The sequence below is a fragment of the Protomyctophum parallelum genome, assembly GCF_964188405.1.
Source record: "Protomyctophum parallelum genome assembly, chromosome: 1".
NCBI lineage: Eukaryota > Metazoa > Chordata > Actinopteri > Myctophiformes > Myctophidae > Protomyctophum > Protomyctophum parallelum.
The window spans coordinates 40,565,236-40,849,499 of record NC_139697.1 but is presented as its reverse complement, the minus strand read 5'-3'; the positions used below and the strand labels follow the sequence as shown (position 1 = coordinate 40,849,499).

Below are 284,264 nucleotides of genomic sequence, written 5' to 3'. Positions count from 1 at the left end.
CTAGTTGTTTTGTTTTTATATTTCACATCAAAAGCATAGAGAACATATTGCATCCTTTTGTTCTGGTCTTTTATATTGCTTGTATTTACAATGTTTTTGTAATCTCTTGTGATTATGTTTAATCATCATATTCTGTTTTAGGTATAGGCTACTTTAAACTACTCTTTTCTTTTTTTTGTGTCTTGGTGACACTTTATTTAAAGTATACAATACTGATCATGGGTTGTTATGCGTTAACAGTACATGAGCCATTAGTTGTTATTACATGCTAACATGTGTCACATGCGACAAAGGACTTGTTCAAAAACATTTGCATGCATTTTTGTGAAATGACAGGTTTTTGAGCTGACTGCGTACTGTGTGATTATTAACTTAATCGATCAGTTCCATCATCTGACTATTGTTTTCTTAGTGCAGGGCCAATTAGAGACTGTAATTGAATCTGCCTATAGACGGAGGGCATTATTTTGTACCACAAGTTAATATCCATACTTTGAGAGCATTAGATAGTTATAATCACTATCGCTATTGCTTTACGGATTTATACTTTACTTAAAGTGTTACCATGTAGTTTTACTGGAGCCAGTTGTGTAGTTCTCATAATGTTGCAACATACTGTAGCTAAAGAGGAATGTGCTGTAAAATATAGCTGTACTCTATTGTAGCAATAGAATAATATTTCTAGATAAACGGTCATTGTACTGTACTGACTGCTAGATACAGTATGGAATCTCTAAATGAAGTAAAACCGTTCCTTAAACTATGATTGTCAAATTATATAGTGGGGGCTTGAATTTGGTAAACAAAGTTAAAGCGGGTAATTGATTTTTGTTTGTTTGTTTCACACTACTTTTAATTAATGTATTTTTCACTGACATATAGTAAATTGTGTTGTGTTATGTACTGTAATATAAATGTATTTGTTTGTTTGGTCCCATAAGTGTATCACAGATACAACATCCTTCAGGAAGTTACATTTGAGAATGTGCATTGAGATCACTTTTGATTGCACACCTTTTTTCCCCTTCCATAACACTATCATCATTATCATCAGCATCGATCTTGTACTCTGATAAAATGCCCTAATTTGCCTTCTATCGTGATTCTATCACACTGTAGCCCTCTACCTCATCATAGCCTGGGCTGGGAATTGAATTACCTATTATTACTGATATCCTCTTTTAACTATAAAATTGGTGTAAAGGTTTAGAGCAAAAATAATTCGTTTAGGTATTGAGATATGTTTAAAGATGTTTAAAGAACAGTGGCAGCTCAAGTTCTCTTGTTAATGGCCATTTGTTGAAAGAAACTCCATGATCAAGCATAGTTTGTTTTAGTTTAAATGTGCAGATGACATGATGCTATCCTGAATTTACACAGAAAATTGTTATTGTGTATTGAAATGTGTTTTCATTTAACTGATAAAGTTTAACCAAAAAGCTGCTGTTTGAGAACTGATTCTGAATTATGAGAAAGTATGGGAAATGTTGGTGCAGTCACAGCAGAGTTGATATGTCAGCTATATCCAATGTGCCCATCCTGCTAAACAGTAGGCTACTGACAAAATAAACCTTCACCTGGTCATTTATTCATCACAAGCGGCTCTGGAAAATAATGTATTGAAAATTGTGAGGCATAAAGTATTCTGCACTGTTATTTTCAGATCAATACTACTGTATTGTGCTAGGGATGAAATTATGCTGTATTTTAATTGTGGAATTATATTATCTATCAGTTGGAATGTGCACAGCTTTACTGTTTAATTACGATAACTAAATACTGTTGCAAATATTCCCTGTGGTCTAAATGTTTGAGTTAGCCATAGTAAACAAAATGTATTGTTTGTATTGTTTTATGTTTTAAATAAATTACACATAGACTACTGAAAAATGCTAGGATACAGTGAATCTGTTTCATGTAACACTAACCACAAGTCACTAAGTAATGAACTATTAATTAATTGGTATTTAACAACAAAAACTGTCTTTTTGTGTAGTTAAAAGTAATCTGTTAAAGTACTGTATGTGCTTTTGAAGACTAGCCACATTTGGCGGTGGTGTTTGATATTTTAAATTATGTGGACTTATTTAAGTTTGTTTTATTTTAAATGTGTGAAAATAAAATACATTCAAATGTAGAATCACCTCTGTTGTCACCCGTTCTTGGCTCTGTTTGCACAAAAACATTATTGCCTACCTGTTTGCTTCTGTAAAGGAGCATTGGCATTTGTGAAATACCAATGCACTAACTCTGTTATAAAGCAGAAATGGTACCCTTAATGAGCATTAGTGAGGAGGACCAATTATGAAGATGATATAAGGTTGAAAATGGGTGAATTGCTCCTTTAAGCTTCTATAGACTTCTAAACATAACTAATTACAAATGTATAATTTGTCATTTTGACAAACTTTTACAAACTTGACAAGAAATATCTGATCATATGAGTGCAAATTGTTTATACTAGAGCGGTGCCCGTTGGAGCCTCTACAGAGCGGTGCCTGTTGGGCACTGGCCTACATGGAACGATCGATGCAAGTTGGAAATGTATGGCCCACCCAGATATTATGTCTGTGTCCCTATTGTGCCCATATATGGACTTCTTTGTCCGGCATGCCCAAATATGGAAGCTGAAGTTGGTCTGGCGAATGGTTCTCGAGTTATGTGGATTACAGATGTACGTACACACACGTACAATATAAATTGGAGTCTTAGAGATAGAAATGCCATTAAATGGACGTCCGTAGCCTGCCCTGTTGCATGTCAAACTGGGGGTCTTTATGGGGGTCTTTGGCATGTATTTTCCCATGGGGGTCCGCAGGCTAATGAGTGTCATTTTGGGGGTCCTTGACATGAAAAGGTTTGGGAACCACTGTCTTAGGGCTGATTGCCACCCGATATCCTCCTGAGTCCTGACATTAAGCACTAAAAAAAAGATGATAGATGAAAGATGATTGATTGACAGGCAACAACAACGAACACACTTGATCACTGAACCGCATCAACTTGGGTTGTCATGTTTAAAAGAAAATGTAGAGTGTTGTGTTCAAGATGTAAGCTTTCTTTCACTGACTGTGTGAATGTGAAATACTTTACAGACATAAAGATATACAGTATATTTGCGTAATTTGCACATTATCTATGCATAAACACACACACACACACACACACACACACACACACACACACACACACGCACCCTGTCACACACACACACACACACACACACACACACACACACACACACACACACACACACACACACACACACACACACACACACTTTTTTCCCCCCAAGACTAAAGTCTGTTCTGTGCATAGTCTGTGTCTAGTCACTATACAGAACGATCACAGAACCCCGCGCTGAGGAGCAGACCGGATATTAATAAACCGGAAGGGTACAGCGGAGGAATCGAGCAGACCCACAAGAGAGAGAGAGAGGGGGGAGGAAAAAAAGGAGAAAAAAAGGGGGGGAAAAAACATCTGAGAGAGGGTTCGGCCGGGGGGGCGGATCGCGGATTCGGACAAAGTTTGCGAACTGTCCCCGGTCCGTGGACGGTCCCGGGACTCCTCGCCAACCGGTAATATTAACACCGAGTTGTTTAGTAGTGAGCGGTGTGTTATTTCATTTGTATGTGTGTGTATATGTGTGTGTGAGAATTAGAAGTGTGTGTAAGTGTGTGTGTGAGCTGCTGCTGCTTGCTTCTCCCCGCCGTCTCTCTCTCTCCGCCGCCGGAAGTCTGCATGCAGTCTAGCGTCTTGTTTCCCTTCTCTTCTGTTTTTTTTATTTTTATTCCACACTTTTTTTTTTCTCTTTTTTTATTTTGTCACGGAGGGAGAGAGATGGACGGACGGTGGATGGAGAGATGGAGGGGCGCAGTTATTATTTAGTAATAACAGCAGGGAAGGGACGTCCATGGTTATTATTATAGCTGCACTAACGTTAACTGCAGGCCTCGCTGTTGTAGCGAAGCTAAAGCGAACAAAAGCTGCACAATTAAATGGAGGGCAAGTTAGCACAGTTGTTGTTTTAGGAGAAGGATATAGACCCATGTTTGTTTACATCCCCGGGGCGGCGATCAGCTGATATATATATATATATATATATATACTAATTTTACACTGCGAGTGTAATAAATGTAACCAAAATGACATTTGGTTACATTTGTTACACTCTCAGAGTTAAAAGGGATAAATTGAACGCAGGATCTTTTTTTTTACTGTACAGCCAGCTAGCTCTGCTACAGCTGTGCTCCCCATCAAAATGGCGTTCAGTATGAGACATACAGAAATAACTCCCTCATCCTCACATATTTGACGCAGAATTGTCAGCCATTCCAACTGATGAGAAGTGTATTTTATGACCCCCACTCCACACACAACCATTGTGTATTTACTTTACTTACAGGCTGCAGAAGGAGAAGACATGGAAAATGAAATCATAGCATGCATGCCAGATGCATTGCTCTGCTCAATGTTGTCTGTATAGTACTGTAGATTTGAGTTTAAAATGTCATCGCATAGATGGTTCTTTCAAGTCCACTGTGCAATTGCATTTTGCATGCATGCATGCTTTTTATGTGAGCACTATATGGCTGTGCTTGACAATCACTACAGTATCTTCACATGCATACAGTAGGATATGTGAAGGAAAACAACAACAACACAAAACCTGGTGACCTATCGCATGAAAAAATGCAGTAGGTCAAATGAAAAACAATGAAACTGAAACCTCCACCACTACACATTACACAACCACACGTTTACAGTAATGCAACTGTCTCAATTATCTCTTGTCTCACTGGGAGATTGATTGACACAGCAGGCTTTCAGAAAAGTGTAGGCACTAGGCAGTGTTGTTTCCAGTAAACCATATCACAAAAAGCATGTGCCATTTTCATCACAATTTCACATGACACACAGATGTGTTGCTTGTCAACAAAATAAATCAATTTATCAGTAGGCCTATTGTTGGAATATGTTCATAAAAACAACTTGGGTTAGTGTTACTTTCAGCAGACTCAGCAAAATAATAATAATTAAAGCACAAACACAAACCATATGCTGTATAGGTTATATGCATGGCATTGCATGCACATGCATGCCATAAAGTGAGTGGAGAAGTGAGTTTACCGCCGTTTAATGTCAGTTAATGCAAATCAGATAGGAATTTTATTTTTGGATGTATGGCTGTCAAGGCCAGCAAGTAGTTTTTTGACACTCAGTAGGCTTTCCAGCATAACTTCCGGGTATGATGAATAATGTCACGCGCATAGTCGCATACCTGGCCTCTGTACTGTATGTGTCATCTTCAATTTAGACACAAATGTGCTGTAATTGTCCTGTACGGTAATGGCATAAGAGACATGCATGGGGCTATTTAACCCATTAAAACTGAGCTTGTAGATTGTTTTTTTTTGTTTTGTAGCTTTTGCCTTTATTTATATATTGTTTCTATGGAGGGATAGACAGTAGGCTGACAGGAAATGGGGAGAGAGATGGGGGGGGGGGGGGGGACATGCAATGAGGGCCGTTGGGATCGGGAGTCGAACCTGCGGCACACTGCCAGACTGGATTACCAGCCAAGGTGCCCGGACCGCTGAGCCACGGCCCAGGCCTGAATATTATATTTTTAAAAGCAAAATGTTTTAACTAAAATCTTGGCTTATGGGTGTCCCTGGAACAAAATATTTTGAGATGGGGGTCCTTGACATGATAGGATGTTTGTTTGTAGAATGGGCCTCAGGTGTTAATGGGTTAGCAGCAAAGCAGAAAGCCTACACGATTACGATTACCACATGAGTAGGCCTACCATTAATGTTTTCTCAGCACACCTCTGTTCTGAAAATTAGTTATTTGACATTCTTCCCTCCAAGGATTAAACATCTTTGCTTGATTCCTTTAATGTCCTCTTTTCTGTACATTTGTTGCTTGTTTTGTTGACGTTTGTTTTTTTCCAAGAGTTTTTAGGGAAGATATATTCCCTCAAAGAGCAAGAGCCCAGTCGGGAAACAATGTTGTCTACCAGCTAGGACTTTCACTTCTAGCCTAGTTTACTAGGAAAGAATAAATAATAGTTGTACATTTAAAAACTGTATACATTGGTAACTATAACTATAATCTAGATGATCTTGAGGCCTACAAAAACGTGGGAAAATATTTATATATATATATATATATATATATATTCTTTTTTTCTTTTACTACTCAACTAGTGGATTTACTAGTCGACTAGTTGAATAGTCGACTAGTTGCTTAATTTTAAAGCCCTACCACCAGCCAATGTGACTCCTACATTAGCAATTGTACCAACCAAATTATTTTTAATTGAAAGGGGCCCATAGATTATGGTTGGTCACCTGCCAAAGGTAAAATAAGTAAGAAACTCACCAGTGAAAAGTGTGCCTACAGTATATATTTGGTTAGTGGCTGGTGTTAATTTCCCACAGTTTTCCCCACTGTTGAGAGCAGTCAGAACTTTATGTGTTACAACTTAAAATCAGTCATCACAGAGGAGAGGATGCACAGAGAGGAAACAAACCAAGATGATTTGAAACGCAAGCTGTGCATGGTCTCGTTTGAGCTGAAGGAAAATACTATACAAGAAGTAAAGCAACACGAGAGCCTCGAGGAGGAGGCAGGAGGCGAAGGAAGTGAGGACGGGTGTTTTGCTAAGTGTGTTGCTTTTTAATTACAGAAATTATGGATGAATCCCATTTCAACTCGTCCTACTTTTGGTCTCCCGTTCCCACTGTACAAGGACAGGTAGAGAGACAAACTTATTGTTGGCATTGTCATGACATACACATGGTGTAGTGGTACAGTATAAAGTGCTTGGGTGATGACATGCCCCGCAGGCGAGTACTGCCAGTTTGAGTTGACTCAGTCATAATGGTACAGAATATTTGATTGCATAACACCAGTGAGAGACTTGACTCAGCATAATAATGTCGTTGATAACACTAACGAATAACGCTCGCATCGACTGGTGAAGTTGGCTAAAGCACACACACGTGACTATTTTCTAGTTTGACTTTGATGCTCTACGAAAACAATGTTGTGTCTCAGGCTCTCAGCCATCTAACAGCTCCCTTGTCCCCCTCCCCTCTTCTCCTCTCATCTTTCCCCCCATACCTTCTCATATCTTTCCTGATTCCCATCCTTCATTCACCACCCACTCCTTCCCCACAAAATCCTCACACGCCCCGTTCAGATCGAAAACGCCATGTTCCTGAACAAGATGAAGGAGCAGCTTGGTCCTGAGAAGGGAGGCCCTCCTCCATCTTTCCCTCACCCCTCCTCCTCCTCGTCTTCCTCCTCCTCCCACTACCAGACTGCAGTGCTCTCCATGGACATGATGGGGGCGGGGGTGCGGGTGGTCCCCAAGCAGGAAGGGGGCACAGGCGGAGTGGGAGTTCCCCTGAGTGCGGTTGGGGCACACCTCCACCAGTCCCACGTCTCCCAGAACATCACCATGGTGCCCGTCTCCTCCACAGGAATCATGACTGCAGGTGTGTGTGTGTGTGTGCACGTGCACGTGTGTGCGTGCGTGCGATCTGCCTGTCTTTTTAGTATATTGTCCTGATCTTTTGTTCATAATCTTATCCTTGTTCTTTTGTGATATGGCACATGTGCAGTATGGTCGTGTAGGAAATAGTTTTGTTTCCATTTTCTTTTCATTAATGGGCAATTGTACATGAGTATTGTCTCATATTTGGACAGTGCTTGTAAGTTGTAAGATGAGTCCACTTCAGTCCTAGGAACGGTTATCCTATCCAAGTTATTTGTCTGCTATGGCAAGTCGCGAGTCGCATTCAGCGTATATCTTTATTTAGTTACATGGCGTTACCATCAAATTGTCTGAGGCAACCATGCCACAGATTAACTGTTCAGTGTCATTGAGTAAAATTGCAGCCTTATGTGCTCCAAGTGTTACCGATGGCATACAAGTGCGAATTTGTTGCATCTATTTTTATGCAAATGTGTTGCATCTATCATGGATAGATAGCTAAATAGACAATTTGGCAATTACCGTTGCACAAAGTCACTCCAGATTGTGTCCCTGCAAACTAAGTCACTTAACCATGATGACAGGGAAGGAAAGCCCATCGATGCCAGCAGTGTCAAAATGCTGGCACGTTCTGAAACTTCTGATTGAGCATCAAGTTTCAATGCAAAGTCTATGGAGAGAGTCTATGGAGAGAATCAACATGCTTCAAAGTTGGGAAAACCTCAACTTTAACGGTATCAGTCATAGCCCCCTTAGCCCCATGTCACCCACCAGGGACAGAATATTTTCTCTATGTCTGCCATCTTTTCTCGCTTTCATTTTGCAGCTGCAGTGCTGTGTGCAGTCATTGCTAGTTGACGTGAATTAGCCGTTAGGTTAGACAGATTTAACACAAGCTTAAAAATGCATGGGGCATCCCTAATAATGCCTGTTGGCTCAGTCAATCGGACCCTACAACCTGTGCTTCATACCCCCCACCACCTCACCCCCACCCTCTGTCTGCCCCGTCCTTTCTTGTCTCCCCTCCCCACTGCAATGCACTGTTAAAGTTGAGCAGGAATAGCCAGAATAAAGCTCACTCTCATAATGGCTGCAGATGAAACATGAACCACAGGGTGTGATGAATGAAATGTAAAATGTATATTGGGCTCAGGTCACAGTGTCTCTCTTCCTCTCAGCGGGGTTAGTCATCACCACACCCCAGGGCACGCTGGTCCCCACCGCCTCCACGCAATCATTTGTAGCTGGACCCCACACCGCCACCACCATGATTTTGTCCGCAGTCCACTCCCACTCAAGCACAGGTAAAAAACAAACAAACAGGGTCAGGTACAATTGGCCTTTCAATTCAATGTTCAATTCCTTGCGTAGGTTTAAAATGGAACTAAAGGTGCAGGTTGCTCATTTGTCTGTAATTAAGTTTTCTTGTTTTGCCAGCTACTAAGCCATGTAAAGAGCAATAGTTCTGCAGGTTAAGGTTTATTTATTTATTTGACAGGGACAATGCTCATTAATCAACATTTCAGTTTTCACTTCCATGTACAGTAAATATGCCAGAGTTAGCCATAAGCTAATTTACATCTGTAGTCCCTGAGCAGGCTCTTAAAATGGTAGTAAAACTAAACATACAATGACACATACAGTACAATACAATGCGATACAATACAGAGTGTATAAAAAGAAAGACAGAGTGTATAGTGTGCCAGCACAGAACACCATGCGTTGATTGATGCCATGTGTGCATATGTGCAAGCACCCAACACTATATCCATACAAAAACACAATACAATACAATACAATACAATTCATGTACAATTCATGTACAGTATTGTTTGAATCCCTCCAAGCGGGGTAGTAGTTTGCATTCACATGCCTGAGGCTATTACAGCCGTGGTCTTCAGCTAGCAGACGCTGAACAGGTTCACTGAAACAGTTCAGGGATTGAGCACCGTGTCCACATCACCTTGACAGTACTTGAGGAGAATCGGAAGGTTAAATGACGACTAGGTTTTTTACTTAGTAACTCAGTACAAGTTGAAAGACCACATCCTAAATCTACTGAATTGAAAATGAATTGAAGCCAGCCCTGAAGTGAAAACAACTTGAGACACCCCCCCCCTCCGTCCCTGTCATTCATTCTTTGCTTTTAATGTCCAGTCCACCTTCTACTGACCCTTCAACTCCCACTTTCCCGTCTCTTTTTTCCCCAGTGTAAATCAAAAAGACACTGTGTGTGCAACATACTGTACATAGACATAACATACGTACTATAATCAACCCCTTGACTGTCACACTGTTTTTCTGTTGTTTTTTTGTGTGCAAAACCTCAGGTTTCGTGGTGACATAACTCTCCTTCCGTTTCTGACAGGATGTTTTCCAACGACATGAATGTTTGGCATTGTCCTATCGCACACCACACGTGTTACGCACGCGCGCACGCACACACGCACGCACACATTTAACATCTTTATTTGTATTCACATTTTACAAGACATTTCTTGAACACAAACAATAGTGGATGTGCAAACTTGAGAAAACTCTACAACAAGTGCTTCAGTAGTTTACATCTGTAGCCAAGCTGTATAATAGCATCCTTAAGACGCTGGTACTTAAGCACCTTGGTAAGGAATGCCTCTTCCATACTGTGGTCAAATGTACATGCCACTTCCAAAATGGTCACTTCTCTACTGTCCTCATCAACAACAACAATATCTGGTGTATTAGCTGTGACATCTGAAAAAGCATCATTTTCATTATTGTGCATGAACATGGAAGTTGAGACACGTGAGTGCTTATACATTTTGGCAGATGATGAAACATATGAACTTATGTCCTTAGCTAATAGGTCAACAATTCTGTCGTGCCTAGCAATGTACATTCCCTTATATACATAGCAGCCATTAAGAATATGTGACAGTGTTTCTGTAACTAGAGTGTGGTCATGGTGCAGACAATGAGGAGGAAACGTGTTAGGGTACCACAGAGAGAGATTGAGTCTGGTTGGGAGGACCTGTAATCTGGCTTTGACTGTAAACGTGACTATGTCCTCATCGACTGCATAATTCTTGAATATTGTATGAGATACGGTCTGGTCTGCATCGGGAAGGCAAGCTAGCTTCCCCTGTAGTTTTAAACCAGTCCAGTGTTGTTGTTGTTTTTGCTGTTGTAGCATTATAAGGTACCTCCGTGCATTGACTGGTGATACATGGTGTTCCGTATCAACTAGAGTACTCCTTACTGAGATCGAACAGTTGGTAATAATGTCCTCAGAAACTTCTACAGATTCACACACACACACACACACACACACACACACACACACACCCGTCAAGTTTGTACAGTTTCTAATGCCTGCTGTTACTACCTGTCTGTCCCTCTCTTCCACCCGCTCCAATATACAAAATCGTCCTCCTCGGTTCTTCCTCTCATTCCATCTCCTATCCCCCATCGCCAATCGCCGTCCATGTTTCAGACAAGAAAGACAACATTGCTGCCTCTTCCCTAGGCATGCCAATGCCAGGAAAACGAGGCAGAAAGAGGAAACAGGTGATGGGCAGACTAGGGGGACTGAGCGGAGTTTTGCCACCAGGAAGTGATGCGTTAATATTGGCACACCTGGCTGCCGGGGGACAAGTAGGGGTGAGTGCATGTTCCCTTTCTTCTTCAATTTAGCCCAACTATATTTTGATGTTAAACAGACAGTAGAAAATGACTGCTCATAACAGTTCTACTGCTTATCACGCTTTACCCGCCGCATTTTAATCAAATATTCTACGCTACCTTTGCGGCATACACCAAAGTATTTGCGCTTTTGATCCGTGAAAATCCGTTAGTAAACACTACCAGCATTTGTTATTGTACCGACAAAAAAGCCACTTCCTTGATCCGGGTCACAGACAAAGAGCAAAGCGAGCCAAGATTGTCTCTCCCCCCTCGTTCACTTGCATTGGCCTCAATTTCCCAGAAGCCCTAGCAGCCCAGCGCATGGGTTGATTTCCGGTTTCGTCATAACATGAAGGTCTCGTCACCAGGTCCGCGGCAAAGACAGAGTTTATTTTTAATTATTAAAATACTGCGAATTAAACACATAAAACAAATGTCGGGTATAGCGTATTAAGCAGGGTTTGATTTGATTTGATTTGATTAAACAATTTAAAGCCCTCAAGGTGTTTAACACTTGATTCTGCTGTTTTAACAGCACCACAATGCTGACCCATATGACCTGTCCAATGACGAGGATGAACACACCAACAAAGATGGCCCCAAATCCTACAGGTAGCCGACAGGACTGGATTGACTGTGACCTTCTAAGTGTGTCACGTGCATTATGTCCTTTTATACTGTATAGACAGTTTCATGTACAAGTCATTGATGAACATTTTATAGGCATGTCCCTTTAAAGTGTCACACACAATGTGGACTCAGCTATAGAGGGCACTGAACAGTGCAGTCAGTGAGGCCAGTGAATGAGCTCATGTTGAATCATCAAACTATATCCAGTTAAAAACAATAAAAACTAGAACAAATTTATTAGAGCACAGACCTCCACCAAGGAGTGTTATTGTGCCATCAATGAAGCCGTAGCTCCGAGCTGAGTCTGATGACACTGAGGGGTTAGTCTCGCAGTAGCCAGGCGATTAGATATCTAACATCTAGCACGATTGTCGCACACGGACTATGTCTCTGTATCCACTGATTCTCTATAGACTGAATATGCAAACTGGCAAAGCGAATTGATCCAGGAGACCTCTGCTCTCCTAAGACAATTGACAAACCACCCACCTCCTTAGGCTAACCATGGACCTTACAGACCTGTACAGCCCTGTCGATTACCTGAAAGTTTCTCTGCCTAAACCCAGATGTGTTGACTTGTGATTCAGACCTTCCTGTTGCTGGAATTGATGACATAAGACAGATGGGTCTGAACACATGAGACTACCTGTGGTTGACTTCCAGTCATTCTAAAATGATACTCAGCTTTTCCTTGCCCAGAAAAATATAATAAATCAGCTCAGCTTCCTCGCCACATGACAAACCATTCCACATAGTTTTACACAAAGCTATTCATACATTTTGGACATGCTAAGAAACGGAACGGGGTGAAAGCACCCTGTCTAACTTCACTGGCGGTGGATATGGATGATATAAACTATGGAGATACATTAGTGAACAAACTAGTCATTTAATCATGCAATCAACCCAGCCAGGCAATTACTCAAAATAAATCATTCCACCTTTTTTATGTCTTTCTCCCATTCTTCCTTCCTTCCAAAGATGCAGGATGTGCGCCGTGACGTTCTTCAGCAAGTCAGACATGCAGATCCACGCCAAGTCGCACACGGAGGCCAAGCCCCACAAGTGCCCCCACTGCTCCAAGTCATTTGCCAACTCCAGCTACCTGTCCCAGCACATCCGCATCCACAGCGGGGCCAAGCCGTACACCTGCTCCTACTGCCAGAAAACATTCAGGCAGCTCAGTCACCTGCAGCAGCACACACGGTAACTGGAGCTGGGCTGCGTGCGTGTGTGTGTGTGCGTGTGTGCGTGCGTGCGTGCGTGCATGCACCGGTATAGATGCACCTGCGAGTATGTGTGCGATTCATGCACTTGGACATTTGTGTGTTTGTGCAAGGTGCCACATTGTTATAAGAGTAGAACACAATACATGTATCATCACATCATGTTTTCCTAGTTATTTCATTCATTTTATTGGTTAGAGACAATGTCCTCACAGCACTGATTTATATTATCACTGCACAATTATTGTACGGCGGTACGGTGCTATGATTGCTTTCTCTGCTCTGTTGTGTGTGTGGCGTTTGTCATCTCATGTGTCACAGCTCTACTTGCCCCATCTGTGCAACACTCTTTTAATCATGCACTCTTTGGATTGAACCTGGAATTAAACATCATTTCAGGTTCACATATTTACAAAGTGTGCTTTAGAGGCCACCATTTATCACTGGAGTCTTGCATGATTTTATGCGAACAATCCAATACGTAAAATGAGGGTGGAAAGTTGGAACTGCACCCGGGTTCAAGGCACACATCTGCCCTGTTTTGGTATCCTTGGTGAAGCACTATGCCCAAACTGTCTAGATGCGGTTAAGCCAACCGTCATGGCACCCTTTCCAGTGTGACCCATTAACACTGGAAAATAAACTGTGAATATATAATTGTTACTGTTTTTGTGTGATCACATTGTAGCAAATTCACCACTTTTTTTCCGGCAAGTGGTCAATCATACATTTGCATTTCAGTCTAAAGATGTGACCTAGACTGAGTAACTTTTAAGTTAAAATGCATGATCGGTTAGTGGTTCAGTGTCTTTCTCGTTGGCACATTTGGACAAAACTGTGATGAACGTCGTAGGGCTAGAACCTAAGTTGTGACATTTCCGTTAACCCATGAAAACTGGGAAAGCAGTTTAGATTTGAACCACTTTAACCATTATTTTACACTTTACCTATTCAAAAATAGCAGATATACAAGCTCATATTGCGTCACTTTGTGCTGCACTACAAGCTTATAGATCAGCTATTTGTTCATTTGACTTGATTTCTTTTTTGTGAAAATGTGTGCAAATCTTTGAATTTTTAAACTCAAATCTTTGCTTCTGGGGGGGTCCCTGGAACAACATATTTTGAAATGGGGATCCAAATACATTTTGGGGTCCTTGACATGAAAAGGTTTTGAGCTCCACTGATATATTGGAACATACGGTAGGTTTCTTTCAGAAAACCGTCTCAGGTCCACCAGCCCACTCCCCATCCCCATTTGACGCCCTTTCACCATTCTGTTGCTGTACTTGGCTTCCCCTTGTCACGTGTTTTACGGTAATTGCACTTATCGCCACACCCTGACGATTTTTGTACATCTGTAGGCCCATTAAGTTTGAAGTGACAGATGTACACACTTCAATAGCCTGGAACTTTACATTTCAATCTGGCTGCAGCCGACACAGACTGCACATAAACTATAGGGCATGCTAGGCGAAGATGGCGACTGCGAGAGAAAGAGAGAGAGAAAGAGAAGGGTGACTGTGCTTGCTGTATGTTTGTTCTGTGTTATCACAACTCAGACGCAGCACAAAGGGCACACTGTCAGACTAAGTCACTAAGACATGATGTATCCGCCCCTTTATTTAAGTTATCTCAACGTATGGTTCTTGTTTTCTTTCTCTCTCTGTTTATCTCTCTCCATCCCCTTATCCCCCTATCCCTTGTTAGAAACCATACCGAGTCCAAGCCCCACAAGTGCCCCCACTGCTCCAAGTCGTTTGCCAACTCCAGCTACCTGTCCCAGCACATCCGCATCCACAGCGGGGCCAAGCCGTACACCTGCTCCTACTGCCAGAGAACATTCAGGCAGCTCAGTCACCTGCAGCAGCACACACGGTAGGCGACTTGGCTTCGCCCGGACCCAAAGAGATGTAGTTTAGCTTGTTATAGCTTCTAAATGCAGCCCTGTTCTGTTTGCACTGTGGATGCAAGAACAGTCATGCCGGTAGCTTGGTAATACTTAATTAACAAGTAGGCCGAAACCATCTTTGAAGCCTTTTTTACAGCAGGCCAGGATAAACCAGGGATAATACACATGAGTGGGTGGATAAGGGGTGGATGGAGGAATGGATAAAGAAATATAAACATGTCTGTTGGCAGACTTGAAATACCCCAAAAGTGTGCCTTCTATCTTGGCAAACAAAAGCAAGATAGAAGGATGAATTGTCATATATTAGAAACCATGTCGCTCTCAGGCACTTTGAAATAACCATGAGAATCAACCTGCTAGTGGTTTGTTGCGATGGCTGTTGATTTCAAGTTTCAACCCCATATGAAGATTAGTGAGAAAATTGGAGGGGAAAACAGGAGGTATAATTTAATGGAGGGGCACTTTAGCCCTTTACATTAACCCATTAAAAGCTGGAAAGCATCTGTGTCATTCTAGATTTTAGCTATGCTTGTCCATCTTTCTGGCATGCTGTGTTAACATCCTCCATTTAACAAACTTGCATATCAGACATATATATCAGACAAAATATATGAAATAGTAAATACATGTTTTTCCTCTTGGCTTTGTAGGAACAAACATAGATCTAGAATCCACTTTTTTTGGACACACAACTCTTTGCACATGACACAATGAATTAAAGAAAGCTAAAATGATGTAATCAAGCTAATTTCATAGGTGATTTTATATATTGTGTGTGTGTGTGTGTGTGTGTGTGTGTGTGTGTGTGTGTGTGTGTGTGTGCGTGTGTGCGTGTGTGCGTGCGTGCGTGTGTGCGTTTATGCATGGTTTCTGTAGAATCCACACCGGTGACCGGCCGTATAAGTGTGTCCACCCAGGCTGTGAGAAGGCCTTCACTCAGCTGTCTAACCTACAGGTGCCTGCCTAGCTACATTTTAGATTATTGAATTAGCATGTCAACATTTTTTAAAGCAGATGTCATGTTCCATTCTTAAATTCTTAAAATACAGCTGATCTGCATTGGACGTCACATCTGGGAAGCTCTGACATCTCTCCTGTCTCTCTCTCTGTCTGTCTGTCTCTCTCTCTCTCTCTCTTTCTCTCTTCCCCTCAAAGTCTCACCGCCGGGCTCACAACAAAGACAAGCCGTACAAGTGCCACAACTGTAACCGTGGTTACACGGACGCTGCCAGCCTGGAAGTGCACCTAACCACACACACGGTCAAACATGCCAAGCTGTATTCCTGTGGCCTCTGCAACCGATCCTATACCTCGGTAGGCTTTGTCAGTCAAACCGGTCACTGCCAAAAGAAAGACCTGCCCACTTCAAACACATTCACAGCCAGGGACAAACTTAAGCCAGTGTATATTTCAATGTATGTCTCTCGCTGAAAGTAACAAATTAAACATTTTTAATATTCGCCCCTGGAATAGGGATGCTAGGGTTCATGTGGTTAAAATACTTGTAGCACTATTCTTATTTCATCCTATATGAATCTATTTCTGCCCTAGTTCATCATCCCCTTTGTTTGGTCCCTCCTACAGGAGACGTATCTGATGAAGCACATGCGGAAACACAACCCGGACCCTCTGACGGTGGCGGCGGCCATGGCTGCCCAGCAGGCCCATGGCCTGAACCCGGGAGACCCGGGAGGAGGTCGGGGGCGGGGCCGTGGGCGCGGCCGGGGAAGAGGACGGGGCGGCGGTGGCGTAGTGGGCCAGCTCTCCAACCAGCTGAACCACAACCAGAACCCCAACAACGCCGGCAGCTACCAGCAGCAGCCCACGGAGGGCCAGGTGGTGCCATGCCCGTTCGACCTGCACCAGTACAAGACGGTGGCGGCCAACGAGATCCAGTACAAGCCGGTCAGCGTGGCGGACCTGACGGCGGGCCACAAGGACCTATGCCTCACCGTCTCCACCTCGGCCATACAGGTGGAACATATGAACTCATAAGGGTGAATTTTCTTTTTCCCCCTCCTCCTCCTCCCGCCCGCCCTGTCTTGTAGCGGGTCACTACGCTGCGAACATTTTGACGGGTCAGATTCAGTGCTACGCCAGAGTCTTGTTTTTTCATAAAACAAATTGTAGAGGAGAAAGTAATTTGTTTCCGATTGAACTTCAAGAACTTCCTTTAATCAAGTGGCCTTATCTTGGAGCTAGTGGATCTGCCTTATTCAAGATTTCACTTGAGTTAAACTAAAGGCCCATTTCACTGGCAAACATACTGTACATAATTGTCAAGTTTCAAATGTGGTTATGTGTCATTTGGGCAGTGTTTTGATACAAGAATATTGAAAATGGAGATTAGCTAATTAATTCAGACTCCATTTGACCTAAAACTCAGCTTCACATCCATTGTACTTGGCTTCAGGTTTGCAATCAAAGTGTATTGAACTGCATTCAATGGCATTGGTTGCATTATGTCCCACTCCCTCCCTTCATTGCTGCACCTAGCGTCTCTCCTTCGCTGTGAGTAGGTAGGCCTACTGTAGGTAGAGAGTAGCTATAGCTAGCACTGCAGTGAGCTAGCGTTAGAATTGGACTGTCAAACTGTCAATCAACACACAGTTGGGAATTTACCCACAATCAAGACTAATTAGTAGAGAGGTGACTGATGAAAAGAATTTGAGTGTTTGTAAATATGAAGCCAAAGATGCTTTCAGTAGAATTGTTGCACTTAAAAGGTGCCATGCCAACAATGTCAAATGGATTTTAGCCAATGGAATGGGTCTTTATGGCGAGTTTTGAAACTTTAAAAGCATTGGAAACGGAAAGTGGGTTTGGCCCATTTGCAGATTTTCTCTGTTTTAAGAACATTAACATTCTAAACCTAGAGTTGTGTTTAGTTGAGCCATGTCGCCTATCATCTGGTTGTATGTTTCAGCCATAGACTGTAAAAAATATGGACAAAGCGTTCCCCGGCTCTAACATGGCAGTAAAATGAAGCCTGTTATTCATGCACTGTAAGTCGCCATCTTTCTAGATCCGTTTGGGCCCAGCTGGCCATTGGCTGGCTCCGTTTGGGCCCAGCTGGCCATTGGCTGCCCAGACAACGAGGCGGGACTTCCCCCCTTCTTCTCCGTTGGTTTTCATTTTGACTCGAGTGGGTGGGGACTCCCGATCATAGACTGTAACGGTAGCCACGCCCCTCAGAACATACGCGACTTTATGATCATTTATTTTATAAATGGGACCATAATTTTCCAAAAAGAATATTATGACATTAGAAATGAGACTTTAAACTAGTGACTGGAAGCAGAAAGTATTCATGACCATGTTTATTAAGGTAATACAGTCTAGGTGAAGTTGGGCCCAAATACATGGACTTCTATGGGGCTATGGGTTTTTCTGGGTCCAGTGACAGCGCCACAACAGGCCATTATATGAACTTTCAGGAGTTTCAGGCTTCACAAAATATCTGTCTGACTGCCCCCCTGGTTTCAGCCCAAGTTTAGTTTAGATTTGGTTTTTGTTTTGTTTTTTGCAGCACCCTCTGGTGAATTGCAGACAGCGTGACATACAGTCTTGTAACAATAGTTGTGCATTGCTACACGGCTCAACTAATAATGCCAGATTAAATTACTTGTTAGATGGATTAAATTTGGCAGTCTTCTCCTTAATTCCTGGCTCTACTGCTGATCTGGAATACATTTAGGCTTTCTGACCACTGTGAATACGACAGTAAAATGGGTTCTCTGCGCTAGCGCTTTACGCGGCGGCATCTTGAGAATAAGATTCACTTCCCTCCAATCACTGCTGTTTTATGTGGAGTGGAGATTGAATTGTAACTGATCTGACCAGCTGCATCTCGTAATTCTTTCATAGGTGGTTCACTTCAGACCATCAGTTCAGTGTGTATTATTTATACCTGGAGTTACTGTATTCAGTCTTTTTAAAATACAATCTGATAACTGGATGCATGGTGAAGCTATGAAAGATGCCCTAATCGCTCTTGGTTCCATTGTAAGTGAATGGAGGGAAGATGATCTTAGTCTGAATTTGCATTTGCACTGGGAAGTTGGACATGGTGAACTAAAACCAAACTCATGTCTTGCAGTGGCACAGGCGAAGTGTGCCGGATGATGGATGATGGATGTGGAATAAGAGCCAGCCAGAGAAGAGACATGACAAACGGAGAGGGGAGCAGGACAATGAGCGTTGCAGAATATGACTGACACCCCCCCCCCCCACACACACACACACACACACACACACACACTGGGATCAATTTGCTTTACAGGATGCTGATCTGGTCTGGATCTAGAGCAGAAAATGCTGTGTGCTCGCGTGTGTGTGTGTGTGCGTGCAGCCGTGCACAAATGACCAGATACAGTAGACCAGATCTGACTGGTTAATTTGGAATTGAAACCATGTGTTTCACTGGGCCTGGTGACACAAGTTTAACACACACATGGTGGGCTGAGTCTCCAAACAGCATTTACTTAACTCCTCAAAGTGTGCTGTCAAATACCCCCCCCCCCCCCCCCCCCCGCACCGCCACCCCCCACCCCAACTCATCTCCCACCCTGTCGTCTCATTTCCATAGCAAAAATTCACGTTGCGTGGCTTGATTCTGGAGATCAGAGTGAGTATTTAAGAGAGCGGCTGTTTATAATTGGTTACGCACCTCTGTCAATAGACGCCGGTGAAAATAGACGCTCTGTAAGCTGTGATGCATTGTGAGCTTGTAGGTCAGCTATTTTCAGTGCACGACTCCGGCACACAGCCAAGCATAAATCACTCTGAAAGAGTCACATTGTGACAGAGCCTACAGTGTTGAATGACTAAAGTACCAGGAAAAATGTAAGTGGCTAAAGAAAGGGGGTGGAGTCAAATGGGTTGGATCGGGTCAAAGGAAAGCACTTGATGCGCTTCATCTATAAGTTTGTCGTCATTGTACTTTTTTTTGTTATATATCATGTATGTATTTTTCTACCAACAGACGAATGGGTGAACAAACTTGAGAGAAAGTGAAGTGAGTGTGCTCATGTGCTGTATGAATGTGAAGGGAAAGGAGTAAGAAAGTCGCCACCAACAGAGCAGTCGTTTTATTATTTTGTTTTTGTATTATTACTACTCAAAGAGACCATTTTCCATTATATTCCAACTCTAGTCAAGCTGACTGTATTGAAGCATGGCTAAAATAGGAAGCGATGATTGTGTGACAAAAATGTCCGACAGGTACTGTTATCAAGTTTGTTTTTGTTATCTTTGAAATTTTTCATACTAAATATAACTACATTCATTATTATAATTGTATGCAGATGTTTTCCACATTATTATCTGAGGCATTATTGTATTACAGTATCCTGTACATAAACTAGATAGAAAATACATTTTTCCAGTCATAAAAGGGAAGTATGTCTGCTGTAAACCTAATGAATGGAATTCATTCACAAGTAGTACCAATTAATTGGTTGTGTCCTGGATCACCTTTAGTCACGTGCATAGAATGTGAACATTTAAAGGAGCATTCAGTGATTTGGGTGATTTGGAAACACCCAAGATGTGCACATGCTCGCACTACAGTGGGGGGACACGCAACAGGCCAACAGCACACACACCAAGGCCTGACCCCACTCGATCATGAATGGCGGAAGGTCCCTCTCTATTCTGATTGGATGAAGGCTGGGCCACCTAGCCAAAAACGTTTTTTTTTACCCCAGGGGTTAACTGGGGACAGAGAGGAACTTTATTTATCACAACAAAACAAAAAAAGAAGTGATATTTGAATTAAGTGAAATCACTGAATATACCTTTAAAACGATGCTGCTTGTGTTGGAGTAGGTTGTCTTTATATACACAGGTGCTATATACAGTATAGGCTATTTAAAGGAGCATTCAGTGATTTGGGTGATTTGGAGAAAAGAAACCCGGTCCGCCCCGGTAACAAGATGTGCACATGCACGCACTACAGTGGGGATACACGGCACGCAACAGGCCAACAGCACGCACACCAAGGCCCGCCCCGCTCAATCCTGATTGGATGAAGGCTTTCTCACCCACCACCAAAACCGAAACTAGGGTTTTTTTTACCCCTGCGGTTCACTGGGGACAGGGAGGAACTAATTATATGGTCAGCACACTCTAGAGTAGGGAGGATTATCACAAAGAAAGGGGGAAAAAAGTGATATTTGAATTAAGTGAAATCACTAAATATACCTTTAACAGGTCTTGAAAGGTGTGAAACTGGATTATTGTTCAACACATAGCTTTTAGAAGTGTGTCATTGGTCTGATAATATGGAAAAGCAAAGAGGCCAACAGGAAGGTGATCTGGGACACCAATTCCATTTCTTTTTTAAATGTAGATTTATCTCAGCCCAATAAAAAAAAAGACTCATTCTCAAACAGGCTGTTGGAATTGGTCCTCCTTATATTTCATGACATTGTATTTTTATGAGAAGTAACACACGTTCTCAATATTCTTGTTAATGTTGTCATTTCTTATGCTCCTGATATTACAATTATTAACTACCCTCTTATGCTACACTTGCATACTGTATGCACAGTTACACTTCTAGTTAATCTGAATAGACTGTTTCCTACGGAAGGACATTAAAGATTGAGAAACAGTTAATGAAAGCCTATGTTGTCTAACTTTGTTTACTGAAAAACTTGGTCTGCATGCCATTTACTGCAATACTGTATGAATTTTTGCTATTTCAAAATACGATGGGTGGGGGGGGGTGTTGAAGTTTAAGATTTGAACAATTGACACTACAAATCTAATTACCTACATCACATTTAATTAGACATCTACAGTATCAACTACACAGGTAAATAAAAATCACTTATTCACACTGTAATTAACCTTATCCTTATAGCGGCTTCCACAACACTTTGTTATGGCGGATGATCAGGCCAGTGATTGTGTTGAACGTAGACAGACATTGGCCTGCATGTCTGGGTTATCCATCCAGGTATTGCCTGTGTAGGCTACTTGTGTAGTGTGGAACCCCTGAGTCAATTTGTGACAGCTCGGCTCCTTGAATATAGCCTACAGTAAAACCGGTTTAGCTGAATCCCAGGTCAAGTTTGCTAATGAGGTCTCTCTGTCTCGCTACACACACACACACACACACACACACACGCGCGCGCGCGAGCGCACGCACACACACACAATTCAATTCAATTCAAAGGGCTTTATTGGCATGAGAAAACATACGTTTACATTGCCAAAGCAGAAAGAACAATACAGCAATACAATCAAAACAAAAATTATGTACTTTGTCAGAATCTTCAATACACACACTACACACACACACACACACACACACACACACACACACACACACACACACACACGTGTGTGTGTGTGTGTGTGTGTGTGTGTGTCATGTGTGTGTGTTAGGGTTAACCGTTAGGGTAAATAGAACGTGTGTATGTACGGCAATTCCGTACATACACACCTATAATACCTGTACATATTACACTACTACTGTTTTGACCACGACAGAGCCGTGGCTTTAACTAGTATAGTATGTATGGAATTGCCAATCCGTGCTATTTGGCATTATTTACTATTCTGTGACAGAGGGCTCCATCTGGTGGACTATGTCCAGGTATGGAAAGGTACTATGTTTACCCAGGGTAACTGGACTAAGCTCAATAACTTGTTTACAGCCAGGCCCTGCTCATAGAACAGTCTTCTATCCGATATCAAGACCGCTCCGTTCGGCCACCGCTGCTCCTTTGAGAACTAGCCCGACATAATAATGTGCACCCCTGCTTATGAGACAATTTAAAATGAAACTTATATGACAGTGCTGACATTATTCTGGTATAATTATTAGTGTGTGTCTCAGGCTCTCAGCCCTTCGGTCGCCCGTCACCTATATTAAGGCGTTTTACTGGTGTACTCTAGTGATCTAATCTACAAGTTACAGCTACAGGCTGGCTCATGGTCTAGCCCTGGTCCATATATTGACTTCTCTTTAAAGGGGGAAGTCCTCATTTTAAATGTGTGTAATATTAAACACAAATTTTGTATGGTGTCCCTGGCATAAAACGTTTTCAGATGGGGGTCTGCCCACAGACAAATATATACATTTTGGAGTCCTTGACTTGAAAATGAAACACTGGTTTAACAATATAGGAAACAAGCCCAAAGTCGCTTATTATAAGCGGTCATCAACACTGATTCGAACCTGGCTTGCGCACGACCACGGAGGCGGAGCGTGCTGCGTGTGCAGTTTCCCCCCCCCAACCAATCAGCGTAGGATATAAAGTCTGACGAGGCGAGGTTACCAAACAACAGTTGAGTTTAAAATTCAATTTCAAACGGCTGCAGCCTGAGCCAAAGTAAAGTACTAGTAGCCACTGAACTGAACTGAAGCTAGCCGGGCGTCGCCGTCGATACTTTCAAGTCGCAGACAGTAAGCTGAAGCAAACACGGTAGGAAAACTATCTTTATTTTATTATTAATCTACACATTATTCACAACGGGCAATGGTGGTACTGATTTCTGTCTCATGTTGACGATGAAAATGTTAGTTTGTTTCTAAATAGTCTACTGATGTACCGTGTACTGTGCAGTGAGTTAACAATCACCTTCTCTGTTAGGAAGAACATCAACGCTGAGATAGGCCTACTAGGAGAGCAAACTAACACAATGGAGGTGGGTAACCGTTGGTGTTAAAATGTATTTACCCGACACGGTCTAGCATGGTAACTTTTTTTTTCTCGGTGGTTCTTTGCTGTTTGCTCTAAGATTTAACTTAAATCTTTGTGTATAATATACAACAGAACGCAGCTCCGCCCAAGTCTGTCTCTCGTCTCCCCTTGCCAATGAGCTCCACAAAGAGACCGATCCTGGCCGAGTCCGACGCTGCAGACAACTATGAAAGCCAGCCTGCCCAGGTTTGTGTTGCTATTGATTGATAGGTTTATTAACAGTTAGCAGAATTGCAGTACATTTCAACTCTAGCACAAACTTAGCCATGGTTCACATGGCGCAACTGCAGCCTCTTTTACGCGATCGCTACATTTACATTGTAAACTTGTGCATAAACATTCAGATAATTCCAAATATAAAGTACTCGCCACATGTGCCACGGGTGTTAGAATTTTGTTGGTACAACGATTGCTGCATCCCTGCATGCATTGCTGCATCCCGCGTTGTTTAATAAAAAGCATTTTTTCTGAGCTGTTGACACCCGTGGCACATGTGGCGAGGACTTTATATTTGAAATCGGAATGTTTATATACACGTTTGGACTGTAAATGTAGTGATTGCGTAAAACGGGCTGCAGGTGCGTCATGACTGTAATGATAATCATGACAGTCATGTTTCAGGTTTAGCACAAACTATACAAAGACTTGGGTGAGTCCAAGTAGGAGCCTGACCAGTTTGTTTTGGGAAGTCTGGCGCCTAGTTTTAAGGGACTTTGAGGTGCTGTGGTACCAGGAGGGTGCATGCATAGTCAAAGAAACCGTGTACGAGGGCTCCTGTTAAGGTCTTCAAGGTGTTTTGTTGACCAGTGAGGAGATCCTGTAAAGGAATCTTGTTGTTTGATTGACTTTTTTGATTATGTTGGGGGCCATTTTATCGCCGGAAAGATTAGCCTCCAGGATGGAACCTAGGTAATTTCATCTTTACGTGTGATGACACGTAAACACTCAACTTGCAAACACTCGTCGGAACTACCTGAAGTCTTTTTGTAAATTACTTTAATTTCCTGCTAAATACCACAAGGGCTGGGAAAAAGTTGTGGTTGTACTTTTACTATGTTCTGACCCCTAACACATTGATGCCGTTTCAGCAGAAAAGGCAGCGCAAGGAGCCAGAGGCGGTGGTCAGACCAAAGGTAGCAGCCACTCTTGTAGGCACCAAGAGACTCCCAGTGGCCACTGCCAGACCCCCTGTGTGTAAGTTCACGTACACTGAAAATCCTGTGTGAGACTGTCACTAGGTGCGGTTCCATTAAGCCTTTGTGAAAAAAGGAAGTGTATGTTAAGTCAAAAAAAGAAATGCTGATATTCTCTTGTTTCCATTCCACTGATTATTCGACTCACAGCCGTACCGTTATATGACATAGCCTATTTTAAAATCTTTTAGGCTATACAACAACTTTATACACGGACTGCCTGGTTGGCTATTGGGCTACAAGTCCTTTGTACTGTGCAAAGGCTGTCCGGGGACAGGTTTTTGTCCATCGGCTCCTCTGAATTTAATTAACTATTAAACTATATAGCTGGTAAGACTAGAATCACTAGATTGTAGCCTAAATATTAAAGTAGGCCTAATTTCCTGACTTTCCATTTAAGGGACATTTAACTATAAACCGCGCTATGAACTTGTAGGTCTGCTTTTTTTGAAAAATCGTTAAAATGTGCCTCAAATCTTTCAGGAAATTGTCATGATTTAGAAGACATTTACACCGTCAGGCCTGAATGGGTTAATAAATAATAGCCAAAAGACGTTTTTCTCCCCGACAGCCTGCTGCATGCTCCTCGCAAACACAACACATAGAAACAGGTACACATACATGATCAAACCGTCGCATGTTTCTTTTTCTTTTCCAACTGTTCAAAAGCGATATGAGAGTTCAATGCTTTTCTAATTGGAAATCTTTTCCGCAAGTGTTTCCGTACCCCATTTGCGCATTTAACTTTTTCGATAGCCCCAAAATCCACCACCTTCAAGCGAAAAAGTGTTATTTGCATTTTGAGGTGTTTCCATCCTGGAGATTTTTCGCAAAAAAAGGCTTTATGGAAACTCGTATAGTGTTTACTGTATACTAATATAACTATATACTCTAGATTTGGAGTGTAGGGTCCAACCAACCATCTTGAGGACTGTCTTTCATTTGACAAGAATTTAAGCTTTTTGTTACGAATAATTAAGTAACTACTCTCACTGCCACCCTCCGTGCCTTTCAGCTAAACCAGCCAGATCCATGGGCCCTCCTGCTGCCACTGTTGCCGCTGGGCCTTCTAGAGGTGAGTTTTCTGAAACATGCTGTTATCTAACCTCGCGTCACCAGGATTTTCCCCCGGAGGAAAGCCTAGTCAGAGTTACAAAATTGCTGTGTAATCTGGTCTGTACTCTCTGGAGTGGATCCTATCGTTACGTCATGTATAGTCATCAGGCCAGAATCCTCAATCTGGAACTTCATTTCCCTCAAACCAGAAGAATAACAATAAGCGTGACTCGTTCTCTCGTGGCCTGCAGATTTTATGGGGGAAATCGATTTGAGGGCCTGACTACAAAACATTGACCGGATCATAAACTCGAAAATAAATGCTGCCCATGCTAGCTGTTATCAGCTAATTTGTTACATTAAGTCTGACTGCAGAGGTTAAACTCTTGTCAGCTCTAGGCCACCCATCAACAATAGGAATGGATGATTTTAATTGACAAAGTGTTAACACGAGGCACAACCTAACTTGGGTAACCTAAATGAATCTTCCCAGACCTTGTTAGCAACCCTAGTCTTTGACTTTGTGCAGTTTGTTAATGGGCATTTTGGATACTGTCTGAGGCGTTTATGCACAGCCAAACGCTGCACAGAGCCCAGGAAGGCCTCCAGTAATTTGATTACACCCCAGTAGCTCTGGGTGTCTGTCAGAGACCCATGTTGTCTTTGTGCTGCCCTGTAACAAAATGGCCTAGCCCCTGCTCTTTTGCCTGAATCTTTGATTCTATACCTGCACTAGATGCGCCCAGACCTCTGTTTATGCTATGGTGTCTGTCTGTTGTTGTCCTGTATTGTTTGTATGTTTTAAACCACTACTCTTGCTGTAAACCAATTGCCCTTCTGGGACATTAATAAAGACCTTGAACCGTGGTTAATGGTTCCAACACCAAAGCCAACTTTTGGCTTTATTTCCACTTAGTTAATTACATTGTTCACTTAACTAGTTGGTATAAATATTATTATAAATATAAATATAATTATTAAAAATAACACTTGTGTGATGTGAGTGGCACCTTGATGAGTTAGAGCGGTTGGCACAGCTAAGAAAAAACACATTTTGATGTCCTACAGGTGTAGCTGCGAAAAGACCTGTCGCAGCCACAGTTCCAAAAGCAGGTGTGTCAGCTGGAACAAAGCGACCTAGCTGGGACTTAAAAGGCAAGGTTGCTGATATGGAGGGCAAGGTCACCACATGGCAGAATAAAGTAAAGTCTTCTCATCAGATTAATGAGTCGCTCAAGACTGCAGTGACCGAGAAGGACGGCATCATCAGAGCACAGCAGAGTCGGCTCAGGTATGTCTTATCACTAGGGGTGTAATCCATAGTTTGATCCTGACAGAGTCCTAGACTAATTATTATAATATGAAAATGGACATTTAAGTTGATAACAAAGAATACCAGTATGCAAATATGATACACACAAGCCAAACTTATTTTCATTTAACAAGAAGCTGATCTACAAAGCTATGACACCAGGTTCAAAGTGCTTAAATATAATTTCTGCATAACTGCCATGTCGACGATGTCTGTTGGCCAATGTTGGTTGGCTGAAGAAAAATAAAAAAAACCCTACCCTTTCCCATCAGTGAGTGTGAGGCTGAGCTAAAAGTCCTCTATGGGGTCAAAGCTGATCTCCAAAATATGACCAGCAACAATAGAGAGATGGAGATACGGCTGTTGCACCTGGAGCAGGAGCACAAGGCTACAGAGACCCTTGCAGAAAATCTGGAAAGGGAGCTGCAGTCTCTAAAGGTAAGCTATTCATTACCACACCATTTCCAATAAATAAATCCTCTAAACTAGAACACACTTGTCTTATTTGCTCCCCCCCCCCCCCAAGGTTCGCAACTTCACATATGGTCAAGCCAAGGGTTTAAAGCCATGACCTTTTGACAACGGCCTAGATTAAAAAAATCAAAATGCAGATGGAAGCCTGTATAAAACCATGGTTCTTAAAATGTCTCTCCGCTTCTCTCAAAGGTGAAGCTGTCTGTGGCCGAGTCCAGTCTGGCTCTTACCCAGACAAACCTCTGTTGTACACAGACAACACTCAGAGACACAGAGGAGAAGCTGACCTCTTGCCAGGAGACTGTAGCCCGCCAGAGGGATGAGATCCACTTTGGCGAGATGGAGCGACGGTGCCTACATAATGTCATCCAGGAACTCAAGGCAAGTTTTTAGCATTTTAGGGCTCTGGCTGCATTTAAGGAGAAGTGTTTGCAACTCCATAGATGTGCATGCATGATATGCCCATTATTATGTATTGCATCAGTTGTATTGCTGATATCTTTAGAACTGTAAAGGCTCATACATGGTCTGGATTTTAGGTGGTTAGGTGACCACCGAACTACAACATGATGTTACGAGCCGCGGTGAAGAGCAAACCACCGCCATCGCTCCAGCCCTTCTCTGTTTTTACTCGCCACCGCTCAACGTTATTTCAGCTCACCACCGGAGCGGTGGTCACCTCACCACCGAAAAACCAGACTATGAATAGGCCTTTAACGGGACAAATTGTGTGTAGCCTTTCTTTCCCATAGGCGCCATAGTCTGTCTCGAAGTCTTTAGGTGTAGACTGTCACAGAACTTGTAGCTGTCCTGTCCATTGTGGGTAGAATATGAGACACTCCTTTCTGTTTAGTTTGTAAGAGTCAGGTCCCCCATTTATAATGATGGGTTTGTTTACATTTAATAAGTGTTACTGTATCTGTCATTTCTTAATGTGCCTATGTCTTAGGATGTATGGGGAAATTTACCTTGTCATTCAAACTGGTTTCCTTCTATAGGGTAACATCAGAGTTTTCTGTAGAGTGCGCCCTCTTCTGGCTGGAGGGATGGGTGACCACATCCAGCTCCCTGCCCATGATGACAAGACCCTGATTCTGGCCAAGAGTGAGGAGGTGAGTCCATTATGCTTGTATTGGTTAGACCAGCGGTTCCCAAACTGGTGCATGCACCCCTTGTGCTGCGTGAACGCCCTCTAGGGGGTGCATGACATGAAAAGGGTAATGACCCGACTGGATCCATGACAATTTTGTCCGATTCCGACCTGTGCGGTTCTCGGGTCCACTTGGGTATTTTCGGTATCTGGGGACCCAGTGAAAGCTCTAGTCTGAACTACATTGGCGCCAACCTGTAATTACAGTAGACCTCATTTTGTCATCACTGGATTCATATTGGCAATGTTCCTTTTTTATACCTGCTTTCTCTTATCACTGCCTCCATAAATGGCCATAACATCAACTTTTATTTAATCCTTCAGTCTCATACAGGTCGTACCCTGGATACGCAGAAGAACTACTCATTCTCCTTTGACAAGGTCTTTGGGCCCCATTCCTCACAGCAAGAGGTATTTATTTATATACTCTTCGGCCTTCATCAGTGTCACTGATGAAGGCTGGATAGCTGAAACGTTTGTCCTTATTTGTTCAAATATGAAAAACTATTTGAACTGCAGTCTTGGTGTGTGACCCACTACCTTTATATACGTTTTGAACGGGTAGCGCACCTATAGTCAGAGCGCGGTGGTCATATGAAGAGTAATTTATACTCTTACTCACTCATTGTCCTGTTATGGTGCTGTTTATTTATTTTGGCTGTCCTTCCTCCAGGTCTTTGAAGAGCTCTCCCTCCTTGTACAGTCGGCCCTGGATGGTTACAACGTTTGTTGTTTTGCCTACGGCCAGACGGGGAGCGGCAAAACTCACACCATGGAGGGAGCAGACACGGAAGATGGCTGGGGAGTCATTCCACGGGCAGTGCAGCAGGTGTTTAAGGCAGGAAGGAAACTGGAGGAGCAAGGCTGGCAGGTCGGTCACCGTGTGCATATTTATTTTTTCCTTCAGGAGGGAATCTGGGTGAAATATTTTAATCGTTTTGGTTACTCTTGTAATATCCTTGCACAATGTGAGTCTGATGGGAGTTGGGATTATTTATTTTTTTTTAAGATTTTTTTGCGGCTTACGCCTTTTATTGATTTTTGAAGGGACAGACAGTAGGCTGACAGGAAACGGGAGAGAGATGGGGGGATGACATGCAGTAAAGGCCGTGTCGGGTCCGGGAGTCGAACCCGCGGCACACTGCGACTGGATTACCAGTCCGGTGCCTAGACCGTTACGCTACGGCCTGGGCCATTGGGATTAGTTTTTGAAGTAATGCCTCCGGTTTTCAACCGGAGGTATTGCAGGTGGTCCCGGGGATTTTTTTTAATTCAATATCAACATTGGCTATCTTCATTTTAAAAGTACTTTATTTATAAATCACTGTTTCATACAACTAAATGTATAGCCTAGTTAACAGCTTTAACAAAAGCCAGGTGTCTGCCTATTTTGACAGTGCAGAAACATAATTGCCTTGATGCATAACGAGCATCACAGCTCTGACAGTCTGGAGTCATTTCTCTCAAAGCCCTCAAATATGATGGAATATGATTTAAGATTATTGTTATTATGGTATTGCATGCTCAATTATTTTCCCATCTTTGATTTGCGGGACAGTAGTGCTATTTTTGGACTGTTCCAAGATATGTGGGACGGGTGGTCAGCCCAATAGTGGTGGTCCCCAGGTTGCTCTTAGTCAGAATGGTGGTCCCTGGGTCAAAATCAGTTAAAACCACCTTTTATAGAGCATCCTATTTGTGGAGGGAAGTTCTCACCTAATACTCCTTGTTTCCCCAGTTCTCCTTCACAGCAAGTTTCGTAGAGATTTACAATGAGACTCTGCGTGACTTGCTCTACACCGGCAAGGCCAGCAACCGGCCTGAGCATGAGATCCGGAAGTCTGCTGACAACACCATTACTGTAACAAACCTTGCATACAAGAAAGTCACTTCAGAGGACCAGGTACAGCACACTTATTTCTATTGTCTGTAGTTGTTACATAGCCACTTAACTTTCAACCTGGTATTGAAATGTGTTGAGCCACATCATGCTCATTTATCTCCCAAGCTGACTAAAGATGCCAATTATATTCCCCAATTGTCAGGTGATCAATCTGATGGCCCTGGCGAACCAGAATCGTGCCACCGCTCAGACTTCTGTCAATGACCACTCCTCTCGCTCCCACTCGGTGTTCCAGCTTGACATCAGTGGAGAGAACGCAGGCAGGGACCTAAAGTGCAACTGTGAGTACTTTTTTTTTTTTTTTTTTTTAGGTCAGACAACCTTTGCTTGTCATTCCCAGTATCTCCACTGTCCTATAAAAGCAGAAAAGGCCCAAAACATTAAAAAAGAAAGAAGCTACAATTTCTTGACAACTTTTCTTTTTTTTTGGGGTGGTCTGTGTTTTGCATGTTTGTCTCAATCACACTTTCTTATTGCTGACTTGTATTCATCTGTACAGCCACCCTATGCCTGGTGGACTTGGCCGGTAGTGAGCGTGTTCAGAAGAGCAAGGCACAAGGTGATCGCTTCAAAGAGATGACGGCCATTAACGCATCACTCACCAACCTGGGCATTGTCATCACTGCCCTGGCAAACAAGGTCTGTCATTCTCTGAACCCTGCACTCAGTTATATGAAATTATGAATGCTACTCTCTTATTTCCAATCTGTTGCTTTTTGACTGGATCTTCTGTTTTGGGCCAGGCTAAAACCATATTTTCCTTGTGTTCCAGGAGAATTTCATTCCATACAGGAATTCCAAGCTCACTTATCTTCTTCAGGGATGTTTGGGAGGAAACAGCAAAACGTGAGTTTGAACCTGGAGACGACAATTATTCTGAAATCCACAAATGTCAAATTTAGTTCAGTTAACTAGTTTGTCTTGGAACACTGTCAGTGGATGCATTACATGACTGATCTTTTTCTCACCCCATCAGGCTGATGTTTGCCAACATCTCCCCAGAGACTGACAACTTTGGGGAGACGTTGAACTCACTGAGGTTTGCTAGCAAGGTGCGTAGTACTCATCTAATGTATTTCTTTAGCACACATTGTAACTGCTTAAACTGGGTTTCAGGCTGCTAGCCAAATACAATTTGGTGTCTCCATGGAAACCAAACTTAATTTAAGCACAGTGTAATATTTGAAAATGTATGTAAAATTGCTAATGATTCTATATTTGTGAACCAACTCTAAAATGTATATATTTTTTTAAAGTTAACCAATATGCTTGTGTTGCTGCAGCTTGTTTTGACTTTTGTTCATTCAGTGTTGGTTGTCTTCAATGTCAATTCTGTTCTCTTCCAGGTTAATGACTGCGTCATTGGCACAGCTTCAGCCAATAGGAAGTAGTCGTTGGACTCGATGCCTCTGAGGACAGTCCAACACTACCGCTTGAAATTTTAAATGAACCTTTGCCTCCCTCCAGGAAGTTTTAACTGGGATTATTGTATGGTTTCTTTTAGAAACATTTTAATTTACAGTGAGGTATTGTTTTTTTTATAAACATTTTAATTTGAAATTAACATGTTTGAACAATGTGGTTCATTACTTTTTTCTATCCTTTTCAATAAAAGTTTTTCCGACAGTTCTGTGTATTCTGGAAAGTTGTTTAATCGGTACACATATTTGCGCAAAGGCTATATGACGGTTAAACGCATATTTTTGGTGTGTGCAAACCCTTGGGTTGACAACTGGTTATTTGTTAGTATATGATGTATTGCCATATTTTTGGTTTTTGCTTAATGTAAATCACTCTGGAAATGATACGGCATACTTTGCCAAACTGACATTTCTGCCCAACTACTCCTAATGCTACAGCAGCAGTGTGTTGGTGTAGATATAATGCAGGCAGATGGCTATTTTTTTTTCCCCCTAATTAAAGTGACTCCTTTCTTGAAAACCTCATCAATTATGCTGTGAGGAAGTGCAACATTTGAATGGGAAATACCTTGGAAACAAATTCTTTAGAACTCTTTGACATCCCGTTAGTCTGGACATATATGGATTCTGCGTGCGGTTAACCAACATTACTATTAATGATGTTAGGTTTTAGTCTTGCCACAATGTGAACCTGGACATTTTCAGTACCCTAAAGTTGTTAAATCTTGAGTATGGGTCCCCAGCATTTAGAAACTGTCAGATGCTAACTTGAATATTTTGGTCAATTTTCATAATTGGCATAAGCTATCATTGACAACTTATACAATACAAATTTTAAGTATGTGATTTGTCAAACAAGGGTTTTTCGTTATTCTGAATCCATTGCAAGCATTCATTTGGCATGAGAAACATGGTCATATTGGGCCCAACTGTGCTGATCGACCTCATCACATGTTATGACGGCTGGTATTTTTCATGCAAAGCTAATGCTTACAATGGAATCGGAATCATGAAAACCCTCTTAGTTTGACATGTCACTTAAAGCACAACGGAATTTTGAAAATGTTGCGTATATAGGTTTTCAATGATTATTATGCTAATTAATATTAGACAACATAATTATGCAAGTTAGCATCTGTCAGTTTCTAAATGCTGCGGGACCCATACGATATTTCTAACATAAAACTATAGGGTACTCAAAATGTCCAGGTTCACAAAGGGGCTCTATGGGCTGGCAAGTAGACTATTTAGGGTTAGAGATAGTCATGAGGTTAGGGATAGGGTCTGAATTATATCACTGAAATGTGGGAAACCTTCAAACCATCCTTATAGGCACTAACAAAGCAGTCATGGAAGGCGGTTAAACGGAAAATTCAAGAAGTTTTCAAGACTTGTCACTTGGAAAGAGTGGGAAGATTTCAAAGATGAGTACGCAGTATTATAGAAAGGTGTTTAAAGCTACCAACTATCCCATCAATGGAGGTATTAAGGCTAAAGATGGAAAAGTGTAGCCCAAAATTGAGAATCTATAATTTTGGGCTAGGAAAAGTGTATGATTTAGGACATCAGCCAAACTGACAAGCTTGCCTACTATACAGTATACAGTATGAACAGAACCTAAAACGAGTTCTTTATCATGTTTATGGTCACTATAATTGGGGTCTGTGTGGCATAATGTATTAGCATACTTAGCTACTGTACCAGATTGGGGGTCCTTGCAATTAAACCGTCTACGACTGTCTGGTCATATGACTTTAATGAAACGGGTACAACAAAAATATGTAGGCTACATAACAAGTGCTTTTATTGCCCGCATTGCATAGCAACCACCTGTATGGCTCACTCACTCACATCATCACATGTTTCTATGGGAACCGTCTAGACTCTAGACAGATGTGCTGTTTTTTTTTTCGGTCGGCTAAAGTCTGGTACGTCTGTCTGGAATGCCCTTAAAGGGAACGCGTCACTTAATGCTGTCTGTCCGCAGAACAAGATGGACAACATTTTCAGGAAAGCTTTGCCTCAAACTTTAGGGGCAGGTTAGACTGACAAGTCCCGAATTGGCTTTCACTTGAGCAAAGTCACTCGGCATATTGGAAGAAGAGGAGTGGCATCATCTTTATCGGTGAGTTTTTAATCTCGGCACGTTTGCATTTGGCTTTGCAAGCCACTTGAGCTAGCTAACAGGCTAGCGTCATCCAGAACAGTAGACTTCTCCTAGCCTCAGTCCTGATCTCACTGTGAGCAATGAAACACATATGAATACATTGAATTCTCAAGTTGCATTTTCAACGCAATCAGGAGACCACCGGTCTTATCGCTGGTGTGTTCAGTGTGAATTACATCCGCATTACCCCAATGTAGAAGTCACCAATGCCACCAGATAGAGATTGGCATGAACATACTGGCAGTGTCGTTTCCTATGCCAATCTGGTGGCGTTGGTGAAGCACCATAACATGGACAGTTTATTAAATAACCAATGAATAGAGAATAGACTTGATTTTGTCTGAGGATGTACAGCAAGACCTTTGCAGATGCAGCCTGGAGTAGTAGACAGTAGGAAATACCGAGATGTGCATGTCTGCTATCTATTCTAGATAATAAATGGGGTTGACACAAGAAAGTAGCATTTGTGAGATTGAAGCAGGTGCTTTACTGTAGTGTAGATTATACCATATTGTAAATGGTATAATCTTGCCCAGTGTGATTTCAAGGTGGAGTGGTTAATAATCTAGAGCAGTGGTTCTCAAATATTTCCATGTCAAGGACCCCCAAATTGATATGTATATCAGAAAATAATGTATGCCAGAATGTGTCATAAGAGAAGATTTGTGTTGTCTACAATCCTTATTATTATTACTTGCGAAAGCAGAGCATGCAAGAACAGCGATCGGCTGGGTATGTATGTCGGTATATTCCGAGGGACCATTATTCTCAATGACGTAACTAACTTAGTACGTTTCAACCACTGTACCACTTATCAATCATCGGTTCACGTGAGGTTGTAAAATGATCTCAATCCCCAGATGCAGTCCCTGTCTGCGGATGCGGGCTGCACCAGCAGCTCCGGGTCCAGCGGCACCCCCACCACAGGGTCCATGGTGCAGGTGTGCTTCCCCAGCGCCCAGGCCTCCGTGCTGGACAGCCTCAACAGGCAGAGGGAGGAGGGCCGGCTCTGTGACCTCTCCATCCAGGTCCAGGGACAGGTGTTCAAGGCCCATCGCTGTGTCCTGGCCGCATCCTCACCCTACTTCCATGACCAGGTCCAGGAAAGGGCGGAGGGAGCACATAGAAGTTCACTCTTTATTTCTTTGTGCCGGTCTAGTCTAGTCGATCAATCAGTCCTACATAATACAAATTCAGCAGAATCAGGCAGGGAGGAGGTACTTTGGGTGGAGTTAACCCATTCTGACCTGAGATCAGATTCATACGAGGTTTCCGCCGGACACACACTGGTCTGATGAACCCATTCTGACCTGAGATCAGATTCTAAAAATGTCAGTCGTTCTTCGATTTTTCAAAAATAGCAGACCTACAAGCTCGTATCGCGCCACTCGGTGGCGCGATATGAGCTTGTAGATCTGCTATTTTTAAATAGCTAAAGCATAACATGATGCTGACACCAAAATGGGTGCTCGGTCAGAATGGGTTAACAACTTGTGCCCTATATATTTCATCATATGACGAATAATAGCGAAAATAGCTGATCTGCAAGATCTCAACCTGTAGTTGCTGTAGACTACTTTGTACAATTTCCACCTAAAATGACATGCCCAAAATATGGACTGCCAGGTTGAAAGTGGTTAAAGGTACTGTAAAGAGAGACAAAGGCAGAGAGAGGTAGAAAAGAGAGGGGAAGAGAGAATAAAACAAAAGCGTTACACTCATACTCATCACAACCTCTTCCCCCTCAGGTACTACTGAAGAACATGTCCACTGTGTGCATCCCCGCCGTGATGGACCCCCTGGCGTTTGAGAGTGTGCTGAGCTGCGCCTACACCGGCCAGCTGCGCATGTTGCGGGAGGACATCGTCAACTACCTCACGGTGGGCAGCGTGCTGCAGATGTGGCACATCGTGGACAAGTGCACCGAGCTGCTCAAGGAAGGCCGGGCCGCCACGGGGGGTGGGGGAGGCGGGGCCAGAGGCGGCAGGGAGGACGTCCAGGTGGGTGGTGGGCTCAGCGGGGGAGCGGGACCATCCAGCAGCAGTGGTGGGGTTGTGGGCGGGTTGTCGACGAGGGTAGGAGGCGGAGGGGCCAGCGGTGGTGGCGAAGGTGGTCAAGGACAGGCTGTGGGGTCCCACGACCCCCAGCGCACCCCACAGCCCCCCAGCCACCCGTCCCTGAGCGAGAGCCAGTCGCCCAGCAGCACCAACTACTTCAGCCCCAGGGACGCCGGTGGCTTCGGGGGAGGTGGAGCGGCCACCGCCGGGGCCTCCGGGGACGGACCCGGCGCTAACCACACCCCCGGCTACTGCACCCCCTCCGGGGGAGAGGAGGCCTTCCTCATTGAGGAAGACGAGGAGGATGAAGAGGAAGAGGTGGTGTACCATCAGAGGAAGAGGGAAAGAGGAGGGAGCGCGAAGAGGAAGAAGATGAACTCGGGGTTGGAGCAGGAAGTCGGGGTCAGCGATAGTTTCGGTGTGTCATCTTATCAGGCAAGAGTCTCTCTCACACGCGCACACACACACACACACACACACTCTGACAATACTTTGTTTCACACACTTTCAACTCATTGCATACCTCTAAATATGTATGTATTACTATTTTTTGTGTGTATGTAATAATATACATAATTGTACTTTGTTGTGTAACATGCTGTTAAAACATTTTGTAGCGTTTATGTTGCTCTGTTACATTCTTCTGCACACATCATCTGTGGTTGGTGCAGGATGGAGACGAGTTGGACCAGAAACGGCCCACGTACAGCCAGCCCAGCATCATGCCCCGCAAGCAGTGGGTGGTGGTGAAGACGGAGCATGCAGATGACGACGACCTCATCGTGGTCTCTGGAGATGAGGAGGAGGACGAGGACGAGGAGGAGAGGGAGAGGGAGATGCAGATGGCGAGGGAGAGGAGCAACTTCAACATCTCCAACATCCGGAGCCTGCATGCCGAGCTGGGGGGAAGAGCAGACACCGACATGGACACACAGGTCAATTTTGGTCATGTCATTATAGAGAATATAGACATTAAATCAAATATAGACCTATATTAATTTTTATTAAGAAATCTGTTTTTGGACACAAACTTCTTAACAAACATTAAATGTCATTGATAATGAATGGCCAGTTTTGAGTGTTTGTGTAAACAACATTAAAAGACTAATGATTGGCCAGAACGAGATATGTATCATAAGAGCGCCCCTCACTTCTCACAGGTATGATTTATTAAATATAATCAGCAAATGATGACATACAAACAGTAAATCCCTTGGAATTCGTCTTCGTAGTTACACTCCTGAAAACAAAAATGGAGCTAAGTATCCCGGCATTGGAAAGCAGTTTTTAAGGTTTGTTTTTTAATTGTGCCAACTGGCCCAATGTCAAAGACAAGCATGTGGACCACTTTCTCAATTTAAACAAGTGTTAAACGGATAACATACCCACCTGGCACCTGGAGTCGTATGCCTCGCCACAGCTGGTCCTGCAAGTGAAATAAATAAAAATCCAAGCAAATCCAAAACAGTTTGGTGAAATGATCTCACTCTAATCCAGGCTGTAACTCGGCATAAACCTGACCCTAGCACATTTATTTATCTCCATATTGCCTAAGGGATAATCAACTCAGAGTCCTGCGGTTATCAAAAATAATTGCATGATGCTGAGGCTAATTACAGAGCAGGGTAATTGCCTATGCAGGGTGAATAATTGTTTTGAGTTTGATTATCCCGCTTATACCATGGCCAAAATCTAATTAAATATACAGTATAAGTAGTGTTTATTCATATTTTGGAGTAAAACACTCTTTAGACTTTATGTTGAAACTGTCTTTGTTAACCATGGAAAACGTTAGCTAACTACTTTACTGCATGTCATCCCCCATCTCTCTCCCGTTTCCTGTCAGCCTACTGTCTGTCCCTTCAAAAAACCAATAAAAGGCGTAAGCCGCAAAAAAAATAAAATAATAATTGAGTATTCCCCTTTGCCATAGCTATAAGTGAGAATAATCAACAAATTTTTGCTATAGTTTACACTTTACACTTTACAGTATACTATTTTTGCAGTCACCAGATGTATAATAAATTCAACTCAGTGACCAAAGAAATTATGAAAGGTGAACCTAAAAAAGATTTGGAAATAACCACCTTCCACTTCCACATTCTTCTGCAGGTGGACTACTGCCACACTTCTGAAGACTACCTCAAGTTTGAAAGCAGCCTCATGGACCAAACTCTGGCCCAGCACCTTCACGACAGTGCAGGGGGTCCGAGCCAGAGCAGTAACCGGTCCGTCTCAGCCCTGCTGGGGCAGGTGCAGTCTGCAGCCACGGCCCGGGCCCAGCTCTTCCCATTGGACATGCAGGGGAACCAGATCCTCTTGTATAGCCAAGCATCCGGACTCTCCTTGGAGCCCGGCCCAGCTCCGCCCCCAGTGACGATGAGCGGCGGAGGAACCTCGTACAAAGGGCCCAACTTGGAGCACGGAGCTGTCCACCTGTCGGGTCAGGGGGGGCTTGGCGTGGACGGAGGGGATGGCACCGGGGGATTCGGTGGGAGCGGCGGTGGTGCCGGGGGCTCGGGGAAAGTCTTCATGTGCCATTGTGGCAAAACGTTCACGCACAAGAGCATGCGGGACCGACACATCAACATGCACCTGGACCTGAGGCCCTTCCACTGTCCCGTCTGCTCCAAGAAGTTCAAGATGAAGCACCACCTGACGGAGCACATGAAGACCCACACGGGCCTCAAGCCCTACGACTGCCTCGGCTGCGGCAAGAAGTTCATGTGGCGCGACAGCTTCATGAGGCACCGGTCGCACTGCGAGAGGCGCGGCGGTGCCGGGGACGCAGGCGAAGGAGGCGGCATGGGCGAGGGAGGCAGGAGAGATGGAGGAGGGAGCAGTGAGGACGGGTCCGATTTAATCCCTTCCCCGCACCTCATGCTCTCGCCGGGTGAGGGAGGTCAGGGTGGTGTTTTAGGGGGAGGAGTCAGAGGGGGGATGTCTGTTCTGTCGCCACATCATTCCGGCGGTGTTCTGTCGCCACAACATACTGTCACTGCTAGCGGTCCCAACAGCAGTTGTGTCAGTGATAACACTTTGGCTATGGCTGCTGCGGGGGCACACCTAGGGGTCGGAGGTCAAGGTCACGGGTCAGGAATGTACGGCAGTCTGGCAGCAGGACGGAGTGTGTGCGAGGAGGATGTGTGTGAGATCAGTGCCAACAATAGTAGCATGTCTTAAACCAAAGTAGTTCTCTCTATGGCCACCAGGGCCCTCTCTTGTTGTACATGTCAGACTGCTGTTGCCGTACGAATGAAATAACCTCTTTAAACTGCAACACTGTGTTAAAAGTAGGAACTATTCTCAGCTTCTAGCATTTGGGGACCTTAGTGTTTGGAAACATATTAAAGGCTGTGTGTAAATTGACATCAGTTCCACGTAACCGCAGTAAACCACGAGACGATAAGCCTCCACTTCAGGGAGAGGGTTGGTGGCAGTGTTCCATTGGTGATTTGATTTGACTGGTGGTACGCTATTGTAATGACGTCACACGCCGCTTTACACCTACTACAAGTGTCTGAGTCACACAATGGAGAATGGACCCATGATATGCATACAGGCTCATTCCGTTGCGCTGTGTGACACTCGGCAGCCTTTGTAAACTATGTTGAGGTGTGAACTTAAGGTGGTTTTTAATCAATGCATGTGCGTGCGTGTGCTCCTGAAAAACCTTTGGGTGGATGGCATGGTAATGACCAATGCAACACTGGTTGGTGGTGACCGTAAAGCTGAAGGAACCTCTTGATTCTTTACAGTAAAATGGCAGTTTGGTTCAGGGGGGGGATTGGAGGAGTGCTAAAGTTATTTCCAATTACATCCTCTCAGTGTTAGAACGTTTCTCAAGAAACATGGTTGCCTCTGTGAAAGTGGCCTAATCGAAATGGTCTTTTGCGTTCGGTGAGCAATCTATACTTGTTATAAATATTCAATTCTTCTTGTGACTGTTCTGTTGTTGCAGCATGTCTGGAGAGGAATCAAGACGGATGCCACAGCTCTATCAGTAGAGTAGAGAGTAGCTGCTCGTGAGTGATGTGATTTTCCTGGTGTATCCCACAGTAATATATCATCGTTGTCAAACCAAAACCAACCAGTTATCTACTGTACAAAAACTGCTTTTTAGAAGACTTGAATGCACATGTATGAGCATTTGTGAAATTAGGCAATGAGGGTTTTTGCAGGTTATAAAGCCACAAGGGGATTATCATGCTCAATCACGTGGTGAAAACCCACAAACTATCCATTTCACAAGGGAATGAACTCAACAAGATGTGTTTGTCCTTTAAAGGCAGCGACCTGCCTTTACCTGCCTCACTGTTCCATGTAACCGAGTTACTACACTGCCATATTGTTTTAACCACTTAAACCCTACTTAGTTAGATGACTGGCGTCCTTTTTTCCCTCTACACCAAAGCTCTTCGTCAAACTACAAGCTACAATTTACAAGCTCACAAAGCATGACAATTGCAACGCATTGTGAGCTTGTAGTTTGGCTATTTTTTGCAGAATGTTCATATATTATGTTATGACATCATATGACATGCTCAGGCAGAATAGGGATGCAAGGGTTCAAGTGGTTAAATCAGTTGTTCCGAACTGGTTTTGCTCGGGACCCAAATATCGTTTCACAATCCAGTATAGGCCTACTAGATAACCCAATGATGAAGTGTTTTTTCGATTCCATAAACCTGTGAGAATGTCTCACAACCCATGGCCACTGGTTGACACTGTTTTAGAGAATCCTATGGTGCTCTCTTGAATTATAGATTCATATAATTTACAGAGAAGGGCTGAATTCTCATGATGGATGGCATGGATACGGGGTGGGCAACTAGCTAAATTAAAGGCTGCGCATTTTGTGCAATATTTGTGATAATATAACAAGGCCAGAAAACACTGTAGACTGTATGGTGGTTTAATTGTCCAATATGTGCATGTGCTAGTCCTCTGTTGTTTTCTTCCCCATCCTGCCTCTAGGTCACATCCACACTAAGATGTTCTTGTTTGAAAACGCATACTTTAGGCCTGACCCTGTTTTGTTGTGAAAACTCCGGCATTGCATGATATTCTGGACATAACAGGCGATTTCAAACGATGATTGATCTTGAAACATGGATAATCAATGACCGGCACCAATATGCTAGCTGCTGTTAAATTATGCTATTATACTGCAGCGAGTATTGCCTTTATGCGCCGGGCAAAAGTACAGCCGCTCTAGATGTGACCTATACTTACGTTAAATCCACACTGACTTCAATATGACTTCAGAGATTCTCTGGCGGAGATATCACTCCACTGTATGGAAGGAGATTACAAGGTGCTACAACTCTAGTGTGGACACTGCACAGAGATGGTTCTAATTTGAACACGCTGTTTTTCTATGAAAGCTAAAACTGGGTCTGTAGTGTTTCAAAAGTCTCAGTTTAAGGGGTTTGAAGATGCTGGAGTAGCTGGGCATAAAATTTAGCAAACATGCATTAAAAAACGTGAACAGATTACTGTGGATGTAGCTTATCTTCTCACTATGACCGAATATCCATGCAAGATGACTGGTAGTTTGTCCATGCTATATTACCACCATGATGTTTAGCCAGCATTGACTCAATATTTATATACAGTACGATATTCGCATGGTCAAAGCTGTGAACGGACAGACATGTGTTGATGGTTCTTTAATTTATCACAACGGAAATATAACAAGACTGCAGTTACAGTACAACGTTATGTTGACGATGTCCTATTGACACAGTTCATATAGCTGTGACATAATATTAACTTCCAAATAATGGGAGTTATTTTCCCCCATTCCAGTTAAAAATCTAAGTTTAAAAATGTCAAATTTCTCAAAGTATAATACGTGAAGCGTGTTGGGATTTACTTGCTTGGCCTACTGACAGTGCTCATAAGAAATTTGACACACACACACACACACACACTTCTAGACAGCTCGGCCCCTAGGAGCCACACTGTAAGAAGAGAGATGTTGTCGGTTCAGCGGGTGGTTCCACAAAAGATACAGTATTAACCCTTAAGCCTACATGTTTTTGCTGCTATTAGCTAGCTGCTTTCACTTCCTGTGCCAATGTAAGTTGCTGTGCTTTTACTGAAGCCTATATGTTCACTGTAAATATGTAAAAGTATTGTACTATTACGATAACTCCTTTACTGATCAGACCGGGATCGAATATTAATTTTTAATACCTCTTGCTTAGTGTCTGAGGGAACAACACAATCAACCTGTCATCATGAAGTATTTGAAAGCATTTCATAATCGTTTGTTTGAGTCAGGCCTGAGAACCTATCACCTGGATTTCCCAAACTCTTTGGTAGATGTGCTCTTATCTATGCTATATAATAGTGTATAGTGTGTTTACTCTGCATAAAAATTGGTTTTGATCCAGTTTCAACCATTTAAACCCCAGCATCCGTATTGTGGGGAAAACTTTAGTAGAAAATGGCTCACAACTCTTCGTGTTAGCTTGTCGATAGGCCATTTTCAGCATTCCCACAGTTGGAATAGACCCTTGAGGGACTCAAGGATGTTTAAATGGTTAAACCCATGGGAAAGAAATGTGCTGTGAAAGAATGGCCATTATGCACATGGGATGGCATTTTCCTTAATTTGACAAAGTATTTAGATAATATTTCTCTCACTCACACACACACACACACACACACACACACACACTTCCATCATACTTCAAAGCCATACAGGACCTGGGTTCCCAGAAGTGTCTTTGTGTTAATGTCATAAAATAAAATCACTCATTGTGGCTATACATGATATATACAATGAGTTTTAGTTGGTAAGCTTATTAAAAATACTGTACAGTATGTTCTCTAATTCCTCCAACGAAACAGAAGTAGATCTATTTCTGTTTCGGGGTGGAAATATAGGAGGGTATATAGGAGGCTCTTAAAGCATCGCAATGTAAGGCATTGTTAACTTGTAAATATGCTATTTTCACTATTCTTGTATGATGAAGTATATAGGCCTTGTGGTTAAAATATAAGACGTTTATGTAATATTTTTTGTATTCTGTATGTATTCTCAGTGGCGCTTGCCACTGAGAATACATAATGGTGAATGGTCATTAGATCAACACATCACTAGGCTTATATTTATGGACCAAACTTTTGTTATATCTTGATGTCATGTTTAATATCAGATTTATTTTCCACGATGTGCCTCTGTCTGCCTCTTTAACAATCTTAATAGGATAGTAATATACTCGATATTCTTCCCAGCACTAAAGACCTTTAATGCCAGGATACTTCTGGAGACCCTCTGAACTGGATCGGTGGCACAGTCGGTAGTGCTGTCGCCTCACAGCTAGAAGGTCCTGGGTTCGATTCCCGCTGGGGAAGCTGTGGGTGCTGGGGGCGTGTTCTCTCCTCCGCATCATCAGTGCCCATACCCGAGGCGGGGTTGGCAAAAGGGCCTTTCTGCGTGGAGTTTGCATGTTCTCCCCGTGTCCTCTAGGGTAGGTATACCCTCACAAAAAACATGCAGTAATTCTGAATTCTAAACTACCTCCCCCTGGTCAGCCGGGGCGCCTGATGGAGGGGAAAGGAACTGGTCGGAATAACTCTCCCCTATCAGGTGAAAAGAAGCAGCTTTGACTCCTCATGCATTGAAGGGGGCATGAGGTCAGTCCGCTGCCCCCCCAGGTTGGCAGAGGAAGTGTAGCGCCCAGGATTGCATGATTTGATCATTGACACTGGGTAAAAAAATGGGTTGCAAAATCGTGGGATAAAATTTAAGGAAAAGAAAAAATAACTGGATTGTGTTGCCCAAACGTTGTCCCAGTACATGATAATTGACATAATATTGTAATAAAATGAACTCTTGTCTCACATTTCTTTTGGGAAACGGGTTTGTCTCAAAGTTTCATAACGTCCAAAAGTTCATCTTCATGCATTTCAAGGGGTCGAACAACACAATTAAAAATACTCTTTGTTAATTTATCCAATTGTAACATTCCCAAGAGTGTAGAAATTTAACCAAATTGACCTATAAAATGAATGCTCGGGATTTTAACAGTTTAAGAAATGTTTAAGTCGGACAAACCTTCTGTGAAGGCTGACGTTCTTTTCTTATTTTCTTTTTCATATTTAGGGTCAAGAGTCAAGACTTGGTATATAAGAGGAAAGGACTGTTTTTGTACGTTGCCTGTCATCTGACATGTCCATTTTTGTCTTTTTTTATGCAGCCCTCTGGGGAATTTGTATTTTTAGTTTGGGTTTGTCATTCATCCTTTTCGTTGGACTCTGGTGTTTGTAGTTCAGTATGTACTGTACAGCAACAAGTGTCTGGATGCTCATTCCATAGGTTTTCTTTTCTGCAGTGCTTCATTTTTCTGCAGTGCTTCATTGCTATAAATACATTTACGTTAACAGTGAGTGGTGGGCGGTCAATTATTTTTTCTTTAAGAATGTTCTGCTTTATCTAGTAGAGAGACAGTAAAGGCAAGCCAGGGAGGGGATGACATGCAGCAAACCTGATTGGAATAAAAAACTCCAGTGATGGTAGTTCACTCAAAAGCAATACTAATAATTAACTAATACACATTACATTGAATTCATGGAGATTGTTTTGTTTTTGCATCTGCATGCTGAGTCAGGATGGCAGGTTCAAGCCCCATATCATATAATGCCACGATGTAGGAGTTGGACTTAAGTTGTGTGTGGTGGTTAATGTTTTGCAATAACCATAAGCTACGAAGTAACTATTAGGCCTAATTAAAGTTTTCAAATGTCTTCTAAATCTTAACAGTTTTCTGAAAAGTTTATATGTTGCTATATCACTTTTTCGTGTCTGAAGGACCACCCAAAATTATATGTATTTGTCCAAGGACCCCTATCCTTCTCAAAGTATTTGGTTCCAGGGACCCCCAGAAGCAACAAATTGATAAAATAAAATGATATAAAAAAAAGGTCAAGTTTAAAATAAAATAAAAAATGCAGATCTACAATCCCATAGCGAGGCACAAAGTGAAGCGCTATGAGCTTGTACTGCTATTTCTTAATATCCAAAGTATAAAATAATGTTTAGAGTGGTTAAATCCAAAATGACACAGATGCTTTCCTGGTTTTAATGGGTTAAGTACATAAATCATATATTCACTGAATGACATTTTACAGGGTAAAATGGATGCCTGATAATCTGCATAAAGCTTAAGGTTGCTGCTGATATCTGAAGGTACTATTTTTTTTACACTTCACATAAATATCATTGGGGTTAATTATTCTGGTTGACCAGTTGATTGTTAAATTCACATGATGACTGACTGTTGTCTATGTGGATTTGGAGTTGTACTAGTGATGTAGCGGAACTGAATACATCAATGATCACTTGTATCGAAAATAATGGAATAATAAAGTATATAGTACAACTCTTAACTGTAACTGTGTCTTCATTTTTGTTGTCCTGCTCATATAGCCTACCCTACTTTCTATTAAATTGTTGATTCATCAGTTGATATATCTGCAGTTCAGAAACCCGTCCACTGCAGTGACATCATCGATGGGGAATCCAAGCTAAAGAAACGGCAGGCTTTTTATTAGCCAGTCGGGCCAGTCTAGAGTTTGATTGGACAGGTATCAGTCAAAATGGAGACATCGAAGAGGAAAGACGGGTGGGGTATAGTGTTATGATAAGCATGAGTTGCCCATGTCTGTGTTCTTGAACGTGAGACACAGTGTACTTGATATGTATTGTGTACTGCCTGATTGAAGTGATGCACATCAGCGTCGGAGAGGAACAGGCACTGTCAGATCAGTTACGCAACTTTTGGGAAATCGAATCCTATGGAATCCACATGAAAGAAATGCATTGTGGAGAAGGAAGACAAGTACTGCGACAATGGCCCCCAGAAGTCGGCATACCCCTACCGGAGTTAGGACCAAACACAACATAGTTTTTCCTCATCTCTAAGGCCTCCCATACATGAAATGGATTCTTGTATAAAAATATTTTACTGCAAAAGTGGTGAAATTGTTATTTAAAGTTATACACCTCAAACTAAAAATAAAGCCTGTCCGTCTGGTGGTTGAGGCACTTAAAGGCATGTAGATTCACAATGGAAGCTCTGAGAGGTTCAAAACTTGGCATACTTGAAGCCAGAACATACCTCTACATTCTAGAAAAGACTGAATGTCAATATCTGAATGTCAATATGAGATAGCCTATAGTCATTTGAACACATACTTACAGTAGGCGGAATTGTACATCTATGTAGATGTCTTCTCTACTTTGTAGTGACTCTGGAATGGATTGTCATAGCAACACATATGATGGCTTGTAGGAAAGGTGAGGTTCTACTGAATCCAGCAATACCAATTGTGTAAATGTAGCTTGCATAATCGTGGAGTTATGGCACAAAACATATATGGTGTCCCAAACGGGGGGAAATAAAACTAATGAAATCTACAGTATCACATTAGTTTTATTTTTACTTCACTTATCAAGGGTGGGAAAACATAAACAAATCACTTGAGTAGAAGTCCCTAAAATGTATGAAATGTCTCAAACTTGAGAAATGAGAAATTGTGAACAAATAGATGCCGCTTCAATAGAGAAATATGCAAGCCTAGATTGGAACTACTAACTATTATTATGTTGCAGCACATGACCTGGATGTTCCCTCATCAAGCTCAAATCTCAATATTATCCTCATAAATATAAATAATCACGTTATTCATTTCTGTTATTTGAGTTATTTGGTTACAGTCAAGTTATACTACACTACAGTATTTGGCTCCACCTGCATCTTATTGCCTACAGTATGTGGCTTTCTTCATAAAATGACAGGTAAAATCATTTCACATATTTTGGAATGTGAAAAGATGAGATGAACCTTGTCAAATCAAGTAGCTATTTAGCTGACTGAAGTGGAGAGTGACCTAGCATTTAGTTCTCTTTAGTGTAACAGAGCCTACTGCCTGTCCCGTAGTCTACACTGACAATAGCAGAACCCTGCCCTGACACTGTTTCACCAGAATGGAAAATAGACTTAATTAGTATCACTTGTAATATGGTTACTGCACATACTATAGCCTAAAAATAGTGCGCGCAATGCACAACATAGATACTGTACAAATTCTGAAGTGTATCTTTAAACTTTTACCAAAATGGAATATTGGATCTAAATCTTTGTATCATCTTTGCTAAACAGTTGGAAAAAGGCACGAAACAAGACCCATAATGTATAAAGCCCACGGCAGAAGACCTTCAACACTAACTGTTGTTCAACAGAGAGATGATGTTCATAAAACCCTGGCAAACCCAAATTCAATATACTCTCCTCTCCTCATCATATACTGTATCATGTTGAGAAAACTACTCCAGTAAGACCAGAGTGAGAGCATGCCGTCTCGTCAAGAAGACTGAACAGGGTACAACATTGTTGAATAGGATACAACACTGTTTAACATACAAATATATTGTTTCATTTGTGGGAAGGCCAGCACAATTGATTGATTGATTGATGGATTTAATAGTTTATTAGACATAAATGTAAAAACAGCAACAGAGTACAGTCATACAATTAGTCCAAAAGGGATAGCACAAAAAAGTCCTCGCGGTCTTGTTGCAATCAGTTCATAGACAAAACCAGGACTACTGGTCAGAGTACCAGAGACAGGGCCTTCACATGGTCACTGGTCAGAGTACCAGAGACAGGGCCTTCACATGGTCACTGGTCAGAGTACCAGAGACAGGGCCTTCACATGGTCACTGGTCAGAGTACCAGAGACAGGGCCTTCACATGGTCACTGGTCAGAGTACCAGAGACAGGGCCTTCACATGGTCACTGGTCAGAGTACCAGAGACAGGGCCTTCACATGGTCACTGGTCAGAGTACCAGAGACAGGGCCTTCACATGGTCACTGGTCAGAGTACCAGAGACAGGGCCTTCACATGCAGCATCAGAAAGATTGATGAAGTTGTACATCGGCTGCTCTCGTACCCAGATCTCTTTGCATATGATGACAAATATCATAAATGCTACCTAAAACACTAAATATCTAAACGAAATATAGCAGCTATAAAACAAAGAATTAGAACAGCAGACCAGTATCTATGTCAAAGCTTTTATTAATCTCACTGAAATAGTTAACATCTTTCTTTAAATAAATGAAAGTGATGACAAGTCATCACTTTCAATAAATAAGAGTTATGACATACTGAAGACACTGGTCCATGGTTTTCTTCATCGATATATCTGCAGGTCTATGTAGTAGTTCTGGATTTTCTTGGATATTTGCATCTTCTCTCATTGTGCCCATTTCCCATGGGCACACTTTTAGAGCATGCAACATCAGACTTTCCATGTTCTACAAATTATAATGCTGTATGTTTCCAGGGTTTGTATTTAGACAATATCATCTTCTTCCTCAGAGTCAGTGTCTTCAGTATGTCATCATAACAGTCAAGTGTTGGGGAATAATTGAAATATAAGAGACCCCCTGGGGTGTTCTATACAATATTCAGCCTGTATCATGATGGGCCCTATACACTGTAATACCCAATGTATATCTAATGTTCTAAACTGTAATACCCAATGTATATCTAATGGTCTATACTGTATACCTAATGTTCCATGGACTTATACTATGTAGGTATTACTGTACTGCTGTACTGTTAGGCCTTTATGCACAAATTAAATCAAGGCCTCTCTCTTCATCTGAAGGCCTCTCTCTTCATCTGACCTCTCTCCCGGGGAGAGATCTGCAGTCGTGGCAGAGAGCACATCTGTTAACCAGATGTTGTTGTGCAGAAAAAGGAATGTATTATTGCGGGAAGCGGAGGGGTGAGGTAGCGATCGAAAAGTCCATCACCCGGGGAAATTGGCTAAGAGCACCCGCAGTTTAGGCCGGCCAAGGGAAACTTCTACGTATGGTGGTCCTCAGGACCGGTTGATTAATGGTTGTTATTGAACGGTTGACGACGGTTATGACGACTGTTATTGAACAGAGTGTAACCGTGGTGAAAACAGAACGGGGTGTTGGCGACTCTTCCCGTGCGGTCATCCGGAGATGTTTGGCCTGATACTGCCTAATAAGGAATCGAACCAGAGAGAGGAGGTCCTTGATTTGTGCATAAATACGGTGGATCTTACCATTACCAGTCAGTTTTTGCCGGGCTGGCTGCTGAACTCCGGACCGTTATCATGCTCCGTTATCTTGCTCCGTTATCTTGCTCCGATCTGCGCCGATATCTCGCTATCTGTGCATGAGACCTTTTGACTTTTGGGAGATGGCATCTCTCGAATAACAACTATTCTATGATTTAATAAACCTTTCTTTGATTGCACCGTCGACTCCGGTTTGTCCATTTCGTCTACAATTGGAACTCATCCACAAATGGCGTCACGAACATCATAGATCATCCGTCAAATCCAGCGTGTGACAGGGTCACCATAACAACCAGGTCAGTCACAATTTTTTTAGCCAATTAAAAATTAATTAACAAAATTAATTAACAAAATTAATTAATTAATTAATTAATTAATTAATTATTAATTAAAAATTAATTAAAAAATTGGCAAACGGCCAAGCTGGTTAACGAAATTGGCAACCAGCCAAAATTAATTAAAAACTTGGCAAACAGCCAAGTTGGTTAACGAAGTTGGCAACCAGCCAAAAAAACGGTGTGTGGTATCAAACGAGGCGGCGCGCACGGACGGACACAGTAACGCTGGTGCCGACTGGGGGCGTCGCTTCGGTGGCAAGCTACGACTGTTTTAACAGAGTGAAAACGCTATGAACCCAAAAACACGCTGGCTGATGGATCCTAAATCTATAGAACCTGAAAATAGACGAACTCTCCTTTTCTTCTGGCCAAGTATGGATAAAAGCCAACCCAACTCCAGTGACCACAAGTAGAAACCACGCATGCCAAAAATCAGACCAAGGCATGACGGAAGTAGAAACCACGCTGTGATGATCTGGGATCATTATAGTGTATGGTTGGGATTATATATATGAATATTTATCAGAAGTTCTCATATTGTTCTCGACTACACAGTACTAGGGTGGGGGGGAGTGGTTGCCTGTGTGTTTTCCCTAATCCTCCGCAGGTGGACTGATTGATGATTGACACCTGAAGCTGGCCCGTCTGTCAGGGAGTGATCGGCCCTGACTGGCTGTCGGTCTAGAGTGGGAGTGCTCCTGATCACGGCTCTCCCTACTCACCTACTATATGAGTCAGTCTGTTCCTGGAAGGCGCTGGGGAGACAGGCCGGAATCCTCTCTCTCCCAGCCGCCACACTAACTGTGGACTTTGCTTCGTTATTCCTTAGTTGTTCCCTTCGGAAAGGAATTCGTTTGTTTTAGTTGTAGTGTTAATTTATGTCTGTTTGTTAGGTATATTTTCATTTGAGTTTAATCTGTATTCTGTAACACATTTCACGTCATTCCATCATTTAAGTCATCTCTATATAAATAAATGTTCGCATTTTGAAGCTGGTGTCCTGTCGGTCCATTACATGTTACACTTAATTACCCCTAGACTAATTGTGTCGTAACAACGCATGCCAAAAAACAGACCAAGGCATGACGGAAGTAGCAAACCACGCATGCCAAAAATCAGACCAAGGCATGACGGAAGTAGCAAAAGGTTAGCAGGCGCACGTAATCAGACAAAATTGGTGCATTTACAGTATATAGAGCTTTTATCCAAAGCACTTTACATAGATTGTGCATTACATTCACACATTCAGTCACACACCGATGGCAGAGGAAACCATACAAGGCACCGACCTGCACATCGGGATCAATTAGGGGTTCAGAGTCTAACTCTGGGGGAGCCCTGGATCGAACTGAGAATATGGTATGATATAGTACTAACGGTATATTGTTAGTTCACACTGAAATTTGTCTTGCGAACCTCACGGTTCTCCATCCAGCCGCTCTATTGGCCACTCTATCCCTGAGGCACTGCCGCCTTTGGCAAATTACCAGTATTATTGTATATTTGTCATCATACACAAAGAGATCTGGGTACGAGAGGAGCAGATGATGTACAACTTCATCAACCTTTCTGATGCTGCATGAAGGACCATAAGTCTCTGGTACACATACCAGTACCAGCCATAATGGCTGTCAGATGTTCTGGTCTTGTACTGGCCTTCACACAAATGAAAAATATCTTTGTATGTTAAACAATGTTGTATCAACCCTATTCAGTCTTCTTGATGAGACTGGTGCAGGCATGCTCTCACTCAACATTTGCAACTTGCTCATTACTGCAGCATATTGTCTGTATATAGAGCCACGGTGTTATGAACATCATCATCTCTCTGTTGAGCAACATTTAGTAAGATCATTTTAATTTTGAGTATCTGCCGATACCGATTTTTCCCCATCTGAAAATTATATTTTTATGCAACTCCTCCAATATCACAATAGTACAATATCCCAAATCACGGACAATATACAGTCTAATATCATGATATGGCTATCATATTGATACTAGGGATGTCCCAATCACATTTTTGTTCTCCTGATCTGATCATTTAAAAATGTCATGATCGGCCCCGATTTCCGATACACTTCACATTATAAGATCACATAAGATGCACATAGGTGGAGCCAAATACTGTAGTATAAATTGACTGTAACCAAATAACTCAAATAACAGAAATGAATAACTTGATTATTTATATTTATGAGGATAATATTGAGATTTGAGCTTGATGAGGGAACATCCAGGTCATGTGCTGCAACATAATAATAGTTAGTAGTTCCAAGCTATAGGCTTGCATATTTCTCTATTGAAGCGGCATCTATTTGTTCACAATTTCTCATTTCTCAAGTTTGAGACATTTCATACATTTTAGGGACTTCTACTCAAGTGATTTGTTTATGTTTTCCCACCCTTGATAAGTGAAGTAAAAATAAAACTAATGTGATACTGTAGATTTCATTAGTTTTATTTCCCCCCGTTTGGGACACCATATATGTTTTGTGCCATAACTCCACGATTATGCAAGCTACATTTACACAATTGGTATTGCTGGATTCAGTAGAACCTCACCTTTCCTACACATCATATGTGTTGCTATGACAATCCATTCCAGAGTCACTACAAAGTAGAGAAGACATCTACATAGATGTACAATTCCGCCTACTGTAAGTATGTGTTCAAATGACTATATCTCATATTGACATTCAGATATTGACATTCAGTCTTTTCTAGAATATAGAGGTATGTTCTGGCTTCAAGTATGCCAAGTTTTGAACCTCTCAGAGCTTCCATTGTGAATCTACATGCCTTTAAGTGCCTCAACCACCAGACGGACAGGCTTTATTTTTAGTTTGAGGTGTATAACTTTAAATAACAATTTCACCACTTTTGCAGTAAAATACTTTTATACAAGAATCCATTTCATGTATGGGAGGCCTTAGAGATGAGGAAAAACTATGTTGTGTTTGGTCCTAACTCCGGTAGGGGTATCTCGAAAACTAAAGCACTTTTTGACTGTTTGTTGCAGGACTAATGGCAGCCGTGCATATCCATGTGTGGCCAGGTGGAGTTGAGCCTCAGGAGCCACCATCATTGACAATCAAGTGACCTCGAGACCTGGGTCTGCTACTGGGTTTTTATCTATACTAGTGCCAGGGTGAGTAACATGTCTCAAGACTGTCTTAATCATGTTTCATTCTGTATCTAAATGTAGCTGTTACCATTCAGGTACTGTATATGTTCATTATGAATCCAAACATATCTGTCATCATTCAGGTTGATGATTCATGTGCCCTATAGCTGTGCTGACCTCTTTCATGTGGCAGGAGGGAATGTGAGGGCACATATGGACATTTAAAGGTATAAATCAAACAATTTGTTAGTACCCAGGTTTAGGTCACGTGTGACGAGGTCTGTTCCCACAAGAAGGATAAACATGACAGAACACAGACACTTGAAGGTATATATATATGTAAACAATTTGGTGTTCTGACTGGATGCTGTTGTTTGTCTCCATTTCCCTAGTAATCGCCACTGCTGTTTTGTTTTGGTTTCTTTTGTTTAGTTCAGTTTAAGTTTATTTTTAGCCTTTTCTGTTCATTGAGCCGTTTTCTTTTGTGCATCTGGATGCCGAAGGGAGCCGTGTTGGTGAATTAGCTGACCGGCCGTATGGGTTGCGGCAAGTAGGACCTCACGTTTAGCCCACGACTAAGGTTTGGCTGTGAATGCGAGCACCTCTTTTCACGGTGTCGCTCCTGTTTTTCCTGCATGCTGTGTGCTGTGCTGTGCGTGTGTTTAGTTAAATTAATAGTTTGTTCTTGGTCGTTCATTGGGTAGATCTGATCATCTGTGCCTTCTAGCTGCTTAGCTCCCCTTTGAGGCTGGTCAACTATTTTGCCTATTGGCCCCACTGGCTCCAAATGTGACATTGTTTTCCCTTTTATCAGTAGAGTTTTGACCTGTGTATTGGTTTTAGTAGCCTATCTGGTTTTTAAAGATATCGTTCGCATGATATATAATAATAAATGTTTTGTACTCTTATTCTTAAACGTTTAATAAATTTCCTGTTTTTTGTAACTGTGTCTCAAGTCCTTATAAATGAACTTGCATATGTTGGGGAACCCAGTTTACTGGTCTAGTTAGTTAATTCCTTGAATGATCTCAAGGTGGCGTAGTCATACCTAAAAGTAAATCCTTTGCTACACTTGGTTACACATGGATACACCAAGCCGTGCATGCCTATTCCCACTATAGTGGAGGATATTAAGTCCATATTTCATGAGAATCGTTCACTTGATGGTACAAGCACCAAAATTGGCACACAAGTGCTTCGGAACCTACTCTCTCAGAAAAGTACGTTGTCCACTTGAAAAAACAAAATGGACACCATTTTTCAAGATGGCCGCCAAATGAAAAAGGCCTTTTGTGGCGGTTCTGGACAACCGTGGGTCCGACCGACTCGAGACCGGGCACTGCACTCCCTGTGGGTGTGTGGAACGTGTGTGTCGAATTTGAAGTCGGTGGGGCGAACGGTTCTCGAGTTACGTGGATTACAGACGTACACACACACAGAATTTGTGCAATTAGCAGATCATTGGAACGGTTGTTCGCTTGGTGATACAAGCGTGACATTTGCCGTGAACATTCCTTTGGTCAACTCTTTAACTTTTTAAACCGAGCCATCCAAAAATCCAATATGGCGGTGATATTTCAAGATGGCCACCAAAATTAGACTGGTTTTGCATTTCAGCATATATTTGGCTATACCTTTGTGATGTACTGTACCATACTACTGTATAATACTGTACGGCACTGTAGGGCATAATACTGTACCATACTGTACCATACTGTACAGTACAGTACAGTACAGTACAGTACAGTACAGTACCGTACTGTACTGTACTGTACCGCATGGTACCATACTGTACCGTACTGTACCATACTGTACCGTACCTTACTGTATGGTATTATACTGTACTGTACTGTACTGTACTGTACCATACTGTACCGTACTGTACCATACTGCATGGTACCATACTGTACCGTACTGTACCTTACTGTATGGTATCATACTGTACCGTACTGTACCGTACTGTACTGTACTGTACTGTACTGTACTGTACTGTACCGTACTGCATGGTACCATACTGTACCGTGCTGTACTTTACTGTACTGTACCGTACCGTACTGTACTGTACGGCATCATACTGTACTGTACCATACTTTATGGTATCATACTGTACCATGCCGTACCGCACGTTACTGTACCGTACTGTACTTTACCATACTGTACTGTAACATACTATAGTGTACTGTACAGTACAGTGTGTGTGTGTGTGTGTGTGTGTGTGTGTGTGTGTGTGTGTGTGTGTGTGTGTGTGTGTGTGTGTGTGTGTGTGTGTGTGTGTGTGTGTGTGTGTACGTGCAGGGAAAAGGGGAGGGGTCGGTTAATGTGGAAATTGTAATGTAATTTGTGTCACAGTGAAATGTTGTGCAATAACAGTATGTCATACAAAAGCAATATTTGTACAGTAAATATGACATGGATGCAATGTAGTGCAGATGGATTTCTGTGGCATGCATCATTTTTTGTGCATAGAGAGATGTGTGCTAACGGAGTCATTTGGTAGGAGAAGTCGGACGGATAAATGGACATATTGCTTTGCATCCCCTATAGTAGTAGGATCTAGGATGAGCATCAAAACTATATATTTTAAATACTTTTCATTAGCACATGCTTGAATTTTACATTCCATAGGGCTGGACCACACATGGACCCCATTTGGTTTTGTTTTCTGCATCTTCCTCTGTGACCTGCCACCTTCATGTCATCTCTCAGACACTCACAGCATCCTTAAACCTCGTCTTTGGCCATCCTCTTACCTGGCAGCTACATCTTCAGCATCCTTCTCCCAATGTACCCTCATCCCTCCTTTTCACATGTCTAAACCATCTCAACCTCACCTCTCTTGCTTTATCCCCAAACCTTCTAACCTGGGCTGATCCTCTAATTCAGTAATTTCTGATAATGTCCTTCCTTTTCACTCCTAATGAGAACCATCCTTAATTCTGCCACCTCCAGCTGTGCCTCCTTTTCATCAGTGCCACCGTTTCCAACCGTACATGGCTGGTCTCACTACCATCATATACATCTTCCCTCTCACTGGTAGCCTTCTGTCACAAATATTTCCTGACCCATACTATGTCCCATATTCTCAATACATTGGCTTCTCTTGCTAGAACATTTCCATCTCTATACTCACCTTAACCTGTTACACTACTGTCTACTGTCTGGTCAAAATACATTTCTCCCTCCCTCACCATCTCTCTTTGCACTTACTGTACATCTCATATAGCCCTGACCACTTCTTAGCCCACACCACCTGACATCACATCTCTCTGTTCTTACCCATCATCTAGCCTGAGCTAACATGTTAGGTTTCTGGTCTAGAGGGGCGGGTCGCGGCTCAGATTTGCGCACGCCCTGATTGGATCTCATCGATCTGTCCGTCACCCCCGGCCCCTCCTCTCCCCCCTAGTGCAGCGCTACGTCACATCATTTGGAGCGACGCCCACCCGGAAGGGTTGACTCCCACTTTTAGACCAGAGCGGCCAATGCGTTCCTCCAGGCTTTCAATTTTTTCACCAACAAAAATGAAAGCCTGGTACCGAGGCTACCCATCATCTAAAAAAACCCCCAATGGGCATTGCCCATTGACATACTGTATATTCAAGTCTGTGTGTGTGTGTCTGTACATCTGTAATCCACATAACCCGAGAACCGTTCGCCCCACCGACTTCAAATTCGACACACACGTTCCACACACCCACAGGGAGTGCAGCGCCCGGTCTCGAGTCGGTCGGACCCACGGTTGTCCAGAACCGCCACAAAAGGCCCTTTTCATTTGGCGGCCATCTTGAAAAATTGTTTTTTTCAAGTGGACAACGTACTTTTCTGAGATAGTAGGTTCTGAAGCACTTGTGTGCCAAATTTGGTGCTTGTACCATCAAGTGAACGATCATGTGCTTAATATCCTCCACTACTATAGGCTGAGGAAGAAATGCCACTTGACAGTTTTCAAATCAGCCTCATGGTGGCGCTACAACAGGCCAAGTTGCGTCTCACACACACACACACACACACACACACACACACACACACACCAACGCAAAGAAGTAGGTGCCTATATTAGATGGGGGTAGCACCCGCAGTTTCATTAAAGAGGATATTGACACCCAAGTTGAGCTCTTCTATGATTAAAGCGCCAAACGGAAAGATAAGGAGGGACTTGGAAGCAAAATGAATGCCCATAGCTGGCATAGCAGATGTAGGCCTACCCATCATAGGGATGGATGCAGTGGAATTAGGAGTCCTAATTGGCGGAGACCAATATTGGAAAATGGTCACAGGAAAAATTGAGAATGAAGTACTAGTTGCACTGGAAAGTGTATTCGGATGGCTGGTGCAAGGAGAAGTCACCTGAAAACTGAAGTTGTGGACATTGAACTTGAACTGTAGCATATTTTAGTTAGGCTACGAGAGACATCTCTGCGACAGCAAGGTCAGCCTTGCTGCAGTAGGCACGTTATTATGTCTCACATCTTGTTGTCACGTCATTATGATTGATTGATTGATTGAAATATTTATTAACAGTTTGTAGAATTTACAGTACATTTTAAGCACAAACTCAATACAAAGACTGTCAACTGTGAGTGGACGACCCAATTAAGCATTACACTTGTTTACAACAGGGTCCACATTGTTCAATTCATCAAAACATTTAAAGACATACAAACATTTAGAGACATACAAATAGACATTTCTATGTAGCTAAATTCATCATATGGGAAGCAAAAAAGGGAAAAGATACAATATACAGTGAGGGAAAATGGGGTGGGGGGGTGGGGGGGATTCAGATTTTACAGAGGCCAGTTTCGAATTGCAGCCATCCGTAGGTGCCCTTTGAGAGCGGTTTTGAAGGAGTCAAGGGATTCACATGTCTTAATGACTGTTGGTAGGGCGTTCCACATTTTGGTGGCATAGGAGCGAAAATAATTTAGTCCCTTGTTTGTGCCGAATCTGGGTTGTACATGGTTTGTTGCACTCCCTCTGGTGTTGTGGGTGTGGACTTCGTTTACATTAAGGAAGTATTTAGACAGGTACATGGGTATCTTGGTGGTGTATCGAATCTTGTGGACCAGACCCATTGCAAGATGCTGTACTCTGTCGACGACCCTAAGCCATCCCAGCCTGTCAAAGTGGGCAGGGGTGAGGTGGGTTCGGGGGGTGAGGCCAAGTAGGAGCCTGACCAGTTTGTTTTGGGAGGTCTGGAGCCTTGTTTTAAGGGCCTTTGAGGTGCTGTGGTACCAAGAGGTGGATGCATAGTCAAAGAAACCTTGTACGAGGGCTCCTGTTAAGGTCTTCAAGGTGTTTTTGCTGACCAGTGAGGAGATCCTGTAAAGGAATCTTGTTCTTTGATTGACTTTTTTGATTACGTTGGTGGCCATCTTATCACCGGAAAGATTGGCCTCCAGGATGGAACCTAGGTAGGTAATTTGATCTTTTCGTGTGATAATATTGTCACCCACTCTAACCAAGAAGCCATCTGCCTTGCTGAGATTACTATTTGATCCGAAGAGGATGGATTCAGTTTTTCCCAGGTGTAAGGATAGTTTGTTATCAGCGAGCCAGGTGCAGATTCTACCGAGTTCAGAGCTGAGGGTCTTTTCAACCTGCAGTTTGTTCCTGTCCGAGACCAGCAGTGCTGAGTCATCTGCGAACAGGAACAAGTTGCAGTCACAAGCTGAAGTCATGTCATTAACATATATTAGGAACAGTAAAGGCCCTAGTATGCTTCCTTGTGGGACGCCACAGCTCACTGGGAGGGGAGGGGACAGTGTTCCGTTCACCTCCACCATCTGTTCTCTCCCCTCCAGGTAGGATTGCATCCAGCTCACTGATGTGCTATCAAAACCAATAGCTTTAAGCTTGTTAACCAGTATGGAGTGGTTCACGGTGTCAAAAGCCTTTTGGAGGTCCAGCATGACCATGCCGCAGTATTTTCCAGCGTCCACCTCGTGTTTGATGTGGTCGCTCAAATAGAGGAGGCATGTGTCAGTGGAGTGGGATGTTCTGAAACCAGATTGGAACTCGTACAGCAATTTATTAGTGGCAAGATACTTTTCAACCTGTTCATAGACTATTTTTTCCATCACTTTCGAGATGGAGCTTAGAATAGAAATAGGTCGGTAGTTGCCGGGTTCTAATTTACTCCCTTTTTTGTACAAGGGGGTTACTTTGGCCAGTTTAAAATCTTGGGGGACCTGTCCCTGTTTGATGGAGAGGTTAACTATGTGGGTGATGACTGGAGCTATGGAAAAGGCTGAGTCTCTGAGAAATTTGGAGGGGATATTGTCATGGCCAGTGGCCTTGTGGGGTTGTAGGGCACTCAGTTTTTTAAGTACCTCCTCGGTTGTTACCATTGCCATTTTGAAATCATCTTTACAAACACCAAGGTTTTTGTAGAAGGCTTTGATGTGCTCTACACCAAAACGCCCAGAGTGGGAGGGCAGTTTGCTAACCAGCTTTGTTGCAATGTTTGTAAAGAAGATGTTCAGGTGGTTGGCTACATCAAGCTTGTCAGTGATGAGGGTGTTATTCGATTTGATGTTTATGTTAGTAAACCTGGTTTTTAGTTTCTGACCACAGCCTAGTTGGCACTATATGTTCCTGTTTGTGTAACAAGTAAGACGCGCAAACGCGGGAAGCGAACGCAGCTCGTGTGTGTGTGGTTGTGTGTGTGTGTGTGTGTGTTTGATTGATTGATTGAAATATTTATTAACAGTTTGTAGAATTTACAGTACATTTTAAGCACAAACTCAATACAAAGACTGTTAACTGTGAGTGGACGACCCAATTAAGCATTACACTTGTTTACAACAGGGTCCACATTGTTCAATTCATCAAAACATTTAGAGACATACAAATAGACACTTCTATGTAGCTAAAGAACAGAACAGGAATTCATCATATAGGAAGCAAAAAGGGAAAAGATACATATACAGTGAGGGGAAATGGGGTGGGGGGGGGTGGGGGGGGATTCAGATTTTACAGAGGCCAGTTTCGAATTGCGGCCATCCGTAGGTGCCCTTTGAGAGCGGTTTTGAAGGAGTCAAGGGATTCACATGTCTTAATGACTGTTGGTAGGGCGTTCCACATTTTGGTGGCATAGGAGCGAAACGAATTTAGTCCCTTGTTTGTGCCGAATCTGGGTTGTACATGGTTTGTTGTACTCCCTCTGGTGTTGTGGGTGTGGACTTCGTTTACACTAAGGAAGTATTTAGACAGGTACATGGGTATCTTGGTGGTGTATCGAATCTTGTGGACCAGACCCATTGCAAGATGCTGTACTCTGTCGTCGACCCTAAGCCATCCCAGCCTGTCAAAGTGGGCAGGGGTGAGGTGGGTTCGGGGGGTGAGGCCAAGTAGGAGCCTGACCAGTTTGTTTTGGGAGGTCTGGAGCCTTGTTTTAAGGGCCTTTGAGGTGCTGTGGTACCAAGAGGTGGATGCATAGTCAAAGAAACCTTGTACGAGGGCTCCTGTTAAGGTCTTCAAGGTGTTTTTGCTGACCAGTGAGGAGATCCTGTAAAGGAATCTTGTTCTTTGATTGACTTTTTTGATTACGTTGGTGGCCATCTTATCACCGGAAAGATTGGCCTCCAGGATGGAACCTAGGTAGGTAATTTGATCTTTTCGTGTGATAATATTGTCACCCACTCTAACCAAGAAGCCATCTGCCTTGCTGAGATTACTATTTGATCCGAAGAGGATGGATTCAGTTTTTCCCAGGTGTAAGGATAGTTTGTTATCAGCGAGCCAGGTGCAGATTCTACCGAGTTCAGAGCTGAGGGTCTTTTCAACCTGCAGTTTGTTCCTGTCCGAGACCAGCAGTGCTGAGTCATCTGCGAACAGGAACAAGTTGCAGTCACAAGCTGAAGTCATGTCGTTAACATATATTAGGAACAGTAAAGGCCCTAGTATGCTTCCTTGTGGGACGCCACAGCTCACTGGGAGGGGAGGGGACAGTGTTCCGTTCACCTCCACCATCTGTTCTCTCCCCTCCAGGTAGGATTGCATCCAGCTCACTGATGTGCTATCAAAACCAATAGCTTTAAGCTTGTTAACCAGTATGGAGTGGTTCACGGTGTCAAAAGCCTTTTGGAGGTCCAGCATGACCATGCCGCAGTATTTTCCAGCGTCCACCTCGTGTTTGATGTGGTCGCTCAAATAGAGGAGGCATGTGTCAGTGGAGTGGGATGTTCTGAAACCAGATTGGAACTCGTACAGCAATTTATTAGTGGCAAGATACTTTTCAACCTGTTCATAGACTATTTTTTCCATCACTTTCGAGATGGAGCTTAGAATAGAAATAGGGCGGTAGTTGCCGGGTTCTAATTTACTCCCTTTTTTGTACAAGGGGGTTACTTTGGCCAGTTTAAAATCTTGGGGGACCTGTCCCTGTTTGATGGAGAGGTTAACTATGTGGGTGATGACTGGAGCTATGGAAAAGGCTGAGTCTCTGAGAAATTTGGAGGGGATATTGTCATGGCCAGTGGCTTTGTGGGGTTGGAGGGCACTCAGTTTTTTAAGTACCTCCTCGGTTGTTACCATTGCCATTTTGAAATCATCTTTACAAACACCAAGGTTTTTGTAGAAGGCTTTGATGTGCTCTACACCAAAACGCCCAGAGTGGGAGGGCAGTTTGCTAACCAGCTTTGTTGCAATGTGTGTGTGCTACAGCTGCGCCCTGTGTGTGTGTGTGTGTGTGTGTGTGTGTGTGTGTGTGTGTGTGTGTGTGTGTGTGTGCTACAGCTGCGCCCTGTGTGTGTGTGTGTGTGTGTGTGTGTGTGTGTGTGTGTGTGTGTGTGTGCTACAGCTGCGCCCTCTGGTGGCGGGCGGGTGGTGTAACAGCGGGACAGACACACAGACACACACACACACACACACAGACATTCAGCCCTTGCTGTCATAGTAAGTGGCTCACTGCGTTCGCAATAAACTTTGTGAACCTTTAGCGTGATACTGTCTGTTATTGTTCTCCCGGGCCCGCCGCCGCAGTCGCCGTACCAAAGGAATAAATACGTCAACCATTATCACACACCACCCAGCCTGCACACACCTGTCTGTCAAACCAGACGAGGGTCCAGTACTTAGTTTACAACATATAGGATCAGATCAACATATAAAATGCCAGAACAGGTCAGCTCCACATTGAGATGGAGGTGTGACCATATATAGGTGTGATGTCACGAGGCGTGTAGCCTACAGTATGGTGTGATGTGACATACGGACGGAAATGCAGGTTTTCTTAGTAAATGCGACCTACAGTCGCAGGAACAGAAACTAGACCACTTCTGTCACACAGATGTTGCCAGGGTGACGGACAGTGCGGGTAGTGACGTCAGGTCACACATAAATATGGGCGCAAGTGAGGCCAAGGCTCAGTGTGGAATAAGTTAGCGACCGAGACCGAAGCCAAGTACAAGTCCCAAGTAGAGCCCTCAGTCACATCTATAGCCCACTCCTTGAGGTAGGTACATGTTCGAACCCTCGTGTATCTAGCCCTCCCGCAGGAGTACCTACACACAGGAGAAGACATAGGGCCGATTCATACTCCTAGTCCTATTTTACCACTGTAGTGCCGAAATGTTTTCAGCTCGTCAGAAATTTTCAGTAGCACCGAAGAGCCGACTTTAGGATGGTACCCACACCACACCCCCCAACCTCAAATGAAGTCACATTGTAATTGACAATCCGCCGGCAGGCAATTTTGTTTTTGCCAACGGCTGATTCGGTCTGGCTTATTATCCAGGCTAACAGAGTAAGACAATAGTTACGACCACAGGGGCAGAAAACAGCCTGGTCACGTGGTTCATGTACTCGCGCGAGCCCATAGACTCCAATGTATTCCGTAAACTTCCGGTTGTCCCCATTCAATTCAATTAAAAAAAATTTATATAGATATGGATAGTTTAAGTTTGACCCGTATATGGGTCAGAAGGTGGCGGTAATGCACCAAAATCTGGATGCCAACCGCCGTTAAACAAAAAGAAGAAGAAGAAGAAGAACCAACAAAGCTTCAAACGGACCAATAGATAAAGATGCTACTGAGTAACGTTTCGCCGATGACCAATCGGAGAGTTCGACGTTCGTATGTAATTTTTGCTCTCGGCGCGCAGCCATACACACAGTTAAGTTGACGGAGTATTGTTTGGTGAGGTTAAAGTCTGTTACATTTCAGGATAATAATTGTCTCCAATTAACTGAAATCGACCCAATTCATACAAACGACGTTCATTTAAGCCAGACACATGTTGGTTTAATTACGGCTTCCATTTTTGGTTTGTTTTTTATCACAACATTGATTATTTGTTAAGCAGCAGTGTCAGACTGGCTGCTAACAGGCTAATGCTAAGTGTTCGTATGGGCAGCTTTTAACGTCATTGTTGGTTCATGTTGGATTATACGGTCTAGTACTGAAGACAACTCGGGACAACATATTAAAAGGTATGTGTCACCGAAAGACACCATTATGGGCCATTATGTTAGCGTGTCTCTTATATTGAGGTCTAACGTGTTTTGTTATCATTCGCCTAGCCCCGCTCGGAACCCCCTGGGTCAGCCCTAGCCCCTCTCGGAACCCTCCGTTTATTGTACCGCCTCCCGGTGTGCGGTTGGCTTGTGCGGCTACGTCCCTGCGTCTGATCTGCTCTGTCATAGCCCTGAAACATGATAATTATCATGACAGTCATGCAGAAACTTAGCCCTGTTTTTGGCGCTCGCTGCATTTACAAGATTTCCGTATATATAAACATTCAGATTTCAAATATAAAGTACTCACAATTGGTCCCACTGGTGTTAGTTAGTAGCAGCGCCAGCGATTAGAATTGCTGCATCCCGCGTTGTTTAATAAAAAGCATTTTTGTCCGAGCTCCCCGGCTACTTTTTTCAAACGGGGTTCGTTTGGGAAATCCACAGTTGCACACCGGGAGCGCACTCGCCTATTGGTCTGTATTGGCAGGGCGGTCACCGTACCTATATCGAACACACCGAGTGCCACCCTCCTCCCGACCGATAGGGGCGCGTAGTTGAAAGCCAATGGCAAAATAACACCTCGGATAAAAATGCTTTTTATTAAACAACGCGGGATGCAGAAATTCTAATCGCTGGAGCTGCAACTAACACCCGTGGGACAAATTGTGAGTACTTTATATTTGAAATCTGAATGTTTGTATATACGGAAATCTTGTAAATGCAGCGTTCGCCAAAAACAGGGTGAACTTTCTTCATGACTCTCGTATGAATACGAGAGTCATGTTTACAGGGCTAGCTCTGTCATAGCTATAGCGCCACTAGCTAGCTAGATAGGCGGTACGAATACAAGAAGACTCACCCGTTTCTGTTTTCCTCCCAGTTTTTTCCCCAGTGAGGGGTGGGAGAGGCTGGACAGCAGACGCCTGGGATTTTAAATTTCTCTAACTATAAACTTTCATGACAGCAGACAGCCTAAGTACAAATATAATTTATGAAAAGCTACTACAGTGAAGTCTGTTCACAGAAGTTGTTGTAGGATATGTGGGGATTATCTGACGAGGTACCATTTGAGGGGGCAAAACCTTACATTATATAAAAGTCAACTATGTATCAGTCTCCTTGATCCAAGGGTAATGTTGTTGCTAAATTATTAACCATTGCAGTCAGTAGGGGGTTTATTTGGGCGACATCTTTCTGCCTACATGTAGGCTAGTAGGATGCTAGGCTACTTGGCTGCCAGTCTGTAGTTAGAAAGTTTGCTTGTCAGTGATGCTGGTGTGTACACGGTCACTGCAGTACACCATCTTCCATCTCTCTACTATCATTGACTTGTCACAACTCTTCTACTCTATAGCTCTGGATCGACGGTGGTATTATTATTATTATTCGTCGTTAGAAAAATGTCGGTGGTCTGATCTGATGCCTTCCCTCACGTCAAAACAGTTCTCAAATAAATGTTTGCATCTTATTAGTTGACGAGTATTCGTGGAACCAGAAAGAAAGGGAAAAACACCACGAGAGTGACAGTGATCAGTCAAACATGTGTTCTCTCCGCAGTAAATAATAAAAATCACACCCGTGTGAACTGAGTGGTGCAACTCCCCTCCCTCTCTCATTTAGCAGGCAACAGTGCAGCACTATCTCTCTCTGTTTCTGGCACAACAGCGCCCCTACTAATACTCATAGTCATACCACTGGTGCTCATAGTCACATAGGTGAACACATAGGTAGGTGAACACGGACATTGCTGTTCCTTGGAGTGGTTGCACCACTCAAAAATACAGTGAGAAACGGAAACGTTCTCTTCTACACAGCACGTATTGTAGTAAAATGATCTACTAGTCTTGTTTATGCTATGTATGTTGTTGACAACTTGACATGCACAACATACAATTTGTAAACAATGTAATTTAGGATAAAAATACTCTCCAACACACTTCCCCGTGTGTGTGTGTGTGTGTGTGTGTGTGTGTATGTATATATATATATATATATATATATATATATATATATATATATATATATACCGGTGTGTGTGTGTGTGTGTGTATATATATATATGAGCGAGAGAGAGAACAGGCAACGCCCAGCCCCCCACCACCCACAGTAGTGTGACTGTGTGACAAAACCCCAGTCATGGGGGAGGGAAGCTCAGTGTGGTGCTATTTTGTGTTCCTATTTTCTTCAGGGGTGCTCCAGCTCCCAGGCACCCCCGTAGTCGTCGCCATTGCTCCAACACATTGTTCATTATTTATAAGTATCTTATATACCTTGAACTGCAAACGTGAAATCCTGCATAAACAAGAGTTTCACCTCACTTTTACCTGTAACTGTTATGGCAATAAAGTTGATTGATTGGAGGTCACTAAACGTCCCCAACTTTATATGCCAAAAAAAAGAGGGGAAGATGCCAGTCATAGTGTTGTATATGATTCAGTGATATGCTTCTGGTAACTAATAGTTCATTTATCCACTACTACTAGGGGACATTTCTGAACATTTGTCAGAACATTTGTGTCAAATCTCTGGTGTAACATTTTCTCTTCCGTCTACTCCTACATGAACTGAAAGCAGAGAGGACCAACACCTTTGGTAGTTTTTCCTAACCCCCGATGGCAGAAAGCATCATAATCCTCGATGACGATGAAGATGATACGCCTCAGCCTTCCTCCTCCAGCGCTTCCTCTTCGTCTGCTCAGCGTCTGGCCAACCACATCTCGCCGCCGCTCAAGGCCCAGCAGCCGGTCCCCACTCGCATCATCAAGGCCCAGCGGCCCGTCCCCACTAACATTATCAAGGCCCAGCAGCCGGTCCCTACTCGCATCATAAAGTCGCCGCAACCCGTTCCCACTCACATCACAACGTCGCCGTTTGCGTCGTCCAAGAAGGACAGCCATGTTCTGCTGGCCGAGAACCAGAAGTTGTTCAAAGAGGTAAGAAGACCATCTCATAAGGATTCTACTCTGGTGCAGTGCTGCTTCCCAAACATTTTAGCTCAAGGCCCAAAACAAAAAATAGACGGGACCCAAACTAGTTTGCTGTGTCTTGATCTGTTTCATTTGCCAGTGTCAATTTAACAAAGGTGCTGCAGACGATCAGAAATCAGCAGAGAGTGATCGACGTTTGCGCTACTGTATGCCGTATTGAAGTGGACTCGGACCCAGACTTTTTTTCTCTCCCTGGAAATAAAAACGTCTGGGTTTCTGAGGCTAGCCGACGCAGGCTGGTCAGAGGGTGCCCCCGACAGCAGCCGCCTTAATAAGTGCCTTTCTGGGCCCCGCCCTTCTCCCATTTACATTGTGTTTAGGAACCAAGATGGCCACAGCTCCAGGAGCGGGTGGGGCGGAGGGGAGGGAGGCAGGGTCGACATGCCCTTAGTGGGCTGCGTTCACATATTCAAGACACCTGTATTGTGTCTTGTCTGTGTTTGACACATTGAGTGCTGCCTGGTGGACAAAAGTGGTGGTGCATGAGTGCCGCATGTTTTCAGGCTATTCCACTATGACTCACGTCCGGTTTTGGCTTCCATCTTGAATGCAACATTTTAGCGTTAATGCTAACAAGCTAAAATAAAGCCAATAGATGCTCTAGATGCCAATGTTCCCATCGCACTCACCGGATAATCAGAAAAGATTGCCGTTCTGGTCAACACCACGGACAGCACATTAGTTTCAGAGAAAAAACCCTGCAAAGGCGCAGCCTAAAACGGAAGCTAATGGCTAATGAGAAAAAAACACCAGTGCAGGCGGGGCCCTGGCAACCGTGCATAGCAACCGGAGTGGTTAAAAAAATGAAACACAGCGAATCGATGCTATAGCCATATGGTTTTATGGGGGAGGTGGGGGGGGGGGGGGGGGGGGCAGAAAAGATCAAGACACAAGACGGGTGTCTTGAATGTGTGAATGCAGCCCAGTAAGGGCATATGTCGACCCCGCCCGCTCCCCTCCACCCCACCCGCTCCTCGTGCTGCCGTCAGCTTGGTTCTTAAACACAATGTAAACAATGGGAGCGGGGCCGAGAAAGGCCTTTATTGTACAATATTTATTTAAATCCTGCTGCGTTGATTTTTCCAAGATAACGATTTTTCACTTCCCCAAAAGTAACAGAACTCTTTTTTTTATGTGGTTTATATTTGCTACTTTGTTACCATTTGTTAAATTGTTAAAAGTTTGATTTTGGTTTTTAGATAAAAATGGTTGACATAACATTTGCACTTTAACTTCAAAGAGTAACCCTTCCCGCTAGTGATGTCCATTTGGAGAAATGTTATTAATAATAGTGTCAGTCAATGAGTTAATCGGTAACATTAGGCTTTACCCTTTACCCTCCCTCTTTCTCTCCCTCCAGTTTGTGGAGTTCTGTTCGACCCAGACTAAGGATTGCCCTGAGGTGCTGCAGTTCCTGCATGCTAAGCATAGCAAGGCCTCCCCAGACTTCCTGTGTTGTGCCGAGTTCCGCAACATTGTGGGCCGCTGTTTGACACGGGCCCAGGCGAACCCCAGCAAGACGTTCGTCTACATCAACGAACTGTGTACTGTGCTCCGGCAGCATTCCGCTAAGAAGCGGCTAACCATAACCAAGGCAGAGTCCTCAGCCACAGCCTCAGCGTTTGCCTCAGCTACCTCTGCATCACTGAAGGCCGACGTGAAAAAGGAAGACAAGATTGTGGCGGATGATGAGCAACCGTCCACCTCGGGGCTGCAGGAGGAAGAAACGAACGCGGAGGAGACAGAGAAGGAGAGAAAGAAAAAGAAAACATCCAGGAGGCAGGTCAGTGTCGGTCAGTAGAGCCTGAGAGCTCTATCAGATGTGAGCTTATAGTACTGCGACAATGGCCCCCAGAAGTCGGCATACCCCTACCGGAGTTAGGACCAAACACAACATAGTTTTTCCTCATCTCTAAGGCCTCCCATACATGAAATGGATTCTTGTATAAAAATATTTTACTGCAAAAGTGGTGAAATTGTTATTTAAAGTTATACACCTCAAACTAAAAATAAAGCCTGTCCGTCTGGTGGTTGAGGCACTTAAAGGCATGTAGATTCACAATGGAAGCTCTGAGAGGTTCAAAACTTGGCATACTTGAAGCCAGAACATACCTCTACATTCTAGAAAAGACTGAATGTCAATATCTGAATGTCAATATGAGATATAGTCATTTGAACACATACTTACAGTAGGCGGAATTGTACATCTATGTAGATGTCTTCTCTACTTTGTAGTGACTCTGGAATGGATTGTCATAGCAACACATATGATGGCTTGTAGGAAAGGTGAGGTTCTACTGAATCCAGCAATACCAATTGTGTAAATGTAGCTTGCATAATCGTGGAGTTATGGCACAAAACATATATGGCGTCCCAAACGGGGGGAAATAAAACTAATGAAATCTACAGTATCACATTAGTTTTATTTTTACTTCACTTATCAAGGGTGGGAAAACATAAACAAATCACTTGAGTAGAAGTCCCTAAAATGTATGAAATGTCTCAAACTTGAGAAATGAGAAATTGTGAACAAATAGATGCCGCTTCAATAGAGAAATATGCAAGCCTAGATTGGAACTACTAACTATTATTATGTTGCAGCACATGACCTGGATGTTCCCTCATCAAGCTCAAATCTCAATATTATCCTCATAAATATAAATAATCAAGTTATTCATTTCTGTTATTTGAGTTATTTGGTTACAGTCAAGTTATACTACACTACAGTATTTGGCTCCACCTGCATCTTATTGCCTACAGTATGTGGCTTTCTTCATAAAATGACAGGTAAAATCATTTAACATATTTTGGAATGTGAAAAGATGAGATGAACCTTGTCAAATCAAGTAGCTATTTAGCTGACTGGAGTGGAGAGTGACCTAGCATTTAGTTCTCTTTAGTGTAACAGAGCCTACTGCCTGTCCAGTAGTCTACACTGACAATAGCAGAACCCTGCCCTGACACTGTTTCACCAGAATGGAAAATAGACTTAATTAGTATCACTTGTAATATGGTTACTGCACATACTATAGCCTAAAAATAGTGTGCGCAATGCACAACATAGATACTGTACAAATTCTGAAGTGTATCTTTAAACTTTTACCAAAATGGAATATTGGATCCAAATCTTTGTATCATCTTTGCTAAACAGTTGGAAAAAGGCACGAAACAAGACCCATAATGTATAAAGCCCACGGCAGAAGACCTTCAACACTAACTGTTGTTCAACAGAGAGATGATGTTCATAAAACCCTGGCAAACCCAAATTCAATATACTCTCCTCTCCTCATCATATACTGTATCATGTTGAGAAAACTACTCCAGTAAGACCAGAGTGAGAGCATGCCGTCTCGTCAAGAAGACTGAATAGGGTACAACATTGTTGAATAGGATACAACACTGTTTAACATACAAATATATTGTTTCATTTGTGGGAAGGCCAGCACAATTGATTGATTGATTGATGGATTTAATAGTTTATTAGACATAAATGTAAAAACAGCAACAGAGTACAGTCATACAATTAGTCCAAAAGGGATAGCACAAAAAAGTCCTCGCGGTCTTGTTGCAATCAGTTCATAGACAAAACCAGGACTACTGGTCAGAGTACCAGAGACAGGGCCTTCACATGGTTACTGGTCAGAGTACCAGAGACAGGGCCTTCACATGGTCACTGGTCAGAGTACCAGAGACAGGGCCTTCACATGGTCACTGGTCAGAGTACCAGAGACAGGGCCTTCACATGGTCACTGGTCAGAGTACCAGAGACAGGGCCTTCACATGGTCACTGGTCAGAGTACCAGAGACAGGGCCTTCACATGGTCACTGGTCAGAGTACCAGAGACAGGGCCTTCACATGGTCACTGGTCAGAGCACCAGAGACAGGGCCTTCACATGGTCACTGGTCAGAGTACCAGAGACAGGGCCTTCACATGCAGCATCAGAAAGATTGATGAAGTTGTACATCGGCTGCTCTCGTACCCAGATCTCTTTGCATATGATGACAAATATCATAAATGCTACCTAAAACACTAAATATCTAAACGAAATATAGCAGCTATAAAACAAAGAATTAGAACAGCAGACCAGTATCTATGTCAAAGCTTTTATTAATCTCACTGAAATAGTTAACATCTTTCTTTAAATAAATGAAAGTGATGACAAGTCATCACTTTCAATAAATAAGAGTTATGACATACTGAAGACACTGGTCCATGGTTTTCTTCATCGATATATCTGCAGGTCTATGTAGTAGTTCTGGATTTTCTTGGATATTTGCATCTTCTCTCATTGTGCCCATTTCCCATGGGCACACTTTTAGAGCATGCAACATCAGACTTTCCATGTTCTACAAATTATAATGCTGTATGTTTCCAGGGTTTGTATTTAGACAATATCATCTTCTTCCTCAGAGTCAGTGTCTTCAGTATGTCATCATAACAGTCAAGGAGTTTATATACCGTAAATGGAAATTGGTGCATTTACAGTATATAGAGCTTTTATCCAAAGCACTTTACATAGATTGTGCATTACATTCACACATTCAGTCACACACCGATGGCAGAGGAAACCATACAAGGCACCGACCTGCACATCGGGATCAATTAGGGGTTCAGAGTCTAACTCTGGGGGAGCCCTGGATCGAACTGAGAATATGGTATGATATAGTACTAACGGTATATTGTTAGTTCACACTGAAATTTGTCTTGCGAACCTCACGGTTCTCCATCCAGCCGCTCTATTGGCCACTCTATCCCTGAGGCACTGCCGCCTCGGCATATTACCAGTATTATTGTATATTTGTCATCATACACAAAGAGATCTGGGTACGAGAGGAGCAGATGATGTACAACTTCATCAACCTTTCTGATGCTGCATGAAGGACCATACGTCTCTGGTACACATACCAGTACCAGCCATAATGGCTGTCAGATGTTCTGGTCTTGTACTGGCCTTCACACAAATGAAAAATATCATTGAAAAATATCTTTGTATGTTAAACAATGTTGTATCAACCCTATTCAGACTTCTTGATGAGACTGGTGCAGGCATGCTCTCACTCAACATTTGCAACTTGCTCATTACTGCAGCATATTGTCTGTATATAGAGCCACGGTTTTATGAACATCATCATCTCTCTGTTGAGCAACATTTAGTAAGATCATTTTAATTTTGAGTATCTGCCGATACCGATTTTTCCCCATCTGAAAATTATATTTTTATGCAACTCCTCCAATATCACAATAGTACAATATCCCAAATCACGGACAATATACAGTCTAATATCATGATATGGCTATCATATTGCTACTAGGGATGTCCCAATCACATTTTTGTGCTCCTGATCTGATCATTTAAAAATGTCATGATCGGCCCCGATTTCCGATACACTTCACATTATAAGATCACATAAGATGCACATAGGTGGAGCCAAATACTGTAGTATAAATTGACTGTAACCAAATAACTCAAATAACAGAAATGAATAACTTGATTATTTATATTTATGAGGATAATATTGAGATTTGAGCTTGATGAGGGAACATCCAGGTCATGTGCTGCAACATAATAATAGTTAGTAGTTCCAATCTAGGCTTGCATATTTCTCTATTGAAGCGGCATCTATTTGTTCACAATTTCTCATTTCTCAAGTTTGAGACATTTCATACATTTTAGGGACTTCTACTCAAGTGATTTGTTTATGTTTTCCCACCCTTGATAAGTGAAGTAAAAATAAAACTAATGTGATACTGTATATTTCATTAGTTTTATTTCCCCCCGTTTGGGACACCATATATGTTTTGTGCCATAACTCCACGATTATGCAAGCTACATTTACACAATTGGTATTGCTGGATTCAGTAGAACCTCACCTTTCCTACAAGCCATCATATGTGTTGCTATGACAATCCATTCCAGAGTCACTACAAAGTAGAGAAGACATCTACATAGATGTACAATTCCGCCTACTGTAAGTATGTGTTCAAATGACTATATCTCATATTGACATTCAGATATTGACATTCAGTCTTTTCTAGAATGTAGAGGTATGTTCTGGCTTCAAGTATGCCAAGTTTTGAACCTCTCAGAGCTTCCATTGTGAATCTACATGCCTTTAAGTGCCTCAACCACCAGACGGACAGGCTTTATTTTTAGTTTGAGGTGTATAACTTTAAATAACAATTTCACCACTTTTGCAGTAAAATATTTTTATACAAGAATCCATTTCATGTATGGGAGGCCTTAGAGATGAGGAAAAACTATGTTGTGTTTGGTCCTAACTCCGGTAGGGGTATCTCGAAAACTAAAGCACTTTTTGACTGTTTGTTGCAGGACTATTAGGAAAGAGCCCAAGTGCTGTTTTTAGCAGAAACATAGCATACTAGACAGATTGCACTTGGAGGTAAGGGTCCAAATGTGTTCCAGAGTAAACAAGTTCTCATTTATCAAACCAAAAACATTTAAAAGAAATTCCTACATTTATACATTTTCTATGGCAACTTCCTAAGCCCCCCCCCCCCCCCCCCCCCCCAGTATACTTACTGACTGTACTGTAGATGTGCCCCACTAGCTACGCAACAGAGTATACCCTATTGTGCTGAATATAAGACTACCTTTTCTTCTAATGGAAATATCCTAAACAACAGGGTTATATTATAATCAGGGACTCGACTATTTGGTCTTCAATGTTCTTTTTCCACAAATGAGTCTTGAAAAATGGGGGTTGTCTTATAATGAGAGTTGTCTTATATTCGGCACAATATGGTACTTTGACTCAGGCTTCAGAGTCGGTGTGTGGGAGGTACAGGTGCTACTCTGTACCAACCCAACCTGGGAACCCATTTCTTCTATCAATTATTTGGGGTTTCAATCATATACTGATATATCTAATATTTTAGTCAGTGCAAACACGTTTGCACAGCTTTTTGAAAACCTTATACCAATATAGTCTACTTGCCAGCCCATAGAGCCCCATTGTGAACCCGGACATGTTGAGTACACCAAGATTTTATGTTAGAAATATTGAATATGTGTCCCCAGCATTTAGAAACTGCCGGATGCTAACTTGCATATGTTGAGCAATTTTCATAATTGGCATAATATGTGACCATACCATTAACAACTTATAGAAGGCAAAATATTCAAAATGTCATCATGCTTTATGTAGCATATGATGTGTCATACTAGGGGGTTTTCATGATGCTGAATCCATTCCAAGCATTAGTTTAGCAAAAAAAGTGGGCATGGCCGTTTTAAGCCCAAAGAATGCTTGGAATGGATTCAGCACCATGCATTTGGAATGATTACGGAAATTCTATTTTCCATGAACGCCTTGTTTAATCTCTTAGATGGCGTACCTGGAAAATCTACTGAAGGTGTACAACGACGAGATCCGCCACCTGCAGGAGAAGGAGCTGGATTTGGACGACCTTGCGGCTGATGACTCGGGGTACATCCAGGAACACAAGCTCAAGCGCAAGGTTTGTGTATTTTAGAAATGTGGTGTTTAAGACTTATTTATAGACATGGTGGGTTGGGTTTGACTCTGGTTGATGAAATAAAATACCCATATGTACCCTTTCCTAGACATTATTTCCAAGAGAGCCCTCCATCTTATGCTCTCTATTGTCTTGGTAAAGACAAAATTGTGTGTGTGTGTGTGTGTGATATATATTTTTTACTTTCGTGGCCTAAAGCCCAAACCACTCCTTGGGACAAAACCATTTTAAGGTCAACCACAACAAAGCAACTCATTGCAACTCAATGATTTGCATTGGTGTGGTTGACCTTAAAGGGATTGTGACATAAAAAAAAAGGTTTTGGAATTGTTTTTGGTTTTTTTAGGTTTTCTAATCTCAATTGCACCCAAAAAACATGAACTTTTAACATTCAGTAGATTTTCTGTGATCTGGGTGTTTCTGGCTCAAACAGGTGCTCTGATTTGCCGGCAGTAAGTGACACAATTTACTGCAAATCCCATATATGTCAATGGGATTTGCCAGCAGATGTCACTGTTTCACTGTGTTGCCTGTTTTCATTGTAGCTCAAAAGGCCCAAAAAACCCCAAAGAAAACTTCAGACCACAGAAATTCCACTGAATGTTCAAAGTTCAGGTTTTTTGGGTGTAATTGAGGTCATAAAACCTAAAAGAAAAAAGAAAAATAAATGAAAATGAATGTCATAAAACCTTTAAAACGGTAGACCCTACCGGTGTGGTTTGGGTTTAAGATTACCAGATTCCAAAGCTGGTGCTGTAGAAGCCAGATTGCCACAATAATATAATCTGTAATTGTATTGTAATTGTAATAATAATTATAATCTGTAATGCAGCGATGATTAGAAACAACAAAGGGGGCCTAACGGAAGACCTCAAGATGTGATCAGGCTTATATGTATCCAGAATATCTCAAATGTAACAAATGTAGTCATTATCTTGGCTCATTGGCTGCCAAATGTATGTATACATCACCTGGATCTCCATATATGAAGATCACGACACTGGCCTCATCAAACTCTGGATAGCCATACGTGGTTTGGGGTGCACACACAGATCCGACACAGCAAAGGTCCGAAACACGGTTAGGGATTATTCCATTTGATTTGTTGCAACAGCTAAATTTGAACCAGACGGGAGATACCTTTTTACTCTCCTCTTGAGTATAGGGAGTTGCAGTGTAAATCACAAGAAATACTTATGTCATTCTTTCCTCTTCCCATCTTGTAGATGATGAAGATCTATGAAAAGCTGTGTGAGCTGAAGTCCTGCGCCCCTCTAACAGGCAGAGTCATTGAGCAGAGAATCGTATGCACAGCCACACGCTACCCTGAGATCAACAAGAAGGTACTGCAGCACTAGTTGCCTACCGTATATGCACCAGTGATTCACCTTTTCATTTCAATTACTCCAGTCACATAGAATTATCATGATCGGTGATCATGATAAGTACAGAAAGTACAGGAATTATTTGGTCTTCTATTATTGTTTAGATGTGCGCCATTTCATTACATGGAAAACTTTATTTAATCCCACTGGCTCTAGTATTACACTAACTAAAGTATACTAAGTATTAATTTTTTCATGGAAATTAGTGATGTTGGCCAGGTAGTGTTATTGATACAAAAAATATTTGTTACCAGTATTTCCTGTCTCCTTTCTGTCAAATTGAACTTCTTTCCAGATATAGTATAATATAGAGGAAACCGAACACTCTGTTTAGAATGGGAACACTTGAAATACTAAAGGAGGCAGCACTGACAACGTAAAAGGAAGCTATTGGCACAAGACCTTAGTGTTTATCATAAAGAATATTCAGTTTCAACTAAGATCGCACTGAGGTGGTGGATGGCACATGCATGCATCAGTAAGACGGGTAATATTTGTCTGTGTCATTTGCAACTTTAAACACTTTAAAATATAATTCTAAATATTCAAGGTAAATGTAGTATTATAAATTGAGACGTAGACCAATTCCAAGACAGTCTTGTCTTGATAGTTAGAGCGGTGGTTTTCTAAGTGGGGTCCAGAGAGACCCTCAGCGTTCCTAGAGGGTGTTCCAAAATAGACCCTTACATTACAGGTCTGTAACACACACACAGTGGGGTCCAGAGAGACCCTCAGCGTTCCTAGAGGGTGTTCCAAAATAGACCCTTACAGGTCTGTAACAGAGTTACGGGGGTCCTTGAAATGAAAAGGTTTGAGAACCACGGAGTAATCTCAAACTACCAGACGGGCATAATAACCAAGATGGCATGAGAGGGGGCGTGACTAATATAAATGAGACTTTGCTAACGTTGTTTCTTGTTTGCGTGACCGTGTTTTTGCCTCCTTCCTGTAAGGTCGAGCGGTTCATAAACAGTCCCCAGGCGCATCAGAACCCGCCAGACTACACCGACATCCTGGAACAAGTGCTGAAGGCCAACACCCGCCACAACCTGTGTCTGCCCCGCAAGAAACTCAACCAGATCGCCCAGGACGCCTTCAGAGAGACAGTAGGCCACCTGCAGGAGAGGAGACACCTCGATCTCGTCTACAACTTTGGCTCGCACCTCACTGATACTTTCAGGACAGGTAGTCATTTTAATAACTAGAAGAGCTCTAGCGCCATGGGGGAAAAACAAAAGGTGTAACGTGGAAACCTGTTGCCTGTAGAATGTTACCATAGTTGCGTGTCGCTGTTTGATGACGTCGCGTAGAGTGGTCCTAATGGGCAAAAGAAGTGGCTGAAATGTGAAGACATTGAGGACGGATGATTATCATATATTTTTGAGGGGTGCCTCCTATACACAGGTTTAATGTTTGTCTTTAGTTCAATGTTTGTTTTGTAAATGCATTGACAATGAAGGGAAAATCTATGTCATAATGTGTCATTTACGTCATATTGTCTCTTTATTGTTAATGGTGTTTAATGTTTGTCTGCACAGTTTGTTTTATATCACCATTACATCACCCAATCAACATGAGTTAGACTTAAATATATTAGCGCCCCTCACTTTACAACGGTGTGATTCTTTTTTACATACATACATACATGACATCTGCTGTCGGAAGAAAATCCGAAATGTTCATTTTTCAGGTAATAAAAAAAAAAAAAAATGAAGAGAACCGAAATACTGCCTCATAAAAGTTGGTATTCTGATTTTGAATGTTGTCAGTTACTGTATGTGTCATTATATTACAGGTCGGTTTATTACCTAAATACTAGAAATCTCAATATTGTCACAGATTGTGTTAAAGTGAGTTATCTATCTTTAATAGTCCCCCAGAATAATTGCAACAATAACTCCCTCTTCTCTCTTCATCCAGCGTCGATGTCAGACCCTGCCCTGAAAGACCGTGATCTGCAGCTGAAGCTGCGAGCCAACAGGGAGGTGGCACTGAAAGGCCTGGATGAGGTCATCACCAAGTACGCTCTCAGGCAGGAGGACACGGAGGACCTGGAGAGGGCCAAGCGACTGGAGAAAGGCAAATTGAGGAAAGGGGTACGTCACACAACGGCGGGCAGAGAAGGGATACACCCCATTACATTAGACGTGGGGTAACCAACCAGGGTTTGCTAGTACAGACCAGTCTAAAAACGTCCTCGGTTCAACGACTGTTGGGAAGGAAGTCGAACCAGCGAGGGTCGAGGAGACAGTGGACACGCACGTACAGGGGCGTGAGTGTTTGTCTGCAAGTTGCAGTTTGGGAGGTGACCGGTGACCGACCACAACCCGGAGCTATACGGGAGTGACGGAATATCGGCATTACAGCTAGGGTTACCAACCGTCCGTTAACTAAAAGACACGTCCCGTAATGAACTGATATGGGACCGGGACACACTTTGTTTCGTATTTTAAGGTCAGGGAATAAATATGAATATAGGGGCGATTAACATTTAGGTAATTAATTATGCTGTCCTCCCACTGCTCATCGATTGCTCTCGTTGCTGTGTGTGTGCAGTCAGTGCATGACTGTCTGTCTGTACGCTGCTTTACGAACCTGGTGTCTAGAAGTTGCTCAGCAGAGCTACAAGCATTGAGAACTTGTAGATAAGCTACTTTCAGTTATTTTAATATTGGAGCATTGGAAATGGATGGTTAATCTATCAATATTTGCAGAAGCATCTTCGATGAAATCCTAATGGTCTGGGATATTTCATAAAAGCAAATGTTAAAGCCTCAATCTGATTTCTTCATCTGGTTGGCAGTATGTAGCAAACAAGTAGGCATCTGCCTTATCTCTGTATATACAGGCTATAACGCCATTGGCTACACAGCTTACATGACAGCCTAAAGCCCCGTTCAGATAAAAAAAAGCTGGAAATGAAAAAAAAGAAGCAAAACTCATTTCAACGCAGCTTTTTTTTTATAGAAAGTGGGCGTGTACAAGGTACCTGTCACTCAAGCTGCCTGGACTGGCTTTGAGACAAGGAAGAACACAGGCAGTTTTTTAGCAGATGCGCATTTGAAAGTCTAAAATGTAAAATAGCGACTGTATAGGAGAAATTATTATATATTTAGTTACATCATAACCTATTTATCGATGAATAAATAATTTAATCTTGGTAAACTTGTTTGTAAATAACCGAACGGAGCGGATCTCAATCCCCCCCCCCATCTTCAGTGCTCATGTCTCCCCCCCCCTACTCCGCTCTCCTCTCCCCCAGGCCACGAGCGAAACCCTCCGGGCATTATGTAATGTTAATGTTGATTTAGCAAGAGCATACCGTAGAAATACAATCAGGACAGGACAGGTCGGATCAGGGATGTCAACATGCATATCATACAACTGATATAAACTATAAAGGCTATTAATTATTGATCTCTCTCGCGCACGCACGCATGCATGCGCTGCACACGACGCGCTGCACACGACGCGCTGGGGACTCGGGAGTCGGGACTTTAGTTCTTTGTCTATAGACTATATAGCCTATATATCTGCTAATTTATAAACCGTGTGTGTGTTTAGTCCACGGTCAGAGTCAGCTACGGGGTTCAGTTGTTCACCTCGGTGGGAACCGGGAGGCGGTAATTACTGCAGGGGCACTGAGAGAGAACTGCATGGCTCGCAAGTGATCCCTGTGACGGCTCCTCCACGCGGTGCTCAATATCACACACACACACACACACACACACACACACGGGGATTGTGTTATATCTATCTATAAATATAGGCTATCTACTGTCTTTCAACTTTTGCTATGAGGTTCATCGATAGGCCTACATGAACGCAATAAACCAATTGAAATGATTCCCTCAAATAAATCTTATCTATATGTGATTGGTTTATCGATTCAGAACGCAGCAAACCAATCACAAAACACGGGCAACATATTGCATAAATAGAGGGGGTACATACAACTGATATAAAGGCTATTCATTATTTTTTTAAGGTATGATTCACGGTGCCCAAGTTTCAACAATCAACATAGCTACCGACAGACACACACACACACATGACGACCGGCACATGAGCGCTGAGAGCGGGCTGCTTCTCCCCTCTTCTCGGGGAAAGTTTGGGGGGAAACTCCGACACAACAACCGGTTGGAACTATATTGTTTAATTGTTTGTCTATCTATCTATATCTGCTAATTTATCAACCGTGTGTGTGTGCACTGTTTAGTCCACAATCAGCATCAGCGACGGATAGCGTTCTGGACTGGTCAGTAGTCCATCAATAGCTTCGATGAGAACCGGGGCGGGGTGAATGCAGGATCACTTCTCCCCAGAAACCATGTCAATCCACTGGGAACACGGAACACAACCTGTTTTCACCGCTTCAACAACTTTTTTCTCATATAAACTTTCATTTCTATCGATAAATATGCTATGGTCTTGCCAAATATCCATTCATATTTCATATACAGCCCATATTTAAAAAGTGTATTTTTTAATTCGGAGAATCGCAGTGGACAGCTTTTGAAGCCAGAATCCAGCTTTTAAAAGCTGCTTCAAAGTTAAGTTTTGGGGAGAAAAAAAAAAAACGCAAAAAAAGAAAAGTCTAGTCATACATATACACACCATGTACTCTGGTCCCAGCAAATCAGGCACAATTTGCTATTTTATTTTACAGATTATATATATAGTATATGTATGACTAGCTCTCAATGATGACGTAAGAAATATGGTCATGTATGTAATCTGGTCCCAGCAAATCAGGCACAAATTTGCTGTTTTATTTGCATACGCATCAAAAGTGGCGGGTTGGCTGGGACGGTTTTTGGCGCAAAGTAAGCACAGTATACCGCTAATCAACTTACAAATTACATACAGTATATATATATATATATATAGTATATGTTTAACTAGCTCTCAATGATGACGTAAGAAATATGTGGATTAAAGGACCCAATGCCAGAGTGTAATTGGTTTTCGATGGTGACATAATGAAGATATGTTTTAGTGTTGGGAGGCACTGATTGACATATACAACACCTAGTATTAATGTCACTATAGTCCAAGATGAAATACATTTAAAACAATTGACAATTTAGAATAAATAATAGAATAATTATACTGTATAACATATTTTTATTCAGTTTATATACCTTTTTTTTCATCACATATCAATGATTTATTTTTCTTTGAAAAACTAAAAAGGGATCCAGAATATTTCTAAATTGATAAAACTGTATTTCTTATATAGATAGAAACTTGAACCATACTTAATAATACTAGGTGTTTACATGCATAAAGTAGATGGCTAGCAATTAGTTACACCTAATAATTAGACATTTCAAACGTTCCTTCACAGAGATACTGAGATTTCACAGTTTACAGCGGTCGAAAGTACTTGCGCGCTCTGCTTGCGCACTAGTTGGCCATTTATGGCCTACTAGTGTGCAACAAGCAAGTATGCACTCGACAGAGTGCAGTTCTAGTTTGTTATAAAATGACCTAGATATTTGGTCTCTTTGCATTCTTTCAATGACATTCCAGACAGGTAGAAATCAGGAAATACCAGCTTACTGTCTTCATTACTTCTCACAATCAGAGTTATGCTCTTCTTAGTGTTGTACTTGACATCAAAATCGAGAACGTACTGTGAGCATACTCTTAGTAACTGCTGGAGACCAGCACTACATGGACATAGAACCACCAAGTCATCTGCAAACATGAGGTGGTTAAGAAATCCTTTCCTTCTCATTCGGTCCAGAAATCTGAGAAGCAGGAAGACAAAACAAAAGAGAACGAGGAGGTGGCGGTGGCAGTTCAGGAGAACGAGGAGGTGGCGGCACAGGAGAACGGGGAGGTGGCAGAGCAGGAGGAGGAGAGCGAAGAGGAGGAGGAGGAAGACGACGCATCGTCTGACCCAGACATCGAGGAGGAGATCCAAGCCAGCACGCAGCACGATGGACCAGGTGAGGAGCTGCACCCCAGCAATATTTTCCTCCCCCTAGCATTCAACTTGCCGATTGTCTCATGTCGCCAGCGTTCGCTCCCCTCTGATGTCATCTGATCCTGATTCAGACCTCCCCTATTAGACTTCATTCACACTTAGTTGGCACACACCGGAAATGGCAGAATCGCATTGTGACAGAATCTAATGTTTTATGGTCATGATTCACCAGGTGCCTGCATGGCTTGGTTCCATGCTTAAAATAATATATATCAATATTTTCGGAAGTCTCTATGGGAGAAATATCTGTGGCACCACAAAATGGTACTGCTATAATGCCCTACATCAGTGGTTTTCATCCAGTGGTCCCCAGCTAAATGGAGAGTTGGTAACCCTTACGGGTCCATTTGGTTTCATTTTACGCGCTCAAGAGTTAAATTATTGTTAAACATCTACATTACTTGATTAATTTACAAGAAGTCTACACAAATTAGAGAATGTAAAATAATTGTAATCGTTTGCCTGTTATCTCTCCTCCTCACATCAATACAGCATGGAATTATCCAACAAAATTCTTTAGTTTTGGGTCTGAGAGGCTAAATCTCATCAAATGGTGGTCCATGGCTCAAATGCTGAATATGGGCCCTGATGTAAAAAAAAGTGTTTGAAAGAAAGTTTTCTGTTTTTCTTCCGATCGCTTTGATTAGACGACGACGACGATGATGACGACGACAACGAGGCGGAGCAAGCAAGCGAAAGCGCAAACGAGGAGGCGGGAGGGATGGAGATGTCGGCGAGCGTGAGCGCTGAGGAGGGAGACGAGCAGAAGGAGTCCGTGACCGTCACCAGCGGACTCGACGCTGTCTCCCAGGACAGCAATCGTGGAATGTCTCCGTTGTCCTGCGAGCCCTCCCCCGTAGACTGCCCGACCCAATCGGGGTCTCTGGACGAGCCGGCGGACGCCAAGCCGTCGCCCCACAGCTCCTCGGCGGTGGTGGAGGAAGCCGCGGATTCCTCCAATCACAACGTGGCTATCGCGCTGGTGAGCACTTGCTCGGCATCGACCGATGCAATGTCCCAGCCTCCGTCGCCGGTAAGCAATGGCGTGTCATTGCCGGTAACCCGCTCAGGCGCCAGAGGTAGGAAGAGGAAGAGGGAGGTGAAGGAATCAGGGAATTCTCCCTACGTCATCCACACCATCATTGACAATGGGTAAGGCCACACTGGGTGAGGCTATCAAGGGTATCTAGCGTTTCTCTGATTTTTTTTTTTGCTGCTTTTTTCCGTCTGTTTTCCGAAAAACGTGGAATTAATGATCTTTTAATTTACTTTAATTCAATTCCCTGCTCTCTAATCCCATCTTTCTTCTCTCACCATTTCGCCTGTTATCCCTCGTCTGTGATCTGTTCTTCCCCTGCCTTGCTGTCTACAGTGATGTAGACATCTCGCTGGACATGGTGGTGAGCAGCAGTCCGCCCCCACAGGCTCGGTCCACCAGAGCAGACAGCCCCAGCCAGGACCTGGTCACCAGCTCCCAGTCCACACCCCCTCCCAAGAAAAACAAGGTGGGAAGGCATCTTTCTGTTCTCCCCTCTTAGCTCAGTCGTAACCACATAAGACCCGTTTTCATATTTCGCTGTGTAGTGAAAATAACCTCTCTTAACGGACTATTTTCACAATTTTGAATAATGTGAACATGTGTATTTTTGTCTATGCCATGCACTAAATGGGGAAGGCCAGTTGAACAGGGTTATGCATGGTGATAGATGTGTGTCCCACACGGGACCCGTTTACATCCTTGGTTTGAATTATAGAGATTGAAAAACTAGAGACGGTGGTCCCTCCCTCTCTACACGCTACAGATATTTAATAAAGGGGAAATTTATATTTTACAAGCAAACAAATAAAATAATAGTAAACACAAGCATGTGTGGAGTGAAAAAGAGACTTGCATGGAGGAGGTGCACCACTGCATGGCTCCCATCATGACGGTGTTGCTGCTTTTCGTTTCCAGGTGAACGTGGCCACGCAGTGTGATCCGGATGAGGTCATCGTGCTGTCAGACTCGGAGTGACCTGTGACCAAACCCTGACATTTTCCTCTGCCAAAAGATGATCCCAGTTGTCAAAATCGTCCTGCTACCCTTTTCAAAACAAAAATGTATGTCTGATTTTGTATGTAGTTCCGCGCCTTGTCGTGCACAGGAAATAGCCGATCCACAATTTTCATCACGGTTTTAGTCAGGCTATTTGCGGTGTGCAACTATGTATAAATCAGGCCTTAGAGAAAGAATGAAGTAGAGAGATCTTTATTTCTAAAGTGCATTTCTAGTAGGATCTAGGATGTCAACATTCAACTGTATCAAAACAATATTTTTGAAATAAATTATATTGTGTTAGAAATAAACTTTGCTGGTAGATATTGCATAATGCATATGTATGCATATTGATATTTACAGGGAAACGTGAAGGGAGTGAAGCAAAAATGCTGAGTCAACAGCTCATACCATATCTCACCAAATCTTAAGCAATTTTATAACGTTTTCTTTCCAAAAAAGCTTCAGAATACAAAACAGAATCTGCAAATGAAACATAATGTGGCAAGAGAAATCATCAGACAAATAACAATGGTAATAGCACAAATTGGCAGGAAATGTCATACAACTGTGATTTTGGGGAACCTGCCAGCAAACAGAGAATCCAGACAAGGAAGCTTGAACTGTTCATCCTAATTTCTTTGCACTGAAAACTCCCTGCAGGTCAAAGGTTTGACTTTGTTTTAGATTCTGATTTTTATTATAGATTATAATTATCTTGACCATTGGACAGCAGTTCAGCTGGCAATATTGAGTGCAATATTTTGTACCCTCCTACCCATGGAGATGTTGCTCTGTGATTTCCATTGTCGTTCACATGCTTAAGTCTTCTATTTTCTGCCACTTCACCAAAGCGGTGCCTAAGACTGTGAACATTGGGTGGGTGTGACTCGCGAGAGCAAGCAAGACGAATATAATATGATTTTTATCCTCACTTTTGGCTGGCAGCGGACAATATGGTAGCTCAATGCCAGTTCTGTTTACATTTTTATATGTATTTGTATGTTTCTGTGGGAAGGAGTCGGTAGCTCTGGATCAAATGCATTTTTAGATGACAATTTAAATAAATAATGCCTTTTTTGGTTTATTTGATTGAGTGTTTTAGTTGAAATACGATGCTACTTTGTAACAGCTTAAAGAATGCAACTAAACCCATGGTCACATTTATGAGTTTGCTGAAACTTTAAACTATCTATTAAGGGACTTTCAGTGTTGCGCACCAAAAATAGCGATCTACAAGCTTGTGACGTGAGCAGATCTTTCTTAATTTGTTTTATTTAAATAAATAAATAAACTTTTTAATAAGGCAGCAAACTCTGGAAGGGTCTGGGGGTTCAGTTCCCTTATGCATACTGTACTTTTCCTTTTTCATGTGAAATTTTCTTGAGATTTGCCAATGTATGTACTGGAGGGTTCTGGTTCAAATTAATTTTATTTAATTAAGTCTAAAAGGTTTTATTGTGTTTAGAGTCATTTATTTCCAACTTTTGATGTATCATTTGAATTGTTATAATTTATAAACACCTCACAGAGTCACAGCCAGTATGTAGTGGAGGCTTGGTTTACCATTGGCCTTCATTTTTGGCTTGACCTGACAAACAACGTTAATGTCTGGATTACAATAAAGATGGCTTAATATCTAGTTGGACACTAGATATTATACAGTGCATTGGATTGGACATCCTTCAAATAACTTAACATGGACAAACCAACCAGTAGTATGACCTACTCGACAAAATGTCTCGATGGAAGTGTAGGGAGACCACCCATCTCCAACCACTGCAGATGTGATGGGCATTTTGTATTAACCGTTTGGGTTTGTTTAATTTAATACTGTACACCTGAGGCTGGCAACGATGAGAATTCAGTCATCGATCAAGGTAATTTATTACCGGAAGCAGACTGCCAAACTGACACTGTTTAATTAGTTGACAATGATCAGGATACTTTCTCAAGGGACTTTAGTCATATTTAACACAACAGCAGTTGTGGCATTTTGGTTTAACTTTACATTACAAGCTCGCAGCCTAAAAAATGAACACTAGTCTAGACCTAAGAGTCCTGATCGGTTAATATAGCACCGCAATCATTTAAACCACTAACCATATTTTATACTTTGCCTTCAAAAATCTTAATGGTTTAAACGAGACCGAGTCTGAAAGCTCCACAACTTGGCGGCAACTATAGAAGCTATACTGCTCCTCAAACCTAACACAACAGGACCAAAGTGGTTTAAACTGACCCTCTTCCTCCATAAGCATGATTAAGTTGCTTGTGACTGTCATGCATTGAAAATAGCGGATGATCTGCACACTATTAAATATGAATCTAGTCCCATGCTCTCATTGGCTGACAAATCGGAGTGGTACCAGACAATTGGAAAGTTGTTTGATGTGTGCAAGTGGAATATTTGACCTTAAAGTCCATGGGGTCATCGCAATCAGTATGGCTTCATGATCCTCGTATACATTCTCGATATTTACACATTTGTAGTCATCAGCCTTGCCCGGGCATGAGGTAAGTGAGGGGACATTAGTCACCATAGTCAGTACTCGGTAACAGGTAATCCATAGTTCGTACCATAGATAGTCATCCATAGTTCGTACCATAGATAGTCATCCATAGTATGCACCATCAGTCACTGGTGCAGGTCAATTCAATTAAAAGTTCCTGTTGGGGCACGGTGGCACAGTTGGCAGTGCTGTCGCCTCACAGCTAGAAGGTCCTGGGTTGTGAGGGGAAGTACAAGAATTACAGGTATAAATATTGGAGGGTTTGATCACCAAATTGCGTTATATGCTGATGACGTGATTCTTTTTCTAAAAAATCTGGAACAGTCGATACCAGAGCTTATGGAGCTTATTAAGCATTTTGGCAGTATATCCGGATATAAAGTTAACAATTCGAAATCTTCTATAATGCTCCTCAACCCAAAAGAGAGGGCTAATCCGCCGAATTACGCAAGTCACTTTAGAACGGTAGACAAATTTACCTATCTAGGTATCCAGATTGTCCCTAAACTAGAAGATGTGGTAAATCAGAATTATAACCCAATTATAGAGTCTATTACGGAAGCGCTGGACAGATGGTCAAATCTTCCAATTTCTCTTATAGGTAGAATAAATATCCTCAAAATGAACACACTCCCTAAACTGTTGTATTTGTTTCAGAATATCCCCTTGCCGCCCCCTGACGGCTTTTTTACTAAAATGGAAAAGTTGTTTCGTAATTTTATTTGGAATAACCGACGCCCCAGGCTCCGTTTGTCTTTGTTATATTTACCTTATGATAGAGGAGGGCTAAAGTGCCCTAATATGTTATGGTACTATTGGGCAGCTCAGTTGAGAACTATAATGTTCTATTATACAGAGAAGGGATCCCCCACATGGAGGAACATTGAATCACACTCTTTGAAGCTCCCACTGCCCGAATATCTTTACTCTAATTCGAGTAAAAAACTGATAAAATATACAGCTAATCCTATAGTTAAAAATATGATTAAAGTTTGGCAGGATGTCAGACTTTATCTTTTGGATATCCAACCCAGTTTTCGATTCAGCCCAATTTGGGGAAATGAATATTTCACCCCAGGAAGGGCGGATGGGGGCTTCAAGATATGGGCCAAGCAAGGGATTAAACAATGGAAGGATGTTTTTGACAAAAGGGGGAATCTATTCTCTTTTAATGAACTAGCTGCCAAATACAATTTACCCCGTACACACTTCTTCAAGTATTTACAACTCAGAAGCTTTATAGGGGTTAAACAGGTGAACTCTCTGACACTCCCTCCCCTGTCAATAATAGAAAAAGAGCTTATCAGGAACCCCTTTAATAGGGGCATCATTTCTGATTTATACTCTATGTTAGTAGAAATATCTCCTGAATCCTCTGAATCCAAATATAATGCATGGAAGGCTGATCTACAAGAGGAATTGACATTGGAAGAATGGAACTCAGCCTGTATGGATGCTCAATCCCAGACGGGTAACACTCGGTTAAAACTGTTGCAATATAATTGGCTGATGAGGGTCTATATCACTCCAGAGAAATTAAATAAATTTAGTGCAGATATTCCAGATACCTGTATCAGATGTGGTAAAGACAAAGGTACACTTTTCCATTGTCTGTGGGCATGTCCAAGAGTGAAAAAATTCTGGGAAGAAGTGAGGAGGGAAATTCAGAAGATATTGTCGATAGATATTGAGCTTGACCCAAAACTGTTTCTATTAGGTCTTTACCCACCTGGCCATAAGATTCAGAGTAGCGAACAAAGATTTCTAGATTTATGTTTACTACAAGCCAAAAGGGCTATAGCCTTATCGTGGAAAAAGATAGGCAAACCCAGTATTGCTCAGTGGTTTAGGGAGTTATCATTGTGTCTTCCTCTGGAAAGAATCACTTACACTTTGAAGAATAAACAGGAGATGTTTGATAAGATATGGGGACGGTTTATCGAATATATTACGGTTAATGATTTATCTTATTTAATGGTGGAAACTGAAAATGTGTAATTGTATTCTCTGCAACTGTTTGATCTTGTGGCTATAAGGACTCTGTTGTTGTAACCATTTTAAGTGCTCTTATTGTATTATACTGTACTTATTTATGTATGTACTGTATGTTATTGTTTTGTTTTGTTTGTTTTTCATTTTAAGTAATTGTATTGTATTGTCTGTATTATGTATTGTTTTGTTGTATTGTCTGTTTGTCAAAAAAAAGAAAATTCAATAAATATATTGTTAAAAAAAAAAAAAGAAGGTCCTGGGTTCGATTCCCGCTCGGGGCACTGTGGGTGCTGGCGGCGTGTTTCCTCCTCCGCGTCATCAGTGCCCATACCCGAAGGCGGGGTTGGCGAAAGGGCCTTTCTGTGTGGAGTTTGCATGTTCTCCCCGTGTCCCCTAGGGTAGGTACCCTCACAAAAACATGCAGTAATCCTGGTCTCTAAACTGCCTCCCCCTGGCCAGCCGGGACGCCTGATGGAGGGGAAAGGAACTGGTTGGAATAACGTGCTCCTTCCACGTGCTACGTCCAACCAGGAAAACTCCCCCCTGTCAGGTGTAAAGGAGCAACTTAAGCATGAAGGAAGCATGAGTTAAGTCCGTTGCTCTCCCTAGGTTGGCGGAGGGTGTGTAGAGCCCAGGATCACATCACAGGATGATTGACACAGGGGTGAAAAATGGGTTACAAAATCGTGGGACAAAAAGTATAAATTAAAAAAAAAAAAGGTTCCTGTCAATGAGCTGAAGGCTCATAATGTAACAAATAAGTTCCCTTTCAAAACACCCCTTTAATTTAAAGTTGATGTGGTCTTCATAGACTAGCTGCAGTGGTTTTCAACCCTTTTCATGTCAAGGCCCATTATTTATTCTGCATTTGAGCCACAGATCACCAATTGGTGACATTTTGCCTAAATTGACTCATATTTTGTTATCGTTGGATAAGAATTTGTCCAAATTTCCATGCTCTATTATTGTGGTACCATTAGGAGAAATAGGCAAACGATCAAAATAACAATCCTTCAACATTCTCTTGTGTAGACTTCTTGTAAATTAGATGTATAACAATAATTTAACTCTTGAGAGTGTAAAATGAAACCCAATGGCCATTTGGTTTAATTTGACGCTCTCAAGAGTTAAAGATCTAATAATTTAGAAAAATTGCAGAGTGTGGTTGCCGCAGTGGCTTACATATGGCCCTCCCACTAGTATTGCCAGCCAATTACAATTTCAAGTCACGCCTTAGATCATGCGTAAGTAATTCGGAGGGGATTTAACCCCCGAAATTCATGTTTTTGCGACAAACGGTTACATTTCTCGCATTTGCGGCGCCCCCTATGGATGAAAATGGAATTGCTTTTAGAACTTGGTTGATTGAACCACCCCGGACATGTGATTCAAATTTGGGATGGATTGGACATTCCATTCGTGATTTATGGCATTTTTTGTGATATAGGCCCCTCCTACTAACTTCGGAAGACGATTACGGCCGAACGATACGCACTTTCAAAATTCTGCAGTTCAGTTTTAATTGGATGGGTCCAGAGATCACGTGTGCCGATTTCTGTGAGATTTGGACAAAATCTGTAGGAGGAAAAGCAAAAAGTGTGTTTTGGACAAAATTCTAAATGGCGGAAAATCTATCATGGCGGAAATGGGCGTATCATGGCGGTTCAAGAGTTATAAGCCAAAAGGTAAAGTGGGCTGTTATAGCGCCACCATGAGGCCGACCGATAAAATTTTAGGGTTAAATAATTTTAGGGATAATGTTGAATTATCCCTAAAAGTTTTGTAACTATAGTGATTACAGTCTCCGAGGAACAAATACTTGAATGTGAATTTTTGCCTTTTCCCATTCATGTCAATGGGGAAATTTAAAAATCACTTTCACCTAGAAACTACATTCACACTTTGTTATTCAGCTTACTGTGGAGACACATGCTGGAACTTTTTAGTATTGAGTTTGTGCTTGAAATGTACTGTAATTCGACAATCAATCAATCAATCACTGACCTTGAGCAGTATAAATGACCTTCATAAGATTAGTAAATGACCTTCACCAGTATATATGACCTTCACCAGTATATATGACCTTGACCAGTATAAATGACCTTGACCAGTATAAATGACCTTGACCAGTATGCGGTCCGTGACCATGGACTATAGCCTTTCTCTTTTCCGCGATTTTCACCTTTTTTTTTTCAAATCCTCCGAAATCGAAAAAAAACGACATGTATAAATGACCTTCACCAGTATAAATGACCTTGATCAGTATAAATGACCTTCACCAGTATAAATGACCTTGATCAGTATAAATGACCTTGACCAGTATAAATGACCTTGATCAGTGTAAATTACCGTGACCAGTATAAATTACCTTGACCAGTATGCAGTCCGACACCATAGACTATAGCCCTTCACTTTTCCGCGATTTTCACCTTTTTTAAAATCCTCAACAATGATGAAGAATCGCGCACTATAGCGCGCCGCTCAATGACCTCTGAGACCATGGACCAATGAACCATGTAAATACAACACATTGAGCAGGGCACTGCAGGGAGTTGAACCCCGTTCAATGAACCATGTAAATACAACACATTGAGCAGGGCACTGCAGGGAGTTGAACCCCGTTCAATGAACCATGTAAATACAACACATTGAGCAGGGCACTGCAGGGAGTTGAACCCCATTCAATGAACCATGTAAATACAACACATTGAGCAGGGCACTGCAGGGAGTTGAACCCCGTTCCGGTAAACCAGAAGTACGACACCAGTGCCTTAGGTTTTGTGTTGTCCTTTACAGGTCCTTTCGTTGAAATGTAAATTTTACATTTCAAACAGTAAAGTAATGTATAAAGAAGAGAAACACAAAAGCACAAAAATAACATTTTCGAATTACCTTTGCTTTGATTTTTTAAACTTTCTCTTTTGCCGACCTCCCACATTTCATTCGATGATTAACAAAAAACAGTGTTGGATCTGTAAGGATCCATTTGGTTACACGTGCGTGCGTGTGTACATGCTTCGATAACCAGTGTTGGACCTGTAAGGGTCAATTTGGTTACATGTGTTACACTCTCAGAGTTAAAGACCTGTAAGGGTCTATTTGGTTACATGTGTTACACTCTCAGAATGACAGACCTGTAAGGGTCCATTTGGTTACATGTGTTACACTCTCAGACTTACAGACATGGACCAAATGGTCCATTTGGTTACACTAGACCTGTACGTGCCCGTCGGCCACCATATATACTCTCAGAGTTAGAGCTGTAAGGGTCCATTTGGTTACATGTGTTACACTCTCAGAGTTACATTTGGTTAGCGTGTGCATGCACATGTGCGCCCGTGCGTGTGTAGGTGCATGTGTGTGTGCGTGCGTGTGTGCACGCTTCAATAACCACTGTTGGACCCCATGGGGATCAAGGACCTCAGGGAGCCACCCATAATTCACAACGATCACAGCGAACTCTGTTGCGTCACAACTGGTGGCCAACAGTCATAACCAACACCGCCGCCGACCCACAGGAGAATACCATCGCACAGTGGTATCAGACCAACCACAATCAGCCAGCCCTCAAACCAAACCCTTCGACCTAGAAGAACTCGAAACTGCAATGGGAAAGTTGAGCACCTGGGACCTAACGCAAAGACCTGGCTCGTGGGGATACTGAATAAATGCATGGCACAGAAAACCATCCCTTCTGTCTGGAGAAAGGCCAAAGTGGTTGCAATCCCCAAACCTGGCAAAGACCCATCATCCCCAAAGAGCTACCGACCCATTTCCCTCCTCTGCATCACCTACAAGAGAGGCTGCTACTCCAACGCCTCATGCCACTCATAGACACCAAGCTGACTAAAGACCAAGCTGGTTTCCGTCCCGGCCGCTCCTGTGCTGGACAGAGCTCAACCTCACCCAACCTCTGGCTTGCTCAGCTCGCATTCTGAGCTGGCTGGCTTGCCAGAAAGGCTGGTTCTGTTGCTGCAAGGCAGGGCGGAGCAGACTGGGCCAGGCAGACAGAGAGCCAGGCCTCGAGAGAGGCCTGGCTGAGCTGACTGAGCAAGGCTAGTATGGCTGCAGTGGCTGACTGCAAGGGCTGATATGCTCTGGCTTGGCAGCCTGACTTTCTACACTGGCTGACTGGCGGAGCTGACTGGCTGCGTTCGCTGACTGGGCAGGCTTGCTGGCTAGCTGGCTTGCTGAGCTCCCTGAGGGAAGCTTTGGGATGGATCTCTAGGGGCATCGGCTTGTGTTAAGCCTTCCAACGGCGTCTACCTTGATCTCCGTCCTAAGAAAGAAAGACAGAAAAAGAAAGACACGCACAAACCCAACTATGCAGCTTCCACCTGAGGAACCGAGACGCGAAAAAAGAACTGAGCGTCACTTGGGATGGTCACAAACTCTCCAACCATACCCACCCCATGTATCTTGGAGTTACACTGGACCGGACCCTCTTCTTCAAAAAACACCTGGAGAACACAAAAGCCACGGTCAACACCCACAATAACATCCTGTGAAAACTAGTGAACTCCAAGAGGGGCGCAGACCCACAAACAATCCGTGCAACTGCCATGGCCCTGTCTTTCTCTACAGCAGAGTATGCCTGCTCAAGCTGGAGCCGATCACGTCACACCAAATTGGTCGACACAGCCCTAAATGACACCTGTCGCATCAACACGAGATGCGTCAAGACAACACCTGTCCCGTGCCTTTATGCACTAGCCGGCACCTCCCCCCGCACATCAGACAACTGTGTATCGCTCAAGATGAATGGAGAACACAGGAGATAGACAGTGAAGTTGGGAATGAACGAAGGAAAGTCTGGAATTAAATGATAGAGAACACCTCACACACACATAGTTTCCTTTCGTGGCTGTTTACATTCGAGGGTTGCCGGTCCTCTCGAACGGAACAGTTTAACGTCATGCCCAGGACGAAAAGATATAGAGAACACCAACATGACAAATAACAGCAGGAAGGCATGGGCCACAATCCACCGTCTTGGCAAAGACCACACCACCCATAATTCACAACGGTCACAGCAAACTCTATTGCATCACAACTGGTGTAGTTATTGGATGGAGCCCGCACACCACCAAAAAAAGAAAAACAACATACTATAGTATGCCCTCCGACCATGGACTTTAGCCTTTCGCTTTTCTGCGATTTAACCTTTTTTCAAATCCTCAACAATGATGAAGAATCGTGCACTATAGCATGCCACTTAATGACCTTGACCAATATCAATGACCTTGAGCAGTATGAATTACCTTCAATAAGACTAGTAAATGACCTTGACCAGTATAAATGACCTTGACAAGTACAAATGACCTTGACCAGTATAAATGACCTTCACCAGTAGAAATGACCGTGACCAGTATATGACTGTGACCAGTATACATGACCTTCATGAGACTAGTAAATGACCTTGACCAGTATAAATGACCTTTATAAGACTAGTAAATGATCTTCACCAGTATAAATGACCTTGACCAGTATGCGGTCCGTGACCATGGACTATAGCCTTTTGCTTTTCCTTGATTTTCACCTTTAAAAAATCCTCAACAATGATGAAGAATCGCGCACTATAGCGCGCCGCTCAATGACCTGAGACCATGGACCAATGAATGAAATACAACACATTGAGCAGGGCACTGCAGGGAGTTGAACCCCGTTCCGGTAAACCAGAAGTCCGACACCAGTGCCTTAGTTTTTGTGTTGTTGTTCATTTAAAGGTCCAGGTGTGCATACGCATGTGCGCCTGTGCGTGTGTAGGTGCATGTGTGCATGTGTGTGTGCACGCTTCAATGACCACTGTTGGACCCAATGGCGATCAAGGACCTCAGGGAGCCACCCATAATTCACAACGGTCACAGCAAACTCTGTTGCATCACAACTGGTGGCCAACAGTCGTAACCAACACCGCCGCCGACCCACAGGAGAATACCATCGCACAGTGGTATCAGACCAACCACAATCAGCCAGCCCTCAAACCAAACCATTCGACCTAGAAGAACTCGAAACCCGGAAAAGCAGCAGGGATTGATGACATACTGGCAGAAATTATACAGCACCTGGAACCTAACGCAAAGACCTGGCTCGTGGGGATGCTGAACACATGCATGGCACAGAAAACCATCCCTTCTGTCTGGAGAAAGGTCAAAGTGGTTGCAATCCCCAAACCTGGCAAAGACCCATCATCCTCAAAGAGCTACCGACCCATTTCCCTCCTCTGCATCACCTACAAGAGAGGCTGCTACTCCAACGCCTCATACCACTCATAGACACCAAGCTGACTAAAGACCAAGCTGGTTTCCGTCCCGTCCTGTGCTGGACAGAGCTCAACCTCACCCAACACATTGAGGATGGGTTTGAGGGAAAACAAATAACTGGAGCAGCAACTGGAGGGCGAAGCAAGCACGCAGGCAGCTTGTGCCTGCCTGCGTGCCTGCCTGCCTTCCTGCCTGCCTTCCTCATGTGGAAACTGCATAGTTGACTTTGTGTGTGTCTTTCTTTTTCTGTCTGTCTTTCTTAGGATGAAGATCAAGGTAGACGCCGTTGGAAGGCTCAACACAAGCCGATGCCCCTAGAGATCCATCCCAAAGCTTCCCTCAGGGAGCCCAGCAAGCCAGCTAGCCAGCAAGCCTGCCCAGTCAGCCAACGCAGCCAGCCAGCTCCGCCAGTCAGCCAGTGTAGAAAGTCAGGCTGACAAGCCAGAGCATATCAGCCCTTGCAGTCCGCCATTGCAGCCATACCAGCCTTGCTCAGTCAGCTCAGCCAGGCCTCTCTCGAGGCCTGGCTCTCTGTCTGCCTGGCCCGGTCTGCCCTGCCCTGCCTTGCAGCAACAGAACCAGCCTTGCTAGCAAGCCAGCCAGCTCAGAATACGAGCTCAGCAAGCCAACGCAGCTGGCAAGCACGCAGTTAGTCTAAACCAGTTTCAGACAGGCAGGCCAAGGCAGACAGACAGGAAGACCGAGGCGCCTAGGCAGGCAGACAGGCCAGGAAGGCAACAAAGTGCAGGCAGGGGGACTATCCGGCCTAAGGCTGCGCTGCAAGGGTTGGAGCCTGGCCAGCTCCTGCTGGTCTTGGCTGAGTGGCTGTGGCTGCACAGTAAGGCTGCGGTAACCTAGTCTGGGCTTGCTGCTGCACTGGCTTGCTCAGCTCGCATTCTGAGCTGGCTGGCTTGCCAGAAAGGCTGGTTCTGTTGCTGCAAGGCAGGGCAGGGCAGACCGGGCCAGGCAGACAGAGAGCCAGGCCTCGAGAGAGGCCTGGCTGAGCTGACTGAGCAAGGCTGGTATGGCTGCAGTGGCTGACTGCAAGGGCTGATATGCTCTGGCTTGGCAGCCTGACTTTCTACACTGGCTGACTGGCGGAGCTGACTGGCTGCGTTCGCTGACTGGGCAGGCTTGCTGGCTAGCTGGCTTGCTGAACTCCCTGAGGGAAGCTTTGGGATGTATCTCTAGGGGCATCGGCTTGTGTTGAGCCTTCCAACGGCGTCTACCTTGATCTCCGTCCTAAGAAAGAAAGACAGAAAAAGAAAGACACACACAAACCCAACTATGCAGCTTGCACCTGAGGAACCGAGACGCGAAAAACCGCCACCGACCCACAGGAGAATACCATCGCACAGTGGTATCAGACCAACCTCAATCAGCCAGCCCTCAAACCAAACCCTTCGACCTAGAAGAACTCGAAACTGCAATGGGAAAGTTGAAACCTGGAAAAGCAGCAGGGATTGATGACATACTGGCAGAAATGATACAGCACCTGGGACCTAACGCAAAGACCTGGCTCGTGGGGATACTGAATACATGCATGGCACAGAAAACCATCCCTTCTGTCTGGAGAAAGGCCAAAGTGGTTGCAATCCCCAAACCTGGCAAAGACCCATCATCCCCAAAGAGCTACCGACCCATTTCCCTCCTCTGCATCACCTACAAGAGAGGCTGCTACTCCTGTTTACATTCGAGGGTTGCCGGTCCTCTCGAACGGAACAGTTTAACGTCATGCCCAGGACGAAAAGATATAGAGAACACCAACATGACAAATAACAGCAGGAAGGCATGAGCCACAATCCACCGTCTTGGCAAAGACCACACCACCCATAATTCACAACGGTCACAGCAAACTCTGTTGCATCACAACTGGTGTAGGTATTGGATGGAGCCCGCACATCACAGGTGTAAAAAAAACGTTCTGTATTGAAATACTGACAACGTTTCGATCTATTTGATCTTCATCAGGTCATGTGTACACAAAACATACACTTTTATACTAAGGGAGTGCCCCCATCAACCAATCAAAACACCACATTTTGGTGCCCCTCCCATCACTGCAGGTGTGACATGTCAACCCTGAGTGAGTATGTGGGGACCCAGACATATTGATGTAAATATAGTCTGTTCAGAAATGTTAGTGCCTCTCATAGAGCTTGTAGGTGATGCAGAGGAAGGAAATGGGTCGGTAGCTCTTCGGGGATAATGGGTCTTTGCCAGGTTTAGGGATTGCAACCACTTTGGCCTTTCTCCAGACAGAAGGGATGGTTTTCTGTGCCATGCACGTGTTCAGCATCCCCACAAGCCAGGTCTTTGCGCTAGGTCCCAGGTGCTGTATCATTTCTTCCAGCATGTCATCAATCCCTGCTGCTTTTCCGGGTTTCAACTTTCCCATTGCAGTTTCAAGTTCTTCTAGGTCGAAGGGTTTGGTTTGAGGACTGGCTGATTGTGGTTGGTCTGATACCACTGTGCGATGGTATTCTATGTGGGTCGGTGGCGGTGTTGGTTACGACTGTTGGCCACCAGTTGTGACCAACACCGCCACCGACCCACAGGAGAATACCATCACACAGTGGTATCAGACCAACCTCAATCAGCCAGCCCTCAAACCAAACCCTTCGACCTAGAAGAACTCGAAACTGCAATGGGAAAGTTGAAACCCGGAAAAGCAGCAGGGATTGATGACATACTGGCAGAAATGATACAGCACCTGGGACCTAACGCAAAGACCTGGCTCGTGGGGATACTGAATAAATGCATGGCACAGAAAACCATCCCTTCTGTCTGGAGAAAGGCCAAAGTGGTTGCAATCCCCAAACCTGGCAAAGACCCATCACCCCCAAAGAGCTACCGACCCATTTCCCTCCTCTGCATCACCTACAAGAGAGGCTGCTACTCCAACGCCTCATACCACTCATAGACACCAAGCTGACTAAAGACCAAGCTGGTTTCCGTCCCGTCCTGTGCTGGACAGAGCTCAACCTCACCCAACACATTGAGGATGGGTTTGAGGGAAAACAAATAACTGGAGCAGCATTCAGAGATCTCTCTGCTGCCTACGACACTGTCCAACACCGTACAATGGTCAGGAAAAGCCTCCTCAACAACAGGCGCTTCTATGTCCACTTAAATGACCAGAGGAGTAAATGGAAAGCCCAAAAGAACGGCCTACCACAAGGTAGCCTGCTCGCCCCCTCCTTTTCAATATCTACACAAACGTCCAGCCACTACCCAAAGTAGTAGTACTGGAATGAAATGATAGAACACCTCACACACACATAGTTTCCTTTCGTGGCTGTTTACATTCGAGGGTCGCCGGTCCTCTCGAACGGAACAGTTTAACGTCATGCCCAGGACGAAAAGATATAGAGAACACCAACATGACAAATAACAGCAGGAAGGCATGGGCCACAATCCACCGTCTTGGCAAAGACCACACCACCCATAATTCACAACGGTCACAGCAAACTCTATTGCATCACAACTGGTGTAGTTATTGGATGGAGCCCGCACACCACCAAAAAAAGAAAAACAACATACTATAGTATGCCCTCCGTGACCATGGACTTTAGCCTTTCGCTTTTCTGCGATTTAACCTTTTTTCAAATCCTCAACAATGATGAAGAATCGTGCACTATAGCGTGCCACTTAATGACCTTGACCAATATCAATGACCTTGAGCAGTATAAATTACCTTCAATAAGACTAGTAAATTACCTTGACCAGTATAAATGACCTTGACAAGTACAAATGACCTTGACCAGTATAAATGACCTTCACCAGTAGAAATGACCGTGACCAGTATATGACTGTGACCAGTATACATGACCTTCATGAGACTAGTAAATGACCGTGACCAGTATAAATGACCTTTATAAGACTAGTAAATGATCTTCACCAGTATAAATGACCTTGACCAGTATGCGGTCCGTGACCATGGACTATAGCCTTTTGCTTTTCCTTGATTTTCACCTTTAAAAAATCCTCAACAATGATGAAGAATCGCGCACTATAGCGCGCCGCTCAATGACCTGAGACCATGGACCAATGAATGAAATACAACACATTGAGCAGGGCACTGCAGGGAGTTGAACCCCGTTCCGGTAAACCAGAAGTCCGACACCAGTGCCTTAGTTTTTGTGTTGTTGTTCATTTAAAGGTCCAGGTGTGCATACGCATGTGCGCCTGTGCGTGTGTAGGTGCATGTGTGCATGTGTGTGTGCACGCTTCAATGACCACTGTTGGACCCCATGGGGATCAAGGACCTCAGGGAGCCACCCATAATTCACAACGGTCACAGCGAACTCTGTTGCATCACAACTGGTGGCCAACAGTCGTAACCAACACCGCCGCCGACCCACAGGAGAATACCATCGCACAGTGGTATCAGACCAACCACAATCAGCCAGCCCTCAAACCAAACCCTTCGACCTAGAAGAACTCGAAACTGCAATGGGAAAGTTGAAACCCGGAAAAGCAGCAGGGATTGATGACATACTGGCAGAAATTATACAGCACCTGGAACCTAACGCAAAGACCTGGCTCGTGGGGATGCTGAACACATGCATGGCACAGAAAACCATCCCTTCTGTCTGGAGAAAGGCCAAAGTGGTTGCAATCCCCAAACCTGGCAAAGACCCATCATCCTCAAAGAGCTACCAACCCATTTCCCTCCTCTGCATCACCTACAAGAGAGGCTGCTACTCCAACGCCTCATACCACTCATAGACACCAAGCTGACTAAAGACCAAGCTGGTTTCCGTCCCATCCTGTGCTGGACAGAGCTCAACCTCACCCAACACATTGAGGATGGGTTTGAGGGAAAACAAATAACTGGAGCAGCAACTGGAGGGCGAAGCAAGCACGCAGGCAGCTTGTGCCTGCCTGCGTGCCTGCCTGCCTTCCTGCCTGCCTTCCTCATGTGGAAGGTGCATAGTTGACTTTGTGTGTGTCTTTCTTTTTCTGTCTGTCTTTCTTAGGATGAAGATCAAGGTAGACGCCGTTGGAAGGCTCAACACAAGCCGATGCCCTTAGAGATCCATCCCAAAGCTTCCCTCAGGGAGCCCAGCAAGCCAGCTAGCCAGCAAGCCCGCCCAGTCAGCCAACGCAGCCAGCAAGCTCTGCCAGTCAGCCAGTGTAGAAAGTCAGGCTGACAAGCCAGAGCATATCAGCCCTTGCAGTCCGCCATTGCAGCCATACCAGCCTTGCTCAGTCAGCTCAGCCAGGCCTCTCTCGAGGCCTGGCTCTCTGTCTGCCTGGCCCGGTCTTCCCTGCCCTGCCTTGCAGCAACAGAACCAGCCTTGCTAGCAAGCCAGCCAGCTCAGAATACGAGCTCAGCAAGCCAACGCAGCTGGCAAGCACGCAGTTAGTCTAAACCAGTTTCAGACAGGCAGGCCAAGGCAGACAGACAGGAAGACCGAGGCGCCTAGGCAGGCAGACAGGCCAGGAAGGCAACAAAGTGCAGGCAGGGGGACTATCCGGCCTAAGGCTGCGCTGCAAGGGTTGGAGCCTGGCCAGCTCCTGCTGGTCTTGGCTGAGTGGCTGTGGCTGCACAGTAAGGCTGCGGTAACCTAGTCTGGGCTTGCTGCTGCACTGGCTTGCTCAGCTCGCATTCTGAGCTGGCTGGCTTGCCAGAAAGGCTGGTTCTGTTGCTGCAAGGCAGGGCAGGGCAGACCGGGCCAGGCAGACAGAGAGCCAGGCCTCGAGAGAGGCCTGGCTGAGCTGACTGAGCAAGGCTGGTATGGCTGCAGTGGCTGACTGCAAGGGCTGATATGCTCTGGCTTGGCAGCCTGACTTTCTACACTGGCTGACTGGCGGAGCTGACTGGCTGCGTTCGCTGACTGGGCAGGCTTGCTGGCTAGCTGGCTTGCTGAACTCCCTGAGGGAAGCTTTGGGATGTATCTCTAGGGGCATCGGCTTGTGTTGAGCCTTCCAACGGCGTCTACCTTGATCTCCGTCCTAAGAAAGAAAGACAGAAAAAGAAAGACACACACAAACCCAACTATGCAGCTTGCACCTGAGGAACCGAGACGCGAAAAACAGCCACCGACCCACAGGAGAATACCATCGCACAGTGGTATCAGACCAACCTCAATCAGCCAGCCCTCAAACCAAACCCTTCGACCTAGAAGAACTCGAAACTGCAATGGGAAAGTTGAAACCCGGAAAAGCAGCAGGGATTGATGACATACTGGCAGAAATGATACAGCACCTGGGACCTAACGCAAAGACCTGGCTTGTGGGGATACTGAATACATGCATCGCACAGAAAACCATCCCTTCTGTCTGGAGAAAGGCCAAAGTGGTTGCAATCCCCAAACCTGACAAAGACCCATCATCCCCAAAGAGCTACCGACCCATTTCCCTCCTCTGCATCACCTACAAGAGAGGCTGCTACTCCTGTTTACATTCGAGGGTTGCCGGTCCTCTCGAACGGAACAGTTTAACGTCATGCCCAGGACGAAAAGATATAGAGAACACCAATATGACAAATAACAGCAGGAAGGCATGAGCCACAATCCACCGTCTTGGCAAAGACCACACCACCCATAATTCACAACGGTCACAGCAAACTCTGTTGCATCACAACTGGTGTAGGTATTGGATGGAGCCCGCACATCACAGGTGTAAAAAAAACGTTCTGTATTGAAATACTGACAACGTTTCGATCTATTTGATCTTCATCAGGTCATGTGTACACAAACCATACACTTTTATACTAAGGGAGTGCCCCCATCAACCAATCAAAACACCACATTTTGGTGCCCCTCCCATCACTGCAGGTGTGACACGTCAACCCTGAGTGAGTATGTGGGGACCCAGACATATTGATGTAAATATAGTCTGTTCAGAAATGTTAGTGCCTCTCATAGAGCTTGTAGGTGATGCAGAGGAAGGAAATGGGTCGGTAGCTCTTCGGGGATAATGGGTCTTTGCCAGGTTTAGGGATTGCAACCACTTTGGCCTTTCTCCAGACAGAAGGGATGGTTTTCTGTGCCATGCACGTGTTCAGCATCCCCACAAGCCAGGTCTTTGCGCTAGGTCCCAGGTGCTGTATCATTTCTTCCAGCATGTCATCAATCCCTGCTGCTTTTCCGGGTTTCAACTTTCCCATTGCAGTTTCAAGTTCTTCTAGGTCGAAGGGTTTGGTTTGAGGACTGGCTGATTGTGGTTGGTCTGATACCACTGTGCGATGGTATTCTATGTGGGTCGGTGGCGGTGTTGGTTACGACTGTTGGCCACCAGTTGTGACCAACACCGCCACCGACCCACAGGAGAATACCATCACACAGTGGTATCAGACCAACCTCAATCAGCCAGCCCTCAAACCAAACCCTTCGACCTAGAAGAACTCGAAACTGCAATGGGAAAGTTGAAACCCGGAAAAGCAGCAGGGATTGATGACATACTGGCAGAAATGATACAGCACCTGGGACCTAACGCAAAGACCTGGCTCGTGGGGATACTGAATAAATGCATGGCACAGAAAACCATCCCTTCTGTCTGGAGAAAGGCCAAAGTGGTTGCAATCCCCAAACCTGGCAAAGACCCATCACCCCCAAAGAGCTACCGACCCATTTCCCTCCTCTGCATCACCTACAAGAGAGGCTGCTACTCCAACGCCTCATACCACTCACAGACACCAAGCTGACTAAAGACCAAGCTGGTTTCCGTCCTGGCCGCTCCTGTGCTGGACAGAGCTCAACCTCACCCAACACATGGAGGATGGATTTGAGGGAAAACAAATAACTGGAGCAGCATTCAGAGATCTCTCTGCTGCCTATGACACTGTCCAACACCGCACAATGGTCGGGAAAAGCCTCCTCAACAACAGGCGCTTCTATGTCCAGTTAAATGACCAGAGGAGTAAATGGAAAGCCCAAAAGAACGGCCTACCACAAGGTAGCCTGCTCGTCCCCTCCTTTTCAATATCTACACAAACGTCCAGCCACTACCCAAAGTAGTAGTACTGGAATGAAATGATAGAACACCTCACACACACATAGTTTCCTTTCGTGGCTGTTTACATTCGAGGGTCGCCGGTCCTCTCGAACGGAACAGTTTAACGTCATGCCCAGGACGAAAAGATATAGAGAACACCAATATGACAAATAACAGCAGGAAGGCATGAGCCACAATCCACCGTCTTGGCAAAGACCACACCACCCATAATTCACAACGGTCACAGCAAACTCTGTTGCATCACAACTGGTGTAGGTATTGGATGGAGCCCGCACATCACAGGTGTAAAAAAAACGTTCTGTATTGAAATACTGACAACGTTTCGATCTATTTGATCTTCATCAGGTCATGTGTACACAAACCATACACTTTTATACTAAGGGAGTGCCCCCATCAACCAATCAAAACACCACATTTTGGTGCCCCTCCCATCACTGCAGGTGTGACACGTCAACCCTGAGTGAGTATGTGGGGACCCAGACATATTGATGTAAATATAGTCTGTTCAGAAATGTTAGTGCCTCTCATAGAGCTTGTAGGTGATGCAGAGGAAGGAAATGGGTCGGTAGCTCTTCGGGGATAATGGGTCTTTGCCAGGTTTAGGGATTGCAACCACTTTGGCCTTTCTCCAGACAGAAGGGATGGTTTTCTGTGCCATGCACGTGTTCAGCATCCCCACAAGCCAGGTCTTTGCGCTAGGTCCCAGGTGCTGTATCATTTCTTCCAGCATGTCATCAATCCCTGCTGCTTTTCCGGGTTTCAACTTTCCCATTGCAGTTTCAAGTTCTTCTAGGTCGAAGGGTTTGGTTTGAGGACTGGCTGATTGTGGTTGGTCTGATACCACTGTGCGATGGTATTCTATGTGGGTCGGTGGCGGTGTTGGTTACGACTGTTGGCCACCAGTTGTGACCAACACCGCCACCGACCCACAGGAGAATACCATCACACAGTGGTATCAGACCAACCTCAATCAGCCAGCCCTCAAACCAAACCCTTCGACCTAGAAGAACTCGAAACTGCAATGGGAAAGTTGAAACCCGGAAAAGCAGCAGGGATTGATGACATACTGGCAGAAATGATACAGCACCTGGGACCTAACGCAAAGACCTGGCTCGTGGGGATACTGAATAAATGCATGGCACAGAAAACCATCCCTTCTGTCTGGAGAAAGGCCAAAGTGGTTGCAATCCCCAAACCTGGCAAAGACCCATCACCCCCAAAGAGCTACCGACCCATTTCCCTCCTCTGCATCACCTACAAGAGAGGCTGCTACTCCAACGCCTCATACCACTCACAGACACCAAGCTGACTAAAGACCAAGCTGGTTTCCGTCCTGGCCGCTCCTGTGCTGGACAGAGCTCAACCTCACCCAACACATGGAGGATGGATTTGAGGGAAAACAAATAACTGGAGCAGCATTCAGAGATCTCTCTGCTGCCTATGACACTGTCCAACACCGCACAATGGTCGGGAAAAGCCTCCTCAACAACAGGCGCTTCTATGTCCAGTTAAATGACCAGAGGAGTAAATGGAAAGCCCAAAAGAACGGCCTACCACAAGGTAGCCTGCTCGTCCCCTCCTTTTCAATATCTACACAAACGTCCAGCCACTACCCAAAGTAGTAGTACTGGAATGAAATGATAGAACACCTCACACACACAGTTTCCTTTCGTGGCTGTTTACATTCGAGGGTCGCCGGTCCTCTCGAACGGAACAGTTTAACGTCATGCCCAGGACGAAAAGATATAGAGAACACCAACATGACAAATAACAGCAGGAAGGCATGGGCCACAATCCACCGTCTTGGGGGAAAAAAAATAGCTGATCAATAAGCCCCAAACGCGTTGCACTGTGACCCGTTTTGAGCTTGTACATCGGCTATTTTTGCTACAACAGCAATATGCAACGTGGCCCTCTGGAGTGAGAGTGGAAATATAGTGGAAATATAGTCTCCATCGTCAAAGTTGCCCACCCCCATTCTAAACACTACAACATGCAGAGGAGAAGTCATAACAGAACCATCTAAACACTACAACATGCAGAGGAGAAGTCATAACAGAACGATCTAAAGTTTAGATGGTTCTGTTATGACTTCTCCTCTGCATGTTGTAGTTTAGATTCTAAACACTACAACATGCAGAGGAGAAGTCATAACAGAACCATCTAAACACTACAGCATGCAGAAGAGAAGTCATAACAGAACCATCTAAACACTACAACATGCAGAGGAGAAGTCATAACAGAACCATCTAAACACTACAACATGCAGAGGAGAAGTCATAACAGAACCATCTAAACACTACAGCATGCAGAGGAGAAGTCATAACAGAACCATCTAAACACTACAGCATGCAGAGGAGAAGTCATAACAGAACCATCTAAACACTACAACATGCAGAGGAGAAGTCATAGCAGAACCACCTAAACACTACAGCATGCAGAGGAGAAGTCATAACAGAACCATCTAAACACTACAGCATGCAGAGGAGAAGTCATAACAGAACCATCTAAATACTACAACATGCAGAGGAGAAGTCATAACAGAACCATCAAAATACTACAGCATGCAGAGGAGAAGGCATAACAGAACCATCTAAACACTACAGCATGCAGAGGGGAAGTCATAACAGAACCATCTAAATACTACAGCATGCAGAGGAGAAGTCATAACAGAACCATCTAAACACTACAACATGCAGAGGGGAAGTCATAACAGAACCATCTAAATACTACGACATGCAGTCATAACAGAACCATCTAAACACTACAGCATGCAGAGGAGAAGTCATAACAGAACCATCTAAACAATACAACATGCAGAGGGGAAGTCATAACAGAACCATCTAAATACTACAACATGCAGTCATAACAGAACCATCTAAACACTACAGCATGCAGAGGAGAAGTCATAACAGAACCATCTAAACACTACAGCATGCAGAGGAGAAGTCATAACAGAACCATCTAAACACTACAGCATGCAGAGGAGAAGTCATAACAGAACCATCTAAACACTACAGCATGCAGAGGAGAAGTCATAACAGAACCATCTAAACACTACAACATGCAGAGGAGAAGTCATAACAGAACCATCTAAACACTACAACATGCAGAGGAGAAGTCATAACAGAACCATCTAAACACTACAGCATGCAGAAGAGAAGTCATAACAGAACCATCTAAACACTACAGCATGCAGAGGAGAAGTCATAACAGAACCATCTAAACACTACAGCATGCAGAGGAGAAGTCATAACAGAACCATCTAAACACTACAGCATGCAGAGGAGAAGTCATAACAGAACCATCTAAACACTACAGCATGCAGAGGAGAAGTCATAACAGAACCATCTAAACACTACAACATGCAGAGGAGAAGTCATAACAGAACCATCTAAACACTACAGCATGCAGAGGAGAAGTCATAACAGAACCATCTAAACACTACAGCATGCAGAGGAGAAGTCATAACAGAACCATCTAAACACTACAGCATGCAGAGGAGAAGTCATAACAGAACCATCTAATCACTACAGCATGCAGAGGGGAAGTCATAACAGAACTATCTAAACACTACAGCATGCAGAGGAGAAGTCATAACAGAACCATCTAAACACTACAACATGCAGAGGAGAAGTCATAACAGAACCATCTAAACACTACAGCATGCAGAGGAGAAGTCATAACAGAACCATCTAAACACTACAACATGCAGAGGAGAAGTCATAGCAGAACTATCTAAACACTACAGCATGCAGAGGAGAAGTCATAACAGAACCATCTAATCACTACAGCATGCAGAGGGGAAGTCATAACAGAACTATCTAAACACTACAGCATGCAGAGAAGTCATAACAGAACCATCTAAACACTACAGCATGCAGAGGAGAAGTCATAACAGAACCATCTAAACACTACAGCATGCAGAGGGGAAGTCATAACAGAACCATCTAAACACTACAACATGCAGAGGAGAAGTCATAACAGAACCATCTAAATACTACAACATGCAGTCATAACAGAACCATCTAAACACTACAGCATGCAGTCATAACAGAACCATCTAAACACTACTCTGTTCACCTCTAGTCGATTATTTATTCAGCCACGGACCACCATTTGAGGCCATTTAGCCTCTCAGACCCATTTGAGCCACTGACCACCATTGTGAGCATAGAGTATATTATGAATAGAGAAAAGGCACCCAGAGGAAACCCTGAGGCCAAATGGACATAGTGGCCGAATGAAGGTATTGCAGCCTGGCCCCAAACACATGAACGCGCTGGTCCGTTGACTATCATTGTGCACGTTCACGACGGCAGCACGCTAGCTAGCTAACGAACACGCTAGTTCGTTAGCTAGCTAGCGTGCTGCCGTCGTGAACCAGAATGCTCTGTTCCTACTGTGTTGTGTTCATATATGTTACTAACTACATTATAAAACTGTGATCCAGTAGCCCAATGGATACCGTCGATGGTATGTGAACAACCGGGCCCGGGTTCACTTCCCAGTCGATGACCGAGTTTATTTTCTTCTTAACAAACACAACTGTTTGTTTGCATCAAGTCGAGGTCCTTTATTCATTCGGTATCTGAGCCACGGGACCACCATATTTAGGCTCAAATACTGAATGAATAATGGACCTCGACGAGAAAAGCTAAAACAATTGTGTTAGTTTGGTAAGAAATGAAGCTAAACTCTCAGTCCTCGATGGGGACTCGAACCCGGGCCCTGGCCGTTGTCTACTAGGCGCCGACGGTAACCATTAGGCTACTGGAACACGGTTTTACAGAGTGGCACGAACATAATATATAAACATCACAACAAAGTTATCATAAAGTGATCACAGATGTTTGAACAACAACAACGTTAAGTATTAAATAACATTTAACGTACCTGCTTGCTGCGGACACGACGACGCCACGGCGGACATGGTGACGTGGCAAAATCAAAACAACACTGAGCAAAACCCCCCTCCACGCGTCTCTTCCGTATTTGAGGGGTTGGCGTCACTTCCTTCCGGGTGTGACGTGAGGCCACGCCCGCGAGTCTTTTGCCGCGTTTTTCTTGTAGTCATATATTATTGTAGTCCTCTTACGTTACATCCGGGTCCCGTCCGCTTCTATAGCTACATATTATTATGATTCTGAACGCGTGAATCTTTTTATTTTTTACAATAACGTTATTTTTCAGAAAGGAAGCCATTGAGGGTTAAAATGTGTCTTAATGCTTCCAACTCGAGTATAATTATTATTAATGTAAACTGTAAAGTGTCCACGACAAAGAAAATGTATGACGTGAGCTTCCTTGAGTAAGACCCGGAAGCGGGTTACGTCACGGCTTAAATAGTCAATACAGACATGAGTCCCTTTCCTGGCAGCGTCCTCAGTGGTCTAGCGGTCTAGACGCCCGACTTCTTAATACAACTTTATAGAACTTCACGGGTTCAAACCCCTTTGATGTTTTTCTCAATCATTGATTCACAATATACCAGAATGCACGTTTAATCATAATACATAAAGCAGACAGCCCTGTGATTAAACCTTCAGCATTACATTACACTGCAACCCCACTGTGGCTAATACCTTTTTATTCACAATGCCAAGTTATTGTACTCCTAATAATATATCATGGTGTAGTCTAGCTCTGGTTTGATTGATTGATTTAAATATTTTATTAATAGTTTGTAGAATTACAGTACATTTCAAGCACAAACTCAATACAAAGACTGTTAACTGTGAGTGGACGACCCAATTAAGCATTACACTTGTTTAAGAGGGTCCACATTGTTCAATTCATCAAAAGTCCACATTGTTCAATTCATCAAAAAACAACATTATTACAAACCTACATTATGTGGGATCCTTTAGCTTACAAACGGAGTGACATTTCTGGCCACAACGTGGGTGTCGCTGGGCTGTGGCGCTGCCAACTGACTTTTGTGTTTCCCTCTGCTTCATGATCACCTTTTAGTTCCTTTATTACAGCGAATCAAAGGTGTGTGAAATACTTCTGTAATTAATGACTTGCTGACTATCTCGCGATTTTAGCCTGGATTTAGTGTTCACGCCACATAGGCTATACATTGAAGACCACATAGGCTATAGCCTACATGAAGACCCGAATCCAGCAGCAGAACTGACAGGTAGGCTACAGTACCAAAAAAAAGCCCTATCTTGACCACAGAAACGCCCCTAAAAGACACTGCATGCTGACATTGGCAGATTTTATTTTTTATTTTGCACGTCACTTTCTGACTTTCCAAAGGAAACGTTTTAATGCCTTATTGCTGTGTTGTTGGTGATTTGTGGATTCGTTTTTAGATCAATCAGGGATCTGTTAATAACTTAATACTGTACTGCAGTCTGCAGTTGTTCCCAAATCCACATTTGTTGAGCCCCCATTAGACCCCCATTAGACACTACTTGATATGTATCAAACAAATTTGGCTAATAATAAATTAATTAACATAATTTCAAACATTAAACCATTTAAACTTCTTCACCTGAACTGAACCAGCTCGGTGAAATAACTCAGTACTCAAAACATGTTAATTGATATCAATTTTATTTATAACTGCCAATGTCATGTAAATGTACAACGCACAAAATGTATGTCACCATAACCAAACATGTATTTCTACTTGATAAACCTTATTTATTGGAAGACGGAGCACTTGCAGCATAGATTTTGAGTCTATAATTTTGTTCTAAATACCTGCAAATTGACAAATTGTACATAACTCCTGTACTGGACGCTTTTTGTATAAAGTAAAGAAAATAAAGAACCAGACCACGTGATTAGACAAAAAGTCTCTGCAAGCTGATAAAAAAAAAAAGAAAAAAGTTTCTTACCCAAACTTACAAGTGAAACTTCAGTAGTATTTAACCCATTCTGACCTGAGATCAGATTCATACGAGGTTTCCACATGGACACACACTGGTCTGATTAACCCATTCTGACCTGAGATCAGATTCATACGAGGTTTCCACATGGACACACACTGGTCTGATTAACACGGTTCTGAATGTGAAAATCTGACATAACATTTCTATGTTCCGCATCTAGAGCCATACTGTAAAATTGATTCCAGCCTCACAAGAACTATGCAAACATTTCACCTGGGCTGGTGGTGATTCACATTAAATGCCGGCAAAGCCATCCATCCTTTAATCACTTGAAACATGTGAAATTACAAATGTTCAAAAACAGCCTCACAATGCTGTGTTGTGAGTTTGTAGATCAGCCATTTTTACAATTGAACATTGTTGTGCGACTAAGTGTATATATTATGTAGGACTTAAGAGGTTAATTACAAAATGATGTAACAATAACTGAACGACTTCTACAAACATCTGTCAAAGGCGTCACAAACTAGAAAATTCGCAATTAATTTTTTTTGCAGAGTGTGGTTGCCGCAGTGGCTTACATATGCCCCTCCCACTAGTATTGCCAGCCAATTACAATTTCAAGTCACGCCTTAGATCATGCGTAAAATGAGATTTGGACAAAATCTGTAGGAGGAAAAGCAAAAAGTGTGTTTTGGACAAAATTCAAAATGGCGGAAAATCTATCATGGCGGAAATGGGCGTGGCCTATATGGGGAGATGCGTCATGACCAAAGGAATCCAGGGAAAAAATAATTTTGATTTTAGGACCTACGGTTCAAGAGTTATAAGCCAAAAGGTAAAGTGGGCTGTTATAGCGCCACCATGAGGCCGACCGATAAAATTTTAGGGTTAAATAATTTTAGGGATAATGTTGAATTATCCCTAAAAGTTTTGTAACTATAGTGATTACAGTCTCCGAGGAACAAATACTTGAATGTGAATTTTTGCCTTTTCCCATTCATGTCAATGGGGAAATTTAATTCACTAATAAATTCATATCAATTAAACTATACAACATTTCTCTTAACAAAATACAAGCACACGATTCCCGATTTCTCCGGTCAATTTGACATATGGCTCAAGTGCGTACAGCGTACAGTGTGGGAGGTATAAAGCGTCAAAATAAAGACTACTCCAGTGAAATAATAAAGTGTCACAGTTACAAGAGTCTGGTTGCCCATTCGGGCAACCACACTAATGATTAATTATTTTGTGAGTAACTTTCTGCTAGTCACTAAATGACTTGTAAAATAGTCACAACTCAATAAATATCCTTGGGAAATCACTCACACAAGCAAGCAGTCACTCGCTACAAAGCATCCATCCATCTTTAGGGCTTACATTCTTTTCACAAAGTGTCAAATCGAACACCAGAAAGAAGTAATTGTAACAATCATGGCTCCTTGTCCTTCCTTCATGTTTAGTTCTCTTTCTGTAATTGGGAGAGAATGATAGATAAGTTACAGAAGAGAAGTAACAGACATAGGCAAAACGTTCTAAGATTTCAGAAGATAACAAATAGCTTCATCATTACAGTAGAATTACCTTGTCCCGGCTAGCGTCATCTGTGCCTATACAAATCCACAAAATGTTAATAGTTAGATACCCAATATGATACATCCTTTATGTTATTATTGCTGTGTCAAACAGAGAATAATAGCATTATTTCTTACCAGAGCTACTGAAGGTACAGGAGACAAGTTTAATCAGGCCATAAAGCACTAATGCCACACCAACCATTGCCATGGAGTCTTCAATGGAAGGACTGCTGACCCCTGCAAGGTAAAAGCTACAGTATATAAGCAACATAAAGGGAAACAAAACAATACAGTGTAGAATTGTACTTCAGTCAAACTGCATGCTTGTCGTCACTTGCTAATGAAAAAAGCAACTGAGAATTTGAATCCATGAGATAGACTGAGAGCAGGAGTGGACCTGGTGAGACGTAGGAGGGGCTTTCCCTAGTGAGTCTGATCGAGGGTAGCTACTGGGACACCCGAGTGAGGGGTATGATGTTCGTGAGACCCGAAACCCCGATGACCTTGGGATACATCACTGAGGATACGTCCCAGTTGCATCCATGCAATGTATTTTCGTTCTGAGGCATGTTCACAGTCATATTTCCGACTAGTTACATTGACATTTGAAAGACTAAATGATATTACGGTACATATTTTTCTTGTGGGCAAGTTCTCTATTGTAGCTACTTTGTTACATTCAGCTGGCATATTTAAACACTTCCAACTGATGGACACAAACCTAATTTGCATTGACTGCAAATGTTTTTACTCAGTGGAAGCACATCTCCTGTAATAAAGGCCAGGCCAGACCACACCAACTAGTCGCAACTGCCATTGGGGATAATGGTTGCAAGTAGTTGCATGTTGCAGGGAGTTGCAAGGAGTTGCATTGGCCATTTGCCCAGTTCACACCAATGCAACAAGTGGCCCGACACTTCCACTCTCTGCCTTAGGTTGTAACCAGGCTTTTCTCTTCGCAGATGAGTAAGGCTGGGACCGAGGCTATCTCCAATGGCAGTTGCAAGGAGTTGCATTGGTGTGGATTGGCCTTAAAACTGTTTTGTTGCAAGGAGCTGGTTGCATTTGGGCGGTCAGGCCTTTAAAGAGTCTCACCGATGACATTGAGGGCAACAGCAGCTCGTCGTGTGCCTCCAGGATGGACGGCCACGCAGACGACCTCCCCCCCTGTACCTAGGCCCAGTTTAGCCGTGTCCAGGTCCAGTCTGGTGTTCTGGCTGTAGGTGCCGTCCCAGCCCTGCCTGTGACTGGTGACACTGCCTGTTCCCAGGGGCCTGGTGTTCCCATCAGCTCCCTTGTACTCCCAGCTGAGCTCCAGAGAGAGAGGAATGAAGCCTGATGCCTCGCACAGCACCGTGACCACCTGGCCAGGAAAGGAGAGTGGCAGCGGCGAGGGGTAGATGGAAAGGGATGGAGGTTCTGGAGGTAGATAGTGGAGAGCGGATAAGTAAAGAAACAACACAGAGATTAATAATAACATGGCCTCCATGTCTAATCTTTAGCTATAGTAAGTTATTACTGTATGTGTGCAGTGTTTGCACCAAGACGCACAACTCCCAATGCAATATTCTGTGGTGAAGCTGCACTATATATACTGTAGGCTGGCTGCCGGTGCTTGTGTGCATGTCCTAGTGGCGTGGTGACGGTCTACCCTTCATTTGGCCAAATTGAACTAGCAACCATTATTATAAATAGTTCACCAATAACATTGCTTCACAAGAACAATGTCGGTTGCAAAAAGAGTTTCACCGGTGACCAGAGAAAAATCGAATCATGTGGATCCTCGTAATGGCTTGGCTCCAATGTGGATCTTAGCCTAATTGATGAAAAGTTTAATATTTGTATTAAATATTTGTATATTTGTAGTATCAATCCCCACACACGCACGCGCACACGCACACACACACACACACACACACACACACACACACACACACACACACACACACACACACACACACACACACACACCTATTTCACAAGTTTTAAAATGTATAAAAATCATTTGAACTACAAGTCAATCGTCAATTTTAAAATAACGTATAGGGCTCAAGTGGTTAATCAATGTATATATTTTTAATAATCAGTACCAGTATCTGTTTTCCTCTGAGATGTGGGGTAGAATAAGTAAAAGTACTAAAATTTGAAAATAATCCAGTAAAGTAAAAATTCCTCAAATTTAGTACAGTACGTATCAGACTCAGTGGAGTGGGCGGGGTCTATGGGCTGGAAACCAGGCTACAGTACTTGAGTTCACTTTCCACGATATTTTATCACCCCTGCTTACCCACAATCTCCAATTCCACTGACACCTGAGCCTGGAGGTAGGGCAGGAACACGGAGCAGATGTACGTCCCGGCATGGCGTGCCTTCGCCTCCCGCAGAATCAGCGACGCGTTGCCCTTCTCGTGGAGACCCCCAAAGTCCAGTGTCGCCCCTTCCGCCCCGGTGCTGGCCAATCGGTCGTTTTTGCCGTCGTAGGCCAGGACCAGGCGGCCGTCACCTCGGAACTGGTAGAGCCACTCGATGGCAAAGCCCGACCCGGAGAGAGGGGAGGAGGGGTCGGCCCATAAGCTGCAGTCCAACACCGCTGGCTCCCCAAGTCTGACCTGTACCGAGACGCTCTTACTGGACACACTGAAAATCACTGCAAGGAGAGTAAAGATAGAGAGGAAACAAGTAAAAGGCTAAGAGAAGTGAAAGAAATGCAATAGTGAAAATGATTGACTACAATGGCCAGCTTGTCTTGTTAAAGCAATAGTTCACCCCAAAAAATACTTATTTTCAAATAATTACAAACCCCATGAAGCCTTGAATTCATGGTTTATTTTGTTTTTGTCGCATTCCAAAACTAATAATTTGATGACCGGCGGAGACTCAAATGAATGTCAACCAGTCATATAATATTGGGAATGCGACAAAAACTAAATAATCTCTGTGAATTCAAGGCTTCATGGGGTCTGTAATTAAGTCATTTATTTTAAATAGATCTCATGGCCCAAAAGGTCCATCCTTGCTCTAGTCCATTCTGACAATTTACCGCTGATCTCTTTGGTTGCAGTGGGAGCGCGCATGACACTGGACACTACTAGCTGTCTGTCGGGGTACTGCACAGCGGCCGAGAACCAATCAGCTTGCAGGTAGATGGGACTGAGGGCAGACTCAGTGAGCGAGGCAGCCCAGTCGATGCTGGAGGGATGAGGCAGGAAGGGGTTGATCTCACACTGGGGCTTCTCCATGGGGCCTCTGGGAGCATGGAGAGTGGGGTGGCAGAGAGTCGCTTCAGGGTCTGAGGATGTAAGAGTTAGCAATGAAATTACGATCAAAATGATTAGCTTTTTCTTTATTACAAATAAAGAAGTGAATGTATATTACTTTGTATATTTTGTATATTCGAGAAATGAAAATTTCTAGTTTAGATGTTAAAGGAAAAAGGTTACACAAAGGAGTTTCATCACAGATCTTTGATCAACTTAGACACACTACTACAGTACTTACAGGTCTATTTGTTTGTCTTTTACTTTTTTGTTGTCATGTTGTTTTTGTTTTATTGCTTTTTGTTTTTTGACTGTGCTCATGAGAAACAACCACATGTGTGTAACTGTATGACTGAAAGAGAGAACAAAAGAAACACGCAAATAAAAACTAACCAGTGATATAGTAGATCATCTCAGGGCTGATATCTGAAGGCAGCTGGTGGGGCGTGTCTGTCGGCTGGTGGTGAGCATCTGTATTGATGTGTAGCAGGGACTTCTCCTGGCTAAACGAGAGGCCAGAGCTCTCCTTCACAAACCAACACGCCAACACTGGACAGCTGCAAGCATAACCTGGGAGGTGGTCAGGGTGCAGGGAGGAGAGTAGAGGGGAGGGGAATGAAGGAGAAGGATGTGTGAGCATTGCTTACACTGTCTGTTAAGTTTGTAACGCAGCTAAACACTACACCGCCATTATCTTTTAACACAAGAGAACTTTGTATTTGTATTATTTCTTTCCATGGCTTAAGTTACACAGCCAAACACAAACCTGCTTTGCTCTCTAGGCCTAGGGTTATTACTACAGCTGTGGATGTAGGTCTGCCCCATAGCGTTAGAAGGAGTTCTACTGTTGATGGATGGTGCTGCCACATCTGTCACTGTCCCATCGGTGGTGGCGTTGAATTATTTGCTAATCGATGCATGTCTCTTATTTTACGCATGTCTCTTATTTTGCAATGCACTTTAGATTACCTTTTTATGCTGATTAGTTACATATAATGCACATTAAGGTCTGAGTCCTCTCCCCCTCTCCTCTTTCCCTATATTTATTATTCTCTTATCTTCTCAATGCAATAAAGATTGATTGATTGATTGATTGATTGATTGATTGATTGATTGATTGATTTGACGTGTTTGTCCACTCTGCATGGTAAAAGTTGTCACCCCCCCCCCCCCCCCCCCCCCCACACACACACACACACACACACACACACACACACACACCCCGCTGGGACACTCCTCCCTATCCGTTCTAGACCGGATATGCAGACTGCGTTTCACACTCTGTAGTAGCCCTAGCCTATCCCTTGAAGAGAGACATATTCATTTTATCTTATTACCTAGAGACCAAGGCTCTGCTAGAGACTATCAAGTATCAGTTCAGTAGTAAGATAAGATGAAGTAGGCTGAATTAATTCTGTTATGGGGGGCCTTGACTTGAATGCACAATGCCCTGTGCTGCTACGCCGCCATGTACATAAACAACACTGTAGCCATAATATTATTATTATTGTATAGTATACAATAATAATTGTAAAAAAAAATATCCGGGACAGAAGTCTGAGTGCAGTCCACTACAACGCGATTCACAATTCACTGAATTCAGACACCACATTATGCAGAACAACTGTTTCCACTGGACTCTGATCTTTGACTGACAACTTTTTAAACAGGAAATCAACAAGTCACAACTGTACCTTGGATGAAGAAGCAGCAGAACGCAACTGGGGCCAGCTTGTAGAGTGTAAAGATCTTAGACATAGCTTCACTAGACAGTCTCTTCAGTTCTGTCAGGTAAAGGTCAGAGCAGAGAATAATAACTTGTTTGATCGACTGCTATTCACCCAATGCATTTTACTTTCTCTTTGTCCATGGGTGCATATTGCATAACCTCGCGTCACCAGGCTTTCCACAATGGGTGCATGCATGGTTAAGGATTCATTCCTTCTCTTCCACCGGTAGATGGCGTGCTAATATAACATAGACAGCAGTCCGTCCAATTTCCCAACACCAACAAAATATGTAGTACTGTATTTGCGACAGCAGGTCGCAGTTTAGTAGTATTTATTAACAGTTTGCAGAATTACAGTAGCCTACATTTCAAGCACAACTCAATAAAAAAAAAGGTTATTGTTAGCATAAAGCTTAAATGTAATCCTCAATTTAAAAAAATACTAATTAATTAAAGGTAACCGTGATTCCGGAACGAGGTTTAGGCCTAAACCATAAACGGCTTTAAACTTAATCTTCTTCAGGGAAACAGGGTTTTTAACTGTCTGCCAAATCCTAATCCAATCAGCCACTGTCACGACGTCGTCGACGTGGTTGATTCAACTGTCTTCACTAGATGCGCTCACTCAAAGTCATATTTCACACTGTCTCTACCAACAGCACTGTCTCTGCCACCCGCTGTATCTTTCCTACCCCTGACACTCCCATTCTCTATCTTTGTCTCATTTTCTCGTATTGTACTGTACTCATAATGTACTCGTACTGTACTGTACTGTGTTTGAATATTGCATACACGTATACATTTAAAATGTATTTGTGTGTGCTCGTGCTTCGGACAAGTGACTTTTGTGCCTCAAAAAGTTAATGTATACTGCATTATGTATATTGAAACTTGGGTTTCATTTCAGAATTTCTGTCTATATTTTTCACAATATCATCAGTTTCTACCTTCTCACCTTGAGGTAACCTTGTGAGGAATAGTGGAATACCACCCCTATTCAGATGTAAATCGCTAGTCTCGATGGCCTGGTTCCCTTGTTTGACAGTATAATCAAGTGTCCCTTCTCGGGTTGAAACATTTACAAGACTTTTGCATGACTGCATAATGAAGTTGCTGTTTGTGTTCCTTCCTGGGCTTGGCTAGTCTTTCTTGTGACACCCCGGACTGTCCTAAACAGGCAAAGAGACGATCTCATGTGTGGAAATGCAATTTCTTTCTAAAATGTTGCAGCATCATTGTATCTACATTGGTTTCCATACAGAGATGTATTGTTTTTCATCCAGGATTGGGATTTTTTTTTTTGCCAATGTTTAATATGATATGCAAAAGGAAGATGGGCAAAACAACACAATAATACTGTCTAGGTATATTACTATAGATATAAAGCTTATTTTAATTGACACAAAATATTACAGTATGTGATAGCGTTTATATTAATTATAGCATTTTTGTGACTTTACATGATATTTTGTTCAAGGCCCAAAAAATATTACAATTTAATCTGTTGAGTAGAGTAGACTGTAGACTGGAGCATGGGAGTAAAACGCTGCCAACGTTGTCGATGGGTAGCATCAGTGTTGTTTTTTCTTCTTCCAAAACATGATTATTTTCATACAATGGAAAGTCTGTTGAAAGAGACAGAGGACAAAACACAGGAGAGGGTGGAAAACAGTACACATACAGTATAGAACGCATAGATAGATGTGTTTTGTAATAATTATGGGTAAAGAAAACAAAGATACACAGAGATGCAAATGAAAGCAGGGAGTACAAAAACAAACACATGATTACCAAATATTCCCATCTGAGCCAGTGGCATTGGTTTGTGAGAGATTATGTGCAATGAAGGAAACAGAAGAGTGAATGGCTATAAAACAGCTTCATGTGCAGGGTGGACTGAAGCATTTTTTTGCATTTGTGAACTTTAAACTTCTTGACAAATGACTACAATGCCACTGTACTACAAAGCCTGGAATGCACTTTCACCTCAACTGCTCTACCATGTTTAATAAAAGTAGCCTTCACAGTTGTCACGTGAGCTCTTATTGTTACTATGGAAGACTATGCCAGCCATAAGTGAGTGCATGGCTGGAGTGAGGCAGAGCCATACATATGAAAAAGTGACACATACCCATACGAATAAAGACAAGAGAAGACCATGTTGATGCTATGACATTTGAACACATGTGTGCCGAGAGGCTATAGGTCTGGGGTCATTTTATATATACAGGTAAATCCCATTGAGATCAGGATTCTGTTTTACAAGGGAGCCTTGTAATTTATAGCCTAAAAAGATTGCCTTGATTATAGAATCAATGTATCAACATTGAGCACCCTTTTGGTTTGTCAAACTCTCAGGCATTGTGTATCTGTAGATTGGACTATTGTGAAGGAGTCAAGAGAGCGCTTCCTTGACAACCACTTTTATTCCCAAGCTGGCCAGTAGCCAGATCACCATGATGATACAGGGCTGAGCAAGAGGTGGGTGGGGGAGCATGAAAATGGAATTAAAGAGAGGACAAAAGGAGAGACAGTGTGAGAGGTAGACTGAAAGGTACTGATACTGGTGAGAGAGAGAGAGAGAGAGAGAGAGAGAGAGAGAGAGAGAGAGAGAGAGAGGTCTGCTGATGACTTGAGTCAGAGAACAATACTCTGACGCAACCTCTTCAACACCCCCCCCCCCCTAGCCAGTAGTACAGTACAGTTCCAAATATTGTCCAAAAAATATTAAATATTCAGAATTTTAAAATGTATGCAGTGTTGATGTGTGTGGGTACAATTATTCATGATCAAATGTTATGTTATCAGCTGCTAATAAAAGTAAAATAAATAAAGAATACTTTAAGAAGATTTTGGTCACATCAAGCAATTTAGATCTAGAATAGACCAATTGCATGTTACTCTGGGTCAAATATTACCATATAGCTGTGGGATTTCTGTCACGTTTACACAATGCTAGTGCTGTACAGTTGAAGTTGGCCCAGTGTAGACTAGGGAGAGCTGCAGTGTGGCCTTGTTTAGAGGACATCCTTTAAATGGAATGTCACATGCTCAGTCAGTTCCTCATATAGCTTTTAAACTCTCCAAACATTATGTGAGACTTCTGATGAATAGATTATTGTTTTTTGAGCTGCATTAGACCAGGCAGTGGTCTTGACCATCTTGATACTAATTAGTTGCTTAAATGTTGTATGAAAGCTAGTAGACCTGGCCTCACATAGTGTTGGTTAACGATCGAGACCATGCATCTAAAAAGTGACAGGTGCCATGCTACAGTAGGTGTTCTTGAATAATGACTAAAATGTCATGTAAATAAAATAGCATTACTTTTGCCTTGAGGTATGAGCATTATCAACTGGAAGGTCTATTAAAAGGTTTAAATGTTTTTTTTAAGTTATTATTATTTTAATATTAAGTAACAGCAATTCATATACATTCATTAGGCTATATCTCTGCCTCTTAACTTGTCACTGGCGAAAATGGAGATAACCAGAGCCATAGAGTAAGTTAGTAAGAGATAACATAGTCAAAAAACACACGCGCTGACGCAGAAATCAAATGCTCTTTTTGAGAGTGAAATAGCGCGGACCCCACCCCTTCCAGGAAAACAAACCATTATTCATCGGCCCCATTATGGTGCGAGTGAGGGGAAAACAAAACTGTTCTGAGATCAGTGACTCGTCTGCTGACTGCTGCCTCCCCACCCCTCCCCCGCAAATCCGTGCGTCTTCGTGGTTAGAACGCATGCGCACAGGCTCGCTTTGCTTACACAACTTGGAAAACCAGTGGAGCTCGTCAGCAAATCTCGCCCGAGGGAGACATTCTTTAAACATTTCTTGAAAAGGCAGAGATACTAAACAATTTCAGGGCAGACTGGGGGTCGTGTATGGATGGATTACATGAGATCATAGTCGTAAAATATCCAAATCGGTAAAACTGAATCTAGAGGACAGAGCATCACGTGATCAGGCACGGCCAATCGGAGGGAGTCGTATTAATCCATCAGAAAGTATGGTCTTTGTTGGGAATTGTATCAACTTTATCTCTTAATATCAACACAGTTTCCACTTTATATTATAACTTGCTAGACATTGTGAGGATATCGTGGCGAGCCGTGGATATACGCTGCCTTTTTTGTGGAATTGCCACGTGTGCAACTTTGGACAAATATTGCTTTTTAAAGCCCGGATTGTACTTCGTACTTTGACGGTGCTGCGCGCATTTGGATAGTCGATCTACAAGCTCACAAAGAGTCGCGGATGCTACGCTTTGTGGGCTTGTAGATCGGCTAGCTTCGTGCGCGCAGCACCGCCCGTACGACGGAACATAAGCCAAGGGACTTCTTTTGTCACATGACTCCCCTCCCCCACCCCGGCCATGAATGGGAAAGAAGGCGGACATGTTTGAGAGAAATGTGTTGGTTAAAAAGTATCGAGGTGGAAGACAAGAAGATTATTTGATGAAAACTTTCGCAGCATTTTTGGATTTTTTTTTACAAACCAAGACTTAATTATATGTATTTTATTCCTAATGTTTTTATGTCGTATTTTGATATTTTTCTTTCTTCCAGAAACATTTAACTTATTTTCTTTTTAAGTGTAATCCTCTTGCATGTGTTTTCAATGCTTTACATTATCGAGTACAATCATAGTTGTTTTTTATTTAAGGATTTATTGCTATTATCCATTATTTATTCGAGTGACATTGTAGGAAACCTGTAACCTTGGTGTGGGGGGATGGGTGCCTGTGGTTAGGTAACCATTTTGTCCTGTCGTCGAATCTGTTGAGAGCTTAGGAGTCGTTAGGACATGCTTTAAGACTGTTTTTTTTGTAATTTGCGCGTTTTATTAATTGGGACGAGCATCAGTTCATGTAAATTGGAAAATGTGTTTTACCCCTCTGAATCTTTAGACTTTAAAGGGTGTGGCTTTCTTAATTCATGCTATGTGTTATCAAGGCCTCAATTTGGTCGATTTCACATATATATTTTATAGCTAGGTTGGATTTTAACTATAGTTGGGGCAGAAGCCGTTTTAATTCTAAATACAATTATTGTGAGGTCAGTGAAGTCAAATAGGAGAAAACTGCTGTGTCATTCAGTGGAGGGCAAGTTCCTGTAGTAGTTTATTTTAAGTTTGTGAAGCCTCTATTGTTCTGTTTAGTTTTTTAGACAGGTGAATGGATGAGTATCGGTGTCTTGTCTTCACATAGTTGGATTTGTTTTTAGTGTAGTATTGGTTGTCTGAAACACTAGCAAGGCCTTGATTGTGTAATCACTCAAAAGGGAGGTTTTATTGTGTTTTGGGCGATTGTTTTACATTTTCGTAGTTTAAAAGTGTTTCGTCTGGAGAATCCTGCATTTAAATTGTCGTTGATCACTATAATCGCTTTTAAAGTATGAAATTTGGTATTCACAAGTAGTCACATTGTGCTTTTAAGATGGCGGCTTTGCACCAATTCTGGCAGAGAGAAATGCAGATCCTCTTGTTGAAAGAAGAGTCTGTGGGGGAGGTTTTGGCTTGGGACGGATACGCGTGACTCGGCGGAAGGGCCAATGGGCTTCGCTGTATTTACACTAGAAGCCCGCGTTGGAGTGTCGCACGCCAATGAGCGTCCTTGCTTTGCCCACGTTGACGTAATGTAAGATGATAAGGAGGAGGGCGGCATCCTCCTTGGCGCATTTAGTAGAGCTTTATGTTCAGCGACCAATCATAAACGAGATTTCAGCAACACAGGTCGTTGTGGGCCAATGGCGTTGTGAAATCGCCTTGATGGACAGCGATAATGTGCGAATAGGTTGGCCCGAATGGTTGTCGGCGAGACCTCGTTAGCTAGGGGTGTGGTGACTTTGAGCGACGTCGCAAGCGGCGAATAGAAAACTCGTGGGCGTAGACATTCTCCAGTAGACTATCCAATAGAGTGAATGGCAGCTCTATATAACGACGGGTGTAGTCGCATCTTCGCCATTTCACTGAAGCAGTGTGTAGAATTTCGTGGTGGAGGGGACGGGAGAACACGGACCAACAGAGTCGGATCCCGATATACGGTCAATCTAAAAACAGAATCCGGATCCATCCTGATGGATATGGCTCTAAACCCGCCCCTTGACAGGTACCTACCGGTAAAATTGACTCTCGGCTTTCCATCGGAGCGGATATTATTATGATGTTCCTTGCACTTTGGGGCATAAATTGTTATTTTGTGCAACTTCTTGTCTTTGTGGCAATACTTGGGCTTGGAATACAGAACCGCCGACCGGACATTATTTTTCACCACGGAGAGATCTATATCAAGTCGCCGCTTGGTCCGAAGCGCTCGCGGGCTGTTTGTGTGATGTTTGGATAGCTGCGACTGTTATCGTTGGCTTCATACCGGCGCCATCTTCGCAGCTCCTCTGCGCTTGGCCCCGCTCTGTCTGCCACTGCCTGGTGTGTGTTAGCGCGGCTACGTTAGCTAGCATATTAGCTGCTTGCCTGTTTCCCCACAGTGTCCCAGGGTGTCGCAGAAGCCGTTCGGCTGGTTTCTGGGAGGCCGACAGTGTTTATTTTCTGTCGGTGACTCTTGAGAAAGCTTGCAAGTCAAGTAAAGTACACTTCGTTGCAGTTTTTGTTTTGGAGGTCTATTGGTATGTAGTTGTCAAATTACCACAATACAGCAATGTCTGCTGGGTGGAGAGAGCGCAGCATTTCAAGTATCTGGTTTGAGTTTGCAGACCTGCTTTGCAGACCTGGGTTTCTCCTTTTTTGTTGATCATAATCAGGGTTGTTATTGTAGCCATGCAATGGTCAGTCAGTGGCTGTGATGATCAAACCCGGTGTCAGTTGTTACTGTAGTGCACGTGTCTTGACTTTTTGGAATGTTGGCATACTTTGTTTGCGTTCCAAGTCTAATGTGACCATGCGTAAATAATGGCGCTAAACCCGGATACTAAGAATATTGAACAGTGGGTTACATTTCCACCAAGTGTACACGCGCGCCTTTAGAGATTACAAGTTAGGCTTAGCATATTGGAGAGTTTCGGCTTTCGGGCTGTTGCTTGGATACTAGAACTACTGCCCCGTGCTTTGAACTATTCCATTTCATGTAGACCCCCCCCAAACTTGGTAACCAATATTCCGTGGTCATTAATGTTCCATTACCCAATTTTTTTGTACAGTTTTGTATTTTATTTTTTAAATTCTTATTTGTAGGAATTATCAGTATTATGTTATGTATTTGAATGTTTTTTATAATAATAAAGTATCATACACTTCCAACGTGTTTCCAAAAGTTGTGTCATTTAAAATGTATATACATCTAATGGCAATGAGTAAACAATGAGTTTTGATGTAATTTTTAAACTAATGTACATTTGGTACAATTTTTGTATGCCAACATGGTGTTTAAAATTCAGCAGTTTGAACCACTATGTATATATACATAAACTGTTGGTCCCTAGATCAACTATATAGCACTGATTTTATATTTGTGATACTAGTTTGTGGTAGAGTGACCTGGAGACTGCTTTCAGTAGAAGTTCCTGATACTCCCACAAGGCCCCTTGCCCCCTCTGCACTGTCTGACGCAAGCACTGTAAGATCTGACTCCTACTTGCAGCAACCCGTCCATGATTCCTCGTGGCATTTAAAGGGTTCAGTATAAATAATGCATTTGTTTAAGGACACTGGTTTGCAAGTCGCCTGCATAGGAAAATCATTACCTCCAGTGTTTGTTTACATCTACACTACTGGATGACCCTGTGATCTACCAGGTACCCAGGGGCAGGGGACTCTTGTTTTGTTTCCTCATGTCAGTAGGCCAGTGGACCCAGGTTATGGTGAGTTCATAATGTTCTATGGGTTGATGATGGACTGGGCGGTGTGCCCACTCACTTTTTATGACAGTCACCGTACACATTAATTTACCGGATGCAAATGTTTTTTCTTGCATATGACAATGTATTTGTTTACATGATACAAGTGAATAGAAATGAAGTCTGCCACAGTAGCATAGCAGGACGGTTTTATGGTCCGCATTGGGTTGCAGTGGTGGTGTTAAAATGAGTTGGGACAGATCGGATATTATAGAAACGGCTTATTGCTATTCAAAGGTGCCTAGTAGTTAGTTTAAAAACCTATAAAAAGAAAGTAATATGTTAAATTGTTCAAACTACCAGTGTTTGTCCATCCTGTTTGAGCTGGACAATGAAACGTTACAATGGTGTTTGTAAGAGCATTAGATAACACCCCCCCCCCCATGCTATTTATGAATTTAAATGTTATGTTAGTGTAGTCAACACTAGTGGTCCAATGTACTGTTAATGATCGGTGGTACATTGAATACAGTTCCTTCCTCCTTGTGTTGGTAGAGGGCAGGGTCCTATCTCCATGGTTACACCAGCCTTCAGGCTTATTAGCTGTTACTAGAGACAGTTAAAGAGCCAGCAAAGTGGTATTTGTTGCCCCACTGGCACAGGTTTTTTAGAGGTGGTGTTAAGGGACAGTGTTGCTGTGGTAACAACCGAATGCACAACAAAGTTAACTTGCAGTAGGACAACAGTAGTAGTTATCATGTACATTACAAGCTAAGCTACAGGGACAAATGGGGCCATTATTACCACCCGCCTTCAATAGTTGTAGCTATTGCTAAAAGTTACAACCAAAACATTAGATAAGACCGTCAACTGTCAACAGGTGCTTAGCTATTTTGTCTAGTAATATTGACCCCAGAACGTGAGGCTGTAGTTTGTTCTTTCCCCTTGTGTTGTTCAGTCATTGTCAGTATCCACAGTTCCACACACAATCACCCATCAAAAAGGTGGCTGCTTTCAAAAGGGCTTAGTCCCAGCGGGAGTTCAGTGTGTTGGCGTATTAGTACACACGACAAGGCAACCGGAACAACCAGGTCATGATGTTATTATGATGCAACAGGGCAAACTGCTTGTTGCTCCGAGTCGCCGGTGAAGGTTTTCAGGCTGTAATGCTAGTGCCCTATGCAACCTGGTGTTCTAATTTTGCGATTATTTTACCAGTCATTTGGATCTTTAGAATAAAGTAGTTGTACCTACAAATGATGGTTGATTACCTGTTGTAGAGGAAAAGCGATGGTTGAAATTCACCAGCATTTGGATGGTGGCTCATGTTACTCCTGTCTCATTTCAGATGAGTATCATGAATGATGTAGCAGGACCGGGAAACATTAGGCATGTCTTAAGCTGTTGGCTAGTAAAGAAGCTTTGTCAGCAGACATATGGACTTAAGATTGTCGGCCAAACTATGTTACGGACATTTCTTCCTGAACGTTCCATTCATTCATGTGACATGACAGCCGAAACCACACCCACAATCCTTTGGGAAAGCAGTTTCACTGTCTAGGAAGTGTGGGTGGAGTTTCAGCATTTGCCATAGACGTGTGTGTGTATGAGTTTGACAGCGTTCATGCTCAATCCATAGTTTCAGAGTGCTGATTTGGCATCTTTCTGCAATCTCTGCAGCATCATAACTCGGGCTGATGTAGACTATGTTTTAACTACCGTAGGTTATGTTAAGCTATGTGTGCCTTGTTGTATGATAGTATTGGCGTGTGGTGACTTTGGTGAAGTTTTTTGGCTAGTTATCCACTGTATCAGGCAGAAAGCACTAAATTGAGTCAACTAATTTGTACATGTAGAAGAAGCGTGGGACATCATAAGTTATGCGGGAATGCATACTGAGTGGCAAAACAAATATGGCCTTGAGCCCATACATCCAAACAGAGAAGTCCTATCTGATTGCATTAAATTATGTTAAACTCACTTTGCTGCTCACTTCGCCACTGACTATGCATGCGCAATTGCGCATACCCTCTATACAGATCAGAAAATGATGGTTGACCACATAATTTTGTGATCCTTATGTACAAATTAGTTTACTTAACTGGGACATTAAGTGTTTTCTGTTTTGTGGTTGTTGATCCAGCTAGTGTACAAAATATTTAATGGCTTGATTATGTTGGAGAAAAGACTTCTGTGTGTAAATCTGACGGTATTATAAATTGCAGGGTGACATAATGTAGTCACATGATATATTTCCATACATGGTCCGTGGGGTGAAGCATAAAATATTACTGCTGCTAAAAGATATGATGAATCTAAAATAGCCTTTTGCAAATGCATTTTTAGTTGAGCGGATGTTTATATTTATAGCTTGAAGAAGAAGAAAAAGCTGGTGTGCCCTGAGTCCCTGACGGTCACAAAGCACTATGTTATTGCACTGCAGCTTGCTGATTTTACACAAAAGGTTAATGGATAGTCCCAACAAATGATTTTTGTAGCCATATTGCATGACTTTGTCCTCTGCAGTGCAGTACTCAAATATGTATAATAACTATTTTGTTGCTTCATGGTTTCTATGAACAATAATGCATGAATACAATTCAATGAATGCACTTTACATAAATATCACACCATTTGTATCATGAATAAGCCCAGTAGGAAACTGCTAAACTTTTACCTATTTAGCAACCAGGGCCCATAGTGGTATCTATATTCGGATCAAGGATACAACCCTAAGGTGCCCCTGACACTGAATGGCAACACTCCTCTCTGTCCTCAGGTCCCTGGTCGGGGTGGAGATAACTGGAGTCACTGCCATGGACCAGGGTTCCGGCGCAGCTGGGAAACGCATCCGCAAACCCTCACTGTTGTATGAGGGATTTGAGAGCTCAGGGTTGCCTCCGCTGGGCCACACTGCCCACACAGGACCCCCCCAGCCTCCGGTGAAGGACCCCAACCGCCAGGCCCGCATGACGAACCAGCTCCAGTTCCTGCAGAAGGCTCTGCTCAAATCGCTATGGAGACACCACTTTGCCTGGCCTTTCCATGAACCTGTAGATGCTACCAAGCTCAGCCTGCCAGTGAGTGTCAATGCTACAAACCCCAAATCAAGGCTATTATATAATAGAATAATTTATTTGTGCGTTCGTCACTTACCTGTACCTGCCCATGGGAGTGGCACAGCTCAAGTGAACGAGAAACATAAATTGAGGCTAACATAAGTTAATAATTTTACTGTACCCATCTCTTAGTCTGTCCAAATTATTTAGGAGAGAAATTGGGTGCATGTGTTTGGTCCAAGAAATGTTGTTGCATGAAGTACAACAATTAATAAGAGTTAACATGCATTGTTCTATCATATGTCATATGAAACTTCAAAAATCATTTAGTTTTTAGTTTTTTTGACTGGTTGATGAAAAATGCCAGAACCTCTTCTTTACTGTCTCCTCCGTGTTCTCTCCACTTTCTCAATAAAGAGAATTAAAGGAAACACATTTCTGTTCCCTTTAGGACTATCATAAAATCATCAAGCAACCTATGGACATGGGAACCATTAAGAAGAGGCTTGAAAATAACTATTACCGCAGCGCCAGTGAGTGCATGCAGGACTTCAATACAATGTTCACCAATTGCTACATTTACAACAAGGTGAGAATGTGTTCTCTGTGTGTTTCATGGTCAGCGACTAGTAACAGATTGATACTTAATATGCAACAAAAGCGAATTGGCCATATTGCAAAATTATTAACTACAGGAGATGCAGTTTGTTTGTGTTTTACTTTAACCGTTTAAAATGTACTTGATTTTCAGCATATAAAGCTTTTTGTCCCATCTTTCTCTACTGTGTAGCCTACAGATGACATTGTGCTAATGGCCCAGTCACTGGAGAAAGCCTTCTTGCAGAAGGTTGCACAGATGCCCCAGGAGGAACTAGAACTGCCTCCTCCCCCGCCAAGAGGCAAACCGGGCAAGCCTGGCAGAAAGGGCCGGGGAGCTGCAGGTGAGAACTACACACATTCTCTCTTTTTGAGTGGTCCCTTACGGAGATATGTGTGTGGGTGCCTGGCTGGGTGCCTGGCCTGTATAAGTGTATATATGTTGATTTCGGGTGTGCCTGACTGTACAGTACAGTGACAGTACAGTACAGTAGAGGGACCCCCACACGGTAACTCAGTAATGCAAAGCAAAAGCGGATGCAAAGCGGCTCACCGGAGTGCGTGCATGTGGGTCTGGAACCCCCCCCCCCCCACACACACACACACACGGAGTTGCACCACTCACTTCACACGGGTGTGATTTTAAGATATCGCCTGCTGTGTTTTCTGCATGTGCGTTCTCGTCATATTGCCAAATCAATGGGACACGTGCACATGTGGTATGGTCACAGGCATAAATACGCATGCATGGACATGCTTCAAAAGCCTGCACTGTCATTGAATCATGGAACCACTCATGTTGAAATATGACCTGTCCTCCAGTTTCAGGAGGAGTAACGACGGCACACCAGGTTCCAGCTGTCTCCCAGTCGGCCTATTCACCTCCCACCCCAGAGACCCCCGAGTCGCTCCTCTCCACTCCCCCACAGACACTCTTGTCCAAGAGCCTGCTCTCCCTGCCCACAGCACACAGCACGCCCAATGTAATGGGACTACCGCCCACACAGCCTACAGCCAAGGTAAGACCGATAAGATTAACAATGAGTATTTGCAACATTTGGTGGGGGGGATGCTTGTAAATAATACCAGCATCATACATTTAAGGATGACCTTGGTGTGAGTCAACTAAGCCCAGTAACACTGCCTATATTAGTGCAGGTTTCTTTTTACCCAAGCAAGTACTGGAACCACAAACCCCTTTATCTTTGTGTATTTTTCCTCACATGCGAAAGATCAAATGCCATTAGATTTTTGTTCTCGATTTTTGTCCTCGACTCATCTCTGCAATCATAGGGCTTCTGTGGTTTACCTCCCTTAAATAAAATAAAATCAAGCCCAAGTGGTGCTTAGTCAGGTTCTCTAGAGATCAGTTCAGCGTTGAGTATTTTGATGAACGGAAGCCCATGTGTCTTTTTTTTTTTTTTTTAAGTAAATTTTATTCAAAGAGTTGGATCATGTGCAGTTTTCACAGAGAGAGAATACGACTCTTCGTTTTTTTACATTTTCTCCCACAACTCCCTTCCCAGTCCTCCCCACCCACCCACCATCTTTCCCCACGAGGCCAGACATACAAACAACATACAAACACAGGTATATAAAAAAAAAACAATAATTTGAGTACAAAGCAATATACACCAATATTACCAATGGGTAATAGATAAGATACTAAGAGACAAAGAAACGGAAGATACTAAGAGACAAAGAAACGGAAGCCCATGTGTCTTATCGATCATTTCATTCATCCTTATATTCTCTGTCCTCTCTTGACAGAAAAAGGGTGTGAAGCGGAAAGCAGACACCACCACCCCCACCACCATGGCCATGCCCATAATGGGCACCATGGGCGTGGGAGGCATCGGCCTCGGGATGGGAGTTGGTCATGATTCCCCTCTCACCCTCACGTCCCTGGGGGTGGACCACAGCTCCAGCCTGGGTCTGAGTCAGGCCCTGGGCCTCAACCAGGGCATGGCAATGAGCATGGGCCGAGGAGGTGGTGTAGGAGGAATGATTGGAGGCAAAACGGGTGCGGGGGCCCGGAGGGGCGTCAGTGGGCGGCCCATTAAGCCCCCCAAGAAGGACTTGCCAGACTCGATGCTGCCCCAGCCAGTGCGTAAAAGCAAGCTCAGCCCCCAGCTGCGCTATTGTAATGGCGTTCTGAAGGACCTGCTCTCCAAGAAACACGCAGCGTACGCCTGGCCCTTCTACAAGCCTGTCGATGCCTCCACGCTGGGCCTCCATGACTACCACGACATCATCAAACAGCCCATGGATCTCAGCAGCATCAAGGTACGTAGTGTAGCAGCGTAGTGGTCAATTGCCCGTTATACTCTCGTCAAGTGCCAAAAAGTACCACAAAGTATAAATTAGGCTTGAGGCATTGTTATTCCATTGGACCATTCCAACTGGACTGGAGTAGCCATAGCATTTTAAGTGTTGTCAGCCACATTGCAATCGAGCTGAATCGCATTTCTCTCTTCCCATCTACAGAAGAAGATGGACAGTCGGGAGTACCGCGAGGCTCAGCAGTTCTCTGCCGACATCAGACTAATGTTCTCCAACTGCTACAAGTACAACCCCCCGGACCACGATGTGGTCGCCATGGCCAGAAAACTACAGGTGAGCATTCACTGTACTTCTATTACACCTTCTCTTTGCCAACAATCATCCCCGTTTTACCAGGTTCAACTGTGGCGGCTTTAGAGAATTATTGTAAATTGCCATTGCAACTCTGTATATAAATATAAAAAATGTCTTACGCACAAGATCAGTATTGGCCGATCGTGACGGGGGGGGGGAGAAAACGGTGATCGGGATCGGTCCCAAAAAGCCTGATCGGCTCCCCACAGGGAGGCATTAGGTGCCATTTTTATAGTCTTTTGTATGACCAAACCCGACCTCCCACTCTCAGGGCAATCGAGAAATTGGCTTGTGTTCTCCACCTTCCTGAAGCTGCATGTTTCTACACTGTGTTTTAAGACGTTAAACCCTCTTCCCTCCCCATATTCTTTTTATAGGACGTGTTTGAGTTCTGCTTCGCGAAGATGCCAGATGAGCCTCGGGCACCTCCCAGCTCCTCTTCTTCCTCATCCTCCTCTTCCTCGTCCTCCGAGAGCGACGTCAGCAGTGAGAGCGAGGAGAGCGAGAGCAGCCCGAGCTCCGACAGCGAGGAGGAGAGAGCCAACCGTCTGGCGGAGCTGCAAGAGCAGGTACTGTGCATACGCATAAAAAACGACACAAACACAGAGGAAATGTTTACCCAATTCTGACCTGAGATCAGATTCTAAAAATGTCTTCTACATCCTGACTGTTTTCTGAAAAAGCTATGTTTCTATGTCAGTCGTTCTTCGATTTTTCAAAAATAGCAGACCACTCGATGGTGCGCTATTTTTCAATAGCTAAATTATAACAATGTTTAAAACACCAAAAGGGCTTCCCGCCCAAAATGGGTTAAAGTTGAGTATCGATAATAATGCAACAACTAAAATGAGCTTGAATTATAAGGTCACTAACGTGAGAAGCAACACAAACTGACACCCGTCAGGTGTGTTTTAGCATATTCAACTGATCTTCTGAGCTGAACATCCCTACTCTTATCAATTTATCTCCAGACCTGGTGTACTAACGTTGTCATCTCTCTCTCTCACTTCTGCTTTTTCTCCTTTGCCCTTCTCAGTTGAAGGCAGTGCATGAGCAGCTGACGGCCCTCTCTCAGGGTCCCATGGTCAAGCCCAAGAAGAAGAAAGAGAAGAAGGAAAAGAAGAAAAAGAAGAAGCCAGATAAAGAGAAGCATCGGAGGATAGAGGAGGAGACACCGCCTCCACCACCACCGCCGCCGCCACCCGTCAGACCACCCAAGGCCCCCAAGATGGCCAAGACCCCCAAATCCAAGAGCAGCCGCAGCACAGGGCGTTCCGGAGTGCCAAGCAAGAAGGGACCCAGCAAGAAGAACAACAAGAAGTGAGTAGTGACCCCATGTGGATGCTGGTGGAATTGCAGGATGATTTGTTTGATTTTGAAGCGTGGCATTTTTCTAATCCATTACTGAAGAAGAAGCTTGTGCTACAAACATCAGTGATCAGTGCTGATCACAGATAATTTTATTGGACTAAAAAGCATCTGTTGCATTGGAGCCCTCAGTGTGGTTACTTGGGTTGGGGATGTGGATGTCGTTGCTCTCTTTTCACGTTTCTAATCCATCTCACAACAAATCTTCCGTCGTTCTTCAGGTCCAAAAAGGGCAGCGCCGGTCTGACCATCAACATGCAGCACCAGCGAGGCATGGAGAACTCGCCCAGCAGCCTCCTGCCGCACTACGACTCTGACGAGGAGGAGGAGACGGTGCCCATGTCGTACGATGAGAAGCGCCAGCTGAGCCTGGACATCAACAAGCTGCCGGGGGAGAAGCTGGGCCGCGTCGTCTACATCATCCAGGCGCGGGAGCCGTCGCTGCGTGACACCAACCCGGAGGAGATCGAGATCGACTTCGAGACGCTGAAACCCTCGACACTGCGTGAGCTGGAACGCTACGTCATGACCTGCCTGAGGAAGAAGCCCCGCAAGCCTTACGGTGAGCCTTGGCGCGGCGCATTAGCATGTAAACATGTGCATTAGCATGTAAACATGTGCGAGGGGACGTGCAGATATCATTAGCATGTAAACATGTGCGAGGGGACGTGCAGATATTAGCATGTAAACATGTGCGAGGGGACGTGCAGATTCTGTGCTTTTTTTAATTAAGTAATCGAGTATATGATGATGATGAGTTAGGGGTTGGAGCTGATTTTATTTCTCTCTTAACCTCATGAATGAAATCGCTGAAATCTATCTGCTATTTTTGAACGTTTTTGAAAAAACTTTTAACTAAGTGTGAGAGCTACTGATTTAGAAAATTTGTAGAATCAGCCTCAGGTTTTAATGGGTTAATCTGGCAGCACTTTAATACATTTATTTGACATAAACGAAGGGCTACTCAATAAGTTACGTTTGAAATAGCATTGCTGAATTGCACCACTGGGGCATTCTGTGTAGCCAACCATTCTCTTGCTTGATAACCATGTATCCCAGTTCCTCCATAGTGAGTAAGAAGGGCAGAGCTTTAATGTCGTCTATTCTGTGTGTAGCAAGTAAAAAGGGCGGAGCTGGGAAGTCTCGTGAGGAGTTGGCTCTGGAGAAACAACTGGAACTGGAGAAGAGGCTAATTGACGTCAGCGGGCAACTCAACTCTGGCAAGAAGCCTACCAAAACCAAACGTAAGCCCCCCAAAGTCTTCCTTTCAAATACAGTATGGGCTTTAACAATGTCTTAGTTTTAAATGAGGCCTCTGCACTTGACCCATGACCATAGGGAGTCTCGGGTCTGGACTGTAGGGCTGCATGGATGTAGACTAGATTATTTAGGGAAGCAATCTCTTTGAATTTTCATTTTGTGTCTGTGTGTAAATGCAGTTAATATAGATGGAGAGGGCCAATAACAATTTAAGCCCTAAACCCTTTGTTTTCTAGAGTCCCCCAGCGGTCTATACTAGGCCCCCTTACCTCATTTTTCCCCCTCTACACCAAAACTCTTCCCTGAAAATATCCCATCTAAAAGCATTTTCACCAAATGTCAGCCCTTGAATAGGGACTATGGTTCATGCAGTTACAGTAAAATAGCTGGTACATGTGTTACAGTACATAACTGGTACATGTGTTTTCCCCAGCAGAGAAGCCCCCGACAATAGAGCCCCACGCCAAGCCGTCACGCCTCAGTGGCAGCAGCTCCTCGTCAGACTCTTCCTCATCGTCCTCGTCCTCCTCGTCCTCCGACACAAGTGACTCGGACTCCGGCTGAGGGAGACAGACGGAGACAAACGGGAGAGAGACTCCTAAGAGAAATGAACAGCTAGTCCTGTCGGAGAAGCATCCCAGAATCACCTTCCTATTTCCCCGCTGAGCGGATTGGACTTGTTAACTTAGTAGTACCTCTGATGACAAAAAAAATTAAAACAGCGACCGCCGGGGCGGGACAGACTCCATCACAACCAGGAAGTACTGCCGCCTCACTGGGGCCCGAACAGGAGCATATGGGAGGGCTTATGGATGAGATGATGGCTGGATGACAGATGAAAGACTGCAGTGTCCTGTTGCTCTCTGGAAAAATGGCTTTTGCAGGCGGAGCAAGGGGGGCGATGCATCTCCTGAGGCAGACAGGAGAACAGTGACGCATGCGGCTAGCGGCATGGAGGGACATGGGTGCTAGAGCCAGAATGATCTTATTTCTGGAGATAACTTCCCTTCTTACCGTGACCCCACCCCACGTCCCACCCCCTTCTCTCTTTTCGCTGTATAGATAATTTGTACAGTTCTATGAATATCTATTTTTCTTTTATAAAGAAGCATTTTAAGAAGATGATTTCTCCCCCGATTCTGGGGAAAGGTGAACAGGTGTGGACGGATTTTTTTGTTTTTTCCTTTAAAAAAAATAAAGTGGGTAGAGGGGAGAAGAGATGTGCGTGTGTGAGCGAAAGAGATTTGGCATCTCCGTCTTTAAAGCGAGTGTTTGTGTGCGTGCGCGTGCGCATGTATGTGTGTATGCTATGTGTCCGCATGTACGTGCGTGAGTGAGTGCAAGGTTCCATCGCCACAAACAAAGCGCAGCCTCGTGAAGTTCCTCGCCACGGGCGGCGATGTGCACACTGCGTTCACCGAAGCACCTTGGTTCAGCAGAAATAACGGTATGCATGCAATACAGAGGAACTGACAGACATCCCTATTGTACACCATCATTAGTCAATGTACCTTTACTGAATACCTGTGTACTCGTCCTCTCCTCTCATTGCAAAGGATCGACGCTGTACAGAAACGTGATGTTCTGAACACGTTGGGTTTTTGTTTCTTGGGTGAAATATATTTCTGTTATACATTTCCACCCCCACCCCCCCCCCCCACCCATAGTCTCTCTTACCATTTGTCTCTGTAAACGTGTTGCTTTTTCATGTGACCAATCTGCAAAATAAATTGTGAGAACACGTCTTATCCCCTCACTCGTGCCCAAATAACTTGATTCTTCTGGGGGGTTTTTTCTTGACTTTTTTGTACCTTACTTTATGACAAAAGGTTTATATCGGGTCTTAAATTTGGTCATTTAATTCAACCTTCAACAGTTAGGTTTAAGTTTTAAGTGCAGTTTGTTGGGTTGTTTTCCCATTATCCTTCATATATGAATGAACATCATTAGTTTTGCCATTAGTAATGTTTACAATGGCAGATACAACTATTTACAACCTGGCCTTTGATAACTATGGCAGCTTAAAGTTAGTTTTGGAGAATATGAGATGTCTTGTTTAGTAGTACTATGGTATAGTTTTATTTGTGGTGGTGGCAGCCAGAGAAAGCCAGAAAGAGTTGGGAAATTAAACATGAGCCAATGGCTGGCAAATATTTTGTGTTGAGCCCGATTTATACTTTAGTGTACGACCAGAAGTCGCATGCCGAAAATGGCCCATGTACAAGCTCACAACACACTGATTATGAGCACATAGATCATCTATTTCCAACATTGTATGAGGAAATATAAATGCATTGATCTCCTCTGCCAGCCACACTGGCAGGTGAGGTGACCACCCAATCTCCTTTTGCTTTTACAAAGCAATTTCACTGAAAGACATGAAGTGGCTGAAATGTTTGGAGCCATCAGCCAGTTTGGCCAGTGGATTAAAAAGTAAGGTGTCATGCCCCAAGTAATAACAAATGATGCACTGTTTGTTTTGGAGGTACTACTAAACAATTTTTGTGATTCGTAAGGGTGTGTGTATCTTTATTTTTTATCATTTAACGTTTGAAGTTGAATAATTTGTATTTGTGTGAAATTATATATTATTTATTCAGGAGGAAGTGAGGAGATGAATCTTGTATTTTTTCTTTACTGAAATGATTTGGAACGTTTGTAATGTCAACGAGTCTACTTTCATGAAATATGTACAGCGTAAGGTAATATGGTCAGGATGCAGGTGTACATATTCTACAGTCTTTCAAATTTGAAGCACGTTTTCTTTTCTTACGGTGTCTTTTAGTCAAGATTTGCTTTCTACAGCTATGATTGTTTTCCTCTCTTGTTCTTTCTGAGATGAAAGTACTCCAGATCTGTCAGTCTTTTTTCTCAAGTTTGTCAGAATTTTAATGCCTCCGTACTTGACTCCACCATTATCTGAACACATGTACATAATAAACAGAAAAATGTTGATCTTTTTCACTGGCTGTGTGATTGATTCTTTTTTGGTGCAGTTAGTTAGGTGTTCTGATTTTATTTATTACATACAGTACAATAGCTTATTAAAATGTGTAGACTGCAGGAGATTTCTTTTTTTTTTTCATTTTACTTTGCCTTATAAAAGGATGTAAGAAAGAAATACACCCTTTTGACTTGAGAAAATAATGCTAACGTCAAACCCTTAATTTAAAAATGTCCTGAAGCGCCATCTTGTGGATTATTCGAGAATGCACTTGTGTACTTCCAGTCCCAGATTTAGCCTTTCATCTGGACCATAACATTGGGTATATTTATATATTCTATATATTTTTAATCCAGTAATTGTTTTATGGGATTCCCTTAAAACACCTCCAATTAACAGGTTTGGGAGACAAGCCACGGGATAACAGAATTGAGAATGGCTTCCATAATGTAAGTTAAATACTGCATGACTGCCATCGAGATCATATTTAAGACAGAAGTTCTCATATGAGATGATGCAGCCATTACTACTACGTAAAACACTTAAATAGCTTTTCATCCAGTCATTGTACAGAAATCTGTCAAATGTTACAAATTACTCTAATATGAAGGAAGGACTTGCCAGACTCGATGCTGCCCCAGCCAGTGCGTAAGAGCAAGCTCAGCCCCCAGCTGCGCTATTGTAATGGCGTTCTGAAGGACCTGCTCTCCAAGAAACGTGCAGCGTACGCCTGGCCCTTCTACAAGCCTGTCGATGCCTCCACGCTGGGCCTCCATGACTACCACGACATCATCAAACAGCCCATGGATCTCAGCAGCATCAAGGTACGTGTCATGTCGAGGCTAGCGCAGCGTAGTGGTAAAGTGTGATCAATTGCCCGTTATACTTTCGTCAAGTGCCAAAAAGTACCACAAAGTATAAATTAGGCTTGAGGCATTGTTATTCCATTGGACCATTCCAACTGGAGTAGCCATAGCATTTGAAGTGTTGTTGGCCACATTGCAATCAAGCTGAATCGCATTTCTCTCTTCCCATCTACAGAAGAAGATGGACAGTCGGGAGTAGGCCCTACCGCGAGGCTCAGCAGTTCTCTGCCGACATCAGACTACTGTTCTCCAACTGCTACTTAAGTACAACCCCCGGACCACGATGTGGTCGCCATGGCCAGAAAACTACAGGTGAGCATTCACTGTACTTCTATTACACCTTGATCTCTTTGCCAACAATCATCCCCGTTTTACCAGGTTCAAATGTGTCGGCTTTAGAGAATGATTGTAAATTGCTATTGCAACTCTGTATATAAATATTAAAAATGTTCTACGCACAAGATCAGTAAGATCGTGACGGGGGGGAAAAAACGATGATCGGGATCGGTCCCAAAAAGCTTGTATGACCCGGGCAGGGATCAAACCCGACCTCCCACTCTCAGGGCAATCGAGAAATTGGCTTGTGTTCTCCACCTTCCTGAAGCTGCATGTTTCTACACTGTGTTTTTAAGATGTTAAACCCTCTTCCCTCCCCATATTTTTTATAGGACGTGTTTGAGTTCTGCTGTCAAATGTTACAAATTACTCTAATATGCATGAAAGTTTAATGGTGAGATGATATCAAAAAATTCCATTTGAATGTAATGAGCATAACAGCATATAAATCAAACATTGCTGTAATTTTGCCCAGTTTATGACTACCGGTATATAGAATCATGGGAAACTCAATAGCTTGTAGGCCCCCATTTATCAACTTTGACCATCTCTTATCGTAATGTAATTAACGTTCCTCTTCCAAATGTTTTAAACTTTGACAACAGTTTGCATTCCTACCACAGTGAATGGTAGACACTAGACAGGTTTATTGTAAATTACTACGGTGTCCAAGTGCGTTTCTTCTTTTGCCTTATGTTATCAGTTATGTTATCCCAAAGATGACACTTTAACAACGCTACAAATAAAGTGATTGCATATGAAATATGCAAATTCTTTATACATGACAAATCAAAAATTTCATCATATGTTTATAATTTATTGGAACCGGCAATCTTATACAGGGAAAGGACACATCCACAGTACAGTTTCAAGGTCAACAACTCTGTAAATTCAAGCAAGTCTCGTTATGTATTAATGTCTTACAATAAATCCCTGCAACCTGCACACAGGAACCTTCCCATCAACTACTCCAACAACAAAACTAAAAGCCTTTCAAGATAAGATGGCAAACCAAACGTAGTTTGGCCATGTTCACGTGTAGCAGTGATGATTGATGACATGTCGTCGCCTCAAGATAGCCGTAATTGAATTGTCGCCATACATAGAAAGTTAACGACAAATCAGGGGAGGCGGAAGTGGTTTATGTGGGACGCTCCCTGGCGCGGGTGACATGATGCCACCACAGAGGAGGGAGGTCGCCGTCCTTGCGGGCTGGTGGGAGAGCCTCGGTCCTGGGACCACCGGCTGGGGTCTCGGCCTCGAGCTGGGCAACCTGTAACCAGTGGAGGAAAAAAGCAACATAATTTATCATCATCAATAGATGCCTACATATAATATTGATCTGCTTTAAAACAGACTAGTATCACTGTGTATTATGGCCCCTACAAACTGCACGATATTTGCTCCGATTATGCTGCTGGGGAGCATTTTTGGCACTCGCTGACAAAACCCCAAATCTGATGCAAGATCGGGCTTTGAGGTTTTACTCGCTGTGTGAAAGGCTCTGCGAGAAGATCCAGCAGCGATAAAAGCACTCCCTGATGCCTTCGAGCGTTTCTGAATATCTAGCAGGTTTGATATTTGACTCTCTCGCCGACTGGACATCATACAGTATGAACAGGGTTGCGATAGCACCCCATGAAGGTCCATATTACAGCCAATGAGAGCACAGATAGACAGAAATTCTGTCTGCATCGATAGATGATAATATAAAACCTTTATTCCTTGGGTAAATCCAGGTGTCCTATATATTGGTAGCTACAGTATATTAGCCTAATATTGCTGTTAAATACGTATAAAACCAATGCATCTCACTTGAATAATGTTGATGTTAAAACCTTGTCGGAAAATGTTGATTTGGACCAACATTTGGACCACGTGCGGTCGTGCGCGTATGTGTATGTGTGTGACTGCTGGCACATACGGAGAGAGACGCAGAGATATAATTATTTAATGAAAATCAAGATTTAGCGTCTCACTCTATTTCGCCCTGTGTATTCCTGTGTGCTCGCAGAGAGAGAGAAAGAGAGCGTGTGAGAGACGTCCTGTCGGTCTCGCCCATGCATCACGTGATCATTCTACGTGAGAATTAATTGAAATAAAAAAACAAATGTAACCTATATGTATCGGGTCTGGATCACATCTTGGGGAACTCTTGCAGTGTGTGATCCCTAGTCGGCGATCAATCGTTCAGCCATTGGTGACTGTGAAACTTGCCATAGTATGAAGCCCCAGGGCCCCAGCAATCAGTGCTCATCATCTCAATTGCTTTAGTTTGCATTTTAACGAGATGGCTTGACTGTCATTTAAGGTCCCTGTTGTGAACTTAAATGAATACAAACTGTCCCACGGTATGAAGAAGCCCTCCAGGCAGAGCACATTGAATGTAACTTATCTGATGGATGGCTTTTCTATGTGATTATTTTAGTCATTAAAAAGGAAAGTGACCGCACTCTCAGCTCCATAAAGATTATTGACCAAGCAAGTAGCTCACCTGGTAAAGATTGCATAGCACATAAATAGGGCTATAATCCTTCCCAGAGATGGCCCAAGAAGACCCGAGGCTCTTTGCTTCATGTCATGCCCTCTCTCTCTCTCACCCACCTTTCCTTCCTCTCATCATTATCACTATCAAAGCACGCTGGGCAAGACCTATGCTGTAGAGTGCATTGCAACAAAAAGGCCTTTTCCCTTTTGTATTTCCATGTATTATTGTTGGATACTAAAGCCTGTTAAGTATTGTGCTCTTTTGGACTTATTGAGAGTTTCCTTGGTTTGCTTCCTTCTCTTTAGTTAAATCCTTTGTCACAGAGTGTCGTGTGACTTTCTTTTCCAAGATGCTGTTTGTATCATCACAATAATGCAGTAATAATGTGGCCCTGCCAGCCCACCTCTCTGTCCCAGCTCTGCTCCCTCAGTTTCTTCCACTGCTCCCTCTTGGCAAAGTAGTCTGGGTACATGGCCTTCTCCGAGGGGTGCCAGTGGTCCAGAGTCCAGTCTGGGACCTAAAAGGTGAAGGCAGGGTGGGGAATGCAGGGACATCAAAAGTCACACCTCAATACAGAGAGACACTAACAGCATGGGTCAAATTGTCAAAGAATAATTGTGTAGCCGGTCTACAAGCTTGTTATTTTGAGCTTGTAGATCTGCTATTTATATTTATTTAATATTTATCTGTTAAAACTAAACGTAATGCCTCAACTCGTACAATTCCGCTTGTCGGGGGTGTGAGGGGGGGGGGGACCACTGGTCAAAGCGACATTCAGCATAGGAAAGGGCATTTTATGATATCCAACTATGTGACCTTCAAATGTTGAATAATCTCCCTCGACACAAGGCTTGTATGTATTGCATGATCATACTATTTCAGGGATTTCTGATGCCCCAGCTTTTAAAAATCCCTTTCTAGATGAATATCCAGAAATGTAAGATAATTCAACTCCAGTTTGTTACCTTGTAGCACTCGTATCTCTCATAGGAGGTCCCTCCAGGAGAATCAGGGAAGATGTAAGGCTGGGGGTGCTGGTTGGTCCACCACTCTTCCTCCCCGGCCTTCAGCATCCTTGTAGCTTTCACCATGTCCTTCTCATTCTTGTTCTCATCGAAGCGAGCACGCATTGTGCAGGCATAGAAGCGGTACTTGTCCCTGGAACAGCAATGTGAGGCTGTACTTCATATATTTGAAATAGAAAATCTTTATGTATTTTAAGCTGTGTGTGTGTGTGTGTGTGTGTAAAACAGAACATCTAAAATGTGCCTTTGCCGCAGACACATTTGTCCGTGTACGGACTACGGACATGTTGGTGACCCCTGCTGTAGTGTGATGATGTGATCTGCTAAAAGGTGCCAATGTGGGTTACTATACTTTGATCCGACGGAGCATTGGTCCGATCGACAACGGACAACCTACCTCAAACCCTCACCCTAACCCTAACCTCCCCCGGCGCAGACACCTAAACCCAGTGTTGGGGAGTATTAAGCTACATGTAGCTGAGCTACGTAGCTGAGCTACATTTTGCTGTAGCTTGTGGTATTTTAGCTACATTCATATTTGTGTACCTCGTCAAGTAGCTCAGCTACCTTTTGGGTCATTTTTTGTAGCTTAGCTACTCAAGTTACAAGCTACAATTTTGGGCAATAACATGAAAGAAATATATTAATTTTGACCATTGGTTGCTGTGTTAATTCTTGTACTAGAACCCCCTTTGAAAAATCAAGGACTGTTCCTTTTTCTGATTGCTTTGAGGGCATATCAGCACTTGACAGCTGCCTCTAATTGGCCTCTGATTGGCCCTGGTATCACAGGGTGGGAGGGGTCTCCCAGGGGGGAGCAGGGGTCTCCTAGAGGGGAGGAGGGGTCTCCCAGAGGGGAGCAGGGGGAGGAGGGGTCTCCCAGAGGGGAGCAGGGTGGGGGGGTCTCCCAGAGGGGAGCAGGGTGAGGAGGGGTCTCCCAGAGGGGAGCAGGGTGGGGGGGTCTCCCAGAGGGGAGCAGGATGAGGAGGGGTCTCCCAGAGGGGAGCAGGGTGGGGGGGTCTCCCAGAGGGGAGCAGGGGGAGGAGGGGTCTCCCAGAGGGGAGCAGGGTGGGAGGGGAATCCCAGAGGGGAGCAGGGGGAGGAGGGGTCTCCCCGAGGGGAGCAGGGTGGGAGGGGTCTCCCAGAGGGGAGGAGGGGTCTCCCAGAGGGGAGGGGTCTCCCGCATGTACATTCTCAATTTAACGCTGAAAAATAAAAAGTAGCTGAGCTACTTTGAGCTACTTTTTCCATGTAGCTTTTTACTGTCCCCTTTACAAGCTACATCTCTCCAGGGGTAGCTATGTAGCTTGATCAAGCTACTGCCATGGTGAGCTACTTGTAGCTTTACAAGCTACGCTTTCAAAGTAACTTGCCCAACACTGCCTAAACCTAACCCCAACCCTCTCCCGACCCCCAGCGCACCTCGGACCATTGCTCCTTCTCGGAGCAATGCTCCGTCGGATCATAGTATGCCTCCCGCCAATGTGGTGTTGACGCCTGCGGTCTGACTGAGTACTCTGAGACATAGCCCTGGTCTAGTGCTTACAGCGACGGACCAGGGCTATCTGAGACAGTGCAGGTGCCATTAGTCTTGTTTTTTCATATAAAACCATAGTGTAATGTTAGTTAACTTGTGATTCAAGACTAACACACTCGTTGTACTATTTAATTCTACAGGTGTCATTGCTGAAGTGCCCTTGAGCAAGGCATTGAACCCCTACCATGAAATGTTCTATGAGCAGGGCCTGGCTGTAAACAAGTTCTTGAGCTTAGTCCAGTTACCCTGGGTAAACATGGTAACTTTGCTTTGCTTTACTCTAAAGTATATGCCTGTGGTTGCTCAAGTCAAGTTCATTATATAATTTAACAACAAGTTATTGCTAGTTTTGAAAGATTTTGGAGGAACGTGACAAGAAAAAACATGATAATTTAGAAATAATTGTAGAAATTCTGGGACAAATTGTTAAAGTGAGAGATTTACAGTTAATTTAAGAGGAATGAGTGACCTGCTGCCATCAGCTAGCGGTTATAGCTAGAGAGGCTAAAGTTAGCATAGGATCCGTTACAAGAACATGCTCGTGTAACTATTCACAACCAACCACCGCCAACATAATCCCACCGAAGTGTACTTACCTAAATATGCACCACGATTCGAGGTGTCGCAGTGTTTTCTTGTACAGTCTCAACACTTTCTGTTGGTGGGTAAGATACGCAGAGGCCATTTTTACTGTCCCCTGTCACCTTCCCCGAGCCGAGGTGCAGTCTGGGACTGATGCTGGTGAATGTTTGGGAAATTGCCATTTACACCTACAAAACGCGCAAAGATATTACATGCAAATACTTCAACAATGACAAGTATACTTTTAAACACATTACACGAGAAGAACATTATTTTGTATTTTGTGTACGTGACAGTTATTTTCGAATCATGCCAGGTGATTAAACAGAGGATGAAGTTTCTGCAGTGCGCGTATACTACAACACATACGGTGTTGCATCAATATGCGATTAGTGTTGAAAGCTGCTGCATCTGTGGTTCTTTTTAGAAGCTTTGCTCAATCAAACATCAGTACCATGGCTAGTCGACACAAGTTCATTGGTAAGAAACTTAACGATACAATTGCAATAAATGAAAGCAAACAAGCAAACTTAAAGTGATTGTGGTAGTGATTAGATCGGCTATCCTGCAACATTTACAATGTGCTTTGCTCTTGCTTAGTGAGTTAGCTTGCTTGCTAACAGGCTCAATGCACTGAAGTTACAAGTTACAGTACACTACAGTACAGTAGCCGGTTAAGGAGTAATAATTTATCGACATGCCTCTATAATGATATCTGCTCACCCCACTGACCCCAGTCTAGCCGCAATTTGCAACTCTAGATTTGTTTTATAATGGGATGAATCTAGAGTTGCAATACCCTGGGGATTCAATGGAGGTAGCCCAAACATTTAGACTCTCGTAGAGGTTTTGTTCGATTCTGATGAATGTTTGGGCTACAATGGAGGGTATTGCAACTCTAGATTCACCCCATTATAAAATAAATCTAGAGTTCCAAATTGTGGCTAGACCCCAGTCTACTACTCAAAATACCATTACATTCTCAGCCTCAGTCATTGACTCATTTACACATGAATAACTGTAGGCCTACAACAGTAAAGCTAGTTGGTGTTTAGCAGAGCTATGGACCAGAGCTGGTGGTAATGGTGTTGTACACTACTACTGTACATTAATGATAATGATGTCTCTCCCCCTCCACAGATATCGGTGTGAATCTAACTGATCCTATGTTCAGGGGGCGTTACAGAGGATCGAAGAGTCACGAGGGTACTTTTATTTCAACTTTATATTGTCATTTTTTGATTGAATATTCTGTTATCAGTTTGAAGAAAAAAGCACAGGGGAGTACAGTTCAATACACTGTCTGCTAAGAGAATGACTTGTTTCCATTGGGGTCCTTCATATTCAATTAATCAGAACATTGCAGCCACCCATAAGTGGTCTTTGAGAGTAGAGTTGATGCATGATCTACAAACTATTTGCATCCATGTTGTACTTGGTTGTATTTAGGCTGGATAATGCATTTAGTTAACTTTGAACATGTTTCATCATGCTGCGAGAGTGAGGTCTAGCCAACACCAACTCGGGATTCCTGGATCGCTGCCCTCCACAAATTCCTATCCAACATCAGGTTCTTGAGCTCTGCAGTGTTGTCAGCCAAGCTGTCGCGCCGCAGCACGTCTACATAGGTGGTACGCTTCTTTCCCCTCCTGGCTTTGCCCTGGGTTGGCTCCCATAGGGTCAATTTACTTGCCTCAAGTTCTGGGTGCCTGACGCAGTGCCCTGCCAGCCTCATCCTTCTCTCTCTGACTTTGTCCGTGAACATGTTTAGGCTAATGTTGTTAAATGAATGCCCTACTTCAAGCAGCAAAAAAACACATCTGCAGTCTCACGGTGACAATATGCTGAATAATGTTTTACACCTGTTTTAAAAATCAGATTTTTCATTTCCCATCCTGAATGATTGGCTAAGATTGGAATCTAAAGTTTGCAGGAGTGGTTCGCTTTGAACAAAATGCCTGAAATCATGAACGCAGCGACTCCACTCGCTCCACTCTATAATGACTGAATTCCGTACATTGCTGGCCCACAATAACCTACAGTACCTGGCCTGGCGGAGACCTGTGCTCCGAGCAGAACTTTTTTTTTAGTTGCACCTTATGTACAGCACTGCTATATTGGACCTTGTATATTCTATTTGACTGTGGCTTCCTGTTTTTTGTTCTTCTGTTCCTTTTTTATTCTCACTTCCCTTCTCACTTAACTTCTAACACTTCCTGTAACTGTGCATACTGCATAGTGTGCCATTTTGTGAGATAGCACAAAAGATATTTCACCCCAGTCTTTTACACCTGTTAATTGTGTGATGTAAAGTTGATTCTAGTCCAAAAACACTGTTTATCTCATAATGTCCACAGACAAGGCTGAATATGCTAAACTGTGGTCGAGTGTGTTCCCATGGCTTTGAATGAACTAGTATGATGTTGTAACTTGCAACCATCTGGTCCTGAAGCCCTCTCAACTGTAAACTACAAATTGAAACAGATGTGTTTCTTTTCTCTAGATGATTTTGATCAAATAATTGAAAGGGCCATCAATGTTGGTGTCCAAAAGGTAAGATGTGCAGTGTGTGCAAACTGTGCATGTACCATTTAATTCTATAAACATAAAATGAATCACAGGTGCGAAAACTGAATGGCTTTCCGGACTTGCATGTACCTTCAAAACTACCAGGGTGGCTCATCCCTGTACATACTGTAATGTCCTCTATACAGTTTATCATCACAGGAGGATGCCTGGAGGACAGCAAGGCGGCCCTGAAGTTGGCAGAGACCAGAGGTAATACCAATGACCTGGTTGGCACGACCATATGCAATACTTACTACCTACATATACATATTCACATTGTCGAGAAAATAACCTGTGCTCCAATGATCGGTTAATTTGTTCAGTATTTGTAAAGCACAGACACACTTAATCACTTTCACTATCAGCTTTTGGCAGTTTGGCAAACACTGGTCTAGCTACAATGTGAAGGACATCCTCCACGGCAGTGTCAGTCCCTCACAGTCTTACTTGTGTTTTAAATGATAAACTCGTGCTTGTTGTGCTTTTGTCTAACGTTGCTGACAGATGAGTTTTACAGTACAGTGGGTTGCCATCCTACACGCTGCAATGAGATTCTACTCGTACCGGACCAGTACATGGCCGAACTGTCAGAACTGGCAACAGCATACAAAGGAAAGGTGGTGGCCATAGGAGAATGTGGACTGGGTTAGTAGGGTATACTACACACTAGCTAGCACATTTGCCACATGATGTTTTATAAACAAGCTACTTCTGGTACAAAGGGAGCCAGTGTGGCATGAATCTTAAATTATGGATGTTTTGTCCTGTCTTTGATTTATTTCTGTTAGAGCCTTTACTATTATTTCAAATAGTTGCATAACATTTTAATTATTTATTGAATTGGGATAGTGCACATGAATGTACATATCAGCATTATACATGAATGTAAATGCTTTCAATGTAAGATTTTGTGTGGACCACTACATTTGGATACTTTTAGTTCCACCACATCAAGGTGTCATTGACCAATACACATGGCTGTTCGCCCTCTGCTGGCTGAAAACATAAAACACACTTTAACTTGCCTGCCTCTCTCTTCTCACTGTTCCAGATTATGACAGGTTGGAATACTGTGCAAAAGAAACCCAAGTTACGTGAGTTTATCATCCATTATTTCAGTTTTAGTACACTGGCAGATTAACAAAATATTGAACTATAAAAGGAAGAGCTGAATAAATAAATACATGGATTGAATGGATGTCATTGCCTTTGGCTCTTTAGGTGCTTTGAGAAGCAGTTTGATCTGGCTGAACAGACCAAATTACCCATGTTCCTTCACTGCAGAAACTCCCACAAGGAGTTCATTGGTATGTGTTGGGCACCACATTGATGTGTGATGGAGAATTGAATTTGAAAGTGTGTGTGTGTTTATAATATAATAATAACTGATGGACTAAGTTGACATACATTATGTATCAGCAGCCAATGAGTAATCAAAAAATATGGCAGATCTGCAAGCTCAACTTGTAGATTGGTTATAATTATATTAGTATTAGTGAAACTGTGTTTTGATTGAATTTGAAAGTAATTTATTGTCTCTTTACTTTGGCAGATATCATGAAGAGAAACCGGCACAAATGTGTTGGAGGAGTGGTAAGAAGATTTAGACTGCAGGTCGCAGTTAACTATGGAATCGTGCATTTCCCGTCAGTGTGTTGGTTGGTCACACCTTAGAGTATATATGAATAGAGACGGCACCGGATTTCTCCTCCCATCCACTTGCATTAAGTTGCTCAAAAGCGCATGAGGCGATTTCACTCCTCCTTCCGGGTAGGAACAGAGTGCATTCTGGGATGGATTGGACCAAACTCATGAACACGCTGGCCGTTGACTATCATTGCACGCGTTCACGTATGAAACAGCGGCGTTCACGTATAAAACAGCGTTCACATGTCATCATGACCATGCGCAATGATAGTCAACGGACCAGCGTGTTCATGAGTTTGGCCCAGCGCTGCAATACCAAATTTGGCCACTATGTCCATTTCACCTCAGGGTTTCCTCCGGGTGCCGTCTCTATTCATATATACTCTAAGAAGGGTCACCCCCAGGCACGACCATATATGGTCATGCCTTGTGACATCACATGACATCATCATCCCTGATGTCATCAATAGTAAGCCCATATATGGAGATCCCTGATGTCATCAATATTGGCCAGCACCGATCTACATCTGATCTCACGCGACCTCGCCCATGGCCATATATTCACAAACCCTAGTATGTACTATGTTGACCCGAGTCTTTGAGTTCTTCTTTCTTCTCTACACCAAATCTCTTTGTCGAAAATAGCAGACCAACAAGATCATGTCACAAATGTGAGCTTGTACATCTGATATGTTTTGCTATTTTCACGAAACGTCCGCCTATTATGACATTTCCCAGAATATCGACACTAGGATTCGTATGGTTAAGTGGCCCAATAGTAGAACCATAAGTATGTTCAATTTACCTTTAGGTTCACTCATTTGATGGGAGTGCAGAGGAGGCTGCTGCTCTCATAGACCTGGACCTCTATATTGGCATAAATGGATGGTGAGAAGATATTGAGATGTCATAATACAAATATATATATATATATACACACACACACACACACACACACACACACACACACACACAAACAAATACTTAAGACTTACTTTAAAAGCTATTTAACGTGCAGCCAGAATTGAGGTAGCGCTTCTGTAAAAGGGGAACCTACTTTGCTCTAAAGGTAAAACATGATCTAAATGGGAAGGTTCAGCTTGGGCCACTGATGTTAGTACTTAACACTTGACTCAATGTAATACTATTGGCTGTTTTCTCAACTGTCATTCAGTATGATCACTTTGTCACACCTAAAACACCCATTCATAATTGTAATAGCTGCTACTGTTTTGCTCACAGTGATCGTTGTTAGATGGCAGGAAATCTACAAACGTTTGCTAGGGTTTAGCTAGTAAGAACACTGCCACTGTTACATGGTTGTTACCCATGGTAGCTTAGGACCAAATCTCCTGTGCCTCCTTAGCTCGCTTTGATAATATCTTGATTGGATATGGAGCAGACCAGTCTTCATTTATGAAAATGACATTAAACAAAACGATACCAGTATATTGATGCTACAATAAACGATACTATTGCCAAGAATACTATTTAATGTGCTGTTCTCTCTATTTGTATCAGCTCCTTGAAAACAGAGGCGAACATTGAAGCTATGAAGACCATCCCTACCGAGAGACTAATGATTGAAACGGGTGCGTGTGCCGAACAAACTGGGAGTTCTGTTACTGTACCTTGTCAACACCATTGTTTCAATGAACAGGAGTACCACAATGGAAACAAGCCCCTAGGGCTTTTTGTGTTATCCATTTTGCAATATTTGTAATATCGTGCCACTGCAATATTTGCAAACTGTTAATAAAGTATCAATCAACTTTCCCAGTTCCAGAGAATTAATTAATATGGAGAACCCATTTACTTTCATTGTAAATATCTTAGTGTTTCATTGTTTTCTAGATGCTCCATGGTGTGGTGTGAAGAATACTCATGCAGGTTCTAAACATGTGAAAACTACATTTTCCGCCAAGAAGAGATGGGAGGCAGGGCACTGTATTAAAGACAGGAATGAACCTTGTCATATAATGTAAGTACAAATTATAATGAGTTTTGGTACTCCACATTTATATTTTTTACTATGTTACTGCTCATGTGATGTGTCACGTTAAATTAATTATTAGACTAATAATGTATTTAGTTTAATCTTACCCCTGTACCAAAAAACATACTAAAGTAAAAGTATTGTTAATTTAGGATAATAATAAGTAGTCATCCAAATAATTACTTTAGAAAGATAGTATCAGGTGAAAAGAGTACTCCAATACTTAATACTTTATTTTATAATGAGGGCTGATGATTTAAATGTCAAATACACAATTATGCTTTTCAAATAGTGTTTTGAGATGGGGATATGCCGACAATTACATATTCCGGGTGGCAGTTGCTCAGGGCTAGAGTGACCGGATGGGAACCGCAAGGATACAAATAAACGAAATGTAGCCAAATGTAACAGATAAAAGTAGAAGTAACATAGTTTCTACTCGAGTAAAAGTTACGTTTGTTGCATTAAAATATCCATACAAGTATAATTTATTAAATGTAACTTGTTGCTACCAACCTCTGCCAGTGAACATTTCAAACATGCAAGTACGTCGGGGAGTCATCAGATCGTTAGGGTGTGCACGACCGCACGTGGTCAGTTTTTTTTAATGTATTCAAATGAGATGCGTTGGTTTTATGGACTATATTTAACAAATATTAATTTATTGTACAGATATTCTACTGTTCGACGGCTGTTAAGTTCTTAACTTACTTATGATCCTTGATGATATATTTCTATGTATTTATTTATTTTGAATTTTTATTGAAGGAAGAACAGACAAGAAAAACAACAAACGAGACTATACGGAAAGAAAAAGAAAAGACAAAGACAAAAAAAAAGTAAAAGAAAAAAGGCTGCATTTTTCATATTACCAAAAACATTCAATGAAATCCTATTGCAATATCGCTAGGCTGAGAGAAGAGATTCCACTTTTCCCACTTTTTATAGAATTTATCCTCTTGTAGTCTTAAGTATGAATGTTAGTTTTTCCATAGCATACAGTTCCTCAATAATGTCCATCCATTGATCTTTCGTTGGTGGGTCCTGTTGGCACCAGCGTCGTGTGATTGCTTTTTTACTTGATGCTAAGAGCATCTTGATTAAATATTTATCATGTATTAGTCTAGAAACTCTTCAGGATATTTCTATGTATTTGATGTATTACCATGTGTTACTTCTTCTTGCTTACTGTAAGTCGCTCTGAATTAACAGCGGCTGTAATATAGCTAACAATATGTATGACATGTGAATTTACCACAGAATAAAGGTCTATCTATACAGCCTATATTGATAGCCATCTATCGATACAAACAGACAGACATATTTTTTGTCTGAGCACAGCTGTCCTATGCTCTCATTGACTGTAACTGTAAAGCGCTTTGGATAAAAGCGCTACATAAATGCACCATTAACATAACGCAGATCTTCTCGGGGTATGGTCGCAACCCTGTTCATACTGTATGATGTCCAGTCAGCGAGAAAATAGTTTAACTAGACAATCTACATCGACACGTTGTGAGCTTGTAGATCAGCTATTTTAACTATTTTAAAATGTTTTAAAATAGTAAGAAATGGCAAATAAGTTTAGGGTTAAGGGGTGGCGCAAGATATAGCAGATGGTGCCCTATTTTCGCCTGTGCCTTACCCCTTATCCCTAAACTGGTTACTTTTTTTTTAACCTTTTTTACTATTTTGAAAAACATTTTTGAAATAGTTCAAATAGCATCTACAAGCTCACAAAGTGTCGATGTAGATCGGCTATTTGAAGTATTTTAACATGTTTTTCAAAATGCCGTAGTAGAAAAAGGCAAAAACGTTTAGTATAATGGGTAAGGCACCGGCGAAGATAGCCTCCCATGAGTGAGTTAGTGGATATCTTTGTTACTTTGGTTGTTTCAACATGTGAATTAATCAGGCAGCAGCCATTCAGAGAACCACTTATAATAATGTATTACTTGTCTTCCAGACAAGTTCTTGAGGTGATGGCAGCAGCCAGGAATGAGGATCTGACGGAGCTGGCCAGCGCAATGTACAACAACACTATGAAAGTCTTCTTTAGCTCAAACTGAATGAACTGATTGAAAACTCCTTAAGACCAGCTGCCATGGAGTCTTGTCATACACAGCTTCAGTATACTGTACCACTTGAACTGCTAAACTAAAAGAAGAGACCATTGAATGCTCATAAAAAGGATGGGTAAAGTTCGTGCCATATTAATTATGCCAGCTCTCAAAGTTTAACAATATATGCATTATTGGTTTCTCACTTCCAACCTTGTTTTGAGGTGTAATGCTAATTTTTGTATTTTTCCAACTTGTTTGGTTTTTATTACTACCGGTAATAAGAATCCAAACTGAGAGGAGACACTTGATTGCGGTGCCTTTTGTCTGCATTAATATTTTGTGCCTTCTAGCCTAGCTTTGAAAGTTGAGTAGGGGCTATAGAAGGTATATTTATGCAGGTAGGTAGGTTTTCATGTTTAATTCAAGGACATCATATAACTATCCCACTGAAAGACAAAGGAACATAAATAAATGCCTAATAAAATATGTTGTACAAACAGGGCGGAGACCTGCTGGACATGTTTTCACTGTTAATCTCTCACAGTCAAGTGCTGGGGAAAAAAAAGAAAATAAACTAGATTGTTCAATCCATTTGCTCATACTTTATGGCACGAATCAATTGTAAGACATTGAAATTCAACATTTACAAAGTTAGTCAGGGTTATGATTTCACCCCATTCCATCTGTTTCCAAAACAACTAGAGGGGATGGCTGTCTGGATGATCAGTGGTCTGCTCTGAAGAGATGATTAACTTTTGGGTTGAAAAGGTTGAACTCACATTCGAGGCAATCATTAAAGGTGAACTTCTGTCTGTTATAAGTAACTTGGATGGTTGGATTTGGAATCATCAGCCTGCAAAAGATCAAGATTTACTTTTGGGTCAAAGGTCAGAATAGAATGATGGGTGGATTTTCATGAAACATGGGAAAAAGCAGTGGTCTAGCATGAAGAAATTAACTTTTGGGTTGCAACAGTCAAAATGACATTGATGGAGGATACGTGCTCTACTGAATGCAGTGTGCGAGGTCCCCCCCCCCTATTCTTGATACAGATACTTGATTTTGACAATATACAGTTAGATTAGATGTCCTTAATATTCCAAAGGGAATATTCATCCTGTCAGTATATGGCCACATAATAAATAAATACAACTCAGTTAAAATGACCAATGTGATTGATTTTTTTTTATTAAATGTGGCATTGTGAAGACAATTCAATGTTTTCAAAAAGCTATAATGGTGCATAACAGTGGGATAACAATACAAGTGAATACGTCAGACAATGGTTCACAAACCTTTTAGCTCACGACCCAAAAGAGACATCCCCAGGACCCAAACTAGTGAAAAAGATCATATGTGATGTATTGTAAGCTTGTTAGATCTGCTATTTTCACTACTTAAAAGTATTTTTTACTTCTAATTAACATATATTTTTATATAATTATTTTTAAAAACGTTTGAATATGTTTTTTATCATGTGAATAATGTTTTAGAAATAATATTTAAAAAAGTTAATTAAGTTACTTGCACAAATGGTCCACTGTTTGGAAAAAAGTATTCTAGGCCTATATAGGCTATATCACCTCTAAGCTAGTCCGATCACTTGGCCATGGTCCATCCATACTACATACCATGCCAAGGTCCATTTTCTGCTAAGCGTAACTTGTCTGTCATGCCTATTCATTGGTGTATGTTTTTTTTTCTTCTTTCTTTGTAACTCTGCTCTTAAAAAGGTGCCATACAATTTAATACAAATAAAGTTTATTTTATTATTAAAGTATGAACATTATGTGCACACACCTCTATCCTATTGCAGTTACACTAAGTAACTTTTGTTTGCCCTACTCTTTTTTTGTAAGTTTTGGCCCAGTAATTGTTTGTATCCATGCTACATGCCTGATTATGAGAATGTGAGCTTGTAGATCTACTATTTAAATAAAAATAGACCCGTCTGAAGTGAGTGGTGCTGTACTGTACTGTACTGTACTGTACAAGCCCTCCTACCTGGCCTGTGTGTGTCTGTGTTAGGCTGTGCAACAGTGACACTTGGTGGTGAACAAACGCTATTTTCGTGCTTGAACAGACAGACCCAGGGACGTACACACTACACAGTACACACCAGAGTGTAGAGTATGGCTCGGCTGGAACTATCCCATTGAGATAGAATGAGCACTTCTGCATTCCATTGTTATGGGAGTCAACGCCACATAGCTGTCTATAGGAGTGGTTGGTTGCATGCAATTTTGCACCACTCAAAAAAGAATACACACACACACTGACACACACACAGAGAGAGAGAGATAGACATTCTGCAGAATGTGTACTTTCTACTTTTGGTACCATCTAGTACATTTTGAATGTTTGATACCAATACTATTAAGTAAAATTTAATTCCGGACTTTTACTTGTAATGTAAAGTACTTTACTAGTGCTACTTTTCCCACCACAACATCGAACAACAGGTTTCCACCTTGAGCTGCTACGTCACGCGCACCTTTTGACGGCGGCCCACCGCCCACCTTAGAGCCGCCCACACGTCACATCCCAAGAGGCTCACGGCTACTTCCGCGTTCCTCGCATAGCAACAGGAGGTTTAGAAAAGAGTAGTGGACTGACTGGACATACATGATGGCGCTCGGCGGGGCCTCCTCCGTTAAGTAACGACCGGCCCACAGGGGGCCAGGCAGGCGGACAGAAACCGAAACTATTAAGCGGAGAACACTCGGACGTGCGTTCTGTCATTTACATGGGGACGACAACACCGGAGGAGCGTTGAAGCCCCCCGGCATGGCGTCGGCTCAGATCCGGATAGGCCAGCAGGCCTTGGTGGCGCTGGATGTGGCTCTGCGAGTCCCGTGCATCTTTATTATCGACGCCATTTTTAATTCCTACTATGACCCTGGATCGGGAACCTGGGCCGGGACGGCGGGGAACGTGTGTGTCCGTGTCCTGGGTAAGATGACTGGCTTCTTGTCAAGCGTAACGTAGCCTACGCGGCACAAAATGACAGCAACACACACAACTAGCAGCCTGTGTGGCTAAACTCCTACGGCTAATAGGACTTCATCGCGCCGCGGTCACAAACATGACGTCATTTTAAACGGGAGAAAGTGTCGACGCGGGTCGTGGCGTCACTTTCTTCAGGTGTAAATACGAGATTTTTGTCCCCGGCGACGCTTTTAGTTGTCGAACGGACGGATCTGAAATCTCTGGATGAAGCTACCGGCTTGCGTGGCTCTGCTCTTGTCAGCTGTCATTGCATCGTCAACTAACTAATGTACACTGACTGACTGACTTCACCCCGACCACAGGGTTACCAACCGAAATAGAACGAACAAGAAAACAGCCTGTCTGACGTAGTAGTAATAACATAGATTCCCATTTAACATCATATCTTAGCTAGCTGCCTGTGTGTGTGTGTATGTGTGTGTCCAAACAGCTAGCTGGACAGGTGTTGTCAGTGCTAGTTAGTGCTTGTGAAATATAGACCTGCATGTTTACTTTGTAAATATTCTTAAATAATGATTATGTTCATATGCCTTTATGCAATGGCTACCAGGCAGCTTAATGTCCTTTGGCACAGTGACTCTGTCACAGTCAGTGTTCTATAAACATGGTCATAAATGGGATTTGGAGCAGTTGATTTCGTTTTGGTCGTTCTGAGTAAACACTGTCAGGCAAATGGGTACAGAGGCTACTGACTGATAGAAGCAAGTGGGTTAGGTTACATAATGTGTGAGTTTCCCGTTTGAACAGTTACTAAACCTTTGGACAGGCCATGATCTATTTAACACACATGCAAGACAGACATGCAGTAAAATCCAGAGCATGTACTGGTCTCAGGTTTGTTCAAAATAACACTGGAAGCTTTCATTAGCTGTTGTATGTATAATTTGTAGTGTGGTAATATATAATTATTAAGATAGTACTACATGCTATGTCCCACAAACAGATCTTTTATTTTGTTATGAGAGCAGCTCATTTTATTTTTACATGCTTTTCGTTGTTCCAGGTATGCACTTTTTCCTTGATAATAAAACTTTTGACAGCCACATTTCTCGATTTACCAGCATTTGTCTGGTTGCTGTTTTTTCCCAGTGGCTTGGTCTGGTGCAAGTTAAACATATATGCTGTTAATGCTCATCCTTCCTCATTCAATTCATTCAAACCTTTATTGTCTCCACCAGGCCGAAGGCATGGGGATAGTATGTTTTGCACTCCGTCCGTCTATGGACAGCTAATCTCTGGCACCGCCGGCTTGATTATTTACTCGAGTACACAGTCCAAGTACAATTTCATTTTCTGTGATACAACACAAGTTTAGAAGCAGTTGCAGACAATGGTAATATCCCATCAACTGCCTTAAAAATAAACGTGTAGTCGTGTACCAGTGTTTGTTTCGCCTGTCAGTCAAGAAGGCCAACCCACAGGATGCAGTGCTATAATGTTCACCAGATACAATTCGCAGAGCATAATGATAAACTACATCTTTTCATACTTTTCATCTCCCCAGGCATTCTTGTCTCCAGCGTGGTGCTGGTGCTCTCCCAGAAGGCCTTGTTTAAATTCTACACCCTCTTCTTTGCCGTCATGCTGGGCGCGGCGGCAGTCCTTCTCAACTACTATGCCACCTCCCACATCGACTTCTACAGCGCCTACTACAAAGCCGCACTGGGCTTCAGACTGGTGCCTCGCAACGGGCCGACGCTGTGGCTGGGCATGGCCGCGGTCCAGCTCCTCTTTGGCGTGGGGTACGTCTTCCTACTCAACCTCCATTCGGCATTCGCTGCTCTGGTGGTGCTAGACATCATGATGCCCCTGTGGGGGCTCATTATAGAGCTTCCCGTGGACGTCAGGCAGCTGGTGGCGGTGTTTTCTGGCCTCGCGCTAGCCCTCAATACGTTCATCTGCCTGGCCATGAAGCTGAAGTGGTTCTACTACTCGTGCCGGTATGTTTACCTGCTGGTGCGGCACATGTACCGAATCTACGGGCTACAGCTGCTACTTGAAGACACCTGGAAGAGGATCCGTTTCCCAGACGTGCTGCGGGTGTTCTGGCTGACCCGGGTCACGGCCCAGGCACTGATCCTGGTCTACGTGGTGCAAGCGGTGAGGAGAGAGAGCGGAGATGCTACGGGAGCCACAGCAGACAGTAGTTCTGACCCACAGGTAAAGGCCAGGGAGCTACATGCTGTGGTGTCATTAGACACTGTGCCGGTACCGCTCACCTTTTAAGAACTGGACAGGGTACATGCTTATTAGGGGCATTTGGCACATAGCCTGGTCAAGCAATTTCTTTCTCGTAGATTTCAGAGTGATTTTATATATGCATTATTATAAGCTCTTACTCTGGAAACACTATTGGAAACGTTATGGACGTTAAGTAAATGTTATGCTCTGTTCAGTCACTAATGTAACCCAGAATTAACAAGCCACAGGCAACAGGCAGGTACAGTGCAGAATTGACTAGATACCTTCAGTTTTGTACAAGCCACACAGTGGTTATTGTTTTCTGTTCTTATGGCCACAGACTGTGGAACAGCCTCCAAGACCTGCCATTTGTAACCTTGCCTTTACCTTTGATTTATATTTACCTTGAATAAAAAATAACATTTATGCGTTTACTTTGTTTTACTTTCATTAGAAGTATAATGTTTGAAAGGAAAAGTGCTATATAACTACAGATTGGTTGATTTTATGGATTTACTTCTATTGTTTTGCTACAGGGCTACTTGCTGAGCTGGGACGTGTTCTGGGACCTTTCCAGTAACCTCATCATCTCAGGATGTGACTCCACCCTCACTGTGCTGGGGATGAGTGCAGTCATCTCCTCAGTAGCACATTACCTTGGTCTCAGCATCCTGGCCTTCATAGGTGTGTGTGTGTGTGTGTGTATTGTAATATGCCATTACAATACAGTACACTAATCAAAGCATCCAGCCTTTAATAGTATTGTTTGTTTATTTGTGCTGCATGAGAGCAGAGTGAAAGTGTTATATATCTATATGTTGGGAAGGAGTGGTGGGTGTGCGCAATGAGTGTAGTTCAGTTTCATAGTTAGTAGTAGTAGGTTGGCTTATTGTAGGTATCAGCCAGATACCGTTTTTCAATGTGCTAGACCCCTGGGAGATGGCTTGCTGAGGTTTAACGCAACAATACAGTACCATCAGCTCCCAGTACTTCTTTACTTACTTACTTACTTGCCACACCCAAATGAAACCCATGACATTGTGGTCAAACCCGAAAGCCGAGTGCTCTTCCGACTGCGCTACCCGGACACATGGATTAATCAAATTAACCAGAAATAAATATTCAGCAGATGAATCGATTGTGAAAATAATCACTATTTGATGCCCTACTTTGTGCGCCATTGTTTGTGTAGAGGAGGATGACGGAAGTCCTTAACCCATTCTGACCTGAGATCAGATTCATACAAGGTTTCCACTGGACACACACTGATTTGATTAACCCATTCTGACCTGAGATCAGATTCTAAAAAATGTCAGTCGTTCTTCGATTTTTCAAAAATAGCAGACCTACAAGCTCGTAGCGCGCCACTCGGTGGCGCGCTATGAGCTTTAGCTATTTTTCAATAGCTAAAGCATAACATGATGCCAACACCAAAATGGGTGCCCGGTCAGAATGGGTTAAGCATAAACCTTGGGATTGGTTGTGGTTATAATGGGGGAATGAATACAGTCAATGGAGGGTCTTCTATGCCATGTATGATGTCATCTGGTCTCTTGCAGGTTCAACAGAGGAGGAGGACAAGCGCCTGGGATTCGTGGCACCGGTTCTGTTCTTCATTCTCGCTCTGCAGACAGGCCTCAGCAGCCTGGACCCTGAGGAGCGCCTGGTATGTTGTTGTCACGGTTATCCTTTGATCAGTATTTTCATGGTAAACATTTATCTGGGATCTTGACAGACAGGTTCATCACCTGGGATACCCACCACAACAAGCAAGTGTGTCAAGTGTATTTATTTTCTTATGTCGAAACTTGAAAGCCACTGTATCTTAAGTGTGCCTTTTACTGACATTAAACACACAGATTTGTTTTGTATCAAAGTTTTAATTGTATGTAATGTTTACTACCATAGGTCCGTCTGAGTAGGAACATGTGTCTTCTCCTCACGGCCATCTTGCACTTCATCCATGGCATGACGGATCCCGTCCTCATGTCCCTGAGTGCCTCTCATGTGTCCTCGTTCCGCCGACATTTCCCGGTGCTGCTCGTGTCGCTGGCGCTGTTCATCCTGCCCGTGGCACTCAGCTACGCCCTCTGGCACCATTACGCCCTCAACACCTGGCTCTTTGCGGTCACCGCCTTCTGTGTGGAACTCTGCTTGAAGGTAAGCATAGGGGTGTGTCAGCACATTTCAGTTTTAAGATGGCAGCTTGTACGAAAATGTACTAATTTATACCGGTAAACTTGTGATGTGACAAATTAAGTTGAAAGGTAGAATACAGTCCTTCCCTTAACTCACACCTTTGTATTACGTAGTTCTTCCTGATCAAATGAATGATACACGATTTTGGTTCATTCTTAACATACTGTATACACAACAAGCACTACTGAGTGGATGGCTTCTGCAATGTAGCTAATGTTTACTCTCTCTTGCCATCTCCCTTTTCCACAATGGCTGTAGTGTTCATTATGACCTATTTCTACATTGTACACAAGGCGTACAATCTATAGCAAACTGTCTAGCAGCTGTTTCTCTTGCTCCCTTTAGTTCCTCCCACAGGGAATCGTGTTCATTGTGGTCAGTTTACACATTGTCCTGAGCTATTTGACTTGTGTAAATGTGTAACTGTCTCTTGCTCTGGTTTCTCCATTATAGCTTTTCTTACTCTTACCCATTCCTGTCATTGCTCTTGGCCATTTTTGTCATATTTACAGAATGGCTCTGTAGGAGCCTAGGAGGCATCTGCCATATTTGTGTTGTTCACGTTTTAATATCCAACTTTAATTTTACAATGGAAACCAAATGGGTTAGATCAGGCTGAAACTTTGGCCAAATTTGGAGTCATATGTACATTATAGGTGGCTGCCTCACAGACTTCCCGTCCCATGAAGTCTGAGATCCACAGGGAAGCTACAGCTTGTTTCATATTGTCATAGACTTTTGATTCACCCTGATCTTATGTATCCTCACTCCATTCCAGGTGGTGGTATCCCTGACAGTGTACGGTTTGTTCATGGTCGACGGCTTCTACAACGTCCTGTGGGAGAAGCTGGACGACTACGTCTACTATGTGCGCTCCACGGGCAACGTCATTGAGTTCCTGTTCGGTGTCATCATGTTCGGCAACGGTGCCTACACCATGATGTTCGAATCTGGCAGCAAGATCCGCGCCTGCATGATGTGCCTGCATGCCTACTTCAACATCTACCTGCAGGCCAAGAATGGCTGGAAGACCTTCATCAACCGACGCACGGCCGTCAAAAAGATCAACTCGCTGCCCGAGGTGCGCGGCGGGCAGCTGAGGGACATCGAGGACGTGTGCGCCATCTGCTACCAGGAGTTCTCTGCGTCGGCACGGATCACGCCGTGCCACCACTATTTCCATGCGCTGTGCCTCAGAAAGTGGTTGTACATCCAGGACACATGCCCAATGTGCCACCAGAAGGTCTACATCGAGGAGGAGAGCCGGGATCATGGTGCCTTCTCCAACAACAACGGGGGCTACGCCGAGCCGCAGGACCCGGACGCTGAGCCCGACGCCGCTGCACCTCCCGGAGCGGACGAGGAGGACGAGCGGAGAGGGCAGAGGGCCGCCGAGGCTCTGGACCAGGAGGGAGGGGAAGCGGCCGCGGAGGCCGCCGGCGGGCTGTCGGAGGCAGACAACGAGCTGCTGGAAGACAATGACAGTATAGAGTATGACGAGGACGAGTGGGGGACTCAAAATGGAGGCACGCCCATAGAGGAGGACTATATAAATGATGACACAGACTCTACTGGGGACTGACCGTAAAAAAAGAGCTATAGAGAGAATTATAAATATATCTTTATTATATTTAAGTTTAAAATATGAGAAAAAAACAACTACAGCATCTTCATGTTCTTGAATAATGTCAGGGATATCACTCATGTTCTCTCTTTTTAGAGTTTTTCTTTGATTTTAGGGTTTTGCTCTATAAGGGCTTGTGGAAGGTGTAACTGCTGCTCTGATTCCGTGCATGCAAGCGTGTGAGTATATTTGTGTGTGAGGTGTGCAAGTACTAGGGCTATTGTATTGAGATCTTTTTATTTTTTTTGTTTTTTTACAGCGTGGCTTTATAGGACAAGCTGTCTATGAGAAGGCTTGACTTGGTCTGTCTGTGTATCTGGAGCTAATCTCACAAACCGCTGACTGGGCCGATCAGCGCCAAATCTATTGTACACACTGCCAGTAGGCCAATGAAGTACACATTTCTTCACATTCTTTTTTTGAAATGTTAAATTTTAACTGGGCTCGGATCGGGCTGATATGCCCAAATTTGGAGTCATACGTCATCAAAGATACGTAGATGACTGACGTTACAGGCAGGCCACGAGATTCACATGATGCCACGCCATTGGCCGTTCCCATGTGGATCTCGAGATCCACGTGATTCCATTATTTATTCTGATGAAGGTCAATCTGAGAAAGAACTGGAGCCTTTGTGATTTGGGAAGTGGCATAATCAGTATTGCAATTGTCATTTTGTTTAATTTAGGCACTAACCCTAGCATCTGCACACTGTGTGTGTGTGTGTGTGTGTGTGTGTGTGTGTGTGTGTGTGTGTGTGTGTGTGTGGACCCCTGCTGACTAGATAATGTACGGGATGGTCTTAAAGCGGCAGTTCATGTTATATTGAGAGAGACGGAAGCCTGATTTATACTTCGGCATCACAGACCGAACATAGCTGGTCTATAAGCTCACACTGCGCCTCGATCTGCGACACGTGGTGAGCTAATGGATCTGCTACTTTTAGGCAAAACTAAAGAAAATAAACAACAGATGGAAAGAATGAAAATGCAAGGAGGTACATGGGAGTGTGGTTTGAGAGCTTGGCATGAGTGAGAGAGTGAGAGGTGTGTGTGATTAAAAGTGAATTGCTACTGTAATCACCAATATACCTCTATCATTACTTAACTACTGGTCCCTTGTGTGACCTGGCTTACACTTGTGTACGTTATTGTACATATAATAATAAAACAAACGCATCAATGCTCTTTCCCTTATGCCTGATTTGTACCTAGTTGTGTGCCACTGTGGTGTACACAAATACTTGCTCTACAAGCTCATAGTGTGTTGCAGTGCGAGGTGTTGTGACCTTGTAGATCTACACTTTCTACAGTTTTTGGTAGAGACAACGGTACACAACCAAGTATAACTCAGGCTTTAGACTAAGAAAAGGTTGTATTTAAAGGAGTGTTCTTCAGATACTGATATTGTTCTCATTATCTTCACATCAGTGTTTAAGTGGTCAACTCTTTTTAAGTTATTTTTCAGGATTCAAGATTTGGCAGATGTGAAGACTTGCATAATTTTATTTGAATTTTGTGGAATCTAAAATGGTATATTTCAGTATAACGGTCCTCATTGGAATGTGACTATTTCAAAAATCTGATCCAAGATCACACCATCAGCCAAGGCCTTATATTAGGTTGCCTAATGTCGTTTTTAAACTAAGTATCATCATTTGATTTCATTTTGTGGATCAGTCGGTATGTCTGAGTTGGTGTCCTTGTCTGAGATGGTGTGATCTCATTGGGGAACAAAATCACTGAACTCTCTGGAAAATCTGCCAATGTCTTTGGTCAGGGTTCCTACACATACAGTATCTGGAACGGCTATAAAAGTATGGAAAGCTAACTTGATAATTTGATAAATTAAAATTACATATTCAAATTTAAAAATGTATTCAGAATTCGATGTGAAGCCATTGTGATATTTTGTGGAAAATTGTCATCAAAGTAGAGACATTTGACATCAATAGCCTTGTTGCACCGCAACCAAAACAAGCCACTGTCTTCTAAATCTTTAAAGAAAATGAATATGAAAATGAACAGTAGTACTGTGTAGGAACCTTGACAACACTGTTCTCTGATTATTGCATTTCAGCTGTTATAAGGCAGCTCAGTCGACGTTATCCCCCTTCAGTCTGCAGGTCTTGATTTCACTGACGCATCCATAACTTTTCAAACTCAACCCGTTTGAATGTTTAAAGCTATTTTGTCCATAGCGTTGACTTTAAGCCAAGGCATCTCAAGGGTTTGACCACAATGTTGTGTTCAATTTTGTTGTAGACAGTCACTGATTTGAGGAGTTAAGCTGCAAAGAATCACTCTTGTTCTGAAAGTGAATTGCATCTAATTTGTATTGAAAAGCTGTGCTTTTTTGGGGCGGTTGTTTCAGTGATGAAGGATCTTGATTATTGGGGTTGGGTAGTTCGGAAAGCTTTTTAAAAGGTAAAAGCTGTTTAATTTTGCCTTTTGTTTTAAAAAGAGATTATGTAAATAAAATAATCTTTGATATTGTTTTTGTGTCCCTGTTGCAAACTATATCTCACCTGGATTCAAATGAATGCACACTCTACTTTTTGGCAGTTTATCTGGTTCAAAGACTACTAAACAAATATGCACATAAATGGGCACAAGTACATTTTAATTATAATCATACACAGTTGCTGAAGTGCTGTTTATTTGACCTTTTACACCAATAAGTAGTAAGTAGCCTTGCCGGGCCATGAGGCCCATAGGGCAGGAGCCTATCTCCTGTTTCTGTAGCGTGAGGCAGCTTGATGTACAAGTACACCCCCTGGATATGATGCTAGTATGTCGCAGGGACTTACCCGCAATCCAACTCTTGATGCTGAGTGTCAAGCAGAGAGGCAATGGGTCCCATTTTTAGAGTCCTTGGTATGAACCGGCCGGGTCATCAGGGCGGACACTAACCACAAGGCCACTGAGCTGGTTACACCAATCTCATCTATTGGTTTACACCAATAGATGGTGCCATTTCATCAATATGAGGCTGAGCCATAGCTATTAAAGAGCTTAAAAAGGGGGCTTGTTCTCAGTTTGTACATTTTCCACAAAATTACTTAAATACTTGGAAATTAAAAAAAAAAAAAGTTTGATTTTATACATTTAATAAATGATAATGCAGCTCCACGATGATGCACGTTGGTAGTGTGTAGTATAGTAGTAGTGGGCTCTGGATAAGCTGTGTACATGTGGTGGAAAGCCTGGTGGGCGAGGTTAGTGTCCATGAGGCTCTGGGGGCGGAGCAGCAGCAGTCCTGCAGGAGACAGTCAAGTCAACAGAGTTTACAAGCAGTATGAGCGGTCAACATTGAGGAGTGAGTGGAGGCGCCGCCGGGTAATACTTTATTATGGCGTTTTAATAGATTTAAAAAGCGGTGCAAAAATACGTGATAGTTTAATAAGGATCTAATGCTTTGGGCATTTGATTCCGATAAAGATAATTTATCTCGGCGTGTCGCATGTGGCTGACAACATCAAGTGTTGTGGATACTTAGCATGTAGCTAACTGCCCCCCAAAGCCAAAGGCGATAGTTTAAACTATTTTCTGCTTCTGTCAAACAGTACAGTAGAATAAGCATTCTGTTGGGACTAGCAGTAGGAGACGCTGAGTAGCTGGACCATGGACAACTAGTTAAACGATGTCCATGGAAACGACTGGAAGTAGTTTAGGAAATGTCCTGGTACAGTGGTAGGACTAGGATACCAGACTCAACGAGGCTCAACTGACTTTTAACGGGTGACAGTCACAGTCAGCCGGCGGTGCTGTTCAGTTTGGAGGACGGTCGGCGACTAGCTTTTTGGACTCGAAAGCAAAAAAAAAACTATTCACATTATTTATTGACTTTAAATATATGGTTTTTATTTTTTAGACATTTTGCTAAACCAAAACCCCACTATGATAAAGCTGTGTTTACAAAGAGCCATCCTCCGACCCACCGCTGTCAAACAGCTGTTGTTGGCGGCTCGATCTCCGCCTGTGACACCGGGCGCTGTCGGTGGTGTCACCGGCGTGGTGTCCCATGTCCCGGGCTGTTGGATGGGGACGCTCGGCAGGAAGGAGCCCAAGGAAACGCTCAACAATCCCAAGAGCGCCAAGGAGTTCATCTACCGACTGAAACCCAACGAGAGGACCTGTCTGCTCAAAGAGCTGCAGACTTTCGAGTCCGTGGCTATTGCACAAGGTGAGAAAACATTAACCACCACCATGCAGGTGAAAGGTGTATTACTTGATGAATTGAACAATGTGGACCCTGTTGTAAACAAGTGTAATGCTTAATTGGGTCGTCCACTCACAGTTAACAGTCTTTGTATTGAGTTTGTGCTTGAAATGTACTGTAAATTCTGCAAACTGTTAATAAATATTTCAATCAATCAATCAATGTATAAAATCATGCCATGGCAATGGCATTACGGTTTAATTTAACTACGAATGGAACCAAATGGTCCCAAGGGTTGGTTCCATGGAGCTTCCATTTGTAATACACTCGGTGGTTACAGATGGTTTCAATTAACAGGATTTTACTGAATTTGAGTGTTCAAAGTTGTGCTTTATTACATCTTGTGTACAGGCAAAACTGTGCAGGGAGGAGCCCACTGTTGTGTGAGTCACCTTTCATAATCCACGGCATTCTTCTGTCTGTCAGAAAGAACCATCCACATTTTCCATTCACCATGCAGGGAACTATTTCTCAGCCAAAGGATGGTCCTAAATTTAGATTGACATGCAATGCCCTGAGTTGATGCAACACCTCTTCACACAAGTGAAGCTTGTTAAAGGACAACTTTAGTTTTTTTCAACCAAGGTTCATGTTTTAGGTTGTTATTAGAGAAAGTAAAACGTGGGTGTAATGTTTTTTTCATTTGCTGCTTTCTTTCGTTTTAGGGATTTTAGCTGTTTTTGAAAGGGGGGCGGGGGCATTCGAGCATAGGGCTAAATATGTATTTATTTACAAAATGTTATAGGGATTTATTTTTTTATTAATTACTAATAGTCCTACTAGACCCCAAGAAATTACATCTGGCCACAAAAGATCACGGGATCTACTGAATGTGTCAAACTGACATATTGAGCCTATACACACAGTGTGGCTTCCCCCCAGTAGGCTACCTTCACATTCAGTAGATCCTGTGATCTTTTGTGGCCAGATGTAATTTCTTGAGGTCTAGTAGGACTATAGTAAATAATAAAAAAATAAATCGCTATAAAATGTTGCAAAAAAAAAACATATTTAGCCCCATGCTCGAATGCCCCCGCCCCCCAGTCAAAAACAGCTAAAATCCCTAAAACGAAAGAAAGCAGCAAATGAAAAAGAATTAACACTCATCTTTTACTTTCTCTAATAACAACCTAAAACATGAACCGTGGTTGAAAAAAACTAAAGTTGTCCTTTAAGCTACGTACAGTAAATGATTGTAAACTTTGGCTGACTGTGCCTGGCCAATTACTCTCTTCCAAATCCCATTGTCAAGTAATACATAATTAAAAGGATCTCAAAATAATAATTGGCTAATGATTAATTCGAGATAATTTTCATTATCCAAGTAACTTTTCAGTTGTTCATCTTGTGTGTTACTTCTTCTTTTCACTGTTAATGACTCACTCAAAGTGCAAGAAACCTTGCTGTCACATGTTGTACTATGGTCAGCATTCTGTCTAGAATGCCACACCCTACTCATGCTATAGGTAGTAGTTACGACACGACACCTATAGCGTACATTTCATTCACATGGGCGTTTTAAAAAGGATTTCTGCAACAGCATTGCAGTATCCCCTCCCTGTATCTCCTCCTCCCCATCTCTCTCAACTGTGTCTGTCTGTCTTCTACATGAAACAGAATGTACCGTACTGGCTTCCTTTTCTTAATTATTCATCTTCACAGTGGAAATTCTGGCAATAATTCTGATACATATAAATAAGTGAATACCCAGAAAAGCATTTTGGATGTCAAAAATGCCATTTATGTAAAAAGTTATTTAGTTTAGTTTGGCTACAGGGAGATGTACTGAGATGTACTAAAAAAAGCAATGTGCTGGATCACAAACTAATTGCTACGGTATTTGGTAGCATATCAGTGCTGTCTATCTGTGAGACTTAATGAGGTGTGTGGTGGTGGAGGTGGTAGGAATTCTCACTAATGAGCTGTACCTCCATTTTGAGTAAGTTATTAAGACCTGAGGCCATTCTCCAAAGGCCTTCTAAATTGGTAGTTCTCACACTAAAGATTTTTTGCTTTTTAAAAATATAAAAAGAATAGCAGAGGTACGAGCTTGCAGCGTGGCACGAAGTGACACATTGTGAGCTTGTATATATGCTATTTTTTAGGGGCGCTAGCCCCTCCTATGTCCAGCTTTGAGCGTTTGTGTAAACATGAACATTTAAGACAAAAGTGTGTAAACACAAACATGTGTAAACCATAGGTGTAAACACAAACATTGAAGACAAAAGTGAGGAAGTAAATTGTGATTGGCCAGAATGAGATGATGTATGATGATAAGAGCGCCCCTCACTTCACACGAGTGAGAGTTTGTTTTTAATATTATATCCAATGCAAAAACCTAAAAGGACACGAATGCATTTGCGGTTTTAATGAGATGATGTCCAAAAGATGCCTGCACACAAACAACTGCTTCAAATGGGACTTGCACAATAATTAACTGCTCCAAACATAGATTAATCTGCTTGAGAAATTTGGAAGGTTTCACCCTTTGTCAATTCCTGCCCGTGGTTGTGCCCCTCTTCGCACCCATTGGTTGCCGTTTCGTGGTTGGACAAAAATCCTTTCTCTCCAATCTCCATCCACTACCATTGTAGCTCTGGTCAATAGACTTACTCATGGACCAGAGCTACATCTCTACCTGCTTTCTCTGCACCATTTAAGGCCGTTTCCAAATGTTAAAATGTAAAAGACCAATATTATTATGAAGAAAACAAGATGTTAAGACCTCTAAAACAAATAGAATAAAGTCTACCTTCAGAAAAAGCGTTGTTTATGGCTTCTGAATGTAGGTCTTTTAACATGTAATGTCTATGGAGTGACGTCACGTCATCGCCACTAGGTCTGGAAAGGGGGCGGGGAAATATTCCCCCGCCCACGTATGGGTTTCCGATGCTAGGTACCAATCAGAAGGATGACAAATGGTGAAATTGGTTTCAGCGTCGTTAGATTTATCCTTGAGCAAGACACTGAACCCCTAACTGTCCCGATGAGGGGCATGAGTGTGTGTGAGAGATGCACTTTTCACCTATGGTATACCCAAATGAATGGGGTGCCAGGTTGAAAGTGGTTAGTCACATGAAAAACAGGGAGATGGTAGCAATACAAAAAAACATGGTATTGCCTGCCTGACTGTGGGTCTGTGCATATGTAGGGCTCCATCTTGCGCCACCCTTATCCCTAAACTAATTTGTCATTTTTTACTATTTAAAAAAAAGTTAAAAAACCTTTTAAAATAGTAAAACTAGCCGATCTACATCGAGAAATTGTGAGCTTGTAGATCGGCTATTTGAACTATTTTAAAGGGTTTTTTTAAATAGTAAAAAATGGCAAATTAGTTAAGGGATAAGGGGTGGCGCAAGATATAACCCAGTAATCTCTAAAGACAGATTCAGAGAAGGGGAAGCGATGTGGCTGTGCAGTCAGTGGAAGCAAACCCATGGCATTTCCTCTTTCCTATGTATGTGATGATATGTGTACTCACTCTTCTCCCATTTCCACTGATCCAGGCAGCATGAGGGAACATTTCTCTGCTGCTTTCTTTCCATTCCAAAACATAGCTTCGGAGCTCTGTGGTGGTGGGTGCAGCTGCAGTACGTCTTCCCCAGCTATTTATTTGAGTTGTCATAAGATTCTGCTCACTGAGGGGCAAATGTTTAGCACATTCTGTGATCACATTATGTTGTCCATCAGATGCTTGATGGCTTAGCGCAGGGAACATTTTTTATTATGGGTTGCCCAATGTGGAGGTTTTTTATTATCATCACCCTCACCCTCATCTGATTCGGCCTGTGGTTCAGATTCTCTCCTCCCTTCAATCACTGTAGTGTGCAGGACAGGTACCGTCGAGCCAGACACTTGACCTTCAGTCGCGGCAGAGGATTTGTAGAACATTTGAAGAGGCCTCGTTTGTCACTCACATCGTGCTCATACGTACATGTGCAGTGAAATTGTTTTGTGGCCAGCAGTAGAATCTATGGCTGTACCTCAGAATATAGGTTTTTTTGTGATCACTTGATCACTTAAATAGTAATTACAGGTAACGTTGGGCAATATTTCGATCTATTCTATCGATATCATCATGATATCGATTATGACTGTAGGTACAGTCTAGGATTTAGGATATTGTAATATTATACCGTGTTATTTTTGGTAATATTGATATTTCCATCTAGATATCAAGGTACTTTGGTCAAAAATGTGATATTGGTCATATTGCCCAGTCCAAACGTGTAAAAGAGTCGATGATTTAAGTGTAAAAGAGTCGATATTTTTTGTGCGTGCTCTCAGCTTAGCAGTTACAGGACTTAAGGGTTAGAATACAGGGAAGAGAGAACAGAGAATTTTGGCAGCTTTCTGGTGTAAATGTATGCAAGCACATTAATGGAACCAGGGCATTGATGACACTGCATGACATACTTTATCAGGCAAAGCTTCCAGTGAAGGCTGCTAAATAATATACATAGTAGTAGCTACTCTGCTGTGCCTTGTTGTAGTAATTATAGAGTAGCTATTTATAGTTATCTCCTTCCTTTGGTCCTGTATGCACACTTTTCCCACTGCGGCCAATTAAAATAATTGTATGAGAATCTGAATCTGTAATATTGTGTCTCATTGCGACTAGACAGGGTGGTCAACCTAATGTAGTACAGGCTCTGGGAGTTTTGCTGTTTTAAGTAACAAACGATATATTGTATATCTTCAAGTGAAAAGTCACACTTGTGTGAAGTGAGGGGCGCTCTTATCATCATACATCATCATACATCACATTCCGTGCTTAGCCAATCAAATCATCACATTCCGTGCTCAAACAGACAGAAATACGGAAGAAAATACTGGAAGAGAAGGGAAATAATAATTATTTGTCTTGAAAATAATTGTTTAAGAAATCGTGCCGTGAACTTGATTAGAATCGATTTGATTAGAATCGAATCTTGAGTTTAAGTCCCCTTTGTATTTCATCATACAATTACTATCATGCAAAAATGGGAAATTGTTGATGTACAAGGTCACACAGTGTCACACGTATAATGATACGACCAAAATAGGGATGGCAGCATTATGGGATGGCATTGGATGTGATTATTCTGATTAATATATATTTTTCCACTCTTATAGAGTTTGGGTTCAGTAGTAGTGGTATACATGGTTAATCAGAGCTCCTCTCCATTCAAGGTGAGACTAACCCTGTCCCTCAGCTTTATAATCTCCTATAATATCCTTCTCGAGTCGCTCAATTAACTGAGCTTACTAAAGTAACCCGAAGTTAATCAGAGCTCCTCTCCATTCAAGGTGAGACTAACCCTGTCCCTCAGCTATATAATCTCCTATAATATCCTTCTCGAGTCGCTCAATTAACTGAGCTTACTAAAGTAACCCGAAGTTAATCAGAGCTTCTCTCCAAGCAGAGTCACTATGGGGAACATACGACTCTGTATGACTGCAAGGCGCGAGGCTCCGCGAGCTGCAGTAGGCCGCGTGGGGAAGAAGTAGCGGCTGGTGGCTGGACCCCATAGTGACTGCCTTCTCAAGGTGCTCAATTAACTGAGGTTACTAATACTAAAGTAACCTGAAGTTCCTGAGAGGCATGGAAAGTTAACTTATTGTTGAGAACCTTTAACCCAGGGTACCAGAAATATAGGGTAGCACTAGCCTGGGCACCATTTCATTTCGGTATATGATCCGGGCTGGAGCCGGATGATATGCTTACGTCATGTTGTAGGCAATGGTTTGCCTACAACAAACAGGAAGCTGTTTGTTGCTTCCTGTTTGAATAAAAGCAATAAAAGCTCTCGTAAGCGAGAGCTTTTATTGAGAGGGAAAAGGAAGTTGTCGCCGCCTGTTCATCCTGTCTGGCGACTACAAAACAATACTACAACATGACGTAACCACATCATCCGGCCCCAGCCCGGATCATACGGACTTTTGAAACAGAGACCAGGCTTTCCTCCGTGGCGGTGGAAAGCCTGGTGAGGCGAGGTTAGGGTAGCACTAAGCATATAAAAAGAAAATACAGCAATGATTTTATAAAATTAAGTAAAGCTGTGTACCTTTTCTATTCCTCGTTCATTTAAATGTTCTAAGGCCTTCATGCTTTAGGACAGGACACATGTGACACTGGTCACGAGCTGGGGATCAAATTCATGATGCTACTGTTATGCAACTTCCGCATTAGCTGGTTGAGCCACCAGAGTGACACCATTTATCCACCTTTTATATCAGATCCCCACAAGGCATTAAAAAAAATCTAAATGGAGTTTCAAAGTGTGAGAGTTTTGTATTGTCTTATGACAACTCCTTCACCCCGAACCTCACCATAACCACTTTAAACCTTATATACTTTGTTGAGTGTTGACCAGAGTTCCCCACCCCAGGGCTCAGTCTGGGCGTTGTGAGCTTGTAGATGTAGATCTGCTATTTTCGCTGAATGTTCGTCCCAGAATTTTACTCTAGGGTAATGGTTCATGTGCTTTTAACTTTACCTCTAAGGGGGTTGTCTTGCAGGTAGTTAAAGCAAGCACATAATCTGTGATGGGCTGCGACCAGCTATCGGTTTGCACTTGACATTTTTTAACAGACAGACCGACCATCAGAGTGCCTTTGTTACATTCCCTTAGGTCTAGGGGTTATTAAAGGATGCAACAAGGCTGGAAAGTGAACTGTAGTTTATTCACCACACTTTAACAAGGTTATATTTCAATAGAAGAATACAATAACTTACAAGGGTATAAATATTATAAATATAGGAATATATATAAATATATCTATGTTCTTCTAGACAACCATGATGTGATACTAGTATGATTTAGTTTAGTGGGTTTCCAACCAAATTAACAACCAGGGCTGAGCACTCTGCTCGAGCCGAATGTTACAACTTAAAGATGTTATTTAAATTATATAATGACCAAAAATGGCTGTATGGGGCAACCCAGAGAAACAAACAAAAATAGACTATACCTGAGCTACGCAAAAGAACCCTCTACCTAAACCTAGCCAACAAAAGGAAAAGAAGGGTGACAAATAATGAGACTATATAAACTACTAGCTGCTTGCAGCTATAAAAAAAAAAGCTACTCTGCAGCACTAATGATGTCTCCCACTCATGTTTATCCGGGATGTGTCTGCAATCTGACAGAATGCACGGAGAAGGCTGCTGTCTTGGGGGCTATTATTGTAAGTGTGTGTGGGGCATAAAACAAACTGTAAGTTATCAGTACTAATCACCTTTGGCTTTGGCTTACTGTGAATTAATTTCAGAAGCAAACACCTGAGTCATAACAGGCTAAACTGTGACAGCCAGGCAAGGAGATAATCATTGAATAAACAAGGAAATAATTGAGAATGCCTGAAAGTGTATTTTGTGCTTACGGCACCGGGGGAATTACAGGTAGAGGCTGAAAGTCTCACTCAAGGAGGTTCTTTGACAGAACAGATGGCTGTTTTGTGTGCAGGTCCGCCTTTTCATTTTATCCCTATTCTTTACACAAAAGTTCCCCATTTCAGAGGAAACAGTTGGCTGTCAGCAGCTTCACCACTTATCTCTCGCTCATCATTTCTCTTCTTCTATTTGTCTTTTAACCACCAACTGTCTTTTAAGTCTGATTTTATCTCTCTACTTTTGTCTTGTTCCCACTTATCTTCATTTCTTACTTGCTCTTCCCTCTCAATCTCTGCCCACCCACCCCCGTCTGTCTGTTTCTCTATCTCTGTCTCTCACCACCCTCTCTCTTGCTTAGTGTTTTATTTATTTATATTCCCATCTGCCAGCAGGATCTGGTGCCATTTCAGCAGTGCATCATAGTTTGTATTTGCTTCTTAGGTTCAGGTCAGGACACATTCTTTATTGTCTAGTACAGACGACAATGAACGGCACATTTAAAATCTTGTAGGCCAGAAGGTCTGACTGTTCTATATACATGGAGTAGTAAGCCTTGCCAAGCCCTGAGGCCCATAGGGCAGAGTCTGTCTCCTGTTTCTATAGCGTGACGTGAGGCAGCTTGATGTACAAGTACACCCACTGGACAAGTGGACATGGTGCAGGGACTTACCCCCAATCAAACCTGTGATGCTGAGTGCCAAGCAGGGAGGCATTTTGTCCCATTTTTATAGATTTTGGTATGACCTTGCCGCCAGGGATCAAACCGCAATCTCAGTGGTGACACTCTAACCGCAACTTAAGTTCACTGAGCCCGTCGGGAGATGTGTCAGGATACAAATCATACGCACAAGGCGTATGAGACCATTCTTGCTCAGAGTCTATATATAGCTCATAGAACTGAGGTAATAAAACACCCTACCATACACAGCCACTGACAACGTGAAGAAAGGACTTAATATTGGCTTTTCATCCATCAATCCCATTCAGAGAAGGTTCACTTACGGGGGTGTCTGGAAAGAACTAAAGCCTGAGTTAAGCAGCCCATTTCATAGTTCGCCATGCGTTGGTGTCTCCGCACCGAGAATATCTGACATGCAAGCTTACATCTTTCATCTGGGCTTGTAGGTCTGCTATTCTCAGCCGGTGCATGACATCAGCACACGGCTAATCAATTAGTAAATTGCACATTTCACATACCTGCTGTTTTTATAATTTATAGCCAATGTGGAGGTTTGTTTAAAATTATTTTTTGGGGGGAATTGTTTAGCCGTTATTGACACAGATAGAGAAACAGAACTTAGATAGTATGGGGATTTTAGCAAATGGTCCGCCCGGCCGGGAATTGAACCAGGGACTTGATCAGAGCATGACGCCCATATGGTATGCACCCCGACCATTTGTTTAGTTTTTTGCCCTAAGTGGAGGTTTTTGATTATTTTATATAATTGTATATGTTATAGATTGTGAGATATTGCATTTGTGTGTACTATATGTACTGTATATCTATTCATGGTATTTATAGTTTAATTCTTCCATTCCTATATTTCCCCCAAGCCAAGAAAAGAAAGGTGCTTTTCTTGAGATTTAAGATGATCCTCATCATCTGGCATGGTTTTCAAGTAGAGATGTAGTTAGTTTAATCAACGAACAAAATAAAGGCTCATACATAGTCTGTATTTTCGGTGGTGAGGTGACCACCGAACTACAACATGACGTCACGAGCCGCAGTGAAGAGCAAACCACCACCACCGCTCCAGCCCTTCTCTCTGTTTTTACTCACCACCGGTCAACGTTATTTTAGCTCCGGTGGTCAGCGCACCACCGGAGCGGTGGTAAGCTTGCCACCAAAAATCCAGACTATGAATAGGCCTTAAGATTTCATCTTAAGTTCAAAGTAATTATGTGGAGTTTTGTTCAGGTTCTTATTGTTATAAGTCGAGACCTATCTTGGTGTGTTTGAGAGGCAGGCCAACTGAATTACTATTTCGCTGACTTTTCTGCAATTTGAAGTCGATCATTAGAAAATATAAAGCTTTCTGAGATTTTGAAGGACTAAGTGAGTGGGAGAGAGATGAGGTCTGTCAAAAAGCGAGCCAAGCGTTATACTTTAATTTCCTTGGGCATAACAGTGATTATGATTCTTTTTTTTTTTGTTATATTAGTTTTTATTTGGTTTTTATAGACATGACAACCAAGACATACATAACAACGACACATACACCAGACTGGGCAATGTATATAAAACAAGTGGGGGGGCCTATCGTGTTAAGATAGCATAGGTCATAGGGTGAACATACATCATGAGACATCAAAACAGAACATAAATATATAATACATAATGTATTGTAGTATATTACAAGTTATCCCCCTCACTGGTGAAAATTCCAGGAGGAAAAACGGGCAAGCACCAGTATTCGTTATAAAGAGGTGGGGGGTAGTTACTTGACTAACGGAGGAGCGATCATGTTCCTCTCCCTTTGGCCTGTTTTAAAGGTCACCAGTGATTTGAGTTTTTTTGAGGGAAGGGGTCAGGTCTTTCCACACGTGGGTGGCAGTGCTGTAGAAGGAGAATTTACACATGCTTGTTTTGTAAGTGGGTGGTACCAGATCGTTGTTCTGGCTCCCTCTAGTATTGTGGCTGTGGGTGTTGAGTCATCAGAACCCTGATGATAGATGAATGAAATTGCTAAGAAAGGATACTGGAGTCAAGAACGGAGATAGACCGTTTTTATTTCAAGTAGTGCTTATTGGACGAAAACCGGTGAAAGACATTATGGGGATAAAAGTGCTTTTTGGACCAAAACCTGTGTAAAGCCCCATTCACATTGCAGAAGCTAGCTAGCTTGGTCATATACTTCTCTCTTTGTTGCCGTTAACACAGTGGTGGAAAGTAACTAAGTACATTTACTCAAATACTGTACTTAAGTACAATTTTGAGGTATTTGTACTTTACTTGACTGTATTCCAATTTCCAATACATTTACATCTACTCCACTACATCTCAGAGCCAACATTTGTACTCCACTACAATTATTTGAAAACTTAAAGTTACTAGTTACTTTGGAGATTTACATTTTGATTAGAAAAACATTACTGTAACCACTTCAACCCTATATACATTTCGACCATTTGAAAATAGCTGATCTACAAGCTCCTCCTACTATCTTCGGACGACGATTACGGCCGAACGATACGCACTACCAAAATTCTGCACTTGGTGTTTTAATCGGATAGGTCCGGAGATCAAGTCTGTATGATCTGTATGAGGAGGAGCCAAAAGTGTGTTTTGGAGAAAATTCTAATTTGCAGGATTTCTTTTCCTTACAAAAATGGGCGTGGCCTATATGTGGAAATGCATCATGACCCAAGGAATCCATGGAAAAATAAATTTTGATTTTACGACTTATGGTTCAAGAGTTATAGGGAAAAACGTAAAGTGGGCTATTATAGCGCCACCGTGACTGATGTAATTTATTTTCAATTAATTTTCATAATTATTATGAACCTCTCCCCCAAGTCTTGTAAATATGGCGCTTACAGTCTCCAATGGAAAAAAAATACTTACATTTAGTCTTCGATTTCCCCATTATAAGTCTATGGAGAACTAATTAATTAATATCAATTAAACTATACAACGGATCTCTTGGCAAAATACAAGCACACGATTCCCAATGAAGCCGGTCAATTTGACATTATGGCTCGAGTGTTTGCGGCAAAAACTGTGGGAGGAGTAGTGCGTCAAAGTATCCTCATTTACAATAACAATAGTCTGTTAGGGCAACCACACTAATTAGGTCTCTTCTGTATAATCCGTATTTATGGTTCATATGTCCCACAATATCATCAAGAGGGGGGGGGGGGGGGGAATATGGACTAGTCTTACCGGGTGCCGCACGCCAGCCTGTCTCTCGGGAGAGTCTCTGAGAGTGTGAACAGGACAGAGCCTTTTAACTTGCCTGGGTGTGGACGTGCAGCAGGTGGCTCATTAAGACAGACGGGCTGGGATGTACCTTCCTTCCAGGACCCGCCCTTGTTAACACTTCACTCTGCCTGTCTCTCTCCATCTCTCCCAGAGGTGGCTATTCCGTGGCGCGCAGTCCCGTACCGAGACGCCACAATATGTATGCATGCATCCAACCCAACCGATATTGAGCGTAGCCTATGACACACAGTATGGCATCCCCCTAGTAGTCGGTTGTTCGTTCAGACACATTGAAAACAACTACTGTGGCCATATGTAATTTTCTGGGGTCTAGTAGGACTACAGTAAATAATACTTGTTCGAATGCCCCTGCCCCCCTGTCAATTTATTTTTACGCACATCATATATACTTTCTCTAATAACAACCTAAACATGAACCTTGGTTGAGGAAAAAAACGTAACTTGTCCTTTAAGGCTTGTCCTGTTGTCAGGGACAAGTTGTAAATCTTTCCGGACAAGTGCATTCACATTTTACTTGTCCGTTTGACAAGTGACTCTCAGTTTCACTTTTTCTGTGACGCTCCTAGCTAGAAGCCAACAATATTGTCTGGCATTATTGCCTGGCTTTCCTAATAATCACCTTTCCAAAATTGTTAATAGCCCTAGAATGTCTGTGATCTTACATGTATTCCAAATACACAGCCATAGATCGTCCTATTCGCAGACTGACCATGTCTGCATTTAAACTTGTAGCACTGTGTGTGTACTCACCCAGTAATGAATTCCTAAGACTTGGTGTCAGATGTTGTTCTCAGTGGCTGGCGGCCGGAAGTGCACCGGCGGCCCAAGCTGAATGCGGAAGGGTTGGATGCATATTGCCCATTCTGCCCCGACCCAACGTTTTAGGGCCGCCGGGCCCAGTTACAGGCGGTCCTTAATTTTCTCTACTCACTAGGGTTCTTACCATTTAGTCATTGTCCACATTACTAAAAATAATTTCTTAAATTTTGTGTGAAATGTGTGTAAATTGATATCTTGGTATTGGGTCAACTCGTATCATTTAATTTCATTTGATCAACATTTCCCAGGCCTAGATGTCCCTTACACCAACTACAATTCAGCAACTTAACAAAATCTTGCAAAAGTGTCCCTTCACAGCCAAGGCACTGGCACTGCACAACACATGAAGGCTAGGCAACCATCTTATCAGCTGTCCTTGGTAAGCTAATTAGATGTTTAGAAGACAATGGCACCTTTGATGGATTGCTGCTTGTATGCCAAGTCCTGGCCAAAAGTGTACCTGCTCTTAGCTTATTATTTGTGTTACTTTCTCTCCCAGTTTGTATATTTAAGGAGCAGTGAGTGTACCATGATGACACTGTCATACACAAATGCAGAATACACAAAGACCTACACTCTTCCTCTGGGGCGATCTGTGTTCTCTCTGGATTCTGGACAGGGCGTCTCCTTCAAAGCCGCTATTCTGTCAGATGTTCTGTCAGATCTTATTGAAATTTGTCTCGTAGAAAGTTTAGAAACTGCAGCGAACTAGAAAGTCAACCAATAAGGGGAGAAAAATGTTCATCTTCTCCCTCTATTGCACTGCCTGTGCCATCTCTTTAATGTGCAAACACAGGGCACATCTCATTTGTGTGAGTGGTTGCAAAATGTGCTGTGATTGACAGATTGGTAGACAGTACATTTCTAGCATTTAGAGGCTGTTTCCTACAGGCTGATGTTTTTGTACAGATGAGATGTAAAAATGGGTTACTCCGGTTGTGTGCCCTATTCATTGGGCATCTGAAATGAATGTGCTAAAATAAATACATTGTTATTTTTACTTTGTAAAGGAGGAGTAGCATCCAAGGATGTACTGTGGCATACAAAAGCCAATAGAATACTTTCATCGCTTGGTTGAGGTGCTGAAAATGAATACACCTGCACACTCATCTGCTCCAATGTAATTTAATGAATAAATCAAAAAACGCTGTCATTATATTGCATTGGAGCAGATGAGTTTGTGGGTTTCTTTTTCTTCATGGCGGGCGCGTGGACACACACACACACACACACACACACACACACACACACACAATCATGACCTAGTCCTAGAACGTTACATGTTCAGGTGTCGATTTGTAACTTAAGACCTTTTTGTACAACAATTAGCGAAATTACGAAATTAGCTGATCTACAAGCTTACAATGTGTCATGCAAATCAACCTACCCATATATCAATTATGACTAGTTGACTGCTACCAACAGTGCCGACTAGTGGTTATAGTAGTTGACTTTGAATTGAATTTGTTGCCTGTTACTTATTTACAATTCTCTTCTAAAGAAACAAGGTAGCCCCTTCAGATGCAGCATCTCGTTTTAGAGAGGGCCATATATAATAAGTAAAACATTACATACAATACAAATGCACATAAGTAAAACATTACATACAATACAAATACACAATACACACACAACCGGTACAGTTAGTAGCTTGCAATGCTCACCAATCACCATCTCCCACCCCACACCCCCAGCCTTCGACTCATTTTAAACAAAAAAGAATGGAGAATACAGTACTATGACCTGTATCAAAGTTAGAAATAGACGGTAGCGGTATTAGTAGCATGAACAGGTTGTTTCGATATGTGAATAAAGGGAAGTCCAGAAGTGGTCAAAGAAGTAATAGCTGTCACCAGTGACCTTCAATGAATGTGGCTTCAATGATTGTTTTTTTACAGGATGCCGGAAAACATGCCTTGTTCCTGTAGAGAGAACCTTTTTTTTTTTACATTTGAAGTGAACACATTTAAAAAGGAATGGGTACCAGTGAGGTTGTCATGGTTACTTTATTTTGTCTCCCAGGGGAGAAATTTATCTTGGACACACATATCTTGCAGATTTTGAAAGCACAATATCTTAAGGGTAAAATTAAAGAGTAGGATTTGCTACAGTGAGATATGGTTTAGAGTGGAATACACTGACCAGAATCACAATGGTCACAATGGTCAAAAGTCCTGTTGTGCCTTGGGATTTTGTGACAAAATGATCCAAAAAGTTATGAATGTTTTTTTCTTTTAATTTGCTATATCAATATACTACTGCGCACAGACGGACCCAATATAAATGCAAATTCTATACCCTAAATTTATATTGTAGCCTCTTTCAACCTGGTGACCTTATTTCATTTTAGGTAATTTTATTTGAATGCAGGTGTGTTTTGCAATTGGATATGCTGTATAAGAGAGAAGAAGGGACATCATTGAGTTTGTCTTGAAGACATGCATGATGCACACAATCATCCATTAATTAGATTCAGAACACTTTAGTAAGCAAATTTAGCTATAGTCCTGCAGATATGCGCAGTATTTAAAAATTATTGGAGATTTCGGCACACTGTTAGCATGCCCTGATGAAGATTCACATACCAACCAGACTAGACTACTATGCAATTTAACGAAATAATGCAAATGTGTCCAATTTTCCCGTCTGGGTGGATTCTAAAACTCCTTGCTAGTATTGTATTTGGTAACACTGTGAAAGCGGCCGTTAGGTTTTGATCTGATCCATGCATGATTGCTTTCCTCCTTCCAGAGTGTGGCAGAGATGAGTTATTATTGGATCGAGTCTTTGATTCTTTGGTTCTAAAATAGAACATCACTGACCTTTTCCAAAATAGCCGTTGAGTCTAGTCTAGTATCTAGTAGTTGTGTGAACCCGTTGACGACCTACCACAACACAGTAGGCCTACAAGGGCTTTGCCTGTTGACTTTAAACACGACTCTGCTCAGTCTGACTATGTTCTTTTAGCCATGCACATGCCCTTTCATGCAGACGCTTTTTTAAATTGTATTGCCATTTGTTTTTTATATCGGTATTTGTGGTTCCTGTCCTTTAGCACGTTGCTCCAATGTGGCTGAACACTCAATTCACCATTTAAAAAATATTTATAAAAGCACTAAGACTTCAGGGTCCTCCATTTTCCATTCATCACAACATTTAAAGATGTACAAATATACACTTCTATGAAAAGAAAATCATCATTAAAAAGTTAAAACAAGAAAAAAAGAATTTTGCATATGGCAAAAGTGTCTCTTCCTGGATTTAATCAGTTCAACTTTATTTTATACTTTCAGAAATGGACAAAATGGCAACAATAGCAGGTGTACAAGATAACATGTAGCGTCACAAGTTCTCAACACATGTGATGCTACATTTAAAAAACAATTCATCTTAGTGTCACAATACTAATCGTCAGAATATTGGTATTGAAAAAATAAAAAATATATATACATACATACACATACTACTCGCTCAGCACAGATATCCTGTACTAAATGTCCTGTGTTACCCCTTTGCACTCTCACCCTGAATGCACTCTGTTCCACTAACCCACATTGTTCATATCCAGTCAGCTCAATTTCCTCAGCAAGGCATTCTTCCCTGCAGTGCTCACTAGACTACCCAATGTGTGCCGTCTTATATATCGTCACTGTCGGAAGTTATGTCCAACACTCTTACTTTACAGAAAATGTCAAGAAGAACCTGTGTTCCAGATGGATTGTGAATGCTTTTCATTCGTTCAATATATTTTTAAAACCCATAGAGAGACTTGAAAATCTTCCCTTTCACTTAATTTCTTTCTTTTGCAAAAAATAGCAGATCTACAAGACATTGCATTGCGACACATTGGAATCTTTGCTACTTGTGTGACACTCTAGTAGCATAATTAATTCACGATACAAAAAAACTCAAATCATCTTGGGTTCTTCATTGTGACAAAGTGAAATATCATGAGCATGTCGTTGTAGGCTTGCGTCACTTACACATTGGGCCATGTTCATGCAGTGTGGCTGTTAGTTAGTGCTGAAAAACAGGTTTAATTTGTTACAGCACAGGGAATCAGTCACCATCTGCTCTGTCTATGTGCAGGCAGTTTTATGAAAATTGCCTAGAGATGTTAGCAGCTCGCTTTGAAGAATTGTCAAACCATGTTCCTCTTTTGACAAGTCGAGGTAAAACATTGCCTGGCATATCGGCAAACTAATGTGATATTGATCCTGTGTCTCTTTTTCTCTTTCTTATAGAAACTGTGGCAGCCTCACCACCCACGTCAGAACAAATGCGATATGGTGAGACATTAAACCTCCCTGTCACATTTGCGTACATCCACACACGCTCAGCACAGGCTGATACATATTGTGAAAGAATAAGGTTGTTTTTCTGACAGACATAGATAGGTATATGTGCACAGTACCACAGGCGCACAGTGTCACACACACACACACACACACACACACACACACACACACACACACACACACACACACACACACACACACACACACACACACACACACACACACACACACACAGTCACACACACACACACACACACACACACACACACAATAATATGCATGTAGGCAGATATTTATAGATATAGTGAAAGATGGATGACAGGCGTGTACACAAGAATAATTGCCTCTGTCTGTCAAAGATGCCATGGCATTCAGATTATTACTAGATTACAACACAACAGGATCGGTGAGGACGGCTTCTGTGCAAACACATATTCACACAGCCACACACGGGGCATTTAAAACTATAATCAGATTATTTTCTTTGTTGATCTTTTCATCAGAGAATGTTGTTCAAAGAATAAATCTCAACCCCAAAATAACCTCTCAGTATGCCATCAATTTAGACAGCTCTTTGATCACACATTGAATGTTCTGTCCTGTTAACAGCAGAACAACACACACAGAATTGTTGTATCATTCATGGGTTATGTTTTAATCAATCCACGCTTTAAAGTGTGAAAAATTATGATTAATGGTCAGCATCGTTTATCATAGCCTTTCCAACATTGCACTGTATATTACTTTACGAAAGTACTTTAGAAAACGGAAAAATAATTGCGTATAAATAAATATAAAACACTAAACAAAAGTTAAACTCTTAAGACAAATCATGCTACAGTAATATTAGTACTTACTTAGTAATCCTAGTAATCTAGACTCTGTAGAGAGCCCTTGATTACAATTTGACTTTTGTCCAAAGCGCCTCATATACTGTATGTCCCTCTTAAACCGTTTGCACTTGTCATGTTTAATGTCCTTTGTCCCAAACTGTATACACTTTACATTTCCTTTGACATGATTAGTCATGTTGGAATGTACATGCCTATATAGCTGACAACTGTACATAGAGGTTTTAGAAGAACGTACCTTTTCACATCCTAGCTGTTTCAACAGGGGGGGGGGGGGGGGTGTGTGTGTGTGTGTGTGTGTGTGTGTGTGTGTGTGTGTGTGTGTGTGTGTGTGTGTGTGTGTGTGTGTGTGTGTGTGTGTGTGTGTGTAATCAAGTTCACAACGCAGCGTGACTCCGTATAACTCACGATTTTAGGGTCAAAATAAATAGTCAAATTAATTAAATTCCTGTCCTGTGATATTGATGTCCTCACAAGTACTGTATTACAATACTATTTGTGAGTGCGCACATGCATTATGGACAATCTCCACCAACCACATGCTGACTGTGCTGGTGCAGCAAGTTCATCTAAGCTTTCAGCCACGCCAGCAGCACAACACTAACCAACACTGGAGGTTTGCTTGCCAAAAATGTAATGCGATGGATTGATTTCGGAATCTACCACCACCCACTGTTGGAGAGACGCACACACACACACACATGCTCACGAGCGCACACGTGAGTGCACACACAATCCAGATAATGTAGAACTTCAGATGTCTCGGTTGAGACTGCAATCACTGCATGTTGCACAGAACAAAAGAAAATAAATAAATAAATGTGATTTATACATCTTAAAAGTTTCCATGATGTTCATTACCGGTAACTATTTTTTGTTTTACCCCCCCAGTGTTCATCCACAATTGCCTGCCGTTCATTGGGTTTGGTTTCCTTGACAACGCCATCATGATAGCAGCAGTAAGTGGTACGCCATTTTGGTTTGATCAGCGATATATACCTGCTGCTGTTTCATGTCTACATACGGCAGCAGTTGGTCTTAAACCACACATACCGGCCAGCCATTGATTGGCCGACAGTTTGTTTTTTCTTTGTTAGTTCTGGCAGTGCAAAAAAGTTCTAGCAGGGCCAAAAAATGAATTTTTAGCACTGAGCAAACTTACACTTTTGTTTTACTTTCATATTTTGTTTAGGCAGTTTGTCTTCTTGTTGTTATGGTCCCCCCACTGCTGAATCACAATAGAAGAAAGCCCATTAAAATCCCGGCTTGTAGCCAGGGCCATTACAGCATCTGGCATCTCCTGCTGGTGGCATCCATAACACATTAGGTTTCCTCATCACTATGAGGCTGAAATCAAGGTTTATGCAGGGCTGGACAAATTATTTGACCCCAGTATCTGTCCTGAGAGTCAAAGTATAGATCAGTCCAGGTCAAAAAAGTACTAGATTAGCTGTTTTCACTAAAATTGAAATAGGGCTTTGGTTAGTTCATAATGTACTTTTTCCCTTCCTAGAAATGTAGTTGAGTCAAAAGTACAATATTTGTCTTTGAAAGTCTTTGTAGTGGAGTGAAAGTCCCAAACTACAAATGCTCATCTCAAGTAAAGTACAAATACTCAAAATGATTACTTAAAGCTGCACTATGTAACTTTCCTCTTCTACCCTGGATTTGAACTCTGTTTCCTGCACAAGTGCAGATTTAGACATTTTAATCTTGACCGTTCCCTGTGTCTATACTGTAGACCAGACCTTTGACACTAACTAAATGTCTCAATAGAAGAGCAGGTAGAGAGAAAATACAACCACCTCAATTGTATAAGTTATATTTTATTAACATACTCTGAGTCTACCATACAGATTGGACACAATTACATTTTATTCACAAAAGAAGTTGCATGTTAGTGCCACTTTAAGTACACTCAAGTGGTGGTGTGTTATTATGATTTTCACAATGGAACTTATTTGCAGGGTCATCCCTGAGACACTTTCTCATCTTAGAACAGAAGAACAGAATCCTATTAGGATGATGAAACGGTGAATGCAGCGAGTGCATTTCAGGCTCCACCAGCCCACGTAGCTCTTTATTAATGGAAGTGTTTCCTGCTGTGTGACCCGTTTCAGAGGAAACCAAGCTATAAAGTAGGGACTAGGGCTGCACAATTACTACCCTGGATGAATGAAACGTTCAAAAGTATCGGGATCTTATGCATCACAGTTATGTAATCGTGAAGCTTGGCAATCTATTTTGTCTTCAATTTGGTCAGCTGTTGCATCGTGCTCGACCTTATGCAAGGGTTACGCCAGAACATTGTACAACCTCATCTCACAATCCATCAGGGTCACAGAGTAACAAAGTCACCATTGCATATCATTTGATTTGACCACACACACGGCACTAATGAGCACAATTAGCAACAAAGGCAAATGATACAAACAAAATTTTACACCAAAAAGCATCATTATCAATACTTGTGATTAGTACTGATTGTGACCATATTAATTCAAATTCTCAGCATAAGCTGCTGTAGACTAGTACATTTATACCATGTAAATGTATTTATAGTTGCATAACATATTCACACACACAGGCTCATTCATGTTGCTAGATAGATGTGCAGTGTAAAAATCTATGTAAAAATTGCAAAGTTATGTGTGGTGTATTTTATCCTAATCCTATTTGAACTGGGGATTCCCCACCCTGATAAGAACTTGGAATGTAGCAGTTGAGGCCTTACTTTTAGTTTAGTCTCTCGAGACAGGCTGTCAATATTCAAATTCAAACACCCTTTTCGAGGTGTAAAAAAGGTCTTAAGTCTTTAAATTGTCACGTCACTGTCATCTGGGGACGGACCCCCAAAATATCAAGTGGGTACCCCCCCCTGGGGGCCCGACCCACAGGTTGAGAACCACTGGCTTATAAGGGGCTCTTGTTCTTTATGTGATATCAGTTAGTTTGGTACAAGATACTAAATATATTCTTTTAATTTCCTCCTGTCTCCTAGGGAACCCAGATTGAGCTGTCGATAGGAGTCACTCTGGGAATCTCTACCATGGCCGGTAAGACGTTACAGAGAGAGACTGATGCGTGTTAAAATAGAACAGACTTCACCACCTATATTATACTTTTCCGTATGATGGTGTTGTGTGATAAACTGATAATAGCTAAAACAGGCAATCCAATCTATTTTCTTTGAGCTATTTCCTCTAAGAAACTGGCTCTGAAAGCCAGACGCCTACAGATGCACATTATCACTGGAGGCATTTCATATTGAATTGTGCACAACTCTGGCACACACAGGAAGCTCTGCTGGCTAGGACATAAGACGCACACGCTTGCACTTTACAACCAATTACAATCTGGCCACCAGCTGGCTGGTGGTCAATGCAAGCACTAGGACAAGCATCAGGGAGCTTGTAGCAACTCATAATGTAATAGCAACTCATAATGTAATAAGGGCTCAAAAAGGCTCATAATGTAATAAGTTAAATGTAATAAAAACTCATAATGTAATAATCAGCTCATAATGTAATAAAATCATGAGCGCATAACATAATAACAGATTTAAAAAAAAAAGACATGTTACATTATGAGTTGCCTTAATAGGCAGCTCATAATGTAATAAAAGTTCATAATGTAATAATGGCCCATATTGGTGAGAAAGGTCTTACACTGTCATTGTTATTACCTCTGTTGACAAATGTAGACTTTCATATGGCCCATATAGTCTTACACTGTCATTGTTATTACCTCTGTTGACAAATGTAGACTTTCTTATGGCCCATATAGTCTTACACTGTCATTGTTATTACTTCTGTTGACAAATGTAGACTTTCATATGGCCCATATAGTCTTACACTGTCATTGTTATTAATTCTGTTGACAAATGTAGACTTTCTTATGGCCCATATAGTCTTACACTGTCATTGTTATTACTTCTGTTGACAAATGTAGACTTTCTTATGGCCCATATAGTCTTACACTGTCATTGTTATTACTTCTGTTGACAAATGTAGACTTTCTTATGGCCCATATAGTCTTACACTGTCATTGTTATTAGCTCTGTTGACAAAATTAGACTTTCATATGGCCCATATAGTCTTACACTGTCATTGTTATTACCTCTGTTGACAAATGTAGACTTCCATATGGCCCATATAGTCTTACACTGTCATTGTTATTACCTCTGTTGACAAATGTAGACTTTCATATGGCCCATATAGTCTTACACTGTCATTGTTATTACCTCTGTTGACAAATGTAGACTTTCATATGGCCCATATAGTCTTACACTGTCATTGTTATTACCTCTGTTGACAAATGTAGACTTTCATATGGCCCATATAGTCTTACACTGTCATTGTTATTACCTCTGTTGACAAATGTAGACTTTCAAATCGTCACCTTATTAAACTACCGGTAATTGCCTAAGTCATTTTTTGACTTTATTTTTTGGCCTAAATCACCACCTGGTGATGCTGGCCACCTCTGGTAAAATCGCCTGAGCCCTAATGTAAAAGGCCTTCCTGTTACACCATATTAAAACAATGGCCTATGTCAAGAGGGAGACTTAAGCCATATTATTTTGCCTAAGTCATAATAAATGTGACTTAGGCCATTTTAACACACCTTTCAAAATGGGAGTGAATGGGATTGAATGGGAGGTACTGTTACTATGGGACTGATAGAATGGGAGTTTATGGGACATTATGAGCTGCCTATTAAGGCAACTCATAATGTAACATGAAAAATCTGTTATTACGTTATGCGCTCATGATTTTATTACATTATGAGCTGATTATTACATTACGAGTTTTTCTTACATTTAACTTATTACATTATGAGCCTTTTTGAGCCCTTATTACATTATGAGTTGCTATTACATTATGAGTTGCTACAAGCTTCTGAAGCAGTGCAACATGACGCCTTCAGACCTTGACAGGATGGCAGCAGAGAGTGTTCAATCAATAAAGGCATAAAAAGCCCCAAAACTAATCTTAAAAACTAATGGGAAGATCGCCATTGCCATGAAATGTAAAGTTATATTAAAATCTAATGGCCAGATTCAGCTGAATGAATTCATGCTCTCTGGAGAAATAAAGCGGCATGGAATCTCGCTTAATTTTCAGGATAAATTAACTGGCATGAGCCAGGATATGTTAGGTGTTAGAATATGAGCAGAATATTCTCTTCTCCCTTGAGTAACTATTTTTCCTCTTCTGACAAGAAAATTCAGTTGTTGATTGCAGCAATCACAACCTACCATCGTCATCATCCTCATGCCTCAGTGTGGATGTAGTTTGAGTCTATGCTCAGTGGTCTGAGCCTCTCTGTCTCTCCGCATGGTTCGGTTTTATTCTGTTACCATGGATACTTTTTTCCCCCTTTTTTTGTTGTTGAAGATTGCATAGAAGATTGCGTAGCACTGGAGCATAGTTTATTTTTAGAAGATTGCGTAGAATGGCTAAGCACTTGGGCATAGGCTATAATATTGAACACACATCACTACATTCAGTCTCAGGTGCTATTTACACGAGGATGGTGTTCATAAAAAACGGCAAAATAAAGTACCGTTTAGCGCTGTCATTTAGACGAGAACGGTGTTCTCAGGAGGTGAAAACGCATCGAAGTGAAACTGCCTCCCAGAGTGGAAATCTTTCAGAACACCGTTTCCTATGGTCTCCATATAAACAGGCAAAACGGTGAATCCGCAAAACTTATGACATCATGGCTCACGTTGGCTCACAGCGCATATGTTTATTACATTGATGCAGAGCCATATCATTATGATATAATGGAGTTCCTGAACAAGCCTCCCTCCTCGCCTACAAAGTGATGCTCATCAGCGATGTTGAATGTAAAACCATGATGTAAATAAAAAGCCTTGTGATAGACGGCAGCTGCGGCAGCAGCGTTTATGTAGCCTAATGTATTATACAATATATACCATCCCGTGGCGCGCCCAGAGCCGTGTTGCGCAGGCTTGCGTGAAGGTTTCTTCTTCTTGTACGTGGGTGACCTGTCTATTTGGCAGCCCGTTATCGCCACCTAGCGACAGTATAGCAAAATAGCACATCATATCATAACGTGTGCGTTCTCGTGTAAAGGGTAAGAAAAAATGAGAACGCAACGGGACTTTGACGTGTTATATGGAGATGGTCCCCGTCTAAAAGAGGCCTCAGTTTAAAAGTTGGTCCCATGGTGTGTTCTAGTGTGGTTCTATGTGGTTCATAATTTGTGAAGAGACACAATTGGGTGACACAATTTGGTTACATGTACTTCAGTTGGCTGGCTGCCTTCTCTCAACCTTCATCTCATGTAGCGCTTCACGTACTGTCATCTGTATTGGGGTACTGAGAAAATATATACAGTGTATATAATGAGACGGACAACAACTCAGATCTTAAAGTATGAGAGATTTAAAAGTATTCAAATACTTCTTGGAGCCAAACATACATGTCACAATGGGACACTGTCTGACTCAACTAATTTCAGCACTGACACCTCCTTAGATACACTGCAGACATACAGAAATACAAACAGACAAGAATTATCAATGTGAGCCCTTCCCTATGACCTTAGTGTCATTAGGGGGTCTGAGAGAAAACACAGGACAACAGATGTTTTGGTACTGAAGGTTAACCTTTGCTAGTGTGTGTGCGTGGTTGATGTAGAAAGTGAAGTTCTTTCAGCCTTTTAATCTAATATACTACAAGAGACATTCAGAAGCTCCTCATACTGAAACCCAATTCTAATTCCCATTTCAGTCTTCTCTGCCCTGAAATAAAAATGATAACTTTACTTTTATTACTGTGGAAGGCTTATGTGCTTCAAAGTGTCAACAAAAAAGACAGCCACAAGTCAGAATCATTTTCATCATCCAGTACAAGAAAGAATAATAATCTAGCCCAGGAGTAGAACCACTGCTGCATTCCTCTAGACTGAATGTGAGCTTAATGCCTAAAATATGAATGGGGTAGTCTTATTGTACATCTTGTACCCGCTACGGGCAGCCTGTCGTTTCTCCAACTACAGACATGTACAGAATTCTGGTGAATGGCAATGATCATTCAAATCCTCCTCGGAAAATATCAGACTAGTCTTCTGTGACGATGTGAAGATGTGTCAAGAGTTCTGTGGGTGTCTTCATTCATTGTCATGAAAAATCTTTTCGCACACAAAAAGCATTCTCTGTAGGGAGAGCTCTGCTTTGTGGAGTGTCTCTGGTGGGCTGATGTGGAGAGAGGCAGCCAGCGTGATGTGATGGCTTGCTGTCTGAGGTATCGATTTACATATGGCACAATAAATAACACGGGACCAAGACCACAGGCTCTGGAGCTGGCACCACAATGCATTTCATAATGGGCACCCTCGGCTACTGTCATTTTACATTTCAGGTGTGTGTGTGTATATATATATATATATATATACACACACACACACACACACACACACACACACACCTGAAATATATATATATATATATATATATAATTGGTACTGATTTAGAAGGCATTTGTAGAATCGAAAATCTGTTGGTCTAATCTGGTGTTCAGGTGATGATATGCACATTACATGCACAATAGAATTACAAATTCTTTCTTTTATTTATAATGGGCTTCGGTGGCAACGAGGGCCAAAACTGGTATTCACCTGGTGGCACTGGATGAGTTTTAATGAGTAAGGGAAGGAAAAGAAAGAAATGTGTGTCTCTGGATCCACATGGAACGGCGTGAATCTGACTTCATGTGGCCAGACTGATGTCACAGGCTGGCCATTTTCTGACATTTCTGACATAATATGACTCCAAATTTGGGAAAAGTTTCAGACTCGAAGCTCCCTTTGACTTCCTTTATCAAATAATTACATTTTAATATTTCAGTACAAATCATGGCATAGTTTTATGGAGGTACTTCTGTGACCTACTGGCAGCATGCACAATAAATATGGCACTGATCGGTCCAGCTATTTACGAGATTAGCTCCATAAACGCAGGCAGACCCTCTCCTAGACAGCTCGCCCACCCCATAAAACTTCTCCCCACGGAGAATGGGAAACATAAATCTTTTTATGATGTGGACAGTGTAGGACAAGCACAGAAATGAATTAAGGCTTTGGTGGAATAATAATAATAACTACACTATTCACAGGCTCAACCTTTTTTGAGAGGCGCTAGCCCCTCCTATGCCCAGCTTTGTGTGTTTGTGTGAATAATAGCAATGATTTGATTGGCTGATCACCCCATAGCAAATATTTGATTGGCTGAGCAAAGTACATATTGAGGATAAAAATCACACCCGTGTGAAGTGGGGGCACTCTTATCATTATAAATATCATCATACTGTACATCAATCATCTCATGAACAACTGAATTTATGTGATTGATTAGCCGATTTGCTCGTCTACATATGACGGACATTTTCCCTTCATTGTTAATGGCATTTAATGTTTGTGTTGCCACAAATTTACATTATATTTGGCTGACATTTGAGCTAATTTCTCTATTCATTGTCAATGGAAAATATTGAGACGTGTGAGGACAAAAGCTGCCAAAAAGTGAGGGCAGATTGCGATTAGCCAGAATCATGGAATGAAATGATGTATGATGAGTTCCCCTCACTTCACACACATCTGAGGAGAAGTGAATTGAGTATGTCCACTTTGTAGCTCAAAGTCTTAAAACACGTCGTCATTGTTCTGCATTGAAATGGCTGTCGAGCTTTACTGTCTTTTGATTAAAAAATTTAATTAAGTTTTGTCGGCAGATACACATAAGTAAAATGAGACTGCCCTTTTCACTTATTAACTTATTTCTTAAGAAACTAGATTAATTATTAATAGCAATATTGCTAAACTGGTGGTGCAGTCTTGCCATCGACTGTAAAATATAGCATTGGATGGAATAAAAAGGCTTCAGGCTGACGATAGGGCTCCTTTTGTGGAAGGAAATCCAGTTTCACAAGGTGCTCTTTGATCATAATATGTTGTGGAAAACGTCATTTCTCTCGCTCCTCCTGTGTTCTCCCTCACAGACTCCTTTCCATGTCAGGTTTTCATCATTTTCTCCTTCCACCTTAAACTCTCCCCCCCCCCCAGGGCTGTGTGAGCTGTGTAGATGGGCTTCTTTTTTATTAATCAATTATTTTACTAAAACTGTTTTTATTCTATATTAAATCAATGTTTTATTAACTTTGCACCCCTACCCTCTACCTATTCTATCTCTCGTACCCTCACCAATCCTTACCTCTATGCCTTCCTCTTGCCATCTTTCTCTCTCCATCACTAACACTCTGTCTCTCTACCCTTACAGCTGCGGCTCTAGGGAACCTGGTTTCAGACTTGGCAGGCCTTGGGTAAGCATCGGATTAAAACATTTTAAATGTTATTTCTCATGCTTTATATGAGAGTTGAGCGAGAAAAGGAAAGGGACAGAAGTGGTGGAAGCTCCCGTCTTGGCCATCTACATGTACAGCACCTTTCCAAAAAAATTGAATATCATGGAAAAGTTGGTTTATTTCCATAATTCCATTCAAAAAGTTTAACTTTCAATAGATTATAGATTCAGTGTACACAACATAAATGTACAAATGAACTGAAAAAATGAATTCTGTGCATAAATCACCATTTACTCCTCAGTTTTTGCAGAGCATGAATGTTTTAATCTGAACGCCACATTAAGAAATTAGGATCATATCAAGTCAATCAAAATATGGTACTTTCAAAACAAATGTCAACCTTCAATACTTGTTTGGGAATCCCTTTGCCTCGATACGCTGTGGCATTGAGTAAATGATGATTTCTTCACAGTATTCTAATTTAAAAAAATCTTTTAGTGGGTTTTATGAGCTGGAAGCCAAAATTGTGTAAAGATAAACAAATAAATACTTGAAATCATTTACGTTGTGTGCACTGAATGCAGGTCTCGGACGCTCGACAGTGCGACTAGGTAGTCGCATTTGCTACTAGAAATAGAACAGTGCGAGTTGTAAAATGCAGTTTGTAGCACCTGTGCTCTACAGAATTTGACCGTTCAATATTTTTTTATCCTATACACAGGTTTAATGTTTGTCTTTAGTTCAATGTTGGTTTTGTAAACGCCATTGACAATGAAGGGAAAAGTTACGCCATAATGTGCCTCATTACGTCATATTGTCTCTTTATTGTTAATGGTGTTTAATGTTTGTGTTTGCACTGTTTGTTTTACATCAACACGAGTTAGACTTTAATATATTAGCGCCCCTCACTTCACACGGGTGTGATTTTTTATGTTGCGCTGCACTTGAATGCAGCAGCACCACTGCACAAACCAATGGCATCAGCTTTTTATGTGATTTTATAAATCAAAATGCATCGAGCTGCATCGTAGAATAAAATTTGCTTTATAGAAATGTAGTCTACTGTAGGTGTAGTAGTTATAAATTGAACTTATTTACACATGATATGGAATAGGCAGATGTTAGTTTTGCTTGTTTATTTTAGGGTTAAAGTAGGGTTTTTTATTTTACGGAAAGATTTTGTACCAAATTAGTTAATTTTCTTTATTATGGCGATCAACACTTAATGAATGTCCTGGGCCAGTGGGGTGGGGTCAGTGACTTTGAAATCCCTCCTCATTGACCTCATATCACTCTATTAAAGAAAAACACATTTTCATCGACTTTTCATCGATTCGTGCCCCTAAAATTATTTGTGTGCTACTAGATTCTTCAACTTAGGAGCACACGTGCTGCTAATGCTAAGCGTCAAGCCCTGAATCTATGAAAGTTAAACTTTTTGAATGGAATTATGGAAATAAACCAACTTTTCCATCATATTCAATTTTTTGCTGTACAGTATGTCACTGCACATGGGAATACTACAGGTTGGTCGGGGTGTCGGCAGGGGATAAGGGGAGCGTTTCCCCCCACAAGCATTATGCCCTCCTGGTGAAAGTCTTCACTTAGCAGGTGAAGAGAAGCAGCTGGGAATGGAGGAGACACATGGTTGTCTTCACAAAACAGTGTAGTTTTGCAGGCACAACCAGGACCTGTACAACAGGGGGAGAATTGGCATAACGATTAAATTGGGAGGTTAAAAAAAACCCTAATTCAACACACTTCCTCACCCAGAGTTGAACCTGAGACTATTATGTATGTTTTATGTTCAACCCATTCTTTTGTGAAAAGATTTAACTTGACAGTTGAATCTTCAAAGTGTTTATCCACTTATGTATTTTATACTGGATTGAAGTAGTTTTGTGTTGTTGGCACTAGCAGGTGAATCATACACTATCTGCCATCTCTAAACTAACTGTGTGTGTGTGTGTGTGTGTGTGTGTGTGTGTGTGTGTGTGTGTGTGTGTGTGTGTGTGTGCGCCATAAAATCCACTGAGTGTGTGTGTAGTCTTGCAGGTTACGTGGAAGCTCTGGTATCCAGACTAGGAATGACGGGTGCAGAATTATCCCCCAAACAGGCTGACATGTGGCAAACCAGGCTGAACTCCCACATGGTGAGAGCATTCATCACCTTTAAAAAAGAAATCTAATCGATTTATGGGACGAAAAACAACTTTAAAATTGACACAGGAAGGAGGTACAGGTGGTGTTAATTACTAATTAGGCCTGCGTCACTCGCTCTAGTGTTTCTTGCTTCTATGCACATCTGCTGCATGTATTTACAGGTGCATGAACCACATGAACATTCGTGAGAAGTTGGCGAACATTCCACGAAAAAGAAACACCTGTAGATTAGCTATTTCCAGCGAAGTCATTTGGTGTAGAGGGGACCAAGTAGACCTCTGGGGGGCAAAGTGTTTAAATGGTTAATAAAGTGTTGTGTTTGTTCCCTTGCAGGGTAAAGCAATAGGAGTGGCTATTGGCTGTATTCTGGGGATGTTCCCATTGCTGTTCATGGGTGACGACAAAGAAGACAAACCAACCAAGCCCACTGCTGCTACGCCGTCAAACTCCTAACAAGCCATCATACTCAAAACCCCTCTAACACTTAAACAGTCTGACACAACTCTACATGCCACTACAATTACAACTGAAAGTCATGTAACATTCATCTCAGTAGTCTTTCTTTTGGCGACACCTACCAGTAGCTCTGTGGCATTACAGCATTTGTCTGTATAGAAAAATGAATGCTTGAGGGTCCTAGCTTTTGACGATATTTTGGAATGCAAAAACACGTAATCAGAAACGGTAATGTTGAATTACTTAAATAAACAGCTCAGTGATCTTGTGGTTAGAAAGTCCGATGGGAGGTCGGGTACCGATCCCAGGCCGATCCCAGGCCTCCCTGCTTGGCACTCGGCATCAAGATTGTATTGGGGTAAGTCCCTCCGTCATACTAGTGTCATGTCCAGGGATGTACTTGTACAAGCTGCCTCAACGCTACAGAAACAATAAATGGGCTCCTGCCCCTATGGGCCTCATGGCTCAGCAAGGCTTACTTCAAATAATTATAATTAAATAAGTTTCCGGTACATATCTGGTTGGCCCCGACACTCAAAATAAAAAAATGTAATTAATCTTTTAGAGAAGTTGTCAGAAACATTTTGAATGGTTATTGTGAAAAAAATATACCAGTCAAAGATTCCATCAAAAAATAACTTGTTTAATTAAAATAAGTATATAACATTTTATGATTTTAAAGCTTAAAATAAACGTAACAATTTCCAAACACTCCCAAAAGCCCCTCTCCAATAGACACTGACAGTGAGGAAGATTCCGCAAGTATAAAAGTCAGAATTTGAGTGTGGTTGTTAATGCTATCGGCTCCTCTGGCAGGTAACATCCATCATTTAAAGGTCAGAATATTCTATTCTATTATGGTCTGCTGGTAGGACGGTGGGCTGCCAGACTAATTTCCTTTTGACTTTGGCTGACTTGTAATGTCACGGCAGCTGCAAGCACTATTTCTCAATTAAACATGGGTTTTACTTATATTTTCCTTTTTTAAATGCTGGTTTTGCTCTGGAATGGACACCCTGAAATCTAAAGCGGTATGTTGAACGTCTGTTGCGTAATTTGGTTCCCCTTTTTAAATGACTCACAGGAAACTACAGAAAGATTAAAAGCATTTTTAAAGCATGTTAAAGCAGTTTCTGCTGCTTGCCTCATTAGGACAGAATGTGTTCTTCCGGAAAATGGAGCAGTTGAATACTAATGACTAATTGATGCACAGTCGCACAACGGTTATTGATGATCTACAAGCTCACAACACGTTGCATCTGCCACACATTGAGAGCTTGTACTGTAGGTCTGCTATGTTCAGTGCACAACACTGTTGTACGACGGTGCTTTAATTAGGCTTAATTCAGTCATATTGGCAAAGGGAATGAGAAGTATAAAAAAACCCAAACTAATTTGTTTATGTATGCGATTAAAAACCATGGGGAGCCCAAATTTCCTTTAATTTATTTGTCTGTTTTTTGTGCTACAGCCCAATCAAGATGAATTTATCCAGAAAGCACAGATTTTACTGCTAAACCTTCATTTGCATTTCCATCTTAACTGAGGCTCTTATCTCATGTGAATGAGCAGCTACTAGGCTTGATTAATACTTACTGAAGATAGCCAATCTACAAGCAAACTTGTAGATCAGGTATTTTCTGTGCCCGATGGCATCAAACGCAACTTGGTATAAATCAGGCATTAGGGTGTCGTCGGCTGTCATCTTTACTCAATAACACGTTGACAGCCCAGAAGGACACACATGGCTGCTGTTTGATCCGTTGTGGAGGTCAAACCTAACCGTGGCCCTTTAGGATACAGTACGGCCTCTCAAACTCCTGGTCGAAACCCTCAGCATCATGTAACGAGAAAAGGAACAAAGTGTCCGGCTGCTACCTCGATAGCAATATATTTATATGGTTTTGTGTGCATGAAGAGTTGTGATAGCTATCAGTAGGACTTTAAAATGTAACTCTAAAGCTTTTTATATGTTAAGTGTTTTCTATGTGTTTGGTCTCACTACCCAAGAATGAAACTAATCTTTTGCACACCTTAATTATCTTGGCGACAGGTGTGTAGGAAAAGAAAATGGGTCGGGTCACACTGTCTGCACTAGTAGAGACGGCATTAATAGAAGTAACATTTGAGTCGCAAGACATCAGGCAAAAAAAAACCAATTTCCCATTTTTGGCTACTGTGTATACACAGTATCCTTGCTTCTCTCACTAGTCTGACTGACGCTTTTATCTGAATTCGGGGCTGAAGCAGTGTCGTCAATCTACAAGCTCATGACATAAAGTTACAATGTTGTGAGCTTGAAGTATAAATTATGGCTCAAGTAATTAAAGAAATACTGTTTACCGGCACACACACTTTAGAAGCTGGTTTCCAGACCTTAAAATAAAAGCAATACGGTGCCGTGCTTAGACATGATCTTGAAATACAGTACAGGCATTTAGATGATGCTCTCATCCAAAGTTGGTCACACTGAGCTAGCACAGTGTCATTTGTATGCAGTTACTTTGCTCCAAGGCACTTGACAGAACAAACAATGGATTTTGGTTGTGTCTTGACGGTATCGAACCAGTGATCTTTCAGTGACAGGGAAAGTCACTAAAAGGTTCACAAGCCACAATTCTACCTTGCCTGACCGCATGTTTAATGATTATGTGATGGTTGTCACCCCAGAATGTCAAGGCTAAGCCAAGGTGGAGCTGGTTGTCTGATTAAACCACCCAAGTGGGAAATTAAATTACTGATTTAATTTCCAAGTTTATGATTCCATCAGGGGAAAGGTGCTTTAAAGTAGTGATGCACCGATGTACTGGATATCGGCTAAATTGTTATTTTAAACATCTGTATTGGCCAATAATTTCCATATCGGTCCATGCCTACTTTAAAGCATTCTGATGTCATTGTAGTCACCCTTAGAGGTACGGTGAGAAGTTCAGTCAGAGTAGAGTCGCTGCTTCTTTGCCTGGAAAGGAGCCAACTTAGGTGGTTCGGGCATCTGGTTAGGATGCCTCTCGAGCGTCTACCTAGGGAGATCCTCGATGCACGTACCACTGGGAGGAGACCCCGGGGCAGACCAAAGCGCAGTTGGAGGGATTACATCGACTCACTGGCCTTGGAATGCCTCCGGATCCCCCAGGAGGAAGTTACTAATGTTGCTCTGGAGAGGGAAGTCTGGAGCTCTCTGGTGGAGCTGTTGTCCCCGCGACACGACTACGAATAAGCGGTTGAAGATGGATGATGCAATTTTAGAGGCTAATCTGCAATGCACAGCAGATATGTGCACCTTCTGCTTGGTACACTTAAGTCTCCCTCGATTGAAAGCAATGGGAGAGCAGCCTGCCTAAATCTCAGTTTAGACTTCAAATTTGTCTTGGAGCATTTCAATTATTCTCAACGACATGAACCAAGTATTGGGTTTTGTTATGTGATTAAACCAAGTCATACAATTTTCATTTTGTGTGTAAATGTGTTTGAATATTACCAGAGGTAATATAATGGGTCTGTGTCTGTCTGTCTGGGGCTAATCTTGCCAACCACTCGACCGATTGGCACCAAATATCTTGTGTACTCTGCCAGTAGGTAAATAGCTCATTTTATTCCCCCATACTTGTTTTATATTTTCACTTTTTTTGATTAAAATGTTATAATCGAAGTCACTTGGGGGTTGGGTTGGCCTGTCACTTTCGAGTCATGGTATGTCACAAAAGTGGCCACATGACATGAAGAAGTACACACATGGGAGTTAACATTAATAGACCCCATCTTTGTTTTTTTGTTTTCTTTGCTGCTGATATTTTGATTATTTCTCGGTGCTGTCTATGTTGATGTATGAATCAAGTAATATAATTCTACTAGTTTAACCCCACAATGTCCACATTATATTTTTGTGCTGCCATCTGGTGGACCGTACAGAACAATCTGCAAAGTCAGTCAATGCCTGCAAACATATCTGTCAAATAATTTGTTAATTGTACATGTATTTCATAATGCTCTATATTAAAGAGTTTGTTTGAAAAGTGTCTTGTGTTACAATTGTGTTCATTATAAAGCCGTATAGGCATAAAGATCTCATAATGTGGCACAAAATGTGTTCAATGATATGAGTTTTTGACTGAGTAGTCCAATGTTGACAAGGCTTTGGGAGCAGGCGGTGGATTAGAAGATTAATTTAATCTGTCCAAGGAAACCCCACTCACCTGTCTTCTCTTTACATAAAGTTTGGTAGTAAAGAAAAGTCATGCTTCTGTGGCATGAGAACTATGTGTGCTTTGTAAGCACAAGGTTTGATGTTCAAGACCACCATTTAGCCAATATGATGTGATGTGTTTGATACTAAAAAAGGTTTCCTATGAATTTTTTTGTTATTGATTTGTATTGATATATTTGTTCTAGAACAATCTGGCTTGGTTGTCCAAAATTGCCATTTAGGCAATGGCCACTGAAAATATTTAACATTTGACCCGTGTAATACCTCTTTTTTTAGGGTCTTCATGTTTGTAGAATCCCTTGCTGATGCTATTTGTTAAATTGCAGGACAATCTGTGCTAAGGGTTAGTGAGGTCAAGGTTAAATTGTAATATCTTCAACTGCACTATATTTCTAAAACTATGAAACATTTCAAAGATTCCTTTTCAGGCACACATGTCCACCGTAAGATGAACCTAAATAGGTTTGAATGGGGTTTCTCGGTGTAAGTATGTAGGACTAGTAGCATGCCAAAATTGTGCTATTGCCATTGAGAATGCATTGGGCGTTTAAGTTAAATAACTCAGAAACTACAAAACATTTCAAAGTAAAATGTTCCAGCATGTGTCTCCACAGTAAGCTGAATTTTACAAAGTGTGAATGGAGTTTCTAGGTGAAAGTGACGTGCCACTATCTGCCTATAAATGTCTCAAATTTGAAAGCACTATATTTCTAAAACTATGAAACATTTCAAAGATTCCTTTTCAGGCAAACATGTCCACCGTAAGATGAACCTATAGGTTTGAATGGGGTTTCTAGGTTTAAGTATGTAGGACTAGTAGTATGCCAAAGGTATAAATGTCTCATTTTTTGTTTCGGACGGCATACTATAGCATGTCGTTTTTTGGAGGATTTGGGACAATATCAGAGCCAGGACTTGAACCGGCAAGCCTCCTGATTCCCAGGCAGGCTCTGTACCCAGTGAGCCACTGCACATGCTGTTCTAAAAAGGCAGAATAGATAATGACAGAAGAGCCAGAGACTTGTTTTCATTGTGGTTCATAAACATTCAAACGACATGTTTGCCTGAAAAGGAATCTTTGAATTGTATCATAGTTTTAGAAATATAGTGCTTTTAAATTTGAGAAATTCAGAATGGGGGTCAATGGCAGATTTTGGCAAGTAAAGATTTGAGTGTGGTTTGAACCCACAACCTCCAGATCATGCAGCCAGTGTGCCAAGTCACTGATCTACTTGCTACCTCCCACAATGCAGTCTGCTGTTCCCTTTGAGTAACAACATTGATACAAAAATAAAATACAAAAAATAAAATAACAGGAGATTCCACTCAGTGATAGAAAAACCAATGTAGCTACTGTAGAAAGAAACACTGGTTCAAAGTGTAACCTTGGCTGGGAGTTGAACCCCGGACCTCATATCAACTAGGCGCATACGTTACCAGTGGACTAAAGAGCCAGACCTGAGGAAGAGCCAAACCTAAAGACACCAAGCACATACAAATACATTTGTCACGTTTTAAGCTATTTTAATATAAATGTTTATTTAAAGACATTTAGTTATAATGATTAATTCCATCGCTTAATTGTATCAAATAAATCCACTAAAGACTAGGCCTAGTTGTAATAATTCATTCCATCTGTTAAATCCACTAAAGATATAGCTGTAACTTATTAATTCTATCACTGAGGAAATCGCTTACATTTCCGGCGTGAGCGGACGTCCATACGCCGTTACTACGCGGTCCAAGAGAGAGACGGCGTATCAACGTCGTGTGCACGGCGTGTCGGCGTAGTTCATTTTCAGGTCACTTTCAACTGTCTGAAAACACAAAAATAGTCTAAAACTGTCCGACGGCGTGAGCGGACGTTGATACGCCGTTGATACGCCGTCCAGAGAGAGACGTCGTATCAACGTCGTATGGATGGCGTGTCGGCGTAGTTCATTTTCAACTGGACAACGTTGGCGCTGTTCACTTTCAACTATTTTTGCTATGATTGATTGTTGATTTATTTTTGATTTATTATTTTATTTTCGTGTTCTGCACACAAAGTGCCCTAACCCCATGGGTTTATAAGAGTAAGACACATTTACATTTAATTATATTCATAATCATAATACATTGATTTGAATTAGAGTCAGTGAGCTGAGACTGCTGAGCGAGTGTTTGGCATGCGTCTGACTTGGACGTTGTGTGGCTAATTGTGCAGAGAGAAAAGTGATATTAACTTCTTTGTGCAGTGTTGAATTTATACTTGGCTCGTGCACTTTAATAGAAATATATATATTTCAAAGTTCTCCAGAATTGAACTAGGAGATCTGGGACTTGAACATGGAACCTCTGTGTTGAGAGCCTAATCACCGGACCAGTACACCATCTCTCATAGTTGTCGAAAGACGTGTTCTTTTGTATTTTAGATTGCTCAGCGCAATCAGCAGGACCACAACATACATTTTCTTCCAGTTCGTCGTCAGATCGTCTTGGTACAGAGCGCCCCCTGGTGACTGTAATAATGTATATAGATGACACCAGTTGGATTTAATCGCAGGGATCAAATAACGAATGCATGCATTTCAGGGGGCGCTCGATCTTAAGACGATCTGATGACGAGTTGGAAGAAAATGTATGGTGTGTGGTCCTGCTGATTGAGCTGAGCAATCTAAAATACAAAAGAACACGTCTTCAACAACTATGAGATGGTGTACTGGTCTGGTGATCAGGCTCTCAACATGCTCTTCCATGTTCAAGTCCCAGATCTCCTAGTTCAATTATGGTCCTGGAGAACTTTGAAATATATATATTTCTAGTAAAGTGCACGAGCCAAGTATAAATTCAACACTGCACAAAGAAGTTAATATCACTTTTCTCTCTGCACAATTAGCCACACAACGTCCAAGTCAGACGCATGCCAAACACTCACTCAGCAGTCTCAGCTCACTGACTCTAATTCAATGTCTTATGATTATGAATATAATTAAATGTAAATGTGTCTTACTCTTATAAACCCATGGGGTTAGGGCACTTTGTGTGCAGAACACGAAAATAAAATAATCAATCAAAAATAAATCAACAATCAATCATAGCAAAAATAGTTGAAAGTGAACAGCGCCAACGTTGTCCAGTTGAAAATGAACTACGCCGACACGCCATCCATACGACGTTGATACGACGTCTCTCTCTGGACGGCGTATCAACGGCGTATCAACGTCCGCTCACGCCGTCGGACAGTTTTAGACTATTTTTGTGTTTTCAGACAGTTGAAAGTGACCTGAAAATGAACTACGCCGACACGCCGTGCACACGACGTTGATACGCCGTCTTCTCTTGGACCGCGTAGTAACGGCGTATGGACGTCCGCCCACGCCGGAAATGTAAGAGATTTCCTCAGTGATAGAATTAATAAGTTACAGCTATATCTTTAGTGGATTTAACAGATGGAATGGATTATTACAACTAGGCCTAGTCTTTAGTGGATTTATTTGATACAATTAAGCGATGGAATTAATAATTATAACTAAATGTCTTTAGTAAAGAAGTCAAATGTAAATAAACATTTATATTAAAATAGCTTAAAACGTGACAAATGTATTTGTCTGTGCTTGGTGACTTTAGGTTTGGTTCTTTGTCAGGTCTGGCTCTTTAGTCCACTGGTAACGTGGACGCCTTGTTCATACGAGGTCTGTGGTTCGCCTCCCAGCTGAGGTTACACATTGAACCAGTGTTTCTTTCTACAGTAGGCCTAGCTACATTGATTTTTCTATCACTGAGTGGAATCAAACCAAGGAGGATCTCTCACACTTAAAGATTTGAAACGGTAGTAAGTCCACTGTTAATGAACTCAATTAGAACTTTTAATGATTTGCGAGTTTAACTTTAAAGTTAAATGTTTATCTAAAATGCCTAACAACACCAACGGAAACGGAAACATCTAACTGCCCTCTGAACACTAGCCGCTTTACACAGCGAGTGAGCTGTAGTAGGCCCTACATAAGAAATGCATGCATTCGTTATTTGATCCCTGCGATTAAATCCAACTGGTGTCATCATCATATACATTATTTCAGTCACCAGGGGGCGCTCTGTACCAAGACGATCTGACGACGAACTGGAAGAAAATGTATGATGTGTGTGGTCCTGCTGATTGAGCTGAGCAGCAGCCTGGAGGACAGCAATCCATCCATAGGTAGGTCAGAAGGTGAAAAGGAGGAGGAAGCATCCAAGCAGCTGTATGGATGTATTGTGACAATCCACTCTCTGGAGTCTGGAGGTGGAAGGAACCCATCACATCATCAGCCACACTCAGCGACAGATACAGGTCCAGGCGGTCCAGTGGAGAACCTCAATGTTAAATTAGCATCCCCAAAACGTAAGTCTATGCTTTGGAAAATGGTTGGAATAATAAATGTAAAGTATATGATTTGAACATGCCCAGTACATCTTTAAAACAACTTTATTGACCCTTCAATTCCTTGTTTATCCCCGAAATGACTGCACATCACAGGTTTTGTATTTTGTAGAAATATAGGGCCATAAAACATATATAGTGTATTTGGACACTCATTTATCAAAAAATCAGGTTCCCACTGTACCGTTATCCATCATCTAACTGTAAGACACATGCAATCAACATGCGCTTCCTATGCTTATACATTTATTTTACGTTTATCCTTTCATCCATCGTTCATCGTTTATTTTTATTCATCGTTTATCCTTTCATTCATCCTTTCATTCATCGTTTATTATAACTACACAACGGATCCATACCTAGATTGGTGGTACTGTAAATTCACTAGACTGTACTATACGATTTAATTCCTAGATTTTCACAAAAGAGCATTTATAGTCAACATCTAAGTCTAATCTGCATTTTCCTGGGACAATTAACATTAAGTACATTACTTAAGTAAAAGTACTTAGTTACTTTCCACCACTGCATACATCCATGCAGTTGACCTCCCCATTGGTGGATGATGTGATCCTGCATGGCAGCCAGCCCAGGTGTGTTCTGGTCCTGTTGATTGAGCTGAGCAGGACCTAGAAAACCTGGCTCCTGCTCAGCTCAATCAACAGGACCAGAACACACTTACTTTTCTTCCAGTTTATTACCTACTCGTAGTCAGATCGTCTTGGTACTACAGACTACTACAGAGCGCCCCCTTGTGACTGTGGATAAACGTGTTCTTCTATGATGTTGGATTTCTTTTGCCTACCACTTGCTGACCAGTGTTGTTCAGAGCGCAGATGCTTCTATCGTTTTAGCCTGTATAGTTAGGTTGTCATTTTAGATAACAAGATTTAACTTAAACCTTACTCTCAAAATCATTAAAAGTTCTTCCTATTGAGTTCAGAATCATTGGTGGTCTGGTGGTCTGGGTCTCCCGTCTCTTAGTCTTTAAGTGTGAGAGATCCTTCCCAATGGTTCTCCTTTGATTGTTTGATTTGACTTTATTAGACAGAAATGTAAACAGCATGATTATGACTTACAGTCAGACATTTGGGCTAAATGGATAACACATAAAAGTCCAGGGTACTTCACCCTGCATGAGGGGAAACACCATCATTAATCTGCAGCAGATTCAAAATGTCTCTTTAGTGTGAGGGAGGAACTAGAATTGTATAACTTCCTGGGTTCCTAGGTCAGGTGCAGTGGGTGCGCCACCTGCCAACATACCGTAAGTGAAACAAGCACACGCATTTACTTCATTAGACACATTTTATGCTACATCTTTATTTTTAGCTGAAACAACGGGTACATAGAAAATAGGAGACGGTCAGATTTCAGGACCTCAACAATAAAGCATACAAGAGTATCAAGTGCCAGAGGTAAAGAAATAGGTCAGCTCAGTCCAACAACAGCAAGACTAATAGGCAAGGTATAGGACTGGTTATTTCAGAAGGATCTTCAATGACTTCAAACTTGTGTTTGAACACTTTTTAAAACAGGCATACTTTAGAACAAATTAGGGATGTCCCGATCATGTTTTTTGCTACCGATCATTTGATTTTGAGTATCTGCCAATACCGATTTTTCCCGATCCAATATTATTTTTTTCTATAGAACACGCCATATCACAATAGTACCCTACAATACCCAAAATGTCAGACAATATCCAGTCTAATATCATAATATGGATATAATGTTGATACTAGGGATGTCCCGATCACGTTTTCTTGCTCCCGATCCGATTCCGATCATTTGAAAATGATCGGACCGGATTTCCGATCACGTGATCGGATCGGGACAACCCTAGAACAAATGTCTCATCTCCAATTCTGTAGATACAGAATTGGTGTAGTTTGTTGAGAAATGAATACTGTATTTCCTATTATTGTCAATTGTTTTTCCTCAAATGCAATTTATATACCATTAACCACTTGAACCCTAGCATACAATTGGGAAAACATTTGCCAAAAATAGTTTATCAACAAGCTCACAATGCGTTGCATTGTGGTGCGTTGTGAGCTTGTAGATCGGCAAATCTCTGAGATTTGGAGTAGAGGGAAATACTGAGCAAAGCTAGACCTTGGCTTGGGGGACTCACTCAGTGTAATATCTTGGGTTTAAGTGGTTCATTTAACACACATTGATACATTCAGGCAGGGATGCCTTTTAGTGGTCATGATTTTGTATTGTAAATCCTTGCCTGGCTATACACAAGTCCCTTCATTGCCCTGTAGTGCAACTATAACCAATATCAGACTGGGACAACTTTAGAGGAAGTCAATATAAATGAGCAGTAGGCTACCGGTAGTTCACCCTTTCATCAATTACACACACCATTAAGCCTTGAATTCATGGAGATTCTTTTAGTTTTTGACTCATTTCTAAGTCAATAATTTGATGACTGGGTCATCGGTCAGTAAATTATTGGCTCAGGAATGCAAAAAACCCAAAATAAATATCGATGAAATCAAGGCTTCATGGTGCATGTGTCATTGATAGAAAATAAGTAATTTTTTGGGTTGCAGGGTTGAGTTTCATTTCAAAATGTGATATCCACCATTTGTGAAAAAGATTATTAAAATAATTGCTGGGTAAAATGAACTACTGAATAAAATGTATTACACACATTAACAACGTGCTTATAGAATAATATTGGGAAATGTAAACATTTTTTTTTAATGTTTACAATGAACATACAGTTGGTATTTTCTTAGCTTTCTTTGCCTAAATGGATACATGGTGTTTTGGAATGAAACCCTGATATAGAGAACAGGAAAGGGGTCAAATCAAGTGTCTGAGGAGCACAGCACCGGGTGAGTCTTTTTCTTCTTTTTTTCATCAAACCAAGATTTAAAACATCAAACCTGGATAACCTTCATAACCATTTAATAGCATACAGAAAATTTGGCAACTCATCTCAACATCAAAAGCTTTAGTCAAAAAAAAAAAAAAAAAACCCCAAATCAAAACACACCAACAGCAGCCATTACTTACAGCTCCGGGACAAAATGGCCTTCCTACACACACTGGGGTTGGACGAGTGATTTTGGGTTGAGCTCCAATCTGGATCACCTGCTAATTGGGAGAATCAGTCAAATTGACATTTTTAGGCATTTAGCTCATCTTCTCATGCAGAGAGACCTGCAATGAAGGTTAAATGCCTCACTCAAGGGCACTGCAACAGGACAAATGCCTGTTAGGCCCGAGTTATTTTTGGTGTGTGACACTGAAGTATAAATAACCCGTAATCCCTATAAATGGGGCGTTACGGGTGTTATAGCTGTAACCAGACTAGGGCACATTGTCAAAGTCGTTACATACAGTATTATACCCGTGTATACTGCTGTAAATCACTATAACAACTCCAGTGATTGGATTGGGACCACCCAGACTATTGATAGTAGACACAAACAGTCATATCTCCTCGCAGATCTTTTGAACATTCAGCGTCATATGCATGTCATCGCATCAGCTACACGCGTGTTCCGAAAACCTATGTGGAATATTAAGGGAAGGGGGCGGTATAAAAACCAGACAGGCTTCAGTCGTCATATATAGGTGTCAAACTGCCGGACACTGAAGTAGAAATGTATGACCCTACTGTAGAATTAACACAGTATCGCAGGGATCTATGGGGACCGATTCCTGTGTAGAATTAACACAGTATCGCAGGGATCTATGGGGACCGATTCCTGTGTAGAATTAACACAGTATCGCAGGGATCTATGGGGACTCACAAGTCCAGCAGGCATTCTATAACACAGTTTGATAAGGAGAAAGAGAAGTTCCATTCGGGGTACGTAAATAACAGTACAGTAAACAGTTAATACTAAACCCTTTTAACAGAGTGAGGGGGGGGGGGGGGGGGGATGAAATAAAACAACATGCATTTATATTAGAGATGCTTAAGGATTTGTTGAACGCCCGGCAGCACAGATGGGGGAAAAGTTGAAACATTTCTCCTACTCAATAATACCACAAAGAAATGCATAAAAACCTTTAAGAAAATAGAGGAGAAATGAACCGGATAAAAATAAATACATTAAGGACTATAATATTATAGTATAAAATGGGAGTTAACTGTATTCCAGCTCAGCAACCAGGCAACACTAGACAACTAGTCTTGCTATCCCACACCAAAATCACAAGCCAGTATCAGTTTGCAAATGTGCTCGTTACACATTAACCGTTTAGAATTTCATACACATCCGGTCGTACAAGCATTTAAATGACATTTTAAATGCTTATAACGACACACTGGATCCTGTGTATTTTAGAGCTACCCAACCCAGTGATATACAGTGATGGGAAATAGAGCTCTTCCCTTGACACATACAGTACAGTACTTATTACAGTATGTGTGCAAGCCTCTGTAACTTACACTTTTATTTGTCATACATACTGTACATTTTGGCAGTCCTGCATCTGCTCGGTCGGTGTTGTTGCATGCAGAAAATAGCAGATCTGCAAGCTCAAAAAGCATTGCGGATGTGACGCGCTGTGAGCTTGTAGACCTGCCATCTTCGGTGTGCGACACTGTTGCACGACAGAGCATAAATTAAGCACAAGCTAGAACATCATGTGACTAGAAATCATTCCAAACAAATATCATGAAGATGCTGTATATGCTGTATACCTGCTAGATTCTCCAGTTATTTAGGTGTATATTTCAATAGAGATATAATTTTTTTTATTCTCCATTTAATCTAGTTATTGGGACAGTGCACTAAATTAATGTACTGACTGTTGACTTTATAATTTATTAAAATGTGTACAAATTGTCTTCTGCCTACGTGTCAAACCATGTGGAAACAATATCAAAGACATTTGGACTCTTGAATGACACACAAAACAATTTAGTGTCAACAAAAAAACAAACAGATATAGGCTATATGCTTTTGGAAATCAAGCATTTATCCAAGTTACTGTCCCAACACTTTAGCTTTTGAACTAACATTAGATCTTAAAAGGTCCACAGGAACCTACTATCACTACCATCACTGGACATGCATCACTATGATAGTTCAATACACCAATCCACATTACTCCAATTACTACAGCCAAGTAGTAACAAGTAATCTGTAGCAGCAACCACTACAATGGACTAGATGCATATTTGAAGAGTTTTAGTTGATAATTTTTGGGTGATGTTTGAGCAATATGTCACTGATGGTACGGTATGAGGAGATGTGAGGGAACACGTCATTAGGGAACCAGGAAGACTACAAGTTTGAAGTTGAAAGGAAATATGAAGAATCACAATGTGTCATCAGAAATTATATTAAAACGGATAAGTACGTTAATTACTTTCCCAAGCACGAGAGAATCGTAAGTGCTTTGGTGCTTTCCAAATACGTGGTGATTTCTCACTTTGAGGGTGCTTGTTAATGAGGTTGAAGCCTACAGTTATATTGTACAGCTAATAGCAAAGATAATAGTGCCAACAGTCAGTGCTTGATAACCAATAGTTAACAGCTATTAACAAGTACGATTGCTAAAAACCAATGGCTTATAATATGCTGTAGGCAACACCTGATGTGGGTCGATCTATTTCACTCTTAACGTGTAGCCAATGAGCCACATGTACCACGGTACTCACCGACAGGCAAGTTGATCTCCCAGGTTGAAGGCTTCCTGGTTCCTCAAAAGAATCCCTGTTCCTCCTTCATTTACCGTTCGTATTGGTACTGTAGGTTATTAGTAGATTAAGGTATGTGTATTCTCTTATTATGCTAATCCAGGAGGCACAAGGATTATTATTGTACTGGGGTAAACTCCTTTAGAGCATGCAGGCTTAACTATGTGGTTTTAAATGCTGTAGAAAAGTCTTTGCTGCTATAGAAAGGGTCACAGGACTCTCCAAAACGGTACACGACATAGTAATTAGATACTTCCTTAATTAATTCTTTCCCCAATCTCCATTTTCCTTCTGTCTCATCTCATCTTTTCCATTCTTTCATTGTCCTTGTAATATCCTCTCCTTGAAATACCTATGTTTTCACAGAAAAAAACAGCAAGAAAAAGATTCAGCCTAAACTGAACGAAAATAAAAAGTTATTTAAGTAAAATTCAGCGCTAAGGCTTTTGGCACCTTTCCTGAAAACGAGAGAATGGGGGGGTAGGCAGGGGGAATAAGAGGAGAGCTGTGACAACAAAACATACAAACGCATCAAGATATAAATATGTACATACAAATAAAGATCTTTTGAAAATACTCATTCCTTCTCCTCTGTCCAGCCCCCTCTCATATCATTTTCCCTCTTATCTTCCCCGCTTTCCTAAACGACACTGAAACATGTAGTCATATTTTTGATCTAAACATATCGGCTACAACAATATCCTTCTTATGCAGGTGTCCATCCGTTGGCAACATCATTTACACTTCACTCTTGTTCCGTTTGCTCGTTTGCTCGGCTGAAGTTGCTTCGAAGAACGGAGCAGGGGTCTCTCAAGTTTAACAGTAAAGAGGTATTTCACGTTGGAGCAGAATTTTCATTAATAGTCAACCTCAACCAAGAAAATGCTTCGGCGCTTAGGCTTCTGGCACCTTTCCTGACGACGAGAAAATGGCTGGCGGGGTAAAAGAGGAGAGCTGTGACAACAGCAAACCATCAACCATTTCAAATAAGTCAAATAATGTTTGATAAGATTATTTCTTGGTCCCCATAGACTAGAAGCCAAAAGCAGAAACAAATCAGCGTGGGCAGCCACCAGGACAAACAATATCCTTATCTATAGCATTTCTTCCTAAAACTACACTGGCATGTTGTGTGCAATACAGTTTAGTTGTTGTCTTTTTACCCCAAAATGAAATACCACTTTAACCATCAATGACAACATATCCAATTTGACCCCTGATCAGCATCTTGAGTCAACTTCTCCTTTTGCATCTATTTTGTAGTGGCCATTTTATGTCTGTACTTCTCATTCACTTCAATCCAATTGGCAAATCCGTGGCTGATGGACGCGGGCGACCCAACGGCACGCGTCCCTCATCTCAGTGGATCCTGGGCGCCGACCGGTCATTGCTTGTCGTTTTCTTGAGCCTAACACCTCGCCGGATGGACACCAGAACATCCTCCACCTCGCCTCCGCTGCACTCCATCTCCTCCAGCACCTCTGGCAGAGGCTGACGCTCCCACTCTGTCACCCGAGCGCCGGGCTGCGGAGGCGGGGTCGGAGGGTCAGAGCTCCCCCCACTGTGGAGGGCCTGGAGAAGGCCGCCGTTTTCCCAGGTCGGCGTGGTCGTCTTGGACGAGAATGGCCCCTGCGGCGAAAGCGGGGTCTGGGGGCTGAACGGACTCCGCGCGCCGGGACCCCCGCCGTCGTTTCCCTCGCTCAGGCCCCAGCCCCCGGGGTGCTCGGGCACCGTGGGCGTCTTGACGGGGATCATCGGGGGCTTGATGGGGATGGGGCCCAGGCCCAGGCTCCCCGGGGGCCGGCGGAGGTTGGGCTTGGACGAGGGCGTGCGTCGGATGGTGGCCGTGCCCGGAGTCACCACGGCGGACGGGTTGGAGGGGATGCCCGCGGTGGAGGCAGGCCTCTTGGACTGGAACATGCGTCGGTAGGACTGGCCGATGTCGCTGCCCCGGGGGATGGTGCACGACTTGTCCAGGTCCTGCTCCGGTTCCTGGTCCACTCCCACCGAGAAGTAGTCACAGTCTGACACTGACAGGGATTAGAAAAACAGGTCATTTTTAATTTAAGAAGTGGGAATTACATTCAGAACGGATCAAATTTGAGGTTTATTCACATACTGGCAAGTGGCAAAACAGAACAGTGGTTGACAGAGTACTGTACTCACACATTATGAACATTTTAAAGTAAAATGAACTGACATGACTGATATCTGTTTAGTATCTTGTATGAGGAAGTCTGTGTATGAGGCTATGAGCATCCAGCTGAGTTCTGAGAATAACAGCCACACATAGTGGCTGTTTGTGTCATCTTGTCCTCAGAACTACAGTGTGTTTTAAGTCTGGTTGTGTGTGTGCGTGCGTGTGCATGCATTTGTGTGTGTCTTTGTGTATAGTAAGTACAAAGCAGCATGCTGTGGTGTTCTCTGTGTCCTATGTTGTGAGGGTATGGTGTCTTCATAACAGCATGGTACAGTGCTCTGGGTACTTTTAGGACAGTGTGTGTGTGTGTGTGTGTGTGTGTGTGTGTGTGTGTGTGTGTGTGTGTGCAGAATATGAGAAAATGTTTTCCTGATCCTCACAATAAAAAATATTTGTCTGTTGACAATAACGATTTGAGATTTAGGTTTGATTTATACTTAGTTGTGTTTCTCTTGAAAGTGTGAGAACTACTGAATTAGAAGACATTTGTTGAATCGGCCTCAGGTCTTACATTTTTCAATTTAATAAATAATTCAGCCCCTTCTAGTGATTTTTTCCTTACCTTTCAAATTGTCACAGAATATTTGGCTCCAGTACGATCTATCCCTGATCGTTGATAAACACACTAAAAACACACGCGTCAAAACACGCACGTCCCTGGCGGTGTGGGCTTTGGATTGACACACGTCAAAACACGTTGTTGGCAGTCAATATTAATGGATAAAACATTAAATGTGTAGTAGCACAAACGCGCATGTGTGTGCGTGAGATACCTTGTGAGGGTATGGTGTTGAGGGTATGGGTGCCTTTATGTCAGTCTGGCTGTGTGTGTGTGTTACCTTGTGAGGGTATGGTGTCTTCAGAGCAGCATGGTGTGGTGCTCTGGGTGCCTTTATGTCAGTCTGGCTGTGTGTGTGTTACCTTGTGAGGGTATGGTGTCTTCAGAGCAGCATGGTGTGGTGCTCTGGGTGCCTTTATGTCAGTCTGGCTGTGTGTGTGTTACCTTGTGAGGGTATGGTGTCTTCAGAGCAGCATGGTGTGGTGCTCTGGGTGCTGTAGCCACTGGAACCTTGCAGAGAGTCTCTGCTGCAGCGGTGCATGTCCAGCTGGAGGCCTCTGGCCAACGCCCTCGCCAGCTCCTCATGGGCCTCACAGTCATCCTGCTGGGGTGGCGCACGCACACGCAAACACACACACACACACACACACACACACACACACACACACACACACACACACACACACACACACACACACACACACACACACACACACACACACACACACACACACACACACACACACACACACACACACACACACACACACACACACACACACACACACACACAGACCTGTAAAATAATGCCACATGAATCCTAGCTAACTTCCCTGTTCTGGGGGGGAAATTCACCAAAAGCACAACGTTATGAGGTTGTTGTGAGCTTGTAGTTTGGCTATTTTGGCGTAGACATTAAGGTTAAATGATGTGATGATTCTGAGTTTTAAACAACAACAAGTCACATGATCTCACCTTGGGTGTTGTGGCAGAGCAGGAAGCTCTCACCCTCTGTGGCTCCTCTCCTGGTGTTGTGACATCACTGCCCTGGTGGCTGCTGGGATCTGTAGTCTCCTTCCTGTCTTTGCTCCTCCTCAGTGTGTTGACCATTGGCTGGTCATAGGGGCCAGGCTTAGCCCAGTCCTACATTAATCATAGAAAAAATAATTTAAAGCATTTAATTAATTAAGTCTTACACCAAGTTTTTGACAAAGGGAAAAGGGTTTCAGAAATCACAGACAGTATTCAGCCAACGTTTCTGTGAAGCTAGTCTCGCGTAGCCAACTCCCCGCCGGCCGATACATCTGGCAAATGGCAATATCTAAATTCAATTTAGTGGCTAAAACTGGGTGGAAACAATTTGGAGATAAAGAGAAAGAAAAGAAAATAACTGCATTGCAAAGACTTGAGGATAGTTCATATCTTGCAGTATTTCTCCTGCTCTGTAACTGTATCTTAACTGACGCAGCCTCTGGTGACTGAATTCCCCCCGCGGAACCAATAAAGGTCTATCTATCCATCTCTCTGTGTGGCTGATGGACATCAAAGAGAATGAGAGGAGAAACTTTTCAAATGAAATAAGACATTAGCAGTCCTCAAAGCCTTTCTGAGCATGATGTAAAGTATAGTAACGTGGCTGAGTTGGAGGTCCGGAGAAGACCGGGGAGACGAAGGGAAAGTGATAAGGAAGCAAGGAAAGATGGAAAAGGGAATGAAAGACAAAAGATCAAACAAGAAGAGAACGGAGAGGGGAGTGAGAGTTATGGCGAGGAACAAACCTTCCAGGTGGGCACTTTGGAAGATGGGACCATTCCAGCCCCCAGAGGGCAGAAGGGCGGGAACTCCCCTAATAGGCTGCAGGAGCCCTGACGAGACCACGCCCACATGGGAGAGGTGGGCGAATAGGAGGGCGAGGAGAGGGGGGAGGAGGAGGAGGAAGTGAGGGATGGATGGAGGTGGCCGTCTGGCGACTGTAGTACCGCTCCATGCAGATAGGGGGCAACGTGGTGGTCGAAACCATTTGACAACTGAATGGTGAGTGAGGGAGGAAGGAAGGAGAAATCATATTCAAAATCAATGACTATGGTTTTGACTCAGTGCTTCCCAAACCTTTTTCTGGATCAGGGCCCACTTGATCATCTGGATAAAGTGTTTGTGGCCCACCCATCTGACCACCAAATACTCCAGCCATCCAGCCAGCCAGCACCATAACCCGCGGCACCGCAGGTTATAATAATTACCTTTTGATAACCCGCGGTGGGTTTGGCTATAAGGTTTATATCAAAATCGACCGGCAGAAGCCAAACACATACCTCTACGGCTTGGACCAATTGAACTAAGGCTTGGACCAATGGAACGAAGGCTTGGACCAATTGAACTAAGGCTTGGACCAATGGAACTAAGGCTTGGACCAATGGAACTAAGGCTTGGACCAATGGAACTAAGGCTTGGACCAATTGAACTAAGGCTTGGACCAATGGAACTAAGGCTTGGACCAATGGAACTAAGGCTTGGACCAATGGAACTAAGGCTTGGACCAATGGAACTAAGGCTTGGACCAATGGAACTAAGGCTTGGACCAATGGAACTAAGGCTTGGACCAATGGAACTAAGGCTTGGACCAATGGAACTAACGTAGTTAAAGTTCTTGTTCATCGGTATAACAACAGAATTATTTTAAAGGTTGGGAATCACTGACGACAGACAATGACAAGGGCATGAAAACATGGATAATACATGAGTTAATGGAAGGCAGGGTGTGTTGATGAGATCAATCAACCGACAGATGTGTGTGTGTGTGTGTGTGTATGGATGTGTGTTCACCTGTTCTACACCAGTGGTGGAGTCAGGCTCAGTGTGTGTGGGTGAGGAGGAGCAGTCCTCATTGACAGTCTGAGTGTTGTTAGTGACAGTTGGCGAAGAAGGAGAGACGGTGGGCTGTACAGCAGAGCAGAGCCATGCCGCAGCAGAGCACACACACACATACACACACACACACACACACACACACACACACACACACACACACACACACACAAACACAGACACACAAAAACACAGGGATTTGTACAAGCCCAGACACGTGTACGCAAAGTCAAACATGGAAGCGCGCGCACACACACACACACACACACACACACACACACACACACACACACACACACACACACACACACACAGGGCGTCAGCAGTTTGAATAACGCACAGGGGGCAAGCAAAGAAAATGTCACATTAGTGGAAGTAGATGCACCACATGCAGAGACAGAGACAGACAGACAGACAGAGAAAGAAGCAGAAAGAACACATTATGGCTGATAACACACAATTTATAACATTAGCACAGCGGAAGCAACAGTGCAAAGCGCAAGAGTTAGCCAGTAAGCATGATTTGCAAATAATAGGCTAAGCAGCAGCCCCTACCACACTGTAAAGCCTAATTTACACTCCGTAGGCTTGCTGAAAATAACTGAAAAGGCACTTCTTGTCACAGCAAGCACCACCATTCTGCGATGTATGTAATTAAGTATAAATTAAGCTTAAGCATAGAATGGAGACAGCTTGTTCTATTAAATGAGGCAGAACCACTATCAACAAATTGAAAGGTACGCAAAGAGCTGCGACTGCAACATTCAAAGGCAAACATTTATGGGCAGTTTTGCAGAATTATGACCAGTAAAAAAAAAAAAGAATCTATCAAAACCATGGCAGTGCTCCAAAAGATATAAAACTGAAAAAAGAAACCACAGCAAGACTATTTTTATATGAATGGCCGTATTGTGATTTTCATTGATTTATTTTTGAAAGTCAGCTTTTAGATCTTGGCAGATTGTAATAACATCATTTAATATGATAGGACCAATTTTTATGATTGACCACTTAATACTTTGTTGTACGGACAGAGGACAGAGCTTATAGATCTGCTATTATATATTGTTATTTTCAACATGCAAATAAAAAGGATTGAATCCAAATTACTTTCCCTTTAAAGTCTTGTTAAAAGGCTTTATTAGAAGACAGAAAAATGTGTCAGGGTGTCAAAAATCATTTAATATAAAAATGATCGAAGCAGTCATGATTTACGATAAAAGAAATGATCTAGTCTAGTTATTGCTACGATCCTAATCTAGCAGGCTTAATTAGCAGGACCCGGTTTCTGTGCGCATGCAACCCTGATCCTCAGTGGAGGAACACAGCTGTCTGTTTCTCTGCCACTAATGACTGCCAGGGTGACTCAGCACACACACACACACACACACACACACACACACACACACACACACAACTCCTTGCTAATGAGCACACGGTAACCTAGCAACCAGGGAAGGTTCTCTGACCACATAGGTGGAATTGGAAAGCAGAGTAGAATGCAATGGCTAGGATGGTCTGCGTGTGTGTGTGTTTACTTTTCACTTGTGTGGTCCTGTGCACCTGTATCTGCAAATTCTGCATACGTTTCTGCACATGTGTACGTGCAATTGTGCATGTGTGTGTGGGTGGCACTTATGTGCATGACTAGTGTTCATAGACACATTGTGCTCTTGCATTTAAGAGCATGTTGTGCAACAATGTCTGTGGATGAAATGAAAACAGACCATTATGGATGCCGCTCTAATTATACTGTATGCAATGTGTACTCTACTGGTGTTGACCTGGGAGTATTGTGGAGGCCCATTGCAGGTCACTACAGTTTATATAATACACCAGTAAGACGCCTTAACCCATTCTGAACGGGCACCCATTTTGGTGTCAGCATCATGTTATGCTTTAGCTATTTAAAAATAGCAGATCTACAAGCTCATATCGCGCCACCGAGTGGCGCGATACGAGCTTGTAGGTCTGCTATTTTTGAAAAATCGAAGAGCAACTGACATTTCTAGAATCTGATCTCAGGTCAGAATGGGTTAATCAGACCAGTGTGTGTCCAGTGGAAACCTCGTATGAATCTGATCTCAGGTCAGAATGGGTTAATATAGGCGACACGCGACCGAAGGGCTGAGACACTCTACCGGAATAATGTCACTTCGTTATGTCAGCGCTGTCATAGAAGTTTCATTTGAAATTGTCTCATATAAGCAGGGGTGCACATTCATATTTTGGGCTAGTTCTCAAAGGAGCACCTGGACATGTATGTTGGTGCGCAGCAGCTCAACCACTGAAACCAAAACAAACGTCCAACACAGATAAAATGAATTATGTGTGCGCGAGTACTCAATAGTCCACCAGATGGAGCCCTCTACCTGTGTGTGTGTGTGTGTGTGTGTGTGTGTGATATGACAGGAGCCTGTGACAGGCTTGAGTTAGCGTTACAGCATCACTACATGTTTGCATAGTAAGCGTGCGACCTTCGGTCGCAACAATACATATTGTAACGTATAAGCAGCTACCTGTGCATTACCATTAGTGTTCCTTATCCGTCATAGCTGATGGACTAGTAACTAGTATGTCTCTACACATACTAGTATATCTGGACTGGTATGTCTACACAGGGCTGTATCAAGGACAATCAAATATCACGTAATTAAAAAGAGCTATACCACCAGCGGTACCACCTGCGTCCTTTTCTACATCAGACGCTGTAGAAAAGCACCTCGTTTCTTTCCCAGGGCCTGCTCGGCATGGTGGAACTGCCTCAGCTGATTTTTACGATATTGACAAATTGGTGCATTTTGTACGCCATCATTGTACAACAAAGTATAACACCGTTTTTTAGTTGATTATGAAACAATAGATTTGACTCATTTCTCATCAATTTGTTGATATAGTGAAATGAAAGAAATATCAATTAAATTATATATATTTCCGGTTAATTGCCCAGCCCTCATGTGGTGAACAAGTGCTGAAAACAAAAACACACCGGCGTCATTCGGCATCACACGCACGCACGCACGCACGCACGCACGCACTCACGCACGCACGCACGCACGCACTCACTCACTCACTCACAGGGGTTCAGAGGGCGGAGCGGGCGCGGTGCTGTACCTGCAGGGTTTCGGGGGGCATGGGCGACGGGGACTTGGACTGGTAGGCGTCCTGCGAGATGAAGCCCGAGTCGTGGGAGGAGACAGACGAGAGGCGGGCAGGGGTCTGCTGGGGGAGGGCCGAGGAGGACGAGGACGAGGTGCGGTAGCGGAAGTGGGACGTCGGGGAGTGGCAGTGGGAGCCGCTGGAGCGAGAGTCGCTGCTGTTGACGCTGTTCAGACTACTGCAGGGGAGAGAGGGGGAGAGAGAGAGAGAGAGAGATAGAGTCACCCGCTGCTGCTGGGAAATGTCATCATCAATTGCAATACGCATCGATTAAAGCAAAATACCGTAAAATCTCATAACTGACCTTTTTTGTAAGTTAATGTGAAAAATAATGTGATCTGTGAAACAGTGTGACAGGAGCCACACACTAGCACACACAAAAATATTATCACAATATGTACAGTTATGATGTTTTGGTAATTTTGATCTAAACCTATGTTCTTGCTGTTCATACAATTTACCAGTTGGAAAAATCTTGATGCTTTAACCTTTGCTTTTTGGAAATAATATATCCCAGAGGGTTTTATGGAAGATGCTTCTGAACATGAATTATATCGCTAGTTTGACCATTTCAAATACTCTCTAAACATAAAATAAAACGAAAATAGCCAATCTACAAGCTCACACTGTGTTGCTTTGCAATGTGTTCTGAGCTTGTACATTGCCTGTTTTCAGTGCATGTGATGCTTCCATATAAGACATGCTGACTTCTATGGAATTCAAATGATTGAGTCGTGGCGACTGAGAACTTTAATCGATGAATACGTTGAAAGGCATTAACCACTTAAGTCCTATATATATACTTAGATAGACCTTTAGGCGCGATTCAGACGCAGCAAAGAAGTACTGTAGGATACAGCTTGGAATAGCAACACAATAGCTAGGAGTAAAAAAAACAACGCAAATCTTTAAACACTATCAGACAGCAATGAACGACAGTATGCCACCAACACTAACAAATACAACCAATCTCAGTGTCACAGACTGAGATAATATTATTATCTCAGTGCCATTATATTATGATATCTTATATCCTATTATGTTGCCTTCACTAGATAGAACAGTGCAGAGTCAGTGACAGGAAAGTGACACCAGAGAGGTAGTGTATGCATGCATGCAATCCAGGCCAAGTCCAGGGTTGGAAATGTTTTATTACACTTTTGTGTGTACATCCTCCTGGATTGAAGTTATATTTTGTTGAAATTTAACCAAAATCAAATCAAATCTAAAATCAAAAAGGTCATGAGGAATTGTTAACGTCAGCTTTGGCAGATTAAGGCTGCAGTATTCTCTCTAGTGCACAGGGAGGCAGCAGAGGACAGAGAGTGGGACGTTTGTTTAACGTTGGTGTTTATGTGCAGCAGGCCTGCTGTGGTCACCAACCTGCATGCAGTGTTTATGTGCAGCAGGCTGTGGTCACCAACCTGCATGCAGTGTTTATGTGCAGCAGGCTGTGGTCACCAACCTGCATGCAGTGTTTATGTGCAGCAGGCTGTGGTCACCAACCTGCATGCAGTGTTTATGTGCAGCAGGCTGTGGTCACCAACCTGCATGCAGTGTTTATGTGCAGCGGGCTGTGGTCACCAACCTGCATGCAGTGTTTATGTGCAGCGGGCTGTGGTCACCAACCTGCATGCAGTGTTTATGTGCAGCGGGCTGTGGTCACCAACCTGCATGCAGTGTTTATGTGCAGCGGGCCTGCTGTGGTCACCAACCTGCATGCAGTGTTTATGTGCAGCAGGCTGTGGTCACCAACCTGCATGCAGTGTTTATGTGCAGCAGGCTGTGGTCACCAACCTGCATGCAGTGTTTATGTGCAGCAGGCTGTGGTCACCAACCTGCATGCAGTGTTTATGTGCAGCAGGCTGTGGTCACCAACCTGCATGCAGTGTTTATGTGCAGCGGGCTGTGGTCACCAACCTGCATGCAGTGTTTATGTGCAGCGGGCTGTGGTCACCAACCTGCATGCAGTGTTTATGTGCAGCGGGCTGTGGTCACCAACCTGCATGCAGTGTTTATGTGCAGCGGGCCTGCTGTGGTCACCAACCTGCATGCAGTGTTTATGTGCAGCGGGCCTGCTGTGGTCACCAACCTGCACATGCTGGACTTCCTGGATACGGTGGTGCTCGGTGACGAGGGCGGAGTCTGGTAGGACCAGGTGCACTCTGACCCCTTGAGGTCAACGATGACCTGGAGATAGAGAGAGAGAGAGAGAGAGACCTTTGACCTTTAAAAGTAGCTTTATTAAATCACTGCAATACAAAATGTCAAAAGACATCACTTACTGTATGTTGAAAACACACAGAGGACGTGAGACAAAGGAGTGTGAAGGGAAAGGTCGAACAGAGCTAGGCAGAGGAAGGAAGGATTGCAGAAGGAAGAGAGTGAGTGAGACGGGAGAGGGAGTGAGAAAGAGGAAGAGAGGGAGTTGATAGGAGAGCAATGAGAGAGAGAGACAGTGTGATGTGTACCTGTTCACTGGAGGCAGGCAGTTTGTGGGGGTCCATGGTGAGAGCTTTGAGATCATCTGTCAGGGTCTGGAGGTGGGTGATCTCCCCCAACATGGTCATCTCCTCTTCCTAACACACACACACACACACACACACACACACACACACACACACACACACACGGCAATCAGAATCTTTTCATGGCCAAGAAAGCAGCATCATGACATATTACATAAGTACATACCGTATTGTGCTGAATATAAGACTCGTTTGTGGAAAAAGGATATTCAATGTCAAATAGTCTAGTCCCTGATTATAATACGACCCAGTTTTTTTAAATATATTTCCTTTGGAAAAAAACATAGTCTTGTATTCATAGTAGACCAATAGGGTACTGTAAAAAGAAAAAAAGCTAAACAAAAGTGCCACAATTTCCACGTTTCTGTTCAACAGCTGGCCTTGCACAAGTAAAAGTGTTTATTTGTAACTCAAGAGTGTGACATTTAATTTGTACAGTCACTGAGTGACTGAAAGCTTGCAATATATATATAAATATATCACATTCCATGCTCAGCCAATCAGCTGAGCACATTCCGTGCTCATACAGACACACGAAGCTGTGCATAGGAGCAGCCAGCGCCGCTCAAAAATAGTGTGCGGAGGGCTGCCTTTAATTGTTCATTTGGTTTCCTTTTGGCTCCAACACCTCAACCAAGTCTACTGGCAGTCGCAGATGAGCAATGTTTATTTTTTGGTTTTTCACGATACAGTCTCTGAGTTAAATGAACACTTAGGATGTACGTTACTGTGCGGGTTCCCTTGTGTGTACCACAATATAAAAATAAAATAAATCACTTAAACCCCATCCGTATTCTTTCTGGGGAAAACTTTTGCAGAAAATAACAGATCGACAAGCTCGTCGATCTGCTCTTTTCAGATATTTAATATAGAGCGAAAACAGAAAGACAGACAGTATAAAAAGCCCTCAGGGACTCAACCATATAGGGTTTTAAGTCTGTGGTTCTGAAAGTGGGGTCCAGTGACCCCCAGGGGCCCTTGAGAGAGTTCCAGAGGGTCACCACTCACCAGTAATGTGTTAATACAGCGTCACAATAATTCTAACAACTTCTGTGTCATTTTCGATTTTAGCATTGGCTAGAATAATTATGTACAAGCTCACAGCAGCCGCACTGCGAACTTGTACTGTACGGGGAAAAAAAGTAAATTACAAAAAAGTGAGAACTACTGATTTAGAAGGCGTTATGTAGAATCCGCATCAGGTCTCAATGGGTTAAGGGTCGTTGACCTGAAAAGGTGCGAGAAGAACCACTGATTTAGAGACGCATTTCATGTCACGTGAACTCCATCACTGACCACGACAGGCCGCAGCATGGTGGTGAAGGTGCAGAAGCGAGCCCTCTCCTCCACCAGGGCCTTCCTCACAGCCTGCTTCTCCGTCTCCTCCAGCAGCAGGTACTTATCACTCACATCCTGCATGGCACTGTCCAGCTGCGGCTGCAGGTCTCCACGGCCTGCGCAGACAGACAGACAGACAGAGAGAGAGAGAGAGAGAAATACTGTTTATAACAAGCTCACTTTTCTATAACCTGAGATCAGATTCTAAAAATGTCTATTACATCCTGACAGTTTCATTATTAACCCATTCTGACCTGAGATCAGATTCTAAAAGTGTCTTCGATTTTTCAAAAATAGCAGACCTACAAGCTTGTATCGCGCCACTCGGTGGCGCGATATGAGCTTGTAGATCTGCTATTTTTCAATAGCTAAAGCATAACATGATGCCAACACCAAAATGGGTGCCCCGTCAGAATGGGATAAGGATGTATAACCGTTTCTGGCAGAAAATGCTACACTTTCATAGTTTCGTAAGATAGTCTTCCCTATTGCAATGTAACAGCTCAGTTTACACTTTTATTAATTTCCATTTATATTTAATTGTACATTGTACTTTTGTTTTTATCATTTTGTTCCACTTTTGCTTTGGCAATATGAAGGTATGTTTCCTTCAAATCTCCTTTGAATTGAATGGGGAGGGAGGGAGAGAGACAAACAGACAGACAAATATATACATCGTGTCCACATACATTTATACATGGGAGACAGTGAAATAGGCATACAGGGGGGCAAGCGTGTCCATGCATGCACATGCACGCAAAGCAGAAAAACCCAAATACCCTCACACAAACAGAACGGGGAGACACGTGGTGGCCGGGAAGAGTGTTAAGAAGACAGGGGAGAGAGAGAGAGAGAGAAACACAACGCTTTCAAGCTTTAAAAACGTCACTCAGTGTCTTCCCCCCCCCCCCCAATCTGGGAAATCCTCACCAAGCATCTCGCCACATTAAAGAAAACATTCTGCCCCTTTATTTTGATCTCAGAACAACACAATCAAGAAGGATTAAGGAATATTATATTTCCTGATGTTGTTGTTTTGTCGATGAAAGGGAAAAGAAACGAGACCATTCACACATATTCTTTCTTTCCTTCACGACAGGTTCCAATCTGTCCTCGTGTTAGCGAGGCAATGAAAAGAGGTATTTTGTTATCGGGGACATTGTGTGCTGTGCAGAATAAAAGAAAAAACTAAACAGACCCCGATTCCTCGCACCAGGGCCGAGAGTTTAACAAAATTGTTCAGTAATCTCATTCGTCTGTGCGTGTGCGTTCCAGAGAGGACATAAACATGTAATTAAGAGTTTTTATTTCTCTGGTGAGAGTTACAGGCTAGTTATGTGGTTGGGTCCAATGGATCTGTCTCTCACTGTCACATTTCCAGGGAAAATGTTAAGAGATTGAGAGAGGGAGAGAGATAATTCCTTCAAAGGACTATTCTGCTTTTCCACAATATGAATACATTCTCAACACTGCGTTTCGTAACTTCTGTTTTCTCTTAATCTCTTTCCGATTCCTTCTTCCCTCCCTCGTTGCTTTCATAGCAACACGTTAGGATTTCCCTCGGCTGCCTTTATTATTTAGCCATCCAGCTCTTTCCGTCTGTTATTATCTCTGTTTATTCTTCCCTCCATCATTCACTTTCATAGCAACGCAATGAGGGTTCCCTCTTTTCTTGTTTCCGTCTACGTGACACTGTGAATTGGTGTAGATCGCAGAAATGGAGCAGACCAAGTATACTGTAGATCCCATGGGGACCCGGGTCAACTAATACATAGGGTTCAAGTGGTTCATTTCACTTAATTCAATTTCGTAGTAATGAAATGGGACTTCCTGCTTTTCTCTTTCCCATCCCCAACTCGCACCCCTTCCCTCCGTCCATCTCTCATTACATTCATACTGTAGTTCATACCAGTACAGTGAGTTTCCTCTTTGTGGTGTAATGACAGGGCCGTCACACTGAAGTGGTTCACCCACATCTGAGGCTGCTCAGGGGTCAATGCTGGGTCTTGTTTATTTTGTCTTAAATGCTGGAAGCCATCAAGTCCTTTTGTTTTGTCGGCAGGGATAACACGCTCTTGTTTCCAATGATATGAAGTCTCTTTTAAAGATTCCAACCAGAACTACTTGTTCTAAAGGCAAAGGATTTGTTTTTAGTTTGTTTTTATTGTTTACTTGTGGTCCCTGTGTAATTCAATGGGTAACACACAGCATTAACATTGCCTGGCGAAGAGGATCAGTTCCCCCTATAGTTCAATGTGTAGGTTGATCTATGACTATGTTGGACCAGAACGTTATACCAGGCCCACTAGACTCGCCAGAGTGACTTCCTCAGACAGAGCTAGGCAAGGCAGCATTCTCTGTTGGAATGAGCTCCAGAAGTCCTTCAAAATCAGTTCACTTCCTTCTTTGGGTTAATTCAGGTCAATGGTTTCCAATGTTTCATGTATTTCAATCATTGCTGTATAGAGTTACCTGTTGAGAATTGCATTCTGAATCTCGGCTACATATGAGGGCCTGCCCCTCAACTGTACTGTGATATAGAATAAATGTTATGATGATGATGGTGTTGCATTGATACCGCCACTCTTCAATTTGTGTAACCCCATGCTAAAATGTACTATATCTTTCCTGTATGGAAGAAACCACCTAACTCCAAAATGTTCATTTTTCAAACATACTGTATACTGTACTGTATACATCTGTATGTATTTTTGTATTTTCTTCTTATTTTTTTTGTTATTATTAAATATTGAAATATTACCTCTGACAAATAGCCTCCAAATATAAATGTAAAAGCAAGCCCACATTATAAATGAATTAACACTGTTGTCTAAAGCTCATAGACCTCAAAATGTGATTCACACAAATTAATGAAACTATGAGTCACATGACCAGTGAAACATCTGAGAAAATATTTCAGCCAACCAGAGTGGTGCGGACCGCACCACTCTGGTTGGCTGAAATATTACCGTGCGGAGATGGTTTCAACAGCAGAGTGGTGTGGAGATGGTTTCAACAGCAGACGTGTGAGATTGTGCATGTGTGTGCTTGTGTTTATTGTTTATTACGGATCCCCATTAGTCCTCACTACAGTGAAGACTACTCTTCAAACACTCATACAATCAAATTAAAACATAATACAATGTAATTCTGTCAACGCAACACGTCAGATTGTAGATTGGCTATTCTCAGTGAAGAGAGTTGGCGTAGAGGGAAAAACGAGAGGAACCATGTATATATACCCCTGTTGGACCATCAGGCCTCCAGTTGTTTGAATGTTTTCTCAACCATAATGAAGAACTGTAAGAGAAACGATGCCTGAACAACAGACAGCAACTAGGCATATGCGAGAATCCCCGTGGATAAAGTAAAACACCTGGAAGAAAATAATCTTAAGTGTTTTCTACTTTAATCACCGTAATATGAGCTCAATTAGGTACTTATTTGTGAAGCAGTTAGGTGGGACTCGTGGGAGATAGATCAAACGTGCGTGCGTGTGAGTGCAGCAGCTTACCAAACACATCGGCTGGATGGAGCGGTGCATGGTGGGATGCCACATGAAGGTAGGTAGAGAGTTGAATGGCCCGAGAGTCAAGACAGAAAAGGAAAGGGAAATGATTCCCAATCGTCAGTGAAAGTATTCAATCAATTACAATTTAGGCATTTAGCAGACGCTCTCAATCCAGAGCGATGTACATTAACCAATAAAAACATGAGGTAATACATCAAATGCATAGAGACAGTAATCTAAGATCATAGATAAACCAAGAATGTATGATCAATCAAAACAGTATAATATCAAAAAATAAATATGTATACTGAAACTATACAACACACTATACGATGCCAGGGCAACAAATTAACCTGGCATTTATCGACATAACATGCTATCTAAATTACATTTGAACCTTTAGGCTAGGCCAAGTGCTACCTACGGCAAGTGCTACGGGATAAGGTGTGGATAAGACGTGAGTCTTCAGACTATGGTGGAAGATTGGGAGTGAGTCTGCAGTTCTAACTGCAATGGGGAGTTCCTTCCACAGTTTGGGAGCTAGAAGGGAGAAGAGTCTTAGACGTGAGGCTGTCCCGGATGTTTTCGGGAAGGTTCTGACAGCTTCCCTGTGATAGCTGATCTGAGTGAGCAGGACAGGTTGCAGGGTTGGATCAAGCTTTGAAGATATGGGGGTGCCATACCTTTGGTTGCTTTGAAGGCAAACATCAGTGTTTTGTACTCTGTGCGGGCTAAGTGGGAGCCAATGGATGGAGTGGAGAAGGGGGGAGACATGTGAACATTTTGTCTGGTTGAAGACCAAGCGTAATGCAGCATTCTGGATCATGTGGAGGGGTTTAAGTGCATATGCTCATGAGTCCAGTAAAGAGCAAGATTTGCAGTTCAAGAAGTAAATTAGTTTAGAAAATAATGGAAAATAAAATGCACAAAAAGATTGAAACTGTGCATAATGCATATACTGTACAGTTAAATCAGTCACCTTTCTTGGCTTTCTTCTGAAGCTTCAGAGTATCAGCGGATTTCTTTTTGATCTCCTGACGTGCCTTCTTGTACTCTGCCGGGGGAAACACACACATGCACACACAGCACGCACACACGCACACACACATACACACACAACATGCTAAATGCACGCGAAAAGGAAACACCTCAAAGGGAATCTACACAATAAAATCCTCAGTCTCAGTTTTAACGTGTAAGGGTCCGTTCTTACACTCTTATGTGCTAACTGACACTCAAGGTTTTATTGCGGAAACCGACTAACCAGCAACTGAAGATCTACTCTCTTCTTCATCCTCCTCCTCCTCCTCCTCTTCCTCCATTGCTTTTATGATGACAAGCATTGGAGGGAGACGACGTTGGCAGGGAATTGGAATTGAAACACGTTGGAAGACAGAGACGGACGGGAGAACAACAGAGGAGGACGAAGACACGAGAACACAAAATGAACCGTTAACCACTTAGACCCTATCATTATGCTTCAGTTGCCGAAAATAGCCGTATATCTGGTATTATCCCTGAATGTCCACAATAAGGTCGTTAGGGATAATCAATGGGGGGGAGACCCGATGGCTGACACGATAGCGCCCCATTGATTATCCTGCTTATTACACGGCTACTTAATAAAGACATAAAATTGAGCCAAAAGTAAGAAACAAACGACTCCACTGCGTACGCTAACAATGGGAAGTGTTGATAAAAAAAAGAATCAATATTCGCTTACCACATTTACTATTTCTCACTTCAAATGTTTAAAAAAAACATTCTTCAGGGCAATGTTTAGCTGTAAATTACATCATGTGCTTGTTTACATGGATGCCATGCTGGATACAACACAAAATAAAGCAACAATTCACTTTGCCAAAGATTGACAAAGGGGCAAAGTGAGTTTTAACGTTGCTTAATGCTATCAGACTTTTCTGTTTGGATATACTGTATCGGCTGTCATGGCCAGAAAGTAGCAACGGGGCACATTTAGCGACGCACCAGGCGCTATCCCGGATGTAGCTGAAGTAGCTAGATGTAGCCAAAACACCCCCGAGGTGATCGACAACAACAGGAGGTATGATTAATTCTAACGCAACTAGCGACGGGACCGCGATGGCCCGTCTAAAACATAATATTTGATTAGTTATTGGACAGAATGATTTATTCACATTTTAAGATTTTCGATCTGATCCGCTAAAATGGGGGTGAATATTTTGAATGGCGTCCCAACCCGGAAATGACATAGAATGTTGCCCAACAGGCGCGCCCAGCCTGTGGAGCAATGTGATCGGTTTTGATATCAATAAATCTCCGTCCTTTTATTAATCTCCGTCCTGAGCGCTGGGCGTTACTATAGGACGGATAACTCAGTTTATGCCGCGCAGGGTGTTAAAGGTTTATATATGAAAAGAGAAGGAGAGGAGGGAGAGAGGGAGAGGAGAGGAGAGGAGAGGAGGGAGAGGAGGAGGGAGAGAGAGAGGGAGAGAGAGAGAGAGAGAGAGAGAGAGGAGTGAGAGAGAGGGAGAGTGTTTAGCATGGACAACCTCCTGTGGAGAACCTTTAAAGAGAAAATGGTGTCTCATTTCCTACAAGGAGCTACAGTATACAGTATATGTGGAGGGACTGCATGTAAGTAAGAACAGAAGGAAGAGCACATATACACACTGTATATCTGTGTGTCCACATTATGACCATGTGTGTATAATTCTAAACACCTGTGTGTGTGCCTGTGTGCGTGTGCGTGTGTGTACCTTTGGCGTGGTCCTTGTCCAGAGTGTTGGATACTCTCTTCCACTCTTCCATCTGCTCCTGGAGAGGGTTGATCAGACAGTCCAGAAACACCCTGCACTCCCGCACACACACACACACGCACAAAAAAGAGATGAATGCATGCATGCATGTTTTTGTGTGTGTATATTTTGTGTGTGTATATATATCCGTGTGTGTGTGTGTGGGCACGCATGTTTAATATTTACAGTCTAATGTCAAAAATAACAAACAAACAGGCCTGCAGCCTAACTAATACCATCATAAAACACTGTGATGTGTGTGTGTGTGTGTGTGTGTGTGTGTGTGTGTGTGTGTGTGTTTATGCGCGTGTGCACACACACACACACACACACACACACACACACACACACACACTGTGTATAGTGTATGGTGGTGTATGCACATTAAGCCCTGTGTTCTTCAACTCAGCAGGTTGTCTCGTTTCACAATCTGCTCTCATACAGGGACAGGTAATGGACTCATGCGTGCGCACACACTCGCACACTCACACTCACACGCACACGCACACGCACACACACACACACACACACACACACACACACACACACACACACACACACACACACATCAGGGGAAAATGGGAGAGGAAAGGACATTAAGGAGGACACAGAGCTAATGGAGGCTCTCACAGCAGGAGCCGAGAAAGGAGGAGGAGGTGGTGAACAAGAGGTAACAGAGAGGACACCACTCATACAGAGAGGAGAACCAAGAAGAGGAGCAGATGGAAAGACACACACACACACACACACACTCACACTCACACACACACACCCAAGGGATGGGACGATTTCGCGATACGAAATAATCGTATTGCGTAGATTTTTATTTAGCGTGAAATTGTCCTCCGCCCTTTAGTTGAGCTGCGAATTCAGTAGCACTTAAACAGCCTATACTTGATACAACAAACCTGTAAGGAGTGCATTTGGAACGTCCTTAATTCACTCTACACAAATCCATTCGACAACAAATAGCAGATCTACTTGTAATCGCTGTACTTGCTTGTGGATCGGCTATTTTTGGCTATCGTAACCCCCCAGAATAGAGATGCTGGGGGTTCAAGTGGTTAACACAAGTATGGTCCCATCCCTAACACGCACGCACGTGCGCACGCACACGCACCCACACACACACACACACAGTCACACACACACACACAGCTACTCACATGGAGAACTGCCGTAGCTTGGTCTCGATGCTGCGGTGTCTCATGCACATCCTGGTGAGGGCTGAGCCGATGTCCCTGGTACCTCCTGTCAACACAATACAACAAACGCCTGTCAATTCCAATGTGTCATTTTAATTCCATACACTTCATTTTTGGTCATGTCAGCAAAAATACCAGATTCACATGCTCGATGTGGCACAGGCTGTTTTAACCTTTAAACTACGAGGGGAGGGGGGAGAGGGTTTCAAGTCTTGATTATGAATTGGATAACATAGGACCACACAATGGAAACAAGCCATCAAGGCTTTTTGTTATGTTATCGCATTGTTTGCGTAATTGTACTTGCTGAACTGTTTGCAAACCATTAATAAAGTATTAAATCAATCAATTAATCAAAAGTCTTAGGTCTCCTAGTGCTGGTGGAGGCCCAGAGGACCAGGGTTATGTGGTTGGAGGGTCTCCTAGTGCTGGTGGAGGCCCAGAGGACCAGGGTTATGTGGTTGGAGGGTCTCCTAGTGCTGGTGGAGGCCCAGAGGACCAGGGTTATGTGGTTGGAGGGTCTCCTAGTGCTGGTGGAGGCCCAGAGGACCAGGGTTATGTGGTTGGAGGGTCTCCTAGTGCTGGTGGAGGCCCAGAGGACCAGGGTTATGTGGTTGGAGGTTCTCCTAGTGCTGGTGGAGGCCCAGAGGACCAGGGTTATGTGGTTGGAGGGTCTCCTAGTGCTGGTGGAGGCCCAGAGGACCAGGGTTATGTGGTTGGAGGGTCTCCTAGTGCTGGTGGAGGCCCAGAGGACCAGGGTTATGTGGTTGGAGGGTCTCCTAGTGCTGGTGGAGGCCCAGAGGACCAGGGTTATGTGGTTGGAGGGTCTCCTAGTGCTGGTGGAGGCCCAGAGGACCAGGGTTATGTGGTTGGAGGGTCTCCTAGTGCTGGTGGAGGCCCAGAGGACCAGGGTTATGTGGTTGGAGGGTCTGACTTTCTGGCTGACATCATCTATTTGACCTGCTGCTTTCTCAACACGCCAACACTTTTAGCACTTAGCCTGACCTCCACTTGAGACACTGACTGCATGTGGGCGCGCGCGCGCACACACACACACACACACACACACACACACACACACACACACACACACACACACACACACACACACACACACACACACACACAGTGTACTACTGAAGTCTTTCACACACACACACACACGTTACACATAAGTGTGACTATGAGAGTTAAGAGAGAGAAGCAAACAGTGTCCATGACCTCACCTCTTTACACAGCGAGAGAGAGAGGGAGAGAAAGAGAGAGTAACTGAGCGATGAAGAGAGAGGGAGAAAAGCTGAGGAAAGGAGTGAAGGAGCTTGGCAGAGGACAGAGGAGAGGGAGGGTGAGGTGCCAGAACAGATTTGACACATTTTCATGTCCTTTGCTCACAGAGAGACTCCTACTGGGTTCTGCTGAGATTTCAGAACCATACTACAGCCCCTTTCTCACCCTACACTCACATTTAGATTATTATATCATGACATAGACCATAATGTATTAAGCGTTGGAGCTATAGTTTAGGGAAAGGTGTTTCAACTTTCAACTCAAGCTAAAACAATGACACTCCCATCCTACCTTCCAGAAAACCCAAGTCAGTCTTACTTTCAGATCGGCAACCATTTTCAAAATGACATTTGACCAGTTATTGTTGGGAAACATGAAACTCAGAAGTTCTCAGAAGTTCTAGGTCTTTTGTGACATCAGATTTAAGGGTAAAAGTTATGTTTTCATTGTTACAGCTCACAGCAAAGAGTTGCACTAGCAAGGGAAATTAAGTGAGTGTCATGATTTGCGATGCAAATTGAAAATACATGAGCTCCCTTTCTCCTATACTCCTGATAACAGCAGATCATACTGACAGGTTAGCAAGCTGTTTGTCAGTCTAGCGGGAGCTCCACAGGCACCAGAAGGGGCCAGATGGCTCTCCTCTCTCTCCCCTAGACAGCAGACTCCCTCCTGGGGCATTGTTCACAGGACCTCAGCCTGTCTGCCAAAAGATCCAGGGAGACAACAAGGTACCTCTTGAATAACACAAAGAGGCAATGTGCATACTATTACAGACACACAAGCACACGCACAGACAGTTTAGAAATCTGATTAAGTTACGGAGATAATTGGATAACTTAACCACATGAAGCCTAACGCCTCTATTCCGGGCATCTCATACTAGGCGAATATGTGGCGAAAATAGGTCAACATAAAGTAAAAATAGGTGAACATTCAGCATTAACAGCAGATCCTACAAGCTTGTTGCGACACATTGTGAGCTTGTAGATTAAATATTTTTGGCAAAGATCTTTGGTGTGGAGGGAAAAAGGAGAGTACCAAGTACGGACCACAGTCAACTTTAATATACAATACATGCAGGGTTTAAGTTGTTTATTCAGTAGCTAACCTGTTTAAATGTATAGGAATGGAAGTGGGCCGAATTCAGAACAACAGCAGATTGTGAATCAGGAGTTTATGTACTTTGCTTACTACACTCACAGTACTCTTATCGTGTCATACATATTTTATATTTAGACAAAGACTGAGCTTTTTTCTCCCAAACTAAAGGAGATTGGGCAGTCGATGTACTTTACAATGTATGTACAGATGTATCTGTATTGATTCACATGGTAGGAGAGCTGAGAAGGCAACAGCACAGGGAAGCAGGCGAGTGGGATTCAACTATCAGCTAAAGAGTGTGTGTGGGTCCAGAGAAAGAGACTTACAAATTAATTTAATGTAGCTTAATCCCTACGGAAAAACACATGGTCCTCAGACAAACAACTCTGGACAATATGAATTAAATAAAAGCTGAAAATATATAGTTTTTTTAAATAAATAACCTGAAATAAGGTTGACCCATTAAGGCAGGGTAAGCAACCGTCATGTGCACTGTGTCATTTTAGATTTTAGCAATATCACACACAGTCTCACACACACACACACACACACACACAGTCTCACACACACACACACACACACACACACACACACACACACACACACACACACACACACACACACACACACACACACACACACACACACACACACACACACACACACACACACACACACACACAATATCAATTATATCTCACTTTGGGGGTCCTTGACAGGAGAAGGTTTGAGAACAACTGATTCAGAAGGCACTTGTGGAATCAGCCTCAGGTCTTAAAGGGTTAATGTGGTTAATCTGCTGTAAGCTCCATTAGTTCAGCGGGCAACAAACACAGTCAGATAATAGTTTAGCCCTGGCTGGCCGGGGTTTCCATTGCAGCAGGTTGAATTCATATTTGCCATGTTATTTCCACTTGGCTGAGCCAATATAAAGTACCCTGGTGGATTTCAGCAATCAGCACCCATGGGTCTGGGAGAGATGGGGGTTTAGTCCAATTAATTATTAATACCACTATTCATGTCTGCTCAGTCAACTGTGAACCAGGCAGCCGAAATAAGTGACCGCTGTTTATACACACAGATGTTTGTGCGGTGTGCGCACGCACACACACACACACACACACACACACACACACACACACACACACACACACAAACAGCGTTGCTGCAAAAGACTTGGTAGAATTCACGGATGAAGGAGACGTCGAGACGATGGAGTCGATCTGGGCTCAACGGAAAAATAACAGCAGCAGCAAACAAGGACCTCCGATGGTTCACAATAAGAGCATGTCCAGCAAAGCTGAGGCACGCCAGCCAGGAACACACTGTCCATATTCTGACTCAGCCAACTCTCCCCCCGACGGTCAGGGAATCTCCAGCTTATCTAGAGACCATGCCACTTTGCATCATGGGGTAATAAGCTTTAAACAGTAGAAAGCTACAAATGTTGTGAGCTTGTAGATTGGTTATTTGAGCTATTTCCGGGAGAGACAAAAACATTTATATAAGTATGGAGAATATGGCCCATTTTGTCCATAATAGTCCCGATGATAATACATGACTTATTTTGATTATTGTTGGTCATTTCCTTATGCATATTTCAGTAATAGGCTTTGTGAAGTTATTTTGACATATACCGTATCTGCCCTGTGCAGTTTTTGTTTACAAAGCAACAGAAAGGTAATTTGCGTTCATTTGTTCTATTGTTCAACGCCAAAAACACAATTAAGTCATTAATCCCAATTATTTGTGTGAGACAATTTATCATCAATTAAAATGCCACGATTGTGACAGCCCTAATCTTAGATCAACAACCTCAAAGCACTACAGTGAGTGGACAGTGAATGATGTGGGGCCGCGTGACACCGCTTCAATGGGGTTGAGGGTGACGGAATGGGAGGTATTGTGTTGCAGTAGCATGTTTGGTCAAGTGGTGCTATTGTTAACTGGGATAATAGAGACAGCTCATATTTTATCTGTCTGGAACTATTGTTGAGATGCGCGCGCACATGCACGTGTGTGCGTGCGTGCGTGCATGTGTGTGTATGCATGTTGTCTGGGTCACACACTAGGTGGTGTAACCTATGCCAACTACAAAGATGAAGGGGCCAGGAGGCATGCATGTAGGGCCACAAATGTCAAACTTAGCACATGAAGAGAGATGAGAGGGAGAGAAAGAGAGAGAGAATGGACGGTCTAAACGGAGGGAGATGCAGACATGCGGGGCCAGAGAGGAGAGAAATTCAAACCTAACATGATGCAAGGTTACCATGGAGACAGCTGCCGTCAAAATGTCTTTCTCTGTTCCCTCGCTTTATCTCTCCCTTTCTCTCTCTCTCCGTTCTCTCTCTCTCTCTCTCTATCTCTCTCTCTATTTCCCCTGTCTTCATTCCTTCGTTTCCACTCTTTAATCCCTCGCCTTCTCTCTATATTTTCATCCCCTTGCTTCCGCTCCCTACGCATTTGACTCTTACTTTATTTTTTATTTCTCTTTCTTCATTACCTCGCTTCCGCTCTCTCTCCCCATTTCGCCTCTCTCCTTATGAATCCTTCCTGCTCGCCCTCTTTCCCCCCCCCCCCCCCCATCTCTGTCGAGATACATGTGGTGAACTTGTAGATCTGCTATTTTTTCTTTGCTGATATTGTTTAAAGATTCTTTCTAATGACATGCCCTAAACAGAGACACGGTTTTAAGTGGTTATATATATATATATATATATATACATATATACACACACCCACACAGTATATGGCTTTTTCAGCCTTTATTTGATAGTTAGTGCCCCCACCTGTGACTGTCTTGTTGCCCCTCACCCTCCTTCCTCCACCCAGCCCCACCTGTCTTGTTGCCCCTCACCCTCCTTCCTCCACCCAGCCCCACCTGTCTTGTTGCCCCTCACCCTCCTTCCTCCAGGCCTCCCTTCGTAGCCTCCTTCTCTCCATCTCTATCCAGCCTCCAGACCCCCCCCCCCCCCCCCCCCCCCAAAAAAAAAAAAAACCCCATCAATAAATAAGACATAGCAGCTGGACAGAATATCTGGTCTCCCCTGGAAGCCATACAGCAGGGTGTGTGTGTGTGTGTGTGTGTGTGTGTACAGTGCATGAATATGTAAATACAGTACAGTACAGTGTGGAATACTGTTCATGCATGTATTGTGTGTGCGTATATACACACACACACACACACAGGTGGACAGAGTACTCGACCAGAGTACTTGAGTAAGAGTACAAATCACACACACACACACACACACACCCTGACATGCGTATATATACTAGTCGAGTATGTACTGTGTGTGTGAGGTTGCATTTTGTTTATGGATTGATAGTTGATACTATGTGGGACAGAGTGGGGGACATGGATGTTTTGTGTGTGTGCACTCTGTGTGTACTGTACATACAGTATGAGTGTGTACTGTGCGAATGTGTACTATGTGCGTGTGTGTGTCTGTGTGTACTGTGAGTGTGCACGTCTGTGTGTGTGTGTGTGTGTGTGTGTGTGTGTGTGTGTGTGTGTGTGTGTGTGTATGCGTGCGAGCCGCACGCCTCGGGTGGGGTAGAGAGCACTGCATTGCACCATTAGCACCTCCCTCTCTCCTCTCTTTCTCACCCTTCCTCTCACGTACTTACTTCTCTCCCCTCTTCCCTTCCGCTCATAGTCTTCCTCTCTGGTCTTTTCACTTTTCCACCACATGTCACGTTCCGTCGTCTAGCCCTGCACTCCATTACGTACAAGTAACGACAACCACCACAACCTTTAACTAATAATGTGTTACATCATGTGTCACCAACGAGCCAGCAACCTTTTAGCAACAGACATACAGTAAACTCTGAATAACGTACCACATACTATACCCCCATCTCAAAATATTTTGTTCCGGGGCCGCCCAGAAGCAAAGATTTCAGTTAAAAATGTATTATGGTATTCAACAAATATAAAATGTAATCTAAAATCCCACAGATGCTTTGCCAGCTTTAATGAGTTAAGTGCACCGACGGCTGTACGTCCTTCAGGAAGACACTGTACCTCTGGTGGCTTAGTCACAGAAGTCCATCTACAACATGGTCAGCATGGTGTCGTGCGCAAAAATAGCCGATCTTCGAGCCGTGGATTGGCATTTTTTGCCGTGACACCGCCATGCAAACTATACAGAGCTCAGACGTAAAGGATGTGCAGCACGTGCTTTGCCTTTTCTTTTTCCCCCACGACATCTCCCGTTTTCCCCTTTCATCCCGAGCAATCTTTTCTTTTCTCTTTTCTCTCGTTCCCTTTCCATTTGTGCTCATTCACTCTATACCGCACCTCGTCTCTTCACAGATCGTCCCGTTCTACCACTTTTCTCATCACAAATTCTCCTCACTCATCCTCTCTCTCTCTCTCCCTCTCTCCCTCTGCTCACAGCACGTCTGCTCTCTTCTCACGCTCTCTTCCAGGTGTCATCTCTTCTTTTCTCACCTCCCCTCCCCTCCCCTCTTCTCATCCCTTGCCTTCTCTCTCACTCAAGGTTCTTTTTTTAGCTTTGTCCCCCTGTTCTCCTCCTCATCTCTCTCCTCTTCTCCTCTGTTCTCCTCGGGGAACAAAAAGGGATTACGACCGCATGTCGATCAAGGCCAAATCACCGCTGGTCAGAGGGCCCTGCCGAGGGCTCTACACCCGTGATTATATCAAGCTCCTGGTTACACCTCACAGACACACATGCAGTGTGAAAGCTGTCTGTTTCACAAGGCTGCCGTTTGTGTTAGCGCCTTACCTGTGCCAAGAGACGGCTTTCCATAATTGAAATCCAGCCTAACATGTAGAGTATAATCTCTGTAGGGCGATACATTTCATATTTCTTTATGTTAAAAAGTTAAAAGTAGCAAATGTAGCATCACATGTTGTGAGCTTGTAGATCTGCTAATTTTGAAATTGTCTAAAGATGCACAAAATGGGGGATAACCAGGTTGAAAAAGTGGTCAATCTGTGTTTGTTTGTTTCTTCTACCAATGAAAATGATTAACAAGAGCTTGTGACTAATCAAGAACTACAATGGAACACAGGCTCCCTTTTCCATTTCCTGAAGAGTAACGGTTCTGCACATACTGCACGTAGGACAAGCTACGTACAAGGTTTCCATCTGACAGCGACATTATGTATCGCAGGTAAATATAAGTAAGTAGATCGGAGAGGAGAGGCTTATTGTCGGTATGAGCCAGAGTGCAGGAGTCTATCCCCATTTCACAGTGCGCTAGACCCCTGGGAGATAGATTGCTGAGGTGGAGCGCAACACCTACACTACCATCAGCTCCCAGTACTTACCACACGACCTACCGCACCCAAGCCGTGCTACTCCTAGGCTGAGTTGGTGGTGCCCGGGATGGAACCCATAATGATGACCTTGTGGTCGAAGGTGAGCTATATTCTGGACCAAAGTGACAGCGGAAGAAAGGAGTCAAGCAGGAGGTTCTTAGTCGACGGAATCCTGCCAGTTTTATTGAACAGAGTTCTCTCAGTACAAGGCGCCACGGGCAGAAAGCCCCGTGGTATTATGGAGTCACATCGCAGCAGATCTCAATGTAAACACAACATGGTGAACACAACATTACAGTTTATACTAACTTCTGAGTCTTGAGGCCTCCCCAAATGGGACAGTCTAGTAAACTTTATAGCCAATCAGATTGCTTCTACTCACAGGATGTTCCGGTGAGCGGAGGATTGACTCATGTAACTATATGTTTTACCAATAGGACAAACGAAATACCTGTACTATATGAAGTATGCAGAACATTGTTTAACACATGTGATGAAAAAGGTAGAATGTATTCTTAACTCTAAATGATTAAGCACAAGATACATTTTAGTCGCATGTCGATTCTGAAAGAGAGCAGAGAGCCCTGCAGTTGAGATAAATGACCAAGACAAGGAGCTGCACCCGAACCCCTAGGGTGCTCGACAGCATCCAGACCAAAGACTTCGTTTTTACATCCTAATGGTAAATAACTCTTACTGCTCTAAGTACGTTACTACAGCCAAACAGTATTGCACTTCATACAGCTGTCTCAACTTACACCTCCTTTGTGTCAGTCGATATACTGTACCATAACTGAGAATAGGCCGACTGATATGTACATGTGTCCATATCAGATCCATCAAACGCAAAACTGCTCTACCGACTAAGCTATCCGGACACTACAGTATATAACTGCAAAAACCAGACTGCCAATTCTGAAAGTGTACAATCCCGATTTTATTTTCATACTGTACCACTGATGCGGACTGCAACGGTTTCCATCCAATGTCACGATTATGATCTCTTACTTACTTGCTCAAATAATCGCGATTAATGATTTGATTGTTTCTGTAGTAGTAAACTAAAGGTGCACTGCAGGGCAGATACGACAAATAATTTACATATTCAATAACTTAAAAAAAAAAAACATTGATAGTAGAAATAACAGATCAACAAGCTTGTAGATCTGCTATTTCCACGATTTTTAAAAATGTTTGAAAATATCAGAACATTTCTCAACATGGAAACGATCGTGACGATTATGCAAAGAATGATTGCGATTATCTAAAATAATATGAATTATGTAATTGCCTAATAGATCCATGTATAGTACTATATGCATCCATCTAATCTGTCTACCTGTTATGTCGCCCCTCCCCCACCCACTGTCCACACCACACTGTCCAGTAAATGTCAATGGAGCTTTAATGACCATCAGGATAATTGCTTAGTTTAATGATCTTGCAGTAAAAACACCCAGGGCTGATCTCTCTCATGATCTCTGCAGTCAAATAGATGATAGTTATAAAACTGTCTTTTCTTTAACTTGAACCCTAGCGTCCATATTTTGGGCAGGTAGTTAGGTAAACATTCTGTGAAAATAGCCAATATACAAGCTTTAGATCAGCTATTTTTGTGATTTGGTGCAGAGGAGGGACCCCTGGAGGACCCCGGCCAAGTATACAGTATGTTTGTTAAATTTTACAGTTATTTGGGTAAATGATTATTATTTACTTTACTGTAGTAATGTTTTAAATGTGAATTATTGGACTGGCTATATTATAATGTTGTTGTGTGATGCTGCATTGTACCAGAGTTACATTTTGTATCACTCTGAAAAATAAATAAACATTTGAATTACCAAAAAAGTGAACAACTGTAATTAACTTTCTTACACTGCACTCGTGATGCAGTGAAGAAGTACAAGTCAGCCATAACTGTCCCCCGAGTCATTTTGGGTTGACAGTCAGCCAACACACAGACATGTCGATGCTTGGAGACCACAGGAGAATGAAGATGACGAGGAAATGGTATAGCAGCAGCAGATCCGCGAGCAGATTTGGGATATATGCAGTGTGATTCACAACTTCATATTTATTCACACAAGTACAAGATTGTCAGTTTTTACATTCCTATCTACTGTATTATCAGTGATCCACTCCCATTACCACCGTGGGAAAATAGCCTACAACCAGTACGGCCCGCTGCCTTTCCCATCATTAATGTCTGCCTGGACAATAAGAGAGTGCCCGAATCCTGGAAAGGAGCCATGATTCACCGTATCCCAAAAAAAGACAATGTACCTGATGATCCATCTACATGGAGAGACATTTCCCTCCTCCCCACCATCTATAAAGTGTTCATGAAATGTATCCTGTCTCGTGTGCTTCCCTGGCTGACAGACAATGGCATCTTGTCACCTAAGCAGAAAGCATACATAAATAGACAGGGGATGAATGAACATGTTTTCTGTCTTAAAACTGGGATCGATGATTTTACATGAATCCTGTAAATTATACTCTGTATTCCTGGATTTTCGTGATGCTTTTGGTTCTCTGACCCATAATGCAATGATTAATGCCTTAGAATCAATACATCTACCTGCAGGTATTTATTGACATTATTAGGGATGTGTATGAAACATCATTCATACAAGTCATCTGTGGGAAACAGCTGACAGACCCAATACCTCTCCAAGTAGGCATTTAAACAGGCTGCCCATGTAGTGCCATTAACTTTGTTCTTGCCATCAATGGGTGGATTAAGTGGTTGTGTGACTGTGCCCCACCCAATGTGCTGTCCCCAAACCCTGTCCAGGGTTATGCGGACGACGTACAGTTAGCCTCTCGGGAAGAGAGTGTTATTAAAAACATGCTCGCTAGAACAGATAGATTTCTGGACTGGTCTAGAGGCAAAACACACTAAGTGTGCTGTTCTCTACCAGAGGCGTAGTGGTGGCAACCGCTGGTATAAGTCTAAGGCTGACAAAACCCCTGAGTTCACCATCAACTCACAGCCCATATGTGTGTATGACCTACATGAGTCATACAACTACCTAGGGCATAGATTTAATATTGCAGGGGAATGGAAAGAACAGGTTGAGTACATTACATCTGAGTTTACAGCTAGGCTGAACCTGATTGACGCTTCACCATTACCACTGCTGATGAAGTTGGAGGTTGCCCTGACTAGAGGTTGCCTCTTCTCCAACGTTCATCTGGCATGTGAAACACTTAGTGATCTAAATGACAGTGTAGTTCACTTTGTGAGGAAGTGGTTCGGGCTCAACACCCACACCACCAGAGACATTATTTTCCAGTCCAAACAGGACGGTGGGTTTGGCGTGCCGAACGTGGAGTGGATCTATAACGCCACAAGGCTGGCTCACTTGATGAACATGCTAAACAGTGATGACACGACTGTCAGGGAACTTGCTATAGATCTTCTCTGTTTCTAGATATGAAACGGCGTAAAGTGCCCCTGGCAGCAGAGGGCGAGCCAAGTTTCCTGGGGTTTAGAAGAAAGCCCAACCTTAAAATGGACTCACATGCTACTGGGTTTGGGGTGTCGTCAGATTGGCCTGACCTCAATGACCTCTGTGTGAGAACTGGAGTATCTCTGTGCTGGGTTCGACCTGACTCTGAATCTGTAGAAGTTTCTGAGGACATTATTACCAACTGTTCGATCTCAGTAAGGAGTACTGTATACTGTAATTGATACGGAACACCATGTATCACCAGTCAATGCACGGAGGTACCTTATAATGCTACAACAGCAAAAACAACAACAACACTGGACTGGTTTAAAACTACAGGGGAAGCTAGCTTGCCTTCCCGATGCAGACCACACCGTATCTCATACAATATTCAAGAATTATGTCGATGAGGACATAGTCACCTTTACAGTCAAAGCCAGATTACAGGTCCTCCCAACCAGACTCAATCTCTCTCTGTGGTAAACTAACACGTTTCCTCCTCATTGTCTGCACCATGACCACACTCCAGTTACAGAAACACTGTCACATATTCTTAATGGCTGCTATGTATATAAGGGAATGTACATTGCTAGGCACGACAGAATTGTTGACCTATTAGCTAAGGACATAAGTTCATATGTTTCATCATCTGCCAAAATGTATAAGCACTCACGTGTCTCAACTGCCATGTTCATGCACAATAATGAAAATGATGCTTTTTCAGATGTCACAGCTAATACACCAGATATTGTTGTTGATGAGGACAGTAGAGAAGTGACCATTTTGGAAGTGGCATGTACATTTGACCACAGTATGGAAGAGGCATTCCTTACCAAGGTGCTTAAGTACCAGCGTCTTAAGGATGCTATTATACAGCTTGAATACAGATGTAAACTACTTGTGTTCATATTTGGAAGCCTCGGTAATGTCCACAAATCAGTCGTGAGGGGCCTGCAGATTGCAGGCATGCCCAAGCCGAGAGCTAAGGCATCGGCAAAATTCTGTTCAGTGTCTGCAATAATTGGCAGTCGCCATATATGGAGAAGGCGATGCTTTCTGTACCCGTGATCTGTATCTGAAGCACTTGTTGTAGAGTTTTCTCAAGTTTGCGCATCCACTATTGTTTGTGTTCAAGAATTTTCTTGTAAAATGTGAATACAAATAAAGATGTTAAATGTGTGTGTGTGTGTGTGTGTGTGTGTGTGTGTGTGTGTGTGCGTGTGTGTGTGCGTGTGCGTGTGTGTGCGCGTGTGTGTGTGTGGATTCAAGTTCTCAGTCAGCATGACTGATCTCAGTCATTTGGAGTCTACAGAAGCCAGCATGTCTTCTATGGAAGCGTGTCATAGTCGGCTGCGACACATTGAGCGATAGGCGTGTAGATAAGATATTTTCACGTATTATTTTAAGATTAAAGCATTTGAAGTGGTCAAACTAGCAATATGTTCAGAAAAATTGTCTATATTATAGATATTTCATATAAAATAAAAGGTTAAAGCCTCAATCTGTGAGGTCTACAAACTCACAAGACATTCTTTAATCCATGAGGTCTACAAGCTCACAAGGCATTCTTTAATCCATGAGGTCTACATTAAGCTCACAAGGCATTCTTTACTCCATGAGGTCTACATTAAGCTCACAAGGCATTATTTAATCCATGAGGTCTATATTAAGCTCACAAGGCATTATTTAATCCATGAGGTCTACAAACTCACAAGGCATTCTTTAATCCATGAGGTCTACATTAAGCTCACAAGGCATTCTTTACTCCATGAGGTCTACATTAAGCTCACAAGGCATTATTTAATCCATGAGGTCTACATTAAGCTCACAAGGCATTCTTTAATCCATGAGGTCTATATTAAGCTCACAAGGCATTATTTAATCCATGAGGTCTACAAACTCACAAGGCATTCTTTAATCCATGAGGTCTACAAACTCACAGGGCATTCTTTAATCCATGAGGTCTACAAACTCACAAGGCATTCTTTAATCCATGAGGTCTACAAACTCACAGGGCATTCTTTAATCCATGAGGTCTACAAACTCACAAGGCAAGATCAGCCATTTTCCGTCAGGATATTAAGGTGTAGAGGGAAAGGTGGTGGGTTAAGAATTCAGAATCTCAACAAAAGTCACCGTCCACCGTCCAGTACACAGAACAGTTTAGAAGATAGTCAACTACAAATTAATTGATAGATGGAGTAAAACTAGGTTGAGTTTCAACAGTGACCAGAGTCATGGCCAATCAATTTGATGCTGGCCTATTCAGCTGATTGACCCACCAATGGACGTCACACGGCTTGCTTGTGTGTGTGCCTGTTATTTGAACTACAGATCATGTGATCGCGTGATGGGCTGCTGCATGCGTGTGTGTGTGTGCATGTGCGTGTGTGTGTGTGTGTGTAGAACACAATAGGCAATAGAACACACACACACACCAGCAGATACACACAGGTATGTGTCTGTGTGTACAGTATGTTGAGACCCATTTGAGTCAATCCACTGGGACACACCAGTTCTACTGTACTGTATGTGTCCCTAACCCAGTTAGCTACACTGTCCTGAACACATCTCCACCACTGCCTGTGGTTGAGACAGTGAAATAGAATGTGGCCTTTGAGTTCATCTACAGCAGCGCACGCACACACACACACACACACACACACACACACACACACACACACACACACACACACACACACACACACACACACACACACACACACACACACACACACACACACACACACACACACACACACACACGTCAGCTTGCAGTTTCAAAGTGGTCAAATTATGGGACTCATCCTTCATCCTATTCTTTTAAAAACTCATGCATTTCTTTGTTTTTAATTAGATCAATGTTAAATCTTTTAATGAAACTTAAACTTAAATTTAAAAAAAAATCTCGCTTTGTGGGACGTCAGATCATGAATGTCCATGAACCTAAAAGAATTAACAAGATTGGAGCTAGACGTTTCCCTCCTCTCTTTCTGGGTGTGGGGTATTAACGCTGAATGATGAATCCCACAGCCATCTCGTGCCTGGCTAGTGGCTACTAGCGGCTAGAATGTAGGTGACCTGGAATACGTTCGCAGTGCAGACAGATATAGTCCAGAGACTCCAGACAAAGACCGCGCTTGCGAGACGCACCAGTAGCAACGCTAGGTTAAACCATAACCCTAATTCAACCCTGCATGTCCTCTCCCTGCATTGGCAGCCTACAATAACTACACAATATCCCAGTCGCAACGCCGCGGGCGAGCGACTGCAGACGACCATGGCATGAGTAAGTGGAGCACATCAAGACGGAGACGGAGAGAGACGCACACAGACACCCACTAATAGGACAGATTATGGGACAGCCAGGAAGTCATTGTCCTTTAGTATTAGCCTGCACTGGTATTACAGTTATTGCAAGGCTTGAGTGCATAGCTGCAGGGAGTGGAGTATTGGGTCTTCTGAGAATTGGAGCGGAATAGTTCAAGCCTGATTTATATACCGTCCAGAAATAACAGATCTACAAGTATAGCTTTGTTGATCCGCTATTTTTGGTGCTCGACGCTGGTGTGGAACTAAGTATAAATCTAGAGAGAAATATGACATACAGGTCATGAGCTGAATTTGAGCTTGTGCCGAGTATGTGGTATGTACCGTGGTTTAAGCTGTGAGTACATGCTACGTTCCAAATAGAACATAAGCATGTTCTGTTTCATAACATCAAATAGGACAGTGTTTGGAATGTTCTGTTGTGATGTATTTTTGCCAGATTCACACATTTCATTGTGATGTGACACACATGTGCTGTTATGAGGTTGTACGATCTCCAGGAAAAGTCAAACTTTTGTTGAACAAAGTTCTCGCACGATGTCGCCGTGGCGTCGTGTGTAAGGAAAACTCCTGCACCGTCTGATTGGCTGAGAAGGAGGTGGCCTCATCCAATTAGGTGATCGACAGTGTAAAGGAAGGGCTGCATAGTGTTGCCTGGCGGTTGCATCAGTCTTGCCTCTCGCTCGCCACTTATAGCCAAGGTCACTACCACCTCCATACATCTCACATGTCAACATACAGGCAGAAGAGACACTAAGATGAGACACCGAGGTACAAGAAAATTATCAGAAATGTCACAAAGGCTGGAGTGACAAGAGTTGCTGGAGACAAAACTAGTTCCATTTCAAATGGCGGGACAGATAGATGGGGCATGACGTGATGTAACCATTTTTAACATTTAGTTTGACCCTCTTATACACATTGACTGCATTACCGGTGACTATTCAGGTCAGGGTCTTGCTCAAGGCCATTTTTGCACACTTCGCTGTGGAAGGACACGTTGGCTCATGGCTGTTGCTATAGGACTGCACCTGTGGCCTTTGCCTTATGGGAAGGTGTCGAGCCACTGAGCCGTTGTCCCAATTTATAATTACATCAAGGCGTTTTAGCTGACAGTCCCATCAAGAGCAACCGACAAAGACTGAAGAGTAGACTTACATTTCTTTTTACTAGCATTGTGGTCGACATTCTTTAGAAGTGAGCAAGCATGGCTCATTCCATAATTCACTCCATGGTTCACTCCATATAGTTCAATCCATGGTTCATGTGATACTGTCCAAGTGGCCACGCACACAGTACTGTCCAAGTGACCACTCACACAGTACTGTCCAAGTGACCACTCACACAGTACTGTCCAAGTGACCACTCACACAGTACTGTCCAAGTGACCACTCACACAGTACTGTCCAAGTGACCACTGACACAGTACTGTCCAAGTGACCACTCACACAGTACTAAGCCATGAAAGTCACCAGTTGAAAAGACCATTAAGCCTGGCCACGACATATTTCAAAGAGTGAAGGGGGGGGCATCAAAAGTAGCGGAGCCAGCATTCCATGCAGAGTCTTCAGAGATGAAGTTGGGGGTTGTGGGGGAGGGCAGTCTTAGAATGCCACGAGCAGGACGTGGGTTCAGTTTTAGGATTCCACATGTGGGGCAGAGTCTTAGGATAGTCTCTGTAGGGGTGAGGTGAGGGGGGGGGGGGGGGGCACGTTCTTGGGATGACTTCTGTCGGGGTTAATGTGTGGGTGGTTGGGAGCACACAGGCCTGGGATAGTCCCTTTAGGGATTGGGGGGGGGGGGGGGGGGACACTCCTAAGATGCCTCTGGGATTCTTTAAATAGGGGCGCCAGGAATGTCTCCACTCCCTTCATACTTAACCCAGTTTACACACACACACACACACACACACACACACACACACACACACACACACACACACGTATGTTCACATGCACACATCAACCTAAACATAAGCACGCAAGACACACATAGGCACAGTGATACGGACCACCCCCACCCAAACACACACCATCAAATGCTATCCTATTAGCGACTGTACCCATTAGCCTGGTAGGCACTAGGCAGGCTAGGCAGGGCTGAAACCTGTCCATCATCCTAACAGAGCAGACAGCTGCTCTGCTGTCAGATGCTTGCCGTTTCTGACCTCAGCTCTCTTTCTACACTGGGCTCTGCCGATGGAATGCAGCGGGGGTTATGGGATTGTGAACATTTTGAATTATTTAAACACATGCACACTCACACACTGAGCTATCCCGTCTGTTTTTTGGTCCCAGAATGAAAACATGAAAGCGTATTACATTCAACTGTGTGGAATGATCGTACGTTGAGCTGTGACAGCTGTCCAAACATAACGTGGCACCATAGACAGACGAACAGGGCTAGCATGGCATAGAGCCATAGAGAGACACCGAGAGAGAGAGAGAGAGAGAGAGAGAACGACAGAACAGAGTCAGAGAGACAGACAGAGACGAGCGAGAGAAAATGACAGAGAGATTGACAGAGATAGTCAGAGTGCGAGAGAGAAGGCCTAACCTCTCAGACCTACAGTATTGGTATAACAGACAGCTCAATTACTTGCAGAGACACAACTGGACTAAGGCCGCACACGCACACGCACACACACACACGCACACAGCCTGGCTAGGGGAGGCTGACGAAAGGCGATGGGACTACATCCACTGCAGTAAACACTTAGTATCACCCTTCAGGAATGAACATTGCAGGAGTGAGGATCCAGTGGTTCATTCTGATGGTGACATGCTACACCAGTACTATAAAACAGACCATGTCATCATCATGGCTACCGTCTAGCAGTGCTACTGTACAGTAAGCAGCATTGAAAGCGTTGTCTCTTCTCTACGGCACTATAGAAGAGAGCAGAGGGTTCTGTGGCTCCCGTTTCAAACTAAGTGAGGTGAACTCTTGGTTGCTTTACATGCTGCGCTAGCCAATAGAAGGACACATCGTCGGTGTCTGAGGTTAGGTATGGGGGTTGGGCAGTATGGGGGTTGAAGGAGTATGTGAGTGGGGGGTATGGAGTTGACGTTGACGGCTACTTGGCTAGACTTTAGCCCTCAACTGTATGGGTAAGTAATGTGGCCGGTTCTGATTTCTGTCAGGTTGCATTTCCCACATTATTGTTGACCGATTTGATCCCTCAAATTAATTGAATGACTTGACAAAAGGAAGGGATGCCCATAATTCACACACCTCCCTCCCTATAGGAAACTTGTGGATAGTGGAGAGTGACAGGAATCGGGAGGAGAGACAGGGAGTGACACACTTCAAAGGCCGGCAGGCCCGGGAACCGAACCTGTGACTTGCTGTCAGGCTGCTTTAGAGCCTATATGTGGCATGCGCCTGGACCACTAGGCCATCGGCACCCAGGAGACAACATTCCTCAAACCGCAAGATAGTTTATCAGACAATTGTAATTAGAACATTTTACCCGACCTCCAACTGCGGATTCATTAAAATTCTATCTTATCTTGTTGTATATCTTATCTTCATTTATCTTATCTAAATAACGTCCAGTTAGACCAAAAGCCCTTCATCGAATGTCAGCCAGTGGAGCCTCCTTGCCAAAAAAAGCGCTTCGGCAGCGCTTCTTATGAACTCAATGACTCAGTGGGACAAAGTAAGAGGTCCCTTTCTTTTATATGACCTATTTGAGTTGTTGCTGCTGGCCTTGTGAGTGAAACCAATGCTCTTATTTCACCACTAATCTGCACACTGAAACTGTTGGCAAGCTGTCTACGTACACTCACTGCCCTCCCTATGCTCTGCGATGGTCTCTGTCCTGTGTGTGAGTGTGTGTGTGTGACTGTGTGTGTGTGTGTGTGTGTGTGTGTGTGTGTGTGTGTGTGTGTGTGTGTGTGTGTGTGTGTGTGTGTGTGTCTGAAAGCGTGCGTGTGCGTGCATGCGCGCACGGCTGCAAGCACTAGTATTGCTATACTTGCAAGGGCCAAGTGTCCCGACAAGTATAGCACAACTTGAGAAGCAGACACCATAAGGGCAATTTTCCTGGCGGTTTTATGGTGAAATAAGATATATAGAGCTAGGCTTATAATTAGGAAAAGATTCAGGTTGCGGTTATAGTGTCAGGATTAAGCATTTAGAAGTTTGGTTTAGGATCTGGGGTTATAGTTATGAGAAATAGCAGATCTAGCAGATGTACAAACGCACAATGCATCACAATTTACAACTCGATGCGCGTTGTGAGATTATATCCTTTATATGTAATATGCTGTACACATGTCCTTTTTTATCCTTATAAAGGGTTTTCTTTGCCAAGAAAAACTGGAAAACGTATTGAATAAAATAATTAATAAATAAAAAACGTTATGGCTTTTTTGACAGACCACCGGCCCACCAAAGCAGCAGCCAGGAATGCATCATTTTTCAAAATTAAGATGGCCAGGACACACACCACTGGCGCCTGGTTTGCAACATTGGCCCTGATAAAACTCTCTCTGTCTGCAGGCACCCATTTTCACATCCAATCCCACCAGGAATACACCCAATTAAGACCACCTGGCAAGTGTCATAAAGGGACATCGTTGTCACTTCCTGGCAAGTTTCAGAAAGAGAGATCATACGACAGGAAATAGTAAAAGAACACAACAGCAATCAGCTGGTTGGAAGAAGAGTGGCTGCACGGTTGGTGCAGAGACTGCAGACATGAAGATGAGGAAATAACTTCTAAACTAGGCTTTCATACATTTTCCAAAAAAAATGTCTGGTTACACTGGTTGACAAGTGATACAGTCGGAAGGTCAAAATTAAATTTCTCCCCTGAGCAAGCAAGCATGCAAGTTCAAATAGCTCAGTGGTAAAAAAAAAAGAAAAGCACTTGCTGGGGAACCTACATTATTTTTGAATCTCAAATAGGACAGGAGAGTTGCAGTGTGCAGCTAAGTGAATAATTGTAGCTGTAATTGTGGCCAGGAGATAGCAAGAGGAGGACATAAACAGCACAACCAGAAAGTACAGTAGGCTAACCAAAAACAAAGCTGCGCTACAGCGGTGGTCTTCAATGTTTTTCAGGCCAAGGGCCCCCTAGCTGGGAGAGGTGAAGCAGGGACCCCAACTACATATTGCATTAAATGATGCAAGTAAACTTTTTCCTATATCATTTCATAGATTGTCTTAGAGCACTATGATCATCGGTGCACGTTGGATTCATCTTAACCCATTCTGACCTGAGATCAGATTCATAACGAGGTTTCCAATGGACACACACTGGTCTGATTAACCCATTCTGACCTGAGATCAGATTCTAAAAAATGTCAGTCGTTCTTCGGATTTTTCAAAAAATAGCAGACCTACAAGCTCGTAGCGCGCCACTCGGTGGCGCGCTATGAGCTTGTAGATCTGCTATTTTTCAATAGCTAAAGCACGACATGATGCCGACACCAAAATGGGTCCCCGTTCAGAATGGGTTAAAGGGGAATTTCTTCGTAAAAGATGTGGCGGCTCCCCGAGGGGGCACGGACCCCCTGTTGAAGACCCCCTGCCATACATTATATAGAGGCATAGTATAGGCAGCCTACTTCCAAATTATAAGGGATTGTGACACGGTGGTGAGTGACAGGAAAGATGAGATGCAACCACAGTCAAAGTCAAGAAAGTCAACGTGGTACAGTACAGCGGGAGGGGAGGGAGTGCCCCCATGCACGGCAACGTCCTGAGTGTTCATATATAACCGCCCCGGTTCCATCTTGAAACCCTTTTCCGGACGGTGTGATTACAGCTGAGGTCATCACACAGTACAGTGTATTGGTTGACAAACATTCTGAATTGTCCTGTACTGTACTGTACTGTACTACTCCACCAGTACACTATGGTGTTGACAGTCAATAATTAGTGAGCAGAGGGTTCAAAATTAGAGACCGTACATTCAGGGAGGAGGGGGGGGGGGGCATGTTTCTCATGAAAAGACAGCCTACAGATCATGTACTGTACTAGTGGTTCACTGTGGCTGGCAGAAGAATCATCCTTGTATATATTTATCAACTCTGCAATGTGTTACTGTGTTAATGTGTTATTCTACAGCTTGTGTGTGTGTGTGTGTGTGTGTGTGTGTGTGTGTGTGTGTGTGTGTGTGTGTGTGTGTGTGTGTGTGTGTGTGCATCAACATAGCCATGATGAGATGACCCACATAGTATTTGTAATGTCTCACAAACAAGTCAAAGAAGAGAGAGAAAGAAACATAGAAATAGAGAGGGTTGGATATAAAGAGAGAGAGAGAGAGCGAGACAGAGGGGGGAGAGAAGAGAAATAAGCAATAAAAGTAGAATACAGCTCGTTGCTGTCAGACATGAACCTCGTATCTCCATATGTAAAGTTTTTATATTTTTATTTATGTGAATTCTACTTGATCATACGAGATAGTCACACAACATAATCGATATACAACCTCCCAACAGATCAGCTTTTTTGTTTCACAATCTCAAATAAAATAAAAATTGAATGGTTTTGGACATACAGGTTTCCATCCAACAGTGACGACCTGTTTGTTTTTTGTGTTTTGGTTGGGATACAGCTAGAGCATCAACACAGTGAACACACCTGGGTGGCACATAGGGAAAGACACACTGTGTGTGTGTGTGTGTGTGTGTGTGTGTGTGTGTGTGTGTGTGTGTGTGTGTGTGTGTGTGTGTGTGTGTGTGTGCGTGTGTAACACACACAGACACACACGTGCTTTCCTCAAACCCTATTTGGGCAGCTCACGGCGTCTCTTTGCCAAGTCAAATACTTTGATCCTCCCATAGCCAGATATCCACAGATGCAGTTGCTAGCCAGCGTGCGCACGCACGCACGCACGCACGCACACGCACACGATGCTCACGGAGGCAAATACTCTAGATGTTTCTTGCTGGTCTAAAGTTTATAACACTGTTGTGTTAGTAGTAGTAGTAGTCCATCAACATACTGTACTGCACACCAGAACAACATCCTGAGTGTTGGTTTAACTATAAGTGGACCCATGAGGACCCAGAGTTAATCCAACACTGAGGATTTCACTGTTCAGCAGCACATTACAATGGCACCCCATAGAGGCTGCAAACGACCGCAAGCTCCCCCTCTCTGAACCGCCTGTTATGGTCATTCCATAGAACTACAGACAGCCAAGTCTATCTGTTTGGATTAGATAGAACATGCGCACAAGCACAAGCACACGCACACGCACACGCACACGCACACACACACACACAAAATAAGTGTTTAAAATGTCCTGGCCCAGTATTAGTATTCCTATGAACTCACATTATACCATAAATGGTGATAGACAATATAAAAAATATGTGCACTAATCCCTGACTTTCTAAAGCCAGAAATAGACATTTTTTTCTCAATGATAATCACTGTGCCCTGCTGTTGCCTGGCAGTGTGTTGAGAGAGTGCACTCACCTTTGAATCACAAGGTTCTGGCTTTGATCCCGAGCAGCGCCAGAGTAGCACTACCAGGGGAACCAAGTTGTGGTAGTAAGTACAGTACTAGGAGCTGATGGTAGGTGTTGAACACCCCAGCAATCCATCTCCAAGGGGTCTACTCTACTGTACCCTCATTGACACCCTCTTTCTTGGCCAATAGCGACAACAAGCCACCATTTACTTGTACGTAGTGTGGTGAGGTAGTGTATGGACGTATGGTTAGAATTATGCAGTTCTTCAACTGGCATGCTGAGCTGGTGTTTTGGTATAACCAGTCGCTCAGGGCTTTTAAGGAAATGTTAAGTCCCCGTATCTAATATCAACACTGAATGTCATTTACTGTAAATTCAGATATGTGGGAGAAAGAACGGTGCATGAAAAAGCAACACACACACACACACACACACACACACACACACACACAGTCACACACACACACACACACACACACACACACACACACACACACACACACACACACACACACACACACACACAGCTGTAAAGGTAGATAGCATAATAAGCATCTTTCCCTTGTACCACCCAAGTTGGCTGCTGTGTTTTGTTTCAACCTGCATCAGGTGAATAACCAAGTTATCTCCTAGCACCGCACGCACACAGCTGGCAATCTGGGAAGTTAAACGTACTTTACTGCAGCAGCACTACATTTGAAGCTAGTTATTCCATAGACTCAGAGAACCAGGTTCTATTCCGTTTTGAACCATTTACTTCAATAAAAAGGGTTCTTTATTAAAAAAACATCCATGACAGATGTGCAGTGGCCAATTGGAAAAACATATATTAGTTAATTAAAATAAAAACGAAACTGATATGATACTGTAGTTGTGCAGCAATGGGCATTTAAGAGCACAAAGTCAAATATCTAAAAGAAGTAAGACAAATTACAACTACAGTAGAGTAGATCATCAGAATTGTCTGCATCACAATGATCATTAAACCTTGAAGTCATGTGTCTCTGATTTTAGTACAGTAGTTACTCACACTGTCGTACTCATACACCGAGTTGGCAGAAAACCAAAGGTGAACCCTCTACTGACCATCGAGATCCCCGGGTGCACAATTATAGTTACTGTTACATCTACTGTATATGTGTATATATATATATATATATATATATATATATATATACATACAGTATATTTTGTGAAAAGACAAAATATAACCAAGCAAAGGAAAGTGTATCATTTAAGCCATAAACCAAAGGTTGTACCGCCCGTGGTAGAACCACTTCAATTCTGTTTTCACTTTGAGCCTCTTGCATTAGTCAAGACAGTATATACAAACACCCTCAGTTGAGATCATCAGTTGAGATGATAATTGATAATGCTGTATGAAGTATCTATAGTCAAATTGATCAGTTGAAATGTTGCTTCCGTTTTTGCGATCAACAAGATTTTTGTTTAAACTTGCAGCCTGTGCCTTTGGTAAGTGCATGTGCGTATTAAGGGTTACAGCACATTCATCAGTCCATGTGTGTGTGTGTGTGTGTGTGTGTGTGTGTCAGTGTGTACTGTGTGCGTGCGCGTGCATGCGTGCGTGCGAGCGAGCGTGCATGCATTTTCACGGTTTCAGTGATACAGTAGCTTAGCGCAGTTAGCCGTGAATTATTAAAGACATTCAACCTTATAAAGGGCTCTGCACTCCCTGCTGATGTCCTACACTATGGTAACACCACTCTCTTGCCTTGTAACTTTCTCTCCCTCTCTGTCTTTTTAAGTGGTGCACCACTTCCTTTACAAGGGTGTGATTTTTCAGAATTCAAGGAAACAAGGACAATGTTTACTCCCATCATTCCTCAACTATATTTGTGCAGCGGTGGAGAAATGACTGCTGCATTCTGTTCTGTCCTTTTCTCCTCCATCGTCTCCTTTGCTCCCCAACCAGCTCCTCTCATCCTCACACTTCCCCGCTCACTATGCAGCAAACCTTCACTCCATTTATCATCATTTCTTATTTGTGATGTTAGATTCTTCAATAGGGGGGATATCGTTCATTCATAGCATCATTCTGGCCGGCTACAGTATATGGTTTTCTCTTCTCAAAATGTTGCAGTAGGCTAAAGGGGGTACATGCATTCAGAAATCTGGGAAAGGGGGTAATTACTGAAGACTGAATGCAGTGTAGTCACATTAGCCAGGCAAAAATGTATTGCAGCATAAAATAAAGAAAATCCAAATCCAAATATTACAAACTAATAATGTATAATACAATAATACAAATACATTTCAATGTATTGCTGCCCTCGCAGCAATACATCATCACCCCTACTTCTCCGTCCATTACAGAGACCAACAGTATAAAATGTCAGACTTTCAGGTCCAGGCAGGTTATGGGCGCTTCATTATACGGTCTGATGCTCCCTGATGACCTGAGGCGGGTGGGGTTTCATAACTAATTAAGAGCAGGTTCCCCAGCAGATGAAAGATCACACACAGCCTAACCTGAAGGGCGTTCCCCATTAATAATTCACACACACACACACACACACACACACACACACACACACACACACACACACACACACACACACACGCTGCAGAGAGCCCACAGGCAAAAGACCTAAACAGAGTGATCATATAATGTATTATATTATACATAAATTATTATTAAACAAATGTTGAAGACCCCTGCTCTAGTCTACAGGATGTACTGTATGTAAAATCATGTTAATTTAAGAGTTAAAAGAGCAGCAAGTGCAGAGTAAGTGGGATTTCGACAACTGTATAAAGCAGCATTTTGTTCATTGTTCATGATGTAATTACAATATCTTGACCAAAAAAACACCCTTAACTGTTTTTTAACAACATCGCCATCTGATACATGGTCGTTAGTGCTAAAACAGTTAAATGTGTCCACATCACACAGAGCTCAGTGATTATGGGGTGTACTATACACCATGCTAATCCCATTCCATCCAGTCCAAACATTCCCACTGTGCATGTGTCGATGTGTGTGTGTGTGGGTGTGTGTGTGTGACTGTGTGTGTGTGTGTGTGTGTGTGTGTGTGTGTACAATTCAGATGGAGGATCATATTCTGTCTGACGTCAAAGCAGACAGCTGCTGTGGCTACCGTGGCGATGCCATCCCATAATGAGGGCCCTGTAGACCTCAGAGCCTCGGGGTGGTATAGTCGAGGGCCTCTGCACTCCCAGCAAATGGAGACAAGTGGAGAGACCGCATGCCATACCACGTCCAACATGCTATATGTGCATTATCCATTTCTGTGAACTCTTGTTATCGATGTTTAACAAAAACAAGTCAGTGTCTAATTGAATGGACATTTACTACAGAATTAGCTACTTCTACTAGTGCCAGTGTGTACTTCTACTAGTGCCAGTGTGCACTTCTACTAGTGCCAGTGTGTGCCAGTGTGTACTTCTACTAGTGCCAGTGTGTACTTCTACTAGTGCCAGTGTGTACTTCTACTAGTGCCAGTGTGTACTTCTACTAGTGCTAGTGTGTACTTCTACTAGTGCCAGTGTGTACTTCTACTAGTGCTAGTGTGTACTTCTACTAGTGCCAGTGTGTACTTCTACTAGTGCTAGTGTGTACTTCTACTAGTGCCAGTGTGTGCCAGTGTGTACTTCTACTAGTGCCAGTGTGTACTTCTACTAGTGCCAGTGTGTACTTCTACTAGTGCTAGTGTGTACTTCTACTAGTGCCAGTGTGTACTTCTACTAGTGCCAGTGTGTACTTCTACTAGTGCTAGTGTGTACTTCTACTAGTGCCAGTGTGTACTTCTACTAGTGCCAGTGTGTACTTCTACAGAGTGAGCTGCTAGTTAGTGCTAGTGTCTTCTACAGATATATAAATTAGGCTTTAATGTCTGGGCTGGTGTCTGACATCTATATGCATAGAGACAGGTGGGAGCTGTGACCTATACACTATGGAGGACCACACACACACACAGCTTAACTTTGTATAGCACCACACAAAACAGGCACATGTGCTCTCTGTGCCACACACACACACACACACACACACACACACACACACACACACACACACACACACACACACACACACACACACACACACAATTGCATTAAGCATCCCATTACGTGCGCTTTCACTCCCTATCTCCAGTGATATGTGAACAGATAATGTAGGTTTTCACAACAGTGCTTTCACGAGCCAGCTCGTATCTGATCTCGTGTCAGGAGCTACAGGAATTCAAGGCCTGGGCCTTGCCATTTGTATTCTCAGGGAGACACCTAGAGTATAGCTGGCCTATACTGAACCATAGAGTGGAGACCACTACGGAATAGTTGCACACACCAGGGACCTCAATTTTCATCCGGTCACAAAGTCGGGAGACTCGGGACCTATATATATTAAATGACACAAGTGTTCTTCTATTTAAGTGGTTCTTTGTCCCTGGTGCACTCCTGGGTCATGACCTTCCAGTCGGGAAACAACAGTGCTATAGTAAAGGCGACCCAAATTCAGCAATCTGAGATTCAGATTATATTTCCTTTTGCCTGACTAAAAATGAGACATGATCGCACAGCTTAATGTTTCATTTTGGAGTTTGTTCAATCTAAAAAAAGATTTAGGCCATCATAAAAGCTGCACCATGCGAGATCTTTAACCACGGACCCTAGCATCTCTATTCTGGGGGCAAACATTCAGCCAAAAAACAGATGTACACACGTCGAAACACAACACATGGTGAGCTTGTAGGCTGGTCCTGCTATTTGTGGCAAATATATTAGTGTAGAGGGGAAAAGGAGGGGGCCTAGTATAGACCCCTGGGGGATTCGGCATATAATATATATATATTTAAAAAATCACATAAGGGATCATTTAATATTTATTATAAAATCGGCCCATCATCCCAGATTAAGATTATTTTAATTGACTGGTGGAACAGTTATATCTCTCACTACCACTTGGTGCTGCCGACGTATACATGAAGGGTGAAGACTTTGCAGTGCAGTACTTTGGTTCACAAAGATTGGTACTTCATTTGACTTCATATTCACTGTGCAATCCACCCAATTAAACAAAGGTCAACTAAACACCTTTTTCATTTACAACGTCTTCAGTAGAAATGGTTGTATTTCATTCTGGCAATGAGGAATTAGCATGAGCTGTGCTTACAGTGACTGGTGCCCCTGCGGCGAGAATGACCCCACCCACCCATGGTTCTAATCCAAGACGGATGTAATGGAGAGGGGAAAAATAATGGTTCCACTTCCCCCAAATTCTGGTCAGATCTATATAAAAGGTTGTTGGTCGTGGTACATTGCCCGAGTCACTGTAGTCTAAATAAGAGAGTACTGTATGAACCAAACCTTTAAAGCAAAATGTGGCCGTTACCCACCACCTCTAAGACATCGTGAAGTGGTAATAACTGATGGCTGTATTTTGAACTGAAAACCCAAACTAAAAGTCACTGTAAATAGCAACATGGGCCACCTGAATAGTGGTGAAAGTAGTCGTAGTGTAGGTCAGTAGTTAAAAATAGATATTACATTTATATTTTAATTTAACTACCAATGTGTCATGACACAATTTCTTCTGTTTCTTGCTATTCACCATCGTTAAGAGAATAATCGATAGAAGCAGCCCTATTTGAGACAACTTTACAAAATACTGCGTGATGAGTGATATTGTGCTTAATTCTATTTTCTTGATGTGGTCTGGAATTTGGTTAATCAAACTCTTCTTTACGAAGTTTAAATTGAAATATACGTCCAGCATTCAGCTTAAACTGACTCAGCCTGGACCAGAATCTGGGTCTGAGACCAAAATGAGGAATTTGCTCCCCACACGGGACCATAAAATAAGTCATACAGTACTGAATAATATTTTATTGCTGGAATGGGCTATCCTCTGTTGGCTCATTTAACATCTTAACAAGTTGTTTGAGAATATTCAGTATATAAATCCTGGTTTGCTTAGACTGCAAATTGTTGCTGTGAAGTCCTTGGTTAAGGCTATATTTGATGGCAAGTTAGCCAGCTACTGGGCAGACAGACAGTAGTGCTCAGGTTACCCACTGGAGCCTATGGTATGGTAGTCTCTCAAGACAAACTGTTGACTTCAAAGGAAAAGAGGCTGCTGTTTTTCCTTTATTTTTTGCCGATGGGTTCTCGGATTAATGGTATGGTAACACATAGCTAAGGACATAGGGGGAGGAGGGAGAGTGTGTGTGGTATCCAATTAAGAAAGAAAGAAAGAAAGAAGCTTTTTCATTGCATAGAACTGGCTCAACCTAATAAACAACTCTACTTGCCTTTTTTGGTATCCCTATCTTCGAGGCCAACCGAGTTGATACCAAAAGGTATCATTTATATATGGCACTCTACACAGAGAGATCTCACAAAGTGCTTTACATACAGTGAGATTAAAAACAAAACAAGGTATTAAAGCAGCTAGAACAGAAAATGCCTGTACAATTAATCTCAAGCAGGACTGTAGATAACAACACAGGCATGGAAATAACATCATGCAACATCCGCAGATGATTGTTCAGGTGACACGAAAACACAGCAGAGTAAACTCATCACTCATCAGAGAGAACCATTACTGGCGTGGTAGCACACTGCATTATGACGGACTTCCCTACACTGCTGTGGTGGAATTCACGGTCAGTCAGTAATTGTAAATGAAACAGGGTCAGAGGCACTACTACGAAGGCGGTGGTGTTGGTGCTTTAATACATGGGTGGACAGGGGAGATGTACACACAGGCCTGTGGTACTGGTACAGTCGTTCAACCACGAGCACAAGGAATCAGGCCATTGTTGCAAGAGCAAGCTGTACCATAAACAATAGATATCGGGACTAAGAGAGACATCTTGGCTCTTTGTGTATCATAGGGCACAAAGATGAACAACATAAGATGAACAATGTACTGGAATAAAGGTTACATATAAACAACCAGCATAACATAATTTCTTCCACACTGTATACAAGCGCCCCTTTACTGGTAAACTTTTAACCTAAATGTAAATGTGAAATGAATCAATATTGATATTGAGCAAATATGGCCCATTTGTCACGTAAAATGTTATCAGAAACTGTTGCTGAACTGTACCTGTTGGTTAAATACAGATAATTTCCAGACAGTTTCAGGACTAGCTTTTTTATGTTTTTTTTATGGGTTCTTTTTGTGGCTTTCACCTTTATTTTATATTTTTTATAGGAGGGACAGACAGTAGGCTGACAGGAAATGGGGGAGAGAGATGGGGGGATGACATGCAGTAAAGGCCGTCGGGATCGGGAGTCGAGCCCGCGGCACACTGCCAGACTGGGCTACCGGCCAAGGTGCCTGGACCGCTGAGCCACGGCCCAGGCCTTCAGCATTAGCTTTAACTTTAGCATTGTGTAGCACTCTTCCATGCAATGGGTTGGATGTCGCTGCCACTGACGACCAGCTAGACCAGGGGTTCTCAACCCATGGGTCGACAAATTATTTTGGCGAGATTTAATTATATAAAATCTGTCTGGAAAATGGAAATTAAGAGTTTACATAGTACGTGGTGCATGCATAAACTTTCCTTAATGATTAAATCTGGTTTCAGTATTAATTTATGATGTATTTTCTCTATTACTAAGGTTATTTTTGCAGTCAGTGTGTATTGGTGGTGGGGAGGGGGTGGGGGTCGCGAGACATGGCCAAAGCATTTCCGGGGGTCCCCAACCAAAAACATTGAGAACCCCTGAGCTAGACTACGGGGGTCCTACTGTATGTGAAATGGAAAACCAAGCTTGTCGAGTGAGGTTGTTCTATGCAATGGAAAAGCACCAAATGACACCAGAGGGGGAAAAACATACAGTAACAGCCTGAGATAGAGCGAAGGAAAAGAAGAGAGAGAGAGAGAGAGAGAGAGAGAGAGAGAGAGAGAGAGAAAGTCATTCCAGAGAGACACCTAGGCTTTACTCCTCAGCCATGACTTAATTAGCCAATAGACGGCCACTCAGCAGGCTCTAATGGAATAATTGATGACCTTGTGGTAAACAACTTGAACCAGAGATACTCCAGAAGAGAAATATTTCTCTCTGACAAGCAGACGTTCCCTTAGGACCAGCAGGCATGGATGGATGTACAGTAACAGTGTCGGCAGTACGACAATCTTGTTTTTTAGGTGTTTGCCACGTTTTTCAAAGGTGTATTTGAAGCTACATACGAATTCCGGGTTGTGCTTATAACCACACCCCCGGGCAAGTTAAGTTTACTGAGGTTAAGGTTAGGGTTAGGTTTAGGTATAGTTTTACTGAGGTTAAGGTTAGGTCTAGGTATAGTTTTACTGAGGTTAAGGTTAAGGTTAGGTTTAGGCTGTCAATCACAGCGACTGGCCAATCACAGCGCGTCGACTGCACAACCCGTGTAGGCTTTTGTATATCACGTATTTGACTAGTTTCTACAGTCTAGGGCAGTGGTGGCGCGTCCATAGGGGGCACTGGTGCGCCGCACTACCACCCACTGACCTGAATAAAATTGAGAAATTAAGTCTGCAGCCTCACCAGACTAATCTATTTAAAATGAGCAAGCCACCAACGTAAATATTATATAATAGTACCACTAATAGTGAGTAACAATTATAATAGGCTAATATAAGCCATGAAATGTCAAATGTTGATAATAAATGTTCTACGTTCTACGTGTAATGTTCCTGATTGGTTACTGCATGTCACATGTTCGTGCGCAAGCATCTGTAGCCCGTCTAATTTTACGTTGGATATATATGTCTATGACGCGCCGGGCTGTCCTCTCAATACACACGCTTTAGACGAGAGGTGGTCGCATTTAGACTGCGCCTGCAGCTGCTGTTAATACAAAACACCATTTGGGGGCAGCGCAATGCATGCGTACACCTCAAAACACAGACGGGACAGACAGCCTGTCACAGCGTGACTGCATCACAAATGAATGATTAGAACAAATTAACAAAATGACGAGCGTCGGGTAAACACAGCAATAGTGAATTCATGATGGAAAAGGACAACTCGGTCAAATCACTGCGGAAAGCTGCATATGAGAGACGAACAGTGGACAGAAGAAGAGGACCTGGTCAGTGAGTCAGGGCTGCCAACACTCCTGAATCCGGAAGGAGTCTCCTGCTGTGCTCCTGATCCTCTTGACCACTGACAGTGGTCAAGAGGATCACATTACACAGAAATATAAGGAAGGGAATATGTGGTAATATTCAAAGAGCTGTTATGACACTGACGGTCAAGAAGACTTTTAGGCTTGGCTAACAGCATAGTCACTAGTAGTAGTCATTCAATGCTAATGCTAACTTATAAAACCAACTTTCTGTTTCTGAGTAGAAAAAGGTGTGGTAGTTGAACTGGTCCACTCTTCCGAAGTTCCGATTTAACTTAATTACTTTGTGGGGAAAAAACTACAACAACAAAAAACTACATTTACATTGTTTCAAGTATTGTGAGCCAAGTGTCACTGTGGATCTGGTGCTCTTTATGTGGCAGCAATACTCTGCTGACTATGTGCATGTTTGACTAATGCATTAGCACCATTGACAGGCATATCTAACTGACAAACAACTATTACATCCTCTTATTTGGAAAACCACATAGAACTGGATAGAACACAGAACCAGTAAATAATGCACTAAAAGCCAGTGTTGCTTGCGGTGGACTGTCCCTTTTTCATTAGCTTTATTAATACTTGGGCGCCAGTCGTACCGATTCCACTGTCTCAAACTTGTGAACTCATCAATTTCACAGACGATAAACATCAGACATTCACCTCTCTCAAGCTAGAGGCCACTGAGTTTTACCTTCTTCTAATGGCATCATTGTTTCTCCTGAAGAAGCCAAACTAGCAAGTCACTTTCATGTTTCTAAGTGTGGATGTATTGAAAGATAATATTTCCTGCTGGTGTTGATACGGTAGATATGTGCTCACTCATATCTGTGGTTAAGATTAGCTCATCCAATAAGGAGATGCCAAAAGATGCTATCTGTGTGGCGCCTTCTCTCTCTGCTAATGGGTAAGAGTGCTTCATGCAAGTATAAACATGGTGTTCTGATGCTTCGTAGAGAACTTGAACTGTGGAGAGCCTCGTTAGATTCCATCTAGGGATGTGACGAGTCACTCAATCGACGATTCGATACGATTCACAATACTGAGTTCACGCTCTGGTTGTGGTTAATGTACTGTATACTCTGTCGTTTGATGGTGTCGCGCATCGAACATTGCAGATTGACAAGAAATCTACGAGATTGTAAATGTGCTATTTTTCAGTCTTGGGCAGTTCAAGCAAACAGCGTGTTTTATTCTGCGTGGCCCCGTCTGCAGGCATACCACACCACCAGATCAGAAACAATTACATTTATTCACTGTCAAATTGTGCAGTGCATACGTGCGTGCGTGCATGCATGTGTGCCTGTGTGTGTGTGTGTGTGTGTGTGTGTGTGTGTGTGTGTGTGCCTGTGTGTGTGGGTGCATGTGCGTGTTGTGTGTGTGTGTGTGTGTGTGTGCCTGTGCCTGTGTGTGTGTGTGTGTGTGTGTGTGTTGAACAAACATTTTTAACTCACATATTTGAATCGTCACATTTTGTATCGATTAACTGTGTCACAATGCGTCGTTACATCCCAATAAAAGCAGCCCATTAACGGGACACTATTAAATTTCTCTACATCTCTCATGGTTGTTGAAGGGCTAATGTTGCATTCGTAGCCACAAAGCTGACCAGACTTCATAAAATATGTATGTGTTTGTGAAGACCACAACCATTACTTTCTGTTGTTTTGCCGCAAATATCCTTGGTGACAGGGACATTGTCCTTGTTCACTGTGTTATGGCAGAATACTGATCTTAGTAATGTAATGTAATGTAAACCAGCATGATGTAAAAGGTGGCCAAAGAGCGAACCAGACCGAAGCTTGCCCTGTGAAAACGGCGAAAGGCCGAAACAAGACAGACAAAAAGGAAACTTTTCTTAATATGGGTTGTATCGTTAATATTGTTGGTCATACCACAATAACAATAACGGTAACAATTAAGTCTAATGCTCAATGCATTTACTGCCAGTGAGTAAATAAATAATTCAGCCCCTGCCAGCGATTCTTTGTTTTTCTTTCAGTAGTCACCGAATATTTATCTCGATTGATCCGTCGATCGTTGAAATGTACACAGAGGTTTTCTCTCTCTGTGCTCCCGCAACTTTTTATTAGACTTTTTTCATTTCGACCCTCGGTTCTCTAGTTATTGTCCACTGAAAATGGCCAAAAAAGGAGAACCAAAGAAGCGAGGCGAGAAAAAGTTTTTTTTTCACGTGATCTCCTGTTTCCCTGTATCTAATGTGAAAACTAAAACAAAACACAGTAGACGTCCAAAGACGGCGGTGTGGGCTTTGGATCGACAGATGTCCAAAGATGTCTTTGGACCCGTGTCTACGTGTATGACTTTGTGCACTACAAGCAGTATTCAGCACAAATGATCGCAGCGCCCTCACACCGTCTCCACATGCTGCAACACGGATGTGAAATGTCCAACTGTCCTTTCCTGAGATGCCGTGTCCTTCAGACTGTCTCACGGTAGCCAGAGCAAACAGACAGTCATTGGAAACTACACCAAATCAGGGGCTGTAACCTAAGAAGGGGGTCTAAACTGTGCTACCCTCATACCATTTCCATATGCCATAACCCCCCGACACACACACACACACACGACCGCAACTATAACCACCACATATTGGGAATATTTCAGCCTCCATGCAACATCTGGCCAATAAAGCATTTTGAGTTCTACTTGGCCGTGCGTGGGTGTCGCGCAGCTTGTGCAGTCACTGACAATAGCAGATCTACATCACTCACACAGCGTCACGCCGCGACCCGTTGTGAGCGTGTAGATGTAGTAGACCTAGTATAAATCAGGCTCAAGTCTTTTTTTTATGGCCACTGCAGGATTTTACAACCAACAATTAGCCTGGCGATTTGATGTGCATGTTCCAATAGCACGTATGCAAACCCACCGGGGGGGATGTTATACTGTTGAATACTGTTAAACTGAAGGTTTCCTGAGTACATCACGTTCAGATGAGACTTGAAGACATGTATACCTACGTAATACATACTGTATACACTTCAAAGAGAGAAACATAAAAGGCGGATTTGGGCGGGAACCCCTTTTGGCGTTAGCATTACGTTATGCTTTAGCTATTGAAAAATAGCAGATCTACAAGCTCGTAGCGCGCCACCGAGAGGCGTGCTACGAGCTTGTAGGTCTGCCATTTAAAAAAAGTCGAAGAACGACTGACATAGAAACATAGCTTTTTAGAAAACTGTCAGGATGTAGAAGACATTTTTAAGAAGAAGAATTTTAGAATCTGATCTCAGGTCAAAATGGGTTAAATCCACTTTCTACTTTGACTCTTTCTTCCCTTTTGCTCATCTTTCTTCTCTGCGATCTCAACCTTCCATTCTGCGGTGCTCGGCAGGTGTGCAACAGTTAATCAAACGAAATTGATCCATAATCTAATACTTATTAATACTTTTTAATAAAATAAAAGATTGATAATCAATCCCTATTTTGGCCACGTCATAATAGGTGAAAAGAAATGTAAAAATGAGTGAAGATAGGCAAGCTCACAATATGTCACAGTATGATGCCGTGGACAGATACATAGTACACAGATGGAGATGGAGAGAGAGAGAGAGAGAGAGAGAGAGAGAGAGAGAGAGAGAGAGCAAGAGGGTGGGTTAAAAGGGATGGAGCCATTGGAAGTGACAGGCGTGAATTTGGGGAGTAAGACAGACGCATCTGAACGTGCAGAGTGGCAATCTTCTCTATATCTGCATGACAACATTGCAGTACAAGTACAAAATAATGCCCCTCCTCCTGTTCTACATCTCTTCTATCTACTTCCACTCCTTTCCTTTTTTTGGCTTCTGTTCTCTTCTCTCTATACCTCTAGTCAGTGTTACCCCTCTCCTGTTCTCCTTTCATTCTTTTGTTCTTTTCTTTTATTTTCTTTCCCTTCCTATTTCCTTTTCTCCTCCGTTCTCTCATCTGTTTGCACACTATGCTCCTCTCTCTCCTCTCCTCCTCTCTCCAACGCTCCATTCTACCCTCCAGCCAGGTTTCCGCTAGCTGACATACTGACAGCCTTCGCCGGCCCTTTAAGGACGGTATCCTCCCAGGTTGCTATGGCAACCGCAGGCTGGCACAATAACAGCGCCAGGCCCACTGTAGCCTTCTGTCTACTGTGGCTCTGTCTATGGGATACTGAGTGCAGGTGCCGCGGTGTGTGTGTGTGTGTGTGTGTGTGTGTGTGTGTGTGTGTGTGTGTGTGTGTGTGTGTGTGTGTGTGTGTGTGTGTGCGTGTGTGTGTGTGTGTGTGTGTGTGTGTGTGTGTGTGTGTGTGTGTGTGTGTGTGTGTGTGTGGCATGCATGTGGAGGAACGATTACTTAACGGGCCGAACATCCGTTTTATTAATGTATTATGCAAACCACCTGGAAACCATAGGTGGGTAGTATAAAATATGTTATGAGCACTGCAATAGGCATAGAAATAAAGCAGAAACAACAGGCAGACACAAATAGACACATACAGTAGATAGACTAATGCAGACAGAGCGAATAGATGGATACTGTAATAAGGGACAGAGTGATTTCCATCCCTGTTGCCATGAGGACCAGGCAGCAGGCTGCTGGGTGGCCTGGACATGGCAGACACAGCAAATGGCCTCCGTCCATTCGTCCGTTCCTCTCTTCCTCCAGCCCTCTTTTTTTACTCGCAGCCTCCATCCCCTCTTCACCTCTATTCCTCCACTCTCTCCATCCGTCTACCCTCCTAGCATCCTCTTTATTCCCTTCTCTCCACGTTTCCATTAATCCCAGCCCCACTCTCTGTCTACTCCCCTCCATTCACCATCCCTTCCTCCAAAATGCACGACCCGGCCGTCACTTCCAATCGCTCCATACCTTTTAACCTGCCCCTTGCTCTCTCTCTCACTCTCTTCATCCATGTAAATGGATTCCTAGAGAGGCTGATATCTATGGAAATGAGGCAGCTGGTGGAGTCGGTCAATGTGATACAGTAAAGCGGGCGGTGATATGGACTCACAAGTTGAATTCTAATTCTATTCTATGAATGGGGCCTTATCTCGCCGTACAGGTACACAGATAAGGAGACAGAGGCTACTGATATAGCCACATCGCTGTAGGTGTGCATGTGTGCGTGTTTGGGTTGTCGATTAAAAGCCTTGCCTCAACACACACATGGCGTGAACATTTTATATTTGGGTTTGCTTTCCTGTGCGTAGACTTCTCCCCGCTTGCACTCGTTAGTTCCCAGTCATTTACACGTGAAAATACTATAGCATATTGTTGTCAACTTGTCGAGCAGAATCACCAAAAAAATAATATTTCTTTGCGTTTCTTTTTTTGCCATACTTGATCATACTACGCAAAAGCATCAAAAGTAGCAGTTCCCGGGGTGGCCTGGCGTAGCGGTCCAGGCACCTAGCAGCCTGACAGCGTGGGGCGGGTTCGAATCCCGATGACCGTTACTGCGTGTCACTCCCCCATCTCTCTCTCCCCATTTCAGTACTGTCCTATAAATAAAAGCCCAAATCCTTTTTTTTTTTTTTAAAGGTAGCAGATTCACAAGCTCGAAACGCGGAGCAAAGAGATGCATTTCAAACTTATAGATCTGCTACTTTTGCTAGTATTGCATTTGAATCCTGAACATTAACAGTTGTGGACCATTTTAACACTGTTGTATGACAAAGTATGAATCGGGCTTGAAGTTAAGTATAATATACTTAACTTATACTTAGTAAGTAAGTAAGTAAGTATAACACTACTCTAGAATGTGCAATATTATTTATAACTTAGCATAAAGCCTGGATAAAGTGACCTAAACTCTGGATTCACTATTTTGGACACATTTTCAAAAAACAATTTTCAAAGATAGCAAATTTGTCAGCTCAGACATATTATACAACTCAATACAAAAACTGTCAACTGTGAGTGGACGACACCATAAAGTATTACACTTGTTTACAAGAGAGGGTCCACCGTTTTCAATTCAGTAATCAATCGTAATTAATACAAAGTACATAGTCAAATCAAGGACCTGTTTCACTTTTTAAGACATTCTTTTCTAGGGTGAAAACAGTCAACCTGCCTTTCAACCACAGTATTAGTGAAAAAAAAGGGGGGAAAAAGCTTGGTGAGTGCAGGAACCAGAAGAATGTATTGCTTCTGACAGGCCTTCATCTCCTTGATCATCCTCATTCACCACCCACCTATCATCTAGCCCTATTACTGATGAGGACATCTCAAAGGGCGCGCACACACACACACACACACACACACACACACACACACACACACACACACACACACACACACACACACACACACACACACACACACACACACACACACACACACACACACACACACACACACACACACACACACACACACACACACACACACACACACACACACTCTCGTTCCCCATCGTACCTCTGCTGTTATTCGCCAGGTCAGCCACCTTCTGAAAGGCATCCAGGAAGGCTGCTACCGCGACAACCGTCGTCCTGGAGAGACAGAAATAGAACAAGATCTTCTAAACGACAGAGTACTGGCATCAGAACATACGACAGCTTAATAACACAGCTCACCATTACTTAAAATATTCACTGCGTGTGAAGATCTGTATTTCCTGGTGTGATAGGTGTATAGGGATTATTCCCTCAAGGTTTATCGAGGGGTTGACAATCAAATTTGTATGTTCAATTTACAATAAATAAACATACGCATGACAATGCGGATATTTCTATATTATTATCATGTCACTGCATGGTTTACAGGTGAAGTAGGTGAAACCATTATTTCACCAGGCATTTGTAGGTCTTAAAAAGGACCACTTCACCACTTTTCAATTTATCTTCATATAATTAGTCCTCACTAATGATAAAATAGCACAATTGTTTTCTATCTGTGTCTCATAGAAGGGCTGTGGGCAGTTCATAAACCCTTCCACCAGCTCACCATTACTTAAAATATTCACTGCGTGTGAAGATCTGTATTTCCTGGTGTGATAGGTGTATAGGGATTATTCCCTCAAGGTTTATCGAGGGGTTGACAATCAAATTTGTATGTTCAATTTACAATAAATAAACATACGCATGACAATGCGGATATTTCTATATTATTATCATGTCACTGCATGGTTTACAGGTGAAGTAGGTGAAACCATTATTTCACCAGGCATTTGTAGGTCTTAAAAAGGACCACTTCACCACTTTTCAATTTATCTTCATATAATTAGTCCTCACTAATGATAAAATAGCACAATTGTTTTCTATCTGTGTCTCATAGAAGGGCTGTGGGCAGTTCATAAACCCTTCCACCACTCCATCATTTTATTTTGAAACAACATTTAAAAATATATATATATTTCGATTTGTATTATCGTGAGAACAATGGCTTCCATTTTCGCATTGCATATTTTCAGGAATAGAAAGCCTGCAGTTGGATTCGCCATCGATAATGTCACTGTTGTACAGGTTTCTGAACTGCCCACAGCCCTCCTACGAGAGTAACGAGACACAGATAAGAGTAGAGGTCCTCACAGATAGTGAGGACCAAATATATGAAGATATACGGTAGATGTAAAGTGGTCATTTAATGGGTTAAAGAAAGCAGCAGTAAGTAGCAGAAGGTAGCAGCAATGCCATGCATGCATTTCACACAGTTTGACGTGATGAAATAAACCAAAATGGACCTTCTTCTCCAAGGTCACACCCCTCATGCCGTTGTAATCCGGATTTCAATGACCAATCTGGTCTTTTAATCTGGAATTATCGTTATTCACACTCAACTAACCCCCCCGAAAAACCTACTTCCAGTGATTAACACCCAGGCACAGGTCCATTAGTAAATTGTCATCCGAAGTTTTTGTCAAACTGTGCTTGCAACGTGCACCTGCACTGTGAAATCCTTAACCCATAAAACTCACTCAGTGCCACAGGACGCCTAATGACGCATATTTATCATATTTTGAAATTTCCTCTAATCTGGTATGCAGGTGATGACATGCACATGACATGCACAATAGAATTTCATTTTCTTTCTTTTATTTATAATGGGCTTCGGTGGCAACGAGGTCTAAATCCTGACAGTTTTCTGAAAAACCTATGTCAGTGGTTCTTAAACCTTTTCATGTCAAGGACCCCCAGAATTCTATATAGTTTGCCCGCAAATCCCCATCTCAAAATATTTTGTTATTAACCCTAACCCCAGAAGCAAAGATTTGAGTTAAAAAGGTTTGCTGATATAGATTCAAAGATTTTCACGATTTTTCCGACCACACCCGTTTGCGTCTCCGTCCCTCAACTTCTCCGCACGTTCAAAATAATCGCCAGCCTCTCGCTGAAAATGAATTACCAAGGCACTTGCTCCCCGTCTGAAAAGGCCTTTAGTTTCATTTGACTCTGTACGCATGGAACCAAATGGACCTCTATAAGTCCCCCTTTGGTTCCAATATTGCAGGATATTGGAGGATTTTACTGTGCAGGATCAATAGAAGTGGAAATCAAACTGAATTGAATGTCACTACAGTATCTATTTCTCAAGTCGTTTTTTTGACAGATTTGTCTTTAATTGTGAAACATGGGTCAGCCATAGTGTGACATGAGACATTATGAACAATCAAACATGATGAGCCCAGAGGGAGGTTGCTTCAAGTGAAATAATAACTGGGACAGATGCACAGGGAAAAGAGATTACTTTTTAATAATTCATGTATTCCTATTGTAAGAAACTCAAAGTAGAGGTCAGTGGAGCAACAGACACGACCAGAGTGCGCAAAAAATAAAGTGTGTCACTTTAACACTCTCGAATGTTACTGGGCAGAAGAGAATAGCTCAAAACGGACAGGGGCATATATGGCGAGACATGTGAATGAATACAATTATGGTGGGGACACACTGAAGGATCCGACACTGGAAGACTGACGCTCCATCGTACGATGGTGTCATGAACCGAAAACAGACAATCTATGACATCAGAAAGTGTAGATTATATAAATTAGGATAGTAAATATGTAATATGTATGTAACACGGGCAACCTGCCCCGTGTTTCTTCACTAGTCCAATCCAGAAGAACACAGTTTTCCGGCCACTGCTACAGAGCTGACAATGAGGTTATATCTTCCCTTCTTCTCTGGAGTCCTGCCTCAAAGCAGACCAGAGGTAGAAAACTGTCGTTCCCTGATGTCATCGCTAGGGACACAGGCATCAGTAAGCGGGAACTGGGGATGGCAATGAAGGACCGGGAAGTCTGGCGTGATATTGTGAAATCCACTATCTCGACCGCGGTCGAAAAATGATGATGATGTATGTAATATGGTTGAGTGGAGTCCCTCAAGGCTCTGTACTAGTGTATTTTCTGTTATTGTGGGGGAAACTTTTCACTGAAAATAGCCAATCGTGCAGCGTTGTGAGGTTGTTGATCTGCTGCTTTTTGTACGGATGCTGGAGTTATAAGTGTTAAGTGGTTAAACCAGGATTAAGTGGCCACACTGAGTAAGTTAATAAATAAATACATTGTAAATAAATAAATGTATTTACAAAGTTGCATGCAACAATCAGAATGGAACTATTATTTTCTCCTTACAACGGAGGAGGAAGAAGAGATGTGTTTTTAATCAGCTTTGACCCTGTGTGACCTGTGTGACCTGCGTCCCTGCGTCAGAGCCTCATGGGACTCCATGTTGATCCAACGCTCTGATAACCATTTTATGGACCAATCATTAATCTCACACAGTCTGGCAAGGTTAATGGAGTAGTGCCCATCGTGTGTGTGTGTGTGTGTGTGTGTGTGTGTGTGTGGGGGGGAAGGTGGGGCTGGGTGGTGGGCTGCATACTTGCGCGTGCGACGCGTGCGTGCGTGTGCTTGACAGGGTGCATGCGTGTGAGCAGGTGCCCAACCTGCTCACACGCACCGGTCTGAGTGCACGCATGCGTGTGTACATGCAAGCATGCGTGTGCGCGTGCAGTTGGCGCTGGGTGTCTGACTGAATACAAGGGGGGTGTCTGCATAGGTGGTCAGTTGACAGAGCGAGTGAGTGCAAGCGCATATTCATTCATCATAGGACGCATGTGCATGTATAAAGGTACACATCTATGTGCATGTGTGTATATACTGAATATGCGAGCATGTGTGTGACCTTCAGCATGTGTGTCATTCTAAGGCATTTGTGCGTGAAGTGTGTGTGTGTGTGTGTGTGTGTGTGTGTGTGTGTGTGTGTGTGTGTGTGTGTGTGTGTGTGTGTGTGTGTGTGTGCGTGTGTGTGTGTGCGTGCGTGCACTACAAACTGTGTGACAGCAGAGCAGTGGAGCAGAGAGCTGGTGACAGGACCAGAGAGCGTCTGACATTTATACACTTAATGAGGCAGACTGATTGGATTTTCACCAGCCTGGGTTATGAATGATACAGCGTGCGTGTGCATGCGTGAGCACGTGCGTGCACTTCTACCGTTTTAAGGCATGGATCACCTCATGAAGGATGGAAAAAGATGAGCCAACGCCTATAGGTGAGGACCATGACCCATTGACCTTAACCTTTAAGCTATAAGGTTTAGGGTTAAGGTTAGGGTAAACAGGTTACCGTTAGCGTTATGGGGTCATGCATGTGCATGCACGTGACGAGCACATGCACACACAGGCAGGTGCGCATTTCCTGAGCCATGTGGCCCAGCCGGAGCTTCCTTTCTGTAGCGTGAGGCAGCTTGATGTACATCAAGGACAAGCCGCTAGTATGTCACAAGGACCTACCCCCCCCCCCCCCCCCCCAGTCTAACCCTTGATGCTGAGTGACATGAAGAGATGCATTGGGTCACTTTTTATTTTTGATTGAACCTTGACCTCTCAGACAGTCTCAGAGCGGGCACTAACCACAAGGCCACTGAGCTGGTTTAGTATAGTAGGTTAGTACTTCAAAGGAAACTTAGCTATACGCACTTTGACTAATGATCGAGGCTTCAGTTCAAAAACGCTCTAGGCTCTAGCCTGCACCCCAAAGCAGGAAAAAGGTACTTCTTTATTATTTGCAGTAAGTTAGTTAGTACACATAACTAAAACAGCAGTGTGTTAGTAATCCACCAGTTTTGACAATTCTTTGGACATTCCTGAACCAAGAAGAGAGAAATGTGTCAACGTGCGTTACCTGAGCTGTGACTGCAACTTGCCAGCCTTGCTGATGAAATCATCCCACACTGGGTAACTGCCCTGAAGAGGAAGAAAAGGAGACAAAATGTCAAGACATATCCAGATATCAAACGTATTGTCATCCAAATCTTAACTCAACCAGTAGTCCAATCAAACAGTAGACTAATCAAGCAGGCGGGCTCTTTCTTTTTTATATTATTCACAATTTGGCCAATGTTCGACTATCTTTTACAGTATAGTTTGTTGATTACAAGGGCACACAAACTAATTGACATGATATCATGGGGAGAAGTAAGCTACGTTAGGCACACAGTCTGACACAGGTCAGTTCAAGGTCAAGGTAAACTTTATTGTCAACAAGGGAAATTTGTCTTGGGTTGTATGGTGGTTCTGCTACCGAGCACAGGGATTGGATCATAGTTAGTATAGCCTACTAGCTGCTATACAGGACAAGCTGAACCATGATAGACAGGTTGTAACAAAAACAATAGCTACTGTATCAGGCCTAGCGGAGACATCTTGGCCCCTACTAAATATCGTGTCATATCATAATATATTATATGAGTAAAATACTATATAAGTACTATGGTAAAATATATACAATATAGTGAAATGTATAATTCTTCCTCAGAACCCTGGTCCCCCATGCGAGCACCGGCATTTCTGTTGAGCTATAATGAAGAGATCCTAAAGGTTTTTTACCCTCCCCCCACTAAAATAAGTTGTATTGTATTGCAGCTTCACGGACACTTCAACAGGACATAATAACAGTAGAGACTGAAACTGGGCTTTTCTGTCATGAAGCGGTCACTCTGACCAATCATGTTGGCTAAACTCACACAGCTATTAAGGATAATGGCTGGTTTGCATGTTCACCTTGCAACAAAACTATTGCCCAATTAAAGAGCGCTGAAATACTGGCGAGGTCGTTGTGGAAATGTGGGCCAGGTTGCCGGGACAATGGGAGACTGAATGGAGGGCTAACTCTTCTTTGGAATAGGCTAATAGTGCAAAGTAGGCTAAAGGCTGCTGATTCGTGAATATGGACCAGCTGCGCTGTTGTCTTTTGAGCCATTTGTGAAGCAGAGAGTTTGAAGGTATCATAATAAAGGCTGTCTATGTCTATGTGTCTCTCGATCTGTATGTCACTGTGCATTTCTCCACCAGAGGGTGGAGAGAGGATAGGTTTCCTTTTTCCTTCATTATATATACTAGCCCTTACCCGTTGTGAGATATTTGCCCCCCCCCCCCCCTGTTGGCCGCGGGGGGTACTGCGCCCTGGTCGCATTTTTAATTCACTAATAAATTCATTATTAATCATTAATGTGTCAAATCGAAAAAAGGGCTCCGTTACGCCCTCCATATTCATATGGTCAATGCCTGTGTGAGCGATTGGTGCAGGCAATGAGGAGATAATGCTATAATGCTTTGTTTCTGACACACACACACTCACACAAACACACATCACACATATTGTTAGAATTATAGTATGATATATAGTGTTAGGGAACTCGGTAGCAGGAGGAAGATACATACGCAGCCACAACAGTTTGGCATGATATGGGGCAGAATCTCTCTCACAGGCAAGACAGAACTTGAAGTTGTCATCACTGAAGGCAATATCAATGCAGTGAGATATCGGGATGAGATTCTGGAGCCAGCGGAGATCCCATATGTTCAGAATCTGGGACCCCATCCTCCAGGATGACAACGCTCGCCCCCACAGAGCCAGGATCATCACAGAGTAGCCTACCTCCAGCATTTTGGAGTGGAGAGGATGGAATGGCCTGCCGTACCATCCATACCAAGCACTTGCCATATTGGCAATTTTTTTGGAGGCGCTACCCACACGTTTAGCTGTGTTGCTCATTCCACTAATGCCCAATCTTTACAATCTATACCTCATTGTAAAGGTGACTAATCAACGATTAAAATGATAAAACATACAATACCAATTGGTATTATAAAAGTGGAGAAATAATGGACCAAAGTTAAGTTTCCAAACTTTTGCTGCAGAGTATGACTGTAGGTTAAAAAAAGGAGAGGCGGCCAAATGTAACTCTGGGGTAAATGCTGAGCCAAGAACATAAAATGCTATCATCACAAACAACCTGAGATAAAGACGACCGACAGCCACATCTGTGATGAAAAATGCAGAGATATTATTCATTCAGTGATGCAGACATTGGATCGTAAAGGACCACTGGGCTGAATGGAACTGCTGCTGCTGCCTCTGGTTGCCTTGGTTACAATTTATGTCCTACGTGATTGATAGATGCAATAGCCCTGCCCTCAAGCCTGTGTGTGTGTGTGTGTGTGTGTGTGTGTGTGTGTGTGTGTGCGTGTGTGAGAGAGAGAGAGAGAGAGAAAGAGAGAGACCTGAGAGAAAGGGAGAGATCTGTGTAGACTGTACAACTACAAATGACTATATATGAGGGAAAGTGTGTATGACAAATGTATAGAGGGAAGAAATACATTTGTGTGTGCGTTTGTGTGTGTGTGTGTGTGTGTGTGTGTGTGTGTGTGTGTGTGTGTGTGTGTGTGTGTATGTGTGTGTGGTGGGGGGGGGGGGGGGGGGAAGGCAGAATGATGATTGCAGGTATGTGTGTGCATGTGTGTTTTCATGCATGCACCTGTGACGTCTGTCCTCTCAACACCCTACCCCTCCCTTTCGTGTCCCTCCACTTCAGCGTTACCATAGTGACGGTAACCAAGCAGTGACGCTGGGCATCACTCTCTCAGCTCGGAACTGAACTGAACAGAATGGAATACCAGAGGGGAAAGTGCATTAACCCGACACAGACGCAACCAACCAGTCTAAAAACACTGCTTCTATTGGCAACAACAACACGTTTCACAATTATGATGCATAACTTTAGTCTGGCAAAAGTGACAAAACTATAGCAAAGATGGATTTAATTTTTAATTATCACCCATTTTGTCCAATTAGTCCACCCATTAAGACCTGAGGTTTATTCTATGAATGCCTTCTAAATCAATAGTTCTCACTTTCAAGATGTTTCAAAAATGTAAAAAAATAGCAGATGTACAAGATGGCAGCATGGCACAAAGTGACGTGCGGTGAGCTTGTATATCTGCGATTCTTTTTAATAGCCGACATAAAAACAAAACAAATTGTTTTTAAAGGGCTAAAAGGGATCCATAGTGAAACAGTACAGTATGTTCTGCATAAATACCTGTAATGAACAAATTTTGAAAATGATGATTGTTCCTCGTCATCCCTACAGTCCTAAACCATCGTTTACCATGTTTACTGTGTACCAACACGCCTTAATGTCACACTGACCCATTTGGCCACAGCACTAAAGCTACATTACCTTGGCCCTACGCTGTGCACATGCTCCATCTGATACATCCATGTAATCTCCCCACTCACTGCTGCTCACAGGCACAACAAGCACAAACAAGACTAGGGGGATTATTTTGGCTCTGATATGATTACGGTAATGGCATGATCAGTGTTAGGCTAAACGTTTATTAGTGCTCAGTCCATACTGCAGCCGGTGGCATACCCTTAGATATCTAAGGCATTCCCTTAGATACACCATTGCCTTTCAGTAAGATCACTCTTAACCAGGGGGCATGGAATTGATACTGAATTGGAAAATGTCAGTAGTTGAAAAATACTAGCACTGTACTGTGTTACTAGCACTTGTGTTACTGAACCACACTCAGGCCTAATACAGGACAGTACAGATACTGTAGTGTACAGAAACCACACAGTGATGAAACGGCAAGTAGTGCTGGTATGTAGAGCAGGGGTTCTCAACCTGTGGGTCGCCAAATTATTTTGGGGGGTCCCCAAATTATTTAAAAAAAAGCTGAATGGCTGGAAAAATGGTACAAGCATAGTACATGCTTAAACTTTCCTTAATGATTATATCTGGTATTCATTTATGATATATTTTCTCTATTATTTTGTCAGTTTGTATTGGGGGTGGGGAGGGGGGGTGGGGGTCGCGAGACATGGCCAAAGCATTTCCGGGGGTCCCCAGCCAAAAACGTTGCGAACCCTTATATACCCTTTATATTACCCTGGCCTGTACTAGGCCATACTTGGTTGCATTTGTGAACAAGGTCTACATCTCTCCACTTTACTTAGCATAGCAGTTTCACAGCATCCCTTCCACAGCATGGCAGCCTATAATATACTGAATTGTATTAGATACAGCCTGGAACTGTAGACCCAGTATGGGTACAACACAGTACTAGTGATGTTTACGGTACCATACTAGAACTACAGCTGATAACCGATATAACTCCAGAAGGCCCAGTTCAGCACTGATATACACACACACACAAGACACATAGTGCGTGGAACAACTATAAAGTGTTCTTCAAAGACAGATGTGAATGTCGGATTTCACACCAGCATAAAGTACGTCATGGTGTTTGCATAGTTCTCTTCCATGGATACAGCATGCTGATCAGTTCCACTTAAATGGATAAACAGTAATAATGTCTGCAGCAAGAATAAACACACGCATACCGTTCATACTGTATTTACACACACAAATGCATGGAGACCAACACACATACATACAGTAGGTCTACTGTACAAAGCTCGTTAACTTCAAACACAAATACTGGCTGTAGTGAATAGGCACACATGTACAGTACACGCACACATGCAACCCTCACATCAACTTCCCACACATACAGACAGACAACCCCCACCTACACATGGACAATGTTGACATGAAGTTGCAGCCAAGAGTCTGTCTCATACACAGAGTTACAGCTCTCCACCTTCACACACCAACTCATTATGCTAAGCAGAGAAAACTGTCTGCGAGTCACTTCTATGAATAAAACATTACACTATGATTAGCTGTAAACCACAGCATTCATATTCCTCTTAAACTCCACGGGGGTCCGGGAGGGAAAATCTAAAATATCGGAGTTGGAACCTGAGACCTTGACCAGCCCCATTTACCCGCTGAGAGCTGTTCATGAGGTGGACAGCCCCAATCTCCCGCCGGCGGGGGATTGGGGCTCAAAAGCCACTTTCACCCTCCTGTAATTTAGTAATAGCATATGTCTGGACTGTCTGCTATCCAGGTTTATGAATTAAACATTTGGCTTGGATTAAACTGCAGTATTCATATTCACATGCGTATACCATTAGCCTCAGTGTTTTGGTAGCCAAGCCACCTGTATGTCTATAATTCCTGTTAAACAAGAAGATACTTTAAGTTAAATGCATCAAAACTCTAGAGCAAAAGGCAATTATGCAAAAGTTAATGTTTCTACGTTGTTACTACCAAGTTGTTACTACTGGTGTGTGTAGAGTTTCCTCAACATACAGTAATAGCACTTAAGACTACCAAGAAAAGTCAAATTGTTTTACTGTAGTTTTCTATTCATTTTTCTGGTGACTTTGAGTTCACTTTTATACTGCAGATCCTTTGATTACTTACAAGCTGTCACACTTGAAAAAGACCACAAGGGAGGGTCGAAACGTCGTATCTGCTGCCGTTTGTTTTAAATTCTGGAACATTCAAGAGCGTCTTGTTTTTCAGCATCAAGAAACAGGGGATGTGCGTGACTTCTAAACACGAGTTGCTTGAGTTAATTGTAGAACACTTATCCTGAGGTTTGCGAGTTGCCCGAGTTATGTTTTCATTGTTTAATCCACGTTTTTGATACGGGCAATCCACCAGATAGAATGGGATATGAGACACGTTTTGATGACGTCATCACAAAAAGCTCCGTCGCTCCGGCGTGCAAAGGGGAAATTGAGTCCCAATTGTTTACAATGGAGAAGTTGCCGGAGGACGAAGCTGTGCGCTGCCTGGTCTGTTGTTGTGATCGCCACTATGGAATACTTTTCTACACTACAACAAGCGATTACACTGTTTTAAAGTGGATTTTCATGACAAGCAACTCAGTGGTCGGTGCAGTGGCTGTGCACCGACCTGTTTTAAACATAGGCAGTCTAGCCTGAAAAAGGCTGTAAAATGGTCCGCAGTCAACCTGTTAATACTTACAAGCTGTTGACGGTTTTACATTTTATTCAATAATTTACATTTGATTCAATAGCTCTACCCACTGTTAGTAAAGATGCACCGATCGGGTTTTTTGGGAGCGATCCCGATCACTGATTGTTTTTCTCACGATCAGCCGTTACCGAAACCGATCTTGTGCATATTTTTATGTCAAAACCCACATCTAAACTGTTCCTGTGTGCAACTGCATGGGAAGGAAGGGGAGAATGTTTAAGCCTGTCAAAAAGATGCAAAACAATATTATACTATATCTGATTTATACCTCCAAAATGGCATAAAAGATTGGTTTCAGATCAGAAAATCAGCCAATCACCGATCGGTGGCCGATCGATGTGATAACCGTTAGATTGGAGAGGAACTGTTAAGAGCTTCAGCTCTCTTAAATCTATTGTTTCTCTATTTGGAGTTAAGGCAAAAGTACAACATAAAAGGGGGTGTGAAAGTACTTGTTGAATGACTATGCTATTCTTAGTGATTCATGTTGTATGTAAACCATATTGGTTATCAGTTAAATTCATTTAACTAACTATTTTCAGAATAAAACAGGCGTATAGAAGGCTAATAGATTTAAACCCATAGGCATTCAACCCATTCAAATTAAGAGATTAACATTTAAACTTGGGCAATTTCCTTGAGGGCTGAAGTGCCTCTCAGCAATCTGTATGAATCAAACATCACTATAGGAATTCATAATCATCTTTCCTCAGGCTATATTGATAATGTAAATGTACTCATTAAATCTAGAGATGCACCGAATACCGATTTGTTTTCCTTCCCGATACAGAATGGATTCCGATAACCATAACTTGCGTATTGGTTGATACACTTACAGAGTACCGATCCGATACCATTACCAATGTGTAATTTAAAAAAGATCTAGGACAGTTGTACTCAAAGTTGGGTTAGACTCTCAGGGTTCCTTGAGGGGGTTCCTGGACCCTTACAGGTCTGTAACTCTGAGAGTGTACAAATGGAACCAAATGGACCCTTACAGATCTGTAACTCAGAGTGTCCAAATGGACTATTACAGGTCTGTAACTTGATAGTGTACCAATTATGGAACCAAATGGACCCTTACAGATCTGCAACTCTGCACAAATGGAACCAAATGGACCCTTACAGATCTGTAACTCAGAGTGTCCAAATGGACCCTTACAGGTCTGTAACTCTGATAGTGTACCAATGGAACCAAATGGACCCTTACAGATCTGTAACTCAGAGTGTCCAAATGGACCCTTACAGGTCTGTAACTCTGATAGTGTACCAATGGAACCAAATGGACCCTTACAGCCAGGTCTGCAACTCTGAAAGTGTATACCAATGGAACCAAATGTACCCTTACAGGTCTGCAACTCTGAAAATAAAAGGTTTGAGAACTACTGTTCTACTGTAGGCATAAATACAAAATGACAAAAATACTATATAAAACAGTAGTGCAACATCATCTGGAACATTCAAAATACAAAATAATTGATTACTCATGTGATAAATTATGTGGCATCGGATTGGCATACTAGACTGACATACTCGCCGATATCGATGGCATTTTAGGCAGTATCAGCTTTTCCAATATCGGGACAACTCTGATTAAATGATCATGCACACTTAGTCACAGGTTGGTCATCATCGACAAAAATGAAAAAATAAATAAACCTTAATATGCTCTGATGGCTACAGAGTGAGAAGGGGAGCCCACTCCAAAGCACACCTGTCAGAAAACCACCTGTTATGACGTCACATAGCTCTTTCAGAAGTGCGTGCGTGTACTGGTCTGGTCTATCCATTATGGTGTCAAAGTGCGACGTGCGCACTCACGCACGCGCACCCATACTAGGTCAGTAGGTTTGGATTAGCGCGCGGCCGCGCGCGCGCGCACACACACACACACACACACACACACACACGCACACACACCACTAAAATAGCACGTTTGTTATCCACACATTGGTTTGGGGGGACATTCCTTAACAAAGGAAATCGAGAAAAAACAATGAAATACCAGATCACACAACACAACCAGAAAAATCATATATCCTATAGATTATTTATTATTAATCCTATGTTAAAACCTATGGTTAAATCAATGAAAATCATTGTCGACAGAAGCCTGTTATGTGATCATCACGATGGAGCACTCATCTCCAGGCGTTCTGGTACAGCCAGGAGACATAATAAAGCCGTCTGAAGACTAGACTGCGTTAGTTGTCAATGGAACAGAACACACCCACCGCACCTCTCTGCAGTATACGCACAATTAGGCCCACGAAACAACCTAGAGAGAGACACGGCCCCGGAGCCTCTCTCTCTCTCATTATGAAATTAATTGGGCATATATATCTACAAGTAGTATCTATGAAGGATAATGACTAGCCTCTGCTATTGTGCGCCTATAACCGCAGGATGATATTGTAACGCATGTCGCCCCGGGTAGCCCCAATGGCAGGAACAGCCTATTATTATTACATGACACATGCAGCATGGCTTTATCATTTGCGCACACGTAATAAGAGTTTAATTTCAGTTCATGATATAGGCTAATTAAGACGGTGGCAGATTAAAATTAATATTTACCTTCATATCCCCTATTACTGTCTGGAAAAGTCCTCCCAGCGCGCTGCATTCTCTTTCCATCACAGTCTCCATTGTCACTGGCTGTTTCTCTTTGATTACGAATAGATTTCAGATGGTATTTAGTAGTCCATGAATGAATAGAGGTATAAAGCAACTTGTTTCCCCCGGCGGGTCCACAGGGCACCTCTCCCCGGGTCACACAGCCCTACACGGCGGATCACTGCTGCTCCTCCGGCCGGCGATGGAAAGCAAAACACCGATTGAATTACAAAGAGCCAACGTTAGTTTCCACCCGCCGGTGAATCCCATTTTTCCAGACTGTAAAACATCCTGAAGAGAAGAACGTATAATGTGTGTGAAGAACACCGGTATATATATATCCTTGTTGAAAGCTTGAAGCTTTAGGAAGAAAGGCAAACTGGATTTTGTGCACGCTATCCCGACATAGTGGTCGGCTGGTCGCCTGGTCGGTGCTTGTGTGTGAAGTTTAGGAGCTACAGAGACAGCTGACGTGATTCTGCTGCCCAGTGTCAATGTTGCCAGGTTTTGTGAAAACAAGCCAAAAATAAGCGACTAATACCGACTAGGGCTACTACGGATTTTGGAATATAGCCGATATAAAATGTCTGCTATTCTAGGTCTGAAAATCTAGTAATTTTGGAATATTAAAAAAAACAAACATATGTCAAATCTTGGCATGGAATATTTTTTGGGGGACTGCTGACTGTTCCTGTGGTCAAATGGGGAAGGCCCGGGGGTGGGGTGTCACATTGCCATGAAAATGTTTAAGAACCACTGGTTTAAAGTTTAAACAACATCAGAAACCCAAATAAGTATACGGCTTGCCTTAAAGAAACAAGTCACCAAGTTTTACAGAAAAAACAAGCCCATGCAAAATCGCTTTAATATAAGCAGACATGGCAACACTAGCCACTGCGCGTGTGTAAAAACGAACGCGACCGCCAGCGGCTCGCGCGTTCCCGTGGCCCCGCCTTGAGCTACCGTGTCTTTTATTATGGCAATAAAGCACCTTAATGAAATGGAACATGATCGGTGTTGGTGAATTAGAGCCACCCCCACCGTATGAAAATATATTCATTATGAACCCCCTTTCACTTAGGGGATAGCCTACTGTACAACCAAATACGTGTTCCTATTTAAACGCCACGTCGATGGCTGAGAATTAAAATTAAGTATGGTGATTTTTAAGAGCTAGACCGTACAGGTATAAGATATTGACAGACAGTATAGGCCTAGAGTTACATCACCTCGCCTCACTCACCTCGAGTCTTTTGATTGAGAGCTTTTTGAAACACAATTCATTCAAATATGTTTTTATTATAATGTAGTCTATTAATATTATAGCATATAGCCTATAGATTATTATACATTTATTATTATAAATAATATATTATATAGCCAGCCTACATATTATTATGTAATACAATCATATTTATTTAATATATATTAAACATATTATTATTATTATTGTCTCCATTCAAAACAAAGAAATGCACTTGACTTGAACACAATTAAGTGACAAGAGAGAGGACATAGGCTATAGGTAGCCAACCTACCCTAAATCTATGTTCAGTGTGCGGTAAGGTTAGGCCTATTCATCCATTTGCTTGAATCAGATTGATTAGACCTACACTAAAGATGTCTATACTTTGACAGTATCCATATAGCCCTGGTCCAGTGCTTACAGCCGCTGTAAGCAGGGGGGGCAGACTTGCAAGTCGACCACTGAAATAAAAAATCACACCCGTGTGAACTGAGTGGTGCAACTCCCCTCTTCCCCTGCCTCTCTCTCTCTCTCTCTCTCTCTCTCTCTCTCTCTCTCTCTCTCTGTGTAATTAGCAGGCAACAGTGCAACACTATCTCTCTCTCTCTCTCTCTCTCTCTCTCTCTCTCTCTCTCTCTCTCTCTCTCTCTCTGTTTCTGGCACAACAGCGCCACTTTTGCCCCTACTGGTACTCTAAACAACTACAGTCACATAGTCACATAGGTTAGGACGACATTGCTGTTCCTTCCACCACTCAAAAACGTCTGGGTTTCCGAGACCAACCTCTGATCATCTGGCAACGCAAAACAGCTTTCCAACCAGTCCTTCAGTTAATAACTAAAGCTAATGCGACACCTACTGCCCATTTCTATGTACTTCAACTCAGCGACGTAGAGTCTGTGGGGGCCACGGGGCCATGGCCCCCATGAAGAATCCTAGGGCCCCTTTCGGCCCCCATGAAGATTTTCGTGGACATTTTACATTTACATTACATATTTTCTGGGAATTCCGAACATTTTGGACCTCTCCGCCGGCAATCTGAGAATCCCATCGTCAAATATTCGGGAAAACAGCGCCTCCCCTGTTGTTCCTCAGGCAACAGTCTGTCTTGAGAGACACCGGCCGTCCAAGAGGTGTTAAAAAGTGCTAATCGGGTTTCTTTTGTAGTTGTTCTTGAGGCGTGACATAATAACACTGATCAAGAATTCACCAAAGAGACCTAACCACAGACTAGTGAGACTACACACTGACTCGAGAAAAGACCCATATCGTCCAAAATAGGCTGATCAGTCGCTGTCTGTGTATAGGCTAATTCATTGGTAAAAGTATGCTAAAGAACTAATTTTTAGACCATTTGGGAAATAAATAAATAAATAAATAAATCCGCGGCGGCGGCCTCGCTTCGCTCGGCCGCGACAGTCCCCCCCCCAACGCAATTCTGTAGCCTACCCAAAGGTAAAACGCACCCGCCGCCTATGATCTCTCTCTCTCTCCCTCCGCATCTCTCTATATCTCCCTCTCTCTCTCTCTCTCTCTCTCTCTCTCTCTCTCTCTCTCTCTCTCTCTCTCTCTCATAATAATAATATAGTCCTGAAAGTCCTCACCTTGGCTTGGACATTGGCCTATAGAAGCTGCTTTAAAAGTACCAGCGAAAACAACTTATTTTTTTCCGCGCTGCGGCGGGAGGGGGGGGGGGGGTGCGGGGAGGCGGGGCTGCGGGGGGGGGGGGGGGGGGGCTTGAGGATTGATCAAACTCTTCGGCTCTGCTTCAACTTCAACAGCCGTAGACTGAGAACCACAGTTTTACTGTTTACAACCAAAACTGCATCATGCATGTGCCTGAAAACTAAAGGATGGCACATAAAATGTAATATAGCCTATTTGCACGTTTATTTGAGAACCTGGAGCGATTAAGTAACCTACTAGTTTTATTCTGTTTGATAAAGATCTGTTTGATAAGATCATGGCCAAGATTAGTTATCATGGTGAGCATCTTGTCCAGTGCTATTAATCCTATTATAAGATGTTAGATTCTAATAAATTGTATTACAAACAAATGCATTTAAACATAAACCAAACTAGCTTTGTGCCCATGCAGGTCTACTTTGATGTTCAACTTGTGTCTGGGTGACATCTAGTGGCAAAACATGTATAAAACATTAAGCATGTCAAAACGCAATGTTACATTCATGTCATGTTTACCTGAAGGGCCAGAGCCCTGCAGATCCATAGATCTCCAATCTGAGAATCCCATCGGCAAATAACGGAAAAACAGCGACACAATCTTGAGAGACTAATAGATCTCTGAAACCTCTTAGACATGGCCGTTTATGAGCAATGATTCTTCTTCAGGACCCTGGGCATAAAGTCCTATGGTGTCCTTTTGACTGACTTGATCAAGCTCCCGCTGTTGCTTTTGGCCCCAGATACATGCTTACTCATATATTATGTACCTCTAATGTGGGCCTTTTTGGCTCCGCTCCATGAAATTAAGGGTTGAGCTCAGTAAATGGAGTTGGGACAACAGATATGGGGGAGAACTACACCTTTACCCCGTCCTATACCAAAATCATGGGCACTACTTAAATCCTGCCCAAACCACCCAGAAGCCTTAGCTATGGTTTTTGCATTATTCACTTGTCTTGCCTGCGTCGCATACACAAGCCGCTTTCCAACAGGCTTTTCACATCCCACCTCCACCTCATTCACATCCATAGTTGCTCTTTCCCTGCTCCTCCGTTTTCAGTTTCTATTCAAATTAGCTTTTTCTCTCCCTCTCCTCTCCCATTTCTCAGATTCCTGCATGGGGGGTCACCGTCCAATGCACAAAGCCGTGCCGATGATGCAAATGACCTCTTCGCCAAACTCCTGGGTCAGCAACCCTCCCAGAACCTATGCCCTTTCCCCTTGTCCATTCTTTTTTTTAATATATTTATTTTTTATCCCACGATTTTGTAACTCTACACACCCTCCACCAACCTAGTCCCCATATATGGGGGACAAGGGGAGAGCAACGGACTTGAACTCATGCTTCCTTCATGCCTGAGTGTCCAAGTTGCTCCTTTACACCTGACAGGGGGGAGTTTCCCTGGTTGGACGTAGAACGTGGAAGGAACACGTTATTCCAACCAGTTCCTTTCCCCTCCATCAGGCGCCCCGGCTGGCCAGGGGGAGGCAGTTTAGTGACCAGGATTACTGCATGTTTTTTGTGAGGGTACCTACCCTAGGGGACACGGGGAGAACATCCAAACTCCACACAGAAAGGCCCTTTCGCCATTGTCCATTATTTTTCATTCAATAAACAACCTTAAGCTTTCTCAAAGGTGTGGTTCTTACGTCGTGAACAGTGGGTCTCAGTCAGGTGCTATGACTCTGTGAAGGTTCAGTCAGCAATCACAGGGTCAACATTGAACTACAGTGTTTTAACATGGGATGTTTGATGGCCTTAGAAGCCTGTTGCAAAAACATTTAGCCTACCTATACCTCTGATGTACAGAACACAACCACACCACAGAATTGGCCTTCAACATGGTGGCTCGTCCCTTGTGGCTCTTGATGACCGTATTTATGCCTATGTGACAGGTTAAGCACACACACACTCTTCGCCGGTAGGCGGAGTCGGAGACACGTGCAGTTAATAACAGCTATCAGAGACAGAACATTGAGACCAAACCAGGAGAATGGAGGAGAGGAGAACAAACAGGGAGGAGAGGTGATAGGGGGAAAGATGGAGAGAAAGACAGAGAAGGGAGGCTGTATTAGGACAGAGGGAGAATGATAGAGGGGAGACATAAAGGAGGTGAAAAATGGAAAGAGATAATGAGAGGGAGAGAGAGAGGGTGTGTGTCGGTGGGGTAGCCTAAACGTAATTTTGTATCAATTATCATATTTGTAAGGCTGCTACCTGTAACCACTTACATTTCCTAATTACGTATATCAACAAATGTGTAACCAGGTAACTGGCAGGCTGCCTGTAACCACTTAAGTTTCCTTCGGGTACAGAATGTTCGAGTCATGTCATAGTAACTCATTCATTATGCATTATTATTATGCTTGTTGGTTGTGTGTCTGCTTCTCGCTTCTCAGTTTGGGCATCTGCTGTCTGCCTGTATTTCATCCAGAGAGCCCGTTGTTAACTTGTTATACTTCCCACCAATGCACATGTGCACTAAGTAGGACACACCCTGATCGGTGGCCATGACGAGCATCTGTGTGTAGAATCATGAGCTCCGTTATGAAACATAAAAAGGCCAGGCAATGACTGTGAGCACAAGTCTCTTTCAGATTACAGAGACTTGGGGTGTGTTGACTCTTGTTGGCTGTCCTCTGTAATTTCCTTGAGTGCCACCGGCTGTTTGGCAAATGGGCTCTTGGTATTTCGTTTGGCATCTGGTTGGCCTTTAGCCAGGCCAGGCTCAGCTGTCGTGGAAAAATGTGCATGTTTTTCATTTCTTACTTGAACTTGAGGCTGCTGTGATTTAGTTTTGTTTGATGCGCTGTGTTAAATATATTTTTTATAACTCTGTTAGTGATGATGGGGCATAGAAACATGGATAAAAGGGTGGAAGAGCTGAAGGTATGAATACGACAAAGTAAAAATGTAGAAATGGGATTAATGGGTTTAAAAGCGTTTCAACTGGTCAGCCAAATGAGATATTGGCATAAGTGATATGTATATTATGTTCTTGAGGTTATTGTTTATCCCCCAAAATCCTGAAGGGTAATTTGACCTTTGGAATATACATAAATAATTTGGTGTGTCCAAAAATGTAGTTACTGCACGTTGGCTTTGTAGGGCAGAATATAATACAAGAGTAGGCTACAAGGGAGAGGATTAAATGACAGAAGGAGGGAAACAAAGGAGGCATTAAGTCAGGGTAGGAATGGGGAAAGGAGTACCAGAGAGTGAAGTAGGACAGAAGGAAGCAAGGAAGAGATGGAGGAAAGAGAACAGAAGGATGAGTACAGGAGTTCAAGGAAAGGAGATAGGGAAAGTAGTGAAGGTTGCACACACAAGGCAACAAGAACACAACGATGCAAGGTCTTTACAAACACAATCTCTTTCTTCAATCTATCTACATCTAAGCCACTAAAGCTGTGCGGCTT

At 42.8% G+C, this 284,264-nt stretch overlaps 11 protein-coding genes and 1 long non-coding RNA gene across 21 annotated transcripts; 9 read left to right on the top strand and 3 right to left on the bottom strand.

Annotated features, from left to right (window-relative positions):
* The first annotated feature begins 3,427 nt into the window (after positions 1–3,427).
* On the top strand, positions 3,428–19,458 carry znf384a (zinc finger protein 384 a). 5 transcript variants are annotated; one of them, XM_083780979.1, is made up of 12 exons: positions 3,428–3,578; positions 6,695–6,762; positions 7,211–7,508; positions 8,686–8,811; positions 11,013–11,146; positions 11,706–11,782; positions 12,782–13,006; positions 14,737–14,904; positions 15,815–15,893; positions 16,094–16,252; positions 16,523–16,912; positions 19,038–19,458. In XM_083780979.1, exons 2-12 carry the CDS (start codon positions 6,700–6,702, stop codon positions 19,068–19,070), a joined length of 1,752 nt encoding a protein of 583 aa, XP_083637105.1. In that variant the 5' UTR covers positions 3,428–3,578; positions 6,695–6,699; the 3' UTR covers positions 19,071–19,458. The 5 variants fall into 5 exon arrangements, with proteins under 5 accessions (XP_083637105.1, XP_083637102.1, XP_083637104.1 ...); XM_083780976.1 differs by having other exon boundaries at positions 10,980–11,146; XM_083780978.1 differs by having other exon boundaries at positions 10,980–11,146; positions 16,523–16,935.
* A 15-nt stretch (positions 19,459–19,473) lies between these two features.
* Positions 19,474–20,083, top strand: LOC310870013. Its single transcript, XR_014570198.1, has 2 exons — positions 19,474–19,730; positions 19,798–20,083. It is a non-coding gene; the product is annotated as an uncharacterized lncRNA (long non-coding RNA).
* Positions 20,084–23,549: 3,466 nt separating this feature from the next.
* On the top strand, positions 23,550–32,223 carry LOC310862457 (carboxy-terminal kinesin 2-like). The gene is made up of 16 exons (XM_083770382.1): positions 23,550–23,599; positions 23,728–23,841; positions 24,744–24,849; positions 25,864–25,923; positions 26,973–27,195; positions 27,489–27,654; positions 27,883–28,071; positions 28,689–28,802; positions 29,165–29,251; positions 29,514–29,711; positions 30,579–30,743; positions 30,886–31,024; positions 31,243–31,382; positions 31,516–31,589; positions 31,720–31,795; positions 32,090–32,223. The coding sequence occupies exons 1-16, from the start codon at positions 23,594–23,596 to the stop codon at positions 32,132–32,134; spliced, it is 1,902 nt and encodes a 633-aa protein (XP_083626508.1). The 5' UTR covers positions 23,550–23,593; the 3' UTR covers positions 32,135–32,223.
* A 1,928-nt stretch (positions 32,224–34,151) lies between these two features.
* zbtb22b (zinc finger and BTB domain containing 22b) lies at positions 34,152–45,072 on the top strand. Its single transcript, XM_083777656.1, has 5 exons — positions 34,152–34,289; positions 35,192–35,428; positions 36,080–36,823; positions 37,060–37,323; positions 38,501–45,072. Exons 2-5 carry the CDS (start codon positions 35,192–35,194, stop codon positions 39,569–39,571), a joined length of 2,316 nt encoding a protein of 771 aa, XP_083633782.1. The 5' UTR covers positions 34,152–34,289; the 3' UTR covers positions 39,572–45,072.
* Positions 45,073–49,802: 4,730 nt separating this feature from the next.
* daxx (death-domain associated protein) lies at positions 49,803–84,443 on the top strand. 3 transcript variants are annotated; one of them, XM_083787055.1, is made up of 11 exons: positions 49,803–49,820; positions 66,025–66,383; positions 67,798–68,220; positions 73,787–73,918; positions 75,163–75,279; positions 76,275–76,506; positions 77,242–77,417; positions 81,074–81,278; positions 81,964–82,468; positions 82,689–82,821; positions 83,271–84,443. In XM_083787055.1, the coding sequence occupies exons 2-11, from the start codon at positions 66,063–66,065 to the stop codon at positions 83,328–83,330; spliced, it is 2,304 nt and encodes a 767-aa protein (XP_083643181.1). In that variant the 5' UTR covers positions 49,803–49,820; positions 66,025–66,062; the 3' UTR covers positions 83,331–84,443. The 3 variants fall into 3 exon arrangements, with proteins under 3 accessions (XP_083643181.1, XP_083643179.1, XP_083643180.1); XM_083787053.1 differs by lacking the exon at positions 49,803–49,820 and adding an exon at positions 63,103–63,423; XM_083787054.1 differs by lacking the exon at positions 49,803–49,820 and adding an exon at positions 63,103–63,423 and having other exon boundaries at positions 66,022–66,383.
* A 25,514-nt stretch (positions 84,444–109,957) lies between these two features.
* On the bottom strand, positions 109,958–115,624 carry LOC310863634 (tapasin-like). Of its 2 annotated transcripts, none has more exons than XM_083772110.1 (8): positions 115,464–115,624; positions 114,163–114,339; positions 113,553–113,801; positions 112,800–113,159; positions 111,686–111,931; positions 110,648–110,749; positions 110,520–110,545; positions 109,958–110,406 (listed from the first exon to the last, which is right to left on the bottom strand). In XM_083772110.1, exons 1-8 carry the CDS (start codon positions 115,525–115,527, stop codon positions 110,395–110,397), a joined length of 1,236 nt encoding a protein of 411 aa, XP_083628236.1. In that variant the 5' UTR covers positions 115,528–115,624; the 3' UTR covers positions 109,958–110,394. The 2 variants fall into 2 exon arrangements, with proteins under 2 accessions (XP_083628236.1, XP_083628235.1); XM_083772109.1 differs by having other exon boundaries at positions 109,961–110,406; positions 111,608–111,931.
* A 3,638-nt stretch (positions 115,625–119,262) lies between these two features.
* On the top strand, positions 119,263–135,171 carry brd2a (bromodomain containing 2a). Its single transcript, XM_083787804.1, has 12 exons — positions 119,263–121,609; positions 126,070–126,370; positions 126,801–126,938; positions 127,140–127,290; positions 127,769–127,965; positions 128,717–129,232; positions 129,434–129,562; positions 129,961–130,152; positions 130,620–130,903; positions 131,173–131,513; positions 132,067–132,195; positions 132,648–135,171. The coding sequence occupies exons 1-12, from the start codon at positions 121,422–121,424 to the stop codon at positions 132,773–132,775; spliced, it is 2,694 nt and encodes an 897-aa protein (XP_083643930.1). The 5' UTR covers positions 119,263–121,421; the 3' UTR covers positions 132,776–135,171.
* Positions 135,172–137,153: 1,982 nt separating this feature from the next.
* On the bottom strand, positions 137,154–142,162 carry LOC310855999 (NADH dehydrogenase [ubiquinone] 1 beta subcomplex subunit 9-like). The gene is made up of 4 exons (XM_083761214.1): positions 142,004–142,162; positions 139,811–140,003; positions 139,249–139,362; positions 137,154–137,630 (listed from the first exon to the last, which is right to left on the bottom strand). The coding sequence occupies exons 1-4, from the start codon at positions 142,090–142,092 to the stop codon at positions 137,499–137,501; spliced, it is 528 nt and encodes a 175-aa protein (XP_083617340.1). The 5' UTR covers positions 142,093–142,162; the 3' UTR covers positions 137,154–137,498.
* Positions 142,163–142,371: 209 nt separating this feature from the next.
* Positions 142,372–151,291, top strand: tatdn1 (TatD DNase domain containing 1). The gene is made up of 12 exons (XM_083761103.1): positions 142,372–142,469; positions 143,130–143,195; positions 144,493–144,542; positions 144,704–144,767; positions 145,062–145,202; positions 145,609–145,651; positions 145,779–145,864; positions 146,110–146,150; positions 147,016–147,092; positions 147,726–147,796; positions 148,059–148,185; positions 150,167–151,291. The coding sequence occupies exons 1-12, from the start codon at positions 142,373–142,375 to the stop codon at positions 150,267–150,269; spliced, it is 966 nt and encodes a 321-aa protein (XP_083617229.1). The 5' UTR covers position 142,372; the 3' UTR covers positions 150,270–151,291.
* A 1,567-nt stretch (positions 151,292–152,858) lies between these two features.
* rnf139 (ring finger protein 139) lies at positions 152,859–161,771 on the top strand. The gene is made up of 6 exons (XM_083771620.1): positions 152,859–153,216; positions 154,777–155,432; positions 155,990–156,137; positions 157,013–157,119; positions 157,362–157,613; positions 158,431–161,771. Exons 1-6 carry the CDS (start codon positions 153,051–153,053, stop codon positions 159,232–159,234), a joined length of 2,133 nt encoding a protein of 710 aa, XP_083627746.1. The 5' UTR covers positions 152,859–153,050; the 3' UTR covers positions 159,235–161,771.
* A 777-nt stretch (positions 161,772–162,548) lies between these two features.
* tmem65 (transmembrane protein 65) lies at positions 162,549–196,750 on the top strand. Its single transcript, XM_083777545.1, has 7 exons — positions 162,549–163,461; positions 179,879–179,923; positions 181,675–181,742; positions 183,785–183,839; positions 190,091–190,133; positions 192,163–192,268; positions 192,612–196,750. The coding sequence occupies exons 1-7, from the start codon at positions 163,176–163,178 to the stop codon at positions 192,729–192,731; spliced, it is 723 nt and encodes a 240-aa protein (XP_083633671.1). The 5' UTR covers positions 162,549–163,175; the 3' UTR covers positions 192,732–196,750.
* Positions 196,751–202,678: 5,928 nt separating this feature from the next.
* Positions 202,679–278,329, bottom strand: LOC310865440 (protein MTSS 1-like). 3 transcript variants are annotated; one of them, XM_083774558.1, is made up of 15 exons: positions 277,874–278,329; positions 269,272–269,333; positions 264,564–264,637; positions 227,121–227,205; positions 225,916–226,007; positions 224,157–224,231; positions 223,181–223,192; positions 219,625–219,782; positions 218,272–218,379; positions 217,893–217,990; positions 215,756–215,978; positions 211,555–211,803; positions 210,752–210,919; positions 210,221–210,380; positions 202,679–209,047 (listed from the first exon to the last, which is right to left on the bottom strand). In XM_083774558.1, exons 1-15 carry the CDS (start codon positions 277,943–277,945, stop codon positions 208,377–208,379), a joined length of 2,307 nt encoding a protein of 768 aa, XP_083630684.1. In that variant the 5' UTR covers positions 277,946–278,329; the 3' UTR covers positions 202,679–208,376. The 3 variants fall into 3 exon arrangements, with proteins under 3 accessions (XP_083630684.1, XP_083630685.1, XP_083630686.1); XM_083774559.1 differs by having other exon boundaries at positions 210,221–210,377; XM_083774560.1 differs by lacking the exons at positions 227,121–227,205; positions 277,874–278,329 and having other exon boundaries at positions 269,272–269,320.
* Between the last annotated feature and the right edge of the window lie 5,935 nt (positions 278,330–284,264).

Coding starts and splice junctions, on each gene's coding strand:
- znf384a (XM_083780976.1), top strand. CDS start 6,700: ATGGATGAATCCCATTTCAACTCGTCCTACTTTTGGTCTCCCGTTCCC. Junction 14,905..15,814: donor CACCTGCAGCAGCACACACG/GTAGGCGACTTG, acceptor TGGTTTCTGTAG/AATCCACACCGGTGACCGGC. Junction 16,253..16,522: donor GCAACCGATCCTATACCTCG/GTAGGCTTTGTC, acceptor TCCCTCCTACAG/GAGACGTATCTGATGAAGCA.
- LOC310862457 (XM_083770382.1), top strand. Junction 24,850..25,863: donor CACTGCCAGACCCCCTGTGT/GTAAGTTCACGT, acceptor CGTGCCTTTCAG/CTAAACCAGCCAGATCCATG. Junction 31,796..32,089: donor CACTGAGGTTTGCTAGCAAG/GTGCGTAGTACT, acceptor GTTCTCTTCCAG/GTTAATGACTGCGTCATTGG.
- zbtb22b (XM_083777656.1), top strand. CDS start 35,192: ATGCAGTCCCTGTCTGCGGATGCGGGCTGCACCAGCAGCTCCGGGTCC. Junction 36,824..37,059: donor TCGGTGTGTCATCTTATCAG/GCAAGAGTCTCT, acceptor TGGTTGGTGCAG/GATGGAGACGAGTTGGACCA. Junction 37,324..38,500: donor ACACCGACATGGACACACAG/GTCAATTTTGGT, acceptor ATTCTTCTGCAG/GTGGACTACTGCCACACTTC.
- daxx (XM_083787055.1), top strand. CDS start 66,063: ATGGCAGAAAGCATCATAATCCTCGATGACGATGAAGATGATACGCCT. Junction 81,279..81,963: donor CACGCAGCACGATGGACCAG/GTGAGGAGCTGC, acceptor CGCTTTGATTAG/ACGACGACGACGATGATGAC. Junction 82,822..83,270: donor CCCCTCCCAAGAAAAACAAG/GTGGGAAGGCAT, acceptor TTTCGTTTCCAG/GTGAACGTGGCCACGCAGTG.
- LOC310863634 (XM_083772109.1), bottom strand. CDS start 115,527: ATGTCTAAGATCTTTACACTCTACAAGCTGGCCCCAGTTGCGTTCTGC. Junction 113,160..113,552: donor TGCAACCAAAGAGATCAGCG/GTAAATTGTCAG, acceptor CTCTCCTTGCAG/TGATTTTCAGTGTGTCCAGT. Junction 110,546..110,647: donor CTGTACCTTCAGTAGCTCTG/GTAAGAAATAAT, acceptor GGATTTGTATAG/GCACAGATGACGCTAGCCGG.
- brd2a (XM_083787804.1), top strand. CDS start 121,422: ATGGCAGCTCTATATAACGACGGGTGTAGTCGCATCTTCGCCATTTCA. Junction 129,563..129,960: donor CCATGGCCAGAAAACTACAG/GTGAGCATTCAC, acceptor TTCTTTTTATAG/GACGTGTTTGAGTTCTGCTT. Junction 130,153..130,619: donor TGGCGGAGCTGCAAGAGCAG/GTACTGTGCATA, acceptor TGCCCTTCTCAG/TTGAAGGCAGTGCATGAGCA.
- LOC310855999 (XM_083761214.1), bottom strand. CDS start 142,092: ATGGCCTCTGCGTATCTTACCCACCAACAGAAAGTGTTGAGACTGTAC. Junction 140,004..142,003: donor GAATCGTGGTGCATATTTAG/GTAAGTACACTT, acceptor TTGCTGTTCCAG/GGACAAGTACCGCTTCTATG. Junction 137,631..139,248: donor AGCAGAGCTGGGACAGAGAG/GTGGGCTGGCAG, acceptor CACTGGTTACAG/GTTGCCCAGCTCGAGGCCGA.
- tatdn1 (XM_083761103.1), top strand. CDS start 142,373: ATGCGATTAGTGTTGAAAGCTGCTGCATCTGTGGTTCTTTTTAGAAGC. Junction 143,196..144,492: donor AGGATCGAAGAGTCACGAGG/GTACTTTTATTT, acceptor TCTTTTCTCTAG/ATGATTTTGATCAAATAATT. Junction 145,865..146,109: donor CTCCCACAAGGAGTTCATTG/GTATGTGTTGGG, acceptor TTACTTTGGCAG/ATATCATGAAGAGAAACCGG.
- rnf139 (XM_083771620.1), top strand. CDS start 153,051: ATGGCGTCGGCTCAGATCCGGATAGGCCAGCAGGCCTTGGTGGCGCTG. Junction 155,433..155,989: donor ACAGTAGTTCTGACCCACAG/GTAAAGGCCAGG, acceptor GTTTTGCTACAG/GGCTACTTGCTGAGCTGGGA. Junction 156,138..157,012: donor CAGCATCCTGGCCTTCATAG/GTGTGTGTGTGT, acceptor GGTCTCTTGCAG/GTTCAACAGAGGAGGAGGAC.
- tmem65 (XM_083777545.1), top strand. CDS start 163,176: ATGATAAAGCTGTGTTTACAAAGAGCCATCCTCCGACCCACCGCTGTC. Junction 179,924..181,674: donor GTCAGAACAAATGCGATATG/GTGAGACATTAA, acceptor TTACCCCCCCAG/TGTTCATCCACAATTGCCTG. Junction 192,269..192,611: donor CCAGGCTGAACTCCCACATG/GTGAGAGCATTC, acceptor GTTCCCTTGCAG/GGTAAAGCAATAGGAGTGGC.
- LOC310865440 (XM_083774558.1), bottom strand. CDS start 277,945: ATGGAGACTGTGATGGAAAGAGAATGCAGCGCGCTGGGAGGACTTTTC. Junction 226,008..227,120: donor AAGCTACGGCAGTTCTCCAT/GTGAGTAGCTGT, acceptor GCGGGAGTGCAG/GGTGTTTCTGGACTGTCTGA. Junction 210,920..211,554: donor CCAAAGTGCCCACCTGGAAG/GTTTGTTCCTCG, acceptor TGATTAATGTAG/GACTGGGCTAAGCCTGGCCC.